This window comes from Felis catus, chromosome A1 (genome assembly GCF_018350175.1).
Source record: "Felis catus isolate Fca126 chromosome A1, F.catus_Fca126_mat1.0, whole genome shotgun sequence".
NCBI lineage: Eukaryota > Metazoa > Chordata > Mammalia > Carnivora > Felidae > Felis > Felis catus.
The window spans coordinates 218,100,498-218,388,855 of NC_058368.1; the positions used below are offsets into that span (position 1 = coordinate 218,100,498).

General features: G+C 34.6%; 3 long non-coding RNA genes and 2 pseudogenes across 4 annotated transcripts; 2 read left to right on the forward strand and 3 right to left on the reverse strand.

Annotated features, from left to right (window-relative positions):
- Positions 1-13,973: 13,973 nt before the first annotated feature.
- LOC123380395 lies at positions 13,974-103,179 on the reverse strand. Of its 2 annotated transcripts, XR_006586093.1 has the most exons (4): positions 100,481-103,179; positions 52,360-52,400; positions 21,712-21,801; positions 13,974-19,397 (listed from the first exon to the last, which is right to left on the reverse strand). It is a non-coding gene; the product is annotated as an uncharacterized LOC123380395 (long non-coding RNA). The 2 variants fall into 2 exon arrangements; XR_006586094.1 differs by lacking the exons at positions 13,974-19,397; positions 21,712-21,801 and adding an exon at positions 46,556-47,814.
- A 3,880-nt stretch (positions 103,180-107,059) lies between these two features.
- On the forward strand, positions 107,060-108,841 carry LOC111561767 (annotated as a pseudogene).
- Positions 108,842-111,405: 2,564 nt separating this feature from the next.
- LOC111561773 lies at positions 111,406-133,150 on the reverse strand. Its single transcript, XR_002744607.2, has 4 exons — positions 133,059-133,150; positions 120,554-120,740; positions 117,958-118,121; positions 111,406-116,393 (listed from the first exon to the last, which is right to left on the reverse strand). It is a non-coding gene; the product is annotated as an uncharacterized LOC111561773 (long non-coding RNA).
- Positions 133,151-133,424: 274 nt separating this feature from the next.
- Positions 133,425-136,485, reverse strand: LOC123385362 (annotated as a pseudogene).
- An 80,144-nt stretch (positions 136,486-216,629) lies between these two features.
- Positions 216,630-221,466, forward strand: LOC109493093. Its single transcript, XR_002147125.3, has 3 exons — positions 216,630-216,749; positions 218,216-218,348; positions 221,062-221,466. It is a non-coding gene; the product is annotated as an uncharacterized LOC109493093 (long non-coding RNA).
- Positions 221,467-288,358: the final 66,892 nt, after the last annotated feature.

Below are 288,358 nucleotides of genomic sequence, written 5' to 3' on the forward strand. Positions count from 1 at the left end.
TAGTCAGTCAATAGTAACTACCACAGAGAAATCAGGATGTTAAAAACTGGATAGTAAACACACCTCTATCAATAATTTGTATTAATGTAAATAGGGTCAACAGATGTACTAACTGTCACCCAACTTCAGGTTCAACTGTGCATCTTTTTAAAGTGTAGCAATAGCTGGAATGCCCATCTGAAACAGGATGCCACGGAAAGGCTGAACATAAGGGCAATGAAAAATGATAGCATGCAAAATAGAAATCCCACATAGAAACACTAAATATTAGATCACTGTGTTTTAATATGAAGTCCATTAGCAGAGATTAAAGGAATTTAGTAATTAATAAGATGGATTTCATAATCATTTTGACGATTAGATGATTACTTACTTTTCAACTAATTGGAGTTTAATAACAAAATAATTGTCAATTAATTATTAATGATATTAATATGAAGTTAATGAATTAAAAGAAACGACCCACTAAGAAATTACAGCAATCAATTATATTGTATAAATATTGCAAACCTGACTCGGAATACATGAAGCAAATACATATATATATATATATAATATATATAGTATATTCACAAAAGACATTATGAACGTCACAAAAATGGAAAATCATCAGATTAGAACATTTGTACACAAATTTTTACAGAAATAGACATGCCAAGCACATACATTTTAATAAGTCTATGAACAACTGAATAACTCAAATAACTTAAAACTAATGTTCCCTTTTGAGGTCACATGTAACATTCATAAACATTTATCACAAAAGTGATCACAAAGGAATCATTAAGAAATCCATAAGGATAAATGCCACAGAGAAGACAATTTTTAATTGTGGTACAATATAATTTGAAATTGATAATAAAAATAAAATTTAAATAATGTATATTAGAAAACTGAAAACAATTCAGGGCTAAAGGAAGCATTATATCCATCAATATGTCTTATGAGAGAAAATACAAACCTATACATACAGCTTCACAAAAAACATTACATAATATACTTTTAAACATACTGTTGAGCTCAAAATAAATGAACCTAGAATTCCTGGGGTCTAGACCCCAAAGTCCATGGAGAAACTTATGAGTGAAATCACAGACACCATGCATGTTGCTTCAAATACTGCTTCCATTATCTAGGAATTAAATATTTATTTATACAGGATCATTCTGACTGGAGAAATACAGTAGGGACCCTTAACGAAATGACTAAATAAAACAAGTGTGTTAACAAAGTGGCATAGAAACCTATGTATATCTAGGACTCAGTTAGAAGGAATATATGCTAAGAAAAGGTGAAACTAAATGACTTTTGTAGAAATTCCCAAGCTTTCCTCCAACTTGAGGAATTAACATAAAGCCTCCTTTCATATTATTGAAAACCCTGGTATTACCATCAGGAGTATGTCTTAAAAAAGTTCTGTATTAACACACATCAACTGGATTAAGGATCTATATATGAAAAGCAAACATTTTTTAAAGTATGGAAGAAAATACATGAATATCATGATGACCCCAGTTTATGGCAGCTTATTTGAATACAAAATGTACAGTCTACATTTGAAAGGGTTAGAATATTTAACTACATTTAAAAAATAAATAAAAGCCCTATGTCAGACAACAAAATCAAAGACAGAGCTGTCCCATAAAATTGACAATATTTTAAGTTCAGGTACATATGAAAAGATTAGTATTTATAATGTATGTAAAAACTACAAATCAAAACCAAAGTGAAAAAAACGAAAACTATGATCAAAGGAACTGCAAGTTAATACACACTATGTGATACTATTTTACATTAACCAGAGAATACATTTATGTCTGACAATACCAATTATTCAAGAGATTTATAAATATAGGAACTTCAGTAAACTATTGAATGAAGTGTAAATTGGATAAAAATTTTTGTATTGAATTTGGAAAACCAAATTTTAGCATATCAAAAGAGTAGCAATTTCACTTTGGGCCCACTTAGCCTAGGAAGAGTGTACCATGTATTCTTAAGGAGGTAAATATTAGAATATACACTGTAGAAATATTTTTTGTTAATTATGACAATTTTGGTAAAACAAAAAATCTCAACAATAAAAGAAATGATAGCTATGATCTATTAATATAATGTATACTTTACATCAATAAAAAATGAATAAACAAGTTCTTAGTGAAGCATAAGTTATAGCATATAAATAGGTCCAAAATATATTCACACAATAAGCAAGCTTGTAAAAGAAAAAACTAAAATTTTATGCACAGCAAAAATCTTCATGTTACAATACAAATAATTTTTCTGAGTATAGGAAAGTGTCTATCATCATCTAACATAGATAAACAGATGCAGATACAGATATTTAGATATAGATATATAGATATATGTCCATAATAAATAGAGAAAAACAAAATACAGTGAAGGACCCTAAAAGGAATGTGTGTGTATGGATGGATGACTATTCTTCAACCAACACAATACAAAGATTTATTGCTAATAGGCTTAAAACATCAGAAAAGGTGGACTCAGAAAAAAAAAATAATCCAAAAGAAAGAAGATGAAGAGAAAAAGGGACACAAGGAATGGATGAGATAAATAGTAAGTGATTATTAAGATTGTAGATATAAACCAACTGGTATCAATAATGTCCTTATATATAAATATTCTTAACATACCCAGTTAAAGGGAGGGATTGTCTTATTGGATAACAATTCAAGATTAGACTGCATGCTAACTAAAGAATACCAATTTTAAATAGAGAGACTCCACTAGGTTAAAATAAAAGGAAGAGAAAATGTGACCATGTTGACTAATGAAGTCAAAGCTGCAATGGTTATATTCGTAGCATAAAAAGTATATTTCAGATAAGGAATTATTAACAAAGATAAAGAGAATCATTTCATAACGTCCAAGTGGTCATATTCTCAATACAACTCAATAATCCTAGCCATTCATGAACATAACTATAGAATATCAAATTATAAGAAAAATGATATAGCTGCTAGAAGAAATAAACAAATCCACAAGATTAGAATGCTACTCTCCCCAATAATTGATAGAAAAAGTACACAGAATAATCATTAAGGATATAGAAGACTTTAACAACACTATTAACCAGCTTGACCTAATTAAATTGTTTAGAACAGTTTATCCAAAACAAAATTCAGTCTATTTTCAAGTACATTCAGAACAATTACCAAGATAGAATATATCTGGAGTCAAAATGTCTCATTAAATATAAAATGATGCAAGTATTATAATGTATGTTCTCTGACCACTATGCAATTAAATTAGAAATCAATAATAGGACAATATACAGAAAATGTCCCAATATTGAGAAATTAAATAACATGCCTTTAAGTAACTCACTGGTCAAAGAAGAATCAAAAAAAAAAATTAGAATGTATTTTGAACGGAATAAAAATGAAAACACAATATAAAGAAAAACAAAGTTTGAGGGATTCCAATAAAACAGCACATATGTTGAAATGTAGAACAACAAATCCCTACATTAAGACAAAAAAGTTTCTCAGATCAATGATCTCTGTACAAAATTTAGAAAAAAAAACAGAAAATAGAGCAAATTTAATCCAAAATATAAAGAGAAAGGAAGTAATAAATATCAAAATAAAAATCCATAAAATTTTTAAAATTCATAATTCAGAATTGAGCAAAATTAACATTCACTCATTGAAAGATATTGTTAAAAGAATAAAAGTGCAGGAATTAGACTTGGAGAATATATTTGGAAACTGCATATCTAATAAAGTATTCAGAATATAAAAGCAAGCATCAAATCTCAATTAGAAGACACAAAATTAAATATAAGCATAATGTTTGAACTTACACTTCAGTGAAGATGATAAAGAGACAGCAAATAGGCAATTGGAAAGATGCTAAACTACATTAGTAGTTGGGGAAATGCAAATATAATACACAGTGAGGTATCACCATATATCTTCAGAAAGACTAAAATTAAAGGGGCGCGTGGGTGGCTCAGCCAGTTAAGCATCTGACTTCGGCTCTGGTAATGATCTCACAGTTGGTGGATTTGAGCCCTGTGTCTGGCTCTTTGCTGACAGCTCAGAGCCTGGAGCCTGCTTCAAATTCAGTGTCTCCCTCTCCCTCTGCCCCTATCCCGCTTGCGTGTTCTCTCTCTCTCTCTCTCTCTCTCTCTCTCTCTCTCCCAAAAATAAATAAACATAAAAATATTTTAAAAAAAGAAAGTCTAAAATTAAAAAGGCCAATCAAAGCAAGTGTTGGTGACAATAAAGAACAATCCTTCTGGTGGAATTATAAAAGGGAATGGTCAATTCAGAAAAACAGTTTGACGGTTTCTCCTAAGGTGAAATATACATTTCCCACATTATCAAATTATTCCACTTTTAGGTGTTTAGCCAAGAGTAATGAGAGTGTATGTCCACAAAAAGACTTGCACGTTAATGTTTATACCAATTCAACTTGCAAAGCAAAATTCAGGAACAACAAATAGCCATCAATAGGTGAATGAACAAGTATATTGTTTTAGATCCATGCTGTAGGACTGCTGGTCAGGAATAAGTCCTGCAACAATATGCAATAACATGATCAAGTCTCAAAATAAGTATGCCACCGAGAAAAGTGCACATATGTTTTCATCCAATTACGTAAATTCCAGAAAATGCAATTCAATCAGGAGCTGGAGAAAGTACTCCAGTTGTAGAGGTAGTTTGCCAGGGAGGAGAAGGTAAAAGGGACTACAAAAGAGCACAGGAGAAAATACTTAGTATCTTTACTGCCCTGACAGTTTTACTGGTGTATATATGTATGTCAAAACCTAGCAAAGCCTACACTTTAAATGTTTTATTCCTTATCAATCATCCTCCAATAAAGGTTTTAAAAATTATCACAAAAAGGCACTAGGATTTGCAGGTAAATTTTTACCATTCATATACAGATGATGGCAATAATATAAATCTCTAACAGAAAAAGAAAAGACATCCAACTTATTTTAATTAAGTCTAAACTATATCAAAAATGGACACAAAATGAACTATGGCATAATCATATTTTAACCATATAATCCCATATTTTAGTAACATTTAGTTAAGACATTGTATCACCTGTGTGTGATGTGTTTCAATGGAAAACATATCTAAAAGCAGTCACATTGAAAGGGGTAGCTGGGTGGCTCAGTCAGTTAAGCGTCTGACTTTGGCTTAGGCCATCATCTCAGGGTTCATGGGCTTGAGACCCCCACTGGGCTCTCTGCCCTCAGGGCAGAGCCTGCTTCAGATTCTCTGTCCCCCTTTCTCTCTGCCACTCCCTTGTTCACTCTATCAGAAATAAATAAACATTAAAAAAAAAAAACTTTAAAAAGAATTTTTAAAAAGCAGTCATTTTGAAGAAAGCAGAGAAAATCAAGCAAATGCTGAGCACATGCCCTATTCTGCAGTGGTAATCATCCATATTATCATTGTAGGCAGAGATGTGAAGAACATGTAATTATACTGAACACAGACAGACATGTGGCTGAAAGTTTTTAATGTATAATATTCTCATAATTGCTTCCTTTCCTAGCCAAGGAAGTAAAATATAGAACAAGAAGACAGACCTATGTAACAATTCATAGATAGGTATTCACTAATCATAAATAATTACCGCCCTTTGTCTCTGCATATGTTACACAAATTCTTCTTCACAATAAAACACATTGCATTTGGGGACAACAAAAGAATGGGGAAACAATCAAGAATATTACATACTCACTCAAATTTACCTGAGTTAACAGTAAGGCACTAAAATAAAGTAAAACAAGCTGAGACAATACTACTTAGCATCACCAGGAGGAACAGAGATATCACAGAAGATTACATTGCTTTTAAAATAATTAAAATAATCTATGTATCAAATGAATCAGTCTTGTAATTTTACCCACACTTCAACCCAGATAATTCAAAATGGAAAAATAACCAAAATGTCCACTCACAGGCAAATGGATAAACTTTGACATATCCATGCAATTAACATTATATTAATATCACTATATTAGTTACTTAGCATATTCATTAATTGTATATTATATTGACTGATGTTAGTATATCAGTTCACACAAAACCATGAATTTCAAAAAAGGTATGCTGAAGTGAAAGAAGCCAAACACAAAGTAGTATATTCTGTATAACTCCATTCAATTATCTTCACAAAGCCACATAATTAACTGATATTTATAGAAATCGGAAGAGTGGCTTACTAAGGCAAGAGCCGAAGACTATAAGGTACAGAAGAGAATCTAAAGGATGCTGGAAGGATGTTCTATTCCTTAATATGGTGAGGATTACTGGGTACAGAAATGTACACATGAGATTAATTTTATGCATTTTAGTAAATGCTAACTATCCCTCAGAAAAAGGATAAAAACTGTTTTAATTTTTTAAAAATTTTTAATGTTTATTTATTTTTGAGAGAGACAGAGACAGAGTGTGAGTGGGGGTGGGGCAGAAAGAGAGGGAGACACAGAATCCAAAGCAGGTTCCAGGCTCTGAGCTGCCAGCACAGAGCCTGATGCAGGACTCGAACTCACAAACCGTGAGATTATGACCTGAGCCAAAGTTGAACATTTAACCGACTGATCCACCCAGGCTCCCCAAAGACAGAAACTGTTTTAAAGTGGAGAACTACAGTATGATCGTGGATTAAAAATTTTTAAATCATAAAAAGTCAAAGGTCCTTATAAGCATTATTCTAAATAAATGGGACATTTTTAATGATGTTATCATTAATTTGTTTTCAGTGTCTATTTATTTTTATTTAATTTTGGCAAGTCCCAAAGAAAGTGACCCATCGTATATACCAGCATTTAGTGTTTTCTCTGGAATATAACACCTCTTATAAAGGTCTAAGATTAGATGTGAAGAGATGGTGTTTGCCTAGAAATGTGCTGGGAGCACATTTGTTCCCAAGAAATGACCTATCGGTTCAATTAAATCCCCCAAATATTCCAGTAGGCATTTTGGAAGAATTTAACACAATGATTTTAAAGATGTATGAAAGATAACAGAATGACTTAAACTGAATATGGAACTACTTAGGGCCATAGCGAAAATACTACTGAAGAAAACAAACCTGGGGATTTATACTACCATATGATTACAATTCTCATTAAGTGTCAATAATTAAAGCAATGTGATAAATATGTAAGTTTAAATGAAATTGACCATTGGACCTAAAAAGATAGTCCAAAAATGGAGAGAATTTTTTTTCTTTCATAAATAGCAATTGATGAATTAAACATCTTTATTACAAAAAAAAAGAAATTATGACTTTTATGTTCTCTAAAAACAGCAATAATCAATTCCAGATGAATCATATACTTAAAATGTCTTCATGAACTTGGGATAGTCAAATTTTCATTAAGGAAGGGAATAACTTTAAAGGAGAATATTGATAAACTGAACTTCGTTAATGTCCAGAATGTTCATTAAAACACACCATTATAAGACTGTAAAGGCAAGTCACAACAATAGAGGAAGTGTTTGCAATAGAGATACTGGCAAAAGGTTTTTATTCATAACATATAAGTCAACTGCTATAAATACTGAAAATGCAAACAACCAAACCAATTAAAAATGGCAGAAAGACTTGAATGTGTAAAGTAATTTACAAAAGATAATTATCAATCCTAAAATCCTGTGTTTTAATTTTTAAAATCTGCTTTCTTTGACAAATGTTCTGGAGATTGAATCCTTTTGTCACTGAAATGGAAAGCAAGCAGTGGGTTCAATGTTTTTGGTAGAGGCTTTTCTCTATCTCAAACTCCGCTCTTATCATGTAGCTTTAAAATCAGTAGGAACACAAGAAGTATTTATTGAGTTGAGGTGAAATATTCACTTCTGTATATACTACAATGTTCTAACTACTCCCATTTATATTTGATTTTTTTTTCACTTTTCACTCGGATTTTCAGTGATTATATACAGAATTGCACTTACATTAGAATTTAATGCAACAGTTGACCACCTTCATAAACTCTTGAATATTCCTTGGTATTTTTCAAGGTACTTTAATTTATATAAATGTAGATAATAGCCTATATATTTAACTCAAAGACAGATGGAGAATCACGGCTTAATTCTAAAATTATATTTCCACTTTGGAAAAAGAAAATTAATTCAAGAAGGTATATCTTAATGAAAAAACTGGGAACATTTTTAAAAATAAATAGCTGATGAATATAGACATTAATAAAATAATAGGCAAATTACTGTGAATGGTTTAGGAATTAGTGATTCTTCATACCAAATAAATTCAATGTGAAAAGTACATACTTTTCCACATCAATAATCATAAGACTCCAAAGTAGGGGGAATGTTTTTGTTTTTGTTTTTTAATGTGATGCTAGCTTTCCGTCATTCCTCCTTTCTGATTTTTACTTTGTTAAGAGCTTTCTGAAAAAGCTACACATTGCATTAAACTGCCAGTAGGCATAGTTTGAGAAGAGAGATGACGTGTTTGACAGTCAATACAAGTATATCCGATTTTGGATTATGACATCATGAAACAGGAGATCACCAAAGTAAGTTCCAAACATGAAAATGGCAGAGAGCGCCAAGGAAAGGTAGACTGCCTGCGACAGCCTATGAAATATGTATTAACAGAGGACTCTTCTATTGAAGATGAAATTTATAAAGAGTCTTTCATTCTCTGCCATAAGAAAACCTCATATATCACTCATCGGAGAGAAGGAGGAAGAGTTCACTGGAATCGCATAATAAAATGTCAGTACTGGATGGTGATTAAAAACACCATCTAAATTCTATTTGGGCAGGGCACTTGAGAATCCAGATCAAATAGGCCATGTATCAAGAGAGCAGACTAAATGTCACAATGTTCCACAGTGACAGATTAGATAAGTGCCAGAGAAATATATAGGCCTGAAACAAGAATTACTAAGCAGACATCTTAAAACATGCTTCATAAGCATTATTCTACATAAGGAGGGACATTTTAAATGGTGGTATTTATCACTAATGTGTTTATAGATCTTTTAAATATTACTTAATTTCTGGCATACCTCAAAGAACGCAACCTCTCATATTCCAGCACTCAGTAATTTCCCTTGACTATGATGCTAGAGGCCTGGCTTAGACTGTGAGAATATGGTGTTTCCCAGAAGTTCGATGCTTTCCATCCTGAAATGCTTTTCATTATCCTACTTTTTCCCTTTTTAAAAATTTTTAAATTTTTAAATTTAAATTTTTTAAATTTTAAATTTCCCTTTTTAAAAATTTTAATGTTTATTTTTGAGAGAGAAAGAGAGAAAGCAAGTGAGGAGGGGCAGAGAGAGAGAGGGAGACACAGAATCCGAAGCAGGTTCCAGACTCGGAGCTGTCAGCAGAGAGCCCGATGTGGGACTCAAACCCACAAACCTTGTGTTCATGACCCTCTGAGCCAAAATCAAAAGTAAATAATAATGAACAATAATAAAATACACTAGAGAGCAGTTAATACATTTTCATTTACTGTAAGTCATGGGTTTAAATCTACCTCATAAGTATTTATTCCCTTTTATCCTTTCTGAGATTTGTTCATTTCTTTCTTTTTATCACGATTGTGAATTAAAAAATTTTCTTTAAAAAGAAAAGAAATTGTCTTTTACTGTCACATATTATCCGTTAACATGTTAATTATACATTACTTTTAGCCATGATGGAAGGGATTATATGATGAACCCTTGGCTTGAATCTTCAATTACTTCTTTTACCACCTCTCTTCCTGGCTCTTCCAGCCAAGTAACTCAGGAACCATAAAACCATGTACTTATTTACCCCCATCTCACCAATAATGCCATCATTGTCATATACCTTAATACAATGTACTTTTTAATCCACCAACACAGCATCATGATTTAACAGTTACTTGTATTTAAGTGCATCCACATATCTTATCTTTCCTATGCTTTTCACTACCTTCTGTTGTTCAGCAATTTTATGTGATACACTTTTACTTTTGCCTAAAGAACTTTTTTTAAAATATTTTCTTTAGGATTGATTTCCTGATGACTATCTTAGATTTTACTGTCTAGCCATGACTCTTTACTGTTATTCATAAAGGATATTTTCATTTGTTACCGAATTCTGGTTTGGTATTTGTTTTTTAAGTAGGCTAAAAACTTCATTTTATTGTCTTATTACTTAGATCATTTATGTTGAAAAGTAGGATATTACTCTTACTGCTGCTCCATTTTTCTATCTTAAATTTTTTTTAAAGTTTATTTATTTTTGACAGAGAGAGAGAGAGAGAGACAGAGCATGAGTGGGGGAGGGGCAGAGAGAGAGGGAGACACAGAATCCAAAGCAGGCTCCAGGCTCCGAGCTGTCAGCACAGAGCCTGACTTGGGGCTCAAACACACAAACTGTGAGATCATGACCTGAGCCAAAGCCGGACGCTCAACCGACTGAGCCACCCAGGTGCCCCTTAAATTTTTTTAACACTTATTTATTTTTGAGAGATGGAGGTGGGGGGGTGGTGAGGGGAGGAGAGAGGAGACACAGAATCCGAAGCAGGCTCCAGGCTCTGAGCTGTCAGCACAGAGCCCAAGGCAGGGCTTGAATTTACAAACGGTGAGATCATGACCGGAGCCAAAGTCGGTCGCTTAGCCAATTGAGCCACCCAGGTGCCCCATGCTGCTGCTCCTTTTACGGTAACATGTCTTGCTTCCTCTGGCTGATACTGATTTTTCTCTTTACCTAAGTCTTTCAGTAGTAGTATTACTGTGTGCGTGGTAGGCTGAAAAATGCTCCAACCATCCAAAATATAATTCACTTTCGAATCTCCAGAACCTGTAAATATATTCTCTGGCAAGTGAGGAGATTATGTTAAGGATCTTGAGAAAAAGAGTTTATCCTGGATTATCCAGGTGGACCCTAGTGCAATCATAGGAGAGAGACAGAGGCTGTTTTAACAGAGACACGCAGAACAAAAGACAATGTGCATATGGAGGCAGTGATTGGACTGACACAGCCACAGGCCAAGGAAAGCCAAGAAATGCGGGAAAGCCACCAAAAGCTGGAAGATGTGAGAAATGGACTCTTCCCACAGCCTCCAGAAAGAGCACACCCCTGCTGGCACAGTGACTTCAGACTTTTGCCTCCTAAACTGTGAGACAAAAGGTTTCTGTTATTTTAGGCCACTTGGTTTGTGGTAATTTGTTGTGGAAACCGTCAGTAAAACAATGTTTCTAGACGTGGTTTTCTTGATATTTATACTCTGTGACTTTTTAGAGAATCAGGAAAATGTAGAGTGATCTATTTCAGGAGGTTGGTTTTTTTCACTGTGTTTAGTTTTTTGTTTTTATTGTTTCTAATACTGTGTCTGTCCCTTACTCTTTCCTTTCCTTCTAGGAATCTAGTTATCACATGTAAGAATATGTCACTGTTTTCGACATATTTTTTCATGTCTGTTCTGTGTTTCCCTTCTTTTTCCCTCACTCTGTTTGCCTCCATCTTTATATTTTCTTACTATGTATTTTCTGATGTATTAACTCTCTTTTCTTCTAGGCCCTATTTGCAGCTCAACCCACATTTTAAAATCTACATTGCATTATAATACTTTGCATACTACTATTTATATTAGCTTTAAAAACTTGATTCCATACCTCTGATGAATATCGTTTTATATTTATTTTTTTAATAATTTGGTTTTACTTTTAAAATCTGGATCTCATAACATCAGTATCTTGATAATCTATATAAGGAATTCTGCCCTCTCTTTTCTTTTCCTGAGAATTGTGTCCACTGGTCATGTGTCAAATCATGTTTGATAATTTTTGACTGACTACACAAATTGTGAATGGGTAAGTACAGAACCTCTGGATGGTGTTATCTTCCACTCATAATGATTTAAGTTGATAGGGAGATAATGAAAACCAGTGGACCAGTGGTACATTACTGGGTTGCATCCTAAGGGCCTAAGACATCAAGGGTCTCAAAAGTATTCTAATGACTAGACTGTTGTCTAGGCTTCTTAGAAATCCCCAAGCCTACATTTATATCTCCCAAGACTCATGAAGCTTAGAATTTATCCTTTAAGCAGCATGTATTACCTTAGGTTTCCCAACTTTGCAAGGGCAGTGTTGTTTAGCGTAAATTATCTTATCAAGCGGAAACTGCAACCAGGATAAAAGTCTTACCCTTCTGCAGCTCTGTATTCTTCAGAGACTTATGCCTCATGTTCTAACTTCTTAGTATCCCTGTATTCTAGATTTTGTTTATCTAGTCCAAGGACTCTGCCACAAGAACTAGTACCCAATTTGGTTTGGTCTCCGTGCCAAATAATGAAAATACAAAATTCGCTGGAAGGAAAAACATGTTTTTCTGTATTTCTGGACTTGGGTCTCTCTTGTCCTGGTTATGGTAATTGTTCTCTGATACCTATAAGCAACTGTTTTGTTTTGCCTTTTGTAACTAGTCTCAGCAGGGATTAGCTACTTCATCATAGTCTATAGCAGGATCCTAGAACTGATATTTTATGTTTTTTAAGTTTATTTATTTATTTTGAGAGAGAGAGTATGCACGCAAGGGAAGAGGCAGAGGGCAAGGGAGAGAGAGCCCTAACAGGGGACTCGATTCCACAAACCACAAGATCATGACCTGAACTGAAATCCCGAGTCAGATGCTCAACCAACTGAACCACCCAGGTGCCCTCTAGAATTGACATTTTAAATAGAACAGCTATGGCAATGTCCTGAATATATGATGAACGTCTGTACATTAAATAAATTGGAATAAAGCATGTTGGGTTAGAGCTATGCTTTTTATGACTAAGTATTATTCCTCTAAATTAAATTCTCACAAATTTACTGAATGATTACTTTTTGATAAGCCTTGTTGAAAAATCTGTAGCATATCTGGGTAACCTATAGAAAGTGAGACTGAAGTTAATTTTTCCTTTGGGGACGGATATATTTTAGCAGCTGTCAACAGGTACTTAACTAGATAAATGATATTGAATAACTGAATCTATGAATGTGAGAGGGGAAATTTAAGTAATATGTGAAGTATTGGTAGAATATATGACTTTTTTTTAACGTTTATTTATTTTTGAGACAGAGAGAGACAGAGCATGAACAGGGGAGGGTCAGAGAGAGGGAGACACAGAATCTGAAACAGGCTCCAGGCTCTGAGCTGTCAGCACAGAGCCCGACGCAGGGCTCGAACTCACGGACCACGAGATCACGACCTGAGCTGAAGTCGGCCACTTAACCGACTGAGCCACCCAGGCTCCCCAACATTTTAAATTACAAATGTCAAGTAAATTTGTAAGATAATTTTATAAATAATTTTAAATATAATTATGAATTCATTTCATATATTAGAATAATCACCCTTGGTTTTCTCTTAATGACATAAAAGATGTTTCCACACTCCAAGCCCCTTCTATGTAATTTCAAGATGTCATAGCCAGTTTCTATTTCTCTTCAGCAGAAAGAATGAAACTTCAACCAACCGATAAATTATTATAAGCCTGTTCCAGATATCGCCACTACAGAGGCTCATGAATACGAGGGATTTTATTTGAAACAAAAGGAAATTCTGATTTCATTCACTGGCTAGTGAAATCTTCCAGGGGTGCTCAAAGGCACAAGTAAGCAAAATGTTAAATCATGATCTGGATAAGGAGATGACTGGAGGCCTCTGAAGCACAGAAATGGATCCCCCACTGGAGATATTTGGCTGAGACTCTGACTATAACCACGTGGAAGAACAGTAATGGAATTACAGCTTCTACTAAGTTGAAACCAGAAATGGGGTTATGGGTTTGATGTATTCCACTACTGCTTCTACATGAGTCCTTGCCCTCTTCACATATGATCCTAGAAATCAAGAGTTAAATGGCCCTGCATTATAGGTGAAAGTCTCTATCCATACCTAGAACCTTTTCTATAAAAGCCTTTGTAACATTTAGCACTTTATTTATTTGCATGTATCAAGATACTTCTATAGTGGTTTAACCAAATAAAAGCTGATTTTTCTCATTGTGTTCAATAGTTTGTGACTTACTGCTATCATGAAACAAAACTTCTCTGCTCTTCTTAATATAAAATTTTTCTTTTTCGTATTGTAGGGGGGGTTGCTCCACTTTTAGGTACCATTTTCAAATTCTATCAGGAAAAAGAGTGAAGGGAAAAAGACAAAGGACATGCCCAAGCTAATTCTGTCCCTTTTTATATGGGAACACTGAATGTTTTTTAAAGACTAGTACACTTTTCTTACATATCATCAGGCAGAGGTACACATATGGCTAGATGAAGCTACAAGAAATCAGGCTGATAAAGCTAGAAGTACTCATTTTCTCTTAACCAAATCATTATTCAATTAGTCAACAAGAGAAAAGAATAAATGTGAATCAGGAGTTGGCTGTATCTGCACAACTCTCTCAATATAAAGAGCAGTTACCTGTTTTCCATCTCTTACACCTACTTGCCAGGAAAAGCCAGGTCCTCCGATGATTCAGAGGTGATTGCCATCATGGAAACCCATGTGTACTACCACACAAAATTCTTTATTCTCTGGTTTGTGCCTGAGTTATAAAGACCTAAAATACAGTGGTTAAACATGGTACAGCTATAGTTCTTTTCCAGTTACTCTACCCTGGGTTGATACGGCAGTGCTGGCCCATCAGGATCTCAGGTATCTTATTTCCACCTCATCATTTCTAGCTATGACCTTCACCTTAGTAGTCCAAGATGGAGCTCATTTCCTCAATGAAGTAGTATAGACCAAGTGTCAGCTTTCTCCTTCAGAAAGTTCCTGCAGACCACTAAAAGGCACGACTGCTCATCTGCAGTTGAAATTTAGTCACTTGGTATTATCAACTTCAAGCAAGGGTGAGAAATGAAGTCTTGATTATTATTAATATCAGTTAATAAATGAATATTGATGATCTGAGGAAACCTAGTCATCTCTCCTACAGCCATCATTTAATACAAAACTGATCATTCTTACCAGCTTCTGGAGTAAATGGCACCCGTTAACTTCCAAGAAGTCTACATCTATGCCAGTTTTATTCAAAAAAACTGTTTGTATGACGGAAATGTATGGTGGCCACCAGCCACATCTGGCTATTGAGTACACAGAATGTATTTAGAATGGCTGAATAATTTTCTTTACTGAAATCTAGCTCAACTTAAAGTTAAATAGCCACAGGTAGATGGCGGTTATCACACGGGACTATACAGGTCTAGATATTGTTCCCAGTAAAGGGGCTAAGTTCCTCAAAAATGAGCCATCATATAGCAATAAAGGTAAATCTTCAAACTATTTTCACTAGAACAATAACAAGAATAACTTAAGATCCATCAATATATCTTTATATCAATAATTTGCTCTCTACATTTTTGTCATTGTGTTAGTTACACTTTAATGCAATGGAAAACTAAAAATTAATGGCTCCATAGGCGGTTGACTCAGTAAATTTTAGCTGAGAACACATGGAAAATGATAGAAAGTTTTGGTTTTATAGCTGTGTGTGTGTGTGTGTGTGCATGCACACACCTGTGCGTGTGTGTATTTTTTAAGGCAGAGCTTTAACCTAGGTTTTTAGTGAGTAAGAACATGTCCCTAACACTGTCCCACTTTGTCTTTTACACTGTAAGATCCTTATATAAATCTGCAAAGGTTACTGCAAAGCTATAACTTGCTGAAATGAGCCCTCAGAGTCTTGCTCAGGATCTAGAGCCCACAATGAATGATTATTGATGTTTTGAGCAGAAAAGCTGTCAATTAGATGTACAGTTTGCCATAACAGCTCCGGGGTCTAAACCTGAACTCTTCTGTGAATTCACTGGATCTACTGAGCAGCTACAGGGCCAAGCACACAACTCTCCATTTGCTTCAGGAGATCCAGATGTTCACCTTATTTGGTTGTGCGCCGGAAATTGGATTTTGAGTTTGATGCATTTTTTTTTTTTTGCCTTACAGCATTTTCAGGGTTTTAGCCTAAATGCTTATTTTTAAAAGTCTGTTTATTTTTTTCCTCACTATAAAGTAATACATGTTCAATGTAGTAAATTTAGAATGTATGAAAAATATGAACAAAATTATAGTTACTTGTAATTCTACAACACAGTGATAATGACTGTTATCATATTTTCTATAAGTTGAGAAAACTTCTATTTTCATTAACTTTGCTTTACTATGTAACATTTTAAAAGCATTTTCTTCCCCCTGTCTCTGTTGCCTCATTTATCATTCACACTTCTCAAAGCACTGCCATCTGGCTCCCTTGCTGTCAATCCATTGTAGCTTTTGTTGCCAAGGTCACCAATGGTTTTTTGTCACTAATTTGAATGGACACTATTTAGTCTTTATCTAACTTGAATTCTCTCCAATAGTTCAGAATCCTGCCCTGCCACCTAGGAAGTTATAAAAGCTGCTGAGTCAGACTGCTTCCAAATTATTGCTTAAGCTTTTGGGACTAAACCCAGTTAATTTTCATGCCAAGAATGAATTAGGACTGAGTCTATTTGCCTCATATGCTAGTTTACCTCAAAATTTCCAAAGGGACAAATATATCTGCTCAATTCTTATAAAGCAGCCATCTGTAGCACTGCATTTTGCTCATTATCTCCCCAGGGCTATCTTATGTCCCAGAACAGGTCACCCTGGGGAGGCAATATGTCAAATGGTCAACCCCACCCAATACAAGAATGGACACATAACTCAAATCAGTCTTCTTGAATTTCAATCTTCCAGAGCCGTGGTTACTACAGGGTTGAACCCAGTCATGTGCAGCAGTAATTGGAGACCTCCGGGATCACTGACATAGATGTGATCAATTTTAAGGACGTAAAGCATAAAAAAACCGAGGCCCATTTTTACATATTAGAAAGAACCTGCTGGAGATTGAAGCCAACACAAAAGAGAGAAAAGTATAAACAAGAGAAAGCAAAAGACATCTGACAATGCAGTTTGAGGCCTAGAATCTAGCTAGCTCTTGGTATTTTACTTGCAAGAGTGAATAAAATACTGGTCCTGCTCTCTTTTCTTTCTTTCCTTCCTCCCTTCCTTCCTCCCTCCATTCCTTCCTTCCAAACAAGGTGCTATAGCAAAAGAGCCCTAAACACTGCTCCTAATGCCTTTGCAAAACTTCATGTGAACCAACTCTCATCTCTCTCCTTTTGCTGCATTTCCTCTCTTCCATCTGGAAATCCTAAGCCATGATTACAAAAATCATTATTTATTTTAGATTTTCTATTCCTTTCTTTTCTAAAATCTGCAGTTCATTTGAGAACCCAGAGCTGTCCCAAGTTGCTTACTTTGGCCAGTGTTGGAATCACCAAGATGGTTTGTTAAAACACAGATTGCTTGGCTCCACCCCCGAGTTTCTGCTTATTTGTTCTAGGGTGACACCCAAGAATTTACACTTATTATTATTGCTGCTGAAATTGTGACCACAGTTTTACTTGTTATTAGGACAGAGTCAGGACTTCCACATTCCTTGTATGCCAAGCCAGAACCCTAAAGTCTAAGTCAGACTTTATCAGATTTGTGTGAAGGTTTGCCAACAATTTTCTCTTCTCTGAAGGTATGCTGAAGAAATTACCACAAATAGAAAAAAATTTCATAGATACAACAGCCTTTGTAAAACTAAGAAAGTAATAATAATATGAACATAAAAAGTTAAGCAATCATATTTAAACCAAAGAATAAAGCAAGTAAAATAAAATTTTTATTTTGTCAGTCATTGGAAAACATATTCACATACTAATAAAACAAACTGGTAATATGATTAAACTGTACTAGCAATATATGCCTGCAAAAATAACATTTAAAATACTAACCATTCTTTGGGTTTTGTGACTAGGGTGTTTATAAATGTAAAATACTTGTATAATTTCCAAATTTTCTATAGTAAGCCTTTTGCTCTTACAATGAAGATTATTTCTTTACATGTTAGGAAAGAGTTAAATAGTAGGTATGACTGCTCACTACTTGCATATCTCCAAGAGAACTTTGAATCTTGACTGGCCCTTGGCCAACACCTGGGAATGTGGCCCTTAGAAGGTTCTTAATGTTAGTGATTGATGATTTTGTTATTTAATTAGAACAATGTACCATCCTGTACCAGTGTCTCAGGCTTTCTTTGCACAAAATTCAAGATTGATGATGTGTAATTTGGTTGTTGGGGGTCCTGACTTTCTGTTGCTATGGCTGGGAGTATAAAACGATGTGGCTATGTGACCTGCCCTTCATAAATCCCCAGATTCTTAGACTTAACTAAGTTTCTATAGGCAGAGACATTCCACACATATTCTTGTAGTAAGCTTCTAGAAAGAAAGAAAGTTCTGTGTAGCCTTTGGTAAGGAAGTTGGAAACCTGTGTCTTCTTTCTGGACTCCATCCAATCTGCATTTGTTTTGTTGATTTTGTTGTGTATCTGTGGCTTTAATAAACCTTGGCCATGAGTATAATTTACTATTATATAGAATCATGGGGCACATGGGTGGCTCAGTCAGTTAAGCATCCAACTCTTGATTTCAGTTCAGGTCATGATCTCATGGTCTGTGGGATGGAGGCTGTTTGGAATTCTAAGAAAACATGAAGGAAGGAAGGAAGGAAGGAAGGAAGGAAGGAAGGAAGGAAGGAAGGAAGGAAGGAAGGAAGGAAGGAAGAATTTTTTGTGTTCTTCCAGTAAATCATCAAATTTGAGGTGGTCATTCAACCTCCAAACAATATATATGTTTTCTGTGTGTGTGTGTGTGTGTGTGTGTGTTGAACACAGCAAATGACTTTCTAATAATTTATTCTCTATCTATCACAGGCAAATTAAATGCTTTATTAGAAATAAAAAGGGCAAAGTATGCAAGTTACTATACAATTTAATCAGCCATACCTCTAAGTTCCCTGAAAATTTTCATTCATTTATGCACGTATTTGTTCATTTATTTAACAAATATTTTTGTTAATTATTGTTAAATAAATATATTCTATTCTATGTGTTTGGTATATAATAACAAAATAGTACTGTCTTTTATGGTTCTCATTTTCAAAAGATTAAGATACATACACAGAACACTGCAATGCAAAGTTAAAAGTTATATCATAAAGGAAATTCTTATCATCTTCATTATTGTTAGTGCTAGTTTATGTACAGTAAGCAGTTACTCTGTGCCAGTCTTTTTTAGCCCTAAGCCTTACTACATGATATTTCAATTACAGTCATAATAATTTCTATGATGATATCCAATTATGATTCAAATTTTACAGATGCAGAACCCAATCACTATAAGATTGATTTGCAAAACATCACAAGGCCAGTAATCTGAGTACTGTGATTTGAACCCAGACAGCTTATTCTGATCCCAGAACTTCATTCTTCACCTATATCAATACCACAAGTTGTTTCAGAAATGTAGAGAGGCTTTGACAGGGCTAGCTGGAAAAAACAAATCATAGATGAATTAACCTGTACACATGCAAAAAACCCAAAGTGTGACTAGAGAAAATTTTATAACAAGCATTGGGGTTTACAGGAAGGTAGAGAATAAGTATTCTAAATAGTTGGAAATAGCATGTGTAAAGACCCAATTCTGAAAGCAATGATAGCTTCAGGGACATGTTAAAAGGGCCTTGAACTTGGCTATTAATGATCTGAGATTACCAATTTAAAATTCTTAAGAATATATATGCCATAAGCATAGATATAAGAATCTGGCAAACATATTTGTAAAATAGATGGCTAATTCTCACTTATATCATTGAGATGGATTTCATGAAACCAAGTCTAGGATCAGGAAGGTTTATCTGAATGCCATTACTCTCATTTAGATAGTAGATTGTTACAACCTGAATGGAGTAATGACAATGAAGGAAACAGCTGGACTGACTTTTAAAAAATTGAGGGAAATGAAATAGAAATTTATGAACAAGAAGATATGGGTGATAACGCAGGGTCAAGAAACTTAACTTTGGATTCTTGCGTGGACATTTAAGTATACAGAGGTCTCATTTACTAAAATTATGGCAAAATCTTACCTCAATGTATAATTCTGAAATTGATCAGCAGAAGAATGAGTATTTAAGCAATGGAAATAAATTCAAAGACTTGAGAGTGTGTGTTATTTGAAAAGCTAGGAATGATTGAGTCATAAATCCATGCTGTCCATTATAGTTGTCACTAGTCACCTGTGGTTATTTTTTTATAACTGTTTTTTAAATTAATTAAGATTAATGAAACTTAAAAATCACTTCCTCAGATTCACTTGTCACATTTGAGAGCTCAAGAGCCACATGTGACTACTGGTTACTCTACTGGACAGCACAGATTATAGAACATCTCCATCACTACACACTGTTCTAATGGACAGCACCACCTAAAACTTCTGGATTTCTGGGATAGAAGAAATGAGAGCAATTATCATACAAGATTGAAAATCAGTAGCTAAAAAAAGAGGAGAAAAACAGAGAAATGATGAGGCAGTTTTTCAAGGGGAGAATAGTCAAAGCATATCACATGCTAATAGGAATTGAAACATTAAAAATTAAATGGTCATTTCTCAATCCCAAACATTCAACTGGCTTTATTACTGATCTTCAAAATCAAACATATTAACAGGATAAAAGGTACTCAAGCAAATGAAATTTAGAAGTTACCTTCTAAATATATGTATTCTGATTATAAAATTTTTTGCTTCCTTACTATTTTTTCCACATATAGTAACGACTGATATTCAAACACTTAAAGAAGGTATGTTAATGTAACAGTTAATGTTTACATACTGAATGAACAAATTTTCAAAGATTGCTTTATTCCTCTAAGCAGACTAAGACACATGGACAAGGGACCATTTCTAGGAAAAGGCTAAGAATCATCAATATTATTAAATAGAAATAACACTGTTATCAAAGTAACAGAAGAGTGGGACTTACTTGGAAACACATATTTTCTTTCTACACTTTAAAAATGTTGCTTTGGGGTGCCTGGGTGGCTCAGTTGGTTAAGCATCCAACTCTTGGTTTCGGCTCAGGTCATGTTCTCATGTTTCGTGGGTTCGAACCCCACATGGGGCTCTGTGCTTACAGTGTGGAGCCTGCTTGGGATTCTGTCTCCCTCTCTTTCTGCCCCTCCCCTGCTCGCTCACCCTCTCTCTCTCTCTCAAAAGTAAATAAACATTAAAAATGTTGCTCCAGTAGAAGCTGAACTTCTCATCTCTTCCTCTTCAAAATATTGGTTTGTAGAAATTAGTTTTGAGAGGCACTAAAGTATATTCCACTTGCTTTTATTTTAAGGTGAGAGCTCTTGAAAATGATTTACATACCCACTGTTATACATAATTGTTTTATTCCTAGAGACTTTTGTTCCTTTTTTATTATACTGATAGAATTTTATTTCCATATAGGTTTTATATATTTCTTCTTTCAATACATAATATTGAATATCTCACTTTTATTTAATATTTCATACAGAATCACCCTCATAGCTTTCTTTGAATGCCAAGTTCTCCTGACATTTACCAATCTTCATTTTCTCCCTCCTCTTTTAGGCTTGAAGATCTATTGTTTATGTTAGGAAAATATTTTCACATTGTTAAAATGGTAACTTTCTGAGAAAGAACTAAATGTGTTGGAATAACACAAACCAAGGAGAAACAAAGAAAAGAGGTAAGAGCATATTAACAAATACACAGCTGGAAGCAAAGAAGCAGCTGTTTATGTGTATGTTTACATATCACTTATGTACATATACTTACACAGACAGAAGTACATTTAAAATAAACACAAATGAAGATTTTGAATGGTAGTGATCCATTTCATAGGAAGTAAAATAAACACAGAAGTTCCTGAAGACAATGAAAATGCAATTAGGGTTGTGAAAACTTATTTGGGATTTATAACATATAATTATATTTCAATAAAATCTACATTTATATAAAACTTATTAAAATAGTTTATTATTCCTAGAAATTAACTTGTATTTAGCAAGGAAGTGAAATACTAAAATTAATGAAATTATAAGTGTTTGTGAAAAATCATTTTGGAATTGATATGCCAAATAAAAAGTAAAAGCTATGAAAATGATATGTGTAATCTACAATGTTTATTTGACTTTGAAAAAGCTGCTTAACTTAGTCAACATTTTAACTTCTATTAAAACTTTCAATTGGTTTGTTTATGTACATGACTTTTTAAGTGGAAATTATAACCTTTCTCACTAAGCAGATAAGCTTTATGATGAGAAAGGCAACCACATAAAGAAATAATCAAAACATTTATAGGAGTCTATACTTCATTATTTTTCTTAATTGATTTTCCCCTTATTGACATGGTGGAAGATACAAATACTGTATAATATTTACTTTGCCAAAACGTGTCTTTTAATGCAGTGTTATCTTTGACTGAATATATCTAAAATATAAATACTCTTTGATTGCACCGTATTATGCAAAACTTAGCAACAGATAAAAGCTAGTAGATAAATATTTTCTTAATTTTCATTCAACATTCGTCTTCTCAGAGTTACTCAGATAAAATAATCTAAGAAACTATCCTTTTGAGTCACGTGCAATTTTGTAGTACACCACTGTACTGCACATTGCAAAGCACCCAGGGATTACCCAGACAGTCTCAAATCCTTTTTCTTACTTGTATGCCTTTGAGAAAGTTTCTTTGCCTTATTTGTGTCATTTGCAAAATGAGGATAATAATGAGTAACCTGCAAGACTGCTATTAAGACATTAAGCAGTATTACACTTAAAACATTTAGTGCAGAATATTACACCAAATATGTTTGTTATTTCCCTTTATGTTCAAACATTTGCAAATTAAGTGGGTAGAGTGAGACATTAAGGAATTGTTAAGCATGCATTCTTCCTAAATCTAGTGTATTTTTGCATTACTTACTATTATTAACAACAATGAGTCTCATATTTAGAACAATGTACTATTTGTGAAGGATGCACTGGCAAAGTAATAGTGAAGACAGAAAATGTTTGCACAGGAAGGAGATTAATATTGTGAACATAAAATAAGTTAAACCATATCCAATATATATATATATATTTTTTTTCCTGAGGGGTCATCATGAGGGGTCATTTTTTTAAACTGGAGAGGAAAAAACTCATTAAACAGAATTTCACAGAGACATAATCCTAGTTTGGAATTTGAAACTGAATGAGACAATTTACCAAGTTTCCTCTATCTATCAATTTATTTATTTAATATAATTTATTGTCAAGTTAGCTAATATACAGTGTTAACAGTGCGCTCTTGGCTTCAAGGGTAGATTCCTGTGACTCATCGTTTACATACCACACCCAGTGCTCATACCAACAACGGTCCTCCTCAATGCCCATCACACATTTTGTCGCCCACCTACCACCCCTCTACTCAAACCGCTGTTTGTTCTCTGTATTTAAGCGTCTCTTCTAGTTTGCCTCCCTCTCTGTTTGAAACTATTTTTTGACTATCCTGTTAAAAGAACTGTTCAGAGGATCCTGTGAAGATGGCGGGGTAGGAGGACGCTGGGCTCACCGCACGTCCTGCTGATCACTTACATTCCACCCACACCTGCCTAAATAACCCAGAAAACCGCCAGAAGACACAGAACGGACTCTCCGGAGCCAAGCACAGGCGAGAGGCCCACGGAAGAGGGTAGGAAGGGCAGAGAGTGCGCACTCCAGGGACTGGCGGGTGGGAGCCGTGGCGGAGGGGCGGCCCGCCAGCCAAGCAGAGCCCACGAGTCTGGCTAGGAAAAGCGGAGGGGCCGGACGGAGTGTGTTTGGACAGCCAGCAGCACTTAACATCTGGGAGGTTATAAGCTAACAGCTCTGCTCCTAGAACGGGAGGGCTGGAGGACAATGGGAGGGAGAGTTGTTGAGCCACAGATGACAGAGCTCACCTTGGCAGGGAACAAAGGCGCTCGCCAGCACCATCTCCCTCGCCCGTGCCATCTCCCTCACCCATACCCCAGCCAAAATCCCAAAGGGAACCAGTTCTTGCCAGGGAACTTGCTTGCTCCTGGCAAACACCCAATGCTGTGCTTCTGTGGATCCATCCCTCCGGAGGGTCTGACTCCCTCCTGGTGCCACAGGGCCCCTCCCGAAGCGGATCTCCGAAGGAAAAGCAAGCTGAGCCTGCCCCTCCCGCCCCTGTGCACCAATCCACCCCAGCTAATACGCCAGATCCTCAGCACCACAAGCCTGGCAGTGTGCAAGTAGCCCAGACGGGCCACACCACCCCACAGTGAATCCCGCCCCTAGGAGAGGGGAAGAGAAGGCACACACCAGTGTGACTGTGGCCCAGCAGTGGGCTGGGGGCAGACATCAGGTCTGACTGAAGCCCCGCCCACCAACAGAAGTTATTCAAGACAGCACAGGGGAAGTGCCCTGCAGTTCCGCACCACTCCAGGGACTATCCAAAATAACAAAACAGAAGAATTCTCCACAAAAGAATATCCCCTCCTATCCAGGAGATAGCGACAGCTAACGAACTGATCAAAAATGATTTAAACAATATAACAGAAAGTGAATTTAGAATAATAATCATAAAATTAATCACTGGGCTTGAAAACAGCATAGAGGACAGCAGAGAATCTACTGCTACAGAGATCAAGGGACTAAGGAACAGCCAGGAGGAGCTAAAAAATACTATCAACGAGTTGCAAAATAAAATGGAGACAACTACGGCTCGGATTGAAGAGGCAGAGGAGAGAATAGGTGAACTAGAAGATAAAATTATGGAAAAAGAAGAAGCTGAGAAAAAGAGATAAAAAATCCAGGAGTATGAAGGGAAATTAGAGAACTAAGTGATGCACTAAAGAGAAATAATCTACGCATAATTGGTATTCCAGAGGAGGAAGAGAGAGGGAAAGGTGCTGAAGGTGTGCTTGAAGAAATCATAGCTGAGAACTTCCCGGGTCTGGGGAAGGAAAAAGACATTGAAATCCAACAGGCACAGAGAACCCCCTTCAGACGTAACTTGAATCGATCTTCTGCACGACATATCATAGTGAAACTGGCAAAATACAAGGATAAAGAGAAAATTCTGAAAGTAACTAGGGATAAACATGCTCTAACATATAAAGGGAGACCTATAAGACTCGTGACAGATCTCTCTACTGAAACTTGGCAGACCAGAAAGGAATGGCAGAAAATCTTCAATGTGATGGATAGAAAAAATATGCAGCCGAGAATCCTTTATCCAGCAAGTCTGTCATTTAGAATAGAAGGAGAGATAAAGGTTTTCCCAAACAAACAAAAGCTGAAGGAATTCGTCACCACTAAACCAGCCCTACAAGAGATCCTAAGGGGGATCCTGTGAGACAAAGTACCACAGACATCGCTACAAGCATGAAACCTACGGACATCACAATGACTCTAAACCCGTATCTTTCTATAATAACACTGAATGTAAATGGACTAAATGTGACAACCAAAAGACATAGGGTATCAGAATGGATAAAAAAACAAGACCCATCTATTTGCTGTCTACAAGAGACTCATTTTAGACCTGGGGACACCTTCAGTTTGAGAGTGAGGGGATGGAGATTTATCATGCCACTGGAAGTCAAAAGAAAGCTGGAGTAGCCATACTTATATCAGACAAACTAGACTTTAAATTAAAGGCTGTAACAAGAGATGAAGAAGGGCATTATATAATAACTACAGGGTCTATCCATCAGGAAGAGCTAACAATTATAAATGTCTATGTGCCGAATACGGGAGCCCCCAAATATATAAAACAATTACTCACAAACATAAGCAACCTTATTGATAAGAATGTGGTAATTGCAGGGGACTTTAACACTCCACTTACAACAATGGATAGATCATCTAGACACACGGTCAATAGAGAAACGAGGGCCCTTAATGATACATGGAATCAGATGGACTTGACAGATATATTTAGAACTCTGCATCCCAAAGCAACAGAATATACGTTTTTCTTGAGTGCACATGGAACATTCTCCAAGATAGATCACATACTGGGTCAAAAAACAGCCCTTCATAAGTATACAAGAATTGAAATTATACCATGCATACTTTCAGACCACAATGCTATGAAGCTTGAAATCAACCACAGGAAAAAGTCTGGAAAACCTCCAAAAGCATGGAGGTTAAAGAACACCCTACTAAAGAATGAATGGGTCAACCAGGTAATTAGAGAAGAAATTAAGAAATATATGGAAACAAATGAAAATGAGAAGACAACAACAATCCAAATGCTTTGGGATGCAGCAAAGGCAGTCCTGAGAGGAAAATACATTGCAATCCAGGCCTATCTCACAAGAAAGAAATATCCCAAATACAAAATCTAACAGCACACCTAAAGGAAACAGAAGCAGAACAGCAAAGACACGCCAAATCCTACAGAAGAAGACAAATAATAAAGATCAGAGCAGAAATAAACAATATAGAATCTAAAAAGGCTGTAGAGCAGATCAATGAAACCAAGAGTTGGTTTTTTGAAAAAAAAATAAACAAAACTGGCAAACCTCTAGCCAGGATTCTCAAAAAGAAAAGGGAGATGACCCAAATAGATAAAATCATGAATGAAAATGGAATTATTACAACCAATCTCTCAGAAATACAAACAATTATCAGGGAATACTATGAAAAATTATATGCCACCAAACTGGACAACCTGGAAGAAATGGACAAATTCCTAAACACCCACACACTTCCAAAACTCAAACTGGAGGAAATAGAAAGCTTGAACAGACCCATAACCAGTGAAGAAATTGAATCGGTTATCAAAAATCTCCCAACAAGTAAGAGTCCAGGACCAGATGACTTCTCTGGGGAATTCTACCAGACATTTAAGCAGAGATAATACCTATCCTTCTCAAGCTATTCCAAAAAATAGAAAGGGAAGGAAAACTTCCAGACTCATTCTATGAAGCCAGTATTACTTTGATTCCTAAACCAGACAGAGACCCAGTAAAAAAAGAGAACTACAGGCCAATATCTCTGATGAATATGGATGCAAAAATTCTCAATAAGATACTAGCAAATCGAATTCAACAGGACATAAAAAGAATTATTCACCATGATCAAGTGGGATTCATTCCTGGGATGCAGGGCTGGTTCAACATTCACAAATCAATCAACGTGATACATCTCATTAATAAAAGAAAAGGTAAGAACCATATGATCCTGTCAATCAATGCAGAAAAAGCATTGGACAAAATTCAGCATCCTTTCTTAAAAAAACCCTTCAGAAAGTCAGGATAGAAGGACCATACTTAATCATAAAAGCCATTTATGAAAAGCCCACAGCTAACATCATCCTCAATGGGGAAAAACTGAGAGCTTTTCCCTGAGATCAGGAACACGACAGGGATGTCCATTCTCACTGCTGTTGTTTAACAGTGTTGGAAGTTTTAGAATCAGCAATCAGACAACAAAAGGAAATCAAAGGCATCAAAATTGGCAAAGATGAAGTCAAGCTTTCACTTTTTGCACATGACATGGTAGTATACATGGAAAATCTGATAGACTCCACCAAAAGTCTGCTAGAACTGATATAGGAATTCAGCAAAGTTGCAGGATACAAAATCAAGGTACAGAAATCAGTTTCATTCTTCTACACTAATAATGAAGCAACAGAAAGACAAATAAAGAAACTGATCCATTCACAATTGCATCAAGAAGCATAAAATACCTAGGAATAAATCTAACCAAAGATGTAAAAGATCTGTATATGCTGAAAACTATAGAAAGCTTATGAAGGAAACTGAAAAAGATATAAAGAAATGGAAAAACATTCTGTGCTCATGGGTTGGAAGAATAAATATTGTCAAAATGTCAATACTACCCAAAGCTATCTACACATTCAATGCAATCCCAATCAAAATTGTACCAGCATTCTTCTCGAAGCTAGAACAAGCAATCCTAAAATTCATATGGAACCACAAAAGGCCCCGAATAGCCAAAGTAATTTTGAAGAAGAAGACCAAAGCAGGAGGCATCACAATCCCAGACTTTAGCCTCTACTACAAAGCTGTAATCATCAAGACAGCATGGTATTGACACAAAAACAGACACATAGACCAATGGAATAGAATAGAAACCCCAGAACTAGACCCACAAAAGTATGACCAACTAATCTTTGACAAAGCAGGAAAAAATATCCAATGGAAAAAAGACAGTCTCTTTAACAAATGGTGCTGGGAGAACTGGACAGCAACATGCAGAAGATTGAAACTAGACCACTTTCTCACACCATTCACAAAAATAAACTCAAAATGGATAAAGGACCTGAATGTGAGACCGGAAACCATCAAAACCCTAGAGGAGAAAGCAGGGAAAGACCTCTCTGACCTCAGCCGCAGCAATTTCTTACTTGACACATCCCCAAAGGCAAGGGAATGAAAAGCAAAAATGAACTACTGGGACCTTATGAAGATAAAAAGCTTCTGCACTGCAAAGGAAACAATCAACAAAACTAAAAGGCAACTGATGGAATGGGAAAAGATATTTGCAAATGATGTATCGGACAAAGGGCTAGTATCCAAAATCTATAAAGAGCTCACCAAATCCACACCCGAGAAACAAATAATCCAGTGAAGAAATGGGCAGAAAACATGCATAGACACTTCTCTAAAGACATCCAGATGGCCAACAGGCACATGAAAAGATGCTCAACATCACTCCTCATCAGGGAAATACAAATCAAAACCACACTCAGATATCACCTCACGCCAGTCAGAGTGGCCAAAATGAACAAACCAGGAGACTATAGATGCTGGAGAAGAGGTGGAGAAACGGGAACCCTCTTGCATTGTTGGTGGGAATCCAAACTGGTACAGGCGCTCTGGAAAACAGTGTGGAGGTTCCTCAAAAAATTAAAATAGACCTAGCCTATGACCCAGCAGTAGCACTGCTAGGAATTTACCCAAGGGATACAGGAGTACTGATGCATAGGGGCACTTGTACCTCAATGTTTATAGCAGCACTCTCAACAATAGCCAAATTGTGGAAAGAGCCTAAATGTCCATCAACTGATGAATGGACAAAGAAATTGTGGTTTATATACACAATGGAGTAACGTGGCAATGAGAAAGAATGAAATATGGCCCTTTGTAGCAACATGGATGGAACTGGAGAGTGTTATGCTAAGTGAAATAAGTCATACAGAGAAAGACAGATACCATATGTTTTCACTCTTATGTGGATCCTGAGAAACTTAACACAAACCCATGGGGGAGGGGAAGGAAAAAAAAAAAAAGAGGTTAGAGTGGGAGAGAGCCAAAGCATAAGAGACTCTTAAAAACTGAGAACAAACTGAGGGTTGATGGGGAGTGGGAGGGAGGGGAGGGTGGGTGATGGGTATTGAAGAGGGCATCTTTTTGGATGAGCACTGGGTGTTATATGGAAACCAATTTGACAATAAACTTCGTATATTAAAAATAATAATAATAAATTCATAAATTAAATTCATAAATTTAATAAATAAATTCATAGATTCATAAATTAAAACCCAAGATTAGAATTTTTCTTGAGGAAATAGTTTCAAGCTTTATATTTATTTCTCCGACCCAATTCACCATGTTTTTTATTTTAAAAATAGTGATTATTATGGCATCAACTTCATATGGTTTTTGTAATAATTAACTGAATTAGTATATGAAGTTCTTAAAACAGATTGGCATATTTTGAGTGGCATTTACAAATACGCTATTATTATTATTATTATTATTATTATTATATTTGCCAATACTAATTAGCTACTATTTTTTAAAGCCTAGATGGGCACCTGAGTGTCTCAATTGGTTAAGCATCTGACTTTAGCTCAGGTCATAATCTCACAGATTGTGGATCTGAGCCCCGCATCAGGCTCTGTGCTGACAGCATGGGTGCCTGGAGCCTGTTTCAGATTCTGTGTCTCCCTGTCTCTCTGCCCCTCCCTGGCTCATGCTCTGTCTATGTCTCTCTCTTTCTTTCTCAAATATAAATAAACATTAAAAAAAGAACTAGAAATAAATGATGGCATATATGGATGATATCAAAGTTTCCAATACTATTTTACTTTTATTTATTTGTACTTTTTATGACTTTGTAAATCCAGAAAATGATTGAAATTTGCATTTTTTATTTTTATGAGATCAGTGAAGAATTTTTCTCAAAATCTATTGAGGTCAGTGTCAAGAAGGAAACATTTAACTTTCTTTTTCATGAGAATTTATGCAAAAATTGAAATATAAGCAAGTTAAATAATATACTATAATATGGAAAATAAAGTATTATATTATAACATAATAATTAAAATATAATTATACACTGTATGAAAAAATTAATATAGTTGACTAAGTAGGTTCCAGTTCATCTATGCAAGGATAGCTCAATACCAAGTTATTTTTTTTCTAATTCATAATAAGTGGAATAGGAATAGTTAATAACACAAAATTTATTGCTCATGGATTGGAAGTCTGTAAATTGGATCAAACAATGTAGTGCTCCAAAGGGATAAAAGTTGTCTGATGATATACAGCCTAAAGACTTAAAAAAATCAGTACCATAGTAGAATGGATAGAAGGACAAATTCTGGAGTCAACTTTCTGGGTTTAAATTCTGAAAATTCAACCAGGCACTATTTCCCTCATCTATAAAATAGAGATGATGATGGTGGTGGTGGTGATCATGACGACACAAGATGGAATCTAAGTACAGACTGTTGGGTAAATAAAAATTGAAAAATTATGCCATGTGGGCCCTGGACTTAAAATATGAACGGTATGATTAAACAGTGATGTTAATGGCATAGAGACAAAATTATTGGTCAAAGAGATCAGAAACACCCCCAAACAGTTCACTTGATATGCCAGCAAATCACTTACTCCTCATGACTTCTTTGGCTGGTGGCTACACAGGGTTTTTTGTTTTCTTTTTTTCTCCTTGTGTTCAACAACACTAGTTGTTAAACTATTATTCAATAGTATGTTAAACTAGCATTTGAAAATACTATACCATATGAATGAGAAGCATTAGAGTCTACTACCATTGCTGCTCATTGGGAACAAAATTACTGGGGCATGTATAAATTAGTTTTTATAAATGAACAATGGCAACAACTATCCTCCTCCCTTACCTTAATTATTAGTTACTATTTTGAAATAGAATGAAATTTTTATGCCACATCAAGAAAGTCAGTACAAGAACATTTGCATGCTGGAGAAAACTATTCCACTTTAAGGACTAATAACCTGGTATTACTATTATTGGTATTGCTGTCAAAAAAAAATGTATTACTCTTCTCTTTAGAATGATCCAGCTCTTTCTATCAAAGAAAAACTTGAAACACACAAAATAAAATGTAATAAAATTCTCTAGGGGCTTGTGATAGACATCAGCTAGGCATCAGAAAAGATTATTATTTCTCAACCCCATTTTATTTAGAATAGAATCTTTTGATTGAATTCCAGCTAATGAGATGAGGTGGAAGAGACATATAGAACTTCCAGGCCATGAAACCTTTATACCATCCCACATTCCCTTTCCCCATTCTCCAATGACTGTAGTGGCTGTGTTCCAGAAGACGGAAGAGGCCACAATGACCTAACTAATTTTGAGGACTCTAAATAGACAAATTGGAGGAGTGCCACCGAGGACAGTGTTGCAACTTGCCATGGAAGGGATGTGAAGGAGAAATAAAATTTTGTAATAAATTACTGAGACTGAGGGGTATTTGTTACAAAGAGCTACTGTTAATTATGCTACACAATACTGAGACATCTAACCTAATATGACAGACAAAAATATTGATCAGTGTCCACCAAACATGTTTAAAGAGAAAAATCATTTAAAAAATTAATAATTTTACATTAACCAAAACATAAATAAATGTATCTATCTATTGGAAGATATAAGCCCAACTTCTTTTCTTGAAAAAGGGATATTGTGATTAGAATTCTCTTTATTTCCTTTCATCAGTTACGTTGATAGTGTAAAACTGACACTTAAAATTTGATGTCTTTAATCTTTGTTTTAACATTTATTCATTTTTGACAGACAGAGAGAGACAGAGCATGAGTAGGGGAAGGGTAGAGAGGGTGGGAGACACAGAATCCAAAGCAGGCTCCAGGCTCTGAGCTGTCAGCACAGAGCCTGACACGGGTCTCAAACTCATGGACCGCGAGATCATGACCTGAGCCGAAGTTGGGACGCTTAACTGACTGAGCCACCCAGGTACCCCTAAAATTTGCTATGTTTTTTTTTAATTTTTTTTAACGTTTATTTATTTTTGAGACAGAGAGAGACACAGCATGAACAGGGGAGGGGCAGAGAGAGAGGGAGACACAGAATCTGAAACAGGCTCCAGGCTCTGAGCTGTCAGCACAGAGCCCGACGTGGGGCTCGAACTCACGGACCGTGAGATCATGACCTGAGCCGAAGTCGGACGCTTAACCGACCAAGCCACCCAGGCGCCCCAAAATTTGCTATCTTTAAAGTGAAACAAGAACTCTAAGAAAAAAATGTGCAGTTTGAGTATACAGGCAGGTTTACATGAACTCTTTCCTTGTATTTTTATACTGTCTCACCCTAACCTAAATACATGCCATTTTTTTAGCATCTTGTTTTCAAAGAGACTTTCCATACATATATTTTATTCATACACATTTCATGATATTACCTTATGTTTAGAATTGAAGAATTCTCTACATACAGTTCATTCTACTATCGTGCTTTTCTTAAACAGGAATTTGCCCCAACAGGATTGATATATTAGGGAATATTTTGAGCACGAGGCTAGTTTCAAATTTGCTTATATGTGATTTCATCAACAAGAATCACTAGGTGATCAGATAAAATTCCACCCAGCAGAATCGAGCCTTCTTGGAAGATAAAAGTATACACACAAACGAGCATGCACACATACAAACATCTACTAGTTACCACAGTTCACTGTGTATGCTATAAGCCATGCCCATGGACAACAGGTGTTTCAACTTTCCTTCTGATTTCAGATAACCCTTCTTACCTCTTCATAACAACTAACAAGCTGCAACTCTTCTGATACTTAGAAGCTTCAGGGCCTTTTCAAGGTGCAGTGCGTTTATCATATTTATGCATTCAACTGTTAACATGTGTAAATCTGTGCTATCATTTTTATTAGGTTACTCTCAATTTTGTGTGTATCACTTAAAATGTTTCTGATAGTTTTATCCCTGACCCTATTTTTCCCTGTGCACAACTGTGCATAGTGGGTTGACCTTAAGAGGGCACATAACTATAGTATAACTGGCTGTAAATGTAACTGACTCCATTTGTCTGAAAATCAAGGAGAAAATGGAAAGCATCAGTTAGCCTGGCAAGACAGATAATTGGAATTTGGCTAAGAGAATTCTAATGTAAAACAGACACAATAATAAGATTAAGATAGCACTCCTTACTTTGGAATATTTATCCATTATCTGCCGTTCCCGAGCTGACTGTGTTTTTTGGATTTTTCTTCAATTATTCTCAGATCCTGAAATTTGTCATCATTTCAAGAAGCCACCAAAAAAAAACCTTTTTCAGGTGTTACCATTTAAGAAGGCTGCCTAATGGGTGTATACTTCCTTGTACCCTCAAATTCAACTCACAATATCTACATATGTTAATCAATGTGTAATATACTGCATGCAAGAATGTGTGATGTCAGCAAGGAAGGTAATTTGAGGAATTTCAAGACACCAGTCATAATAATTTAGGGCCCATTCTAATGACCACAAATAACTTGTTACCTCTTTAAAGACCCTATTTTGAAATACAGTAACATCTGAAATTAATGGGGGTTATGACTTTAACATATGAATTTGGGGTACAAAATATAGCCCGTAGCACTGTATCAAAAATAATTATTATTATGTTGTTGTTATTATTATTTAACATAAAATGAATATACACTTTGCCAAGGGAGGTGAGTTAAACAGCTCATATAGTTTTTTCTCATTTATTTATAAAATTAATAATTTAAAATTTTAGAGAGTTAACCTGAAGGAGACTGTGTCTGTGATCCATAAAAGATATTTCACTTTGACTGATTTTTATGTTGTCATACTGACTTCATAAAAGGAATGAAAGTAATTTATTTTCTTTACTCTCTAATCACAAAAAAAAAAAAAAACACCATAGAACACAGTATTTCGTGAAGAGTCCTTTTCTTCAAAGGCCATTAAAATCCTTATTTTCTGAACTTAAATGTTACTACAAGGACGTATGAGACCAAGAGAATGTATTCTTTCCTTCTGTGAAACAAAAATACCGTTTCCTTAATTTTAAAATTTCCTCATTTTCCTTAATTTTAACATTTCCTCATTTTCCTTAATTTAACATTTAACATTTAAACTTATATTTTCCTAATTAGTTTTAAATGTTTCATTTTTTTGGAAAATACAGTTACACATTATATTCATTTACTTCACAAAAACCTTTTTAAAACATTTTAAACTATTTTCATATGTTATTTAATGTTACTCTGTTTTTCAGGAATATCAATTATGCTTACACAGAATGCCCACTTGTCTTAATATGGTTATTTTCGTTTTTTAATGTTTATTTTTGAGAGAGAGAGAGGGAGAGAGAAAGAGAGAGAGCATGCACATGCGAGCAGTGAAGGGGCAGAGAGAGAGGGAGCCAGAGAATCTAAGGCAGGATCTGCCCTGACAGCCCTGATACTGAGCTTCAACCCACAAACTGTGAGATCATGACCTGAACCAAGATCGGAAGCTTAACTGACTGAGCCACCCAGGAGCCCCGAATACAGTTCTCTTCTAGTAATTTTTATACTTTTGTTCCTTTTTCATTTTATGTCAAATCTTGAAACATATTCTTTAGGTCCATGAATTTATTTTTAGCAAAGTCTGTTCTCTTTCTTTCCATAACATGTGGCTTTAATGTTGTTAAATAATTAAAAATAGATGTATTTCCCATTCCTTCTTTTAATTCTGTCAGCACATTTTCATTTAACTTTTATTAATTATTCTTTCTTATATATTTAAATATTTCTAAACATATTCAATTTTCTTTATAATGAATTGTGCTTATGTACTTGAAATTTTGTTCAGTCATGAAAATTTTCTTCCTGTTATATATTCTTCATCTAGTATTTTTTTTTAATTTTTGTAGTTTATTCCATTTTCTTTGTAACATCTATGCATGGATAATCTTTTTGCTTAATGTCAATATAGAATAGGCACACATTTGTCTACATCTCTGTTTACGCAATGAAAATATTGCATTTGAGGCAGTATCCTGGGAGATAGGAGAGAAGGTAGCCGGCAGGTTTAATTTTTGTATATTTTTTTAGAATAGATTATCTCTTACATTCAGGTCTTCCTTCATTGGAGCCATATGTCTCTCTGCACTTTAAGAACTCCTTTTGAGACGAGCATATGCTCTAGGTGGGAGATCATCATGATGACAAACTGTAGTCAGAGTGCTCTCGCTGGTGATGTCCAATGCATTCATTACTCTACAACCTACTTGGGAAAGTAATTACAGAGGCCACTGAAACCGATCTCTTTTCTGCCATGATCTCACCTCCAGGCCATTTTTCTTGGTTACTGTGGTCTGTGATGTGGTAAGGGGTCAAACTAGAAGACTTCCTCCTCTTTTTATTTCCATACCCCAACCACATTTTTTAACCTATAAAGCACCATTGGTCAGTTTTTTCTTTCTTTTTTTCATTTTGAAGACACTTCACTTGGCTTTTTTCTAATTTTACCCAAATTTTAGTTATTTGATAGCTATTATTAAGTTTTATTCTTTATAGCTGTATAATTTATAATTTAGCTTAATACTGAGGATTTTTCTAATTTAGTGATTTACATTTATTTTCAGCAAATTATAGAAAAAGAATAAAATTGCTATATTTTGCTATCATTATTAAAATATTGGATATTATAATTTTAAGGCCTTATTTTAAATAACTATAAAGTGTATTTGCATTCATACCCATCAGTAACATTTCATGTAATATGACTATACCCATCTTTGTAGAAAACAAGGGGAGAAGTATGTAATATTAATCTACACGTGTAAGTAAAATCTACATGTTTTTTTCATAAACGCCTTCTAATTTTCCCATTTACTCTTTAAAATGCAATAGGGTTTTATGCGCATTTTTTGCGTGTGTGTGTGTGAGAGAGAAGACACAAGTGAGCAAGGGGCAGAGAGAGAGAGACAGAATCCCGGGGGTGGGGGGAAGTGGGGAGAAGGGACGGGACAGGAAGGGAAGGGATGGGACAGGGCGGGACGGGACGGGACGGGACGGGAAGGGAAGGGAAGGGAAGGGAAGGGAAGGGAAGGGAAGGGAAGGGAAGGGAAGGGAAGGGAAAGTAAGGGAAGAGAAGCAGGGCTCACCAAAGCGGGGCTCCAGCTCAGGGACAATGACATCATGACCTGAGCTGAAGACAGATGTTTAACCTACTGAGCCACCCAGGCACCGATGCACATTCTTTTTTTCAAGAAACATTTCCACTTTATTTGTGATAGACTTTATTTGTCTATGTGTCTATAGTGTCTAAAGTGTCTATGGCACTTTATTTGTGATAGACTATATTCCACCTAATTTCTTCCCTCCTATACTTTGTTATAGTGAAAAGAAACTATGAAAGTTAGCTCTTTAGAAATTAGACTGCATAGAAATGCTTTCCTTTACTATGTCCAATAATATAAGGAAGCAAGCTCTAAAATGATAATAATAATTTTAAATCGTTCCAGAAACCAATAATGTAATTTATTTAAGATGTTCTTATTTACTTAACTGGAGGATGTTACTGAGATATATAGCAACCTTTTGATGAATGAGCACACTTTTCCCCCAGTCCTCAATTCCTCGAAACATCTTTTATGTAATCAGGGAAAGACAATTATCAGGGAGTTTCAGGCGTCTGAATCTTACAAACTGAAAGTTGTAATTGGGGGTGGAAAATGTGCTTTCAATTCCTCCTAGATTTCTTCCCCGGTGGAGCCCCCCCACACACTACAGGCAGCACAGTCATGGCAGCGGTATGGACAAGCAACCTTCCTGCTGCCTTCAGGCCCACTGCAGGCCATGTTCCGTTTTAAAGGTGGCACACTCTATTATGAGATGTGCACAAAAACCCCTGTAACTGTGCTGCAAATACATGGCAGAAAAGCATTCTTTCTACATACTGCTCCTATCACTACCAAAAGACATGACATAAACAACCTCACTCTTTTTTCCATACATTGGTAGTTCTAAGGGGTGTTTTTCCTCACTAGTTTTAAGTCTTTTTTAATGTTTATTTTTGAGAAAGAGAGAGATAGACAGAGCATGAGTGGGGGAGGGGCAGCAAGAGTGGGAGACACAGACTCTGAAGCAGGCTCCAGGCTCTGAGCTGTTAGCACAGAGCCTGACGCGGGACTCAAATTCACAAACCGCGAGATCATGACCTGAGCCGTAAGTCGGACGCTCAACCGACTGGGCCACTCAGGCACCCCTTCCTCACTAGTTTTAATGTTGTAAATAGAAATTTAAAAGCACAGAGAAACATGAAGAGAACACTGTATTAAGAATGTATGTGCTTGCCATTCAATCCAAGAATTACCAACATTTTGACCATCTTATTTGTTCTACTTTCTGTGGTTTGCAATAGTGCTGGAGTATTTTAAAGTAAGTCCATTTTTTTTTCATATAAATGCCTATGAATATCTATCTGATAAGGAATTTATCATGTACCAATGGCTAAATCACGTAATTTCTCCCACAGTGCTCTCTCTGACCTCTATATTTTACCCAAGTTTGGACCACCATTATTCTACTTAATTTCCTAAAACAGATGTCTAATTTTTTTTCTAATAATGTTTTTCTGTAATCTCCTAGTTAAAGGGCACCTATTGTGTTCTTTTGAAGAGCAAACCTTATCATGTCACTCCCAAGTTTAATAACTTTCAAGAAGTATCTATAACCTTCTAAATAATGTCTAGAATCCTTAATATGCCTCATATGGTCCTTCATAAGTTGGCACCTCATAACTTCACCAGCTTTATAACCGATTCAATTTAGTGCAACATAGTTATTATTGTCTCTATATTAGCCAAGGTGTTTATACATACTATTTGTTGGCTAAAATAATTTATGCCCATTCCCTGTTAGCCCTTTGGTTTAGCTTAGATTCCCCTTCCTGTAGAATGTATTAATTGGTCTCCCAAGTCCTGGTTATCTGTCCTTTCCAAATGCTACATAGTACACTATAATTACCTCATCACTTATTATACTGCAAAGCAAGATCCTAAGCACTTGTCTCTATCATTCTTGATTTATCTTTTAACCCTATAGCTACTCAGTCAGTAAACTTCCTTGATCTTACATGCAAAATTTCAAGGTTTCCACTTCTTTGCATATCCACTCCTTCTAACTTACCCCAGTCACCACATGTTATGACTTAATTACTGGTATCTCTGCTCCATTTCTTACTTTAACTCTGCAAATATTATATACAATTTTTTATGCTATCAGATCACTAAAAAATTCCCATGAAATGATTAATCTTGGAATAAATTATTTTTCCAGTATGATCTTTGTGATGTGGCCCTTGCTGAATCCTCCTACATAATCATTTTATGTCACAGTCTCTTTTTTTTATACTGGGCAAGCCACACAAGCTTACTTTGTTACTGGAAAATGCTGAGATTTTCTTTCTCAATTCAAGGGAGTTTTTCTTTCTACTCCCTTTCTCTAAAGGGTTTTTCCAGCAACTTCTGCAAGGATGGCTCCTTCCTATCCATCATGTAAATTTTATGATCTGGGAAACCTTCCTTGAATTCCATTTTCTCAATACCACTTTATAATCATGGATTAAATTTGTGGACTAAAGGATAACCAGTTTTCTTTGTTTTCTTTGTGTGTGTGTGTGTGTGTGTGTGTGTGTGTGTGTGTGTGTGTGAGTATTCTGCAGATCCTTAAAAAGGAGTAGTATCTTTTATTGAGGTCAATATTAGGGTTCTTCAGAGAAACAGAACAAATGGGATGTGTATATATATATATAGAAATCTATTTATTATAAGGAACTAGCTAACAATTACAGAAGCTGGCACATACAAAATCTGCTGTATGGCCCAGAAAACTGGCAACCTAGAACAACTGATGTTCCAATTCAAATCTAAAATCTATCTGCTACAGAATCTTCTCTTATTCAGGGCCAGTTCAGACATTTTATTTTATTAAGCCCTTAACTGATTAGATGAGGCACACTGACAGAGAACAATGTACTTTACTCAAAATCCACCAATTTAAATATTAATTTAAACACCTAGAGTAATGTTTGACCAACTGTTTGGGTACCACAGCCCACCCAAGTTGACAGGTAATATTAACCATCACAGAGCCCAAGCTCCATAGTTACATATAATATCTCCTTTAACTATTATGGTTATGTGCTATAGGTCTACTCCACCCCTGGAAGATGCCTATTGCTACTGTTAACTTTTTCTGGTTGTATCTTCCATAGTTTCAGATTTATGACAATTGGCAATGTTCTGAATTTTAGACAAATATTTATTAATGCTCTCTGTATGAACTTCACTGCTAGGTATGTAGCCTGTACTATTAAAAAAAAAAAAAAGTCCTCTGGGGCGCTTGGGTGGCTCAATCGGTTGAGCATCCGACTTCAGCTCAGGTCACGATCTCACAGTTTGTGAGTTCGAGCCCCGCGTCGGGCTCTGGGCTGATGGCTCAGAGCCTGGAGCCTGCTTCCGATTCTGTGTCTCCCTCTCTCTCTGCCCCTCCCCCATGCATGCTCTGTCTCTCTCTGTCTCAAAAATAAATAAACATTAAAAAAATTAAAAGTCCTCTTTGTCTCAATTAATATTTGATCTAACTCATTAAATAGCAAGAGTACAATCTCTATTTTTGTTTATCGGCATTTTCCTGGTATATATTTGACTATTTTTTTTTAGTCTTCACCTTTTAAATACCTCTACACGTGTTACTTCCGCATGTGTTACTGCCACACAGAAGGGTTTTAGATGTTTTTCTGACAATCTGAAAGCTTTTAAAAATTTTTTAATGGTTATTTATGTTTGAGAGAGAAAGAGAGAGAGAGAGTGAGAGAGAGAGAGAGAGAGAGAAGGCACAATAGAGGAAGGGCAGAGAGAGACACAGAATCTGAAGCAAGCTCCAGGCTCTGAGCTGTCAGCACAGAGCCCAACGTGGGATCAAACCCACAAACTGGGAGATAATGACCTGAGCCGAAATCAGATGCTTAATGGACTGAGCCACCCAGGCACCTCTGTAGTGTCTTTTTTTTTTCAAAGGATACTTTATTCCTTAGGAGCACCTGGGGGCTTCAGTCCATTAAGCATCTGGGTCTTGATCTCAGGGTTCTGAGTTCAAGCTCCGTGTTGGGCTCCCCGCTAGGTGTGGAGCCTACTTTAAAAAAATATGTACTTTTGTTTTCAGGGAAGGTTTGTATATTTTTCTAATGGTTATGTTTATACTAACACTTCTATAAAATATCTTTAGTCCTCTCTTCTTTTATAGTGATTTTGTTTTCTGCTCTAAGCAATGTTTAAATTATCTAGTAACTATTTTACCCATCCCATCTTGTTTACACAAAACCTAGTGTATACTTATTTAATATTAATTATAAGGTTCTCAGAAGGAATCATCCATTTTTGATACACTCTACCCAGTCTCCTCACCCAGGCTTTAATAGTTATACTGGGTACACCTTGTCAGATAAAGCATCTATTGCATATAATCTTTTATTTGTAAATATACTGGACAAGGCACTGATAAAAATATCTCCTGACAACTTAGCTTATTACTCTTATTACTTACCTTATTACGTAATTTATCTTCTTGCCCTGGGAATGGGTTCAACTCTTTGATCCACTAAAGCTTCTAAATCCTTAAATATTTCCTTTTTCAATATTCCTTCCAAGCCCCTGCACTTTGTTTCATACATTTGAAGCAACATTGCAGAGCTCCCTTAGAGTAGGTTTTTCTTACTGAATCTTCTTGAGAGAGGTGTCCACTGATCTCTCGAACTTACACACAATCCAACCAAATGTATGTGTGTGCATGCAAATATACCCATGTGTATATGTGCATGTGTATATATGAATGTAACAGAGAGAGACTCACTACCTGTAAACCAATAAAAATGCCATTGGTCCTTTTTGGCTTACATTACAAAAGTTTGAAGTATTCTCAGGGAAACAAAACCAGAAAAAAAGGAAAATGTTCTGATTAGCCAATGAAGAGAAAACTCTGGCATTGACACTTAGAGAACAGAAAAGAGAGTAATCAAATAAGTAAACTCATAGGCAGGCAGAGGAGAACCACATTGGAAACCAGGGCAAATTTTCTAAGGCCATCTTGCTTAAGAGTTTTTGTACAACAAAGAGTTTTGCCCCTTCTCCTTACTTATTTATTTCCCACACAACACCCAGAGGGCTCCTTTCATAATATGTCAGACTAGGGATCTCTTGTGCTTTACCTATAATGAGTACTCATCTCACTCAAAATAGAATCCAAAATTCTTTGTGTTCTCTTTTTCCTTTGAGCTCATGTAACCTGGCCTCTTCCCCTAACGCTATCCCCTTAACATGTTTGATTCTCTGAAAGTTCCTTAAACAGACCAATCTTGCTTGTGCCTTAGACATGTTGTCTCGACCCTCCCTTGGGAGAACTTTCTCCTTTCCCACAGATTTTGGCTGAAAGGTTGCCACAAGAGAGGGACCTTCCTGATCTATTTGTAAGAGCACGATCCACTCTTCTGTTCACCTGCCAGGTTTTGTTTATCTATAGTGCTTATTATCAGCTGAAAGATAATTTATCTTTCTACTTGTTGAATTTCTACCATCTCAGTTGAATGTAAATTATTTAAAGCCAGGGACCAATCTTTTTTTTTACCAGTACAGCTAATAAATGTTGATTGAATGCATGAATGAATGATAGTGCTATTTTGGTGATTTTCATCTATATAATAGTAACATTTAAAACAACAACTTAAATATAGTGACAGGCAATAAGACACATTCTGAATAGTCTGTGTTAAGTGGTTGACTTAAATCAATACTACTTGTTTCATAACTATATAGTTCATTAGCAAGTGGGAGGGATGTTAATTAGCAATATCATCATAGATAAAAGCCTGTTAAATACATTCAAGTGAGGAAGAGTTTGATTCACTGCAGATTAAACTTTGATGAGTCAAGAACAAGATATAAAGTCACTAACTGGTCAAACAAATTATTTATGACGGCTAGAAAAGAATGTGAGTGAAAGTAAGAGTGACTTAATATAGGCACAAAATACAGGTATTTTTCAGTTAACAGAGAAGAGCTGAAGGAAAATCCTCAATAACCTAAAAATTCTCAGTACCATAAGTAAAGTTTCTTTTACTGATATACAGAAACATACAACACATTTAGAATTGATACTATGGGGAACATAAGAAAAGACTATAGATAAGAAAAGCTTATCCGTAATAAATATGTAGTAAGGCCAATCATATTTTGCTGACCACTGCAGAAAAATGAAAAGTAGCCTGGCAGGAGATCCAGGGAAAGTTGACACTGTAGTTTAATTATTAAATGTTGGCCTAGCGGTGCCAACGGAAGATGAGAAATAAGCACAGTGACTGGAAGTTTTTGATGGGAACAGAAGGCTTGAGCATACTAAGCCTTGAGCATGACCAATTAGTGACTTCAGCATACATTACCTGACCTGTTATTAGGATATCTAATTTTGAATCAATCAATCATAAACAGTTCTTACACTTTTACAGAAGTGAAATAAACTAGGGAAGTGCCCCCTCCAAAAACAATGTTGCATTATCTTCTATTTTTACCATAGGGATTTCACATTGTCCCTACAGAAGAGATGAAACTATCCAATATTCACATATTTTTTCGATGGTATTTATACAATTCTCCTGCACTGACGGTTAGGCTAAGAATGCTCTGCAACTTGCTCCCCCCCACACACACAGACCTTCACAAGCACACACACAGCATAAATCACCTATCACCAACATTCTTCACTACTTGCTTCTCAGAAACTTGACTTCCTTCAGCTTTTCTGTACCCAAGTTCCCTCTCATACTCACACACGTGTGAAATGTTAATTAACCTACAATGTTTTCATACTAAAGGCTGAATTTGACACTAGTTGTATTAGGACATGCCGAGATGATACTATGAGATGTGCTCTCTCTCTCCTCTCTCTCTCAAAAATAACACAAACTTCTAAAAAAAATTTAAAAATTAAAAAAAAAAATAAAAGTTGAAGATTTTTAGTGATTTTCCATGTCTGGATAGATATCAGAGTTATTATAAATAATCGGAGTATGCAATCATATTTAATCAGCTTAGATAAGAGCATGAAACATATTGACCAGAGTAATTCCTGTGAAACCCACATCCTGTCACTTTGTATGTATCTAGCTTGATCCAGTGGCACTTCTAGGAAGATGTCAGAGGAAACAGCTCGGAGGTAATACAGCAACAAATCTGTAACAATCTGTACCTTCAAGAACTTTCTAGCATTCCTCTTCATCTTCATTTGAGCATGTTCCTGTTTACAGACTCCACAAATAATGCCTAAGAAGCTCAAGTCCACGAGTATGGTTTGTGGTTTTCTTGCTAAGTGTCAGACCAGTGAAAGCCAGGTCACATGTTTTCTCATTTCACGAGAACTTGGCCCTTTTTACAATGACATAACATTCCAAAAGATGTCTACATGGCTTCACATGGGGCCTGGATCATATTATACACAGGTAGGCATGGCTTTATATGACAAGTATACAATAAATCTGTTGATTTAATATATTATATTTTCAGGGAATTTGTATCAATTTAGTACATGCTGTAAAAGTGACATTATATGTTCAAAAGCTTTCTCAACTTCTAATATACTACAGATCTATGCTTTCAGGCCAAATAGAAGGTATTGTGTTCCTCAAAGTACTTTTTGTATTCAAATGGAGGATTATTTTTCTTAAGTACTACATGACTAAAATTATTTTTAGAGAATTACCATAAGCCTCTAGGTTTCAAAAGGACTCATGTATTTCTGCTTTCAGTTCATTTCTTTCAACATCTAAGTTTTTCAAGTTAAAGGGTATTTTTTAAAGTATACTTTATTTTCTAGAGGCTCACACATTTTCTTTTTCCCCCAAGTACTATACAGATTCACAGGCATTTTTACATAATTTGCTAGTTTCTTCCATGTTGATGACAATTAGCCCTTATTATTCCCTATTGGGGTAATCAAATTTTGGCGAGTATATTAGCTATCTACAATATTAAAATTATGTGAGTTTTTATATTATTTTCATTATACATTTGATTATTTATCCTAAAAATATAATCTATGGTTGTATTTGGCATTCAATTAAATTCATTTCTGGTAACCTTCACCTATCTAGAGTTTTTCATTTCTTCTTTTTTATTATACCTGTTTCATTGCTGTACATTTTTCCTTGCAAATGCCTCACCAGTTTTTGAAAACACTTTCTTTATAACTTAAAGAAAATTGCCAATTTTAGAGAATCTCTTAACCCAATATAACCTACTTGACCAATTATCCTTTTATATGTTTGTGACTATAATTTTCTTGTGATTATTACACACTGCCATTGAGAACAGTTCCTTGTTCACAAAACAACAAAAGAGCAGCGAAAAACATAAGGCCATAACTTCAACCATAAAGCAAAGTGAAATAATGGGATTTCCTAAAGACACTGGAGTTTAAAAGCAAAGTCAGAAAAAAATAGAATATGAAAATGAATATACGGAGATTAAAGATGATGAAAAGTTACTTTTAAACTTCCCCACGGGAAATATCAAGATATTCATACTTTCTATTTTACTAATCAGTGTGAGCCTGCCTGTGGAAGAGACTAATGCATTCATAACTGAAGTTATTTGAAAGTTCTGTTTTTATCTCATTATTTGTGGGCAATTAAAAATTCCCTATAGAATTAGTTGTTTACAAAAAGAAACTTGAAAACCAACTTGAAAACAAAGGTACAGTGACATACTGTACACACACACACACACACACACACACACACACACACGATAGACCTAAAAATGATACAGTGATTGTAAATACATGTTTTTCCTCTTATCTCAGGGTAGAGCTACTGGTAATGAAACTATGAATGTCAGTAGCTACTTCTACTCTCCTAGAAGTAAAACGTACCTCAATTAAGTATCTTTTGACATGCTATTTAAGGCCATTTGTGTGTACTTCTACACTTTACAAAGATACATTGATTAAATTCTTACATAAAAGGTATATTGGGGCACATGGATGGCTCAGTTGGTTGAGTATCTGACTTCGGATCAGGTCATGATCTCACAATTTGTGAGTTCAAGTCCCACATCAGGCTCTGTGCTGACAGCTCAGAGCCTGGAGCCTGTTTCTGATTCTGTGTCTCCCTCTCTACCTGCTCCTCCCCTGCTCACTATCTTTTTTCTCCTTCAAAAATAAACATTAAAAAAATCTTTTAAAGGCATATTATTTTGTATGATATTTGAGTCAATTTCTTAACCTTGAAATCCATATGCTGATTTATCCTCATCTCTGTGAGTCTGAAAGTTAGATTTGACAGAAAAATTAAACGCCATTAAATAGTGCCCTCATATTCCAGGAAGAGCTTGAATAAGCTAATTTGAGGTCATGTTAAATTATAAATGCATGTAGTATTTCAGGATTAGTGAGAAGAAAGCCATAATGAGGAGAAAGCTACTTTTCAGCCAATGATGCAACATCAGGGGAGGATACTGTCAGCTAATTACTAGGGAAATTTGTAGGGCAATATATTAAAATCGCAGTAGAATACACAGTGAAAGCACAGAGAAGCATACTATCATAATAAACGTGTACAGTCTTACTCATTCTATAAAATACAGTGATCCAGAAAAGTATCTTCTTTGCTCTTTCCCTTTAGGGATTTGTCTTCACTTATTTTCCCCTGGTGATTCTCCCACTGATTCTTTCTCCCACTAGATGTCAGGCAAGAGGAAGGAGTAGTATTGACTCTGAAACCAAGACCTAGTTAATTTCTAAAGTGCTAAATTGATGACTAAATGCAGCCAAACTGAATAGTGATCAGGCATATGGAAGATAAAATGCTCTGATAATTTGAACTAAATATTAATAACAGCAGCTGCAGGAGGAACCATATTCTCTTATGATAATATCTGTCTTTATCTTTTTCTGGGAATTATTCCCTATTTAGAAAGCTTAGCTTCACTTTTTTCCTAAAATAACATGTGCATCTCCTTTGTAGTACTCAACACAATTTTAAATCAATAATATTTTCAAGGTTGATTTAATGCACACCTCCCTACCAGCTCCCAAATATAAATCTTGTAAGATAGGGGCCAAGTCAGTTTCGTTGATTTCTTCATCCACAGACTCAACATAATACATTGGGAGACAGAACACTTCAAAAAACTATGTTGGGGAGCCTGGCTCAGTCAGGTAAACGTCCGACTTCGGCTCAGGTCATGATTTCACAGTTCATGGGTTGGAGCCCCACATCAGGCTCTGTGCTGACAGCTCAGAGCCTAGAGCCTGTTTCAGATTCTTTGTCTCCCTCTCTGTCTGCCCCTCCCTTGCTCACACTCTCTCTCTCCCTCAAAAATATATAAACATTAAAAATGTTTTGAATTATGTACTGATCACTGATTAATGTATAGAATTATTGAATCACTATATTGTACACCTAAAACTGATATAACACTACGTGTTAACTATACCGGAAAATTAAAGAGTGACTAAAAAAAAGGAGAGACTAAAAAAAAAAAAAAGGAATAAAATTAATTAATTAATGGCATTGTAAAGCTATCCATGTCAAATAGAAATACAGTTTAGATTCATTGTTGGGCTCAATTTATACCTTTCTCTTAACCAGTAAGACTCCTAAGAATGACATATGGAGACTTTACAGTCTTTTTATTAAGACTAGTTATAACATTTTGGCTAAAATAGCCTCAAAAGGACACACATTAGTGACAATATTGATACATAATAGAAGATACCCACAAAAAGAAGGTAGGAATTAGAAGAGGTACTCTACATCAGAACACAGACATATGGGCTCTCTGAGCACAGGATTCCTATTTACCATATTCTAGTTCATCAGGTGGCATGCCAATTTCTCTGATGAGAACTTTACAATTGCATGTGAGAAGATAACACTGTCCTTGCAGCTTCTTGCCCAGTTCTCCATTGAAATCTATCTTACTCATTCTTAATGGCTGTGAAGATTCTCTTACTGATTACTTGGGGAACATCTACATATTACCTTCTCAATAAAGTGTTCCCCTATTTCCTAGGTGTATAATTGCTCAGTTCTCTCTGTTCCCATTTTGTAGCACATTTTGTAACCTCTGTAATTACATTTAGCAAATTTTATTGCAGCTTATCAGTTTCTATGCATTTTTCCCCTAACTATTGGATCTCCTCACAAAAGGGGGCATCTTTTTTTATCTATAGTACTTTTCAGAGTTGTGGACATGTTAGACTCTTAGTAAATTTGTCAAATAAAGTAATAAAGTACATTTAGGCTGAGGGAGAGATAAAGGGCTTCATCATTGAGAATAGGTATTGAAACAGTACAATCAATTATAAAGATTTAGTTCCATTAAATAATATAATTTAAGTATAGGACAAAAATCAGGTTTTAAGAACTGTATTCTTGTTTTACTTCTATGATCTTAGAGTTATTTACCTTCATAACATGTCTTATTTTGCTGGTTTCCAAGAATAATGTTCCTTTGCTTTACACTCTTATATTCCATTTTCCTTCGATGCCTTCACCACTCTACATCTAACATTTCTTCTTTAGGACTTTTTATTCTCTTTCAGAGTTCTCAACATTTAGACTATAATATACATGGTTGTCAATTATCAATCAGCAATGAAGTTAACATTAGTGAACTCTATATTTTCATCATGTTGCATTTCATACACAGAAAAGCAGGGCTATAATTCATTACAAAATATGAAGTTTAATGTGGATTATTTCTGCTTACAATAATCTAGCATTTCCTACACTGAGAAAATTCTATTATGGTATCAAGTAAATGAAAGTAGAATTAAGAATTGAAGGAAAACTTCTGACAGAAGAAAGTAATAATTTTGTATGGTTTTTCTCAGTGCACTGATTAAATAAGCAACTATGACTTTCAGTAGAATGAGCATATGTTACCGAGTCAGGCATATCTATTATCCTCTGTGAAATGTATTTCAACATCTTGCCTTCACAGTTCAACTACAACCACATATTGAAGTGGATGCTAGTCTTTCCCATTAAAATAAAAAACAAAACAAAACACACACACACACACACACAAAGCAATAACAAAGTATCTTTTTGTCACATACCTATTTTGCTACTAGCCTATTTCTTTCTTCTAAAGTTCTATACTCACAATTTCTCTTTCACAACTCTTAACGATGTATCATAATAAACTACTGAACCTAAATTTCATCCCTGAAGTCCCTTTCACACTGATAAATTCAATGGGCATATCAGTTTTCATGTTTATATTATCTCAACATTGTTCTCCTGCACTAGAACTTTCTTCTCATTCTCTTTTGATGGCTTTTCATTGTGTGTGTGTATCTGTGTGTGTACATATAAGTTTTTAGGAATTATCTGTACTGTTTTCAACTCTATACAACAAACATAACTTTTAGCTTGTAAAAACTGCTCAATAAATGCTTATTGAGTGAACAAATAAAATTTTAAAATAATAAGTTAATGAACTGGAGGTACAAAGTTGCCTAGTGGAATAATCTTAATGGAAGTTAAACTTTATGTTTTTAGATGTAGTAAAGGGAGAGATGTCTTCTATAATGAAAAACTGTTACAAAAACTTACATTTGACTATTAAATACTTAAAATGTACAATTATTTCAATTTGTAGACCTCAAGGTACTTACAGAACATGAAGGTAGAAGTTCAAAAATGTTTGTAAATTAATCATAAGAAAGCACAGCTTAGGAAATAATGAGAGGTAGTTTATACATCCATTGTCTTAGATTTGGCAGCCATACTCCACTGTATAGTGGGGTAGGGGGTTGTGTGTGTATACATGTATGTTTCTGGTAAGTTTCAGTTATTCAGATTATATATTACTTAAGGTAAAAATGTTTACACATGGTCTTGCTTGCATGCAGTTTCGCCTATCTACATCAGATTCTCAATGGTCTTTAAATGGCTAAAGAAAGTAAATCCTATTAATTATTAGCACCGTGCTCTATCCTAATGAGTTTACCGACCCCAAACATTCTGTTTATATTCTCACACAGAAAATGGGGAAACTGAGACATTAGAATCATGTCACATGTTTATGGTATTTTCTCACAATTAGCATGTCCATTGTTGAACTAAAATTAGCAACAGGTATTTCAGAATGAAATTTTATTCACACCTAAAATATCTTCTATCATTTATTGCCTGTCTTCTATAAAATAATTAAGGCTATAGTCTTATGAATGTGCTTTATAAGTAAATGATTTTATTTTTCCATGAATACTCTCTAAATGTCTGTATTGATACTATTATTTACTCACAACTCTCTACAAAATAATGAAAATAAAAACAGCAGGTTACATAATGGTAACCTAACATTTTAACAGGTAAAAAATATTTCACCAAAGTGGCATTATATAGTTGAGGAGCTGAACACAAGTGTCACCCCTCAAAATGCATTGATGATGTTTATTTAGGAACGGAAGTTTAGAATTATAGCAGATATTCACAAGACGTAGTCTCTGCGTATGAAGGAAAAATTAGGATAAGTCTTGATATCTGTATAATATAGAGCAAACATTCTGATTTTAAATAGTGATACCAAGATCAAGGGCTCAGTGGGAAATGGAGACTAATGATGGAGTATATGGAATTATTGATGAGCTATATAAAATAAGAAATAATAAGTAGTTTTATAAAAACATTTAACACTTAACAAACATTAATAAGAATAATTTATATCAAGAATTCTTCTAGGAATCAGGATGTGAGAGATGAATAAAGTCCTTTCTGATATGGGACTTACATTACAATCTGGGAGTTAGAAAACAGTGTATATAGGAAATAGAATATTATATCTCATTTTATTACAGACCTGAATGAAGTGAGACTGAGAAACAAGTAACAATACTGGGAGAATATTAATTTCATGCAGCTGCACATATAATAGCCAAAAACATGGAATTTGGAAACAACCCAAATGTCCTTTAACAGTGAATGGATAAACAGACAAGGAACTACTACTCAGGAACAAAAAGAAACAAACAATTGATAGATACATAAATGTTAAATGGATTTCAAGGGCATCTTGCTGAGTGAAGAAAAATTCAATCCCAGAGAGTTACATAGTAAATAATTAGATTCAGGTAACATTCTCAAAGACAGAAGAAAATTACAATGGCGGTCATAGATAAGCAGGTACCAGGGTTTAGGATTGGTGGAAAGGTTTGACAAGGGCTTAGCAGGGGGGATTTCTTTGTGGTGATGGAACATTCTGTATCCTGACTGAGGTGACAGTTATTGAAACATATTTTACTCATGTGATAAAACATCACAGTTATTCGCTGGCCAAATCCTTCCCACTCCCCAAGACAGTACATGTAAAATCTGCCAAAATCCAAGTTAAGTTATGCAGCCCAGTTAACAAGTACACTAACAGGGACAACTGGGTGGCTCTGTCAGTTAAGTGTCTGACCCTTGATTTGGGCTCAGGTCATGATCTCACAGTTTGTGGGATCGAGCCCCACATCGGGCTCTGCACTGACAGCACAGGAGCTGCTTGGGATTCTCTCTCTCCCTCTCTTTCTGCCCCTCCCTGCTTGCTCTTGTGCTCGCTCTCTCTCTCTCTCTCTCCCCCCCTTTCAAAATAAATAAATAAACATTTAAAAAAACAGTACACTAACATAAATTCTCTGAGTGCTGGCAATGTCTTGTGGTTATATAATATATTTTCCTTGGGTACACATGAACTCTTTGTTCTACTTTTGCAACTGTTTCTGTAAAACAAACTATTTCAAAATTAAAATACTGGGAAAAATCAACTGTTAGATTTCTAGATGTGAACAAATATGGCAAGCTAGAGGAAACCGTTAAATGTGTACTTCCCACCAAGAGGATTATGTGCATCTTTGTAAAATAAATGAAAGTAAACAGCAAATAATCAAATACAATTAAAGTGAGATAATCGAGGGAAACATACAGAAAAAAAGGCTAGAGGTAGCCAGAGTTCCATGACCATTCAAATTTTATTTTAATTTTTATGGGAAAACTTTAGGGTGTTTGAAACAGAAAAGTAAACTGAATTAATTTATACTTTACAAAACAGCCAGGAAGATCTTCCTCTGAGACTGGCATTATTCACCATTGCACCAGTGACTTTAGCCAGTGCAATAGGTGAATAAGAAGAAAAAAAAGGTATAAGAAATTTTAAAAGGATGGGCGCCCGGATGGCTCAAGAGGTTAAGTGTCCAATTCCTGATTTCAGCTCAGGTCATGATCTCACAGTTCGTGAAACTGTGCTGACAGCACAGAGCCTGCTCTGGATTCTCTCTTTCCTTCTCTCTCTCTTTCTGCCCCTACCTTGTTCACGGGTGCGCGCTCTCTCTCTCTCTCTCTCTCTCTCTCTCTCTCTCTCTCTCTCTCTCTCTCTCAAAAATAAACTTATAAAAAAGAAATTTAAAAAGGAATTGTTATGGGTGATGGTATGATCTAGTCTATAAAAACCATAGAGACCTCAAGTAAGTGTCATCCAATTTAAGTGGATCCAAAAGTTTACTGTTTGCAAGGCCATTGATACAATCAATGCATTTCTATATTTCAGTGATACAAAACATGATTTTTAGAAATGATATAACACAAATAAATGAAAAATATCAAATGCTCAGTAAAAATTCTAATAGATATGCCAGGCTCTGTACAGAAATTTATTAGACATTACTATAAGACATTAATGAAGACCTAAATCAATTTATAGTTGCTTAAAGTATTATAAGTCTTATCATTGTAAACATTTAAGTTTTTCTCAAATTTGTCTACTGATTCAATTTAATTCCAATCATAACCCCATCAAAAAAAATTAACAGATTTTGAATATCTGGTTCTAAAATTTATATGGACTGTATTCCTCCATGAAGAGCTGAAATATTCTCCAAAAAGAAAAAAAATAGAGGATTTACTCTATTAAGATGTTATTAAAGCTGTAACAATAAAATAATGTGGTTTTGTCACAAGGATACACTTACAGCCCAAGACATGCTAGAGAGACTAACAGTAGGCTAATCTTTATAAAAATGTCATTTCAGAACTGCATAAGCAAGCCAGTCTTTACAAAAATGCTAATTATTAAATGGAAACACCCATATAAAAATGCAAATAAAAACTTGATCCCTACCTTAGCCGTTCACAGTAATCAGATATAGGTAGAATTTATATCTAAAAAAGAATGTTAAAAAATGAAGATTATATGAGAATATATATGAGAATATTTTTCACTATTTCATGAAATATATTTCATTATTAACCCAAACTTTTGACATATGAGTCTGCCATTTCTGCCCCTAAAATGAGGAAGTAGATTAACCTCTTATCCCCTCTGGACTTTGGTTTTGCCAATCTTTTTATTTATGTATGTATGTATGTATGTATGTATGTATGTATGTAACTAAAATAAACCAGAAATGACAAGGTGCCATTTGGAAGCTCAGGATTTAGGAAGCTTTGAGGGTTTCATCATTCACTTTGGTCTTGACAAGAAGAACATGCACCAGCGAGCCCTCCAGTCCTAGGAGGAAGACGAGAGGCACTTGGAGGGCCATTCCAACTGAGCTGAAGCCCGAAGCAGAGGCAGTACAGCAGCAGCACATGTTGTTCAGTGAGAAGCAGAGTCACCCTACCAATACCAACCTTCCTGCATACTTGTCATGAAAAATTAAATATTGTTGTTTGAGGCCACTGAATACTGGGATGCTATGATACGGAGCATTACTTTCAGAATGGGTAAACTATGAATTTGGGGGAAAAATATTTTTAAATAGAAATCAACACTCCACATAAAGAAAAATATTAAAAATTGAGCTACATTAAAATTAACAACTTTTGTGATCAAAAATCATCCTGAGAGTGGAGTGCCTGGGTGCTGGCTCAGTCAGTTAAGTGTCTGACTTTGGCTCAGGTCATGATCTCACAGTTTGTGAGTTCGAGCCCCACATCGGAGCTTGGAGTCTGCTTCGGATTCTGTGTCTCCCTCTCTGTCTGCCCCTCCCCTACTCACATTGTGTCTATCTCTCTCAAAAACAAACATTAAGAAAAATTAAAAACCATCATGAGAGTAAAACTGAAAGGGGATCTTCTTTTTTCCAGAAAACATGATAAACTTTTACAAATCAATAGGAAAAAAAGACATTAAAATAGGATAGCAGGCAAGAGATTTTTAGATGCTTCATTAAACAGTATATCCAAATGACCAATAAACATTTGACAAGATGCTTCATCTTATTATCAGCTGCAGTGATATAAGTTAAAAACAAATTAATGGAAATTCATGATTCATTAATGAAAATTAAGAAAAATATGAGATACTATTACACACCACACAATTAACAAACTATAAAGGCCTGAAAAGAACAGGTGTTGGATGTGAGGCAACTGGAACTCTCATATGTTGCTTGTGGTATTATAGATCAGTAGGGCAACCTGGAAAAATCATTTGGCATTTTCTAGTAAATTTGTTAATATAGGCACTCAAGACTGATAATTGTACTCATAGGTATACATGAGTGTTCATGAATACTGAAATACCACAAAAATGTCCATCAGAGAAGCATGGTTTTATAATGGCAGATAGACGGAAACAGACCAAATGTTCACCAAGAGTGTAGTGACAGAAAATAAAAGAAATATACTCAGCAAGGATGGCTATTATGAGATAATGTTGGAAAAAGAAGCCACGCAAAGCACACACATTTTATCATTCATTTTACGTTAAACCAGACAAAAGTACCACAGTGTTAGATGGCAAGACAGCAGTTCTCACCATGGGATAGGGAAGGTGTAGTTATTGGGATGAAAGCTAGGGTAGCTTCTACAACATGGCTAACACTCTATTTCTTGACCTCCACCGTTGTCATGGGTGTCCTCAAACTGTGAAGTTCTTTCAGTTGCTCATTTAAAAACCGTATTTTTATGCATTTTTTTAAAGTTTATTTTGAGAGAGAGAAAAAAAGAGAGAGGGGGAGGGGCAGAGAGAGAGGAAGAGACAGAATCCCAACCAGGCTCCTTGCTGTCAGCACAGAGCCTGACGTAGGGCTCAAACCCATGAACCATGAAATCATGACCTGAGCCAAAACCAAGAGTCGGACGACTGAGCCACCCAGGTGCCCCAAAACCATGTGTTTTTGAGATTATTATGCTTTGGTGAAAATTTACTTATAATGTTCGATACAGAAGAGACTATAGTCAGTCTTAGGTGGAGTCAGAAATGCCAGTCAAGTGGCTGGTTGGGATTAGGTTATAAGTAGCAACGAGTTGCAGTAGGACGGTATGGATGCAATTAACCCAAGGTTGGCTTATGATTATGATAAACATGAACCTAATGTTATATTTATCAAAATTAATGATTTTGTCACAGCCCATGACAACTCCACCAAAATGCTCTTTTGATTCATATATTTGGGCCTATCTTTGGTTTGAGATTTAACAGAAAATGTTTCTTCCAAGCAGTGTAAATACAGAGACTGCTACACAACAGAAGTTATTTTGATTTTAGAACATCATCACTTTTTGGGGGCACCTGGGTAGCTCTGTCAGTTAAGCAGCTGACTTCAGCTCAGGTCATGATCTCACAGTTCGTGGGTTCAAGCCCCACATCAGGCTCTGTGCTGACAGCTCGGAGCCTGGAGCCTGCTTCTGATTCTGTGTCTCCCTCTCTCTCTGCCCCTCCCCTGCTCACACTCTGTCTCTCTCTCTCAAAAATAAATGTAAAAAAAAAATTAGAATATCATCACTTTTAGACATTAATTAATGGAACTGATTAGCAGGCTTTTTGACTACTCCACATTTTTTGGACAATCTGGCACACCATAAATCCATAAAAAACATTTATTTATAATAAATTATATTGACAGATTATGTACTGTTAAAACTTTTTATAAATAAAGACCTTCCATTAACATTCCACTAGTAAATACACTCAGAATGTTTATCAGGAATTCTGATACATTATGACTTTGTCAAGATTTGACTTATATTATTTCTTCTTCTAAGACATCTGTGATGCAGTAGAAACGAGTATCAATCAATCAATCAAAAATTCACCCATTTGGAACAAAACACTTCAAGCAACTTATGATTTACAAGAAATATTAAACCAGGGGTGCCTGGGTAGCTCATTTGGTTAAATGTCCGACTCTTGATCTTGGCTCAGGTCATGATCTCACTGTCATGAGATCAAGCCCCTCGTCTGGAACAATGCTGGCATAGGGCCCGCTTAACATTCACCCTCCCTACCCCACCCCCACTTCCCTGTTTGCAGTCTCTCATTCACACAAAAAAGAAAAGAAATATTAAAACAAAAATAAATGAAGGATAATGAAGAAACAACATATGAAATATGAGATGCAGTCACACTTTGCTCAGAGGATACTTCATAGCCTTTAGTGCATATATTTATATCAAAACACAGTAGAAATTCATTGAGTGAATATACCATCTCAAGATGCCAGAAAAAAAATAAAATTCAAAAATTCAGAATGGAGGAAATAATATAAAATAATAAAACTTAATGATTAAAACAAGTATAATAGTTCTTTGAAAATATTATAAACTTTGGTTAATTCTTCCACAAAAATGATGAAGAAAAGTAAAAAATACAAAGCACCAGTATCAGCAATGTAAAGGGATATGCATATAGTAAAAGACTAATATGCATAGAGTAAAAGACTAATTAAGTGAGTTTGAGTCAATAAGGTCAATTCTTAGTAAATGGAAAATTATTTTTAAATAAAATTATAAAAACCGTTACACAGAGCTATAGAAATCTAAGAGGCTGTAAATATCTTGAGAACCAATCAATTTGGTCATAATTGTGTTGCACTTGAAATATACATTTATATGAAAGAAAGATAATTAGAAACACATCTTGTAAAAAGAGAGCAAAGCAGTAAACTTCTTGTACCAGAAATTTTATGAGACGATTTTTTCAATCTGGTTGAAATTATGAGTAAGGTATCTTTTAAAATGGAAGTGAAAAAGATTTTGTAGATATGGTGGCATTTTCTGGAAGAAAAAAATAAAAACCTGTCCTTTCTCATGGCTTAATATAACTTGTTTCTATACTAAGAAATGCAAAAGTTTTTAAGTGACACACATTCATTTTTAAAACGTTTTATGAACATCTACAAACTGCTCATCCTCCAATTACTATTTTTTGCACTTTATAGGGAAAGTGCTATATTCTGAAATACTTAGGCCCTGTGTTAAACTGCATTTATAGGGAAAGTGCTATATTCTGAAATACTTAGGCCCTGTGTGAAACTTTGTTTTGTGTTTTCCAACGAAAATCAATCCCCAAAATAGCACAAGAAGACTATTATGACTTAAATAACACCAATTTTGAGAAATGCAGCTTTTTCACTGTGCAAAAAAGGACACTCTCTTCACCAGAGTCAGTTAAGATACAAAAATAAACAAAATTAAATAATATCTTGAATGAAAATTGTTTTCCAAATATTAATATATTCCTTCAAAACTTTGGATCCAGCTACACAGAGTTGACTAAATCCAACAATTATCATTCCAATTTATTCTAGCCCTTCTCATTTTGAACTAGTTAAATACAGGATTTTTTCAGGACTTCTAGAAAAGTCAACACTATCTTAACAAAAGGAATTCACAAGATGTATAATTTATACCATGTAGGAGACATTATTTGAAATGTACCTTATCATTATATTGTATATATTTTATATCACTGCAGAAAAAAACAAAATATTGCAAAACTCATTCTAAAGCTCAATTTCAAAATGGAAAAAGAACATAGTCTAGAGACAAAATATGTTTTCAAAATAATGAAATTACAGGTATGCCATCTATTTCTGTATAATGAGAACAGAAAAGACGCTTTAGCTTTATGTTAGTATACTGGAGATAGTTATCATTCCTATTATAGATGTTTAGATTATTTTTCAAACATTGCTAAAATAGAGAAAGCTCTAACAAACTACAAAAGTAACTTTGTGTCCCTCAAACATTAAGGTAATATCAAGTAAAAAAGCAGCAAGCAAAAATTAGCAGTTATATGATAGAATCACGTTCATACATTATCTTAATCCCCCAAGAGGTAACTTTTAATACAACTATTTGATCTTTCCTCACCTAATTTTGTTAATGATATTATTTGAAATGTCATTTTAAACTATGGATTTCAGCATGTCTCTATGAAGGCTTCTGTATGGCTATATTTTGATTAGTCCCATAGAGTATTTTTTTAATTGCCAAAACAAAAAAAAAATCAGAAAGAAAAGAAAGCATATTAAGTTGTGAAAACAGTAAGTGGAATTATATATATATACATATATAAAATTATTAGTATGTATATATTACATACACACACACATTGTGTGTGTGTGTGTGCGTGTGCATGAGTGCGCACACGTGCACAGTTATAGCTAATGAACTAAACAGAATCACACTGGTTTGGTTACCAAAATGAATTCGCAGGTGTTCATGCACTTTCTGATCCCTCAATTAATTTTGGTTGATTTTTCTACTTAATTATCTCCTTCAAGGCTTTGGAAGCTACTTGACTCTTGTACTTCATCGCAATGTATTTTCTTCTCCCCATGAGCTCTCAGCAAACATCCAATATTGATAGGAGAGGTGTGTGAAACGTGTATGAACCAGTGAAAGCTGAGGCTGTGGAACTAGTCAGAATGGAGGTCCCTCCTCCTAGCCTAGAAAACCCCTGGGACCACCTGTTATTAATTGTGTTTGTTCCTCTTCCATTAAACATAGCTCTTGATATTTTTAAAGCATTTGCTGAATATATGTCTATACATGAAGGAGAAAGTGGATGAACAAATAGACAAATGTGTATGTTCACTAATAGAATTAGACTTTGACAACTTATGTTTTTGGTTGTTTTTGTTATTACTGATGCTGACGCTGTTTTTATAATAACTGCATCTATTCATCGACCCTATGTTAATATTTAATGGTTTATTTATTATTTTTCAGTAACTGATTGAGAGGATGCAGGTGATGGCTTACAATAATAGAAATAATGATGATGATAAGAACGTATTACCTTTCTATTAAACGAACTTCTTACTACAGAAATTACAACAAACACAAAGAGAAGACTGACATGCAGTATAGCCTGAGAAACGTCATGGTAATCCAAACATTTGGTAATACCAAACATCCATGGTAGTATCCAAGACTAGTTATAAATTCCTCTCCCCCCGCCCTTCCTGATATCAATAATTGTTAGAAAAGTCTGCCTAAGGGCACCTGGGTGGCTCAGCCAGTTAAGTACCCGACTCTTTGATTTCAGCTCAGGTCATGATCTCACAGTTCATGGGTACAAGCCCTGTGTCAGGGTCTATACTGATTGTGCACAGCCTGCTTGTAATTCTTTCTCTGTCCCTCTCTCTGTGTCCCTCCCCAGCTTGAGCATGCATGCTCTTTTTTGCAAAATAAATAAATATTTAAAAAAGAAAGAAGGGCCCCTGGGTGGCTCAGTCCATTAAGCGTCCGACTCTTGGTTTCGGCTCAGGTCATGATCTCACGGTTTCTGCTGCCAGCGCAGAGCCTGCTTGGGATTTTCCCTCTCTCTCTCTCTCTCTCTCTCTCTCTCTCTCTCTCTCTCTCTCTCTCTCTCTCTCTGCCCCTCCCCCGCTCGTGCTGTCTCTCTCTCTCTCAAATGAATAAAAACTTTAAAACAAAAGTCTGCCTAAATGAAGTGATTAACCGGCTTATTCTTAAAAACAAGAAATATTTGGGGCACCTGGGTGGCTCAGTCGGTTGAGCGTCCCACTTCGGCTCAGGTCATGATCTTGCAATCCGTGAGTTCGAGCCCCGCGTCGGGCTCTGTGCTGACAGCTCAGAGCCTGGAGCCTGTTTCGGATTCTGTGTCTCCCTCTCTCTCTGACCTTCCCCCGTTCATGCTCTGTCTCTCTCTGTCTCAAAAATAAATAAATGTTAAAAAAAAACAAATATTTAATTCTTTGGTATTTGGAAGATGAATAGTGAGTAGGAAATGAACTGAAAAAGGACACCAGATTCAGTTGTGGAAGGTTTTATGTCAAATTAATTAGCTTAGACTGTACCTCATAGCTAGTAATTTATTTAATTTTAATTTTATTATTTAATTTTATTTTTATTTATTTTATTATTTTATTATTTTATTTTATTATATCATTTCATTTCATTTCATTTCATTTCATTTCATTTCATTTCATTTTTGCATCCAGTCCACACCAATGTCTGGCTTGAACTCACAACACTAAGATCAAGAGTCAAATGCTCTACTGGCTGAGCCAGTCAGGTAACCCTGGTGATTGATTTTAAACAGAGCTGTGGCAGTGGAGATGAATATTTTGATTGACAAATTACTTAACATTGAAAAAATTAAAGAAAATATTAACTTTTATTGATCAACATTCCAAAGTAATTTTAAAAACAAGTCCATAATATAATACATAAATATGAAAGTGAAGCTATATTTACCTTTAAGTTTACCTTTGCATTGTTACCTTGCTGTTATACTTACATGTCTTTAAATAAAGGTAATTCTTCCCTTCCTTTCTTTCCAGTTTATTAAGACATAATTGACATATAACACTGTGTAAGTTTAATGTGCACAGTACAATGACTTGACATGGGTACATATTGCAAAATAATTATAATAAGTTTAGTTAACATCAATTACCTCATATAGTTGCAATTTTTTTTTCCTTGGGATAGAAAGTTTTAGGACCTACTCTTACCAACTTTCAAATATACCACACAGCACTGTTAATCTATAATCATCACGTTGTATACTGCATCCCAGTATTACAGATCCTATAACTGGAAGTTTGTACTTTTTGACAACTTTCACCCAATTGTCTCACCACCACCACCCCTCCTCTGGCAACAACAAATCTGTTATTTTTTTCCATGAGTTTGTTTTTATTTTAGATTCCACATGTAAGTGAAATCATACAATATTTGTCTCACTTACATAATGCCCTCAAGATCCACCTATGTTTTCCCTAAGGGCAAGATTTTCCTCTTTTTTATGGCTTAATAGCATTCCTATACATTTCTATAGGTGTTGTGATGATAGATAGATACATAGATACATGGATAGATAAGATAATGATAGATGATAGATATATAGATAGATATGACATAGATATGACAAATAGATAGATGACAGATAAACAGTACATTGCCCTTTACCCATTATTCTGTTGATACACACTTAGATTGTTTCCATGTCTGGACTATTGTAAATAATGCTGCAGTGAACATGGGTGTGCAGAAATCTCTTCAACATAGTGATTTCATTCTACTTGGATAAATAACAAAAAGTGAACTTGCTGAATCATACTGTATTTCTAATTTTAATTTTTTGAGAAATCTCCATACTGTTTTCTGTAGTGGCAGCACTAATTTACATTGCCACCAAGAGTGCCCAAGGCTTCCTTTTTCTTCACATCCTCACCAGCACATGTTATCTCCTTTTAGATGGTAGTCATTCTAACAGGTGTTCTGTGATATCTTATGGTGGTTTTGATTTGCAATTTCCTAATTATTAGTGATGTTGAGGATATTTTCATGTACCTGTTGGCCAGTTAAATATCTTCTTTAGAAAAATGTCTATTAAGGTCCTTTGCCCATTTTTTAATTGTATTATTTGGTTTTGGTTTTTGCTGTAGAGTTGTATGAGTTCTTTATATGTTTTGGATATTAACCTTTCTTAGATAGAGGATTTATAAATATTTTCTCACATTCTATAGATGCCTTTAACTTTGTTGATTATTTGTTTACTGTACAGGCAATTTTTAATTTTTTAATCCTTGACTTTTGATTTTGTTACTTGTGCCTTATGTTTTATATCCAAAAAATCATTGCCAAGACCCATGTCAAGACAATTTTGCCCTATATTTTCTTCTGTGAGTTTCATGGTTTCGGGCATTACAGGAATGCCTTTAATCCATTTTTAGTTAATTTTTATGAGAGGTGTAAGATAGGGGTCTAATTGTATTCTTTTTTTTCTTTTTTTCTTTTTTTTTTTTTTTGTTGAGAAAGAAAGACAGAGAGAGAGTGTGAGCACAGGAAGTGGGCACAGGGAGAGACAGAATCTTAAGCGGGCTCTATGTTCAGCATGTAGCCTGATGCAGGGCTCAATTCCACAACCCTGGATCATGCCCTGAGTTGAAATCAAGAGTCGGATGCTTAACTGACTGAGTCACCCACACGCCCTAGTTTCATTCTTTTACATGTGAATATCCAATTTCCCTAGTACCATTTATTGAAGAGACTGTCTTTTGTTTAATGACTATTCTTGGCTCCCTTTTCAAATATTAGTTGGCCATATATCTATGGGTTTATTGGATATATTTTCTAAAATTGTACATGGTAAAAAACTAGATAAAAGAAAATTCAGATAATAGAAATGGAGACATATATATGGCTTATGGCTGATGATAATAACATTTCTTGTGTGAGTTAGAAAATTGCTGCTTTTTTTGGATATGATGTGTCAAACCTAATTTTATGTCCTTGAACAATGGACAATATGCAATATGTTATCAAAAATGGTATGTCTTTTAATTCCCATAAGAGATACTCACCTTTTTTTCACAGAGATCTGTATTTGCTGAATAAATGAAAAACTGTCATTAATAATTCTACTGATAGTCTAAATCCTCTGAATTGAAGAAGGAATTGACCTTAATCACTGTCTGTTTTTAGGAGGTTAGGAACATCACTTACTGATACCACAAGGGGAGTTCACTGTTGCAGAATTATTTCAGAAAGACCTGTGGCAAAACTCCGCTTCAGAAATTGCATTTGATTATGTGCTGAAATTGTATTTTTCTGTAAATTCACAAAGACCTTATCTTATACTTTTATAATCTATTCTTAAATATACTGTCCCTATTTAAAACACTTAAATTATTTTAAAAATTAGATTATAGTATCAACATTTACTTTTCCAAAGATGCTGAGAAGAGCACATTATGAGTATTTACTCTATCAATGTTTTATCTAAAATCAAGGAATTAAGGTAATAAAAGCAGGAACTCATAAATCTCCCCAAGTAATCAAAGCATTTTCACATTATGGTCAATTTTACAGATTTTGTCTGAATTCCTAAAGAAAGTAATGTCTTTCTTTTTCTTATCTTTACAAAATCCTCAAACTATACAGATACATCTACCCAAGACATTTTCAATTTGTTCTGGATTATGTTTTACTGCCTTAAGGACCGAATATCCATATAAGCCATGATGATTTAGAACTGGAAAAGAAGAAAGATTAAGATGCAGAATGGTAGCATTTGTAATTTAAGTTTTTAAAAAATCTATTTATGATAGCATATAAATTCAAGAAATTCTAATCTCAAGGTAATGGCTCCATAACAAATTTGTTAAATATCAGTTTGGGATTAATTGAGTAGAAAATAAAATTGAATAAAATATTTTCTCCAATCTTCTAGAAGACATGAATTAATATTAACATAAATTTAGCAGCTAAATTAGGAGTACCCACAGAAAAGCCTTGTGGTATTTATTATAAAGTTGTGTTTTTATGAAGCCTGAGACTTTCTGTAGGTCCTTGTCTTATTAGAAAAAAGAAAATAAATGAAGTATGAGTAATGAAAATATTACAATATAATTTGTACACCTATATCATCATAATGAAATACTTGAAAATGTAATTCTTTCTTTAAAGTGCATATCTGAAGGACATTACCATAATAACTTATATATGCTTACCTGGGTTTTGATATGCATTTAGGAAAAGTATTAGCTACTGGATAAATTATCACTACTATGAATAGATGATGATTTCTATATATTTTCAAGCAGAAAAATATTAAATTTAAATTTATTGCATTTTTAACTCCTAAAAATAATGTTTCTGTGGCTAGGGATTTCAATTATAATAGAAGTGAACTGATGTTTCTGCCCAGTTCCTCAAGCTAAAATACACTGTGAAAAAAAAGAATGAAGGAAAAACAGAAAATAAAGGTAATTTCCCATAAAGCAAGAAAACCCATAATTCTAACAAGAAATTATATATGAATAACTGTTAAAATATGTGAAATAACAAACCAGGAACAGGGAGGGAAGTATGCATGTGAGGAAGTATGTGGAAACCATGGGCATAAACAAAAATAGAAAAAGTCAGATGCAAACTAAGACCCACAAAAATTATACTAGGAAACAGCTCTATAATGATTACAGACATTAATGATTTATATTGAATAATACATAAATACTGTATATATAATAACTGTTATAATTTATAACAGATACAAATTACAAACAATGGGATGATGTCCTCGAAGTTGGTGGAGTAGGGAGCTCTAAGAATTGGTCCCCACACTGAAATAACTGGTGCGCTAACAAGAACTGTTAGAATAAACTATTTCAGAACTTTTTTGTCTAGTCGAATGCTTGTGGTGTCCAGGGGAGTGCTTACTGAAGAAAGAAACTGGTATTATTTTGAATTTTGGAATTTCAGCAAGCAGCTCCTCGTCCCTGATTCCCAGCCTATTGTAGACAATCTTGGGATGGTAGTTTGCATTTTTGATGTGGTCTGCTGATGCCACAGTGAATATAAAGATCTTGTCCTCCAAAAATTTGAGTTGTGTGTTTTGACCAGCCTGAATGTTTGCTGGCACACAGGGTGGACATCATTTCAACCACACTGGGTTAAAGTGATTTCTTGGGAGGCATCTATCAAAATAATGTAAAAAAGCAGAACAATTTTTTGTTTAGCTTTTCTTATTGAATCCAGACATTTAAGAATATTGCTCTGAGGTCACTGACTGCCAAGTGAATGAAACAGAGATGTGAGTAACCACACACAAGGAATACAGGTCAGAAATCAGGTAGAAATTGATATTGCAGCCTTGAGTCTCAACTCCAGAATGCAGAGATAAGCCAAACATCCACAGTCAATTGAATTTTTCCAAGGGTACCAAGACCATTCACTGGGAAAGAATAGGCTCTTAAATAAATAGTGCCAAAACTTCATAAGGACATGCAAAATAATGAAACTGGATCCCTACCTAAATGCATATGCAAAGATGAACTCAAAACTGATTAACAGCCTAAATCTAAGTTATACACCTATAAAAATCTTAAAGAATACAGAGGTAAATCTTCATGACATCTGATTTGAAAGTAGATTCTTAGAAGTGACACCAAAACTTAAAAAAAAAGAGAAGAAAACATAGATAAGTTGGACTATATAAAAATGTCAAAGATTTCTGCATCAAAGAATATTATCAAGAAACAGAAAAGACAACCTAGAGAATGGGAAAATACTCACCAATTATTTATCTGGTAAAAGTTTAATAACATAAGAGAGATAAAAGTGTTACAACTTATTAACAAAAAGACAACCCAAATTAAAAATGTACAAAAGACTTGAATAGACATTTCTCAAAAAAGAAATACAAAAAACCAACAAGTACTTGAAAAAAGATGTTCAACATCATTGGTCATTAAGAAAATGCAAATTAAAACCACAGTGAGACGCCACTTCACACTCACTGGAATGGCTAAAGTAAAAATAAAGAAAAACAGCAAATGGTGGTGTGTCTCCTCCCTTAATCCTCCCATTTGATTAATTAGACCAATCATTATCAATTATCAGTCTGTTTCTATCCAGTTACCACTCAAACCAGATTTTCAGGCTTCAGTGACCATGAACTCCACAATCACCTGGTTGAAAAATGACCTACTGGGATGCCTGGGTGGCTCAGTCAGTTGAGCGTACGACTTCAGCTCAGGTCATGATCTCATGGTCTGTGAGTTCAAGCCCTGCGTCCGGCTCTGTGCTGACAGCTCAGAGCCTGGAGCCTGCTTCAGAGTCTGTGATTCCCTCTCTCCCTGCCCCTCCCCCGCTTATGCTCCGTCTTTCTCTCTGTCAAAAATAAATAAAACATTTAAAAAAAATTTTTAAATAAAAATGACCTACCAAATCTTGGGCGTTGTGGCGCATGGATGTGTGACCTCTGTATCTGCTCCAGGCAACCTGTACTCTGTATATAATCCAGCCACCTAGCCAATAAGAGCTGTTAGTCCTCACTAACCTGTCCTCTCAAGAGTATTAATGACTCACTGACAATGTGTACCCATCTCCTTATGGGCTTTTCTAAGAAATATTCCATCCTTATGGGGAGGTGGGGGCATTCAATTCCTTCAGCCATACAATGGCATTGAAATCCACTCCATATGAGCAGTCACTGTGTGTTGCCTATGAATGCCATCAACAAGTATCACATCAAAGAATCAGGCTGTTACTCATCAGCAGAAGAGGTGGCAGGTACATGGACACCATCCTTTCCACATCCTGTGAAGAAATATGCTTCAACTTATACACAAGAGTGTGTACTATGGTTCTGAAGTCCACAGAGAACCATCTGTCTGTGGCTCCTTCATTTTATAAAACATACTTGAGTGGTAGAGTTGGGTTCTGGGAGCTTTTGTTTGGGGTTAAGGCAATAAGCAGTCTGAGCTTAGGAAATGCATGTTTAGGAAGTTCTTAGAAATACTCACAAAAAAGAAAATTAAATTTTTGTGCCATGGGAAACTGAATCTAGGGAGGAGTAGTGAAGAACTGATTTTGTTGGGAGGCAAAGAGAAGAATGGCTCAGCAATTATATTTTCCTCCAAAATATTCCACTGTAGTTTGTGAATTTAACATCATAAAAAACAATTATGTATTTTAATTTTTTTTTATTTTTTTAAGATTAATTTACTTTTGAGAGAGAGAGAAAGAGAGAGAGAGAGACAGCCATGGCGTGAGGATGGGAGGGGCAGAGAGAGAGGGAGACACAGAATCTGAAGCAGGCTCCAGGCTCTGAGCTGTCAGTCCAGAGCCTGATGTGGGGCCTGAACCCCAAAACTGCAGTATCACGACCTGAGCCAAAATCAGACACTTAACTGACTGAACCACCCAGGAGCCCCAAAACAATTATGTATTTTAAAAGTCAAAATAAATCAAAATTTTACTTTTTTTAAACATCAAACTTTTTATAGAGTTTGAGTTGCCTTTATAATCTATTAAATATCTACAATCTTTTGATATTTCAGTAAAGAATTATACATAGTAGGATGGTGTATTTAAAACAAGGGAGAGTGAATTAAATTAGCATACTTTTGGGATACAAAGTATAATTGAATACACTTCCATATTAACAACTTAGCTCTGAGGCCTAATTGTTCACAGGGCCTCCAACTTTCCAGTTTCTTTCAGTGCAGTGCATGGGAAAACAGCATGGAAATGCAATGACTCTAAATGCTTTTACTTTGAACCACTTAAATAAGTGAAGGGATATTTACTCTAGCTATTTCTGTTACTGTATAAAGGCAATGCTTTTGATAGAACATTGCAATTCATTCATGCTAACTATAAAAAACCATACAATAAAACTAACTTAGAAGCCAGCAGGGAAAGAACTAAATCCTCTTCAAATGTAGTATTATCTGAGTAACTATCCTCCAGAGACAACGTTGAAAACAGACCTAAGTTTAAACTGTGACACCAACACTTCCTCTTCCTTAGAAAACTTTCCTACATCTCTAAATTTTGTCTTTAAACTGGCACTGTGACTCTTACTGTACTGTATTACTCAGAGTTCGCCAGAGAAACAGAACCATCAGGATATGTATACATACAGAGAGAAAAATTTATTTTAAGGAATTGGCTAACACCACTGTAAAGGCTAACAAGTCCAAAATCAACCAGGTGGGCTGGCAGGCTGGAGATGCTGGGAAAGGTTGATGTTGTAGCTTGATTCCAAGGGCAATCTGGAGACAGAATTCTCTCTTCCTTAGGGGATCTCAGTCTGTTTTCTGCTAAGGCTTTCAAGTGACTGGATGAGGCCCACTCACATTATGGAAAGTAATCTGCTTTACTCAAAGTTGGCTTATTTAAATGCTAATCTCATGTAAAAAATGCCTTCACAGCAACAACCAGACTGTATTTGACCAAATGTCTGGATGCCGTGGCCCAGTCAAGTCAACACATAACATTAACTATCACATATACCTAAAGTAAAGTAGACTAATGAATACCTGTTCTTCTCTAGACCTTTAGTATGCAGAGCTTAAAGTACATAAACCTACAGGAGAACCAGCTAGTGTCGATAGTGCCTTCAGATGTATTCCCTAAAAGTAAGTCAGAGAACAACGTAAGGCACCAATAGCAAGCATTTTTATTTTAAAGGAAAAGAAACAAGGAAAAAATTAAGAAACTACTAGAAAGGGGGCGCCTGGGTAGTTCAGTCGGTTAAGTGTCCGACTTCAGCTCAGGTTATGATCTCATGGTTGGTGGGTTCGAGCCCCGCATCGGGCTCTGTGCTGAACGCTTGCTCAGAGCCTGGAGCCTGCTTCACATTCTGTGTCTCCTCTCTCTCTCTCTCTGCCCCTCCTCCACTCGTGCTCTGTCTCACTCTGTCTTTCAAAAATAAATAAATGAAATAAAAAAATTTTTAAGAAATTACTAGAAAGATTTTTTTTCAAAATGTGGGAGGAAATATACCTATGATATGATAGCAAATCAAATGGAATCAACAACTTTTGGTCTTGTTAGAGACCTATGATAGCAAATCAAATGGAATCAACAACTTTTGGTCTTGTTAGAGAAAGTATGCATTGTCAGCTTTTATCTACCTTCCTTTTCATACTTCTAAGTTATTTACATTTTCATGTCATACAAATAACTTTCAAGCATTTTTGTGGGAGGATACATAAGGATTGATAACAACGGAATTAAAACTTCAGTGGTTAGGTACTTCTCTACTTTAATAAACTGTATCAGCTTTAAGCAGATGCTACCATCTGTTTTAAAGCCTCTAGGAAAACTTAAACTAGGTTTAAACTATAAACAGAGGATGACTAATTTCTCATTAAAGAGAGGGAGAAGTTGATTTTGTAGGTAAAATCATTTAGAACAATTTGCCAATGTTCCTCTAATTAAAATACTGTCAATCAAAATTGGTTATAGAGATTGCACAATGTGAAAATTTTTACTTCATTTTATGCTCACTCAATTGCAACCTTTTGCCTTTAGATCTGAATGTTCTCAAAATCGTTGCTTTCCATACACTTATGTGCTATACAAAAATAGGGAGAAAAAAAGAAAGATAAAGATATGATATCTTTATATCAAATACATTCTAGAAAAGAAATGAAGGAAATACATCCTGGAAAAGAAATAAAAATGACTCAAGAAAATGTAAGAGTGTCTTGGAGAAATAAATAGAGATCAACCCATGCAGACAATAACAGAAAGACAAAGAAATCTAGAAGGGACCAAAAAAGTAGAATATCTGATATAGACAATTTCATAGATGTTTCAAAAGTCTATCAAAGAGCTAGGGATAAATTAATGAAAAAATATATAGGTATATGTATATGACCACATAGAAAATGTACAAAAAAATGAATGTGATATTACTTCAGTTGGCAACAAACAATGTTTAAACTTAGAACAAATAATAAATATCAATATAACCAAGAGCTGTCATTAAGTTATATTGTGAGGACAGGGGAAAATGAAATGTTCTTGCTTGTATTGAAACATGTAGAAGAGAGTAGACTATTGGTGAGATTCAACAGATAATGTATAAAAGAAAAAATAAGAAACAACTGTGTAAGATAAAGGAGGTAAACAGCAAAAGAGTAAGAGGTAATGATGCTAAAGGACAACTCCATTCCCTGTAAGTCTAGCATCAGAGCCGTGAATGTCCTCCAATAAGTTTTATATATTTAATTTTAGTGGGAGAGATCCAGCAGTTCCTGTTTGGAATGACAAATGGTGACTGCTCTTTAGTGACACCTTTTATCACCCTCAAATCTATCTAACTTGGCTTTATTCTTCATGTTTATCTTAATGGCTAAGACTATACAAATTCTCTAGAATCTTATCTATATGGTACAGAGAGATTGTGGCCCAACAGGTGAGTTACATTTGAAGCTTTTCCAATAATTTGTCTTTTAATTAGCTTTTTGGTAATTAGAGGAACACCCTAACATCATTTCCAGAGGGACTGCAAATCATTCTTTACAGCAGATGTCCAGAGAAGAGTAAAGGCAGCTTCAGACTAGAAAATTGTAGCCTTCCCTTCTCTATCCTATCTGGTAACTTTATCTGGCATCTTGTACTGAAAGTTAATGAACTTTTCATACCAGAAGTTGAGCTCTATATTTTCCTGCAAAAGGTATTATAAATTTATATGCATAAATATACTTATTCATATATAACATGTAAAATAGCTTTGAGTTATTAATATTCTAGAAGTTCATCTTTTTTAATATGCCTTATGAGACATTTCTTTTTAAAATTTTTAATGTTTAATAATCAATTACTCCTTGAATTTTACACAGTAGTTTTTCTACAAAAGCAAGGTATTCAACATTACTCATCATCAGGGAAATAAGAACAAAACTACAACGAGATATCACCTCACACCTATCAGAATGGCTAAAATTAACAACACAGAAGAGAAAAGGTGTTAACAAGGATGTGGAGAAAGGGGAACACTCTTACACTGTAGGTGGGAATGCAAACTGGTGCAGCCACTCTGAAAAATAATGTAGAACTACCCTATCACCCAGCAATTGCACTAGGTATTTACCCAAAGGATACAAAAATACTAATTCGAAGGGATACATGTACACTGAAGCTTATAGCAGCATTGTCAACAATAGCCAAATTATGGAAAGAGCCCTATGCCCACTGACTGATGGATAAAAAAGTCACACAATGGAATATTACTCAGCCATAAAAATAATGAAATCTTGCCATCTGCAACAACATGGATGGAGCTACAGAGTATAATACTAAGTGAAATAAGTCAGAGAAAGACAAATACCATATGACTTCACTAATATGTAGAATTTAAGAAACAAAGCAAATGAACATAGTGGATGAGAGAGAGAGAAAGAGAGAGAGAGAGAGAGATGCAAACCAAGAAACAGGCTCTCAACTGTAGAGAACTGATGATTACTAGAGGAGAGGTGGGCAGGTGACTAAGTTAAATAGGTGTTGGGTATTAAGGAGGACACTTGCTGTGATGAGCACTGGGTGTTGTATGTAAGTAATGAATCACTAAATCCTACTTGAAACTAATACTACACTGTATATTAACTAACTGGAATTTAAATAAAAACTTGGAAAGAAAAAAAATAAGGTAATTCTTGACTGTGGACAACTTAAAAAACTGTAGCCAACAATCAACCATTTATTGCATGTCCATTTCACTATGATGAATTTTAGCCATTGCCTTCCTCAGAGTTAATATTATGTTTACACAATTTAAGTTAAGAACCACAGACTATTTTCAACTTGATAAGTATCAGATTTTATTACAGTAAAACACTGGTTTGCGAGCATAATTAGTTCCGGAAATATGCTTGTAATCCAAAGCATTTGTGTAACAAAGTGAATTTCCCCATAAGAAAAAATGGAAACTCAGATGATTCATCCACAACCCCAAAATATTCATATAAAAATGATTACAATGCTGTAATATAATACAAAATAATAAATACAAAACATAAAGAAAAACAAATTAACCTGCACTTATCTTTGAAATCCTTCCTGGCTGGTGTGAGGGAGACAAGAGAGAGGAAGGTTATTGTGTATGACAACTTTCACTATCACTAACGGAATCTCTGCTGTCTATTGGCTCGATGGAATCTTTTTGTTTTGTGCAACTTATCAAGAAAACTATCCAATGACCTAGAATGAAGCAAAGTATTCCTAAGCTTCCTCTTGTATGGAAGAGCAAAGGACTGTTCATAGATGCTTTGAAGTGATAAAAAAAAAATACACTAGTACCAGTTGTGGGCACCTTCCAACGTTCTGAAAAATCACTTATTTCTAACAAACACTGCGGCCTGAGACCAAGCATCTGAACATCGGAGATGATCACCCACTATCCCACATCCAGAGAGAGAAAAGAACCATTGGCTCAGTTGTGGTCATGACGTTTGGCATCCCATTCCACACATACTGCAAGACATCGCTCATTTATCAAGTTAAAATTTACTGGAAATGTTTACTTATCTTGTGGAACATCTGCAGACCAAATTACTCACAGTCCAAGGTTTTACTGTCCCTGATACAATGGTTGTCCCCTAGATGAAGGCAGAATTTTATCTTAGTCATTAACTTTATGGAAAGACTCGTGGCTCATCCTATCTGGAATGCAAAATTTATTTTTTCTTCAAATTTCAGTGTGCCATAGCTATAGCATATTTTTAAGTTACGTACAGATCAGCAAATATAACAAGGGAAATGGGAATGGAAAGAACGACCAAATGTTTTATCCACCATTTTTCAACACAATAATGATCTTCTCACAAAAAAAGCCCCGTATTTGTACTTAATAACCTCTTAGAGTACTGAATTTACTTATGATCTTAGCTGCTGACCACACTAGAATTCAGACCTCAACAAAACAGACACAATTTATATAATTTGTATTGAAAATCATTTTCCCTTTCATTGTTTTGCTCAAGATAGTGCTTCCTCAGACTTCTGCTCATTGTTTCCTTCCTTTAATTTTTTCATACATCTGAGCAGTGACACTCCCTTCCTGTTAAGAATGACAGATAGGGATTCATTCCTTGTGATATCCTATGGATGAATCCTTTCTACTTTGGTTGGTAAAAGCAAAGCAACCACTGAGGTAAGTTTTTTTTAAGAAAAAAAATGGTATTATTAGAATGACATAAAATGATACTGAATGAGAAGATCATGTGTGCAATAGATATTAAATAGTGAATTTTCCCATCTAGCTATATTTTCCCCTTATTTGACACTCATTCAGTGGGTCTGCTTCTACTTTCCAGTATGTCTGTCTCTGAAAACAGGCTCAGTCAAAAGAAAAGTTGTTAATCTAAGCAACCCCTAACAGAGCCTTTTTATAATTCAGTGCTGAAATGAATGGGAATTATGAGATAGTTGCATTATTTTTTAATTTATAATGTTTATAATCTTATAGGAAGTATCATTCTGATCAGCAAGAAGGACAGTTATAAACTGTCAAGGGGTATCAGGAATACATATAGGAAAAATATGTAAATATATGATATTAACCAGAATAGGTCTGCAAAAGCCATGTCTTAAGTGAATGGAGTTTGGACTCCATAATGGACATCAGGCTACACTATAATATCTAAGAAGAAAGAGAAATATCTCAGTGACATAGTCATATATGTTGAGAAGAATGAAAGAAGTTTAGCCCTATTTTTGGTAAGTGTGTAGATAAAAACAGTCTGTGTATTAATCAAGGACTTGCTTTTATCTGCTTGATATGTGCACAGCTCCATTTGACTGAATACTGATGAGATAGCATCATGAAAAACTCTCAGCAGAAATATTCTCCAACTAGTAATATACCCCAATAAGTGTCAGTATGTTTGAAAATATACATTATTGCTTGCAGTTTTATCACTACATAGATATCTGGCCTGGTTATATATGTGTTACTACTTTTGGCATTCAGGTTTTCATCCATGGACACATTCTTCAGGTATTTCTTCTTCCCACAAAACTGAGAGCTCAAACATTCTTGAGCTAACTACCATAATATTTAAAAGAGAATTGTAAGCTTTTATGAAAAAGCATACTATTGGGCTTTTAAACTTCTCCAGATTTATTGAGATATAATATAGTGTAAGTTTAAGGTGTACAATGAGTTGATTTGATAAACTTAGATGTTATAAACTTCCTTTTAAAAACTGGTTTTAGAGCATTTCTGGATTTTAAAAATTTAGGCAGTATTATATGCACAGAACATGCATAATTCAGTGAAAGTAACACAGCTGAGCCATGAGATTTTTCTTTTTTGGGCTGAAAAGTAAAATTTTCAGTGGGAAACAGTCATATAAATATAAGAAATATTGGAGTAAAAACTGCCAAATAAGAACTACAAACTATATCACCACTAACAGACAAAATATTCTGAAAATTAAGCAATATCTGGAAAAACAAATGCAATTGAGTTAGGCTAGCTTGACACGAGTACTGCATATTCCTCATTATTCAACATATAAGAATTTATTAATTCCTAAATAACTGATTAATTGATCCCTGAATAATCATTTTATTGGTAGAACAATAAAAGAATTAAACTTTAAACTTTCTGAAGTCTTGAATTTTTTTCTTTACAGTCATGTAATTTAAGAAAATTTAAAATGTGATGTTGAACTTAAGTATCTTGAATTGTAACTGATAACTGACTTCCTAATTGTCATGCAAGATAAGTCAAATCTAGGTCACTACTTATAGATACAATAGCATATTTGGTGAATTCCACAATGTCACATAGCATGGGTTAAGAAACTGGTTCACCTGGGGGAAGAAAAAAATCTCAGAGTCAGTCAGGAAGTAAAAGATTCAGATTCCCAACTTTCCCATTATTTGCATAAAGAGAAGTGTCAGGGTTCAGGTCATCTGTTGGGCAGTAAGTGTATGTACCTGATTTAGTAAATGAACTCTATTCCATATTGTTATAATTGTACATTCTACTAGTCCAATTGTATAGTCTATTAGTATGAGTGACTTTATCCATGAAATGTTCTACTAGACAACCTGGTACTAGCTTCATCTGGATTCTGGTACCAGTAATTCACTAGAGATGTCTGGTATCAGCTGTTGCCCAGATCATGGAAGTCTCAGTGACCATGGGATACTGAAGTCCCCCTACAAAAATGTGGAAGCCACAGGACATATGGGAAACAGAGGTGATGTGCATGCTCTCTGTTGAGAAGTGAAAGGCAAGCTCCCTTCAACTAACATTGTCCAGACAACCCAGATTAAGTGCACAGAGCTATTTTTGGATAACTGCTTTTTGAATCAAGTAACATCACCATTAATGGTGACATACTTAAGATCTAATGTTCTGACACAAAAGCACTCCAGTTACTAGTATGTGTAACAATCCACCCCAAACTTAGCAGTATAAATCAACATTTCATATTTCTTACGAATTCTTTGGTCAGGAAATTAGGCAGAGTGATGTGTTTCTGCACTACAACTCATCACCGTCGCACTGTAATCATCAAGTGTCTTCAATCATAGGTCTAAAAGTATATATATGCTGAAATCTGCAACCTCCAGTAAGCTGTCAACCCTAACCACCACACCTACCTATTCCATATGCACTTTGTACATAGCCAGTTTAAGTTTCCTCACTCAACTGTGTACAGGTTCAAAGAATAAGCATGACATTTTCATAATATCATCCCAGAATTCAAAAAATCACTTTTGTCATATTCTATTGATCAAAGCAGACAGAAGAGTTCACCGAATTCAAGGGAGGGTGAAACCAAGGTGATCCTCCCAATAGAAGAGTGTCAAAGTTCTAGAGCTTTGTATTTATTCAAAGAGCTAAAGGATCTGGGGATATTGTTTTGGGATCTTTGGGAAATATAATATGCCACTGAGATTTAGAAGCATCTATATCATATAATTATGCTCAACCTATTATAAAGACATTTGAACCAGCTCCATTTCCCACCTTTGAGTTTATTTTGGTTTTGCCTGGAAAGCATTACTGTCACACAGGTCATAGATATCTAAAAGAGACTATTCTGCAAAAGCAAAATAACTGAAAATTCTGAAAGTGCTAGGCACAGAATATTCTGTATTTGTCTGTTCACTAACACCGAATTTAACCTAAAACAGATACTAACCCCGGGGTTAACAGGGTGATAAAACTTCCTTCCCTTCCTTTTTTTCTGTGTCTTTTTGTGCAAAGTAAAAAAAAAAAATCTGTTCATCAGTCTTTAACTTTGGAGTTGTTTTTGAACTTCTGGAAAAACTCGTGAGAAGCTTTATTAAGGAAAAGATTTTGTCATCTGGGATTTCTGTTGTCTTTGTTTTTTTCTTAGCATTTAATCTTCAGTTTTTGGGTTTCAGAGGAAACAAGGCCATCACAATCTTTCTTATGGGAGTTAATTATGAAAGATTTGTTCTACTTAGTAAGAAGGTAGCAAATAAATATGTGTCTGATGAATTGTGTTCTAGATTTCCTTTCAGATTGCTTGGCTCAAATCAAGAAGGAGGAAGGCAGACAATGGCTGATTTTATTTGCCCAGATCATAGAAATTAGTACATCAAGGTAGAGAAGCATAAGAAAGTCTAATAATAAACATAATAGGTAAATATTATTGAATTACTATTCCTGAATTTATTAACAGATCACATGACACATACTGTAGAAATTTAGAACATATCTAAATACTGTTGTTTATACTTTTAATCAAAATAAGTTGTCAGATTTCAGTTGTTTCAGTCAACAATATAATTCCACTTGACAGATTCTCGGTATTTAAAATTGAAAAGAATTATGGATTGAGTGGCAAATGATCAAATGCATCAAACCAGTAGTAGCAAAAAATGATGATTTTAAAAACTGCTATTTTTATTTTGATACAATTTGTATAGTTTGTCCTCCAGATCTTTAAATTTCCTTCAATATAAATGATAATATGCAATCTCTGTAACCCATACATATTTTAAACCGTAAACTCATGCTAATGGATGCAAACTGCCCTCCAGGCTTTGACTTCCCATAGGTATGTCAGAGTCTACTTTCAAGGAGGACAGCCGGTTGACCTTCCTCATCAACTGGCATGCACCCATTATTGTGTAATTGCAAGTTAATTAAGATACATTTGTGTCTTTACTGCTCTAATTAAATATATTGGATATCGTTGTATCTCACTGTGGATTATTTTATTTATAAACTATGCTCTACTTCAATCCCAATTCAGCCCACTATTAATTTTGGTTTGAATCAAAATATATTTTGTACACCCTAATGGTACATATAATTTCATATGAAAAAGGCCCTTCCATTTAGCAAAAAAAAAAAAAAAAAAAAATTCTCTCACACTTGTGATTCCCACAAAATCTTTCAAGGAATATGTGTAATTCCCATAAGATAAGGGATTTTGGAAATGAGGCATTCATATGTACCAAGATTTGACTACTGTTCATCAAAATTAAAAGAAAAAAAATAACTAGTAATAAATAAAATACTGAATAGATGTTATAATTTTGCCTAAATTTACCAAAGAATAACTATTTCCTGTAAAATTGTATTTGTAATGTGATACATAGGTTACCTACCTTATCAAAGATAAAGCCAAAATATTTGATTACAAAATTTAATCATCAGCAGCAAAAAAATGTAGTTTAAACTAGCAAGATATTATAATCTTCTGAAGCTCCTCTGTTAAAAGCAATATTCCACAAGGTGTCTGACATCCACATGTCCCAAAGGACTTCTTAATTTTATAATCCATTGCTGAAATGAATGAGTACACCTACCTAAGGATCAACATTTTTCAGAGATGTGAATTTAAGTGTCCTCATTGACATTCATAGTTACCCATGGTTACACTGAAGGACACATATGACATTGGCAGTTCTGATCCTTAAGATCATGCCCATTTAGACTTTACAAGCATTGAGATTTTTCCTGTTTCTAAATTAAATCTTTTATTGTATCATATTCCTAGTCCTATAATATACTGATATATGTTTAGATTACATGACATATCTCACCCCAATAGCTATAAAGTATATCATTATTTCTCTTGCATTTTTTTTAATTTTTTAATGTTTGTTTATTTTTGAGAGAGAGAGAGAGAGAGAGAGTATGAGCAGGAGATGGGGCAGAGAGAAAGGGAGACACAGAATCCAAAGCAGGCTCCAGGCTCCAAGCTGTCAGCACAGAGCCCAATGTGGGGCTTGGACTCACCGACTGAGATCATGACCTGAGCTGAAGTTAGACGCTCAACCGATTGAGCCACCCAGGCACCTGTCCCTTGCATTTCTAATGGCACCATGTATTACCTTATACTAACTCCCTTTTGCTAACTACTCAGGAACTCATCTTTCCTAACATCAAAGAATTCTGTTGCCTCCAGTGATAATTTCTAAGGACATAATGACTGTATTACATTATGTTACCTCTTGGAAAACATTTAGGGGGCTTTTATACTCTATTAAAGAAAAAATCTTATTCTCTTCACCAACTCTAGTGCAAAAGAGTTGCACAGAAAAGATATGGCCTTTGTATTTTCTTTTTTAAGACATTTTTAAATTTATTTATTTCCTTTTTTTAGAGAGAGAGAGAGAATGAGTGGGGAAGAGAGGCAGAGGGAGACAGAGACAGAAAACCTTAAGTAGGTTCCATGTTCAGTGCAGAGCCCAAGGCAGGGCTTGATCCCATGACCCTGGGATTATGACTTGAGCCCAAATCAACAGTTGGATGCTCAATCAACTGAGCCACCCATGTGTGCCTCATGGCCTTTTTATTTTCTATGCCTCCATTATCCCTTCAGCCAAATCTGCTTCTCAAGAATCTACTCTAACTCATGTTGTTGAATCACCACTGAAAAAAAGGAAATTCTACAGGGCTAGTGTTTCTCTACCAGGAATTAGTAATTTGATCATGGCAATTCCAGTCTGTTTTGTGAATATTCAACCTCAGAGAGCATTTAGAAACCTGGAGTAAGCACTTTCCATTTTTTGTGTAGAGAGATGCTAGACCACTAAACTGTATTTACCGAGCAGCCAATATGTACCAAACACCATATTAAATGGTATTAGTACAGTAGCACCCTCAAAATAGCCTCTCCCTTTTTAAGCTTGTGTTGAAACCCAATCTTCAAACAGTGAGAAGAATGTAGTAACCACTAAGAGAGAAGAAACAGTGACAGTTTTGCTAAGCAGGTGAAATTTGTAGCTGGTTCTTTAGCTTCTGGTTACTTTCTAGTTTCATGTTCCAGTCTCTCATGAAGTCTGGCTTAAGCTGATTCCTTCATTTTTTTGGTGAGATGCCAGGATTCATCTCACAGATGAACCTATTGTCCATTTACCCAATACAGAATATGCAAGATATTTCCAGTGTCTCTTACATTGCTGTTTCCCTGCTACTGTACATGAGTATTATTACAGCCAGTGATGGGATATAAGTGGAAGAGCATTTTGCCTCTGGGACATCTGGATGTCCACTCAATTATGAATATGTTATTTTGCATCCAGATTCAATTTAAGTATCACAATGTGCGACCTAACCAGCCAGACTCATGCCATGAACTCCAGGCTTAAGAGCAACATTTTCCTCTTAAAATATTGTTTTTTGGAAACCTGCCTCCTCTTTTTAGGGGCAAACATTTCATGTAACTAGTTCCCCTTAAAAGAATATTATAGACTTACAGTGATGAGACATAGATACATTTAGGATGGGGGAGGAGAAACACAGGGATACAGGACTTTATGAAATTAAATACATCATTAGAAGTGAGTAAAGCTTGGTCATCAGAGATCAACAGCCTAACAAAGATATTATTCTATTTTTTTAAATTTTCTTACAATCAAATGATTCCTGACTACAATGATATCATTAAGTGTTATCAAATTACTTTTAGAATAATATATGTTATCAAAATAAGTTAACACCACATTACTCATCTCCCTGATACTATATCCCACAGACACCCTCATTTACTACCTATCCCTTTTCACTAATATGAATCCCAACTATGTTGAAATTAGTTCATCTTTCTCATCATTGATTTCACCTAGAATACATATTTTGTCTGTTTGTTGACTAGGGCTTTTAATGGGCTAATTTCTCTTCTTTTCGTAGACTATGGGTCTCATATTATCTACCTGACATTTCTGACCACACACTCTTCCCCAATTTACATTCATAAATTTTTCCTAAATGTCTCTCTTATGTACAGCCATAGCACCCTTTCCATACGTATACCATAACAGTGAAAAAAGGTATATATTCCTCTCCTTTTGCCTATTTATGTCATTTGACTGAGATAGTATAGAAAATGAATTATACTAATTTTTGCATTAACTCTATGAAGTACATTAGGCAGACAGGCATTTGCTAATTACCTGTTGAATGGCAGAACATTCTGCCTTAATCACACTGGTCTAGATGAGGTCATTGCATACTTTTACCATTAAATTCTATATTACTACCTTTGGATTAACCCTGCCTTGGATTTTAATTTCATCATAGCAACTAACCGTAGGGCTTTGAGCAAAACTTTTACACCAATGAATCCTAGTTTTACCATCTATAAAAATAAATAGCTGGTTTTGATTCTTTCATATTTGAAGTGATCAAGCTACCAAAGACGAATGGGAGAGGAGAGAGAACAACATAAAGCATATAACGTAAAACTGCAAAGCAACTGAAGCAATATCTTAACTCCTAAGCTGTATGAAAAGTCTTCATTTTATAAAGTGTGTAGTTATAATGCAGTGATGTAGAAGATAAAGGATAATGAAGGATGTAGGGGATGATTTAAGGGAATGAACAATGGAATAATATCATCCTTACTTTTATATTCCCCATCTCTATTCCACACAATCCTTAATGTCTTATGTAACCTCTTATTATTTATTGCATTCTTCACTTTGCTAACTTCTTCAAAGTGTGGCTAGTACTAGGTCTTTATATATAATGTTTTATTTTCTCATTTTCCTTTGTTGTACTTGCAGATTCATCTTTAATTTCTTTTGTCTTCCTCTTGTACTTCCTATTTTCCTGTTGTCAAGAATGAACTTCAGAGCTGGTGAAAAGATCTGTTTGAACACTGCAATTCCTCAAAGAATTCTCTGTGTCTCTATGTATTTGAAAAATTACTACTGCATTTGATCAAATTGGAATGATTTATAACTTACTAGCCATACTTATTCTAGAAGTATTTCAAAATAAAACCTACCAAGAATATTTAACATCCAGGGGTGCCTGGGTGGCTCAGCGGGTTAAGTGTCTGACTTAGGCTTAGGTCATGATCTCACTGTTTGTTAGTTCGAGTCCTACATCAGGATCTGTGCTACAGTATGGAGCCTGCTTAGGATTCTCTCTTTCTCCCTCTCTCTGTCCCTCCCCCACTCACTCGCTCTCTCTCACTCTTTCTCTCTCAAAATAAATAAATTTTTAAAAAGTAAATTTAATTTAAAAAATGAATATTTAACATCTTATAGTAGTATAAAATCTGGATACACGAAAGTTGTTACTGCATTTTCTTATTTCCAAGAGTGAGGAGACCAATAATCTATAACAAAATAATTTTACTTATTTGCTATTAAACAGTGAATATAGTTTTACATGATTACTTAATATATAAAAGGACAATTAACTTTATAAATAATCAGGAAAATACAAATTAAATTCACAACAGGAGTGTGCAGTACTGATCCTGCCTGAAAATATACCAGCACTAAATATACAGTAGCTAAGTTTTCATTAAGAATCCATACTGTTTTCCAGTTCTTCACCTCCAAAGAAGACATACTATTAACTTGTATTTCCATGAGGCCTCTCCAGACTGCCCTCATTGTTTTATTTATACTGTTCACTATTAATTTAATTTAGATGATTAAGTCACATTGCCCTTCCCAGTTTGTAAAATCTTTAGATATTTCGTAGAAGCTAGCTTATTACCTTATACTACACAAATATTGGTTGAATCACTAACTACTTTATCCATCTATTTTAGTTAGCATGATCAAAATTTTTAGTTAATTATTCCTCTTTCCTCAAGAGCTAATCTCTACTCCTGTCTTATGATATCCCCAACTGGTCATGCATTATTTAATTTTCTCCAAAGTTACACAAATAAACCTTTAATAAACCTCTTGGGTTCCACTTATCATTCCACTTGTAGCTAAGCAATAGGGGAGATATTTCTATGAAGAAGATCCAAAGGTAATATCATTCTCACCTTACAGCTTTCACCTTCTTTCACATTATCACTTTGTTTAATCTCCACAGAAATGAAGATTACTATTGCTAACTTTATTTTGCAAAGAAAAAAAAAGTCTTACTTTTTAAAAGTACCTACTTCAAAATATACTTATCTTTAGGCATTCCTTTACTCCTATACTATGTGTAAATCTTTCTAATATAGTAACTCACATATTTCTTTGGATACTTTGAGCACTTACTTAGTTAAAACTTTTTGTCAAGATAGTAAGTATGAATGATGGTGTCTCTGTTTTCTTTTAAATGATAACTATTTTGGGTAATCTTTATTAATATGAAAGCGTAACTAGGTTAAAGTCCAATCCAAGTAATTAAAAGACATCACTTCGGAAGTAATTAAAAGATAACTCATGCTAATTCTAACACCAAACCACTAAAGTCTGTCACCTAATAATAGTGTCTACTTTTATAGCTAGATAAGGTGCTAATTATTTAAAGATTTAACAACACTAGATCATGTCAAATTCCTCAATGTTTACAGAATCTTGTGAATAACAATGTAGAAAAATCCTTTCACTTTAGTATGACTATGAGTTCTAAGAAAATATACCAAGATTCAAATTGGGAGTCTAGGAACCAACGAGTTAGTGTAATGCTAAATGTACATAAAATTCAATTCTGTAATTTCCCGTGAGTGATGATTCATTACTCTGAAGATGTCGATCAGACAGATGTTACATTGAGTTATTTCCTCCAGTTTCTCTCATTTATCCTTCATTTGTGAGAAATAGTTTTTCTGGACTGATATTCCTCCCTAATGTTCATCTTTCGCTCTCAGTTCCTGGGGCTTTGAACATGCATGCATCTATTTTTGCAAGAAAATGATGGTATAATTAATTTTTAAATAGTAATATTCTCTGAGTAATTATTCAGTAAATAATCATCTAGCATTATTCACAACTGTATATATATGCAAGAGAAACCGTTATACTTTGAAATCTTGTCTGAGGTATATCAACACCTTATGAGTGAATTATTTTATGTGTTAAGTCTATATCTGTTTACAATTTCAGTTTTTATTTCATTTCATTTCATTTCATTAAGGATATTTATTATGTTCATTATCATCCCTGCCCAGGATTTTTTTTTCTATTTCTGTCAAAAATGCCATCGGGATTTTGATAGGGATAGCACTGATTCTGTAGATTTTTCATAGTATGGAGATTTTAACAACATTAAGTCCTCCAAACTATGAACATGGATGTCTTCCTATTTGTGTCCTCTTCAATTTCTTACAACATTTTGTAGTTTTCAGTGTACAAGGTCTTTCACTTCCTTGGTTAAGTTTATTCCTAAGTATTTTATTTTTTTGGATGATATTGTAAATGGGATTGTTTTCTTAGTAAGTGTTGTTAGTTCATAGTGTATGGAAATACAACTGATTTCTGTATGTTAATTTCTGTATTTTACAACTTTAATGAATTTGTTTATTAGTTCAAATAGTATTTTTGCAGAATCCTTAGGATTTTCTGCACATAGTAACATGTTCCCTGAAAATATCAAGTAATTTTACTTCTTTCTTCGTGATATGGATGCCTTTTATTTCTTTTCCTCATCTAGTTATTCTGGTTAGGATTTCCAGTACACTGAATAGAAGTGGTGAGAGTAGCCATACTTGCCTTGTTCTTGATCTGAAAGGACAAGATTTCAGTTTTTCTGCACTGAGTATGACATCAGCTATGGACTTTTCATATATGGCATGTTTACAGTTTTTGTTTTGTTTTTCAAAAAAGGGTGCTAAATTTTTGTCCAATGCTTTTTCTTTTTTAAGTTTATTTATTTTGAGAGAGAGCGTGAGAGCAGGGGAGGGGCAGAGAAAGAGGGAGAGAGAGAGAGAATACCAAGCAGGCTGTGCACTGCCAGCATGGAGCCAGCTGCAGGGCTCAAACTCATGAACCATGAGATCATGACCTGAACCTAAACCAAGAGTTGGACTCTTAACTGACTGAGCCACCCAGGTATCCCTCAAATGCTTTTTCTACATCTATTGAGATGACTGTGTGATTTTTATCATATATTCTATTACTGTGGTATACTGCATTATTTGATTTGCCTCTGTTGAACATCCTTGCATCCCAGTGATAAATCCTACTTTGACATGATGTATGATCCTTTAATGTGCTGGCCAATTTGATTTGCTGATTTGGAACCACAAAAGACAACAAAAGTCAAAGCAACCTTGAGAAAAAAGAACAAAGTTAGAGGCATCACACTTCCTGAATTCAAATATATTACAAAGCTACAGTAATTAAAACAGTATGGGGGTGCCCGGGTGGCTCAATCAGTTAAGTGTCCCACTCTTGATCTTGGCTCAGGTCATGATCTGGTTCATGAGATTGAGCTCTGCATGGGGCTCTGTGCTCACAGCATGGAGCCTGCTTGGGATCCTCTCTCTCCCTCCTCTCTCTCAAAACAATAAACATTTTTTTTAAATAATAAAAAAAAAAGACAGTATGGCCCTGGAATAAAAACAGACATATAAACCAATGGAACAGAACAGAACACAGAAAGGAACTCATAAATATGTAGCCTACTAAACTCTGACAACAGTGCCTAGAAGGAGAAAAGGAGTCTCTTCCATAGTAATGTTGGGAAAACTGCATACCCACATGCAAAAGAATGTTAATTGGGTCATTATTTTAAAACATAAACAAAAAGGAACTGAAAATAGATTAAAGATTTAAACTAAGATCTGAAACTATAAAATTCCTGGAAGAAAATAAAGAGGGAAAACTTCATGACATGAGTCCTGGCAATGAGTTCTTGAATACAACATCAAAAGCACAAGACAAAAAGCAAAAACAGACACATGAAAGTGCATCAAACTAAAAAGCTTCTGCAAACATAGCAAACAATTAAGAGTTAAAAAAAAAACCTACAAAAATGGGAGAAAATATTTTCAAATTATGTGCCTGATAAGAGATTAGTCTCCAAAATATATAAGTAACTTCTATAACTTAATATCAAAGAAATGAAATATCCCTATTTTAAAAATGTGCAAAGGACATGACCACAAGTATATAAAATATACTAAATATGACTAGTCATTAGAAAATGCAAATCAAAGCAATGAGATACCACTTCCCACCTGTTAAAATGGCAGGAAAGGAAGGAAGGAATAGAAAAAAGGAAAAGGAAAAGAAAAAGGGAAAGCAAAAGCAAAAGCAAAAGCAAAAGCAAAAGCAAAAGGAAAAGGAAAAGGAAAAGGAAAAGGAAAAGGAAGGAAGGAAGGAAGGAAGGAAGGAAGGAAGGAAGGAAGAAAGAAAGAAGGCAAGAAAGAAAGGAAGAAAGAAAAAAGAAAGGGAAAGAAAACAAGCATTGGTTAGGATGTGAAGAAAATGGAACATTCATACACTGTTAGTGGAAATGTAAATGGTACAGCTACTATGGAAATTAGTATGGAGATTCCCCCCGAATTAAAAATAGACTACCATATTATCTAGCAATCCAATGTGGGGGCATATATTCAGAAGAATTGCAATCAGAATCTCTAAAAGTTATCTGTACTGTCATGTTCATTGCAGTATTATTCACAGTAGCCAAAATACTGAACCATTAAATGTTCATCAGTAGATGAATGCATAAAGTAAATGTGGTACAGGCATACCATGGAATATAATTTGTGCTTTAAAAAAATAAGGAAATCTTGCCATATGTGATAATATGAGTGAATCAGGAGGACATTATGCTAACTGAAATAAGCCAGTTACAGGACAAATGCTGAAAAACTGCTGTTATGTAAGTGATCTAAAATAGCCAAACTCACAGAAACAGACAGGGGAGTAATAGTTTGCCAGGGATGAGGAAGTAGGAAATGGGCAGTTGCTGTTCAATGTGTTTCTACTGCCGTTCAATGTGTTTTTAAGATACAGTTAATGCAAGATGAGTAAGTTCTAGATAACTACTGTACAACACTATGTCCATAGTTAGCAATACTGTATTGTACACTTAAAAGTTTGTCAAGAGAATTTCTCATGTATTATACTCCAAATAATAATAATAATAATAATAATAATATAAAATCATCCATGCCTAGCCCAGAACAAAGATAGAATGTTATCCATTGAAATGTATGAATGAATATGGTTTTACAAGATAGTGGTCTTTAGTACCACTAAATATAAGTACACATCCTAAATTGCACATTAGCTAAAATATAAATCTCACTGAAATACCAGTTAATCAATTAAGGTTTGCTTCAGAAAGGAGGAGCAGTGTGGAAATTACGCTAATCCTGAGGTAGCTTGTAACTAGCTGTAAATCAGGACAACTGTTTCCTCGAAGGAGCTGAAGCCAATTTCTGAAGGAGGAGTCACCATGTCCTCACTTCTACTTGAGGCTCTTGATCCAACTTACCTTCAATAAGCTTTCCCTTGTGATGATTTTAGTTTTCTAGAAAACTATGTTTGTATAATTCACCCTCGTGTTTTTCGTCAACATAAAAGTCATTTTTAAAAAATCTATACCGAGTTGAGTTTGCTGAACTGCATATTGATCTCTGTCATAATGGAATGTGTTTAGAAACTTTAAATATTTCTCTTCAGCAAGTCCTCCATTCAAAGAGCATGCAGTTTGGAACTATGGAAACCTGTGTTTAAACCATGGCTTTCTTTGCTACTTGTCTGTCACTAAATTACACTGAACAACTTGCCCTTCTGAGATTTAGGATTTTATCTCCAAACTACAGAAAAGAAGGAATACATTTTAGAGGTACTGGGAAGACTAGCGGTATTGTATATGTAATGACATAATAGAACTTATAACATTATAAATGATTACCAAAATTAATAATCTGGGGTGAATATAAAAAGGTGCCTTGAAGATTAAACCCTTATAAAACTAAATTGTTTGGCTTGGATTAAGAAAGTCTATCTTAATAACCTTAATAGCTATAAGAATATCTATACCAGACAATTTTACCTATGTTAATCATACTATCTTATGAGTAGCTATTTGGAATAAAATTGGGAAAAAACAGCAAATCACCAAATATAGCTCATCTCCTCAGAGCCCGTCCTCCCCGCTAGAAACTGTGTTTATTCACTATAGAAAACCTTCAGGGAGCTGTTTTCTATGCTATGTTCAGAATTTATAGTTGTTATCTGTAAGGTCTGTCTGATAAGACCATACTAAGGGGTAGAAATTCCACCGATCTCTTCTTAAAATGTAAATCTGATCATTTTTAAAAGACACATCATTCTTAAAATAAAGCTCAAAGTATTAGATTTGCCTGATTCTTAATAATTCTAACACAGCAGAGGCTTCTGCTTCCCGCCCCTGAATTTCTCAACATGATTCATTTATGCCAGCCTCTGTCTTGCAATTTCCTTTTGTCTGTCTAGGGCTTTCACTTGTGTAGTTCACATTACAAGATTTCCTTTCCTTTTTTTTTCTCCACATAACTGCTTGGCTGAAATGTGTTTTCCTCAGAAAAGTAACTCTGTTCTCCCATTCAAGATTAGGATCCACTCAAAATTTCCTCATAGCACTTTACAATATTTCCTCAGTCCTGCATAGTTACTTAGGTAATCTCTTATACTGACATTGTTAGATACGGTCATCATTGCAAGGAATGTATTATATGCAGTTGCTCTCACACAGTAAAAGCATAACAACTCTTTGTGAAATGAATGGATGAATGATTGAATCCTAAATGAGACCTCATGATTATACCTCATGTGTGTGTTTGTTCATCTGGTATGGTTTGGTTTTATATTTCAACATTATTTTTAATGCATTAACATACTTAAAGAACTTTGAATAAAATGACTTATTGAAGATATCCTTCTAGTTACCTTTCCTCTGAAAGAGACTGAAATAAAATAAGAGTTTGAGTGTATTCTATATTCTCACATTTTAATATTCCACTTGTGTGGAAACTTAGGGAAAAATCAAATAATGCCTTTTAGTATAATTTAAGTGAAATAAGGTTGTTTCATTAATTTTATTAGTAAATTTGGGGGAATATAATTTTTATTTCAGTATCACATGTTTTTTTCAAAAATTATCAAATTTTCAAGTATGCTACAGGAAATTAATTTTAAATTAACTAACTCTACTTAAGACTAGAGAAGATTTATCCAAAAGAAATGAAAATCTAGTGTGTAAATAGTATATTACATTACAAAGTTGTGAAAAACTCTGATGAAATCTTCTGTTTTCAGATTTAATTATTAATTTATTAATTGATCTTTACATGTATTTCCTACAAAGTAGCATAGATAGATCTTTGCAACAGCTTCTCTGTATATCAACATATAGTATATATAAAATATATAAACTGATGAGGCTCCTTGGTGGCTTAGTCTATTGAATGTCTATTGATTTCAGCTTAGATCATGATCCCAGTGTTGTGGGATCAAGCCTGCCGCACATGGACCTGCCTGAGATCCTCTCTCTGTCTCTCCCTCTGACCCCTTCCCTGCTCATGCACTCTCTCTGTATATAAAATATAAAATAAAATAAAATAATAAAAGTAAAATAAAATAAGGCAGTTCCATTAAAAATATATGTATATATATATACACACACACACATACTTATATATATAAACTGAATTCTCTGTCTTGTTCTTTGATAAAGCCATCCTCCTAGACCTTTGCATTATGTGGATTGGAGTTTTGTGAAGATGCCTTTGTTCACACAGCACCCTGTGCTTCAACCTTTCATTAAAATTCTCAGCTTCATTCAGTTAAGTTCCTATCCTGACTCCTTCCCTCGTTGAGTATGATCTACTTGAAGATAACAAATGACTTTTATTTTATTTATCTTAAAATCTAACACTTTCATTGTTATACTAACTGAAATCAGGGCTTATAGGCAAAATCATGCAAGAAGATGACAGTAATAAAAAGGTTTATAGGTGTTAAAATACCCTCCAGACATCTATGAAAGCATGAGGTTGGAGGCTCTGGTGAATGTGGATGAGAAGAAAACACAAAAATCTGAGAGCAATTTAGCAAGCAACCAGGAAAAGACTGAAGCAAATACAGTTGCTTTAATGATGTGAGATGAAATGAAAGCTAACCATGGATGGACTCTCTCTGTCTCAACAGCCCTCTCTGCTCCTTCATGCTCCTTAATGACACTTTGAGGAACTACACACCAATCTGCTTTGGAAGAAGGTGACAGACAAAGGAATAAGAGACAATAAACCTTGACTTAAGTCAGATGGTATCTGTGATTATGACATAAATTACCTAAAAGGACATGAAAGTTAGCAAAAAACAAGTTTCCTCACTTGTTTCCAGATGGAAAACCTAGGAGGAGAAAAGTCTAAGATAAATATAAACGCAGAAATTAGAAGTTGCTGGAGGGGAATTTGGGAAAGTTGACATTGACAGAGACAAAAGCATATTTTTTTCCAAACACTGAATTTTTACATAACAAAAAGAGCAAAACCCAAAACTGGACAACATTTACAACAAAACTAAGTGAAAAATTATTCCAAAATATGAGCAGATATTGATAAACTGTCAATACATACAAGATACGTGCAGTTAAAAACATCTGTGTACTAAAGAAAGCATTCAGATAGAATTTGGTGTACCTGAGGAAAGGAAAATACTTGGACAGCCAACAGATATTTACTAAAAAGCAGGTGAAAATGACAGGGTTTTACCTTCTCCAATGCTAGGTGAAGGCAAAGGGATCGCTTAAGAACTGAAGGAGCCAGAGACATGTGGTGCCTTAGGAGTCTGAAAACTGACCCACTAGGCTCCTTTCTATACAGAAGGGAAGAAGAGATCCAGCCCAAAAGACGGTTATGTAACAGTACCAGAAAATCTGAGGACACAAACAAAAATATTTTGAAAACTACCCAAAATAAATATAAGGAGGGAAGTCTGTGACATTAGAAAAATGTCCTGAACCTTGCTCCATTATGAGCAAGAAATTAGAAAACCTAATTTCAAATGGAAATGAGAAACATAATAGTATCAATGTAAATCTTAAAGAAAAGTGCTATAAGAACAGAGAATCAAAGGAAAATTACCTCCCTATGAACAAACAATAAAATATGCCAGAAAGATGTTCGCACAAAAATGATTTAAAATATTAACATACTCTCTCAAAATGAGTTAAAGTAAGATAGCAAAAAAAAAGTACAACATAAATCAAAATTAAATAAACTCAGAATGAGATGACAAAATGAAGTAGATACAAATGAAAATCATTTAAAAAATAAAGATGAACTAGAAGTAACACAAGAGCAAAGAAGCCTAAGAAATAAGAGGGGGGGGGGAGGAAATTAAAAAATTCAAAATAAAAAAGCTTCCAGCAAGAAGATAACATTGATTGCATATCCCCTCCGATCTGAAACAAACGAACGGAAAGAAAGAAATGTATACAAAATTGTTTTTCAAAGCATGGGAGAACAGGCAAAGGACGTTCCTAAGAGATGAGAAATGCAGGAGATAAGTAACCCCTACAAGTGGTTCAGCCTAGTGTCTTAGGGCTTATAGGATGCAGTACAGAGGGGAACCAGCACAGACAACAGCAGACTCCCACAGCTGAAGAGATGAAATTAAGAATGGCACCATGTTGCACAACAGATCTCTATAATTTATTCATCTTGTATTGCATCCCCCTCCCTCAATCCCTCAGCAACCACCATTATGTTATCTGCCTCAGTAAGTTTGACTATTAGATATACTTCATATAAGAATCACAGGTCTGCGCATATCCATCTCATCAGAACATATACATTATATACACACAATGTTCTGCATATCAATAATACCTCAATAAAAGCGGAACAAGGGGAACTTTGCCAATTTGATAGACTAAAAAAAGAGAGAAAGAGAGAGTCTGGGAACACCAAGGAAGCTAGTCTCACAAAATAAGAGAAACAAAGGTGTACAAAGAGAACCCCTAGAGACCTGCAGACGGTGTTCAGCAGAGTTCTGATCAGCACATGCGGAAATAACCTAAGGCTGGGTAAATAACTATCCGAAAGGATTAGAGAGAACTATGCAGCAGAACTGACATGGGGCTATGGATAGTACCTATTCCTACCAACCTTATTGGCAAATCTCAAAATTCACATGACACTGAGTATTCATCGTGGTCTTTCCCCAGTAGTGAGAAATAATTAGCCAGATTCAATGCTTAATTAACATTAGGTCCCATCTAACATACACAAAATATGTATGCACCTAATAACAGAGTTTCAAAATGAACCTAACAGAGATGCAAAAATCAAGCAAACTGGAAAAAAAAAAAATCAATCCTACTCAGGGATTTCAAAATCCTTCTCTCAGTACTTTATAGAAAAACAGATCTTGCATTAAATCAGCAAGGTTACAGTACACCTGAATGGTACCATCAACGAACATGACCTAACAGGTATTTATAAAACTCTCCACAACAGAATACATATTCTTTCAAAGGGATAACTGAATATTAGTAAAGACTGACCGTGTTCTGAGCCACAAAGCATGTCTCAATGAATTTAACAGATATCATGTAATAGAAGATATGATCCTTGAGACTAATTGAATTAACTTAGAAATCAGTAACATAAGCATATCTCACAATGCCCTAATATGTGGATAGTAAATAACACACACTTTTAAATAACCAATGGGTTAAAGAGAAATCAAAAGGGAAGAAAGCTCTTTGAAATTAATTAAAATAAAAGCTAAACATACCAATATTTTCTGGATGCCGTTTAAATAGCCCTTGTGGTGTCTTACACCACTAAATATCTACTTTCACAAGAAAAGTTCTGAAATCATTGTCAGGGAATCAGTAAAGAAATAAATTTAATCAAATCTATCAGCCAAGCTGACCTAATAGATATTTGTAAATACACCACCACAAAGGCGTATAGAGTATGCTACTCTTTCAAGTGCGCATGGAACAATTACTAAGACAGACCATACTGTGACCCATAATATATATCTCAATGAATTTAAAATAATTTAAGGCACATAAAGTATGTTTTGTGATCACAATGGAATCACATTAAAAACCAGTAACAGGTGGTTGGAATGCAAACTAGTATAACCACTGTGAAAAACAGTATGAAGTTTTCTCAAAAAGTTAAAAACAGAAATACCCTACAATCCAGGAACCACACTACTGGGTATTTACCCAAATAATACAAAGACACTAATTCATAGGGATACATACACTCCTAGGTTTATAGCAGCATTATTTACAATAACCAAATTATGAAAGCAGCCCAAGTATCTATCAATAGATAGATAAAGAAGATGTGGCATATATACACAATGGAATGCAACTCAGCCATAAAAAAGAATGAAATCTTGTCATTTGCAACATGGCTAGAGTGAGAGAGTATAAAGCTAAGCAAAATAAGTCAAAGAAAAACAAATACTGTATGACTTCACTCATATGTGGAATTCAAGAAACAAAACAAATGAGTAAGGTGAAAAAAAGAGAGACAAACCAAGAAAACAGGCTCTTAACCACAGAATACAAATTCATGGTTACCAGAGGGGAAGTAGGTGGGGTTGGGGAAAATAAAGAATGGAGATACAAGAGTACACTTATCATGATAAAAATAAATAAATAAAATCATAAAATCTCTATATGATGATTTTCCAGTAAGTTTTGGTTATTTTTCCAAGCACTTATAAAAATTTCATGGTCATTTTCTGGACTTCTATTTGTTTGCCCACTTTTTTCCCCACCCAGTTTCAAAAAAATAAAAACACTGCCACAAACGTTAGGTTTCTGTTACATCAGCACCCCACTTACAGACCAATTTTTGGATAGGTTAGATATGTTTACCAAACCAAGTCAAAATTCAGTAGCATTAAACACTTTTTTTATGACTCAAAGTGACTTTGGGTTGGCTGGAGTTAAATGGTCTAGGATGAGCCCACGATGGAGGCTCCGCTTCAAGCTACAGATTATCTGGATCTGTCTCTTCTTTGAGTCTGGACTCAGGTCTATTCCAAATGTAAATACTCTGGGGCTCAGACTGGGCCCAGGAAGCAGCTCTGAAAGTTATATGTCGAAGACAAAGACATTAAAAGACAAGTGGAGAAGCACCTGGGTGTCTCAGTTGGTTAAGTGTCTGACTCTTGATCTCTGCTCAGGTCATGATTTCACAGTTCATGAGATCAAGCCCCATATTAGGCTCTGTGCTGACAGTGCAAAGCCTGCTGGGAATTCTCTCTCTCCCTCACTCTCTGCCCCTCCCCACACTTGCATGTGCTCTCTCTTTCAAAATAAGCACATAAACACTAAAAAATAATAAAATAAAATAAAATAAAACAAAATAATAAAATAAAATAAATAAAATAAAATAAAATAAAATAAAATAAAATAAAATAACAAGTGGAAACATACAAGAATTCCTGAAGTGCAGCATCTTGACTAGACCATTTTCACCAAAAGCTACAGGTGACTTTGGATACTTTGGACAACTCATGTCAAAGGACCAGCAGGCAAGAAGGTGAAGCATCATTCAGGGACGGTTAACTAATATGGATCATTAGATATTCAGGGAGGGTTAACAAATATGGATCATTAGATATAAGGCTTCTGTTATACATTAGAGTTAGGGGAAAATATGTTTGGTACCATTTTGGTTCACTTGCACATTCTTAATATTCAGTTGTCTAACTCTGATGGTAAAAGACAAGTGCAATAATCTTGGCCTGGGAATGGCCTAATATGAGGTTCAGGGTCACACCACCAGTTAAGGTACTGAGACCAGGAGAGGTATTTGTTAAGGTTTTGGGGATTCTAGAATGAACAGTAGAGAATGGATATGTGGAGAAATCTAAGAGCATATATGAGAATGTGAACAAAATAGGGGAAAAGTAGTCCCATATTTATGAAATTGAATTTGTAGCTAAAACCTGTGTTTCAAAGAGAACTTTTTCTTAAATTTTTATTATTTTTGAGAGAGAGAGAGAGAAAAAGAGAGAGTACATGTGTTGAGTGGGGGAGGGGCAGAGAGAAAGGGAGACAATCCCAACCAGGCTCCACAGTGCTGTCAGCACAGAGGCCGACATGGGGCTTGAAACCAGGAACTGTAAGATCAGGACCCGAGCTGAAACCAAGAGTCAGAAACTTAACCAACTGAGTCACCCTGGTGTGCCTCAGAGAGAACTTCTGATCCTAATGGCTTCATAGTGAACTATCAAACATTTAAGAAAGGAATAATAAAAATTCTATAAAAACCTTCAATAAATCTGATGAGGCTTCCCAACTTATTCTATGAGCACAGCTCTAAACCAGACAGACATTATAAGAAATATCCCTCATGAACATATAGGCAAACATTCTAAACAAAAGTTAATGTAGTCAAATCCAACAAAATATAAAATGACAATAAACATACCATGACCAAGTGGAGTTTATGTCATAAATACAAGATTGGCTTAACATTTAAAACTCTATCAATATATTTTGCCATATTAAAATGTTTTTAAGAAGGAAAAAGATACACTCATCTGCATAGACGCAGGAAAAAACATTTGGCAAAATCAAGTATCTATTTCTGATAAATACTCTAAGCAAATTATGAATAGAAGGAAACTTACTGGGGGTGCCTAGGTGGCTCAGTCGATTAGCCTCCGACTTGGGCTCAGGGCATGATCTGGTGGTCTGCGAGTCAACCTCCATGTCTGTCTGGCTCTGTGCTGACAGCTCAGAGCCTGGAGCCTGCTTCAGATTCTGGGTCTCACTCTCTTTCTGCCCCTCCCCTGTTCGCTCTCTCTCTCTTTCTCTCTCTCTCTCAAAAAAAAAAAAAAATAAACATTAAAAAAAAAGGAAGGAGAAAAACTGTTCCTATTTACAGAGGAAAATGTATGTAGAAAAATCTGATAAAATAGTTGTATTTCTATACACCAATAATGAAGCAACAGAAACAGATACCAAGGAATCGATCCCATTCATTATTGCACCCAAAACAATAAAATACCTAGAAATAAACCTAACCAAAGAGGTAAATGATCTCTATGCTGAAAACTATAGAAAGCTAATGAAATAACTTGAAGAAGACACAAAGAAATGAAAAAAACATTCCATGCTCATAGATAAGAAGAAAATATTGTTAAAGTGTCAATGTTACCCAAAGACATCTATACACTGAATGAAAACCCAATCCAAATAACACCAGCATTCTTCACAGAGCTAGAACAAACAATCCTAAAATTTACAGGAGTCACAAAAGACCCCAAATAACCAAAGTAATGTTGAAAAAGAAAACCAAAGCTGGAGGCATCACAATCCTGGACATCAGCCTATATTACAAAGCTGTAATCATCAAGACAATATGGTATTGGCACAAAACAGACACACAGACTAATGGAACAGAATAGAGAACCCAGAAATGGACCCACAAATATATGGCCAACTAACCTTCAACAAAGCAGGAAAAGAGTATCCAATGGAAAAAAGAGTGTCTCTTTAGCAAATGGTGCTGGGGGAACTGGACAGCAATATGCAGAAGAATGAACCACTTTCGTACACCATACACAAAAATATATTCAAAATGGATGAAAGACCTAAATGTGAGACAGGAAACCATCAAAATCCTACAGGAGAAAACAGGCAGCAACCTCTTCGACCTCAACCACAGCAACTTCTTACTTGACGTGTCTCTGAAGGCAAGGGAAATAAAAGCAAAAATGAACTATTGGGACCTCATCAAGATAAAAAGCTTTTGCACAGCAAAGGAAACAATCAACAAAACTAAAAGACAACTGATGGAATGGGAGAAGATAGTTGCAAAGGACATATCAGATAAAGGGTTAGTATCAAAATTCTATAAAGAATTTATCAATCTCAACACCCAAAAAACAATCCAGGAAAGAAATGGGTAGAAGAAATGAACAGCCACTTTTCCAAAGAAGACATCCAGATGGTATATAGACACATAAAAAGATATTCAACATCACTCATCATCAGGAAGATACATATCAAAACCACATTGAGATAACATCTCACACTGGTCAGAGTGGCTAAAATTAACAAGTCAGGAAACAATAGATGTTGGCGAGGACATGGAGAAAAGAGAACCCTCTTGTACTGCTTGTGGAAAGGCAAACAGGTGCAGTCACTCTGGAAAACAGGATGCAGGTTCCTCAAAAAATTAAAAGTAGAATTACCCTACAACCCAGCAATTGCACTACTAGGAATTTATCCAAAGGATATAGGAGTGCTGATTCAAAGGGGCACATGCACCCCAGTGTTTACAGCAACACTATCAACAATAGCCAATTATGGGCACTTGTTGGGATGAGCACTGGGTGTTGTATGTATGTGATGAATCCCGAGAATCTACTCTGGAAGCCAAGACTACACTGTATGTTAGCTAATTTGAGAAAAACTTAAAAGCAAAAAAAAAAAAAAAAAGGAAAAATCTGATAAAATTAACAAAAATTTATTAGAATAAATGAATTTAGTGTGGTTGCAGAAAACAAAATCAATATATAGAGATCAATTATATTTCTATATATTACAAACATTTAAATAACACTAAAATACTTTAAACATTTTTAGAGATATATCTGACAAAAATGTTGATAATTTTTCTGACAGTCTTTCATTGAAAACTATATAATACTGCCCTGAGAACTTAAAGAAGACCTAAATAAATGGAGATGTATACTATGTTAATGGGTCAGAACACTCAAGTGTTAAGGTGTTAATTCTCTCACAATAGATCTACATAAATTCAATAAAATCATTCAAAATCCCAGCAGGTTTCTTTGTAGAAATTAACAAGCTGACTCTAAATTTCATATGAAAATACAAAAGATATCAAACTACAAATAACTTTAAAAAGATGAACTAACACTACTTGATCTTAAGACATCATAAAACAAATATTTAAGACTGGTATTGGAGTAAACATACCAAAGTGATCAACAAACAAAATGCAGGTTTCAGAAATAGACAATGGATAAATAATTGATGTTTGACAAACGCATAAAGCTAACTCAGTGGAAAAATGTATAGAAAATATTTTCACCATGGGGCGCCTGGGTGGCTCAGTTGGTTGGGTGGCCAACTACAGCTCAGGTCATGATCTCACAGTCTGTGAGTTCAGGCCCCGCGTCAGGCTCTGTGCTGACAGCTCAAAGCCTGGAGCCTGCTTGTGGTTCTGTGTCTCCCTGTCTCTCTGCCCCTTCCCTGCTTGCTTTCTGTCTCTCTCTCTCTCAAAAATAATAAACATTAAAAAAAATTTTTTTAAAGAAAAAAAAAAGAAAATATTTTCACCAAACAGAGCTGCAACTTTCAAGATATTCATATGTAAAAAAATTAACTGTGCTCCACACTTAGCCTAACACTATACACAAAATTTAATTCAAATGTATCACAGACCTAAATGTAAAATCTAAAACTATAAAACGTTGTAGAAGACACCCTTGGAGAAAACTCTTATAATTTTGGTCAAACAATGACTTCTTAGACAAGACACCAAAAAAATGGCCACCAAAAGACCAATTCGATTATTGGGCCTCATCAAAATTAAAAACAAAATGAAAAAACAAACCCATAGACTGAGGAAAATCTTTGCAAGTCATATATGATAAAAGGCTTGTATCCACACTATATGAAGAATTCTCAAAACTCAATGAGAAAACAACTAACCAAATAAAAATAGACAAAACATATATTTTAGACATGACTATCAAAGAAAATATATAGATGGCAAGGGAGCTCACAAAATGATGCTACATCTTGTTTGTCATTAATGACATAAAATGAAAAACAAATCAAAATCCCCTCCAAAGTCACTAGAATGGTTAAAATTAAAAACACAATTCTGATGTTGATGAGGATATGTAAGAATTGAAACTGTCACATAACTCTGGTGGGAACAGAAATGAGAATGGTACAATCACTTTGGAAAACATTTTGTCATGTTCTTAAGAAGCTAAGCTAAGCATATTATATAATACAGCCATTCCACTCCTAGGTATTTAGTCAAAAGAATTGAAAGGGCATGTGCATAAAAGACTTAGAAACAAATATTCATAGCAACTTTCCTTGTAACACCACACAACTGGAAATAGCCAAATGTTCATCCATAGGTCAGTAAATAAAACTGTGGTATACTGTGGAATACTGCTCAACAATACAAACGAATGAAATATGTACCTGGAAACATGGAGGAATCTCAAAATAACTTTGCTCAGTTAAGGAGGCCAAACAGAAGGAGCACGCTCTATATAATTCCACTGATAGAAAATTATAGGAAATGCAAACGAATGTATAATAGCAGAAAACAGAGAGTGATTAGCTAGGGAGGGGAGCCGTTTGGGACGGGCAGAGGTGAAAGAGAGGGAGCGCAAAGGGGTCTGAGGAAACTTTAGGGAGCTAATGAATATGTTTATCATTTTGATTTTGGTGATGGTTTCCTAGGTGTATACTTATGTCAAAACATTTCACCTCAATATGTGAAGAAATACTATGTGTTATAATTCTCGGTTAAGACACACTTTCATTAAGAGGGATGAAGGTTATGACATATTTAACCACAAATTCCTTTTAGATATAAAATGCTAAAACTCATTTATAATGAGTTTTCAAAAAAAAAATCTATATGGAAGATGCAAAGGCTTAAATAAACATTTCAGTATACATAGTTAACAAACTACAGAATACACTGACTGCAAAACAGCGTCAGAACACCAGGCCAAACACAAACTCTAAATCTAACAAGGTACATACTGTATATTGTCCTCTATAAACAGAAAATCCCACATTAATTTGGACTATCTCTCAAATTTAAGGAAACTTTATATTTTAAGATACTGGGAATTCTGTGTCCTATTAAGAATCATATGACATATAGTTCAAAAGTCCAGGGCATCAATCCAAAATATTCACTAAAACATTGAAATTGATTTAATTAAAGCATTAAGTGTAATCAAAATGGTCTGACAGTAGATTGTGTTTTATTTTATCTTACTTGCAAGTGCTTAAGGAAATTTAATTGTGGGAACTGGTACAGGAAAGCATTACTGAAAATCTGAGACAAATCATAGGTGTTAAGAAGATAATGCTACAGATCTACTTATCTAATTTCACTGGAAATATATGCCTTTCTTTTTCCTTGATAAATGCATATTGAGTTAAAGACATCTGTGTGTCATAAAACTAAAATATTGTAACACTGACCTTACCTTTTTTTTTTTCAGGATTAATAAGGCAGCTTAGTAACGGACACACATTCTACCTGATGTTCAAGTATTACAACTCTTCAAATACATGCACATGTAATCAAGTTAGGTATTAGTAACTGGAAATTGCTGGTTATAAATATTCATTATTTTTAGAGGGAAGAAAGGCATTTTCAGATGTGGCCCCAAAAGCAAGTCCGTGGAGTTTCCAACACATTTTGCCAAGCGGTTAGAAGAGAGGTATACAAAGGTGAATCACCAGAACTCGCTTATTTAATAGTCTGTTTTTAAAACTGGGGGATTTTGAAATGATTTTAAAATGAGAGGCAACAGCACAGAGCTGAAAAACAAAGGTACGTTACGGCAACATGTAATAGAATATTATGAATAAAGGGCACTGTTCACATTTACTGTGCTAAAAAAATACTCTGGTAAACTCCAAAACTATTAACATCCCAAATAAGTGAAAGTTTACTTTCTGTTTTTAGTTTCACAGACTCTGAACAAATTATTGAGACTAGCACTCTCTTTATAAATGTTTATGTATCTATAAAGGATATTTGGTAAAACTTTCAAGCTCAATGTAGCCGTATCTCCAGGCACATTCTGAAACCATCCAGTTAGGAGTCCAAGAAATAGTATTAGTTTTGCTTTGGGAAAATAAAAACAAAGGCAAATTCCAATTTTTATTCAGGATAATCCTAGTGACAATTTGTTCACTTCTATTTCAAAGATTCCATGGGATTAAACAAGTTGGCTGCTCTAGTTACATATTCCAAACATTTCTTTTAAACGTTATTTTAGGAAGTACATTTACAGATAGTAAGCACCACAGTAAATTAAAGGAAATAAAACCAATAGTTTAAAATACCTGAAGCTATTTTGTTTGGTTTTGTTTTACTGTTTGTTTCTTCTTTATTATTTCAGATTGTACTTTCAGTCTATTGTAAATGTAGCATTTTGGCAGCATAGTGATTTTACCTTCTTTTAAGGAATGATTACTTTTCAAACAAAAAAAGAAAAAAAAATTACCTTATAGAAGTTTTACTCTCACAACTACCTAAGACTACCTAAGTCACATTTAACTTACTCCATCTTGCCTCTGGATGACTACAGCAGGTCATACTTTAGAGAAAGGAGGGGTGCTGGTTGAAACAGATGGCTTTGTGTCATCTCTGATTCATGAGGAACCATGGCAACAGGCAAAGAGGGGGTGTTGCTTAGCAACTGGAAACAATGAAGAGATTTCCAAACTGTACTTCCAAAAAGTGCTTTGGAAGAACTTCTGTACTTGGCATAAATGTGCACCAAAATTCATTTATGAAACATGCTGAGTACATAATCACAAAGCTGGAAAGCACAATGCTTTATAAGAGAAAAAATTTCAAATAAGTGACTTATCAGATATTTTGTCTAAAACATATTTCCATATTAATAGCATTTGACAAAATACAGCAAAACTACTAAAACACAAATATTTTATCTTGAGATGTAATAAGAAAAGCTAAGTTAATAGCAAATCTATTACTATCATGTAATATAATACAATTCGAGATTTAACATAGGATCAGAAATTTATTTAGTTGAGCTGCTGTGTGATGCCACATTTGCAAATGTGCATGATCCAGCCACCCAAAACATTTCGGGGTGTTCTTTCTCAAGTTAGATTAGGCACTGCTGTTACAAACTGTCAGGGACTGTGTCTTGAAAACGATTTTATTAGCATTTCCCCATGTCTTAAAAGTTAATACTGAAAAAATGGTTCATCCAATATTTGTTTATAGTAGTTGTGAAAATAAAGCCAAACTGGGTCTCTAAGATAGATATGTAACTATTTTATTATCGTTTGCTTTATGTATTCCTGTATTTAAATAATAATTTTAATGGATAAGCATTAATGGTTTGACATCAAAATGTGTGTATACACACACAACTTACGTTTTGTCAAGTGTCTGTCATTCTATCAACATTCGTTTTACAATAATTATTTTGTCACCTGCTTCCTCTCTTAAAATTCTTTCCATGACTTATAGGCACTTAAAACGCACCAACATTTTGCGAGGCGCTATGGTAAATGTTAAACGTATCACAGAGGAAAAATACCCTTCTGTGTTCTTCCTCCACTACCACGCTCACCACTTCCGTGCTCTGTTCACCAAAAGTGCGGAGATTTTTCTCAAACCAAGCAGTTCTGCAACCCCAGCTGGGTGTCCTACAGCCGTTTAACTCAATTCTGATACAATAGTTCTCTCGCATCCGTGGAAAAATGTTCCCAAGACCCAATTTAAAATGACATGAAGACTAAGAAAGGTTAACCACAGGGACATCAGCTCAAAACTCACCTCTGTGCGGTCTTCTGCAAGTTATGAAATCTCTCTGCTCCTCAGTTTCAGTTTAAAATACGCCTACGAGTACTAACTCGTAATAAAACAAGACCATTAGCCTGACATAGCTCTAATACCCGGCGGCTGAGGTAAACAAACCAAATCGAAACCGCAAAAGCTTCAAAGTTATCAGAGCGAAACCTAAGGACAACCAATCACAAGCCGCTATCTAGGCTATAGCCAATCAATGAGGCCCTTGCTTTGCTTCCGCCTTTTCTCCCCCTGCCTGGCTCCACTTGCTGGATCATTCCTCGCTTCTCATGGTTTGACGCGTACTTTATTCAAATTCGTAAATGCACAACTAAAAGAATTTTTAACATGCCCCACTTTGTCTCTTAGCACTACATAAAGCTATTAGAGGTTAGTACACAAAAAGCGCAAATAAATGGACGATGAGAATGGAATGAATTCATACAAAGTTCTCCATGTTGGCATATGCGTTGTTGTGTTTCTTTCTGTTGCTTTTTTACGTTGGTATTTGTATTCTTATTGTGTACACTTTCTATATAAGGGGCTCTTCTGGGATTTAGAAGCAGTTGTGATTAGCACTATAACTATCAGTTTAATTCAATGCATACTAGTTTAACAATAGAATAGGAAATGTTTAGCATTAAAACCATTTTAACACTTAGTTTAAGATTTTTCTTCTTGTGTATAATACATGATTCATTTAAAGTAAAGGTCTATATTTTTCTTCTTAGCTCATTTTCTTTATTGTTATGCTCCATTATGCTATGCATTTCAACCGTATTTTCCCTTCTCTGTATCCCCCATAATATCCCCACAATAACTCCTTAAGTTATCCTATTTGTACACCTAAGAAGTGGCAGAAGCTGGATTCATACCTGTATCAGTTTTCTATTATCACAAACTCAAAGGATTAAAGCAATACCCATTTATTGGTCTTATAACTAGGTCAGGATTGGATCAGCTGGACTGAGTTCTCTTATGTTCTCACAGTCTGAAATCAGTGAATTGGCAGTTCCAGGCGCTTGCTTAGAGTCTCAGGAGAAGAATCTGCTTCCACACTCACCTAGATTGTCAACAGAATCCAGTTGTTTGTGGCTATAAATCTGGGGTACCGTTTTGTTTTGTTTTGTTTTGTTTTGTTTTGTTTTGTTTTGTTTTGTTTTGTCAGCTCTCTGCCGGGAGGCCATTCTCCACTCCTAGAGGCTGGCCTGTGTTCCTTCTCCCAAGGCCCTCTGCACCTGCAAAGGCAGCAGGGAAGCGCCCTTCTCATACCTACAATCTCTCTCCTTTTCATTCTGTAACTAAACAAAAGAAACTCTGTTTTTAAAGAGCTTTGTCATTTGATTAGGCTGACCAAAATAATCTATTTTAAGGTTAACTGATTAACAATGTTTATTACATCTGCAAAATTACTTGTGCCAGGTAATGTAACATAATCATGGAGTAACATCTAGTCATATTCATAAATTCTGTCCACAGATAAAGGAGCAATGATACAAGGAAAGGGCCATTGAGGGTTATTTTTAGAATTCTTCTATCCCAGCACCCAAGTCCATGACATCAGAGACCATTTCTTAAAAACTTGTAATAATGTGGAACCATATTCAAGGTGGTCCTAATAGCTGTTAGAATCCATAGGTGTTAGAGGAGTCTATTACATTGAATATACAACTAGATTAAAATAGAATTACCCCTAACTTCACAGGTTTATTTTGCTACAAATATCACTTTTTTTTTTAATGCTTTGAGAATGCTGTCAAGATGTCAAAATAAGTTGGGTTTTTTGGCTCCAGGTTTAAGATACAAATACGTCATTGGACAATTAATGGAATAAAAAATATAGTCTAGATGGCCAGAAACTGTCATTAGTCTCACAGAGCTCTTTTTCTGAGTTGTAAAAAATTTATTCTATCATAACAATATATAATTATGTACTGTGTTGGACATAAACAATGAACCCACTTTATTCTCTTAATTTCATATGCTAAATAAGATGTTTTTATTATTAAAGGAAAATTAATTTTTCATCATTTCTCTTCTTTCAAGTAATTATATCTTTTATTATGGTGCCTTTCAAATACTAATCAGAATTGACATCTGATAAAACATTACTGAAACTTACACCCTAAAATTAGTAACACTGATTATAATTGTGTGGACCGTTTATTATTACTTTTAGTATGTAAGTGTAGGTGAGAAGTATCAGTCTCTATTATGTGCCACCAGTACATAATACAGTGCCTAGAGTACATCAGTTGTCCAACAACAACAACAAAGTTGCAAGTAAAAAACAATAAATAAGTGAAATTAGGTTTATTTTTTAAATTAATTAAAATGATTAAAATGATCAAAATGTTGAATGCAGGTGTATATAATTTTTAGAATAAACTATAGACTGGTTTAAACGTTATCTTCAGAACAATTTTTCCCAGCTAAATCTGAAACATAATTAACAGCACTATTGCTTATTTTATCATCTTATTTTAACATTTTGCTGTGTATTTGCCATATTGTTATTGTACATAAAATCTAATTCAAGCTCTATTGTCTATTAAATATTGTTAAAATTATGCTGATGTATCTGTGAAATAATCAGAGATACATATTGGCTATGTGTATTAAGGATCAATATATAGACTTTGTATTTTTCTTGTTTTAATTGTTTTTAATTTTTTTTAAATGTTCACTTATTTTTGAGAGAGAGAGAGAGAGAGAGAGAGCGTGAGTGGGGAAGCAGCAGAGAAAGAGGGAGACACAAAATCCGAAGCAGTCTCTAGCCTCTGAGCCCGATACAGGGCTCAAACCCACAAACCGTATCATGACCTGATATAAGCTGAAGTTGGATGCTTAACTGAGCCACCCAAGGACCCCATCTTGTTTTAATTTTAACCCTATATTTTTATTATTGTTTTAAAAACATTTGCCCACTGGAATTACATGTAATGAACTAGATGCACCTAAAAACAACTAAATCAAAAACTCTGTAGTTGAGGACCAGGTTTTCAGTGTTTTTGTCTTCTCTCATGACTCTAATACCTGGCGTTGACAACCAATGACCAGTACTCTCAACTGTGATATTTAAGTATCCTTTAGACACAGCAGAAAAAAATGTCACAAAGAAGTTAAAAAGACTAACGCTACTTCTAAATAAATGCCAAAACAAACTAACAAACAACGTTTCCTCCTTTCCATCCTTTATTCACTCCACAAGTAGGAACTCTACCTATGGTATGACAGTTACTATGGTAGTTACTGAGAATAAAAAGAAACAAGATTCAAAATATGTTCTCAAGAATTTCACAGTTTGCTAATAATACTTATTAATCATATATCAATCACTTAATATATATGAAAGTTCATATATTTTCTTATTTAAATCATTTAAATCCATTTTCACAATCGGTACGTACACATTTCTGTTGTAAAGGTAAGAAAACTGAAACTCTGTTCCTTAAGGTAACACTAAATATATGTGTTCATGCTAGAATTTAATTTAGCCCTATTTGATTCCTGGGAAGGAAGCACATACAATCCAGAACTGGTGCAGGGGAAATTCCTCCCACCCCCCAAAGATAGAAAGCCAATTCATAATTAAGTTCATGCAAGGAAGTTCTAATTCTAGATATAAACATACAGAATATGTAACACCTGCAAAAAGTGATAAACAGAATTATACTTACAAAGAAAATTATAAAACTCATATATTTAAAATTCATAAATTCAAAATGGAACCAAGTGCTGTAAAGATAGGAGACTGTGTAAAATGAAAATTTGTTATAAAACAGGAAAAGTCGGAAATCTTGGAAATTGAATAATAAATATTAAAATGACCAAAGCAGCAACAAATCATTAGGATCAATTGTAAAGACAACACAGTTAATAAAATCATGTTAAACTAGATCATGGTATAGTCCAAAGGAAACAAGTAAGGAAAATATGAAAAGAGTTTAGAGCAATAGTGTCAACCCAAAAGCTTCAAAATACTTTTAATTAGAGTTTTAAAAGTACAAATAGTGAGTATGGATGACAAGCAACCTGTAAAGAAATAAAGGTCTCAAGTTTTACATAATAAATGTGATGAGTCTTCAGAATTCGATACTAGTTAAAACAACATCTACAACAACACTAATACAATAATACGTGCAAACAAATTCCAGCAAAAACAAGCATGTAGGCATTGTAATGAAACTTCAGTATATTAAGGATAAACGGACAACCCTAAGAGTTGAGAGAGAAAGAGTGCATCACATACAACAGTTGGGAATCAGTTTTGTTTGTTGTTAGCAAAAGTTGAATCTTACTATGCTGGGCACCATTTTAAATGAATGGGACATATAAACTATCAGAATAAATATGGCAGATCCCTGCCAATCTTTTAATCTAGGGGAAGGAGAAAGAGTACAATCTATAGAGATAATAAGTACATTATATACATTATACTGTCATGGAAAGTGCTTCTGGATCATGGACTGGGTAAACTGGACAAGATTGTAAGGGTCAGGCGCAAGGCAGAAGTTAGGGTGCTCTGCTTTGAGTAAGTGACATTGAACAAAATCATGAAGGCAGTCAGAAAGATATCTATGCAGATGCCTAGGTGAAGGTTATTCCAAGTGGAAGAAGTAGGTGGTATAAAGGCTCACAATAGGAGTTTACCAAGCATAGTCAAAGAGTAAGAGGCCAGTAGGCTTGGAGCAAGTATGAGGGGGAAATGATAGGAGATAAGATAAGAAAAGGATCTTGTTTTAGGATCAGGATGGCCTTTTTAGATGACTATAAGTGTTTGTGCTTTTACTCTGAATAAAATAAGGAGTTTGAGGAGGATTCTAGATGCAGGCATGAATGCCATTAGACTTAGATTTTTAAAAGGACCACTCTCAATATTTCATTGAGAACAGATTTTGGGAATTTGGCAAAGATGGAAGTAGAAGACAACTGTAATTGTATACCTGAGGGATTAAAATGACAAACACTGACAAGGTAGCAGGGGACATAGTAGGAAGTGGCTAAATTCTGGGTTTTAAGAAATGAATTAAATAGGTAAGAAAAGATTCAAGGAGAGTTCCAACTTGAAAAACAGAATTGCCATCAAATGGAATAGGAAAGTCTATGACTGTAAAAGATTTGGCACACAAGATCAGAGCTCTATCTTGGACATGTTAAATTAGAAAAGCAATTATTTGGGTGCCTGGATGGCTCAGTTGTTAAGAATCTAACTTCAGCTCAGGTCATGATCTCACAGTTCTTGAGCTCGTGTCCTGGGTAAGCACAAGCCTAGCTTTGGGTAAAACATGAGCCCCTAATGAGCCCCACTTCTCTCTCTCTCTCTCTCTCTCTCTCTCTCTCTCTCTCTCTGCCCCTCATGGGATTTTCCCTCTATCTCTGTTTCTTGCTCACTTGAACTCTCTCCCTCTTTCTCTTTAACTCGAAAGAAAGAAAGAAAGAAAAAGAAAGAAAGAAGAGGAAGGAAGAAAGGCAAGCAATTATTTGATACATAAGAGGAGAATTCAGGTAAGAAGTTGAGTGTATGTGTTGAGTTAGGGAGAAAGATTTGTGCTGAAGATACAAATTTGGAAGTTCTGTAAAAACGTGTTTCAGGTGTTAAGTGCATATCAGTCACCTGATGTATGGTCTGAGTCTGAGTGTACATAGCTAAGAAAAAAAAAATCATGAAGTCATAGGATACTCTAAACTTAAGGTATCTGGAAGAAGAGGAATGACCCATAAGGCAGACTTTGAGGAGGCAGCCATGGAAATAGGAGACAAAATAATATGTGTTATCCTAGTGATTAAGTTTATTAAGGAGTGTGTGACTAACTCTGAGGACTATTGCTATTAGGTTAGATATACTGAGAATTGAGAAGTGGCCTTTGGAAATAGCAACATAGGTATCATGACAAAAGCAAGTTAGATTGGTAACTTGGTAAACTTGACAAAAGCGAGTTAGATTGCTTTGTGATGAAAAAGTCTTTAAAGAGATACTAGAAAAGATTAGAGACAATGTATATAGTTTATTCATTTGAGAAGTGCTATTTGAAGGGAGGGAAGCAAAATGTGACAGGTGGGGGTTAGGAAATTCTTCTTCCTCCTTTTCTTCCCCCTCCACCACTTTCCTCCTCTTCCTTCTCTTTTACTTTGGAAGAATAATATTTTATTTTATAGCAGTGTAAATGATTTGATAGAAATAAAAACAGGCTGTATTAGAAATATGGGACATTGCTGAAGCTATATGCTGGAGTAGGCAAAAAGGGAAGCAAATTAATGCCTGAGTTAGGACATTAACTATAAAGAGGATCATGAATGGTTCATATATAATAACAAGCAGTAAAAGAGATTATATGAGTTAGGAGGTAGGAGATATGCTGATATGCAGAGGAATCTGGAAAAATTCTCTTTCAAGTGCTTCAATTTCCTTAATAAAAGTATGTTTACCAATTTAGACAAAAGACAGTGAAGTTGGTATAAATCACTGGAGGAGAAAAGAAGAATGAAACTAGTTATCTAAGACAACTAGGAAAAATAATGGAATAAAAAATATAGTTAAGATGTCTGGACACATAAAGACACACTCCAGGTTCCAGATTTCGAATTTAAAATGTATTTTTCAGGCTGCCATCGCCCCGGCGGAGGAGCTGAGGTCATCACTGAATTTGAAATATTTAAAGTGGATACAAAACTGTTTCAGCAATGCAGACAATTAGGCGTGCCATTGTGGGCAATGGTGCCGTTGGTAAAACCTGTCTCCTGATATCTTACACAACAAGTATTTTCCATCTGAGTATGAACCGACTGTTTTTGACAACTATGCAGTCACAGTTAAGATTAGTGGAGAGCTGCATACTCTTGGACTTTTAGATACCGTAGGGAAAGATGATTATGACAGATTACGATCGCTGAGTTATCCACAAACAGATGTATTTCTAGTCTTTCAGTGGTGTCTCCATCCTCATTTGAAAGTGTGAAGGAGGGGGCGCCTGGGTGGCGCAGTCGGTTAAGCGTCGGACTTCAGCCAGGTCACGATCTTGCGGTCCGTGAGTTCGAGCCCCGCATCGGGCTCTGGGCTGATGGCTCAGAGCCTGGAGCCTGCTTCCGATTCTGTGTCTCCCTCTCTCTCTGCCCCTCCCCCGTTCATGCTCTGTCTCTCTCTGTCTCAAAAATAAATAAACGTTAAAAAAAAAAAAAAAGAAAAAAAAAGAAAGTGTGAAGGAGAAGTGGGTGCCTGAGATAACTCACCACTGTCCAAAGACTCCTTTCTTGCTTGTTGGGACCCAAACTGATCTCCGAGATGACCCCTGTACAATTGAGAAACTTGCCAAGAACAAACAGGAGCCTGTCACTCCAGAGACTGCTGAAAAGCTGGCCCGTGACCTGAAGGCGGTCAAGTATGTGGAGTGTTCTGCACTCACACAGCAAGGCCTAAAGAATGTATTTGACGAAGCAATATTGGCTGCCCTGGAGCCTCCAGAACCGAAGAAGACCCGCAGGCGTGTGCTGCCATGAACATCTCCAGAGCCCTTTCCACACAGCTGGTGTCAGCATGGTACCGAAAGCGATGTTAAATCAAACTAAAGATTAAAAATTAGAATTCGATTTTGCAATAATGACGAATGCCCTGCACCTACCCACATGCACTCCTGTGAGACAAGGCCCATAGGTATGGGCCCCTTCCCCTCCTCAGTACTAGTTAATTTGAGTAACTGTGTATTGTCAGAAGAGGGGTTAGTACTAGTTTTTGTTTTGTCGTTTCAAAAAAAAAATTTTTTTTTTTGTTTTTTTTTGTTTTTTTGTTTTTTTGTTTAAAAGCAAGGCATGCTTGTGATGACTCTGTAACAGACTAATTTGGGTTGTTGAACCTGCTCCTGGGGCTCCATCCACTCTGGAGAATAATCTGGGACATTTAGGGGTTTTGTTTTTGTTTTTGTTCTTTTTGTTTTTGTTTTCTTTTTTTTGGGGGGGGGAGTGTGTATGGGTTTTGTTTTTATTTAGTCATGTTTTTAAAATTCAGTAACCATTGGACAGCCCTTAAGGGAAGGAGGATGGACTGACTCTACATTCCACTTCCTAGATCTAGTTTAGAACACTTGTCCCCCACCTGGTGCTCTTAGGAAGGAGTATAGTAAATGCCTCATTTAATAACACACTCCTTTTTGAAAGTTGCCTTTCTCTCCACCCTTGAGTAGGTCTAGTACTTGATGAAACTCATGAAAGCAGGTGGAACCTGTCCTGCCCCTCCTCTTTTCTAGGATGCACTCTATATGTGACTGTGACTTTGAAGGAAATTTGTTTGCCATTTGCTGATTGCTTTTTTAAAGTTAATTTCTAACTTCTTTCACTGAAAAATGAAGAAAAGTATTGCACCTCAATGGATTGAGTATGTAATTAAAAAAACATTTTTCCTTGTCAAAAAAATAAAAAAAAATAAATAAATTTAAAAAAATGAATTTTTCAGCATTCCAAGAAGCTGCACTAACAGAGGTTCAGAAAAAGTGTTTCCATGGTGTGATTTTTTTTTTTTTTTCCAAGCAAGTGGCATGGAGTGAGAGAAGTAAGGGAGAATGATTATAATGATCAACCATAGAATTTGACCTGGGCAAAGAGAGACAAGATAGTCCCACAGAATCATGGGAGGGGAAAAAGTTGGTTTTCTCAAAGGACTGGAGATTCAAGGGGTATAGAAAGTTCCTGAGGATTGTGGTATAAGAGGGAATGAGCACTACCTGGCTGAGCCCCTTTACTTCAGAATCCAGTAGGTCATTTTATTCATCAGCATTTACCTAGCTTCATTTCTTTGTGCATGTGGTTGGTGTTAGTAAATTTTTTTTCCTGAATTGAAAATTAAGACATTACAATATTTGGGGAGTAGGCAAAATGTAATGCATAATAAATTTGCCATATTAACATTCTTTCTTTCACCACTAAGTCACCTGTCTCTCTTTTTTGCAGTTCGATCCCCCTGATTTTTTTCTCTCTCTTTCCTTTCTTTCTCTCTAAGAGCGCACATATATTTACAAAGGTATAATTTCAAAGAGAATTTTTCTTGGTCGAAAAATGTCTAACCCATAATTTTGGTATGCCAAATTTTTGGTAATTTAATGTAAAGAATTGAATCAAATTTTTAAAAATGTATATCCATGCTTTGATAAGACTGACATTGATTCATCTTTCCTTAAGGTATATAACTGGTTTTCTCATCTCACCTTTTGGTAACTTATCAGGTATTATAAAGCATATAATTGCTATTAGATTGAGATTAAAATTGACACCTATTTATGTCACAAAATTTTAAGGTATAATATTCACACACATCTTCCAATAGTAGTTTCATTACAGTTGTAAAATTACTAGCCAGAAATTGAAGTGGAGAAATGATGACATCAAGCATGAGATATCCCAGGGAGAGAATTAATGTCAAAATAATTACATGGTTCACAGTCAAGGCTGTATGGTTATTAGCAACTCTAGAGAAGCTAATTAAGTAAGTCAAAAATTGTGTTTAAGCCAGTTAAATCGAAGTGTTTCTATGGCTTCTGAACAAATAGGTAACACCTAAGAGCTGAGAATGCACTCATTAATCAAAGGAACTGAAAATTATATCACCCTGATTAAAACCACATGTAGTAAAAATGCCTATTTAGTCTTCTTTTAAAATAAGATCTTAGCCAAAGCTGAACTGCTACTAACTTTAATTCGATCCTACAATCAGACAAGTTTTTCATTGTGTTATTCTCTCACAAGTATTTTTGATAATTACCTAATTTTCTTTAACACCTCATCCTCTTTTTTTTTTTTTTATCAATACCTATCTCTAGTTTTTAAATTAGAAAAAAAAATCACTCTTCTTTAAAATGTAGACTCAACTTCTTGTTTGAAGACTGAAAACACGGGAAAAAAAATAGAATGTGCAGTGGGGTATCAAATGTAACAAAAGAGCTAACATGCAAAATGTACTCAGCACTGAAACAAAGGTTATTCTAGTTAGGTTTAAACCAATTTGCCTTTAAGGATTCCAAAGGTTTTTATTTAGAAAAGAAAAACAACAGAAATTGCTGTCCTTACAACGAAGGCAGAATCACACACTTTGGGGAAAGGGGAGGCAGAATTTGAAGGATGCAAAAAGACATCATGGGCGTCATAAACGCAGTGTCAGTGTCAGACTTTAAAACTTGCTGTTTGCAGGTTATGAATCTTGCTCCTTTACCGGACTGCCTCGATGATTGTGATTTATTTTTGGAATACACCACTGCAAAAATTTTAGGAAGGTAATACTTGGGTTCTCATGAAATAAATACAACATGATAAATTAACTTACCAAATATTTACAAGCTTTACATCCCATGATTTTAGTTCATAACCAGAGAGGAGAATACTAGGAATTATACCAGAAATACACTTGTTTTCAATAATATTTCAAATATTTTTTAAGTGAAGTAAATCAAAGTTTAACTTTGTATATTCAAATAAAAATTGGGAGACAATCTGGAGTTATATTTTTATGTTGAATACTATAAAGATAAGATAAATTAGAAGTGGCGGAGGGTATATCTCCTTAAAAGAATATTGTGTTAAAGATTTCATGACACTATGGTTCAGTTAGGAAAGTATATCTGAAGAGTAGTAATGGATATTCTGTAATTTTTTTTTAAAGTTTATTTATTTATTTTTGAGAGAGAAAGAAAGAGATAGAGTGAGAGAGAGAGCTCATGTGCCTGTGTGAGCAGGTCAGGGGCGGAGAAAGAGGGAGAGAGAGAATCCCAAGCAGGCTCCATGCTGTCAGCACGGAGCCCAGTGTGGGGCTCGATCTCATTAACTGTGAGATCATGACCTGAGTGGAAATGAAGAATCAGAAGCTTGACCTACTGAGCCACTCAAATGCCCCTTTTCTATAATGTTTTTATTCTTAAAGTAATATTTTGTTGTCAACCTATTTAAATATATTTGTATTTATATTTTAGTGCTATTCCAAATATGAATATTTTCATTTTGCATATGCATAGATTTTGGTGATAAGTAGGTATACTTAAGAATACTAGCACAAACGGATTTATGGGCAATAGTTAACTTGGATTTTAATGGCCCCTAGGTCCCGGAGATTGTGCTAGCTTCTAGAGGATAGAATATTGCAAAGGATGAGTTTTTTAATCTGGCACATTTTTCTTCTAACCCTGGTGTTTAAAATTATTAGATGTGTGACTTTGAACATATCACGTTAATTTTCTTAATGTCTGTGTTTCATCTGTAAAGTGGGGATAATAACATCTATCTTACTGAGCCACTTTGACAGCTGAAGAGAATTTATTTCAAACAAGTGACAATGTACTTGGTATAGAAGGGAATTAAAAAATTCCTAGGGTTGACATATTCACTGCTTCCTTCAATGATTTTCTATCTGAGCAGCCTACTAGAAGCACCTGAAGAGCTTTTAAAATGTTGAAATTGCCATGCCATTCCGCAGGCTAATTAGAACCCCTGTGGGAGGAGCCAAAGCACTCCTATCCGTTCAAAACTTCTCAAATGATTATACATTGCAGTCAGATTTGAGGATAACTGATTTAATGCAAAGCAAATTGGTCCTGTTGCTTCATTGCGCTAGTCATTTCTTTCTTATGTAAAGGAACGAAAAATAAAATTTCCCTCTACCCTCCTAGGTTCTTGACTGAAACACCTACCTAATAAAAGAAAAATTAACAGGAGAAAGATACATAAAAGTTTAATAACATGTATACCTCCTATATCCGTGGGAGATACCCAGAAAAACTGAGCAACTCTCTGAAATGGCAGAAGCCACCACCTTAAATAGAGAAGGTGAGGTGACCAGGAAAACCACTGTAAACAAAGGTAGTTGTTATGCAGATTAAGCCCTTGTCATCTCTGAGTTTCTAGAGATTTAGATTGGTCCCTCCCTTCCCCCCAGAGAGAGATGGATACCTTGCAAAAGGGAGATTTTCCTTATAAATGCAAATGTCTTACAAAAGGATCACTTCCACTGGTTCTCAGAGCTTCTCCTGTGTCTGCAGTTTCTGAAAAATAATCAGCCCTAAATATGGCGAAGAGGCATTTTTGGGGTGTTATGTGCCGCTCCCCTTCACTTACATCTATAACAAATTCAGTGTTAACCACCCTAAACATGGTCAACAAAAACATACACAAAAGATCTTTATAGTTAACAAATGCTGGAAGAGAGGCTGCTTGCGGAAAAGGCAGAATAAAATTTTAAAAATGAGAGAAAGCAAGATGAATCCATTGCTTTTCATTGAAAGGAAAAATAATAGTCAAGAGCAGTGATTTTTTTTTTAATTTTAGTTTTTTAATGTTTTATTTACTTTTGAGAGAGAAGGCAAAGTGTGAGAAGGGGAGGAGCAGAGAGCACGAGACACAGAATCCAAAGCAGGCTCCAGGCTCTGAGACATCAGCACAGAGCCTAATATGGGCTCGACCCGAAAACCAGGAGATAATGACCTGAGCCTAAGTTGGGCACTCAATGGGCTGAGCCCCAAGGACTTAATCTGCATAACAACTACTTTTGTTTACAGTGGTTTTCCTGGTCACCTTCACCTTGTCCTTTCCTTTTTATCTGTAGATGTTATTTAAGGTGGTGGCTTGGGCCATTTCCGAGTTGCTCAGTTTTTCTGGGTATCTCCCATGGATATAGGAAGTATACATATTATTAAACTTTTATGTATCTTTCTCCTGTTAATTTTTCTTTTATTAGGTAGGTGTTTCAGTCAAGAACCTAGGAGGGTAGAGGGAAATTTTATTTTTCGTTCCTTTACATAAGAAAGAAATGACTAGCGCAATGAAGCAACAGGACCAATTTGCTTTGCATTAAATCAGTGATTTGAAGGAAAATTCAGGCATAATAATATTAGGGCAAGTCTTTTGTATATTTATATATTTCTGATCAAAATAGACAAATGCTAAGGCTAAATTTCCTAAGTTGTATCTAATGATGCAAAAAAATAAATAAATAAAACCCATGTAATTACGTATGCAAAATGGGTAATTTTGTTTGTAATCGGTAATTTTCTATTGTTTAATTTGAAGGTTAGCTAAAGTACTTTCTCTGCCTGTAGAGTTTTAGGTTGCTATTTTTCTCCCCATTTAAGATGTTCTTAAGTTATTCACCTATATTTGCCTTGAAGATTTAAAAACTGATTTTAATTCAATATTTACCTGTTCCAGGTGGATCTAGGTGGATTTTAATAGCCTTTTGAAATGGAAAAGGGCTTGACAAATTTTTCATGTATGATTTTGTCAAAGAAATTATGAATTACTAAAGACTTTGTAGAGAACAAAGGCAAAAGGAAAGGTAGATAAAATTAAATTTCCTTGTAGCTTGCAGCCCATTGACAAATATATGAGACCTGCCGAGGAGGCCTTTTCTTTGGAACTCCAACTATCTTAATGCTAATGCTTTGCCTAAAGGCAAAAAAGCAACCTTAACTTGACCCCAGCGGGGCCTCCAGGATCCTTAAGTCTTCTTCAACATATGAAAATGCTTCTGGAATCCTTTTGTCGCTACTCTCCCCAACTTAAAACTGTATAACCAATTGCTCCTCATTATCCGTAGCTCTTTCTGCCCAAGGATCCCATCCCTGTGCTTTAATAAAACCACTCTTTTTTGTACCAAAAATGTCTCAAGAATTCTTTGTTGACCATTCACTCTTGGTCCCTAAATCAAATCACATCGAAGACACTGGGACAACTATATGATTTGTACTCATACACAAACAGAAGTAACAGTTTTTAGAAACAGGATATTGTACATCTGCTTTTTGAAATATTCCTGGAAAGAAATACATATATACACACACATACACACAAGATGCCTTTGTTTACTTAGTAATTTGAGGAATAACCCGATTATCTATTTATTTTAAACTGTAGTAGAAAAACATATTTGTGAATGAAATATTTGTTTATGTATAACATTTACTTTAAGGTTAGTATAGTATTTATATTGCCATATATTTTGGATGTATTTTATTCAAATATCCAACCCTGGAGCACCATTTTTCTTATAATTTCTCTTCTAACATTCTAGTAATATGAAAGAACTAATGCTTATTTAAAGGTAGACCTTCCAGTTCACTGGAGCAGTCATTTATTAAATAGCACCCTGTGGACTTAAAAATAAAACATACCTCTTCCAATTTTTTACTTTCAGGCAAGAATTAGATTCTTCACACAAAAACTGTTGCCCATTAAATACTTCCAGTTTGCAGATTTTTAAAAATGTATTATAGAATACACATACACATACAGAATAATGCCTGATGTGGAAACAAAGGCAAAAGAAAAATTTAAATTTCCTTACTGTCTACAGCCCATTAACAAGTCCTTTAATCAGGCAGAGTGACCTTCTCTTAGGAGCTCAGCTGCCCAGATGATGACACTTTGCTAAGAGCAAAAGGCTCTTAGTTTAACATTATCTTAAACCCCCAGGATCCTGTAAGTCTACTTTAACATATAAAAATTCCTTTGGAAACTTCTTTTATCTCTACCCCTCCCAAGATAGATGTTCGCAATCGTACTCCAAGTTTATGCCCCACTGATACACATCTGAAGAGTCTCATGACTGAGGTTTTACTAAACACTAATCGATGACATTTTCCTCACAGCAGCTGGTCCCATTAAGGTCCTAGAAACCTAGCTTCCAAAATTCTATAGAGACTTATGTTACCCCTAACCCCCTCCCACTTGAAAGTATATAATCTAGCTACCTGTCACAACCCCAGGGCAGCTCATTCTGACCATGTGTCCTGTCCCTGTGATTTAATAAAACTACCTTTTGCATGGAACACGTCTCAAGAATTCTTTCTTGGCCATCGGCTCTGAACCCCAACAATTTCCACATCACAGCCCTCATAATATGTCTACATCTTAATTCCTGGAATCTGTGAATATCTTACTTTACAGACAAGAGGAATATTACAGACGTGATTATCGTTAAGAATTTTGGGGTAGGGAGATTATCCTGGGTTATCCAGTTTGACCCAAAGAAATCACAACATTTCTTAAAAATGAAAGTGAGAGACAGAAGAAGAGTCAATGTCAGAATAATGTCATATGAGACAGTGACTATTGCTGATTTTGATGATGGGAGATACGAGTCAAGGAATGTGGGTATCCTCTAGAGACTGGAACAGGCAAGTAAACAGATTCCTCCCTAGAGCTTCCAGAGAGAGCATAGACCTGCCAAAAGCTTGATTTGGGTCCAGTAGAAGCTGTTTTCGGTTTCTGACCTACAGAACTGTAAGATAAAAAATTTGTGTAATTTGAAATCGCTTTGATTTGACAGTTTGCTACAGCTGCAATAGGAACATAACACCTGTGTATGTATAGTTGTAGCTATACATACATATAGATGCCAGATAGTGTCTTGTACACATTTATTTATTTGCATTTATATAGTGTTCTTAAAGAACACTTCTCAATATGGAAGATGAAGCCTGACTTACCATTTTATGATGAAACTTTCAATTGAAGTCTAGGTAAATTTGGAAGCAAAGCTCCTAGGAAGCTGGAAGAAGGAACTGCATAACATTGTCATACTGTTTATTTTATTATTATTATTATGTAATCAAGCATCTGCCTGTATGCAGGGAAAATTTTTTAAGCGGAAGCCATGCTATCCTCAAAGTTCGAGCATGGTAGAAGGAAACTGACAGGCCAACTTGCTGATGGGGGTTGAGGGACCAGTAATAGTGACATCCTGAACTGACATTTCTTAAGTCCTTTTTGAATAAAAAGAAAAGGGTGTGGATAGATTTCAGAGTGCTTTTAAAAAATAGTATGCTCGAAAGGCTAGATTCTCAGTCAACAAGTTCTAGTTAGTCTTTGGAGAATGGCGAATTAGTAAGAATGCTTTGCCCTTGAATAAGTTAATCAGCTTCTGCCTTCTCATCTGTAAAATAAGAATGGTAACATCAGTCTCAAAGATAATTGTGAATATAAAATAAAATGATTACTCTGGTATATAACACATGACCCAAAATGTTTGATCCTTTTGCTTCTATATCCTGACAGTGCCTAGTTCTATATTGAGTAGACACAATAAAAATGATGTATATAGTTAAGAAAAATAAGCCTCAGTTGGCTGACTTTTAAAGGTGTGTAACTGCTTGAGATTTAATACAATATTCTAAGAGAGTTGAGCATAAGTGATGGGAAGTATTTCAAGTTGAATTCTATCTTTCATTTCAGGAAGTTAGCCGTTCATCTTACCTTCACCTAAATATACATGTTACTCGAGGAGTATATTTTTTTCCAGAAATGAGGAACATGAAAAATATCGGATCTACCAAACTGTCAAAGGCTCATTCAGTTTTAAGCTCTATTACACCCCATTTTTCATAATGGGATAAACCCTGAGAACAGATACAACTGGCAATAGAGAAACACAATTTTGTACTTCACATAATGTTTGTGAAAAACAATATTTGAGAAATGCTTAGGACACTCCATATTTTCTACTTAAGAGTCATATCTCAAAAAAAAGCATCCTATCTCTCAGAATAAATATTCAGTTATATAATCTCCAGAATTTATAAAATAATATTTATAGAACACTGATGGAAGCCACCAGGTTTAAATATCTTTTATAGTCCATCTTTATTTCACAATTAGGAAAACTTTCAAGTAAAAAATCTTGGCTTATTCTATAAAGTGACACTGAAAGTCATGTTACGTGCCAATTCTGCTATCCATAATTTGTTTATTTACCCATTTATATCTTAGGTTAACATTTCAATATGTCCTGGAGAACTTCACAATTTGCTATTGTGTTTATATGAGAATAAGAAAAAAATAGAATTAGAATCACTGAGAAAAAAATAAGAAAAGAAAAGAAAAAAATAAGAAAATAAATTTATTCATAAATAAATATTTATTAAGGGCCTACCATTTATTATATGCTCATATTAGCTCTTGGCAAACATCATTTGACTAAAATAGACAAAGATCTTTGTCCTCAAGTCCTAAAATTTCAGCAAGGGAAACTGACAGTAAAAAATAAGCATAATTAATAATTTAACTGTGGTGTATTTTTAAAAATTGGAAAAAACTAAAAGAGCAGGTAAAGAATATAGGATTTTGTTCTTGTAGACTGACACAATAAAAAAATTAAAAGTACTTATCAACTTATATCCAGAAATGTTTCCACATATATTATCTTTTTTGATCTCCAAAACTCTGCACTAAATATATCCTTATCAATAAGCACGTTTGAATTAAAAGTTCAAAAACTGAATTAAAATTAAAATAACCTGGCCCAGGACACTCAGTCTGCTATGAACATGTGTTTTTGTTTGTATAACATGACGTTTTGTTACACATTTTGTTGTTGATTTATGTTGGTTATTAGAAGTTTAATATGAAAGAAGGGATAGAAAATGATGGTTTTTGAATACCCTTTTTCTATATCTTTATGTTATGAATCCTACCATCCTGGTAAAGGTATCAAGACTCACATTTCCAAATTCATCTGCAGCTGGAGCAGAGTCCTCTGTCACTCAGATATGCCCACATGAGACTTCTCTCCAGCAGAGAATGGCACCAGTAAAGAAACTCAGGACAGGATTTCCTTTTTTTGCAGATGTGAGTGAGCAACGATGGTGTTAACTTTTCTGTTAGGCTGCAACACAAGTTCCTAATGGTTACCAGTTTGCAAAATGTATCTGGTGACAGTAGCTCTGCAGTCTAGTCAGCATGGTTCTTTGATGCTCCATAGAAGCAAAGGTGATCGTTGACCCCCGGGTGAGCTCTTGTTGTGTGGCTATGAAGAGGCAGGTGGAAGGGAAGCAGAATCTCAATTTATGTGTTCCTCCTGATGAATCTGCAAGTTCCCAAATAACCAAGGATGACTTCTTTTTCCACTTACATGGGATGCTTTTGGTTATTTAAGAAAGAGGAAGAAAACTTCTGATTCTCTTTCCCTTGGTCCTTTTCCTCCCCCACCCCCCTTAAGGATCCCCACTTGAGGGCACGAGTGAGGGAATCTGAATTTATTGTATCTAATCTCATCTCCCAAATCTATCACTGTCCACTTTACACCTGCCTCTTACCATCATATGTATCTCTCTCACCTTCCCTTGTTTCCACCAAGGTACCCACCCTGCTCACCAGTTTCTTCAGCCACCTTTGTTCAGCTCTCCAAGAAAGGAAGAGGAAATAGACATTTTACCACTCAATATGCTTCTCACCAGATTCAAGATTATTTTTTAGGACTTTATGGTGTGGCTTCTTCTGTTGAGGTGCTTTTAGGATCCTTAATGTGCTGGTTCTGCTTTGTGTCATCTTTCTTTCAGTCACCAGGCTTTGAGTTACATTCCACAGAAATCAGCCCCATTTCTTCCGTAGTTGTTCACGGTGAACTGGGTTTGTGATAGTCTGCTTTTTATTTTATGTTATTCAACAAATAATTTAACAATGTTTGCTATGTGCCAAAGCTGTTTTCTTTCCGAGGACCTTATCGATATCAACTTATTTAAAATTTATGCAAGTATGATGAGGTAGGTAATATTTTATTTCATTTTGCAAATATCTAGATTGAGATGGAAAAAGGTTAGGTAACTTATCAAAGTCCCTCAGGCAGTACCTGGAGAAGCCATAGTCAAAAGCAGAGTGTGACCCAGGGTCTACATTGTTCTTAACTATATTACCATTTCCCTCCTTTATTTCATTAGCAATCAGCAAGAAAGAAATAATAATTTAGGCTCATTCTATTTTTACTGCAAAAATTATGTGTATTTTGTTTTTCCATATTGATCTTTATCACTTAGGAATTATAAAAATGTTCTGTATTCTCCATTTTATTCTTTTCTTTGTCCCAGATGTACCTTTTCCCCAGATATAGTAATTATTCTCAAAAGTCGTATTAAATCCTAAAGAGTTATATGATTCTCACCTGCTCTGAGTCCATGTCTTGTAACATAGGCTTATCCCAAACTCTAATAAGAACCTGTACGAACTGATTGAAATAAAGCACCTTTATTTCTTAAGAAATAAGAAATAAGCACCTTTATAGCTCTTAAGACAAATGCCTATATACTGGGGAAGAGTGCATTAATGCATAAATAGTGCCACTTACCACTCAAGTAATGAATTTTTTTAGTGTGGTCATTTTCTTTGACACAGATTAATCTAGTTCAAACTCCATCTTGGTTATTTATGTAGGGAAGTTAGGATGCTATGGAGAATTAAGAGCCAAGATGTGTTTTAAAATATCCTGTAAATAAGGAAGATATTCACTTGAAGCAGCTCAGATCTGTACACAGGATTTAATCTTACACGAAGTTTTCATCCCATGTTAGCACGTTCTTTTCCCAGTCCAACTTCCAAATTTATTATTTTGCTGGCGGAGACTGATTCCCCATTGGCTCATACGACCTCAGTTTGCCACACTAACAGAACAGCGCACTCAGTTTTAATATAAAACTATAATATGTTTCCAGTATAGTATGTGCTATAGTTATGTAATACCAATATAATACTAATAATTATATTCTAATAGAAGAGTATATTGTATATTATTAGAACATATAATTATATATGCCACTATAATTTATATAATTTTAATTTCTAGTATAAACCAAGGTAGGAACCCTCTCTAAAGAAATTAGCATTCCCTGAATTGTATGGGTCACTTTTTTTTTTTTTTTTTGCTAACTGGTGTTTATCAAAGTGAGGCTCCTGACTTTTCACAGAAACTGGGAGGAGATAAGGCTCTGTATCTTGATGATTACATTTTTCAGAGGGATAGTTAGTAGGTCCTTACAAAAACAAATACAGAAACAAAAAAACAGTCCTGAATTGTAAAACCGGCAAACCTCTGGGAGAAGATTTACATTTCAGAGGAGCAGAGAAAAAAATTACAATGGAGACATTGTGTGTGTTTTTGTTGTTTTGTTTTGTTTTTCATTTTTGTTTGTTTTGTTTCTAAGTAAGTAAGATAAGGGAGGGCAGGGGTCTGTAACCTGGAGGAAATTTGTCTACAATTCAGTCAAGCTTAGGGCACTGTTAAGGCCATTTTACTCAATATATGTGAAAAGCCAGCAAGGCACTTACCTCTCTTCACACAGCAAACCTAGCCACCTCAGGGTGAGGAATCTGGGAGAAAGAACAGAGGCACTTGAGCTCCGTGTCAAACACAGACTGGTTCTTAGTACATCATGGCTAATTGCTCCAGCAACCCTCTGTCTTGGCTTCTCTTTCACTGCCCATCCCCTGAGTCCTCTGAGGAAGCCTGAGAAGTCTATAACAAGAAATAAATAAATAGATCATTAAAATAGCTGTGAGATAATGAGTGCTTAGAGCAATTCCAAATTGTTGTCACTGTAACAGAGTGAAATAAAAGCCAGGAAAAAAAAGGGTTTGCTCTAGTTCAGTGGGAACAGAAGGCAGCCGCGTTAGAGGAGCAGAGTGCTGGACAATGAGAAGGGTCAAGGCTACGATGGAACAGGAAGCCACAATGACGTTGACAAACATCTGAGCAGTAAGCCAAGTAGATTCTTTCTGGAGCAGAGAAGACGAAAAACAAAGCTAATATAGAACTTAACTGGCATGTCAGTGGATTGAAGCCCCAGCCATCTCAGAATTTGAGGTTGATCCACATTTGTAACAAATACTTAATGGTGGTCCTTAAAACCTTAGACAATTCCTTAGCTAGTTCTTGAATCACCCTGCTACTACCCTTATTACACCAGACTAGCTAAAGCCAAAGAAATCTGTTACATATATGACTATTCATCATAGATCAGAGATGTTGAAGACTGATCATCTTTTTACTAATACTGTTTTATGCATTTCACAAAGAATACACACATATGTGTGTGTGTATATACATATACATATATATGTATATATATACATATACATACATATACATATATACATGTATATATATACATACACACACACACACACACACACACACACACACACACACAATCTTGAGATAGTCAAATAAACTACCCTGATCATGACAGTCTTTGAATGTCTTAGGAACAGAAACATTAAATTGCATGTATTTTAAGCCACAATGAAAAGATCAGGATATGCGTAATGCTAAACTGCATGATATTCCCAATAAATCTTGGCTTTTAGGAGAAGTAATTACTAATGCTCTTCTGAACTTTTGGTACTTGCTATTAACCCAGTAGGAAACTTTAAATTGTAACTTACCCTGAAGTCAACCACTCACAGAAATGAATGCAGTCCTCCTTCTAATAGAAATAATAACATTCTTCTACTCCTTTTGAACTCAAGGGGCTGAGCATTGCATATAAATAGCATGTGTATTGTTTTCATTTAAGTATTCTTTTTTTGCTATATTATTTCATTTAAACCATTGTAAAGTAAAAGAAAAAAGTAGTGGGCATACTGTTTTCATTTTAATTGTTATTTTGTACAAGAACTAAAGGTAGACTAAGTATGATAAGGATCAGCAAAATAGGCATTTGTAAGTTTTTTGTCTAGAACATTTACAAAAGAAACATAAAACTGTGTCTATTCTAAAATAGGACCCATTGGCTAGTCACTGCATCTTCTCACTAGTATCATTTTTCATAGTTTGATGATTAAATACTTTACAGAAGCACAACCATACCAGTCACACTTTTTTAGGGGGCGATTTCAAGTACACATTTATATCACTTTCTGACTGGATACTTAGGAGAACACTGAAAAGCTATAATTTGGGGAAAACTGCACTTAGGATTTCAGAAAATAACCAATGATTTCTGATTTAAGAAAAAATCTTATAAAATCTCACTGAGTGTTGTGTCCACACACATGCACGAGTCTGAATGATTGTACTTTTGCATCTCAAACCAACATCTTCCAAACAACATTGTTACGTGTCTTATTACTTTATTTGTGAAGTAGCTAACATTGACTATATTCTCTGGCATAGTCTCAAATTAATTTTTGGCGTGGGCTCGTAGGAGGAGATTGATGGTTGAATGAGGAACTGAGTATCCTTACAGGGAAGAATCAAAGGATCAAGGCTCAGATAAGTTGTCTGTTTCATAATTTGAAAATTGTAATGTAGGATTTAGCACTGGAAAAAATGTTGCACTTAGGCAGCTTATATGAAATAAATAGACCCAAGGGAATTTTTATTTGCCTCAATATCTCATTTTCCAACCCTTTATTTGTTCATAGGTATGCACAGGGACAGCAGAAATCTTTCTCAAAGAGTTTTGTATTTAAAGTTAGTGTCAGTTTCTGATATAGGTATGATACTCTTCATGATACAATTTGTCTTCTATACTCAAATGGGAGACGTTTCACTGAAAGCATATACTATGTCATAAAAAGGAAAAATCTTACATGGAAATGCCAATTTCTTCTCTTTTCTCCCATCCTTATTTAATCAATACTGTGAAATATGTTTTACAGCAACTCTGGGAAAACATCCCCATGTTTCATAGGTACTTGTAAGGAAGTAATAAATTTGCTTAGTGCAATATAAGACATCCTGCGAGAGCTCAATAAGTACTTGTTGGCTTTCTGACTAAAATAAAATATACCTTTCTCATGAGAATGCAAGTGTTAAGCAGGTATTGAAAACATTCTAATTGAAATAATTTTAAAAATGTTTTGAATTGGTGGAATTCTACTTTATAGGCAGAAACCTTCATCAAAGTCTTATAGCAGTAAAATTTAGAAACATAAAACATATCAAAAAGACTATACTACATTAGTGGCAGTAGAATAGAGTAGGTTTTACTCCAATAATTGTATTATTAAGAAAAGACTAGTTTTTGAATTAACAGTCTATTATTATTGTGTAAGTGGGATATGGGATTGACTTGAACATTTTTATTCCTACTTATGTGATTTTCACCACCTATTTTATAATTAAAACTTATGTTGCAAATAAGATGCCAAAAAATTGCAACATTATAAACTGTTAACACAATTCTGAATCATCAAATGAAAGGAGAAGAGTATATGCAAAGCTATTAAATAGTGAAGCATATGTAGTAAGCAATGAATGAATATTAGTACTTTTGAAAATGTAAGTCAATGTTATTGAGGTATAATTTACATGTAAAAACCACAACCATTTTAAGTGTGCCTTTATAACGAGTTTTGATAACTGCATATACTATGGTTTTCACCACCCCTAATTAAAATACAGAGCATTTTTATAACTTCTAAAAGTGTCCTCATGCTCTTTTCCCTTAGTTCCAAGTAATGGCTGATATGCCTTCTGACACTGTAGATTAATTTCCAGTTCTACAATGTCATATAAATGAAATTGAACAAAACATGGTTTTGTGCCTGGCTTATTTTGCCCAACATAATATGATCATAAATGCTTTCAAATTTATTGGCAGCTCACTACTTTCTATTGCTGATTAGTATTTCAGTATATTGGATTTATTGCAATTTGTCCATTAGCTCATTGATTGGTGCTTGGGTCATTACCAGGTTTTGGCTACTGTGGACAAAGTTGCTATGAACTTTCATGTGAGTCTTTGTATGCCTCTATGTTTTATTTAGTTTGGATAAATATGTGTGAGTTAAATTGCTAGGTCATGTAGTAATTTTATGTTTGATTGTACACATTTTTTTTTGCATTTTCAAATTCTTATATGACATGAGTTTTATTAGAGTTTTTGATATAGGCCTTACTAAATATAATTTGGCATCAATAGCTAAGAATTACACATTGTGTTCAGGCTCATTTTAAACACTTAATATTTTGTGTTTCTGGGATTTGGAAATAATAACAGAATATGGGGCTCTTAGGTATGACTAAGTGGAGGAAGGATTGTCTTCCTTGTAATATGGAATGAAAAAATTACTGCTATATTTCTTGTCACTCAGAGGACATTCAAAGGCTTTTCTGGAATACCTTACACTAGAATAATTAAGGGGAACAGATCTGTGTTTACTTAATTTTAAGTGTTTATGAGTAGTGCAGAAGCATATGACATTTAACGCAGTTGAGGAGGTCTTCTACTCTGAACATTCAAATTTGCCATTGAGGGCTCTAACATTTTGTTATCAATGCATCTGCTGTGAAGCCAAGAGGTTATCAGTGGGACACTAAATTTGATCAACACATTACCGAAATGAAAATGGGAGCTGAGCTAAAATATTAAAGACATATTTTTCTTCACCACAATGAGCTTTTCATCAAGCTATGGAGGGTGGAATAAATGGTTAACACCAGAATACTCATATTACCACTGGGCACACATATAACACACACTGGGCAACACACTTATTTGTAACAATTGTTTAAAATTCTATGGAAAGAATTTGTAGAGTTTACAGCATCTTAACTTTTTTAAAGGTTATTTATTTTGAGAGAGGGGAGAAAGTGAGAGAGAGAGAGAGAGAGAGAGAGAGAGAGAGAGGGAATTCCAAGCAGCCTCCTTGCTGTCAGCACAGAGCCCGATGCAGGGCTTGATCTTATGAACTGTGAGATCATGACCTGAGCCAAGATCAACATTGGCAGCTTGATCAACTGAGCCACGCAAGCACCACAAAGCATCTTATTTAAAAATAATGTCTTTAATTTAAAAAGGAAAAACATGTCAACTGTTATGGTTAGGTAAGTGAATCTAAAAATTGTGTTTAGTATTTTGGTGCCATGTCTGGGTACATAAACTAAGCATTTTTATTTTTATTTATTTATTTTTTAAATGTTTATTTATTTTTGAGACAAAGAGAGATAGAGCATGAATGGGGGAGGGTCAGAGAGAGAGGGAGACACAGAATCTGAGGCAGGCTCCAGGCTCTGAGCTGTCAGCACAGAGCTCGACGTGAGGCTCAAACTCACAGACCGTGAGATCATGACCTGAATGAAGTCGGATGCTTAACTGATGGAGCCACTCAGGCGCCCCAAACTAAGCATTTTTAAAAGAAATAATGTTCTCAACACAAGGTCAATTCTAATTTGGATATCTTACTCTCAGTACAATTATATAGTTGATTTTAGGTAATAATGATTAATCTTAAAATTTTCATATGTATGTTTAGATTGATATTAATTTTATACTCTACTTAAAGCTATATTTGAATTGTAAGATGGAAAAGGGTCATATTTGTTTATCTAGTACCAAAAACGAACAAAAAATGTTGGATTAATTAAAACTATATAAAACATATCCTATAAAATATAGCTCAAAATATTCAAGCATAACATGATAATATTAACAGGAAGACTTCCAGCAAAAACAGTTAATTAGCACTGAATCATGATGTTACTATCTTTGTGTGTGTTTCTTTAGCTGTGAACTGTCAATAGGCTATATGTAAATGATGAATAAAGTGTGATAGCCCTGACACATTTTTAGCTTAATCAAGGATGCAACTGGTCTTATCTTTATCATTAATGAAGCAGTAGGAAAATGTTTTCAACTATATTATAAAATATTGCTGTTAATTCATTATTGATTAAGGTTATATTTATGGGTCATTTAAAGTCTAGGTTGTACCATACAACAGGGAATTTTGAGGCATTAGCTAGAACTATTTTCATTTAATTCTAAAGTGTACCCATATATTAATTTAAATGAATGAGAATTGCCAATTGTGAAAATGTTGAGTGAAGCACATTTTTAAATTTTACCTACTGCTTTATTTCTGGTAGAAACCAATATTAATAATGCTAATTTGATGTAAATTTTTTTATGTAAAAAAAGTGGTTTTATTAAAACACAGGGACAGGATCCACTGGGCAGAAAGAGCTATCTGATATGTAATTATTTAAACAGTAAAATGTTAAGAACCATAAGCAAAGTACATAAATGTAAGATATTAATGACTTTTCCTATTTGTCTTCTCTGTTTTTTTCTCTGTCTGGTAATTAGCCTAAGTTTAGATCCAAAATATATAAAATATTTTTGGGCATTTTGCAATATCTCAGTTACCTAGTTCACTTTATTCTATTATATCTTCATAAAAGCAGGGCCAATGTTTTCTTTTACTGTAAGAGTAGTTTAACATGCACACTCACTATCATAAAACATACAAAGAGTTTAAAATATATTTGATTATAATAGGGATGTATACAATTTTGTTTGATCAAAAGTATTTATATGGATACCATAATAAATGGATTGATCCAATCTCAGAGCTTTTATGCCATCCAAAATAGTTACTTTAGTTTGTAAAAGCTAAGCAAATTAGCACTGCCCTTGTTTTCTTTCAAATATTTTCATTTATTTTCTACACCAATAACAGACATACATAAATTCTGTAAATATTATTAAATAATCTATACAAAGATTCAGACAAATGACAATTATATAATTGATTTTGCATACTTATTTGTATAAATACATTGCATAATTTCATAATTTGATTCAAAATAATTCATTATATGTCTCTCATTTAAAATTTTTTTTTTCTCAACGTTTTTATTTATTTTGGGACAGAGAGAGACAGAGCATGAACGGGGGAGGGGCAGAGAGAGAGGGAGACACACAATCGGAAACAGGCTCTAGGCTCCGAGCCATCAGCCCAGAGCCATCAGCCCAGAGCCATCAGCCCAGAGCCTGACGCGGGGCTCGAACTCACGGACAACAAGATCGTGACCTGGCTGAAGTCGGACGCTTAACCGACTGCGCCACCCAGGCGCCCCTATGTCTCTCATTTAAAAAAAATAGGAAATAACAAAGTAAAAGAATTCATTCAACTAAAATTTACTGATATTTTAAAATAAAGTTAAATAAAGTATACAGTACTATTCTCAAAGATCTAACAGATATTTGAAGAAATAGATATTAAATAATGCATTACATAATATTTCAAATGTTAGGAAAAATTCTAGATGCCAACTCCTATTATCTGGCACTTTTTAACCCATTCCTTAAAGGCTCCAACTCATCCTGGAAAATGATGGTACATAGAAAAGACTGATTTAATTTTTTTCCCTGTCATTCCATCAGAATGGTGTGCAGTAGGAAATCCAGTTGTTATATACTTATGAAAGCTTATTTCTTCCTCTAAGGTCAGGAACAAGACAGGAATGTCCACTCTCACCATTGTTATTTAACATAGTACTGGAAGTCTTAGCCTCAGCAATCAGATAACAAAGAGAAATAAAAGGCATCCAAATCAACAAGGAAGAAGTCAAACTTTCACTATCTGTAGATGACATGATACTCTTTGTAGAAAGCCCAAAAGACTCGACCAAAAAATTACTAGAACTTATACATGAATTCAGTGAAGTCACAATATATAAAATCAACATATAGAAATCTGTTGCATTTATATACACCAATAATGAAGCAGCAGAAAGAGAAATCAGGGAAATGATCCCGTTGACAATTGCACCAAAAACCATAAGATGCCTAGGAATGAACCTAACCAAAGAGGTAAAAGATCTGTACTCTGAAAACTATAGAACACTTTTGAAGGAAATGGAAGAGGACACAAAGAAATGTAAAAGCATTCCATGTTCATGGAATCGAAGAACAAATATTGTTAAAATATCTTCACTACCCAAAGTAATCTACACATTTAATGTAATCCCTCTCAAAATACCACCAGCATTTTTCAGAGCTAGAACAGACAATTCTAAAATTTGTATGGAACCACAAAAGGCTCCAAATAGCCAAAGCCATCTTGAAAAAGAAAAGCAGAGCTGGAGGCATCGCAATTCCAGACTTCAAGCTATATTACAAAGCTGTAGTCATCAAGACAGTATGGTATTGGCACAAAAACAGACGTATAGATCAATGGAACAGAATAGAGAGCCCAGAAATAGATCTACAACTCTATGGTCAACTAAACTTCAAAAAGCAAGAAAGAATATCCAGTGGGGGGAAAAAAAAACAAACAATCTCTTCAACAAATGGTACTGGGAAAACTAGACAGTAACATGCAGAAGAATGAAACTGGACTACTTTCTTATACCATACACAAAAAGAAATTCAAAATGGATGAAAGGCCTAAATGTGAGGCAGAAGACCATCAGAATCCTAGAGGAGAACACAGGCAGCAACCTCTTTGACATGGGCCAAGGTAACTTCTTACTAGATACATTGCCAAAGACAAGGGAAACAAATGTAAAAATGAAATACTGGGACTTCACAAAGATAAAAACCTTCTGCACAATGAAGGAAACAATCAACAAAACTAAAAGGCAGCCTATGATTTGGGAAAAGATATTTGCAAATGACATATCTGATGAAGGGCTAGTTTCCAAAATCTGTAAAGAATTTATCAAACTTAGCACCCAAAAAAACAATCTGGTTAAGAAATGGGCAGGAACATGAATAGACATGTTTCCAAAGAAGACATCCAGACGGCTAACACACACATGAAAAGATGCTCAACATCACCCATCATGAGTGAAATGTAAATCAAAACCACAATGATATATCACTTCATACCTGTAAGAATGGCTAAACTTAACAATACAAGAAACAATAGATGGTGAAAATGTGGAGAAAAGGGAAACCTCTTACACTGTTGCTGGGAATGCAAACTGATGCAGCCACTCTGGAAAACAGTATGGAGGTTCCGCAAAAAGTTAAAAATAGAAATACCCATGGCCCAACAATAGCACTACTAGATATTTACCCAAAGGATACAAAAAAATATTGATTTGAAGGTGCACATGCACGCCAATGTTTGTAGCAGTATTATCAACGGTGGCCAAATTATGGAAAGAACCCAAGTGTTCAGTGTCCATCAACTAATGAATGGGTAACGAAGTGGTATATATATATGTGTGTATATATATATATATATATATATATATATATATACACACACACACACACATACATCTGTATGGTATATATATATATGTATATATATACATATATACACATGTGTATGTATACACAAACACCCACATATGAATATTACTCAGCCATCAAAAAGAATAAAATCTTGTCAATTACACCAACATGAATGGAGCTAGAATGTATTACACTAAGTAAAATTTCAGAGAAAGACAAATACCATATGGCTTTACTTCACTCATGTCTGAACTTTAAGAAATAAAACAGATGAACGTAGAGGAAGGGGAAAAAAAGAGAAGGAGGCAAACCATAAGCGACTCTTAACTATAGAGAACAAATTGAGGGTTACTAGAGGGGAGGTGGATGGTGGTAGGCTAAATGGGTGATGTGTATTAAGGAGGGCACTTGTGATGAGCACTGGGTTTTATATGTAAGTAATGAATTACTAAATTCTACTCCTGAAACCAATATTACACTATATGTTAACTAACTAGAATTTAAATAACAATTTTAAAAAAAATAGAAAAAAGCTTATTTCTTGCAAATTTCAATTGGAAGGCTGAGATCTACTCCCAATTCATGTGGGGACTTAGTAAATCACAGTTAAAAATTTCTAGAAACACAGATATGCACAAAGAGCTTATTAACAACATCTAGAATTATAATCAGTTGCTTTTGAGGGAGCAATCAAGAGCCTTTTTCATAACAGATGTAGAGTATAAGGTTGTAATAAATTACAGCCATTGTGAGGAGACCAGGGGACCACTCTGAGACTGAGTTGACAATATTGTGATCTAATAAATGCATGTTTTTTTAAATTTTTTAAATGTTTATTGATTTTTCAGAGACAGATCATGAGTGGGGGAGGGGCAGAGAGAGAGAGAGGGAGACACAGAATCAGCACAGAGCCTCTCACGGGGCTTAAACTCATGAAATGCGAGATCAAGATCTTGAGCCTAAGTGAGACACTTAACTGACTGAGCCACCCAGGCGCCCTATGAATGAATGCATGCTTTAAAAATCTCTGGGTGAGAACAGTGTGGCTGGGAAAGAAAGAAAGAGAGAGAAAGAGAGAGGAGGGAAGGAGGGAGGGAAAGAGGGAGGAAGAAAGGAAGGAAGAGAGAGAGAGAAGGAAAGACAGAAAGAGAGAGAGAGGGAGCGAGGGAAGAAGGGCAGAAGAAAGGAAGGAAGGGAGGAAGAAAGAGAAAAAGAAAAGGAGAGAAAAAGCAAGTTGTTTAGATTTGTTAATAAGAATATATTTTCTAGTTATCTCAGTAAATTATCTGAAAAGAGAGGCATAGGATTAGTTTTTTTAAGACCCCTCCTTTGGAATTAGAGTTTTACCACTGAGTAAAGATCTCCCTAGATGAATAGGGCACAGCTCAAGCTCAAGCCTGACAAGTGCAGATGGAATTTACAAATCTAGAGTGGCCCTTTAGTATATTCAACCTAGCTGTCTATGCGATGTAATACATGTTGGAATCCTTTCTCCAGCTATTTTACAACACAATATTTCAAAAGCAATATTACAACACAATTGTGTTGGGATTTCACCAGGAATACGTGTCCATTAGTACTCTGTAGTATGGATACATGAAAGCAGACTATGCCTTGGAGAAGACTAAAATCTAGAAGAGTAGCAAGTTGAAAGAGATGTGTGCCCTGCCTCTGGTTAGTAGGGGAAATGATGGCTTTAATTCTAAGTTATCTATTATGTGTTTAGGAAAAAACTTTCCCTCTTTTTTTGAGAGTTCATGCTAAACTATGCCCATTAAAGAGCTGCCAGGTCTGCAAAGGTCAAAACTAAGGAAAACTTAACTGAGAAGGGGTAAGGCTAAGTAGTCTTGGAAATCAGACAACTAAAATTGTTTGCTGCCATTCTAGCTAGGCAAACATAAGTGATCAATCAGCACCCATTTCCATTCTCCAGGCAGACATTGTGGTCTAGAAGAAATGAGAAAGGGACAAGAAATTCCATCTTGTGATTACATTAGGTAGGTACTGTTCACATAGTAGTTTTCTGCTTGATCTATTCCCCACCTTGGACATACATGAACAGAGGACATCTTGTTTGTTAAATCCAGAGACTAAATGCAGGATAATGTTTCAGAAGAGAAATTATGTATGGCTGGGATAATGGATTAGGGAACCAGATGCTTATATGTAAAAATCTAAAAACTGAACAAGCCAGTTGTTCAAGTATTTTCCTATTTTTCACCTACTAGTCACTTGCTATGGAGCTCATCTATTTTGGAGAATGATTACACCTGGCCTAAGGGTAATCTCAGTGAGAAATAAGATAATATAAATACAGAAGGATATAGATATTTAGCCAATATATAAGTTCATTCTTCAAACACTTAGAGACCATAAGGAAAAAAATATGTACCTTTGTAGAATGACACTGCTTTGTGTTTAAGCACTACTGTTTGGAAGGATACATTAAATTTCTCTATGGAAGGAAGACACAATGAAAAGTAATTCAACTTTATTTGCTAGATAGAAAGGTTTGTTGTGAGGGACTGTGTCTGGCATACTACATTGAGATTTGAATACTTTCCCATTGACTCCTTCTCCCTCTTCCATGGAAACATTTTGTTTCCTGTGTGCACAGTTCACAACGTAAATGAGCAGAAGGCAAATACAACTTTGATGCCAAACACAGACTTATCTAACATCATTTGCACCATGCAAGAGAAAATTGCCAGAGAAAAAACATACTGCTCAAACCCTAGACAGGAAAAGCATATTCCTAGACAGAAAATAGATGTCTGCCTGGGCTGGATGGAAGAAAAGGGAGAGAAGTCTATGAAATTTAAGAGTAGAGAAAATTTCCTCTCCTTTTTCAGGCAGGGGAAAAGAAAAAAACATAGAAAGAGGACGATGAGGTGCATCTAGATGGAGAGAACCATGCTTAACATTTGAAAATATTTCCCATACGCAAATTAGAGACATGATAAAATAGAACATCTTCTGAATCTGAATTATGTGAGCATAAGAAATTCTTAGGTGTTACAAAGAAAGAAACCTTCTGGCTGGTGGGTTTTTTTTTTTAACTTTTGTTTGTTTTTTGGCAAGTGTATTATAAGAAAGGTTTTATAAAGAAATAGAACCTGAAATAGGTAAGTAACCAACATTTTGTTTTGGTAGAAAAAAAAGTTACAGCAATCTATACAGGAATATATTTTTGATTTCACTTTTAGCATGGAGAATATGCATAGAATGTAAAATATAAATAAATACTCTTGACTGCTTTGGGAAGAACATCTATCGTGAATACAATGATCCTGACAGTGGATAAGCTTGGGCTCTAGATTTAAAGTGTGGATGAATTTCTGTATACACTTATGTGTCTCTGGGGAAGTCATTGAACTTTTTAAATCCTCTCTGTTCTCATTTATATAATGGGGATAATAATCTTATCTACTAAATAAAAGGCAGAATAACTCAAGCAATAGCTTTCAAATATGTAATATGTAATAAGCAACCAACACATTGCTTTTTTATTTTTTTTGAAACACATTAGCTTTTTTAAAAACACATTAGTTTTTACTTTTAATTTTTTTTATGATGAAATTTCCTGGATTTTTAGTTTAAACATTATTCTATCGGTAATAAGGAATAACAAATAAGTTTTCAATCTAGCAAATGAAATTACCAAGTTGCTCTCCAGTGAAAAATTTCTTAGCTCTAAGAAGTGTGAAATTGAATGGAGAATGGATGATATCGTCAGAAAAATCAGTTTATGGCTTTAAAAACATGAATTGTACATTGTTCATACTAATAAATTATTAGATAATATCCTGACTATGACTGTAGGAAAAACTATGGAAATGTTGAAAAAAGATACTCACTATCAAGGCGCCTGGCTGATTCAAACAGTGCAGCGTATGACTCTTGATCTCACAGTCGTAAGTTTAAGCCTCACATTGGGCATGGAACCTACTTAAAAATAGAAAATAAAAGATACTTGCTATTTTTTCTTTTTTCTTTTTTTTAACTCTTATTTAGTTTTGAGAGAGAGAGAGAGACAGACAGACAGACAGACAGAGCATGAGCAGGAAAGGGGCAGAGAGAGAGGAAGACACGGAATCCAAAGCAGGCTCCAGGCTCTGAGCTGTCAGCATAGAGCCCCAGCGAAGCTCGAACTCATGAACCATGAGATCATGACCTGTGCCGAAGGTGGCTGCTTAACCTACTGAGCCACCCAGGTGCCCTGATACTTGCTATCTTATAACGGGAACATTGCCATTTGATTTCTAAATCTATTTTATAAATAAAAACCTCAGGATAACTCAATATTTTTGGACAGTATATATTTACCAGTATTTTATAACTGTATAAAAATATGTAAAATTGTGTTTAAAATATTTAAGTTAATGTTCCTTGGTCAGTTCTGAAAATTTAACTACACTTTGTATCAGAAACATGCTGAGTGACCATATAATGAACATCAGATATGCAAATTTGCCTTGAAATTATGTAATTTACTTTTTAATAACTCATTGTTTAAGATGACAGTACAGAGGTGCCTGGTCTGCTCAAGCAGAAGAGCATGTGACCCTTGATTTTGGGGTTGTGGGTTCGAGCCCCATGTTGGGGGGGAGATTACTAAAAAATGAATTAGAAATTACAATGTATAATTACCAACTCATGTTATCTTTTCATATATAATTATATATAAAGCAATCTTGAATAATATACATCTTAAGCAGTTAATCTAGAAGTGATTTCACTGTATCTTCTTTCCTAAATCACATACTTACAAGTGTTTTTTAACACTTTTTCATTTTTACCCATCGAAACATTTTGAAATTGACAAATGAAACATTTGTCGATTAATTTAAAATTTATTTCAGATAATTTTACCATCTTAACAGCATAGTGCACAATCTGAAATGTTAAAATCTGAGTTGTTTTAATCCAATCTAAGATCGAAGTAACTATTGTGCTTCTCAAATATGAATCTTTTCATTTCAGAAAAGGATAAAATATCACAGAAAACAAAAATCTGAAGCTTCTTATTGACTTATTGGGGGGATACCATTAGTTTATTATAAAAGAGAGACATGCAAATTATCTACATGATGAATAATTTCACAGCTTCAGTGGAATGGGCAGCTTTCACGTGATGCCAGTTCAGTAATGGTTTATTTCAGTCCACATACTTTCTGAGAATGTCACTGTCTCTACATAAGAAATAATCCTTGTCAACCAGAACTACTTTGGTGTCTCCACATTCTGGGAGAAGAACTTTATCTATTTCCAACTTTCATGCTAACTGGTTGAAGTTCTCCACCCTTTCCTTTAGAGCCCAATCCAACAGCTAACTGCTAATGTTTGCAATAGTTTTCCTTAAGATTTTTCTGGAAGCATGATGCCTCCTTTGGTTACTGTTAAGCTGCACTCTTTACAACTAAAACTCAGTCAAGGAGGGGAAGAAACTTTTGAAAGGCCTGTCCTGCCATAACTCTGGCCGCCACAGTTCATACTCTGCTCTCAAGCTGCTGCAGCCACAGGAAGACCTACAGGTTCACCCTTGGACCATGTGAACCTGAAGCTTTTTAATACAGAATGAAATTAGGCATCATAAATTGGACTTTTGAAGACCATTTTAGAAATTACAGAGAGCAAATTAAAGGCAAGTCAATTTACCCTCAAAGCGCTAAATGCAAGTATTGTTAATGAAAATATAGATATCTGCCAACACTAAATAAGATGGAGTTATATATAAATGACACACAGATAGTATGCAAAATAGTACGTACTATTTGTTCTCAATGATTTCATTTATATCAAGTTCAAATTTTGACAAACCTAATCTATAATCCAGAAGTCAGGGTTATTAAACTACTCTTTGATATGAGTGTTGGATGTCTGCAAATGATATTTTTCTTTTTACCTGTTGACTCTTTTGTTAGGTGTTAGTACCAGGAAGGTGGCACTGAAGGAAGACTGGACAGCAGGGGGACAGAGAAACGATTTTCTCCATTTTTTTTCTTTGCTTTCCTAACGGACTTAGCACAGAAATGGCTCTTTACTCAAGCAGTGATTGCTTTTTTCCTAGCACTTCCAGAAATAGCATCATTGCGTGCGTGTGTGTGTGTGTGTGTGTGTGTGTGTGTGTGTGATTATAAATACTGACAGGTCCCAAGATCTGCATTCACCAAACTGAAGACCAGGAAACCTATAGAGTATTTCCAGTGCAAATCCAAAGACCTGAGGCATTCCACTATAAGCCAATGGTGGTTCCAGTCCATAAGCCTGTAGACTAGAAACCCAGGAAAAATTGATGTCTCAGCTCAAGGCAGTCAGACAGGAGTTCCCTCTCATTCAGCCTTTTTGTTCTGTTCAGATGTTTAATTAATTCCATGAGGCCCACCCACAATCTGCTGTACTCAGCTCATCAATGTAAATGTTAAACTCATTCAAAAACATCCTCACAAAAACATCCAGAAAAATATTGAACTAAACATCTGGGCATGCCATGGCCCAGTAAAGTTGACACGTAAAATTAAGCACTACATCCATTCTTTAAGTTTCTACATAGTAATAACCAAAAGCTTTCTCCTTTGTCACTCCACGTAGTAACTTCTTCCTGAAGTTACTATCTCAGTGTTCCCTCATGTGCTTGTTTCACATTTCATTTCTCCAGTAACTCATATTAAATCCACATATTAACCTGTCTGGTTTGACATAATTAACTTAAATTTTGCTTTTCTGATGAGACGTGGCTGGCTCATCATATGGTTCAAAGAGTGGTCCCAGAAAACAGGCCCTTAAAAATGAGATCCAGGAATTCATTTACATGTGATCCTTGGACTTGATATCAGTAACAGCTAATGAGAAATGGGATAATAGCAATTAGTGACATATAGTAGTAGCATTATGAATAATTAATTCTGAAGCATGAGTCTTGATGATCAAAGAACTCCTGCACTTGCATGTTCTGGTAAGAATAATGACTACCAGGACTGTGAGATGCAGTGGCTTTTCCTGACCATCCTGGAAAGCTTACAAGTCAGGACAGTGGCTGTCCGGAGGACTGTAATTGGGAGAGGATATCAGAATTGTTTAGATTTTTACAAAGGTCATTTCCTTAATCTGATTAACAGATAAAAATATTTATTTCCTTTGTGAAAATGAATCAAGGAGTAAAATTGCTTATGAATTTTTCTTTATGTGTTTCATATTTCAATAACATATCCAAAAAAATAAGACATAAGACTATGATGAAAAGGGATGAAAAGCTGACCATGATCATGTTGAGGATAATTTGAGTATAAAGAAGAATCATGGCAGTAATGTATTATAACAAACTGAATTAACTAAAAAATTACTTGAATCCATAAGGAGAAAAAGAAACAAAAGTGAAGAAAGTTTCTTTTTTGTAGTGATGTGACAGTTTACAAACGTGTAATTGATAGTCTTTAAAAATCATCAATTATTAAAGATTCAAAGATACTCAAGAGATACTAAAAATCATTGTGTGAATGAATGTTTGTTAAAGAAAAGATTCTTTACATGATCTTAAAGAATGATCCTACAGTTTACTTCTTAATTACAAATTGAAAAATATACTCTAATAATAATGAAATCTGTCAGTCTCCTCCTTAACTAAACGTTCAATTTTCCATCACAAATGTGGGACACCCTCGTATGCATGTTGGATAGAAGGAGTTCGACAGCATCATCTATTTAATGTGATTTTTAGAAATTATTGACAGAATCTAATCAAAAGGAAATAGATAATTCACAATGCAGGACACGTTTTCAGTGTAACTGGTGTGTACTCTTCAAAAGTCATGAAGAATAGAGAGGAGCAACGGTGATGATGTAGCTTGGGCAAGATAAAAGAGACTTCACAGAAACATGCTGTATAGGAATCTGGACGGAAAAATTAGAAGATAAAAAGGGAATTGTGGAGCCAGCCAAGGAAAATAGGGAAGTCTATTTTGTTTGGTTATATTTTTATGTCTCTTGATTTTAATAGGTAATTTATAGTAACTTTATTATGGTTACATAGACCTGATGGCCTTTTCCTGAGACATACATGGATGGAATTTCCTCCCATCTGCAGTCATTTGGCAAAAGGAAAGATAAAGAGAGGAGGGACAGGTGTGGCAAGATACTAACATTTGATGCATCTGTTTGAAGGGTGTATAGGTGTTAACTGTGCATTTGAAATTTAATAAAATAAAATAAATAATTTAATAAAAAAATATACACACTTATTTTCCTCCTCAGAGCTTTTTAAAAATGTTTTTAAGTTTATTTATTTATTTTGAGAGAGACAGAGACAGTGTGAGTGGTGGAGGGGCAGAGAGAGAGAATCCCAAGCAAGCTCTGTGCTTCCAGCGCAGAGTCTGACACAGGGCTCGAACTCACAAAACCGTGAGATCATGACCTGAACCAAAAACAGTTTACAAATGTATAATTGATAGTGATAAATACAATGATTAACTGGCTTAGCATTTTTGTATCTCTACCAATATTAAATTAATACATGAGTTCTAGATTTATATAAAGCTTAAATTTCATGGAAGAAAATATGAGAATGAAACACTTTTCAAGTTCTCAACTGAATATATAAATTGAGAACTTAAATTATATATTTATTATTCTGAAAATACTAAAGCTATTAAACAACATTTTAAGAAGTGACTCATGTCTAAAATTAAACTTTTCACATATGAGAGTGTCACATACAAAGAAACAGAATAAAAAATAAAATTATTATGGTGGACATCTTTCTTTGTGAATAAAGTTAAATGTTTATTAAAAATAATTTTGCTCTGGTTAGAATGTAGTAAGTTATAAGTGACCGTCACTCCTACTATAACAATATGATCAAGCCAAATAAATTATAAAGTCATAGCTTTCTCTTCCCTGTCAGAGCACGAAGCATTTACAAAATCTAAACAAAACAAATTCTAGAAAAAGAATTGCCCTTTATCAGAGATAATATTCCCTTAGTTACTTATCCCAGAAATCTTCTATTCTGGATGCAGAACAGAATGGGAACACATGGGAAAAGAAAAAGAAAAGGGAGAAAAACAACCGATTTTAAGGGCTATGTGTCGGTGTATAGGCCGGCATGATGAATTAGAGCCCTAAGGATTTCCAGCCATGGAGTGAGTGTCTTCCAACTTGGCAACACTTTCCCTGATGGTCTTCACCAAGTACATATGAAGAGAATGCCAATAGGTGGGCGCCAGGAACCAGAGCTGACACAGTTCTCCATAAAGTGGCATAAAGCTCTCCAGCATCTAAGGCAACAGCCCAAGTGTCAGGACAAGGCAGAAGAGCTGAGAAGCACTTTCAAAGCACCAATGGCTGGCACTGAGTGCCAGGCAGCAGCCTGATGAAGGCCATGAACAGGCGAGTGTCATGAAGAGAGGACATATGAGACAGTTAAAAATTGAGCAGAGCAGAGAGCATAGAAAACACCCACACCGAAAAATCTAGAAGTAGGTTGAAAATCAAAAAGAATCTCCCACAGTAGAGATGTATTTTATCAGAGCTATAAATCCAAGTGAGATACTCAGATCCCATTCCTATGAAAGGGCAGGTACTGATCATGGTCTCAAAATATTTGAAGTGAGTGGTGAAGTGAATTAACAAAACTTGTGTAAAAAAAAAGTCAAATGCAGCTAAGCTACTGACTAGATGTCAGTCATATAATCTAGCAGCCTGATAGGATATGGGGTATGTTCTGGAAATCACATTTTTTGTGTCAACCTCCACCGTTTGTTCTTTTTAAAGACAGTAATCTACATACAATTAACATTGTGAAATTCCAAAGTAACACAAACATATGCCCATATTCAAGAGAGAAAAGTTCAAAAGAAGATTTTGAAATAATCAGAAAAAAAAACTTTAAATAAGTCTGAAAAATATTAGATAAAAAGTTTGGAAAAAGTTGATACATAAACAGATGGCAATTTTCAACGTAGAAATGGAGACTATTAAAAGAAACAAATGAAAAGGCTAGAACTAACAAATATAATAATGTTAAAAACCCATTATTGAAATTCAGAATGAGACACAACTGAAAAAAAAAGAATCAGTCAACTTAAAGCCAATCTATAAATTATGTCAAAGATGAAGAGTAAAAACAATAAAATTAAAGAGAATACTCAAGATCTGTGGAAAACATCAAATGTTCTAGCATTCATTTAATTTGAGTCCCAAGGGAGCAGAAAGAAATTGGACCCAAGACATATTTAAGAAAAGAGTGGCCAAGAATTTTCCCAAAGTGTTATAATGACTCAACTCAAAAATTCAGGAAGCTCAGTCTGTCCAAAACAGGATAAACACAAAGAAAATCAAACGACTCATCACAGTCAAAGGTCTGTGCACTAAATACAAAGAAGAAATAACAGAAAATATTGGGGAAAGACATATTGCAAATAAATAAGTAAACAAAAATGATGGTTAAAGTTTTATCAGAAGAAAAAATCTGAGAAAGAAGACATTGGAATTATATCTTTAGAGTGCTGGGGGCAGAACAGAATTCTTTTATTTTTCTTTTTTTAATTCCAGTTAGTATACAGTGTTATATTAGTTTCAGGTGTACAATATAGTGATTCAATAATTCCATACATCATCCTGTGCTCATCACGGTAAGTGCCCTCCTTAATCTCCATCACTCGCTTAAACCATCCTCCCACCCAGTTCCCCTCTGGTAACCATCAGTTTGTTGTCTTTTGTTAAGAGTCTGTTTCTTGGTTTCTCTTTCTCTTTGCTCTTTTGTTTTGTTTCTTAAAGTCCACGTATGAGTGAAGTCATATGGTATTTGTCTTTCACTGACTGATTTCACTTAGCAGAGTGCACTCTAGTTCTATCCATGTCATTACAAATGGCAAGGCTTTATCCCTTTTTATGGTTGAAAAATATTCCATTGCATATATCTACCACATCTTCTTTAACTATTCATCGATTGATGGACACTTGGGCTGCATCCATATATTTATGTTTTATTTATTATGTAAATAATGCTGCTATAAACATAGGAATGCATGTATCCCTTTGGACTAGTATTTTTATGTTCTTTGGGTAAATACCCAGTAGTGTCACTGCTGGATCATAGGGTAGTTCTATTTTTTTTTTTTTAATGTTTGTATTTATTTTTGAAGGAGAGAGTGAGACAGAGCATGAGCGGGGGAGGAACAGAGAGAGGAGACACACAGGCTCCAGGCTCTGAGCTGTCAGCACAGAGCCCGATGCAGGGCTCGAACCCACAAACTGTGAGATCATGACCTGAGGTGAAGTCGGACGCTTAACCAACTGAGCCACCCAGGCGCCCCATAGGGTAGTTCTAATTTTAACATTTTGAGGAAACTCCATGCTACTTTCACAGTAGCTGTGCCTGTTTGTATTCTCCCCAACAATACATAAATACACCTAGAATTCTTTATCTTAGAACATCTTTTAAAATGAAGCAAAATAAATACATTAAAATAAATTTTAAAAATCTACTTTAATTGTCTTAGGAGAACTGTGCAACAATCAATGATGAAAATTTCTCTATTCTGAAGTTAAATGACACCAGATGGAAGTCCAAATGTGTAGGAGGAAATAAAGATTAAAATAAAAGGTAAATATGTAAATACATGAATGAGCATAGCTAATCTGCTCATCAAAAGACACCATAAGAAAAACGAATGTATAAGCTACACACTGGGAGAAAATATTCATTGTAGGTTTATCTGAAAAAACACTTATTTCTGAGATATAAAGAACTTTTAGAAATCAGTATTTAGAAGACAGCCATTGAATTTAATAAATAAATAAGTAAATAGGTAAACAGTGCAAAACTTGAGCAGATGTCACTAAAAAAAATATACAAATGTTGAAAAAGCACATGAAAAATTATGAATATCATTAGTTATCAAGGACATACAAACTGAACCACAATGGATCATGCTTTCCTACCACTAGAACAACTACTATTAAGCAAACTATTATAATGCAAAATGTTGGAGAGGATGTAGAACAAGTTAACTTCTTACATATTGTTAATGGGTGTGTGAAAAAGGAAATGTAGTTTAAAAAGACAATGTACTTATATGTTCTGACGAAGGAACAAAAAACCCAATTTTTACTCAGTCTTATTCATAGTAGACCAAAAGAGGAAATGGTTAAAATTCCAACAACTGGGGATGATAAAAATTCTAGCATTTTCATAGAATGTAATGCTACTTAGGTATAGCAAAATATCAACTACTGCTACATATTATAACACGGATGAATTCCAAATACATGTTATCTTGAAAACATGTTGAACACAAGAAAACCCAAACCTGCATCATATATGTATTAGTTATCTATTGTTGCTTATCAAATTACAGTAATACCTAGTGGCCTAAAACAACAATTTCTTATTTCACAGTTTGTGTGGGTCAGGAATCTGAGCACAACTTAACTAGGTACCTCTGACTTCAAGTTCCCAGCTTTGCAGTCAGTATTGACTGGGGATGTGGCATCTGAAGGCTCAATAAGGGGAGGATCTGTTTTCAAACTCACTCATGTGGATGTTGGGGGAGTTGTTTCCTGCTGAAGTATTGGATTGTGAGTCTTCCTTCAGTTCCTTGCTCTGTGGAGCTCGGTGGAGGCTGACTTTCTAGGGAGGTAGCGAGAGCTCCCAATGTAGAAGACACAGTCTCTTTGTAACTTAATGTTAGAAGTAACCTTCTTTTGACATATCCCAGTCACTAGAAGCAAATTACTAAGTCCAGCCTACACCAAGGGGAGGGAAATACCTCAGGGCATGAAGATCAGGAAGTGGGAATTATTAGTGGTCATGTTAGAGACTGTCTACTACACCTATGATTCCATTTATATAAAATAAATGGACAAGCAAACTGATTCATGCTAAAATCAGTAAATGGTAATGTTCAATGAATGGCAGGCAAAGTTTAGCCGGAAAGAAGAATGAAGGAATTTTCTGGATTACAGAAATGATCTCCATCTTGGGGGTAATAATAGGGTATTTTCAGTTTTTAAAATTTAGTACATTGGTGAACCTGAAATATTACATATGTATATATAATATTTTAGTATTATAATTATAATACATATATAATCTATAATAATATGCATATAAATATTATATCATATGTAATGTATACATATTTCCTTTTATCATTTATACTTTAATAAATTATGAAAACAAAAACAGTACAATTAAAAATTTGAACTATTTGAATATTGTAGAACTAATAAAATCGAAATTATTTAGATGATACGAAACGTCAATATATTACGTTTAATTTTCTGCAAAAAGTATCTACCAATTTTTTGTTGAAACATACTTTTATCACAACATATTTTTCTCTAAACAGAAATATTCACTTGGATTCTAGTCTCATCAAGAATGTATAATAAGAATTTCTGTTAAAAGAATGTGCAGCAATATTTGGCATATATTGCTAGATCATAAATTTGTTTTTTAGCCTAAATGTGCATAGAGGTGGTATTCACTGCATGTTTATGTACGGATGGATGTATATATGTATCTGTCACAAAATTCCAAATTACATATAAAAGGGTAAGTAAATATACATATTAATAATGTAGCTTTCCTGTTCTTGCCTCATATGTACTTTCTGTTCTCAGCTCATTGCAAAACTTCCCTTCCTATCAACCACATGTGAGTTTGTGATTTTTTTCCTGATTACAAATGACCCTGATTTAAGGTATAAAGCACCGTTTGATTATGGCCATGGTTTCTCTGCATCGGGACTTAGAGGGGACACAGTAGGGACAGCTTGTTCTTGCTCCACAAAGACTGGGTCCTCATCTGAGAAGACTCTAAAACCTGACAGGGACACAAATGATGCGGCTGAAATTAACTGAAGTTTTTTTTCTTTTTCTTTAATATGTCTGATGACAGGGCTGGGATTACTCTTAGGCTGAACTCAGCTGGGACTGTTGATCAGAGTACCTACATGAGGTTTTTTTTTGGTGGCTTGGAATTTCATAGCCTGAAATGGGGGCCAGTAAGGAACATCTGGAAGGCCCATTAAAAGGGACTATTCTTTCTTTTTTTTAATATTTAGTTTTGAGGGAGAGAGAGACAGAGAGAGAGAGAGAGAGAGATAGGGCATGAGTGAGAGAGGTGCAGAGAAGGGGACACAGAATCTGAAGCAGGCTCCAGGCTCTGAGCTGTCGGCACAGAGCCCAACATGGGGCTTGAACTCACAGACTCATCTTGAACTCACAGATCATGACCTGAGATGAGGTCAGACGCCCGACCAACTGAGTCACCCCGGTTCCCCACAGAGGGACCATTCCAAAAGGGACCAAGATGAAGCTGGAGGGCCTTTTGTAATTTTTCTTTGGATGTCATAGCATTATTGCTCCTGCTACACTGTAGTAATCAAAACAGTCAGAAGCTTGCTTCAAGAGGAGTTGACAAAGACTCCAACTCTATGAGAAAAGAGGCAAATAAGCCATAACTTTTTTCTGCTGCTACTACATACCTCATGCTTACATATCACACCCAGGGTTGTTAGGCAGTTAGTTAGGTAGGAGGGAGGAGGGATAAAGCACGTGCTGGCCACACCCTCAGTGCTACCCCTGAGGAGATGCCTTACAAACTTTCATTTCCAGAACATTCCAAGGTAAAGGGCTGTCCCAGGTGATTCAACAAATAACCTCCTCTTACCCCACCTGAACATATACCAGCCCTGAGGGCATCCATTGGCTTCAATTAATCTAACTGATACAGAGGCATGAATACTACTCTGAGGAACACTGGCAGATGGATTTTACTCAGATGCCACCCTGCAGAGGATACAAATACCTCCTCATGCAGTTGAGACCTTCATAGGATGGATAGAAGCATACCCCACACAGACCAAAAGGGTAATTGAAGTAGTCTGCAAACTTCTACATGGAAATAATCCCCTGATTTGGCCTCCCAAAGTCACTTCAAAGTGACAATGGACACTCGTTTGTGGCCACCGTAGTTCAATCTGTCTCCAAAGCACTGGGTATCAAATACCACCTTTATTGTGCTTAGAGACCACAGGTATAAAGGTATAAAGGGCCAGCCTATACCCAAAAATTATTATTAAAAACCTCACGCAAGAAATATCACTAAACTGGAAAGAAACCTAGCCACGTTCTCTTCTCTGTAGTCAGCTCCTAAGGAGGCCCTGGGTTGAAGTCCTTTTGAGGCCCTGTGCTGGCAACTCTTCCTCACTACAGACTTCTTGGTAGATCCAGAGACCCTAGGAATACAAACTCATATCATCTCTCTCTCCAAATTTCAGCAGGCTTTAAAGGAATGCATCCTAACAGTTTCCACTACCAAATAAGAGACACATTCTCTATTTGAACCTGATGACCAAGTTCTAATCAAAATCTGAGAAGATGGCTGCCCTAAGTCCAAACTGGAACGTACTTAGAAAGGGCCTTTTCCAGTTGTTTTGTCTTCCCCTATAGCCATCAAGTTACCAGGAATCCCTAGCTCGATCCATCATTCCAGAGTTAAACCCTGGAATCAACCCCCAGCAGACACCACAGATGTCTACTCCTAGTGAATCCCTCGAACACTTGAAGTTAACTCTTCAAAAAGATTCTTCATGGGGGCATGAGTGGCTCATTCAATTAAGCAACTGAATCTTGATTTTGGCTCAGGTCATGATCTCGTGGTTCGTGGGTTCAAGCCATGCATCAGGCTCATACTGACAGCACAGAGCCTGCTTGGGATTCTCTCTCTCCTCTCTCTCTGCCCCTCCCCCATGCATGTTTTCTCTCTCTCTCTCTCTCAAAATAAATAAACTTAAAAAAAAAGATTCCATGACAAATAAGTCTTCTGTCTTTCTCTGTGTTATCTCATTAAGAAAAGAGCTTGCCAGGGGCACCTGGGTGACTCAGTCAGTTAACTCTCCAACTTTGGCTCAGGTTGTGATCTCATGGTTCGTGGGTTTGAGCCCTGCATTGGGCTCTGAGCTAACGGCTCAGAGCCTGGAGCCTGCTTCAGATTCTGTGTCTCCCTCTCTCTCTGCTTCTCTCTCTCTCTCTCTCCCTCAGAAATAAATAAACATAAAAAAAAAAAAGGAATAGAGTTTGCCATAGCCACCTTATCCTTTTTACAGCTCAATTCTTTGTCCCCGATTTGGGATCATTTCTCCTCCAAATCCTTTACTTCCTTCTTTGCCTTACTTAAAAATCTCCATACCAAGGGAACACTTGTCTTCCTGGGTCATCTGTTCACAACTGTTTACAATTACACCCTTACTTCCTTTAGTCCCCTCATTCTAGGGGCTCTCTTAATGTTAATCTTTAAACCAAAACTAATCAAAATGTTGGTATTCTTTGTCTCCTCCAGGTTAAGTGTAGTCAATTTCCAACTGGTCCTCAAGCAAAGATACTAACCTTAGATGTGTACAACCCTTTCCCTTTTGGAAGTCTCTTGGTTGGACACCTCCAGCCACCACTGCCTTCTCTCTGGACAGTCAGCAAGTGATGAACTCTCAAAACCTTCACAATGCCTCCTAACAGCTTGAAGAAGCCATTATCCCATTTCCCAATGATTTGGGGTTCAATCACTTGAGGACGGAGTGTTAGGCAGTTAGGCATGAACAAGGAGGGATAAAGCAGGAGATGGCAACACCCTCGGTGACACCTCCCAGGGTTGACAGCCACAACTTCAGAGCCACCTCTATGGACTTAACAGAACAGGTAGGGGCTAACCACAGAGCTGGCTCAAAAGCCACAAGAGGACTTCCAAGATCTTCCAAGTTGCACACAAAGGGTACAACTTGCCTTTAAGTACCTTTAAAGTCACAACAAAAGCTCATTAGACACTCATAAATGTACAATACATAAATAAATACAATTATAAGAGAATGCATCATGGGTAGGTGCCATGTGCAGAGGCCAAAATGTTCTATAACCACCAGCTTACAATCAAAAATGTCAATCAAAGCCAAATTTATGTGTACACAAAACAGGTTTAAAAGGATGAAGCTAGAGCTTCTTGGGGCCATTGCCACTCTTGCTCCAACAGTGGCCCACTTTCACTCTTGAAAGTGTAACTTATCAGATCAATGAATTTTATCTCCTCAATCTTGTCTCAGGTCTCCAATCCTTTGGTGCATCTGGGACGAGCATTGAGTGACCAGGGAACAGAGTCACTATGTGTTGATCTGCATTTATCTTGTATGTAGGTGTTACTTGTAGCAGCTCTTTGTTCTTATATCAATTCAAGGATTTTGCTTGATTCTCTGTGAATATTTTTCACTATTAGACCCTTTACTACTGATCTGCAATTCCTTGAGTTGACAGATTATTTTGTTTTCTGTATATAAGAAAAGCATAACTCATCTTCCTATCATATCTCCATCAATATGATAACCCTATTATTTTGTGCCCTGAATAACCCATGTAGATCTTGGTTTCCTTTTCCCATGTTCCACTCCCTCTCCTCCACTCTATCTTAAAGAGTCCTTCATAAAACCATCTTTGATGTCTTTTCAAATATTCTACAAACGTTTTGCCTAATGAAAATAAAAAACTGTAGCCTATAGATCCAATTCCTTCCTTTTCATCACGCTTCAGAAAAAGGAAGTCATGTGAAAATATATCTCAACACTGAAATTAACCTTAAAAAACATTTACATTTATAAAGGATTACTCTGCTCTACTTCCACAACTTCCAGTTGTTTGCATCCTTGCAAAAGGGCATACCTTATGTATCAGACATCTATAATTTCTTTCTCTAAGGATTAAAAAGAGGCACATTTCTGTCTACCAAGACTCTTATGCTACCTACCATTCATGGACTTATATCCCAGTGCCATATAACCTCACAAAATAAACAACACAATGTTCTATGTGTGATTTATATTCTTTCCTCAGACAACTCAGCAGTGATAAATATGAGCCTCAATTTGATAAGTAAATACAGCAGCTTGTTTGTTTTTTAAATAAAATAGATAAGTGTTTGACAATCCAATAAACAAAAAATGCAAAACTACCAATGGAAACAGAATTAGAAATGAGAAGTGCAGAATTAGATATGAGGAAGACAAACTGTAAAAAAAAAAATGCAAGGTGCAATCAATGCCAAAATCTAGCTGATTTTTAAATATAATTTTAATGATCAATAGAGACTTTGTATTAGCCATGATTTGTGCATGTGGATGTATAATTTTGAAATATATTTGAGATAAATAAATACTGAACATTTCACATTCATTTTGTGATAATGAAGTTTTCATTCCAAAACTCTTAAAACGCTTGAAAAGGATAACACATATAAAACTAAGTTACAGATTTATCCTTATACATTCATATATATATGAATATACATTTAGTTTCATGCATTATACCTATTACATAAAATTCTAAATAAAATCTTATGAAATTAATTTAACAGATAATTTACATATGTTCCACTCCTAATTCAGAAAAGAAATATTATTTCAGAACAAAGATAATATTAAATATAGCAGTGTATAGCAGTAGATTCAAGGGCAAGAAGAAGAATCTCATATACAAGCAAACACTGAGTAAATGTCACTCAATGGTTCTAATTAAAACAACAACAAACTTTTAAATAACTGGGGATCCAAACTTACAGAGAATACTAATTGTTCATGATAGGCTTTTTCTTTCCTTGTTCCCTTCCTTCCTCCCTTCCTCCCTTTCTTCCATCTTTCTCGTTTTCTCCTTTTCTTTCTCGTTTTCTCCCTCTTTTTCTTTTCCTCTTTCTTTCTTTCTTTCTTTCTTTCTTTCTTTCTTTCTTTCTTTCTTTCTTTCTTTCTTTCTCTTTCTTTCATTCTTTCTTCTTTCTCATCTTTATTAAATTCCCCCTCCCCCCACCAGACACATATCTACTAAAAGAAACATGCTTTCGAAGCCTGACTTCTAGATACAAGTGGACGTGATATTAAATTCTAGATGGAAATGGAAGTGCAGAGTGTCAACTTCCTGCTGGGTTTTACATTTTATCCATGTTTTTAAAACTTCCTCCTACATCCTGTTGTTTTTAATGTGGATCACAACATGTAGGGCACATTTGTTTTAGCATTAGAATAGAAGGACTCTGGATCTCTGAAACCATGGAGCATTAAATCAGTCTTTTACTTTTAAGACAGTGTATTACTTTTTTACACAAAATACAATTTGCTTACATTTTTAAACATTTAAGTGGTTGGGAATAAATGAAATGTGAAATCTTGATAGATATAAAAATTATGAAGTTGAAACCCAGGGAAAAAAGGCAGAGAAGAAAGGAAGAAAAATATTTTAAAAGGTGGTTTGGATTAATTTTTAAGAACTAGAAACGATGAAAGTGGGCAGTTTCCACTTGAACAAAAAACAGCAATTACTACAAGAAAAAGAAAAGGATAGTGTAAACTACACAATAGTTATTCAACAAAGTTATATTGTATGGATCATTGACATGCTGTACTTAAAATATAATGTATGTCTAACTTTTAGTCAATCATAATGGTAATTATCATAGTATTAATCATTCACTATTTCCAGGAAACCATATACGTTTTCTGGTTTTTGTAGAAGTAATTTCAAAATTTGATGCTTGAATACCAAATCATTTTAGATAAAATGTGATAAAACAAAGGACTACCCTTTAGGATGGAGAACTCAAACAAGATTATAGTTTAATTACCAGTAAAATTGTATAATATACATGAAGTTTTAAAAGAAACTATTGCTCAAGTCAAGTAGATTATAACAAGGTCAATACCATGTTAAACAACTGATTTCTATTACATAATTTTGAACTACAAGAGGAAGAAAACAACTAAGTATACATTCATGACTGCTTCATTGATTTTTTTTTTTTTACTTGTGAAAACACAGACTTTTGGCTTAAATGAAGATTGAGAGGCAAACAGTTATCATAATCCTTGATTAAAATGTTAATAATGAGGGGCGCCTGGGTGACTCAGTCAGTTAAGTGTCTAACTTCACTTCAGGTCATGATCTCATAGTTCGTGGGTTTGAGACCCGTATCGGGCTCTGTGTTGACAACTCAGATACTGGAGCCTGCTCGGATTCTGTGTCTCCCTCTCTTTCTCTGCCCCTCCCCCACTCACATTCTGTGTGTGTGTGTGTGTGTGTGTGTGTGTGTGTGTGTGAAAAATAAATAAACATTAAAAAAATGCTATAATGATGCTGAGAAAAATAAAAAAAAAGAAACATTACAAGCCAGAATTTGGCTAAAATTTGAGATTTCTTTGTGACATGTATGGTGTGTAATTGAATGCATTGCTAGGAAACATGATCACAGCTGTGCTAATTACAGTGACAGTCTTTAGAATATTCAAATATCATTTATGATATTTTCTGGAATCTTTGACAGTTGGAATAATTTAATGAACCGTGTTTCAAAGACCAGCCTATAACTACTTTCAGACACCCAATGGCAAGAATTACTACATGCAAAGCACTAGATTTAATTTAGACATATTCAGTAGAACAAATAAAAACAAAAGATCTTTTTTTAAATTTTTTTTTTCAACGTTTATTTATTTTTGGGACAGAGAGAGACAGAGCATGAACGGGGGAGGGGCAGAGAGAGAGGGAGACACAGAATCGGAAACAGGCTCCAGGCTCTGAGCCATCAGCCCAGAGCCCGACGCGGGGCTCGAACTCACGGACCGCGAGATAGTGACCTGGACCGCGAGATAGTGACCTGGCTGAAGTCGGACGCTTAACCGACTGCGCCACCCAGGCGCCCCTCAAAAGATCTTTTTAAAAAGGATCAAATCATGGCTACCGTTGGGGAAAACTCTGAATATCCCCGGTAGGCTCTCATTTAATGTGAACAGTTGTTTGATATTTTTCTATGACAACATACACTTGCAAAAAACAACCCTATGTATATTTTATTGTGTGACTCTTAATAGGCTGAAAATATTTTTAAAGATAGAAAAAGTTATTTATAACAAAAAGAAAATGTTTATGAAATATTGAAGAGAGTGGCATTCCAATAGATTGTAAGTAAATTAGAATAAATGAAATCCTTTGCATGACTGTAAAATAGAAAATTCACATAAACTAATCCAAAAAGAAATGTTTAGTGAGACTATAATCAAAGTATAGTCTCAACAGAAAGGAGATGTAAACACAGAGCAACATACTGCTTTTTTAGAAGTTTTCTTTATATTACCCAGGATTGAAATTCTGATGGAAAATTAATATTCCATGGATCTAGATGTTATGTTACTTTAAGAATCAGTAATAGTTTTGATAAAAGTAAATTATATGCTAGAAATAAAACAATAATAATAATGATATGAAATATTTTTATGAAGATCCAGGAATCATTTGTGGATCTAAATATTGCTTACTAATTCTATTAACAAATCTGATTATAATCCTCAGCATACAAAATTTCTCCAAATTGAAATGATAAGACAGTTTTTAGAACTACTGTGACACAAGGCATATCTAGTTCGGTGATATATCAGTTTAACCCAATCATGTGAAAACCTTGTCACAATATAATGAGATTTTGTGAACACTAAGGCAATATAATATACACTAAAATAAATTATATCAATTTTGATGTTGGTATTTATCCAAATGCCCTCCTATCAATACAACATCTAGGTATGGGCAATTGCTCTTTACCACCTCCCTTAGCACAAGAAATACTTCACAGTTAAGAACAGTTATATCAGTGTCATCATATACTTCAGTGAAGAAAGCCAATTAATTCAATAATGGTTTTATTTCCCCCCTCATCCAATTAGTACAAACAAATGAAAACTTCTGGGAATTCATTACACCAAAGGAAAAAATCTGACATTTGTGTATATGTTATTATAAATTCAGTCTAAAAAGTAATAGTAAAGAAACAGAAGTATTTTGTGCTAATATGAATGCAAATTTTTGTGCTAATAGGAAAATTTGCGTTTTGATGGAACACAGAATCATATGAAAACATATTTTTATTGAATTAAGGAACTTATGAAGCAAAAATGTACTTTGAATGGATAGTGATATAAATATGCAATTCATAATTGCCTCAAAAAATAGCAAAACCTTTTGATTTTCTGCCTACTGAGATACAACTGTTAGTTGTTTGACCAGAAGCATATTCTTATGTAAGTTAGTTACAGAAACTGAACATAAAACTTTTGTAATAGTGCAAAGTGGGATGAAAAAGAGCGTGGACAGCAAGTTTTCTCTTTGCTGCCCATATATGTGCAATATAAAAACAAACAAACAAAAAAACCCTGCAAATCAATCTAAGATCTACAATGGCATTGGATTACTATTGAACTGACCCTTTTGTAAAAAAAATATTTATGGAAAAAATTAGGTAGTTTAAATCAAAATAATTAAAAATGGTACATTAAACTTCAGATTTGAAGTTTTTATAATTATGAAAATAAAACTTGCAAATGGAAAAAACTGATATGTAGGTTTAAATCATGCAAGTTTTCTTGCATGAAATGAAAGACTGTATATGATTTTATTATGACGTTTACAAGTGTGCTTTAAAATATCTCAGCTTGTGAGAGTAATCTTTTGAAGGAACTCTTTTTAATTGGATACATTTATTCTGATACCAATTGAATAAAACATATCAGGCCTATAATTTTGCAGAATCTGAAATCCAATAATGTAATATAGTCAACTTATTTTAGTAGTTTTCCTTACAGAAATATTTATCTAATTGCTAAGACAGTGGACCTTAAAATTCTCATCACAAGGGAAAAATGTAATTATGTGGGATGATAGATATTAAATAAACTTATTCTGACAATTATTTTGCAATATATACATACAAATATCAAATCATTATTTTGTACACCTAAAACTATGTTATATGTCAATTATATCTCAGTTGGAAAAAAAAGGATATAACTCTTGAAAGCACCTTCTAGCACTCAGACCTGCTTAGGGAAATTCTCTAGACACTTCACCTTTGGGTTTGGAACAAAATCTCAGCCCCAATAGTAATGAATGGTCTCAGAAAGTTACCAACCCTTGAAAATGAGAGTAGAGAATGAAAATACTATTTCAGCCTTAACTGGAAATAATTAAATACCCAAACTGTCTATCCTGTTTCCATTACTGAGAATAAACTGTGTTAGAGGAAAGAAATGTCACCCGGAAAGGCACGCTGCAGTTCCAGATCCGCAGAGTTCCCTGGACATCCGTGATTCTTCGGCGTGAAGAGGGCCACTGTGGCCTGTCACAGGGCAGGAAAGAGGGATTAGAGCCTTCCACATCCAGTGGGGCTCAGTGACCCTCTTTCTGTGTTTAAATTCTCATTTCAGGGGCATCTGGGTGGTTCAGTCGGTCAAGTGTCTGACTTCGGCTCTGTGCTGACTGACTGCTCAGAGCCTGGAGCCTGTTTCAGAGACAGCCCTCGCTCTCTGCCCTCCCCTGTTCGTGCTCTGTCTCTCCCTCTCAAAAACAAATAAACATTTAAATATATATATTCTCAATTAAATGGGCTTAACTTTAGGATTAAGGGATAAAAGGAAGATTCTTTTTGAAAGGGATAGCCTTTTTTTTTTGTAAGACTTTACATAAAAAACATGAAATTTTTACATTTTAAAATTTTACACAGGAACATTTGAAGTTTGTCCTCAAAGTCTCCTGAGGGACTCAACTCTGACTTTCCCAAGTCTCAGTGACAGGTGACCCCAGCTAAAGCATCTTGTACAGAATGTAGGATTGGTGAGATCACAATCCAGTGAGACCAGGGCCTGTTCCTCTCAGCCCTGCTCTTGGCTGGGTGGTGGGAGGGGGCACACTTTTTCATAGAGACACATTGAGATACTTGACCTTGACCCTGGCCTGCCAAGTCTGTGTTCATGGGACACAGAAGCTCAGATAGGAGTGAGAGTGACAAGGCAGGACAAATTGTCACCTCTGCCAGAAACACCAAGAGTGATGTGGAAGACAAGGGAGACACCGAGGGTTTCAATCCTTCTTCACTAGCAGTGGAACCTCCCTCAATCTACATTTTTAAATGTGTAAAATGGAGATTTTAATAATACACAGGTTTATCAAATGAGATAGTGTAGGTAAAACTGTTTTACAATTTGTCTAGTGCCATAAAAGTACAAGGAAACCATAAAAAAATAAAGAAAAGAAAAAATAGTTTCTAAAACGTTTTTAAATCTACAAATGGAGATACTATGAAAATATGCAATCTGGAGTATTTATACATTTTAATATGAAAAATGTTAGAATGGGGAATATACTCTACATAGCAAAATTTACTCTCAGTTTATGTGATACCTCTGTCTTCTAGGGAAAGTATATTCTCAATTAAAAAATATTATGCTTATAAAGAAGAGTCATTTGAAGGGGTCAAAGACTAAGAGTTGCAAATTCAAGAAGGTAATTATTTTAATTTAAACAGTTAACATATAAAGCCAGACTAAGAAAAGATTTTTCTTCCAGAAATTACCAGTGAAATATAGTATAGGTACATGAATGCTTGTCAAGAATATATGTACTGCTTATTTATTTTTAAGTGTTTCATATTTTATTTATAATATTTTTATTTGAGGGGCACCTGGGTGGCTCAGTCGGTTAAGCGTCTGACCTCGGCTCAGGTCATGATCTCATGGTTCATGAGTTCCAGCCCCGTGTCAAGCTCTGTGCTGACAGCTCAGAACCTGGAGCCTGCTTTGGTCTCCCTCTCTCTCTGCCCCTCCCCCACTCATGATCTGTCTCTGTCTCTCTTAAAAATAAACATTATAAAAGAAATTTTTAAAAATTTGTATTTGATTTGTATATCATATTTGTAACTTAGCACCATAGAAAGTTTCCTTTTTACTTTATTTAAATGTAAATGGGTTCCATGAGATAATAGAACCAATTTATTAATGATTTAGTTATTTCAAGTATTGTATAATTTTATTTTTTTTATTTTTTATTGTTCTTGTTCTCACTTTCCATATTTAGACAATTAATTTATGGCCCACATCTACTTATTACTTCCTGTTCATCAATTTCAGTCAACATCTTCTTCAGTCTAATGCCTGAAGGGCTACTCCCATATGGATTATTTCTTCTACCAGTAGTATTAGGCAAGTCCTGCATTCTTGCCATGATAATTTTCTTCTGAAAGCAATAAGGGTAAATGGATTAAGATCACCAAGAAATGTATTTCTTATGTATTTCTTTCTTTTTTTAATGTTTATTTATTTTTGAGAGAGAGAGAGAGAGAGAACACAAGCAGGCTAGGGGCAGAGAGAGAGATACAGAATCTAAAGCAGGCTCCAGGCTCTGAGCTCTCAGCACAGAGCCCAACATGGGGCTCAAAGCCACCAACCACGAGATCATGATCTGAGCCAAAGTCCGATACTCAACTGACTGAGCCACCTAAGTGCTCCAAGGAATGTATTTCTTAAGGTTGGATCTTTTCTGAGTCTTCAGACAAGAAGTAGCTGATCTCTAGCAAGTGGGTTGCAATGCTTTCTGCTCTCCTACAGTTCTAGAGAATCTAGAGAATTTACAGGTTTTAAGTGCATCCATTCAAAAATCTCCAACCCAAAAGTAATGGTCCTAAAACTTTCCATTTCAAGTCTTTAACCTTAGCATTGGAAACCTATCAAGTTTGTATATTTTGCTTTCTTTCCATCTGGATGTGATTTACTCCAGAATCTGATTCAGATGCAGGAGAGGAGGGTCTATTTTTCCAGACTTCTGCAAGTGAGTTCTTAGTCATTGTGGTGCCACAGTAGGTCAGGGATTATTAACACCCACTTCAAAAGATTTTTCTTGCCATCTGACCAGTCATTTGACCCAGATAAAGAATTCTACACTGAAAGTCTGCTCTTTGGGGCCACTTTTAACACAAATTGTTAATTGGGATTTCTTCCAAAAGCCAAGCCTGGTACATGGGCCAGATAGTGTATTTGGGAGCAAAAAAGTATTTGGGAGTTTAGCCCAGGAGGAAGGAGTGAGGGACCAAGCAGAATAAGACAGAAAGGGAAAAAAGCCAATTTTGTTTATTAAGATAATTGTTTTAGTCAATATTTTACTTTTCATGTACCTCTAAAAATTTTAAAGTGTCTCTCAAATTGTTACTGTTAAAGCTTTTTGGTTGGGGCACTTAACCATTGGTGCGAATTCACCAGTGTTGACTATCTGCACGCATGCAGGTACTTTCTTCCATGCAGCACCTAAGTGTATCTACCCAGAGAAGATGACAATCCCACCCCCAACCCCAACTAGCTCTCTAGCCATGATTGGCCTCCTCTATCACTGTCACCTGAAAAGCTCACATGGTTCTAGATTGCTATATATGAATCTGTTCTCTGGGTCTTGAGTAACTCCTGTCTTCCTTTTTTTCCTGTACTATAGAGGTGGTAGTGGCTTCTGTTGATAATATCTTGATTTGGGCATCATCTTGCTTGACCTTTGAATTTCCATTACCTAAGGAACCAATTCCCTGCAATACATTTACCCACTATTATTGATTTTACACCCATTTCTCCACTTAAACGTCTCTTAGTAACAGCATTGATGTAACCCATGTTCTCAAGCACTCATTATTCATTTGACTCATGTAGTTTGTATCAGCATTTGATATTGTTTATCATAGCCTACTATTAAAACATTTTCTTTGCTTGCACACACTAAACAAATTATTTCCATTGATATTTCTCCATATCAGTGTCTTTTACAGAATAAGTCTTTTCCATCCACCATTTAATGTTGACCTTTATCAAGACTTAGTCCTGGATCTGATTTCCTTTCATTCTATAGCACTCCCACCCACATAGACAGCTTCAATTCCTTTCCATTGGCACAAGACTCACAGATTTGTACCTCCAGCCATAATTCCTTTAATTTATATTTTAATATTTAAATTTAATATTTAAATTTTCATTTATAATTTATATTCCTCTAATTTATATTAAAATTCTACTTTTATTTTTACTCAAATGCTTCAAAAAAAAACCCCTAAAATTAAACATGTGAACTATTTCTATTTCATAATACCTTCACCACAAATCTGCTTGAATTATGGTCGGAACCTAGTATCATAGAGTGGTTGATTTTGTTTCATGGAAATGGGTTGTTATTTTTTCTCTGACCTCAAAAACTTTGTCACATTAATAATTCCAATCCATCTCCACCATGTATATAATCTAGAGATGGAAGCTCCACTTAATATGTTTTATTGTAAACTATAGACATAACTATTTCTCACAGATTTCTTGATAAACATCAGTGAATGATTTGGATAGTGGACATGTATCAATCTAAAATTTTATTATTTTTTAATTTTTATTTTTTTAATTTTTAATGTTTATTTATTTATTTATTTATTTATTTATTTATTTATTTTGAGAGAGAGAGAGAGAGAGCAAGATCACATGAGCAGGGGAGGAGCTGACAGGGGGAGAGAAAGAAAGAATCCTAAGCAGGTTCCACACTGCCAGCATAGAGCCCAACATGAGGCTTGAACCCACAAACTGTGAGATCATGACCTGAGTAGAAATCAAGAGTTGGATGTTTAACCAACTGAGCCTCCCAACAGCCCCTAAAATCTTATTATTATTTGGAAAGAGAAGGGCACAAATAATATCTTTTTAAATTTCCTATGAAAATAGAAAATGAAAAAAAATGGGTTATTTTAAGTTAGCCGGCTTTTATGTTCCTTAGACTGTACTATGGAGATTAGAATTAAAGCACTTCAGATTATAAAGATTCATACCCCGTACCTAGTTTTGAGTTTCACATTTTATTGAATCCACTTTGTTTATTTGGAAAGAATGTGGATATTTAAGGTAGAAACATATGAACTAAATATTAACTACTATTATGTAGCTTTTGATTACTCTAAATAAACTTTTTAGGACAGTAGTTCCATTGGAAATAATATAAAAGATGTCTATATTAAAAACTAGACTTACTATGCATTAATTGCCTTCAAACTTAATAGAAGAGCTACAAACAGTAGTTATTGCTACTAATACTACTAATAATTTTATTTCTGGTTTTATCATGTTAGTTTTACTAATTTTTACTTTCTACTCATGACTATACTACCAACATGTATAAACCTACTGTGTCTTCCTTTGAATTGAATTTGGAATACAAATGAAATTGATTTTATGTATATTAATAACATAAAATTTATTTTTGCAATATTTTGTTGCCCATGAGAATTTTAAGACATTCTTAGTTGATACAAGTCAAAACATATTTCCCCTCCACATTAATTCTTGTGTTTTGGGTTTTTTTTCAATCATTGTTTTGTGATCCCACTGTATAAATCCATCATTAATAAAATAGAAACAAATGAATTAAATTTAAACTCTGGTAAGATGTATCATATACTTTACAGTTTCCCTAGAGGAAAGCTGTTAACCCTCCCTTTAATTCTAATTGTCCTATGAAAGATCATGGTAATTACAGAATTCCTGGCATGGCATTTATGCTGCCATTCATTGTGACGGATGTACGTTAATCAAGTTGTCAATTCCAAAATATATAAAGAGTATTTTAATATGTATTTGTTTTAACAATTTCTTCTGCAGCAAGGTATAACATCATACAAATATTGCACTATAAAGTATTTGTCATGAATAATACAAAGTCATTTGTCTTTCAATCATAGCATAGATTTGAAACAGAAAGGAATATGAAATTTTATGCAGATGAAGGCAATTCATACCACAATTGGGTTTCTTTGCACTATGATGTAGACACCACCCAAATATCTTCTTTCACTTGTGAAGCTAAGTCTGTAGAAAGCTGCCCCTAGGAGAGGGAGTAGTATTCATGGATTACTCTGTAATGGGAAGTGGCAGCTTCCCATTGTGTCAAATTTCCTACTGACACGTTATTCCAATAGTTATCTTCTGTGACTCTCAATACAAACTATTAGTACAGATTGTTAACTATAGTGTCCTGCTATTGTGCTGAGTCTAGATTCATAGAGAATTACTGAATATTCAAAACCATGACCGCTATTTAATTTAGGACAGTGCTATGGGAGTAGCAAACTTAATATAACATAGCATCAGGGTTAGTTTTTGACTTTTCTATATCTTAGTGCTGCTTTTCTAAGTATCCGAAAAAAGAGTAGAGAATTTTTGCTTTTTACCTAGACTGTTGCACACTTGAACTATATTCTACTCCATTCTAAGACATTTTATGCATGATTTCCCAGTTATACTATCTACTTTAGCAATTTAATTGTATTAATTCCCCAATGTAAGCACTGACAATGACTTCGTCTTTTCTGGGTTTGTGGATTATGGAATATCAGTGAGAAATTAGCAGAGAGCTTAACCAGCACAGATCAAAGCTTAGAAGTACCAAAATAGCAAAAGATTTGTCTGAAGTTACACAGCTGAAAAATGAGAGACTCAGACCTTGATTTATATGATTATGAAAGCATTATTAGTTTCGCCTATTATTCTGCCTTAAACTACTGTATAAATGGCATTTGTTTAGTCTTCAACTCAATCTGATACACTTTCTCTATCTAAATTAGTTCATTTTATTGTAATAAGAAATTTCTTTTCTAATCATATTATATTCTTCATTTTATCCTTTCATACTTTGGCTGTCTACATGATGGGTTTTTTCCTTATACTCCCACAGAATACCACCTTCAGTGCCTAAAACATTGTATTTCCTCAGTAACTATTTAAAGATTGTGTGGATATACAAATAAATACTTCTAGTATTCCTTTTAAAAAATGTAACTCCAGCAGACCCACCAGTATGAGCACTCAGCAATCTTATGTTTAGACTTAATTCTAATGTTCTAGTGCTGGCAGAAAGTGTAATATATGTTTTAATTTTACATGCACTGTGTAAACCTTTTTCTTCCCCTTGGAATTACTAAATTAAATTCCTTATCCAGTCAAATTTGAATACAAGAGTTAAATACGAACTAGGTCTTACAATGAAAATGAACCTCATATTATGGGACAATTTAAAGGTGAAGGAAAGACTGCAGTGAATAAAAAAATATATTTTTAAAATTTATTTATTTATTGTGGGAGAGAGACAGACAGAGCATGAGTCAGGGAGGGACAGAGAGAAAGGGAGAGAGAATCCCAAGCAGTCTTTACTACGTCAGCGTAAGGAGTCTGTCGTGAGGCTTGATCTTGTGAAACTGCGAGATCGTAACCTGAGCTGAAATCAAGAGTTGGATGCTTAACCGACTGAGTCACCCAGGCGTCTCCAAAATATTTTTTTTTTTCAAACAAATTTCCTCAGGTTAGACATAGTTTCATTTAACCTCTACATGTGCCCTGTTTCACAACAAGAATTAAATTTCTGTGAGGGATAAACTAAAAAATCAATTTTAATATTTATGTTGGCTCAAGAAGTGAAAAATGTCAAGCATTACTGTTCTCCAAAGTAGACAAGTTATGAAAATGTTTTTTTCTGGGTCTAGAATGTAAAAATAGTGTTCTATGATCAGTCTTAAATTATTCTGACAAAACACAAAATTGAAGTTGTCCCCACAATAAGTTCTGAAACACAATCTATACAATAACAGTTAAATACATAAACACAGGAGGTTTTCTAATTTATACTGGAGTCATCAATTCAAATTGAACAGGAAGATACTCAAATTCTACTAAAAGAAGGCACTATAGCTAGTATATAGTGTTTCAAGCATAATTTAAAGTTAATTTGAAATAATATCAATCTAGAGAAAATAGAGTGAAATATTTATATGAGTGGTAATGTTCAGAAATAAGGACTGTAGAACGTTCCCCCTCTTCCTCCCAGGCCACTGCCCTCCAGAAACTATGAGTTATCTTTCAATGTTACATAATCTATCTGGCTCTTGTTGCCTCACTTATAACATACGGATAAAATCCCATTTTTGTCTGAGTCTTTGAGGACTAGAACAAATGGCTTTGTTAGAGATCCTTGCTAACTTCAAAATCACTGATTCTTTAGTTAAATTTATGCCTGCTAAGAAAAACGATTTTAAGCTAACTTTTATATACTCTATTTTATTGTCAAGTATTTTTTAAATACCATTTTTAAAAATACAGTTTTTAAAAGTTATATTTATTTGTTTACTTATTATTTATTTCCAGATACCTTTCACTAAAGCTTTTAGAATGCATACTGAGTTGAAGTTTTTCAACAAAACATTGAAAATCTTCATGACAATTCTAATTTAAAATTATTTTGCTATATTATATAAATAAAGTTTTGAATTATGACAAAAACATGTAAGTTCTACCAAATATAAATGTTGCTTCATTTTTTTAGTGGAGGAGCAATAGAAGAATTTCTTTCTTTCTTCCATTTATTTAGAAGGAAATGAGAAAGAATTATTTTTAAGAAATTTCTATAGTAGAAAGGTATGATTTATGTTGTGTATAGGACACTTAAGGGAGAAAGAGTAAGGAGGAAAGAAAAACCAAAGTATTGCATCCAATGCAGGCATATCTAGAGGCGTTGTGGATTTGGTTCCAGATCACCACGATAAAGTGAATATTGCAATAAGGCAAATATGTCAATAAAGAGAGTCAAATGGATTTTTGGTTTCTTTAGTGCATTCAAGAGTTATGTTTACACTTGACTATAATTTATTAAGTGTGCAATAGCATTATGTCTAAAAAGTACATACCTTGATTAAAAAATGTTTTATTGCTAACTATTACTATCATCTGAGCTTTCATCCAGTTGTAATCTTTCTGCTGATGGAGGGTCTTGTCTCGATGTTGACAGCTGCTGACTGATCACAGTGGTGGTTGCTGAAGGTTGGGGTGATTATGACAATTTCTTAAAAGAAGACAACAATAAAATTTGCCACATTGCTTGACTCTTCCTTTCACGCGTGATTTCTTTGTAGCATGTAACATTGTTTGATAGCATTTTACCCACAGTAGAACATCTTTCAAAATTGGAGTCAGTGCTCTCAAACTGTGCCACTGCCACTGTGCTAAGTTTATGAAGTATTCTAAATCTTTTGTTTTCATTTCAACAATCTTCAGAGCGTCTTTACCAGAAGTAGATTCCATCTCAGGAAACCAATTTCTTTGTTCATCCATAAGAAGCAACTCTTTATCCACTCAAGTTTTATCATAAGATTGCAGCAACTCAGGCATAGCTTCTAATTGTAGTCTCTTGCTCTTTCTACCACATCCACTGAAGTCGAACCCCTCAAAGACATGCATGAGGGTTGAAATCAACCTCTTCCAAATTCCCGTTAATGTTGGTATTTTGACCTTTTCCTATGAATCATAAATGTTCTTAATGGGATATAGAATGGTCAATCATTTCCAGAAGGTTTTCAATTTACTTTGTGCAGATGCATCCAAGGAATCACTATCTATGCCAGCTATAACCTAACACAATGCACTTCTTAAATAATAAGACTTGAAAGTCACAATTATATAATCCCTGAGCTGCAGAATGGACATTGTGTTAGCAGGCTTGAAAACAACATTAATCTTGTTGTACATCTCCAACAGAGCTCTTAGGTGATCAGGTGCATTGCCAATGCTTTGAAAGGATTTTTTTTTCTCTGAGCAATAGGAGTCAATAATTGGCTTAAAATATTCAGTAAACCATGTTGTAAACAGATGGACTGTCATCCAGGCTTTGTTATACCATTTATAGAACATGAACAGAATAGAATACCATAATTCTTAAGGGGTCCTTGAAGTTTCAGAATGGTAAATGAGCATTGTTTTCAACTTAAAATCACCACCTTATTAGCCCCAAACAAGAGAGTCACCAGTTCTTTATTGCTCTGAAACTAGGCATTGACTTCTCTCCAGCTATAAAGTCCTGGAGGGCATCTTCTTCCAAAACTCCTTTTTCAGAATGTTGAAAATCTGTTGTTTAGTGTATCAACTTTTATTAATTATCTGAGTAGGTCTTCTGGATAACCTGCTTCAGCTTCTACATCAGCACTTGCTGCTTTATCTTGCACTTTATGTTATAGAGAAGCCTTCTCATGAACCAATGTCTGCCACTTTCAAATTTCTCTTCTGCAGGTTCATTACTTCTCTCAGCCTTCATATAATTGAAGAGAGTTAGGGTCTGGCTCTGGATTAGGCTTTAGCTAAAGGAAATGTTATGGCTGGTTTGACCTTCTATCTAGACCACTAAACCTTCTCCTGTATCAGCAATTAGGCTGTTTCACTTTCCTATCATTTATGTGTTCACTGGAGTAGTACTTTTAATTTCCTTTAAGAACTTTTCCTTTACATTCACAACTTGGCCAATTGGTGCAAGAGGTCTAGCTTATGTCTTGTCTTGGCTCTTGACATATCTCCCACACAGCTAATCATTTCTAGTTTTTGATGTAAAGTGACAGTCATGAGACTCTTTGTTTCACTTGGACACTTAGAGGCCTTTGTAGGGTTATTAACTGGCCTAATTTCAATATTGTTGTGTCACAATAGTAACATCAAAGATTACTGATCACAGATAACCATAACAAATTCAATAATAATGACAAAGTTTAAAATATTTGGAAATTGTGAGCATTTCCAAAATGTGACATGCAGACATAAAGTAAGCAAATGCTGTTGGAAAAAATGGCATTGACAGACTTGCTCAATGCAGGGTTGCCACAAACCCTCAATTTGCAAACAATGAAATTATCTGCAAAGTGCAAGGGAGCCAAGTGCAATAAAATAGTCAAATAGATAAGAACAAAACAAGAAAACAGAAATTTAAGGGAAATGTAACTCATGTTGATCTTCATTCTTTTATAGTCTCAATAGACATGATTTTCTGAAATCACAGATAAATCTGTAATGATATTTGCAAATGAAACATTCTTCATGTATCTGTTCTTTACAGCACCATGGATATTACCTTTAGTAATTTTATATAAATAGCTTTACTATAAGCATAAATTATTTTTTCATGGTTTTTTATAACAAGATGACACATTTGAATATATATGTGTATACATAAATAATAAATACACAAATACATATATTTACTAAATATTTGCATATATTTAGCATTTATGGATTTGTTTTTCATTTCAGGTGGAGAATTTAGTGACATATCACTGTCAGTATATCACTGACATACAACACGTTGTGCTCATCACAATAGCCCTCCTTAATGCCCATCATCAATTTAACCCATCTCCCTGCCCACCTCCCCTCTAGCAACCCTCAGTTTGTTCTCTATAGTTAAGAGTCTGTTTTCTTGTTTCCCTGTCTCTCTCTTTTTTCCCTTCTATGCTCATCTGTTTTGTTCTTTAAATTAAACGTATGGGTGAAATCATATGGTATTTGTATCTCTCTGACTTATCGCTTAGCATAATATACTCGAGTTCAATCAATGTTGTTACAAATCTTTGCAGGATATATTTTTTAAAATTCTTTTTAAATTTTATTTTTTATTTTGAGAGAGAGAGAGAGAGAATGAGAGAGGAAGAGAGAAAATCCCAAGCAGGCTCCACCCTGTCAGCACAGAGCCTGATGCAGGGCTCAAACTCAGGAAGCATGAGATCATGACCTGAGCTGAAATCAAAAGTCAGATGCTTAATTGACTGAGCCACGCAGGCACCCCACTTGCATGGTTTTTAAAATAATGAATTTTGGAACCAGATTGCTAAAGGTGAAATCTGAGTTGCATCACTTACAATTTCCTCACTTGAAAATTAATAATAAAAACAGTGCATTCCTGCCTAATCATAAAGGGAATGTGAGGGTAAAATGTATGTATACATACACACATCACACCACATCACATAAATACGTCTTATTTGGAATACTGTCTGGTGAGTATAAGCGCTATAAAATGTGTTATTATATTCTATATTTCTATCAACTGAGATATTATTCCTCAGAAAAATATAAAAGTAATATATTGTTTAAGTTTGGTTTAAAATAAAACTTATTATATGATTATGGCTAATTAAAAGAGAAGACCTATATTTAGATACACGAAAGTAATTGAAAGCATGTTTATGTCAACACCATTTTTGTTTAGACAGAGGCAATATCACAGGAGTTTGAATTCACAAAGTTAATACAAAATTAGTTCATGATGACATAACCATTGTGATGCCTCATTGTCTTGATATTATTTTGTTGTTAAAATTGCTTTCATTTTCTTATACACAACTCTGAATATGAGATAGAATAATTTTAGTTTCTGATTATTCTAAAAGTAAATCCTAAAATGCTATGGGCATTTTAATTAAATTTTCTGAATAGTAATGCAAAGTTTATGATTTCCCCCCCAAGAATTACATAATCAATCACAGTTATACTTACATTGTTTAATGTACAAGTGAAATTCTAATATTAGTATTAGAGGACTATGCACTGTGGTGCTATCTTTGAGTACATAGATTTCTAAGTCTTTCAAATTAATAGTATTTGTTTCTGTTAACAATAAAGCCTTCCTCCTCTTTATTTCTAAATACTTGGATAATGAGTGTACAGAAATAGAAATAAAGATACAATTTAGATAGAGATAAATATAGACATAGAAATAGGGATCAGGACAGGGATAGAGATATATATGTAGTACCCAAAACAGCAACATGTCTCATTTTACTTCCCATCTTGTTTATATTAAATCTCTTTTTGGACCATTATTTGATGAGTCAATTTTAATGAAATCTCCATGATTCTGAAAATCTTTAGATGATGATGATGATGTGTATTTTGCTGGTCAAGTTATGTAAGTACAGAGGGACCCTGAATCTTATGATCCAATATTATATAAAATTACTTGAGGTAAAATGCTAAGAACATATCAGCCAGGTATAGGACAATAAGTTATGTTGTCTTTCTCATGTTGGTTTTCTGTTAGTTTCCCAGGGCTTCCATAACAAATTACCAATAGCTTGGTGATGTAAAACAACAGATATTTACTGTTTTATAGTTCTGGAGACTAGAAGTACAAAATCAAGGAGACAGCAGGGTCATGCACCCTCTGTGATTTGTAGAGGATGTCTTCTTCTTTGCCTCTTACAGTTTCTAGTTGCCCCAGACATTTCTTGGGTTGTAGCAGCATAATTTTAATCTTTGCCTTCAGCTTCACATGGTGTTTTTCCTGTATCTCTTCACATTGCCTTCTTTCTATTTGTGTCTGTTCTCTGTCTAAATGTCCACCTTTAGGAAGGACACCAGGCATATAGAATTATGGCCTACCCTAATAACCTAATTTTAACCTGATTACCTCTGTAAAGATCCTATGTCCATATAAGGTCACATTTTGAGGTACTGTGATTCAGACTTCAACATATCTTATTGGGGGATAGGATTCAACCCATAACAGGCTACAGTGTTCATATAAGAGGGTCTTTTTCTTCCCAAATAACTGGATCTGGTCAGTTAAACATTTACATTTGAAGCAGAAGGCACGGAGTGGAGTCTTTGTTAAGAGCATGAAACATGGTAAATCCTCAATACATATTTGTTGAGTGAATGAATTAATCAGCTTAAGGAGTAAATATTACAAAGAAGTAAAGCAAAGGAGCAACTATTTACAGTGTTTTGGGGTGCCTGGGTGGCTCAGTCAAACATCCAACTTCAGCTCAGGTCATGTTCTCACAGTTTGTGGGTTTAAGCCCTGCATTAGGCTCTGTGCTGACAGCTCAGAGCCTGGAGCCTGCTTTGGAGTCTGTGTCTCCCGCTCTCTCTCTCTGCCCCTCCCCCGCTCACATTCTTTCTCTCTCTCTCTCTCTCTCTCTCTCAAAAATAAATAAGCATTAAAAAAATAAAAAATTATAGTGTTTCACATTAAAACAAAAAACCCTACATCAACAGTTTTGTATTTTAAAAGGATCAAATTCAGGATAGTACTAAATACACTGGGCACTGGACAAATTTCCAGACATGCTGAAAAATATATGCATATGTACTATTAATTCAGGATGTTATTTTAAAGAAAAAATATATAAATTAGATTTTATGGCTGCACACTTTGTACTGGTTGCCAAATTGTAAAGTGGTCAGATGTCAAAGCTTCACTTAATTTTGTGTTGCTTGATCTGATGTTTTCTAAGGTTTTTAGGTTTAGAAAAAAAAAGACAGGCAATTAAATTTGAAACTAAACAAATAATTTTAATATGAATGCTACATTCAATGTATATTTGATAACCCTTTATTTTCCTTTACTGCTAGAGTGCTTTATATCATATTATTTTTGTAAGAATTAATTTTAGAAAAGATGTGGTAAACTCCATCTACTGTTGTTGAGGTAGAAAAAAGAAAATAGAGAAATATAATTTGAAGGAAATTAACCTCTTTACAATATAAGATAATCTTTTTCTTATGAGTCACTTTAAGAATTTAGACTTCATAGGAGCTGTAAACATATACTAACAATTAAAATGCATTTTAAAATTACACCTTTAAAGTTTATTTTGATTTGATCATCTAATTATAATTATTCAATTATATATATACTCTTTTCTATTGTGGCTGTACCAGTATTCATTCCCATCAACAGTGCACAAGAAGTCCCTTTTCTACATAGTCTGACCAACCCTTGCTACCTCTTGTCTTTTTGATATAGCTACTCTAATGGGTGTAAAGTGACATCAGGTTGTGGTCTTTATTTGCATTTATCTGATGATAAGTGATGTTGAGCACCTTTTCATGTACCTGTTGGCCAGATCCCCAGACTGATGGGACTGCATCTGGGTCTTAGACAAGCAGGGCTGGAGTTAGGTCATACAGCTGTAACCAGGTCTGCAGTTGGGTCTGCAGGTAGCAGGTCTGTTACTACACATGGACAGATGTGGTTGCTGTCAGATCCCCAGGTGGATGAGACTCCTCTGAGACCACAGGCCAGCAGGGCTGGAGCCAGCGAATGGGCCCACTTACGGGGCTGCAGTGGAGTCCATCTTCAGTGGGCCTTTTACAGGGAAATGTATGGGGGTGGCTCCTCTGGGCCTCTGCACAGTCTCCTGCCAACTGCCCGGACAGGCTCCTAGCCATGCAGGATTGCCTTTGGGATTATGATAGAATGGTACAAGAGCCAGGTCGCAGGGTCATTTCAAGATCTGCAATCAGGTCTGCACACATTGGGCCAATCACCAAGGGTATGGATAGGTATGCTGGGTCCCTAACTGGACGGGATTCATTGCAGACCAATGAAGAGTAGGGCTGAAGACAAGTCTATAGAGGAATAGATCTGCTTTGATCTGCAGAAGGGACCATTTTGGTAAGCATGCCACCAGAGCACAGGCTTTTTCAAAGCTGCTCTCCTTGTTCTTGGGCTTCGCTGAAGTTTTGCGTCTTCGTACCTAGACTCCAAAACTCCCACCAACGCACTTTGTCCATGTATTATTACCAGATTATTGTTTATGTGGGGTAACAGGAGTTGAGAACCTCTTATTCTGCTATCTTACTAACATCACTCCCTAGGAAGTGATTTTTCATGTACTTATAATACGCAGTGGAATTTTGAAGGGTTAATCACTATATATTTGCCCAAAGAAAATATAAAATACTTTGGAAAACTCATCTATAATTTCCAGAATTCTTATGCCTTCCAGAGATTCTCACTCTTTTCCTTAAATAATGCTGAAAGAGTCATTACTCAGATTTTATCGTGAGTTCTCCATTATGTAGACTGAATGAACAACATGTCCAAGCACATTTGTTATTAACCTGGAAAGGTTTCTAAGATCCTTCTCATTTTATATTAATTTACATTTAGATTAATGGGCCTTTGAGAACATTGGTGGGGGCAAACTATCCTCATGAGTATCTAATTTACTACACATCACTTGCAATGAAATTATACCTGCAGAAAGCTTGTCTTATCTATTTTATATTGTTTGCTCTTCACTTTGTTATCAAGAAGAAATGATATTTCCTTTTACCTCCATATTACTAATATATACTGTAAAAGGTGTAAAATATACTATTTAACACACCAAGAGAAAAGGTAGGCATTAGATATTAAGACTGTTTTATTCAAGCTTATTATTGGAACTCACTGTGGCTTTCTAAATACGTGGGAAAATAATATCATGTAAATAATAAATTTTGGATAGGAATAGTATGGACTATCAGTATGGACTGATAGTATGGAGTAAAGAAAAGCAAAAGTATACACCTAAGGAGCCAACGTAATTTTTAAAATTGAACTTCAGTTGTTATCTTGATATACAAGGTAAAATAAAAAATGATGGAATAAATACCTTTCAATTATTGAATTTATAATCATTCTCTTGTAAAATTTGATACATTATCTTCAGAGACCATTCAGAAAATGGAATAATTTCTGTGGGAAGTATGGCAAAACAGTAAAGGATTATGCAGTGACAGCATTTTCTGCAATGAATGCTTGAGTACATTCCATGATGCTGCTTTTTATATGAGCCTACTGTTAATGATGAGCACAAAACATTAAGCATAACTCAGTGAAGCAATTCCGTAAGGTGCTAGAATTATATAGACCAGATGTGTAGCCTTCTGGTGGTGAAACTAAACTCAAAGACATAATTTAGAGTAGGAATAAGTATATATAGCAATTACATCTCTTTGTATATACCCTAGAGTTATTTCCACATATGTGCACAAATTAGCATATATAAGAATAATAATTGTACAATTGTTTGCAACACCAAAAGTAAATTATAAAATAAAATAAATGTATATAAATTATGAACTGGGTAAATCATATATTTTATATCTTTTTAAAATATTTTGTATTGACAACAAGACAATTTAGTTCTAAATAAATAGATACATACTAGTAATTAATCAAAACACAGTATTGAGTAAAAAAAAATAAAGACAGGAAGCAGGAAAAAATGATAGTACTCATATTAATTAAGGAAGTACAACTGTCAATCATAATTCCTGGGTTTATAGGTCACAATGATCAAATACCAGCAATTTACCACAGTTATAAGTTTTTAATATATTTAATATATCTAATTTATAATACGCACATGTTTGTAAACTATTTAAAAAATAAATACACATTCCAATCAGAATAGTTATTACTGAAGTTGAGGTTAGCAGGCGGTCCATCAGAAGGCAAACATTGAAGCCCACTTTACCATTCTTGTGATGCAGTGTTTTCAAACATTTTTTCATATGTATTATCTTTGATAGAATCTAAAAAACAGAGTCTTGACGTGATTTTCTGAAGATAGCATGGAGTCTGTATTGCTGATTAATTGTTGAAAGTATATCCACATGTGAAAATTGTTAACTTGATATTCCTTTCTTATTAAAAAGTCGAGGAGCTTGACATATGCCTGGATAAAAACCCATTGACTTCTAAAGGTATAGTTAAATAATTTTTTCAATCAAATAGAAATTTTCCTGGTGAATATGTAAAAAGCCCACTCCTTCAAACTTATAAGAAACAAATAAATTTCAAATTTCTGCATCAAAGAGTATGGGTAAACCATTTTTTAGAAGAATCTGCATAAAGCATGCATCCCAGGTGTTAATTCTCTCTGAAACATGCATGTACAGGTAAATCAATTAGCTTATATTAATCCTCATCTCTGAGTAAAAATCTTTAAAATCTTAAAATTTCACATGAAACTCGCAGAAAATAATTAAAAAGAAAAAAACAATATAAAGACTTCTTAGCAGTAGGAAAGAAAGTGAATAGAATAAGTATGGTATAGAAATAGAATTTAGCAAAAACTTAAAAAAATATATCAGATCAGATATGAATATTCAGTTTTAGCCACAGAAACTAACCCATCAAGAAAAAAAAAAGGGATATTCCACATCTAATTAGGATCAACTGCTTTTCAACATAGTTACAACGTGCAGCAAATCTAAGTATGTGATCCAGATATGAAAATCAAAGCTTCACATTTTCAGGACGTAAGTCCATTTTTTAGTTTACTTTTCAGTGAATTTTATTCTTACAACTGAATTTTTATTTTAGCATACAACCATTCAATATTTAATATTTGATTTTTAAAATGTTCTAATGGTATTCTTTGCCAAACAAATTATCGAAGTGGAATATTAGTGTTTACTTGGTTTTTTTTGTATGTAAGTTTTTAAAATTTCCATTGCAGATATTTGAGTCCAATTTACATGTTAAAGAAAATATTCTATGGGCATAAGTTTTTAGATCAATATGGAAAATTATATTAAGTAATGCAGTATTGGGTTATTTGTCTTTTCTTATTTCTTATGAATTTCCTGAATTTGTTTTCAGATACTAAAACTTTAAGATTTAACCTAAGGCTGAAGGAAACACTAAACAACGGCTAAATTTCATTACTATTAGAGTCTAATATCTGTTGTTGAAGCCAAGATTTATTCACAGAAATTTAAAATTTAAGTGTAAATTTTATCCTTAACTATTAGATGGGTATTTCAATTATTTTTAAAGTAAACATATAAACTTACTAACTCATTGTCTTTTTAGCATTAAGCCAAGTATTGGCTAGATACTTTTTAGCATTAAGCCAAGTATTGGCTAGCCAAGTATTGGCATTAAGCTAGATAATTTTATTTTATACAGAGCTTATGAAGTATGATCTATTTTTAAATTATAAAATAAAATATTTCATTGCTCCTTTTTTCTCCTTTGCTTCTAATTATCACAATGAAGGTAATTAACACATCCATTAACTAACAGATGTATCCGCTCCTCTTTTTTTTTTTTGTGATGAGAACATTTGAGATCTCTTTTTAGCAAATTTCAAGTGTACAATGTATTATTATTGACTATAGTCACCATGTTGTACCTGAAGTTCCATTGATTACTTACTTATCTCATAAAGGGTTAAGTCATCATGTTTCATTACTTTTCATGTTAGTAATGCAGGAGTTTATATTTTTACATGCATGAGTATATGTGTATATTTGCAAGTAGATGCTGTTTCTCAGTATTTTAATATTGAAATATTCATAAATTACATGCAGATTTGAAATACATGAATACATCAATATATTTTTAAGATCTTCGAATGACAATACTTATTCTAAACACAAATTTGATCATGTAAATTACTGTCAGTCTAACGATCAAAGAATCATATACAGCATAGTAAATATCTGTCATGTTTCTGATTACCCAGCAGGTTGAACATCCTTAGTTATAACGGGAAGATTCCCAGTCTGTGGACTTGTATACCAAAGCAAACCCCAAAAATAGAAATTCCTAGAATCACTGCCAGCTAGTACACAGACTTGGAAAAGGACTCTCAAATCAGAAACATTACTAACTTAAGTTTGGAAATGAGTCAGGTGACAAAGCCTTCATCACATTCATTTTAGATCATGGTCAAATTATCAGCCTTGATGCCAGCAGGGATGTCAGTCTGGTATTCTTTTTATTTCAAGATTGAGTATTTGATGAAGAAATAGCTTCAGCTGGAAAACAGCAAGTGTGTTGTCTTTGGGTCAACTTTAAGATATATGTTCTTAGGCACAGTTCCCGATATTTGTTTTCTACTCCTTGCAACAATTATGTGAACTACCTCATATTATTGAATCCATTTTTGCTTATTCATAGACAGTCACCTTCTGTTGCTTGCAACCGAGACTTCTTCGTGAAACAGAAAAATCTCAAGTCCACTAAAGAGGTATGTTTGCTATAAGGTAGAAATGATGGAAAATCTGACAATAGCTTAAAAACGGCTCTTCCCCTCACCCCCAATGTCCTAAGATGTCAAATAGCAGATTATTGCAATGATTCAAAAGCCCAAAGCTAACAGGCCACGATTTTGATATTTCTCTTAGCTTTTTTCCACATGATGATTGTTACAGATTCGGGCATTAAGACCGATGTCCTGCAGTAAAAGAAGTTAAACAAAATAATAATGCAAAAGGCAATAGGAAGCAGGCCAGTTAGGGGCAGAAAACTCACGCAGAATTTTACAGTTCACTTATACTTATGCCTAATTGGCTCACATTGTGTCATTGAGTCACTATATTCGCAATATAGGCCAATGACTGTAATTTTATAGCAAAGTACATTTCTGCCCCAAATTAAATTGGGATTGATTTTCAGAAAAGAATTTAGCCTGACCATATCATTTAGAATCAAATGAAGATAATATAAAGCCCTCTACCTATTTTATACCAAAAGGTATATATTCAGTAGAGAGCCTACGTTTGTAATAATTACCAAAAGCTAGAGGAATGTGTATATTTTCTTTTTAGGAATAACTTAAAAAAATTTTTTAATGTTTATTTATTTTGTGTGTGTGTGAGAGAGAGGCAGAGCTCCAGTTTGGGGGGGGGGGAGAGAGAGAGAGAGAGAGAGAGAGAGAGAGAGAGAGAGAGAGACAAAATCTGAAGCAGGCTTCAGGCTCTGAGCTGTCAGCACAGAGCCTATGCGGGACCCTAAGCCGGGACCCTCAAGATCATGACCTGGGCTGAAGTTGGACGCTTAACTGAGTCACCCAGGAGCCCTTTTAGAAATGACTTTTAAACAATAATTATATCAACAGAAGTAGCCTACCGAGGATGTGCTTCTTCTGCTTCAGTCAGAAAAATGCTAACCCAGCTGATGGGCTATGAGTCACCCTATTAGTTATAATCTTGGAAATGAGAATCTAATACCTGATACCTCATACCTAATACCTGTGAATGTTGGAACCAAAAATTGCACTGCTCCAGCACTAGTGGATGGCTGACATTCATCTTCGAACCATCCCACTTGAACTGGTCCTGAATTCAAATCTCATATAGAACCAAATGAAACAGAACCAAAATCACATCATAAAGATGATATAAAGAGAAGCTTAGAAATGTAGTTTTTAACTTTTAAGCCTCTATTTTACGGAAAGAAACAGCAGAAAACTGTTGAGAGATATGTATGACCCTATCTGCTACAGTTGTGTAAAAATAAAATGTATTTCAATAAGCTCTATTCCGTGCCTTTCAGTTACATTTTGCAAAAGATCAAATCACACTGCAACTCACTCTTTGGAAGCATAGTGACATAAGGAATAATGTAGAAAACAATCTGCTCTATCTAATTCTATGACCTTCCAATGTGGTTCCCTTCCCTTATAAAGCCATGTCTAAGCTGCCAGAGCATTCTTTTGATTAACTCCCTCTTTTCTTATTTTCTTCAAATTCATCCATCCTCCTTATAGGAACTAGAGAGGAAAACAGGTAAACATTAAAAAGTTAATTTTACTATTATATTTAAAATTCTCCAGTACTCCCTTATCATTACAGATTGGCAGTGAGTTCCCACCTGAGCAAATAAGGTTCTGCCAAACTCTTTACTACCAGCACCTCTTGCTTCATCTAACAACATTATTGACCACTTTACGTTCCAAGTGAAGACATTTTACAGACATTTTACAAACTTCTTTGCTTTCTAAATCCATAAATTTACTGTTGTAGTATTTTACATGTCTCGTATGTTCCCGCAGCTAAATTCTATTCACCACTTAAGATACAACTAGGACACCCCATTCTACTAGATACTGTCCTAACATGATATTCTGTCACTTTTTCTCTCTTTCTTCTTCCCCTTAGGAACATTTCTTAATACCCTTTCAGTATATCTATCATTGCACCTACCACATTTTATTTAATCATCTATTGGGGAAACATATTTCCTGTGACATTATGAGTTACTTGAACAATTGTTTTACATTCGTTTGTATGTTGGCAACACATTATTTAGTGCCAGATGCTTATAAGTAATCAATAAATGTTCATGATAGAAAACAAAATCAAATGGTAAGGAACACCTTCAGTCATAATATTGATTACACATTTTAAAGAAAAGCTTTTATTCAAGTGCTGCTTGATCTGTTTGTATATGAAGATCAACTGGAATAAAGTTGATAGTTAAAATGAATGCTTAGACATAGTTAAAAATTTACTTGTATTCCTACAAATAAGAACTAAGATTTGCTGCTGCTGTTTTTATGAACAATAAGTTCAACTTTCTTTAAAGGATGCATATGTACTCATGCCATGAAACAGTAGTTACTTGAATAAGCGAAGTAGTTTTTAATACCTTAAATTTGTAACTCACTTTTTTCTATGTCTGTTGTGACAGACAATGCTAAAGCATTTTTTTTAATATATAATCAAATGTTTGGAGATTTTCAGGACAAACTTTCAGAATCTGATTTCACAATTAGAGTTTTTTAAATGCTATAGTTACATTCTACATAAGTAGCATAAGTTTTCAGTAGAGAAATATCTTTAAAAAGATTACACTTTATTTATTTGTACCTTCTTGTTTTCCTATCAAAAGTACAGACTTTGTCTACTTTTTTTAGAGACAAATATAAACATAACTAATTATTCAATTAAAGTTTCTAAGAAGTAACAAATGAATTCTTGAAAAAGAATGCCTTCTGTGATTAGTTATACCCTTTGGAAGATCTCTATGATTAATTGTCTCACAATAATTACTTGTCTTCATTAATTAGGAATATACCTTTTCTCCACCTTCTCAATTCAGTTAAAAGTAAAACAGAAGTGCAATATCCATATGGACTTATTGGTACTAGGCGGCCTTTTAGAAAATGCTCTCTGAAAAAAGTAACTGTTCAGAAGTTATTTAGTTTGCTTTAAAGTTGCTTTGATTAGTAATTTTGAGGATTGATCCTTAAAGAGTTAATCTAATAAACTGCCGTCCCAATAACGGACATTTAAAAAAATCACTAACAAGATATCCCAATATAGAACTATTTTAGTGTGGCAATCAGTAACCATTTTCATTTGAATACCACCCAACATTTTCTCCCAGGAAGAAGAACTCTGTCCACGTTTTTTTGCAATCAAAGCTTCGGGATAGTTCCCATTTAAGACACTCATATGGTTCTGTAGATTTTTAGCACTGGTTGCTTTTCCCTGAGCATTTGAATTCTGGACTCTGAAGGCTGGGGTAAAAGCTTACTATAAATGTAATTGAGTTTTTAAAGGTTTCTCTAAAGTTCAGCAGGGATTTAAAATGAAGAATTTCAAGCCTGCCTGGCTATAAATAAAATATGTTCTTTAATGTTGGAACCAAGCACTTTTTTTTTCTTGTCAGCAGAAGGAGAAAAAAATCATCATTGGAGAAAAATGAAATATGACTGATAAGTCAAAATAGTTTTCATCATTGCCTTGATGTTTTTTTTACTAGAGGTCAAAGTTCTTATGATATTACTCCTCCTTTTCTTTGGTCATCAGAGGGATTGGGTGGGACCAGATTAAAATACCTCAATTAGGAATTTTTTCAATTATTCGGCTCAAAATGAGTTGGAAAGAAAAATATATACACACATACATGTGTATACATACATATATAAAACACATACATACATATATATCTAAAGCTTCTGTACTATTATTCTGTATTCTTATATAACAAATATTCAAATATTTATAGCAGGATATGGCTACCTAAAAATAGGAAATAATGTCCTAAACAAAAATAAAAAAGGCAAAGTACATGTAATAAAATATAAATATTTATAATGTTTATGACTGAATGAAGAATAGAGAACATGTAAAAGAATTAAATAGCTTTATGGGAAGAATATAGAGAACAGTAGGGTATCTAGTTACTGTTTTTATGTAATTAATTTTATATTAAAAGGTAGAAGTTAAAGGCACTAGAACTCACATAATGTGCCAATTTTTAACCACAGAATTATATTGATTTCATAAAAGACAGGAACATTACTGAACATCAGTTTTTTTTGTTTTTGTTTTTGTTTTTTTTTAAAGGCATTCAGCGTTTATTTATTTTTGGGACAGAGAGAGACAGAGCATGAACGGGGGAGGGGCAGAGAGAGAGGGAGACACAGAATCGGAAACAGGCTCCAGGCTCTGAGCCATCAGCCCAGACCCCGACGCGAGGCTCGAACTCACGGACCGCGAGATCTTGACCTGGCTGAAGTCGGACGCTCAACCGACTGCACCACCCAGGCGCCCCTGAACATCAGTTTCTATTGTACAGGAACAATCATATCAATACAAAAAAATGATCTCTACTCTTGCATAGAATTTACCTTGCATGAAATGTTAACTCAAATCTGAGTCAAGAAGTCATCGTTGCATTAACACTAAAGAACACAGATCCTATTAGAAGATTATTTTAATCATTTTATTATTTTCTTAGCTATTCAATGAGGACTTCCATTTATTTCCCAATGATAAGCGTGCATACTTATATTTAAAATAAATGTCATAAAAATAATCTGAGTATTAACTTGCTTTTGGAAGTACTATTACTATAGATATACTTCCAATAAGTCTATTCTACCACACTGGGGTGCCTGGGTGGCTTAGTCAGTACAGCATCTGACTCTTGATTTCAGCTCAGGTCATGATCTTGTGGTTTATGAGATGGAACCCACATTGACAACGCTGACAGTTTGGAGCCTCCTTCGGATTCCGGTTTCTCTCTTTCTCTCTCTGCCCCTCCCCGGCTCATGCTATTTTCTCACTCTCCCAAAATAAATGAATAAATGAATAAGTTAAAGAAAAGACCATCCTACCACCACCACTACTAATATTAAAGAGAAAGATGAACAATGATGTTAACATTTGTTGATGTTGTAAGATTTGAAGTCTTAAATATTTTTCATGAATTACCTCTAATATAAGCATTAAATAATGTTAGAATGCCATTAGGTTTGAATATGAGGTCTAGGAGATAAATATATTGTAAAACAATACCACAAAAATCTCTCTCTCTCTCTTTTTTAAAGTTCTAGTTAATTTGACAACCAAATTGGTCACAACCACTATTGATATCCACTGTTAAATAAGAACAATGAAAACAAAATATAACTCCAATTAATCAAACCTCCAAAATGATTTCTCTTGTAATTTTTGTAGTGCTAACAAATGTCTGGGCAACAAATATTTCACAATATAAATTCTCCCCTGCATCAATTTTGTAGCTCGTCACAAAACTGTAGTTGAAACCAACAATGACATAAGCAGAAGACGGATATCTTGTTAATTTTTTCAAAAGTATATTTCAAAGCAGAAGTAAATTTAGTGTTTTCTTATATGTTGATGAGGCAAAAGGAGATGAAACATACCTTATCAGTCAAAATTTTACTTTGGTATCTAATAAATCTCTAAAAATATTTCTACTAAGAATGAAGATATACAAGTGAAATATTTGCACATTTTTATTTGGTTTGCAAATAAGAAACAATAAATAAGACATATTTTAAATATTTACAGAATGTAAGTCCAGATTTTGGAAAGGAAATTGGGTAAACTTAAGGTATATAAGGCAAAAATTTGTCTGGAAAATGATGAACTAATTAAAACGTAACAGACTGAATTTAGTTTGTGGGTGCTTCCATTTTTTTAAAGTAGTGGGTCAGCTAAAATTGTCATAATAAATACATCTTTAACAGTTATGATATATTGTTTCATGCATAATAATAACTGTTATTTTCTAGCTAAATTTCCTGATAGTATTTACCAGATAAATGTTAGTTGTGTAGTTTAATATCGCATCAAGTAATCTATAGATTTATAATCAAGGGCCTTTAATTCTGCTGCTTCTAACAATTTAAAACATTATCATTAAGATTATGTTTACTAGAAAGTTCAATTGGTGGTTTTTATAACTTCTTACTTTTTTACTCCTTCACCTGAGATTAGTGTATAAATACAATCTTTATAAAGATTTATAAAAATAAAATCGTTATAAAAAAAACGCTATGCAAAGCATTAGTCTCACATGGGAAAAAAACTCATTTCTTGCTGTCTTTCAATATTTCAGGTATCAGTACTGTTGTATTGGATGTGACTTTGGATTTGTCCCACTGCATTATCTAGATTATATTTATATTACATTCTTAACTAAATCATTTCATAACCTTTACAAAATAATTAGAAAGCAAGATTCTGTTATCTTTTGTATGGCTAAAGTAGGGTAGAAAAAAGTAGGTGCAGGAAAGACATACAAATCCCCACGAATAAATATTTGGGTGGGGATTGCCAATTACTATGGGGTTGGATTGACCATCAGCCCAGTTGATGAGAAATACATATTGATGAGATTTTCCACTTTACACTACAGAGAATCTTAAATGTTGATCAATACTGAAGTATCTGTTTTTCCCTTACTTGCTTCAAATCCTAGCTAAGAGTATGGCTCAAATATTTTGTTTGCTTTCACAACTAGGTTGGATATCTGCAGCTTCCTTATCCATTTATGTTACACGGAAAATATACTGCTAACAGCTTGTGCACTGGCCTTAGTTAAGTTTCAAAAAATAGTTAATTATTATTATTTTCAGAGAGAGAGAGACCAGGGGAGGGTCAGAGAGAGAGGGAGACACAGAATCTGAAGCAGGCTCCAGGCTCTGAGCCGTCAACACAGAGCCTGGCGCGGGGCTCGAACTCACGAACCGCGAGATCATGACCTGAGCTGAAGTCTGACTCTCAACCGACTGAGCCCCCCAGATGCCCCCAAAACAGTTTAATTATTTAATCTATTGACTGTTCCAATGTAAATTAATGCTTGATATATCTGCTGCCCAAAATAATCAAGGAAAAGAAAACATAGAATAAAAATGTTAACCTAGAAGCACAAAGCAGGTAAAGTTCTAAATTGAGAGCTGTAGGAAAGTCTAGCATGAATTCAACGTACACTAGAGAACTAGAAAAATATGATTAAAAAGTTGTATTGTTTTATGTAGAGTATAATGAAAGAAAACTAGGAGCCTATTTCACTGAGACATTCTGATTCAATTGAATTTATAAACTGCATTCTGAATTTGACAGTGTATTAAATAATAACACATCATGATCAACTAACATTTATCCTGGAAATGCATGGCTCTTTTCCCAACAGAAAACCTAAGAATATAAATCAAAAAATTAATTGACAATGCACAGTCTTACAATTATCTCAAATAATGCACACAAATTATTTGATGGATTCAATGCTTATGATTTAAAATATTTACCAAATATAGATTGAAAGAAAATATTTTAACTTGTTAATATTTATAAAGAAAAAAATGACAGCAAATATACTAATTGGAGATATACATGCATTTCTAATTTTTTAAAAAGAAATTTACAAATTTTATTTAAATCCAAGTTAGTTAACATATAGTGTATTAATGATTTCAGGAATATAATTTAGTGATTCATCACTCACATATCACACCCAGTGCCCATCCCAGCAAGTGCCCTCCTTAATGTCCATCATCAATTTAGCCCATCCCCCCACCCAACACCCCTCCAGCAACCCTCAATTTGTTCTCTGTATTTAAGAGTCTCTTATGGTTTGCCTCCCCTCTCTGTTTTTGGAGCTATTACATGCATTTTTTGAGAGCAAGAAAATAAATGTTTATTATTATTGAATTTTTTTCTTTGGAGGTATTTGCAGTTAAAAAAAGGAAAAGTAAAACATTGTGAGGATTACAAGAGGAAGGACCCACTGTCCTTATTTGTTAAGAATAGTATCTTAATTAGAAAATCAAGACTCTAATGAAACAAATAAAAAATGTGGCCAATTTTCCAAATGAAGCCAAGATCACAAATACTGATAGCATATTTCTAATCACCTACAAAATTTAAATTATAAAAATATACCTCTAAGTATCAATAAGGCCCCTGAGTATGTAATAATTAACTTAGGCAAGAATACAGAAGTTTCTTACAAAAATAAGTTTAGATTCCAGTAAAAACATTATGATTTGAATTAATAGGGAAATATTCCAGAGGCCTAATCTAAATGAGAAAAGTCTTTATGAGAGACATAACCCTCATGGGGAAAAGGCATTTATATGCTACTACTCCCCTCTAGGCTTCCTGTCTTGTCTAAAAGTAGGGGTGGAGGAGTGAAGAGCTAAGAACACTTGTTAAGGTTAAAACTCCACAACAGAGCCTAGTAAAAGACAGAATTAATCATAATTACCACTCCTCCCCAGTGCTTCCTTTACTACCACATTAACAACACTCAAGTGTATTTATAGGGGATCACAGCTAAAAGTGAGGCAAGACCAATATTCTTTCTTAGTAGGTGTCCTTAGTAGATATCCTTAAATAAGAGAAAGGTAATTGGAAAATTCTCCAAATTTTGGGAAATTAAATAATACATCTGTAAATGATAATGGTCTCCAGGTGCCTGGGTGACTCAGTGGGTTAAGTGTTTGACTCTTGATTTTGGCTCAGGTCATGATCTCGCAGTTTGTGGGATTGAGCCCTGGGTTGGGCTCTGTGCTGACAGTATGGAGCCTGCTTGGGATTCTCTCTCTCAGTCTCTCTCTGCCTCTCCTCTACTTGGTGTGCTCTCTCTCTTTTGAAATAAATAAATAAACATTAAAAAAAACCCTGAATCATCTCAAGAGAACTTAACAGATATTTTGAAGTAAGTGAAATTAAAAATACAACAGATCTAAATCTGTGGAATATAGTGAAATCAGTAATTAGAAGAAGATCTATAACACTTAGAAATGTATTTTGTTAATGAAGAAATATCTAAAATTAATAACCTAAGACCCATCTTAGGTTAAAGAAACTAAGCCTAAACAAGCAAAAGAAAATGAATAATGAAGATTAAATTCAGGAATCAATAAAAATGAAAAAAGAACAATAGTGAACATTAATGAAACTAAAATATTTATTTTTAAGAGATCAATACAATTTAGAAATATCTACTCAGGCTAAGAAAGGAAAAAATATATATTAAATAATAATTAATATTAGAAATGAAATAGGTTCTGATTACTAATCTCATGGACATTAAGAGGATAATAAAGGATTACTACAAACTCTTAGCTCAAATACAAAAATGGACAGAAATGAAAAGATGTAAATAGTACATGTTAAAGATATTGAACAAATGGACTTTTCATAAACTGTTAAAAGTACACATCAACACATGTACTTTGGAAAGCTGTTTGGCTGCATGTCCACTAATGATGAACTTATAAATACCCAAGACCAAGTAAATAGAAGTTAGATATATATGGAACATATGTGCATATATTTGTACACAAATAGAGATGTCAAGAATGACATAGAAGCCATATTTTTAAAAGCCTCCGAGTGGAAATTATGCATATGGTCATAAGCAATACAATTTATAAATCCATTGTAGTATATTCATAAAATGAAAAAGAAGGAACTACTCCCTGCAGCAGCATGAATGGACCCTACAATTATGTTGAGCAAAAGTTGCCAGACATTTCTATTTCTGCATTAAGTTATTCTTCAAAAACAGGCAAAAATAATTAATGGTGAACATTGAGAGAACAGAATTAGTGAAGAAGAATGATTGGTTGGTAATATACCATTTTTTATGTGGTGTGTGTATTTTGTGAAAATTAATTCTTCTTTTATCTATAAATCAAAATGAATTATACAGACAAAATGAATTTTAGCAGAAATAAACAGAGAAGGCATTCAGCTGGATTAAGGTAAATTTTAAGTATCAAAAACTAGAGTTGCATGGTATTTATGAATGTAGACACAAAGGTGAATGGAGTAGAATGAAAAACTCAGTTTAAATCCAGTAAATTTAAACCATTTTGGAAATTTAGTGTATCTAAATCCAACGCAGAAAGGACAGATGATTCACTGAAGTGTAATGTGACAACTGAGTAACCATTTGGGAAAAAAATAAAATAAAGTTATATCTATATCCCACATTGCATACAGGGATAAAAACTAATGAACCAAATATTTCGTTGAAAAATGAAAAAAAAATACTAGAAGAAAATATGTGAGAATTGCTCACTTTTTAGATGGACATTTCAATTGATTTTGTTTACGTTTGAGGATTCAAGAAAAAGGGTAGTACCATATTAGAAGAAAAGAAAAATATTCAAACAACTGAAATAGGCAAAGGTAGATTACTCTGGGGGACAGGTCCTATCAAAGGACATGAGGGCTGCAAGACTTTTAGTTTTTTACCGATTAGTCAATTTAGACTTTCATTTTGGTATGTGTATTTTACTTAATGAAAATAAAAACTCAAATTGATCTCTGGAGATTGTATGCAGATCACATAAAATGCAATCATGGAGATAAAGAACAATGGAGAATCACAATTCATATTTTGGAATCAAAAAGTGTTTTTGGATTATTTACTTTTACATTTCAGTCTCGATAAATGTGTAAAACCAGAAACAGTGGAAAGATTTCAGTTCGTGTGTGTACTGTGCTCAATTAGTTAATGGCTGTCAGGAGATGCATTGCGAGAATCTCTGAAATGTTTCTGGGATTAGTAAGAAGGGGAATGGGGTAATTTAGCTGTCTTTTAGGAATTTAGGGAAGTAAAAAGATGATGTGCTCCATATTTCTCCTTTCTTTTATCAGCCAACATAATGATATGCAATGTGCATTGATGAGATCATTCTGTAAAATAAGTGAACTTTTAAATAAGGTGACTCAGTTACAGCCTATTCAGTTTGAGTGTGGCATACATTAAAAATGTTTTCACAATGTTTCAATATAGAATGAATTGTTAATAAAGTATATAGAGATTATCTGTTGATGAACCATATTTGACATGCGGCTTGGTATTTTTTTAACATATATAATGTCCCTTACAATCACTCAGTTCTTTGTTAAAGTTGGGAAAATAATTAGCCCTGAAAATATATTTTTTCCCATTGTATTAAAAAGGAATCATGTTAGGTGAAGCTATCTTGAAATTCCATTTATTTCTTTGTAATCTATCCAAAGCTACCATAAAACAAATTACTACCATCAGGATAGAAATAGCTACCTCTTCCGGTTAACTTGTTTACCAGACTATGGTGCATCCTTAACTCGGCACATACTGTGGCTATTGTTTATCCAGAATTTCTTGTTACTTTTTGTTCATTTTATATGTCTCTCAACCTATATTTGAGTATCATTTTCACTTTGAAGTTTTCCTAAACATTACTCTCTTTGATGACTTTGCAAACCACACATTAGTTGTGTTAAATATCTAATGTGATAGAAGTTAAAATTTAATCATACACATACCACGATAACTATTTATAAAGTGTGCTCCCTTAGCAAGGGTGTAGCCTACACACTGGGTAAAATATTTCCAAGTCCATGTTTTGTGACCTTAATGTTGCCTATATTCAAGGCATATTATATTAACACAGTGATTTGCCACTGGTTATTAGAGGATGCATATTTATTGCTATACAGTAAAAAAAAATCATGAGAAATCCATATTTTCCACACTCAGTAATTTTAAAATGCTAATTTTATAAAATAAATTATAGTTTTTAATTTAGTTTCATGCAATGTAAAGTGGTATTCCATTTTTTGTAGAAGAAAGGTGGTAAATTTACTGCAGGCTCAAATAAAGTTTGCAACTATGACCAGCTCTATGATGATTTGCTAAGGTCTTCTGCATTTGAAAGCTAAAAACTCATCTGGTTTCAAGTTAAGCTGACTAGGACATAATTTCCAACAGGGAAAACATGGTTTCATAGACAAATTTTAAGAGAACATGTGAGGCACAGCAGAGAAAACTATCCTTCTAAATTATACACTTTACTCTGTCCACAACATTTGGGTTTTTTTTCTCCTCTTTTCTCCCTTTAATTTTTTTCCTTTTAGAAATAAAAACTCAGAGGTTTTCTGGTAAAAAAAAGCTAAAAGGAAAACAGCAGCTATAAAGGAGAATATCTGAGTTATTGGCAAATAAGTTAAAAATGAAGCTAATGTGAAACAGAATTTGCATTCTAGTCATTTGTGTGGTATATAATCATGTACTGTATGCAGTTAAATGAGTCTGTTGTCTGGCTGTAATGAATATCTACATCCATCCTAACAGTTAATGAGGAATAAATGACTTATTATCCATGAATGGCTGTATCTAAATAGCTCTGCAACAAAAACAGAATATTAAAATGTGTAGCTAAAATAGATCTTAAATGATAATGAACTTACTTAGATTATTAATTAATTTTTAAAGCATCATAAGAGTCACTGCTTTAGGATGAAATCAGCAATAGACAAAGTTCAAGCACAATGACAGATTCAAAGTATGAATTTTAAATTGGATTTAAATACATATGTATGTGTTTGTGTACGTGCAGGTATATATGTATATACATGTGTATATACACTCATACATATTATGCATTTACACACATACACACACTGACACACATTTAAAGGAAAACTGTCTTTTGTAAGATATCTTTGCAACCTTAAAAATAACAGCACATAATTTTTACCTACCCAACTTCACTTAACATGTTCATTTATAACGTATAAATATAATTTTAAAAATTTTAAATGAATATATATAATGCATAAGTCTAATATTTAAAGGAGAGAATGTCATATTAGAACTATGTTTTTGTTAAGTCTGAAATTCATGCATAAATTTTGAAATAATGAGGGAAGTACTTTTTGTGAAAGCTAAGAGTGTCTTTTAGAAAATAAGTTTTAAAAAGAACTACAACTTTTATTATTATTTTTACACAATGGTCCATTATATTATTTTATTCTACTAATATGAAATAGATTTTTAAAAACAATCCACAGTGCTCTGAGGTGAGAGATTCAAAGGCAGTTCTTTTAATCTGTAAATGATAAGCTGAGTAAGTTCTAAAAATAGCGAAATACACCCTCCAAAAGTCAAAAAAGCTATTTACTATTTTATCATCTAAATAGATGTTAGTGTATCCATTCCCTTGATTTTACTGCAACACAACACAATTTCAACTACGTTTATCTCTAACTCAGGAAATTGATGTCCCCTCCAAATGCCTTGACAAAACTCTATCCTCAACCCACATTCTTACCCTCAAAATCTATTTCTCTCCCTGAAGACAAAGTAATCTATTAAAGGAGCACGTCTGAGTGTTTCCTCCCCTCCCCCAATCCATTATTTACATTCAGGTCTTCCCATTGCTTTCTGGGTTGGACCCAGATCCTTTCCTTCCTGTTCTCTCTCTTCTACACTATGCCCTCCTTTGCTCTTTTCATCACTGATACAAGTACATTTGAAATGTCTTACTGAGCCATGCACCCTTTCCAGGGGACTTTTTCATATCCTGTTATAATCACACTTTATTTTTTTCTGAATCATCAGTTTTCCAGGGAGAATTACTCTGTACTTGCAGATCAGTTAAATCTCTGTTGTATGTGTCCGTATACAATCTACACACCTCTAAAGAAATTTCCAGTTTTAATTTTACACATATTTGTGAGCATGAAGCAGAGTTTACACAAAACTGCAGGACAAATTTATGTAAATCAGAAATTATGACTCTTAAAATAATTAAAATAATTTAAAAATAATTAAAAGAATATCATTTTCAATGCCTTTAACTATATACATAGTAATATGCTCTGCATATTAAAGAAAAATTGTTAGGAATGTTTGATTGATGAGTCTTTGAAAATACCAATAGATATCTATCTGTATTTATATGTAACACAAAAGAATAATACGTTACAAAAATTGTACAAACTCTAATGCACAGCTAGTTTTTAGCTGCTAACTTTGTAGACTTTAATGGTCTAAAGCCTCTTGCAACTCTCTAAGAGAGATCTTGCAACCCTCTGAGAGAGACTTTTTAATAAAGTCTTTTCATACTAGGAAAACTGATTACCATTGCAACATGGGAATTCTATTTGCTGTTATCCCACCTCCTGGATGTTTTTACTTGGCACCTACTTCCTTTCTGATGTCACACTAAAGAAGATTATATCTAGCAAATTTTTATTTCAATATAGGTTTATTTCTAAAGAAGAGTTCCCAGAGTGAATGTAAAAGATAACTGGAAAAATTGTTCACTTCAATTTGTGTACAACAAATAACTTTACCAGAAATGGGCCCAGCTGAGATGAATCTTTTGGAATTATTGTCTTGACAGCTACATCAAGAAGATTAGTATCTCCCGTATTCCAATTCTATCTTTGAAAATCAGGAGAGTAGGGATGCAAGGCTAGGAGATTTACATTAAAATGTAAATACAGCAGGGCCTTGGCTCTCCAGTCCTATTTATTTTTACGCCCTGTTTCCCCTCTTCCTTCTTCTCTCCTCCCCTACTCATCATACCATGTCTAAGAAAACACAGAATGGACATAGTTCAGAGTTTCCAGGCTGCGAAACACGTGGAGATCTGGGGGGAGTGGTGCACGTGGAGAGGGCCCTGTGCCTTCTTCCCATGCCTAGTCCTGTGTATCTCTTCATCTGGCTGTTGATTCATATCTTTTATCATATCCTTTAAAAAACTGGTGAATGTAAAACAAACAAAACAAAACCACAACAAACAAACAAAAACACACGGAGAATGACTTACAATTTCTCTGAAACCTCACATGGGTTTGAGTTACTTGAGTTTATTCTCCTTGCCAGAAAATACTTTTAGCCTGAAGTTGAATACATCTTGTGTTCACCTTGTTTTTAAAACAAGATATTGATTAATTTATTCTCAAGATACAAGTGGTATAAGTTATAGCATCATTTACTTATCCAATTATTTGAAGAATAATGAAATTTGTGTTGAAAAATAAAAGATCCAAGACTTCATGCCTCACCTTTACTAAATAACTCAACATTGTTTAGAGTAAAAAAATTATGTTGGAGTAAAAAATTCTCCAAATCTAAAAAGGTATCCATGATGTTTGTGCTTAGAAACATTCTCCTTAATTGCTGCTATACAGTCTCTCTGTCCAGGACTTTCTCTACAATGTCTTGCCTTCATCCAGAATATGTGGCATTTTCAAAACAGAGACTATGTTTGCTATTTATAACAACAAAGACAAAGGGGGTAATGATGCCAGATTATCAGGCATTATGTATCATAGGAAAACTTCCTGCTCAACTGCAGAAGGGAATAAACTTTGGAAACCTAATGTACACAATTAATCTACAGTCTGAAAAACAATTAGTCCAGCAAAGTTGTGGCAAAGAGGAATACAAACTAACACAGATGGATATAAACTTTGAGCAAATCAGGTGCGAGTTAAATAAACAAGAACTAAGTTTCTTCTACTGAGCATGCAACAAATCCTCCTGTACAGGGAATGGAAACTATTCCAAAGGTTGTTTCTATATTAGATAGAAGAAATACTATATTCCATTGTTAAAGAGAGTCTTCTTACGTAAAAAGTTCTTGTTAAAATGGAAGATTTTATGAGCCAACCAGTAAGGAAAAACATGGTAAAAACCACTTACTTACATGCACAGTGGTGTTTTAATATATATTGAAAGCAAATTTCATTCTCTAATATATGAAAAAAGCTTCTATGCTTCTTCAAGTAAGTTAAAGGTTGTATAGAAATAGCAGTCATATATAAATTCCAGTATGTATAAAAATTAAAAGGGATGCCTGGGTGGCTTAGTTGGTTAAGCGTCCAACTCCTGATTTTAGCTCAGGTCATAATCTCACATTTGTGAGTTTGCCTTGGGCTCGGTGCTGACAGTGTGGAGCCTGCTTGAGAGTCTCTCCCTCCCTCCCCTGCTTATATTCTCTCTCTCAAAATAAATAAAACTTAAAAAAATTAAAATATATGTATTCACATGGAAAAATAAACTACACAAAATGACTGTATGTATTATGGTGGGAATAGTTATGAATTTATTTAAGTATCAGGGAGCAAAATAATACAGTAGAATTAGAACTTGTTTAAAATAATTTGGAATATTAATACATACATTTATTATATGAGAACAATGTTATGAAACCTAACATGGCTAATTCACAACAGACACTGATCTTGGTGCGTATTTACTTTTACAGAGTAATCTTTTCTAACCTCTTTTTGTCTTTTTGCTGTCAGTTACCATCAATCAGTTAAACCTTTTAAAGCAAACTGTGAGAGAATTCTTAGGTCACCTTTATTTTGTGTTTTTCAAAAGAAGTATATAAAAAGGACATGTGCTTCTGTTGAATGACTGAGTGTCCTGTATATTAAATATATCTTTTAAATATGCCAGACACTTTCATTGGCCTTGCATATTCTTATTCTTATTTTATTAGAAAGCTGACATTAGTGCCTCAGGGACTGAACTTGTCATAAACATTTTTTTCTGAAATTAGAAAAAGTAAATCTGAGTGCCTGGAAATGAACACTCACCTTGATTAAAATAAGAAAATACAACCATCTTTCATTTTCAATCTTTCTTTACTAGAAGAATAGTTTTTACTTAGTGATTTTAAACTCACCTGTGGTATGCGTACAAGAATATTTTGAATCAGTTTGGTTCAACTAAGAGTTCCCAAGCATAATTCATAAAAATACTGGATTTTAGATTTTGTAGACTAAAAAAAAAGAGCAGATGGTGATAATGGAATAGCCAAATATTTCTAAAAGGTGGATTTTTAAAATAATTGCATGCTTTTATTTTTAAAAAATAAAGCAGCATGAACACATTAGTTAAATTTTAATATCCTTTAATTTATAAAATTAAAAAAATTATTGTATTTCTAACACAAAAACATGATTGTTGAGCAAATAAGCTAAAACCAAATGATTACATAAAACTAAATGATAGCACAGGAAATAAAGTAACTTCACTGTGTCTATTTTAACATTATACACATTTAATGTCTATTGTTATTAATGTCATTAATCCTGCATTATAATTAATGAATATTAATTATAAATATAAACATAACACCACCATCAATATTTTTCTTATTCAGTGAGAAGAGCAATGAATCATTTATGCTCAATTACTCTTTTTTAGAAAACAGCTTTATTAAGGTATAATTGTGATACAAAAGACCACATATATTTAATGTATACAACTTGATGAGTTTAGATGTATGCATACCCCTGTGATACCATGCTCAATTTCTCTTAAGGACTCTCTATATACAAACTATATATGAGTTCATAGGGAAAAATTGAGCATCATAAATTTTTCTATATGTAAAAGAGAACCAAAAAAATGGAAAAACCTTACATTGAAAGCAAACTACCTGTTTTTCCATCAGACATTGAAAATCTATGAGTATTAGAATACTGATGTATCCCACGGAAAGGAGATCTTCTGTAGGTATTGGCTTCCCCAATAGACACACAATTTGATTGAACCAAATCTTTTTGGCTTTCATGCAATGTATAATTTTACATTTAAAAAAAGTTCAAATGAACATGTTTAGGGTAAGATGCTGGATAAAATGTCATAAAACATAATTGACAATTGACTGAGGAACATTTATTTCTAATCCATATTCATGATTTGCCACATAAGGATTGCTACACATGATTATGAAACATAAATGTGAACCTCAGGACAAATTATGTATTTTTTTTTCCTGTTGGAATCAGAATAAAAAGTAGGTATGTGTAGTTATAGAAAAATAATGACATATTTCTTGTAAACTTAACTTTGCAACTGAAATAACTTTCTGCCAGTTTTACACAGGATTTAATAAGTAAAGGGGTGCCTGGGTGTCTCATTCGGTAAGTGGCGGACTCCAGGTTTCAGCTCAGATCATGATCTCACGGTTCATGAGATTGAATCCTGAGTTGGGCTCTGGACTGACAGCACAGAGCCTGCTTGGGATTCTCTCCCTCCATCTGTCTGCTCCTCCCACACATGCTCTCTCTTTCTTTCAAAAAAAAAAAATTAAAAAAGTAACACACTGCATTTCTAATAAGCAGACAAGCTTTATTTTCAAGGTAAATATAATACATGTATCACTAATCAAAAGCTGATTCCCTGAATCTCATCAAAAGATGAAAATAATAACTTCCTTTATATATCAATGAAAGTAAGAATCACAGATTGTTCTTACATTCATGTGGATGTCTGAAGACACATATTGGATTATCAGGGCTGGATACTTGGTTCTTATCTGGAAATTTGCTCTCTCTAAAGGGTAGCTATGGATTTATCTTCTAAACTACAGTAGTCTCCAGGTTGCTGGGTATTATAATAATTAATTCAAGCAAGCTATCTTCAAAAGTATTTTTGAGTTCAAATCAATTTTAGAGCCCTCTGAGAAAGAGGTGGATAAAAGGAAGTGGCCCTCACCTGTTGGTGATATTAATGAATAAATAGGAGTACTGGAAATGATAGTCAGGGTTGGCAAATGGCAAACAGGACCAAAATTAGTAGCTAGGAACCAAAACTTAGTTTCTATTTTGTTTTATAACAGCACAGATGAGAGACTTAAATATCCATGCCTCTGGACACTGAAAGTATATTAAATAATCGTGTGACACATTTTTATAAGTAAATGTAACTTTATCAAACCCACATTTAAAAATGGCAATTAACAGGGGCGCCTGGGTGGCTCAGTCAGTGAAGCATCAGACTTTGGCTCAGGTCACGATCTGGTGGTCAGTCAGTTTGAGCCCCATGTCTGTCTCTGTGCCGTCAGCTCAGAGCCTGGAGCCTGCTTCGCCCCTCCCCCACTCACGCTCTGTCTCTCTCTGTCTCTCAAGAATGAATAAACCTTTCAAAAATGGCAATTAACAGTATTATTCACATAGAGCCAAATAAATCAAAATAGTTAATAATAAATTGATTACTAATTTTTCTACTTTATAATATAAATCAATATAAGTAATCATTGTTGAATTTTTCTTCTCAGAGTTCAATATTTCTGGTAGTACCTTTTCTTGTTGAAAAGACAATCATGTACTTTTAATGGATTTGTTTTTGGATTTCCTGAAGTACTTGGATTTCATGGTAACATTAAGCGGCCTTTCATTTACATATGGTCAGTCATACTTAATCTATAATCAGATATTTTAAATATATAACTATATAGCATTAATCTAACTTGTTAGATAATAAAAAAATAGCAAAGTTTTACTCTGTGCAAAAAAATGTATTTGTTTAAATATCCAAACATGAGATCATCAAGAACATCATTTTATAAACAGAAGTAAAGCACAAGGAAATAAAATAATCCATAAATGCAGAAGGATACACTGTGAGACAAAAGGAACAAAGATTCTGATTTCTAAATTCTTAATGTGCTATCTACCAAAGCAGGACACCAGACACAGCATCACCATCACACATTAGCTCTGCATACAACATCTCTGCATTATGACTGCTTACCAACATTATTTGAAATGGATATTTTTCTGCACACCTGGGTGGCTCCCTAGGTGAAGCATGGACTCTTGATTTCAGGTCAGGTCATGATCCCAGGGTCACGGGATGGAGCCTCATGCGGGGCTCTATGCTGAGCTTGGAGCCTGTTTGAGACTCTCTCTCCCCCTCTACCTCCGCCCCTCCCCTCTCTCTCTGGCCTTCCTCAGCTCGTACTATCTCTCTCTTAAAAAATAAAAATAAAAATAAATAAATAAAATAGATATTTTTCTTCTAGACCACGTTATTATTTATTTATTTATTTATTTATTTATTTATTTTTCCAGTTTTTATTTAAATTCCAGTTAGTTAACATACAGTGTCATATTAGTTTCAGGCAGAGCACTTATTTGTAGTTCATCAAAAAGTGAATACTTCTGTTACTATTTATTTAATATGTACTCATTTATAAGTTGCAGAAGCTTGAAAACTACCTCCGTCCAAATGGAAGTCAATGGCTGGAAGCCATTCCATGGCTGGCTGGAAGTCAATGATCACTATCGAATGAATGAATGAATTAGCAGGCAACTATTTGAGAAGAAGCAATATGAGCCTCTGCATGCCTTCTCCATTTGTGTTTTGTCACTCTATACCCTCTTGCCTATGTCCCATCAGGAATACACTCTTCTTTGTGGTAAGGAAATACTTCCCTTCACTGCCATAAAGGATAATACCTAATTAGGGAGGGATTTGCAGATGTCACCAGGGGCTTATGTTCATTACTCCACATGTTATTTTACCTGCTTTGGAAATATTTTATTCGTGGATTTATCTTTTAAGTAAAACATTTTATTTGTCTATATCTCAAGTTTTTCTCTAATCAGTTTCTTCTAAATTTTTAAACTGTAAGTTTTGCTCTGTTTTAAATTATCTTTTATTTTTAATGAATGGGCAAGATCCTCATATAACACTGGTAGAGAAGACCTTTAAAAACATATTTTATACTGGAAATGATGTTGATTCTTCATACATTGAGATGATGTCATTTCGACTTCCTGTGCATTACGTTAACTATTTAACATAAATATTTGATAACTGTATTGCTTAAATATTCTTAATTATATTCCATTTTTTCAAGTAATCTCTATGCCCAATGTAGGGCTGGAAGTCATTACCCCAAGATTAGGATTGCATACTCCACTGATGAAGCCTGCCCGGCAACCCAAAATTTTCTTAATTTTCAACACATAATAACCTTACATATTTCTTTGGATTAAACATTAAGGATCTCATCTATTATCTTGAATAGATTTGTGTTCAACATCAATAGTTGAAAAAGTAATTTCAAAGAAACAGTTATATCATAAAATGGTCAAAGACATGTATCAAACTTCAAATCATGGAAACATACTTTTACAAAAAAATATAAAATTAGTTGTTAAAAGTCATTAAAATCAAATTTGATTTGCTGACTTCAAATAGTATATAGTTTTATTTTTTTACTAACATTTTGAACATGCTATTTATGCATATGTATACAGGAAAAGATACTTTATTTTCATTTTTATTTTCCTACTGGGTGGTCATAAAACAAAAACCAACAGAAAAGCATTTCATTATATTCAATTGAGCATCAAATTACCCACTGACTATTTATAATTCAAACTGAATCACATTCAACAGCAAGGATACTAATAAAACAAAATGTTTCAATCACTGATAACATACATTTGTCACTGAAATAATTTTGGAATATCCAACTTGTGGACTGTTTATGCTCTTGGTTCTAATATCACTCTCTGATGAGATAAAGATTATGTAAAGTTGCATTTTATTTATTATTGCATTTAATACAATTTGATAAGATTCAAATAAAACTGAAAATGCATATGTATATATTAGTCTCGCATCAAAATGCAATGTGGTAAAATGCAGGGCAATTAATTGATACTTCTAATTAATTTTAACTTGATATCATCAAATAGTGTCACTATATACATGCAGTTTTGGATGGGAAAGATACCATTCCTCATTGAAACTACTGGTTATTTATTTACTTATTTATTTACTTATTTATATTCATTAATTTTATTTATTTATTTTATTTATATACAACTTTTATTTTGGAATAATATTAGATTTAGATTTAAAAATGTCAGAGACATTGATCAAGCTTGGTTATTTTACTAATAATAGGTGCACAATGATTATATTTTGAATTTCTAAGAATACATTTAACACTTTTGCTTTGAATGACAGCAGAACAATGTTCCACCCAAAAACGCCCATGTTCTAATGCCCCAAACCTGTGAATATGTTACTTTACTTGACAACATGGACTTTGCAGAGGTAATTAATTCAAAGGCCTTATGATGGGAATGTTATCCCGGATTATAAGAAGAAGGCAGGAAGATCAGAGTAGATATATAACCATGAAAGCAGAGGCTGAAGTGATGAGCTTTGAAACAGAGAAGGGGCTATAAGTCAAGAAGTTCAGGCAGGCTCTAAAAGCTGGAAAAGGCAAAGAAATGTATTCTTCCCTAGAACTTCCAGAAAACAAATGGAGCCCTGCTGATGCCTTTTAGATATCTGAAACCCAGGATGGTAAGATAATAAACTCGTGTTGTTTCAGGACACTAAGTGTGTGACCATTTGTTGTGGAAGCAGTAGGAAATGAATACAGCATCCTGACTGACAGTGTCTGAGGTCAGTCTTTGTAGAATGTTCCCCTATTGAATTGATCACAAACCCTGCTGACCCTGCTTTTCTTTAAGGCGTAAGTATTTATACCGCTTCTCTTCACTCCTTTCTCTCATGTTCTATTACGTTCACTGCATTAAACATTTTCCACTATGTCTTCTTGTCTACTTCCTGCCACATCAGGAATGTTAAAGTAATTATTTTCACATATATATATATATTTTCCTTTATAACCAAGACTTAATTTTCCTTTTTTTTTCTTGGAGGCCTTTCTATTTTTCTTTCCCTCATTAAATTTTATTAATTCTTTAAGACCCATCTCAGCAATCCAAGCAATCCATTGCTGACCCATGCCCAGCAATCATGGGCATGGGAGTCTTCCTTTGGGGCCGATTGACTTGTTAGTTACTAGTACAGTGTCTGACTCATCATAGATACATAGTACATCTTTTTAAATTATTTTTAAAATATTTACATCTTCTTTTAAATGTGAATTAAAATTATTTTTAAGCTAAAATTTACTGGGAATTATACATACATAATATAGTAAAGAACAGAGTTACCTCTCTTTATACAGTAAATATATTTTAAACAAATGTACTATAACTGCTTTTCAAGTACAAATCTGGTGGCTTAACAGAATAATACTATGAGATATTTATTCAAACACTATTTGACATGTTCTGGCAATACTTTATACACTTAACTATCAACAATATGTAGGATCAAAATTATCTCCCTAAAAATAAGATAATATTTGCCATTTCTTTCTCATTTTCTAAACAGTGTATAGTGGTGTTTACTAAAGGCTACATGACATCAATATTCCAATGGATGAATATGGAAGCAGATTTAAGAATCCAGCTGTCTTCTAATTGTCAGTCATTAAGGAGATTGGGGGGAAAGGAATAAAATGTGCCTACTTTTCTCATTATTTTTATTGGATTGTAGATTATGGTTATTTTTCTTAAAACGCTATTTTGTCAGCATACAATGGGTTTATTACTGCAATTATAAACTGAACAAATAGCTTTAAGTTTTCTCAGTTTTAATTTCTAATACAACAAATGCTCACCTATATAACCCATCTTAATAAAAACACTTTGGGGTTCTCAATAATTTTTAAGAATTCAAAGAACTTTTGAGACCCAAAAGCTTAAGAACTGATGACACATGTCAAAGCATATATGTAATACTACTGGATCTAATCCTAGCTGCACATAAGAATCTCCTAGGGAGCTGTTAAAAAATAGCAATGTATAGGTTCCATCCACAAAACTTCTGTGAGTCTTTGAAAATATTTATTTTCAATTACATATTTCTTGTTTGTATAAGCTAAATGCATTCAGTGGTTCTTCTACCTGTATGGAAATACTGAAAGTGGATATATTTAGTGTGTATATTCCATTTTATTCAAACCATGCCAAATGCTTGCAGACCCTTTGAAAATATAAAATGTAGGGTAGAAAGATTTGCAAGAAAACTGAATGTTGAAGAGAATGCATGGTTTAAACCCTGATGCTGGACAGAAATAACAACAAAAGTGACAAGAAAGGTAGATGACATAGAGAATTAATTCTGCATTCAGCACCTGAGGATAATTGAAATCACTGAGACTGAGTAATGACTTGACACAGTTTTTATGGGTAATGGTTGATAGATTGAATACATTTGCACAAGCTGGGGGATTTTCCCCCTGGTAATATCTGTGATGTTTCTAAAATGGAAAAATCCTGAAGTCGCATCATCCATATTATTATCTGAAGACTCATACCACTTGAAAATAAAGTGTGGAATTCGACTTTAAGGATGATTTTTGTCTTGTATGGAGAATTAAAAATAATAACAAGTAAGAGATATAGCCCAAACAAGTGAATACTTTAAATACTAATGATATTATATATCTGTTAATTTATCCCATTACTAGTACCTACATAGTAATTGCCTTTTTAGTATGCATTGATAATATTTATATTTGAGCTATGTTCACATTCCTCTTTATAAAATAGAGTCAAATAGGATTTTAAAATATTATTTTGCTAAGAATTATTCTCCAAACATCAAGTAATATAGTAATATAGTAATAAAGTTTAAGTTCAGATGTTAATAAAAGTAAGAGTTGTAAAACTTTTATGTCTTTTGGTATTTTACTAGCTTAACTTTAAACCATGGAGACTATCTTAAAACTAGGTATTACTTTGTGTGCCTATTGACTATACACCATCAGAGTTAGTATTGCCAATGCAAATTTATGTTTGGATAATGTATAGTTTTGTGGTATGGGAATCATGAAAAAATGAACATGAAAAATTATTTTAATCACCAGATCCATCTCTTCCTAAAAGGTGCATCTGCAATGCAGTTTATCTTTTAACAGTCATTAAAAATGGCATAATGTTAGACTTATGAAATTACAAAACTAGTATGGAGAGTTCCCATTAACATTTTATAGAATTTTGCTTTATTTTAACATTTTGCATAACCACAAAACATTTATCAAATTTAAGAAACCATTCTTAATACAGTACCAATAACTAAGATACAGAGCTTATTTGGATTCATCACATTTTCTATTAATGTCTTTTTTTTTTAAACCACTTTACTGAGGTAATTGGCATGTGAAAAAAGTCAACTGTATGAGTTTAGGGAAAATATATACCCATGAAGCCATCACTACAACCAAGGTCATTGAGCTATCTATCACCTCCCAAAGTTTCCTCCTACCCACTTTTTATTATTTCTGTGTGTATGTGATAAGAACATTTAACATAAGATCTACTCCCTTAGCAAATTTTAAATGTACAATACAGTATTGTTAGCCCCAGGCAGTTTGCTGTGTAGTAGATCTCCAGAACTTAGGTATCTTGCGTAACTCAAATTTGGTACCCTTTGACCACTGACTCCACCATTCCCACCTTATCCTAGCTCCTGGAAACCACCATTCCATTCTCTGCTTCTGTGAGTTTAACTACTTTTAGATACCTCATATAAGTGGAATCACACAGTATTTGTCCTTTGTGACTAGCTTATTTCACTTACAATGATATTCTCTGGGAAAACTGGGAACAGCCACAATGAAAGGGGTTTCAAGAGCAGATCCTGTGCTCACTGCTTTCAGCAGCTTTTATCAGTTAAATTTTTTTTTTTTTTTTGAGAGAGAGAGCATGAGCAAGTATGTGAGGGAGGTAGGGGCAGAGGGAGACAGAGAATCTTAAGCAGGTTCCATGTCCAGCATGGAACCCGATCTCATGACCATTAAGATCATGACCTGCGTCAAAATCAAGTGTCAGTCGCTTAACTGGCTGAGCCACCCAATTGCCCCAAGTTAATCCTACTAATAGCATTGTTTTTTGTTGTGTGTTATCATGCATCTGATCATTCCCTACCATTCAACTTGCTGACATTGTATTTAAACACCCACAGCTTTTTACCAATCCTCTTTCCAGCTTTGCCAGAAGAATCTTTTAAAAGTAACTCAGTTCATTGAGTTTCAGCCCAAAACTCTCCAATACTTTCTAAATTCAAAGTAAATACCAAAGTCTTTTGAAAGGCCTGCTAACATTTCTTATAGCATCTGATCCCCCTTTACCCTTAGCAACTAATACCTTGCTACATCTTAAAGATTTTTTTTAATGGTTATTTTTATTTTTAAGAGAGACAAAGCATGAGTGGGGCAGCGGCAGAGAGAGAGGGAGACACAGAATCCGAAGCAGGCTCCAGGCTCTGAGCTGTCAGCACAGAGCCCAACACGGGGCTTGAACTCACAAACTGTGAGATCGTGACCTGAGCCAAAGGCAGACACTCAACTGACTGAGACATCCAGGTGTCCCAATACTTGGCTACATCTTTATCTTTCTCTCCACTCTGGTCGTAGCAAGCCTCCGATGTGTCTCACAAACATGTTAGGTAAACTCCTATGTTAGTGCACTTAACAATGGTTATACCTTCTGCCTGTAAATCCTTCCTCTCATAGAAGCACAACCAGGTAATAATTCTTTCCAGTCATTTGTCAAATGAAACTTTCTCATTCAGGATTCTTAGAATATCTAAATTTTTTTCCTCCATTGTTTTAATCCTTACATGCTTATCCTGTTTTATTTATGTCTTGTAATCATCCCTTATGTCATAGATTCATCTTTATTATGATGTGTATCCCTTAGTAGAATATAAACTTCATAAAGGAAATATGCTTGGTTCATTTGGTTCCTTATGTTATGTATGGCTTTTTAAAAAGTGAGCCATGAGGGGCGCCTGGGTGGCGCAGTCGGTTAAGCGTCCGACTTCAGCCAGGTCACGATCTCGGGGTCCGTGAGTTCGAGCCTCGCGTCAGGCTCTGGGCTAATGGCTCAGAGCCTGGAGCCTGTTTCTGATTCTGTGTCTCCCTCTCTCTCTGCCCCTCCCCCGTTCCTGCTCTGTCTCTCTCTGTCCCAAAAATAAATAAACATTGAAAAAAAAATTTAAAAAAGAAAAAAAAAAGTGAGCCATGAATGTTTTTTAACTAGATTAATTAAAAACATATTATAGTTACTACTTAATTATGAATTTGAACTATATTTTAAAATAAGAAATAACCTCTTTTATTTGGAGTAACAAAATGCATTTTGAAAATCATTAACTTTATTTTGAACTTTATCTTACTAATTACTTATGGACTAGAAAGTAAGGGTATGTTTCCCTATGCCTTTAATTCCATAACCATTTTTCTATTTACAATAAAAGTCAAAGAAACATTTTTTTTGTGCCTTCCAAGAGAAGTTACTGTTTTCTCTAATTAATCCAGGTGTTTAGTTTAAGTGACTTTAATTAGATTACTCATGGGATAATCTTCAAATTATCATCATCATCAAACTATTTCTTAAGTTCCAAGGTTTTTAAATGTTTTGTTAGAAGTTAAAAGCCTGTGTGTGTTACTTGCTAAACTTTAAAATATGTAATTACTATTTTGTTAAAATACTTTAAAATATGTTCATTAACATATTTATTTTTAACCATTTTGTAGAAAGAATGTTTAGATAATAAAAATAGGCTTTGTGGAGATGCCAAATATTATGTGGAAACATTGCTATAGTATCTCCACTCTAGTAGAAGGCTTGGCAAACTACTGACCATGGACCAAATCCAGTCTGCCACCTGTTTTTGTTAATAATATTTTTCTGGAACACAGCCAGACCCATCAGTTTTTGCATTGTCTATGGCTGCTTTTGTGTTTTAATAGTAGAGTTTGAGTCATTGCAATAGAGACATATGGCCTAAAAGCTGAAAATATTGACCCTATCTGACCCTTTACAGATAAAGTTTGCCAAGTGCTATACCACTAGATGATAAGGGTTAAATTGTATAAAATGGAAAGGAGTAAATCTCTATGATAACCTTGAAATTTCTGGAACATTCATAGTGGTTGTCACAAGCCATATTTGCAAATAGACTGAGACTCCCAAGAGAAATTAATATAGAGAGACATTAAAACTGGGAGTTATCCTGAATGCTGGATTATATTTTTTATCTAGAGTAGATCCAAATGCATTGAGTAGATCTCAATGTTGGGATAAAGAAATGAAGTAAAAATGGATTGTAACCGACAAAAATGTAAGGAGCAATATCACATTACATGGCCATTGCTTTGTGCCATGGTTTGCTATCTCCCAAGGAATGTAAACATAAGTTATTAAATATCCCTACACCACCAGTCCCAAATTTTCTTCAAAGTTTCTTTTCAAAGTAAACTAATACTTAAAAGCATTATGTGCCTAATAGAGAAATCTATTGAACATTATATTCATCCTCATTTTTAAGAATTATTTTTTAGCACTCAGAAAAATAATAACCCTGACAGTACTTGCTTAAAGACATACTGTGATTTTGGTCACTTTTTGTCTATAGGGGTGGTCAAAAGAAAGAAAACTACAGAATGAAGCAAAACAACAACAACAAAAATTGGAATAGCCATGCAATTGACTTTAGTAAAGTATGTGTTATCTAACACTCCTGGTGATAAATAGAAGAGTGTGAAAGGCACAGACTATCAAAATGTTACTCTGTAAACATACTACTTACCCCTTTATAACAAATCACCATAAGATGTATGGCTGTAAACCAATAATAATCTTTTATTAAGATTATTAATCTTAATAATCTGTAACTTTGGATCTGTAACTTTGGCAGACATTGGTGGGGAAAAGGACCTTCACTACTCCATGTATCACCTGGAGTTGTTCAAAGGACAGCAGGGGTACAGAGTTATTTGAATGCTCACTCACCCACATGTCTGATGGTTTGGCATTGCCTCTTGGCTGGTGCCTCCCAAAAGGGTTGTCAGCAAGAACATCTCCATGTAGCTGCTTGGCTTCCTCACGGTGTGATGATTTGGTTCCAAAACTGAGCATTCTGAGAGAGAACCAGGAAAAGCTACATTGTCTTTTAGCCTCAACAATCATATTTTATCTCTACTGACATAGCGCAATAGGAAGGTACGTATCGTCTACCATTTAGTAGTAGAGTGTCAATGTTCTAAAAAGAACATAGAGAGCTGGAGATGTTGTTTTGATCATTTTTGGAATATAATCTGACACTTGGAGGGTTAAACATTATTTTAAGTGTTATTTAGGCCACCACTTGTATCCAAATCTTGTTTACATAAGAAAAATTGACTATACCTTACACTATATTGCATCTTATAAAAAATAATTGTTGGAAAAAAAGACACGAAACAACCCATGCTAGAGTACCAAAAGTGTTCTAGGCATCAACTTAATTTCTTTTACTAAATTATAGTAGTCACTCAACGAACAGATAAAAAATAAAATGATTCAGAGAGCTTCGTTGCTGATTTTCACACACCATAACCAATGAATGGTTGTTACAAAGGTAAGTAGAAACAAAAGGAGTCATAGTGTATAAGTTCTTTTGTAGTTGGTGAGGATATGACTCACGATTAGCAAATGACTGGCTGCACAAAGGCATATCTCAGTAGCATTGGTACATGTTCTCCTGGCCTTCAATCCTTAATAAAGAGTTCAAGATGCCAAAGATATTGTTAGATTGGGGTTCATAAAGGATGATTCTTTTTTGCATTTCATGAATGTTTTATGTCTTTTAGTCCCTGCCAATGGATGCTGGCCACCATCAGGGATATGCAAGTGAGTGTTAATAGGCTCTTCATATTCCTGAGTACTTAGGGAGAAACTAGGTGAATCAAAGGTCAAGATTCCTTTGTATTAGCTCCCTACTAGGTCAGAGGTTGCTGAAGTTTATTGTTGTGCTACAAACACCACAAAACATTACAAACATAAATTGATTAAATATTTTTAAAATTTCTGCTCAATTTTAGATAAAAACCTCAGGAAAATGAAAGAATGGACATAGGAGATATGATGAAGCAGGAACTGTTGATGCTTATCATTTTTCATTTGAAACACCAAATCACATAGTGACCTCATGTCCAAAAGCAGGCAGGAGAGGGATTGTATTTTGGAAAGAAAGCATGGTACAGTGTTTTACATGTTCTCTATTATTTGTAGCAAAGTAGGAAAATCAGTAAAGAGATTGACTTGGCTAATAAACACACACACGATACTTGAAGCACTAAGGACGTGTGAGATTACTCTGGTGTCAACACACATCATCAGCTCCTCAGTTCCACTAAGATAGAATATGCCTGTTTTTTTCCCCAATATTCTAGTTAATTTTACCAAAACCTAGTCATGAAAAGCTGATTTTGATCAACATCATAATTTACCATATGTTAACAGGATATCTTCTCTTCTCTGCAGTTGTGTGCTGATCAAGTCCTTGAGCATATCTGAAAACCTTGGGAATCATTCTGTCTCTACTATCATAAAGAATTAAAATGGAATATTTTCCCAAGAAAACGAGGAACATCATGGAGAAAGCTTTAAAAAAATGAAATATTGGAACAGAAGAGTCACACTGTTGAATATCTGGTTTGTACATATTAGGGTAGAGAGGAGTGGGTGAAGATACTGAATGTTATGAGTATATGGAAGCAGAATAGTGTTTACTATGTGCTTTGGCAGCCAACATTTTCTATTTATACTACGTATTCTGTAAATCATTATTATGGCCAGCAATACATAACACACAAATTTGAGGAAGGGAGGTCTTTGCCCTGATATACCAAATAAAAAAAAAATTAGTCCTGAAAATGAAATCTTTCTCTGAAAACAGAAGTTTTCATGTACTGTCAACCATGTTATTTTTTTTCTGGGAACACAGAGTATATATCTAGGTCTGAATATAAATGTAAATTAAATATACATTGAATTGTAAATAGTTGAAATAACATAAAAGATTGCCAGTTAAAAGCAGAGAAATTGTATGATTAATTTGCTGTTGCTTGAATGATCTTTTGTACCTGAATTGTAAGTACAGTAACTTGGACATATTGACAGAGTATTAACTCCATTTGTGCTGGAGGCAGTACATATTAAAATATTTGTTCTACTTACTTTTCAATGTCATGCTCATATCCTTAATAACTAAAAGGATATTTGTTGTATCCAAATATTTATGTATTTGTTGGAAGTTTTGTTTATCTAGGTATGTGAATTGCTAATTTTGATAGATAAGGAACTGAGAACTGATTCAATTGTGCAAATATTCAGAATTTTTATTAGGGTGCCAAGTATAATAAACTATATGTCTACATTTTTTTATCTGTTCCTGAGGAGGAGATGATTTTAAAAAATGGACTGTCACTAAATATTTCAGTTTATCTCCATGGATCTCAATGAAATCAAATCATGTAATAAAGGCTGAAACTTCATCTAGCAGCATAATATGCTCCTGTCACCCTTTATTAACATGACAAGGTTTAAACCATAATTCATGTTTACAGGTTTGTTTCTCATTATTCATAGGTATTCTTTTGTCCTTAAGATTTCTAACTCAGAAATGATACTCAAAATTTAGGACAGTCTGTAAATCTCTGACAATTACACCCAAAGTATAATTTGTTTCCTGTTGAATAATTTACATTTATAGGAAAAAACCTTGCATTTCTTCCAAATGCTGATTTTTTGGAAGTATTTTATACATACTATATATTATGCACATATAATATATAGTACATTATATGTTGTATATTATAAATAGATATCTAGAAATAAAGCAAAATGTCACTACATTAACACAGCTATTTTACCTTGGGAAATGAATATTAAAAACATAAACTTATTTATAATAATGACAATTTAATATTCATCTTTTATATGCTACATTTTAGATTTTCCTAAGAATATTCAGGATAGTTAAGTTCTTGGTTTGAATTATTTGGGGGTTAGCAGTCATATTCCCAAGAAAAATTCCAATGAATCAACTTGATATAATTGAAATAAAGTAGTTTTGTTTTTATTTAGATATACAAACTTTAAGACGATCTGAAGGAAGACTGATCAATTTATCATAAATTTCTTAGGAATAAAAGTATACTAATGAAAACCTTGTAAAAAGAAACATAGTGGGTGTGACCAACCTGGTCAAATATTAAAATATATGTTAAAGCCTCAGAGATTAAAAACATGTGCCACTACTACAGCGTAACTAAATAGATGAACAATGAAATAAAATAGAAAGTCCAGAAATTGACTTAAATGTATGTGGAAAGTTAATGATAAAATAGCATCCCAAATCAGTGGTCAGCTATGCAGAAAACTCTAAAGATCTTATTAAAATTCTATTAGAAATAAGAAGTGAGATAAGCAATGCTATGGGGTGCAAAATCAATATATTATTTATAAAAAACTGTGAATAAAAGCCTTTCTTTCCACCTTCCTTTCTAATCATTGGGATCCTATAGTCATTCTTCCCATCTAATTTCATTGGCTGGGCTCTCCAATACAACGTGGAATAAAAGCAATGAGAGGAGATATCCTTGTTTTGTTCCTGAGCTCAAAAGAAACCATTCAGTCTTTAGTATTAAATATAATCTTAGCTTTAGTATTTTTTTCTGTAAATGTATTTAATCATGTTAAGGAAGTTCTCTTCTCTTTGTAATAATACTAATAATTGAGAGTTTCATCTTTCACATGATTTTTCTTCATGTATTCAGATAATAGAATGTTTTTAAAAGTCCCTTTATGTTGTGAATTACCACGATTAATTATTGAATATTAAATCCTGTACTGCTTGAATGAACAGCACTTAGTCACAATATATTTTAATCTTTATATTTTACTGCATTCAATGTATCCAGCAGCATAATTCATGGGACCCAGTGCAAAATGAAAACATTTGGCCTCTTCTTCAAAAATGCAGGAAAAGTGTGCCTTTAAAAGTACTAAGCAACACAGCTTTTCCTTTTCTTCCGCATCTCTCTCAATATACTTATCATTGTGTTTTTTCCTTTGTTCTTTAATATTGTCCTACATAAAGAAACTTTAAAAATTGAAATCATTCGCAAGATGTTTATCATCACACCTATATTGTGCAATACCAGTTTTAAACGAAAACACATGAGCACTTAACTCTAATGCAGAATCATCAAAATTGCACATTTCATATTTTGTGGTTCTTATATATATATGCATTTCATTCTTGACATAAAAAAATGAAAACACTACAGAAATCTACCTCAACTATAGCTACTCTTGATGTAGCACATACTCCCAACAGTCTCTACATTTGGCTTAATGGTGGATATGAATGGAATGAAAGGAAAACCAAACCAAAAACAAACAAACAAACAAATAAATAAATAAATAAAATAAAATAAAATAAAATAAAATAAAACTATGGTTGCTCTATTTTTCCCTTCATTTTTATGTCATGATATTTAGCATAAGTGGTTGGTCAACACAGAAAAGTTTATATGGAAAGTGTAGCCTCTTAGGGCTATCAGTGACCTGGGTTATTCAGTCCTGGCTATTGATGAAATGAACACAGAATTCCCAGGGCCCCCAAAGCATACTAGTTCAGCAAGATTCAAAGTGCACACAAGATGAGCTACAATAAAAGCTTACCTCATATTCTCCTTGATTCTCACTGAACTACTCTGCGTTTTGGATTCATCAGAATCTGGTGCTTACTGGATATACAATGGGGTCATCAAAAAAGTGGGACATGCATATCGTGTGTATCTCCTCTGCTCACATGCAAGCTCAATGGTCATTTCAGACTTTGCTTGCAAAACAATTTCAAAAAGGAAATGATTAAGAATTTCAGGATGGTGGTATCAGAGCATTAAAGAGTATGATGAATATTGGGTTCTGTGCATCTGTACAAGTCATAGGCCTATGATGTTTATCCTTTTATATATGTGATACACATGTTCATGTTCTGCAAGCTTAAATTGTATTAAAAAGAGAAAATGAGCATTTACAGACTTTGTCCCTCTCTGTGGGAAATCAAATAGCTATGTCCTGGTTAAGGAGATTATAGGGAACACATTACACTGCTTTCTGGCCATGCTAAAAATAGCTGGCCAGTACCTAGTTAATGCATATTTAGGGGCTGGGTCCTGCCTGTGTGGATGATTTCCTTAGACCATGTTATCTATGGAATATTTTATCTTGTTCTCCACCCTGCTTTCAGCATCTGCTCTTTTGTAGTCTTGGGAATGCCTTGTTTTATTGCATGCTTTCTATACATTCTTACTGGCATGTAGCCAGTGACATATTGTGCATATTTTCCCTATAATGTATGCCTAATAAATATGGGAAATTGAGAGGATCTCGGGGAGACTTCCCTTAGCCTCCTGCTCACCTCTCCTGATTTGCATGGAGTCTTGAGTAATCCTTTCTGCAGTCCTTGGCTTTGCTGGACAAAGCCAAAAGTGGAACCCACAATTGGTGACCCCAATGAGATTGCCAAATCCACACCTCTCTTTTTAAAATTTAAATATATATAAACACATCTTATTCTAGTTATGTTTCCTCAATTATACATTTTCCTTTTTAGGTATTTTACATTGAATTTTCTTATTTGAGCATCACTAGGGTATCAATCTTTCACACACTTAACTAGTTGTAGCATTATTATTGTTGTTACTGCTTATATTATTGTTAAAACTACTGACATTTCCAAATATTGGATAATGAGACTCACTTAAACTATCTCTTTTGTACTTCATCTATTACCTTTTATAGCACCCATGTTTTCTAACAACAACATTGCTACCAGATCCAACCTGACATTTTCCTTGTTTTCTAGGGATATGGATGATCAGTGACATTCAATGTGTTCCTTTAGAGGACATGAGAGTATGAGAGACATATTAAAAATACTACAGATGGACTTGAGAGTGGGTCGTAAGAAAGAGTGCTCTGATATTTTCAGCCACAAATAATATGGATTGCGTAGGTGGAAATGTCTTATAAAAGATGGGGATTCACATTGATTAGTCCAATCTATTTTTCTCTCAGAATATTCTTCATCTATCACCAAAACTTTCTATAATAGTGACATTCAAAAAGATAAATTTTCAAACATCTTATACATTACAGATTACTTTTTTGATTTTCCTTAGATTTAATGAAAGAATGGGTTCATATTTCTTATTTCTTTACCTCTTTTTACTACCACTCCTGAAGTATAGAATAACTAATCTTGCATTTTAGCCATACATAATTCTTATTTTTGTATAATATACTATCTTCAACTTTTGAATGTTATTTAAGGTTTTTGTATTACGTTTTGATCTAAATTTATAATGGAATCTCTAAATTCAAATAGTTATAATTACCTTATTTATTTATTTTATTAAAAAATTTTATTAGTTTATTTTTTTTGAGAGAGAGAGAGAGAGAGAGAGAGCGAGCGAGCAGGGGAGGGCTGGAGAAAGAGGGAGAGAGAAAATCCCAAGCAGTCTCCATACCATCAGCACAGAGCCCAACGTGGGGCTTGAACCCATGAACCATGAGATTATGACCTGAGCTGAAATCAAGAGTTGGATGCTTAAACAATTGAGCCTCCTAAGTGCCCTATAATTACCCTATTTAGATGAAAGGCAAAGTTACAAAAACAAAAACAAAAACACACTTCATTTTAATGCCAGATTTACTAGAAACTAAGCTCTTAACATCTGTAGCCCTATGAAGGAATTAATCCTTTGATAAGCCTACAAAGACAGAGGGAGCAGGATCCCTTTCTGAGTCCTGACATAATGACAAGCATGACTGAGCGTTTTAAAAAATGTACCAAATACCCAGGCACATTTGCCACTTCTCACTTTCTTGAGAGAGATCCTAAAGGCATTGCTGCATCTATAACTCCTATCAAGATGTAGAATTTTCTGGTCAGCAGCCTTAAGACTATCGTTTATTTAGGAATTGTTCGTGTTATCTCATAGTAGCTGTGATGTGGAAGTCAGCCAAAAACAGGGTAATAAAAAGGAACGAGGCAATTATCTAAAGAATGAAAGTAACAATATGCACTTGTGACAAGAGGGAAGAAAATGACTGGATGCTTGTCTCAAATAAAGAGATTACATTATGAGTTCAAGGGAAAAGGCAGTAATATATTGCTTTATACCTTATATATATGCACCATAAAGAGAAAATAGTGTGATACTAGGGAATGAGAGAAGGAGAATTTGTAGGGAGTCAGCTTTGGACATTTTAAGACAGTCTCTTTAAAATGATGCACATCTTCTCAAGGACACGCTTTGCATCCCAGATATACATCAGAGAACAGAAAATTTAATCCCTTAGTAACATCACAATTCTGGGATAATGCCTTTCCGTATTACCATATTTACATAATTAGGAAGAATGATATTTTTCAGGTGAACTGTGCTGTACATGTATGGGCGAGGTTGGCATTTTATTACTCCTCGTAATGACAAGAATAACTTAGGAATCTCTCTTAATCTTGATAGTCTTTTTGTTGTTTTTTTCCCTTTACAATAACTGCTTTGTGGGGAAATCCTTAAATACTCTATAAATATGTGGCTCCTGTTATGATAGATATTATATTTTCCAAAACAATGTCTCTGGTCTCATGTGCTCTTTTACCATGTTCCCTGGTTAACCTCCCATCAAATGGTGGAATCTAAAAACTTCCCCCTGATCTGTTCGGGCTTATAAATGCTTTGACAAATACCGGTGGTAGTGGTGACACTGTGTGACTTCCAAATAATAGATGATGTAGCCTTTCCATGTTTTACTGGAACATGCTCACTTAGGGTGCTGAACTACAATATAAGGAGTCTAACTTCCTGAATCCACGCTGCTGTGAGGAATTGAACTGGTACAAAGAGACTATATGTGGTAACTTTGCTTCTGGGAGATTCCAATAGTGATGGCATCTCATTGTGGTGTTCATTTTCATGTCTCTAATGTCTAATGATGTCGAGTATCTTTCCATACGCTTATATGTCATCCATACATCTTCTTTGCTACATGTCTATTTAAATCTTCTGCCTTTATTATTAAGTATTGGGAGTTCTTTATGTATTCTGAATATAAATTCATTATCAGATATAGGAATTGCAAATATATTTCCCAGTCTTATGTAGTTATTTCATTCTTTTAACAGTATTTTTCAAAGGGCAGACACTTTCAATTTTGATGAAGTTCAATGTGTAAGTTTGATTTACTTTTATGGAATGGGTTTTTCATATTGTAATTAAAGGCATCTTTCACCAACCCAGGATTACAAATACTTTTTCTAGGTTTACTTTCAGGAGTACATAGTTTTAAGTTTTAGATTTAGGACCTGATCCATTGTCAGTTAATTTTTGGACATAATGCAAGGTATGGAGCGAAATTCATTGTTTTTCCAGGATCATTTCTTTTTCTTTCTTTCTTTCTTTCTTTCTTTCTTTCTTTCTTTCTTTCTTTCTTTCTTTCTTTCTTCTTTCTTTTAATTTTCTTGATTTATTTTGAGAGAGACAACAGAGACAGGGGAGGGGCAGAGAGAGAGGGAGAGAGAGAATCCCAAGCAGGCTCCATACTGACAGCACAGGGCCCGAGATGGAGTTTGATCTCACAAACCATGACACCATGACCTGAGCTGAAACCAAGAGTCTGTTGCTTAATGGACTGAGCCACAGAGGTGCCCCTCCAGGGTCATTTCTTAAGGATATATACTTTCTCCACTGAATTGCCTTTGCAACTTTGTTAAAAATAAGCAAGTTAGTCTCTTTCTCTCTCTTTCTTTCTTTCTTTCTTTCTTTCTTTCTTTCTTTCTTTCTTTCTTTCTTTTTTTCGTGTTTATTTTCGAGAGAGAGAGAGAGAGAGCAAGTGGGGTAAGTGGCAGAAAGGGAGACATAGAATCTGAATCAGGCTTCAGGCTCTGAACTGTCAGCACAGAGCCCCACGTGGATCTGGAACCCATCAACTGTGAGGTCATGGCCTGAGCTGAAGTCAGATGCTTAACCAACTGAGACACTCAGTTGCCCCGAAGTTGGTATATTTCCTGACTCAGTTATCTGATTTCTTGGGTGATGTGTCTAAATTAATGACACTAAGGCACTATCTTTCTTGAATATTGTACCCACTTAGTAACTCCTCAGGGAAGGAAAATAATTCCTCCTACTTTTTCAAAATTGTTTTGGTAACTTTAGTGACTTTGCATTTTAAATGGATTTTGGAGTCACATTTTCAATTTCTAAACTCTAGCTCATATTTTAATTATGATTGCTTTCCATCTATAGGTGGTTTAGAAAAAAACCTGGTATTTTAAATTATTGAGTTTTCCAGTCAATAAACAGTGTATCTCTCCATTTATCTAGATCTTCTTTATTTCATAGATAATAGTTTGCATTCTTCAGACAAAAAAACCTGTAAACAATTTGAGTTTGGTTCTTAAATGTTTTATATTTTTGTGATATTGTTAATGTCATTCTTCTCCAAATTTCAGTATCCAAGATTTTACTGTTAGTATTGGAGCAAATAACGGTTATTTTTATATTAATCTTGTATCCTAAAACTTCACAAAATTATATTCTTTTTTTACTTAAAAATTTTTAATGTTTATTTATTTTTGGGAGAGAGAGACAGAGTACAAGCAGGGGAGGGGCAGAGAGAGGAAGACACAGAATCTGAGGTAGGCTCTAGGCTCTGAGCTGTCAGCACAGAGCCTGATGTGGGGCTCAGACCCACAAACCATGAGATAATGACCTGAGCCAAAGTTGGACGCTTAACCAGCTGAGCCACCCAGGTGCCTCATAAAACTAATATTCTCATTCTCACCGCCCCTTCTTACTCTTTCGAGGAGTTTTTTGGAGATTGCATTGGATATTTTTACATCAACAATCATAGCATCTGAAAATAAAGATATCTTCATTTCCTCTCTTGCAATCTGGGTACTTTTTCTTTTTTTTTTTTTTTTTTTTTCTTTTTAGTTTCAAATACTTTATTTTGTAGAGCAGTTGTTTTAGTATTCTAAAAAATTTGAGAAGATAGTGCCAAGAGTCCCCATCCTGCATAGTTTCCTCTATTAACATTTTATATCCATATGTTGTATTTGTACCAATTAATGAACTGATGTTGATGCATTGTTATTAACTAAAGACTATACTTTTTTCAGGTTTTCTTACTTTTTACCTAGTTCTTACCTTTTCCTGTTCCATGACACCATCTATGAAACTATATTACATTAAATAGTCATATTTGGCTGTGATAGTTTCTCAGACATGGATGATATCTGAATAGATTAATATAACAAGGAAAAAAGTTGTTATATTCCAACTACATATATTTTCAGTGTCCATCATACCTTTATGAAGTACAAGAATTCCCACTGGCATTGTTTTCCTATGTTTACTAGGACTACATTCAATATTTTCTTTAGAGTTCAGTTCTTTGGATATATTTTTAAAATTTTCTATTTGAAATGCTTTTTATCTGCATAAAACTTTGAAATATATTTTCATATTTCAACCCAGGTAAATAGCCTTGTGTTGACAGATTTTTTTTTCCTTCCAGTACTTTAAAGGTGATGCTACAATGATTTATTTCTTCCTTTGTTTTTCATAAGAAATCTGCAGCCAATCTCATTTTTTTTCTTTGCACCCAATGTGTATTTTTCTTTCATTCTTTTTAAGTTTTCTTTCCTTCTCTTTAACCATGTTTTCAAACAGTTTAATTATGATATGTCTTGGTAACACATTTCTTGTTCTTGGGGTTCTTTGAGCTTCTTTAATATGTGTTTATAGCTTTTATCAAATTTGGACAGTTTTTGCCCATTTTTTCTTGAAATGTGTTTGCTGAAAGTTCTTGTAACTGCTCTCCTTCAATGATTTTAATGGCCTAACTCTAGTCCATTTAAAATCATTCCCTATCTCACATCCCCTATCTCTGTTCATTATTTTAGTTTTTTTTTTTCACTCTGCACTTTATTTTAGATAGCTTCCATTGGCATATCATCAAGTTCACTACCCTTTCCTGCTATAATGTTTAATCTCATCAATTCATTTTTCATTATAAACACTATAGATTTCATCAAGCAGAAATTCCATTATTGCCATCTTCCAAGGTTCTGAATATGTTCATCTTTATTCTGACTCTTTCCAAAAATAAATCTGGGTACTGTTATCAAAGAAAGAAACCTTAAATAAGGGCCAAAATATCAATAAATATTTGCCATGTTCTAATTTATTAGGAAGTGATGAATGGAAGTACACATGGGAATTGGTATAGTCATGTTCAGACATATTTAATGTAAGATAAAATTGCAGATGTCATAGATGGTAATTTAATTTATAATTACAAATAAATAGCATGCTAAGTTTTTAACAGAACTTACTAATTTTATTATTGGCTCTCTTATTCCACTATCGAGAGAAACATTGCTTGATGCTTACTTTTATCTAGGTATTTTTCTATGAAATTATAAGTTTAACTGACCCGAATATTTTGTTCTTCTTTTCATTTTTATTTTATATATTAAAAAAAATATTCTTAATCCAGTAGTCCAATTGGTTGTACTGAATACTTGTTCACAAGGTCTATTCTTGAATAGATCAAGGGAAATCCACTGACATGTCATAGTACTTTTGTTGCCTCAAGGAAACAAGTTATAGTTTCAATTCAATGGTATTCGAAAATGCACCCATCGTAAACAATCTATTTTTTAATCTTTATTTTGTATTTGGGTCTACTGTCTTCCTACACTGCTATAGCCTAGGTAAAAAATAAGGTTTACTACCCTTAAAAATGTAGACAAGTTTATGCCAAAGACCAACAAGAATGAAAAGGTAGAGAAAGAAAAAGGAAAAACAACAACAAATCTCTTCCTTTCTTCTTTTCTCTTGTTTTGAGATATAACTGAAATAAAACATTGTATAAGTTTAATTTACCTAATGCGTTCATTTGACCCACTTATATATTACACTATGATTACCACCATAGTGTCAGTTTTTCATTTTAAAGATTCCACGTATTAAATGGATATCATAAAGTACATGTCTTATTTCACTTAGCATAATGCCCTTAAGTTGCATTCATATTGTCACAAATGGCTGTATTTGTGAATTTGGGAATGGTTTTTCTCATGGTTGAATGACATTTCATTGCATATGTAAACCATATGTTCTTCATCCAATCATCCACTGATGGACACTTAGGTTGTTGCCATATTGTGGCTGTTGTTAATAATGGTGCAATGAACACAAGAGTGCTTGTGCTTCTATCTCTTTGAGTTAGTAATTTTAATTCCTTTGGATGTATATATCAAAGAAGGATTGCTAGATCATATTTTTTGAGGAAACTTCATAAGGTTTTCCATAGTGGTTGTATTAATTTACATTCCCACTAACAGTGTACAAGGGCTCCCTTTTCTCCACACCCTTATCTTTTGTTTTTTGATGGTAGCCATTCTAGCAGGTGTGAAGTGACATTTCATTGTGGCTTTGACTTGCATTTCCCTGATGATTAGTGGTTTGAGCACCTTTGTGTATACATGCTGGCCATTTGTGTGCCTTCTTTAGAAACAAATATCTATTTGGTCCACCTGCTCATTAAGCATTTGCCCATGTTGTTCTGACTACTTTTCCACAAAGGATTTTATTCTTGCATTTGAGTATAAAAATTAGGCAATCAAGGGGCACCTGGCCGACTTTGGCTCAGGCCATGATCTCGTCGTTGGTTAGTTCGAGCCCCACGTTGGGCTCTGGGCTGAGGGCCCAGAACCTGGAGTCTGCCTCGAATTCTGGGTCTCCCTCTCTCTCTGTTCCTCTCCTGTTCACGCTCTCTCAAAAATAAACATTAAAAAAAGAAAGGAAAGGAAAAGACAAGAAAAGACAAAAAAAGACAAGACAAGAAAATAAAAGAAAAAATTAGGCATTCAAAATTTGTTTCTTTCTTCTTTGAGTGCCAGGAAAAGCAGGTAATGTTTTTTAATTACCTGTTTCCATAATTATATAATTGTTTCACTCAAAGTTAATGTAGGCTTAATTTGTTTAAATTTTATGGTTTATGTTGTATCATAAATTTTACCAATTATGCTTTAAAAATCAGGTCTAAGAAGTTCTTTGCTAGCTATCAATCACAGTCCTTAATGCTTCTTGATTATATCTTTCAGAATTTTTTATATTCATTTATTTAATCTACATTTATATGTTTCTTTAAGTTTTAAAATCATATTTGTTGCATGTTTTAACATTAATAACATTATAAATTATTAAGCAGATTAATAATTTGCTACACATATTACTTAATTTGTATTAAGCTACTTCTGATATATATAACATGAAAATTCTCTTTCTCTCTAGTTGCAAATACAAGTTATCTGCTTAGGTTTAATCACTATTTAACAATTCCTTGTGTTATTTTTTTCTAGAAAATTTTCATTTACATGCAAATATGTATTATACATATGCATATATATACTTATAAATAAATGAATTATTCTATTATACCTTGTATTTGTTAATCTTGCTTCACCACTAATAATTACTTCTGAATGTCACAGGTATCTAATTTATTTCATGTACAACATAATATTCCATTTAAATTATATTAAAATAAATGAAGCTCCCATTCTAAGAAACAATTAAGTTGTCTGCCATTTTACCAGGACAAAAAATACTGTTTTGAAAATTTCATGTAGATTTGTTTGAGTATTTCTATAGGATTAAATTCATAAAAATGGAATTGCTAGATCTAAGTCTATACACTTTTTAAATGTAATAAGGAGATCAGTAAAGTAGTTCATTGCATTTACCCTAGACTGAAAGATTTTAGATTCTTCCAACCATTATGGGTTTTCCACGTGGCAAATGAGAAGCGAAATATTTTAAGCTACAAGTCTGTCAAACATGGCCTACACAGCACAACAAAACCGGCACAGAATGTTAAATAGGATTCTTCCTGGTTTGGTGTTTTATCTGAGAACACATAGTTAAAAGAAGCATGTGCTTTGTATCTCCAGTTTTAAAATGGGTAACTATATTGATAAACAGTTTAGTTGATCAGTATCTCCAAAGTGGTTTTACCACCCTTAAGTCATTTTCAGACTTGGTAGAGGGTAAGTGAGGAATTAATAAATAAGATAGTTGAATGAGTTTTCAAGATCCAAGGATTTTATGGCCCCGTGAGGAAGGTGGAGTTTCCTCCCCACAACTGTAAGCACAGTGAAGAGGGTGTCATGTGACGACTTTGGAGGGCAACATCTCTGAAATATTCAACTGACAAGTTCCAAAAGTAAGTGGCTGACTGGAGCTGACACAGCAAAAGTTAAAAGAGAGTGAGAGAGGGAGAGAGAGAAAGAGAGAGAGAGATGGATTTGGACCTGTCCCTTCTTGGTTTTCAGTGTAAGTATGCTAGAATTTTCCTCATGTCCAAGTAAATCTTTGGAGACACATTGCAGTTTTAAACTTTAAAGGTAGCTAGCCACCATGGCTTGCCTGAAGGTATAAGATTACTGCTCAGAAAAAGTTTCTGTGGAATAAACTGATAGAAAACAGGGGTAAAGATGTATTGCTAAGAGGAATGGCCAACTAGATGAGACACATCCTGCTGTGAGTATCCGCCAGTGGGTGAACCCAAGGATTTGAATTAACCAAGGGCACCAAAGAGGTGACAGAGGTGACAGAGACAGCTTTGGACTTCCTGAAGCAAGATTTAAAGCAAACAAGCTGGCATATTTTTTCCCCTTCTTTTCTTCTAAAATAACTTTTTCCTGGCCCCAACACAAGAGAGGATATAAAAGCAACTACTGAGTTCGGGAGAGTTTGGAATTTCAAAGATTAAAGAAACCAACTATAACCCATTCCTTCTCCACTAGTCTTCTAATTTACAGTGAGAATTAACGGATTTTTGAACCACTAATAGACAATATTTGAAAAAAATGCACAAATTTATCTTTAGAGTGTTCTTATTTCATTTTAACATATGTTCTCAAATGTAATTAATGTATTCATACGGAGACTATAAATTTTGTTGTTATTCTACAAAAAATTAAAAAATACACGCTTAGGTCTGTTTTAAGTACTTTACGTGTTGTGATCAATGAAGAAAGTGTGGCCCCAGCTGCCATTTTGCCTTCCCAGCAGGCCACATGCAGTGGCAGATTTTTGTGGGGTATAAAGGCCTGGACATTTCAGCACAACTAGAGAAAACTTTGCAAGACTATTCTTTCTGCAAAGTTTCCCCGACTGATCCGTTGAGGTGGTTGCCAGGCCTGCTTTCTGCTGAACTACTCCCTTTGGTGCATTTTTACTTTCATCTCCTTCCTCGCACAGGTGTTAAATCTAAGAGCACTTAAAACATCATGCCAGCTAAATTGTATCCCAAAGTCTGCACCAGAAGCACCCAATCAGCAATATATCTTATAATTCAGTTAATATTAAAACAACTTTCTGATCAGAGAACTATTAATATTCTCATTTGAAGATAATGAAATATAGATGCATATATTTTTAAATAAATTGGTAAACATAAGTGAATGCTTCAAAAAAACTTAAAGAGTCTTAGTTTAAGAAATTTTAAAAAGTACTCTAGAGAGCAGACCTAGGAAGGACAATAGTACATTTAAACACCTTTTTCAACCAAACCAACAGGATATCTATGGAACAAGCAACATTGTTTTGCCACATAATAAGACTTCTTATTTTCCTCTCTGATCATTTTTGAAACACTAAACATCTGTCTGTTATGTCAAACATCATGACTTGACCATTTTTCTATACTTTAGATTTGCTTTTTGATTTTGTGTGTCTTTACAGGATCAAGGTCTTACTTCCCAGCTTTCAAATATTTTCCCTAGTTTAAACCCTACTCCCCCCTTACTTAAATACCACCTACTAGGTTTAAATATCTATATTTTTCAATATAATGTGTTTTATCCTAGAGTGATGACGAAATCAAGAAATCCCACTGATTCAACTTAAAAAACGATTATTTGTCGATCCGACAAAGTCTCCTGTAATCTGGTGGCTCTTTAGAGACTCATGGACCTAGTGCATGTCCATTGTACAGCACAATCATCTCAAGATGTGATTTCCAACTCTCTTCAGGGTGGAAGGAGAAAGAAAAAAAAATTAGTCCAGGAATCAGGATATATATGCCAGGAGACAGGCATGTCATTTCTTTCTCTTTTTTTAAAATTTTTTTAATCTTTATTTATTTTTGAGAGAGAGACAGAGTGTGAGCAGAGGAGGAGCTGAGGGGAGGGAGACACAGAATCAGAAGCAGGCTCCAGGCCCTGAGCTGTCAGCACAGAGATCCACATGGGGCTCAAACTCTCATGAACCAAAGTCGGATGCTTAACCAACTAAGCCACCCAGGTGCCCCTCTCAATCATGTCATTTCTGTTTAAAATTCTTTAGGAAGAACTAGCTTCTACCTTAAGTATAAGAGGCTCAGGAAACAGCCTGCTGGGCTTCCTGTAAGAAGCGGCACACCAGGTATTGATGAGCACTGGTAATGTTTATAATCTCCATGTGGACCAACCCTATGACTCAAATGTCTGTCTATTATGACTCTGTATTTAGAATGCTCCAGTCACTTTCCAGACGATAAAAGAACAGGATATGATTACATCAGTCCAAATTCTCCAAATCACTCTAAAGGAAACATATGGATACCAAACACTTGGTATTCAGACCATTTTTTCTCTTATCCATTGCATCATAGGTATGTTTGGCAGTATTCATAAATTATTAATTCATGTTCAAATAGTTGAAAAGAGTTTTTAGGAATGTTATTGATGTTTGAGTAGACCATACAAAACATCTTTCTGTGTTGATTATCTTGTAATAACCTTTGGAAAGTTTCACAGTGTCATAGAAACAAATAGTATTTTGAATATGGTGAGTTCTCAGTAGTTATTTGCTTAAGGATTAATTATTACATTGTGTCTTGAAATTACAGTTAAAATTGCAGAACATATGTCCCCTTTCCCAGAGACTGGTTAGCTTTTCAATGCATTTATATTTGTAATTGTGCATTTCAACAATTAGAAGTAGTTACCATTTGAAAAACTAAAACCATTGTTGATGCACCTTATAGGATTAATTCAATTTAATACTACAAGCATGTATCAGCTGTATCCAAAGTACAAACCAGCAAGATTATAAGAACAAAACAAAATGATTAAAATATATGCTGTCAATTATACCTTTATCTTTTAAAATTTTACTTTAATGTCTATTTATTATTGGCAGACAGAGAAAGACAGAGCATGAGCATGGGAGGGGCACAGAGAGGAGGAGATGTGGAATCTGAAGCAGACTCCAGGCTCTGAGCTGTTAGCACAGAACCAGACGCGGGGCTCGAACTCATAAACTGCGAGATCATGACCTGAGCTGAAGTCGGATGCTTAACTGACTGAGCCACCCAGGCGCCCCAAATTATACCTTTATCTTAAAGACAAAGATTTACTGAAGCTGTAAGATTATAGAAGAAAATAATCGAAAAACTATCTAGGTTTACATGTTATTTTTTGTAAGTGAGAGAATGAGAGTACATGAGCAGAGGAACAGGACAGAGAGAGAGAGAGAGAGAGAGAGAAAGAATCTCAAGCAGCCTCCTCGTTCAGTGCAGAGCCCAACACAGGGCTTGATACAACAACCCTGGGATCATGACCTATGAACTGAGCTGAAATGAAGAGTCAGATGCTCAACCAACTTAGCCACCTAGGAGCTACCACAGGTTAATATTAACTACACATTTTACACTCCAAATCATTAAAAAAATAAGACAGATACTATATTAAGAGCAAATAATTGCTTGTTTACTTGATCTAGGGTGTATTTAGTTAGTGTTCAATGGTTAAGTACATAGGTTGAATATATTAAATCTATGCATCTCAGACATATTAGAATGATTGATTTATAAGGTCACTTCTTATTCTAAAGAGTTCAATTGTATAATTCCAAAAAACCATATGCCTAACCTTATTGCAAGAATCATAGACTAAACTGAAACTTTTCTTATGGGTCAGAGGATGCCTTGGGCACATAGGCTACATACCAGCAATTCTATTATTGACTCAGCTATAGATCATTTTGATTTGGCATGAAAACTAGCCACTTAATCTTTTCTGCTCTAGTTCCCTCAGTTGAGGATCAAAAAAATGTTTCTGTTTGATTGTCTTATAGAGAGGACATTTATGTCATGCTGTTAGCTCTAATCACCTATAGAAAAAACTTGGCCAGCGATACATGGCTTCCTGTTTCCCAGCTGTGTTTTCCAACTGTTCCTTCTGCTAAGGTATTTTTGGGGGTATAACAGGTAAGTAAAAAACCTTATGATGAAAAGAACTGATAATAATATGATAGAGGTTAAGCAATTTCTTGACAAACATAAACCTGGAGGAGAAGAAAGAGGATTGCCGGTGACAGATAGAAGCCAACTGTATTGAAGTAAGTGGCCAGGGAAACAAAAGCAGACCAGAGTCTCGATCTGGGTCCACCTAAGAGCCTGATGGTAAACAGCAAATAAGACTGCAAAGTCTGAGTGGACTACAGCTACCCCGTACTTTACCAGGAATATTAAAGAAGAATTAAGTGTGTATAGATTATTTTGATTCATGGGCATATATTATAGGATGATATTGCTAATATATTGATGGAGCCAAAAAGTTTATGCTTTTTAAATAAGAAATTAACAGGAACACTCAAAAATGGTAATGAGCACTTCCTCAAAGATTCCAACATTTATATTTGCCTTTACATATGAATATTGGCATCCTATTATTAAAGAAAGCCAATACAAGGCTTAGAGTTTATTAAACTTTTGCAGAATATATTTATATCACTTTAGACTTCATTAACTCGATGAGAGCTAACTGCATCTACAAGTAGCTTAAGGCTATGGTTTCAATCTGGCCAGGCCTGTCATCCTGTGGTATTACTGTGGAAATGCACCTCACTGGGATACAAAATATCATAAAGAAGAAGGTGAGGAAAAATCCAGGGACATACCAAGTGAAGTGGTTTTTCTGGTAGCAAAGGAAGAAGCAGGAAGTATCTAAGTGTATTCCAATGAGAGGAGACAAGAGCGTTTACTAAAATCAGATGCTTGAAGGAGGTATCTGCTCACCAAGGTCTTATGTCTTATACTATCTTGCTGTAAACTATCTTTACAACAGTAATTGAAAAGCAACAATGACAACAAAAACAAACTCTGTTTTCCCATTTTAGTCTTCACTGATATACCTTACTACAAAAAAATAAAATAAAATAAAATGTTTTAAAATCCAAAGAGTAAGTCCTGCTCAAACGATAGCTCTCTAATTAGGTCCTAATATGAGTGAATAGCCTGTAAAAGGCAGTCAGGAAACATTTTTTTTTTTCTAAATGGTTATTTATTTTTGAGAAGGAGATCGAGAACGAGTTGGGGAGGAGCAGAGAGAGAGGGAGACAGAATCCCAAGCAGGTTCCACACTGTCAGCACAGAGCCTGATGCAATGCTTGAACCCAAAAACTGTGAGATCATGACCTGAGCTGAAATTAAAAGGTGGATGCTTAACCTCAGTGGATGCTGGGCCACCCAGGTATCCTGGGTAAAAAAAAAGTTTATTTATTTATCTTGAGAGAGAGAGTGAGCATGCAAGCAGGGGAGGGACACAGAGAGAGAATCCCAAGCAGGCTCCACACCATCAGCCCAGAGCCCCATCTGGGGCAACCACCTCAGGAACCATGAGATCATGACCTGAGCCTATTTCAAGAGTTAGATGCTTAACAGACTGAGCCACCCAGGTGCCTACAGGAAACAAAATTTTAATGTGATGCCCCAAATATTGGGGGAAGGACACCAAATTTACAGTGATAGAGGTTTTGTCTAGATTTGTTATTGTAGTATATAACATGATAACTTTTATTTGGAAAAAATAAAATTTACAGAAAATTATAAGAGCAAGAATATTACAAAGAATACCTATAAGCTTTTATCCAGTACATTACTATTTTATCCATTCATACATGTAGTTATTTTTAATTTGCTCCCTCAATCTCTCTCTGTCTCCATACACACACACACACACACACACACACACACACACACACACGTGTGCACACGCACACACATATTCACTCACACACAAACACATGATTTTTGAAACATCTGAGAAGTTAAATACATTGTGGCCCTCTGTCCCTAAATATTTAAATATTTCTTTTAATAATAGTGAAATTCACACTGCAGTTATCAACCTGAGTACATTTACAAGTAACATTTTACCTAATTACTTCCCATGATACAATTTTGTTGTTTGAACCAATGATGTTCGTTACAGTATTTTCCCTTCCACTAATGATCTCAGTATAAAATTAGGTATTGCATGGTATACTATAATGTTGATAGAGATAAATGGAGATTGATGTGAAAAAGAATGCTATTAAATTCACCTGCTTAAATGCCACTGTTTTTCCTCTAATATATATCTAGGCTATATCTTGTATAATAGGAAAAATGAGATAACATCATCTTTTTATCTAAGACTGTTTTTAATACTTTGTTAGTTTTTTTTTCAACAAATGTGTTGATGACTATATCAAATATTTTATATTAATTAACCCATTTATTTATTTAGCATGTATTTAATGAGTGCTTACTATATGTTGGGATTTTTATTGACAAGCTGGGGATATACAGATGAACTCATAGGAAAGCTCCCTGCTGAGAATAGTAGAAACTGAGGTCAGAGAAGGCAGAAATCATATCATAAAAGGTATTGTAAGTCTTGATAAAGAGTTTGGAATGTATTACAAATATTCGAATAAGTCATTAATGGTTGAGACAGTGCAATGACTTATATTATAGAAATATAAATCCGGATACTGCTTTTAAAACAGATTTTAGAGTGTTTGGTAAATTGGTTGTAAAGGTGAATACAATTCTCCACTCTTCTCGCCCCACCTCCCCAAGCCCCTATATCATGTCCACAATCTTTGCAACGTGTCTTTGCAACAACTCTCATCATTTCTATTTCTCTACCCATTAGTCTGGCTTGGCCTTGCAACTTTTGGCCAATGGAATGTGCCAGAGTGACAGCATTCCAGATCTGAGCCTAAGCCTCATAAGGCATAGCACACTTCTGTTCTCTCACTTGGACCTCTTAGATCGTCATGAAAAGACACCCAGGCTGGTCTCCTGGATGAAGTGATGTGTGAAATGGAGCCAATAGTCTAAGCTGAGGGTATCTTAACATCAGCCAACAGCCAGCTGACTGTCAGACATGTCAGTGTGCCTAAGCCAAGCCCAGAACTTCTTTGCCAAGCCTACTGAAGATCTTTTATCTTCTACTCGTCAACAAAATTAATGCCTTCGTGTCTGTGATAATTTGAGTTACCCAATGGAAATAATTCTAGAACAACTATTGCTTATTCTAATAAAGCTCTACTTGGGGAAAAAATAAATTGGCATTCTTTATTTATTTTATTTTTAATTTGATGTAAAAATTCTTTTCCTATCTTTTAATTCAGATTTATCTTGAAAACAAAGTATGTGGAAATGATTAAATGCATGTTTAAATAAAGACCTTTCCTCCTGGTTTTGTTATACAATGCCACAATATTAGAAGCATACTGTAGGCAATAAGCTACTAATTTTCAGCTGCTTTTAAATGTCAGGGATTACTTTTTAAAGCTTTTTTGTATTAAGAAAGCACAAATTACCATTTCATTTTTTTCTCTTATTGATGAGCATAACAGGATAATTTATGTGTATAATTTTGTTGTTGTTGAAACTCTATAAAATGTCATTCATATAGCATATGAACTTTTACAAAGTAGAAAATAAAGCATGAATAAAGCTTTAGGAAATACTTTTCTAATACATTGAAGACTATCACAATTACCTTTGAAGAGTTAAGGAAATGATAAAGGGTTTTGATGAGCTGTTTAAGTATAAATTACTCATCACACTGATATAACATTTTATTTTAATGTCCATGATGGTTAATTTTATGTATCAGCTTGACTGGGCTATGGAGTACCAGATATTTAATTAAACTTTATTCTGGGTGTGTCTGTGAGGGTGTTTGTGGAAAAGATTAACATTTGAATTCGTGAAATATACAAATTAAATTATCCTCCACAATGTGGGTGGGCCCTAACCAATCCATTCAAAGATTGAATAGAACTAAATTCAGAGTAAGAGAGAATCCACTCTCTGTCTTTGTGCTGGGACATTGGTCTTCTCTTGCCTTTGGACCAGAAATTACACCATCAGGTCTTCTTCCTTTAGGCCTTTGTACTTAGACTAGAACTATACCATTTGTCTCTAAGCTTAAAGTAAAGGGGAAGTATAAAGTGCCAGAAATGCATTCACTCATTCATTCAGCAAAATAGACTGAACGTCTGTTAGATGACAGAAAATATTCTATATAGTATAAATGAAAATTTTAAAAAAATAATAAAACAACTTCCTTCTTAAAGTTTTTATTTTGTTAGAGAAAACAATTAAAAATATATTAATAAAATCTGTGATATGTTATATACTTCTAAGAAGATATATTTTTATTGAAAATGTGGCATTTGAATAAAAACCTGAAAGAGGTGCATAAGTGAGCAGTTTAGATGTTTGAAGAGGGATCCCTCAGGCTGATGAAAGAGTAGGAATACAGCCCTTGAGGGGAGTACATATCTGCAGTGCATAAGGAATGACTATTAAGTAATGTTTCATGTATTGTAGATCATTTTAAAGCTTTTGATTTTTACTATGAATGAGATGGGAATAGAGTGGAGGATTCTGAGTAGTGATTAGCATGATCTGACCTCTACTTTAACAATGTCTTTTTAGCTTTTGGGTTAGGAATAGATAAAATAGGACATATGTAAAAGCAGGGAGACTGTCTGTTGTAATCACCCAAAAGAGTGATGATGATGGCTTGAACCAGGGTGTCAGTCAGTGGGTGTCTAAGAACTAAGTGGGCTTTAGGGGTACCTGGATGGCTCAGTCAGTTAAGTGCCTGACTTTGGCTCAGGTCATTCTCTCACAGTTCACGAGTTTCAGCCCCACATCAGTCTCTCTGCTATCAACATGGAACATGCTTCAGATCTTCTGACCCCTCTCTCTCTGCCCCTCCCCCACTTGTGTGTGTGCACGCATGCACACACTCTGTCTCTGTCTCTCTCTCTCTCTCTCAAAATAAATAAACATTTTTAAAAATCGTGAAAAAATGAACTAAGTTTTAGATATATTTTGAAAGTAGAGATATGTTTTTGAGAGACAATGGTGTGAGAATACTCAAAGATGATTCCAAGTGTCTATAATCTGTGTAACTGGGAAAGTGTACTTCACATTTACTGTGACCAGAAAGACTGTAGGAAGGTCAGATATTCCGTATAATACAAAATCTGTTGGACACAAGTCTGATATCTCTAAGAAGTTAATATATATAAAACAGACAGTTAGACATAAGATTTGGGAACTTATAAGAGATCTCTGGCTGGAAATATATATTTGGAATTTTCTGTGTACAAATGGTAGGTAAAAAACTATTTATTAGACAAGACCAAAGAGCCACCAGGTGCAGATAAAAATATATATCTTCTAAATAACTGAATTTGGGAACATTTCAACATTAAGAAATGATTAAGGAGGAAAATTTAAAGGAGACAAAGGAGAAGTGGTCAATGAGAAAGGAGAAAACCTTGAGGGTGTACTGTTCTGAAGTCTACATGAAAAAAGTATTTATCTGAAGAAAAGAAAAAAAACCCTGGATAAATACAAGGAAAACTGAGAAATGACTAATATGTATAGGAACCAATGTGCTTAGCATCCATGCTGGCAGAATACTGAAGAGGTAAAATTCTATTTGGAATGGTTTAAAAAGTATTGGATGAGAAAAAATTGGGTATAGACAATTTTTTTCAAGAAATTTAATTCCAAGGTGAAAAAGAAAATTGAGCAATAGTTGGAGGAGAAAATGGCATCAAAAGAGAATTTTATGAAAATGTGTGGAAGCTTTTTTAAATTTTTTAAATGGAAATGATCCAATAGTTACCAATAGAATTGACAATGCAGGTGCAGTGTGGGCTTTGGGTAGTTTCTATTTACTAAGGGAAGAATTTGCCTTTGCCTGTAGCATAGCCGATTCTTTCTAAGTAAAAGGAGTTCTGGGAACTTTCTTATAACTTGAGAAGTAAGAGAAGAAAATGCAGTAGGGAAATATAGTACTTTTCCCAGGCATCACTCAGGATCTTTTTCAGGTATCATTTTCTCCTGGAATGTATCACAATTTCTAGTGTCCTGTTTATCCATTTCTTTCCTAGAGATGGGGAGTGCTAGTATGAATTTGTCACATAAATAGAACCATGTTTTTTTAAATTTTTTTCAATGTTTATTTATTTTTGACAGAGCGTTAGCAGGGGAGGGGTAGAGAGAGAGGGAGACAAAGAATCTGAAGCAGGCTCAAGGCTCTGAGCTGTCAGCACAGAGCCCGATGTGGGGCTCAAACTCACAAGCTGTGAGATCATGTCCTGAACAGAAGTCAGATACTTAACCAACTGAGCCACCCATGTACCCCATAAGGGAAGATTTAGTAAGAAGATTAAATGTAGTTTGTAGGAATTCTTTTGGTTCTGTTTGCTTCCACACAGCTTGGGGTATGGAAATTGAGGGTGCTTCCACTAGGGAGACTATCCAAGCAGATTCCTTTTCCCTTTCTTTTCATGTTTCATCTGTTTCATCTCACAGGGGCTCACTGACACAGGGACTGGAGACACTACCTGAAGAATACTTGAGTAGGAGTCCTAAGCAAGACCAATATATTGAAATTTAATCGCAAGATATTTCTTAACTCATTTTTATTATGTTGTCTGTAGCCAAAGAATATATTAACATATTAGTCTTTTAAAAGAATACAAAGGAAGGGGTGCCTGGGTGGCTCAGTCGGTTGTGCATTCGACTTCAGTTCAGGTCAAGATCTCATGGTTTGTGAGTTCGAGCCCCGTGTCGGGCTCTGTGCTGACAGCTCACAGCCTGGAGCCTGCTTCAGATTCTGTCTTCCTCTCTCTGGCCCTCCCCCACTCATGCTCTGTCTCACTCTCTCTCTCAAAAATAAAATAAAAAGAAACATTAATTTTTTTTAAAAGAATACAAAGGAAGCTTGATGATTTGCTTTGGGGCCTAATCTGGCATGCAGTCCAGGAAAAAGAAAGTTCATGACATGGTTCAGACCACCTTAATATTGGCATTTGTATGCAAAACAACATGTTAATAAAGATGATTACCTTATCAGTCATTGGATACTTCTCATATGTGATCTTTGGGAAATTTTTGGATATGGTACCTGAAAGCAGAAAAAAATTCCAGTGTTTGCAGGCTTCCTGGAAAATTATCATCTCAATATTAACTATTAACATATTTACAATGTTTTGGAAGACAATGTAGAAAATTTCAATATCATGCGTTGTCAAATTTTATTTAAAATTCATTTTCTCCAGGCTTTCTTTGTTAATTAACGATTTGAGAATATTCAGTTAGTCCCTTTTGCCCAAAAGTCGTTAACCTACAGATTTAAACATCTTTTGAGAAAGCATTAACTATTTTATTTTTCCTGAAACATAATTTTGGTAATTGACAAATTCCATGATTATAATCAGGAATAGGTTACTTAGGTACCAATGAAATATACTGCCATTCTTTCTAATTTTTAATTCTTGTTTCTTATTTTTGATGGTACTCATTTTTTTCATTCTTCATCCTTTAACTTTATTTCTTCCTGCCTACTTGGATTAGATAAACTCTGTTAGCCCTAAAAGAATATTCAATTATAAATTCTATAGATACACAAATATTTTTAATTATTCCATATGAAAATGAACTGAAAACTCTAATGTGCATATCAACGTAGAATTCACACTTTGGAATATAAAATTAACTTTAATATTTAAAATACCTCAACCCAATATTTGCAATCATAAAGGAAAATGGAAGAAAAAGGAGCAACTGTCTTTTGATTTGATATCACCATTTGTTCTATTTTCCTGTGGGGAATTCATATAGAAGTGCAAGGACAATAAATTGTCAGGTTCAAATTAAAATTTATACCTTGAGATAAAAATAAGAGGCACAAGAAAACAACATAGATCTTTTCAACAGAAGGCCTCCTGTTGCTCCTGATACTATGGGGTCCAAAGGTCCTATGAATTAGTTACTCTCTTGACACATTGTTGGGAACTTATTGCCAGCCTTCTTCCTTACAGAAAGCCTTTGATGTTTGGAAAAATAGGAAGCAAATTGTATTTTACCTTCATTTTAAAACTCTGAGGCAACTCTAAACAAAACGCATTTCTTGTGCTTCCATTATTTTTTATGGTATACTATAAATGAAATACTTTTGTGGTAAAACTCTTCTCTTAATTAATGAATACACTTCTTCTTCTCTATTTCTGTCTTATTGTTGAAACCACCTTCATGTCTCTATATTTGCAAATTGAAATTTTGGTTCCAGTTCTGATTCATACATCACTATTTTTGTTCAAAGAATCACCAATGTTTTACAGTTTCACTCCTCAACTATTATTTTAACCATCACATCATATCGATTTCTATGATCAAAACCATTTGTATATTTTTATTTCTTCTACTCATATCATTTAAATATGGAAATTATAATTGATCATGGATTTGTATTTTCAATTCAGATATTAGTTTTCAACTATTCAGAATGATTTCGACATCACGTTAACCTTCTGTTCAAAAAGTTCAAGAACCCACCATGCACTGTCCAAATTCCAGTAAGTTTTTCACAAAAGAGGTATAATGAGATCATTAAATATTGATCTAATGGAAATCCAATATAATGAAAATACACAAACAAAAGGATATACATTAAAAATAATTATGAAATATTAAGAATTTTGCTAGCATTCTAGATTTTGTGTAAGAAAGATTTTTTTGTCCACTTATATTTTTTATAGAAATAATGAAATTGGTAACTAACAAGGGTGGAGGAGCATGTGATAAAGGGATAAGAAAAATAATCCCAAACTGAAAGCAAACAAGACAAATAAATTAAAGGGTATTTCTGGTAAATAAATTAATGAAATATAAGAAGAATAATGAAAATAATTTGTCCAAGTAACATTTGAACATATACTTTAACTATAAACCCTCAGCTAAAACCAACATACAAACATACACACAGGTATTCCTATTGAAAGCTAAGTATGTTTGAGATAGTGGTACGTATTTAGTAATTCTTTAACACCATCTTCTGTAATTATAGGATTGAGCAACAAACAAATATATTATCGCTTAGAACTGGCTTCCTCAATAGGAAAGAAGGGAAATATCAATCAGGAAGACAGGGAAGAACAATGTAGGATTAGATTTCATTAAAAAGTATAAATGTAACTCCTGATTATGTGTATGTATGTGTGCATATGCATACATATATACACATACAGACACATTATTTCTGATATATGTATATATGTGTATATTTACATATTTATATATACTTCAGAGTGTATGTGTGTGTGTGTGTGTGTGTGTGTGTGTGTGTGTACCTTTCTAGTATAAAGCTGAGAAACAAAACCAATGAGTTAAAAAATTCCCCTAAACTCATATAGCTGATGTACATTGGAGGTAGTATTTAAAACGCAGCACATGCTCCAAAAGTATTTGGCTGATTATAATGTAAGTCAGAATTCAGGTATTACAGATGTATATTAATTTTTATTATGTAAAATGTGAACACTGTTACTTACCAGTTAAAATAGAAGCTAAAGTTGCATTCATAACATTGAAACTATGTTTGAATGTTAATATATGTTAAAAAGAATAATTGTAGTCTTCTAAAAGTAAACATACAGCAAAAGCTCAAAAGTGAATCACTTATATATTTATTTTCCAAAAAAAAGTTATAGTAAAAAGGAAATGGATAAAATTATGGTAGCCAAAGAGAATTTAAAAAATATATATATTCGACTGCTGAGGGAAGATGGCGGCGTAGGAGGACGCTGGGCTCACCGCGCGTCCTGCTGATCACTTAGATTCCACCCACACCTGCCTAAATAACCCAGAAAATCACCAGAAGACTAGCAGAATGGAGTCTCTGGAGCCAAGTGCAGAGGAGAGGCCCACGGAAGAGGGTAGGAAGGGCGGAGAGGCGGTGCGTGCTCCACGGACTGGCGGGAGGGAGCCGGGGCGGAGGGGCGGCCCTCCGGCCAAGCAGAGCCCCCGAGTCTGGCTTGCAAAAGCGGAGGGGCCGGGTGGACTGTGTTCCAACAGCAAGCCCGACTTAGCGTCTGGGAGGTCATAAGTGAACAGCTCTGCTCAGAAAGCGGGAAGGCTGGAGGACAAAGGGAGGGAGAGCTGCTGAGACCCCGGACGACAGAGCTCAGTTTGGTGGGGAACAAAGGCGCTTGCCAGCGCCATCTCCCCCGCCCATCCCCCAGCCAAAATCCCAAAGAGAACCAGTTCCTGCCAGGGAACTTGCTCCATCCGCGCAAACACCCAACTCTGTGCTTCTGCGGAGCCAAACCTCCGGCAGCGGACCTGACTCACTCCTGCTGCCACAGGGCCCCTCCTGAAGTGGATCACCTAAGGAGAAGCGAGCTAAGCCTGCCCCTCCTGCCCCCGTGCACCTTGCCTACCCACCCCAGCTAATACGCCAGATCCCCAGCATCACAAGCCTGGCAGTGTGCAAGTAGCCCAGACAGGCCACCCCACCCCACAGTGAATCCCACCCCTAGGAGAGGGGAAGAGAAGGCACACACCAGTCTGACTGTGGCCCCAGCGGTGGGCTGGGGGCAGACATCAGGTCTGACTGCGGCCCCGCCCACCAACTCCAGTTATACACCACAGCACAGGGGAAGTGCCCTGCAGGTCCTCACCACGCCAGGGACTATCCAAAATGACCAAGCGGAAGAATTCCCCTCAGAAGAATCTCCAGGAAATAACAACAGCTAATGAGCTGATCAAAAAGGATTTAAATAATATAACAGAAAGTGAATTTAGAATAATAGTCATAAAATTAATCGCTGGGCTTGAAAACAGTATACAGGACAGCAGAGAATCTCTTGCTACAGAGATCAAGGGACTAAGGAACAGTCACGAGGAGCTGAAAAACGCTTTAAACGAAATGCATAACAAAATGGAAACCACCACGGCTCGGATTGAAGAGGCAGAGGAGAGAATAGGTGAATTAGAAGATAAAGTTATGGAAAAAGAGGAAGCTGAGAAAAAGAGAGATAAAAAAATCCAGGAGTATGAGGGAAAAATTAAAGAACTAAGTGATACACTAAAAAGAAATAATATACGCATAATTGGTATCCCAGAGGAGGAAGAGAGAGGGAAAGGTGCTGAAGGGGTACTTGAAGAAATAATAGCTGAGAACTTCCCTGAACTGGGGAAGGAAAAAGGCATTGAAATCCAAGAGGCACAGAGAACTCCCTTCAGACATAACTTGAATCGATCTTCTGCACGACATATCATAGTGAAACTGGCAAAATACAAGGATAAAGAGAAAATTCTGAAAGCAGCAAGGGGTAAACGTGCCCTCACATATAAAGGGAGACCTATAAGACTCGTGACTGATCTCTCTTTTGAAACTTGGCAGGCCAGAAAGAATTGGCACGAGATTTTCAGGGTGCTAGACAGAAAAAATATGCAGCCGAGAATCCTTTATCCAGCAAGTCTGTCATTTAGAATAGAAGGGGAGATAAAGGTCTTCCCAAACAAACAAAAACTGAAGGAATTTGTCACCACTAAACCAGCCCTACAAGAGATCCTAAGGGGGACCCTGTGAGACAAAGTCCCAGAGACATCACGACAAGCATAAAACATAGAGACATCACAATGACTCTAAACCCGTATCTTTCTATAATAACACTGAATGTAAATGGATTAAATGCGCCAACCAAAAGACATAGGGTATCAGAATGGATAAAAAAACAAGACCCATCTATTTGCTGTCTACAAGAGACTCATTTTAGACCTGAGGACACCTTTAGATTGAGAGTGAGGGGATGGAGAACTATTTATCATGCGACTGGAAGCCAAAAGAAAGCTGGAGTAGCCATACTTATATCAGACAAACTAGACTTTAAAGTAAAGGCTGTAACAAGAGATGAAGAAGGACATTATATAATAGTTACAGGGTCTATCCATCAGGAAGAGCTAACAATTATAAATGTCTATGCGCTGAATACTGGAGCTCCCAAATATATAAAACAATTACTCATAAACATAAGCAACCTTATTGATAAGAATGTGGTAATTGCAGGGACTTTAACACCCCACTTGCAGAAATGGACAGATCATCTAGACACACGGTCAATAAAGAAACAAGGGCCCTGAATGAGACATTGGATCAGATGGACTTGACAGATATATTTAGAACTCTGCATCCCAAAGCAACAGAATATACTTTCTTCTCGAGTGCACATGGAACATTCTCCAAGATAGATCATATACTGGGTCACAAAACAGCCCTTCATAAGTTTACAAGAATTGAAATTATACCATGCATACTTTCAGACCACAATGCTATGAAGCTTGAAATCAACCACAGAAAAAAGTCTGGAAAACCTCCAAAGGCATAGAGGTTAAAGAACACCCTACTAAAGAATGAATGGGTCAACCAGGCAATTAGAGAAGAAATTAAAAAATATATGGAAACAAACGAAAATGAAAATACAACAATCCAAATGCTTTGGGACACAGCGAAGGCAGTCCTGAGAGGAAAATGCATTGCAATCCAGGCCTATCTCAAGAAACAAGAAAAATCCCAAATACAAAATCTAACAGCACACCTAAAGGAACTAGAAGCAGAACAGAAAAGGCAGCCTAAACCCAGCAGAAGAAGAGAAATAATAAAGATCAGAGCAGAAATAAACAATATAGAATCTAAAAAAACTGTAGAGCAGATCAACGAAACCAAGAGTTGGTTTTTTGAAAAAATAAACAAAATTGACAAACCTCTAGCCAGGCTTCTCAAAAAGAAAAGGGAGATGACCCAAATAGATAAAATCATAAATGAAAATGGAATTATTGCAACCAATCCCTCAGAGATACAAACAAGTATCAGGGAATACTATGAAAAATTATATGCCAACAAATTGGACAACCTGGAAGAAATGGACAAATTCCTGAACACCCACACTCTTCCAAAACTCAATCAGGAGGAAATAGAAAGCTTGAACAGACCCATAACCAACGAAGAAATTGAATCGGTTATCAAAAATCTCCCAACAAATAAGAGTCCAGGACCAGATGGCTTCCCAGGGGAGTTCTACCAGACGTTTAAAGTAGAGATAATACCTATCCTTCTCAAGCTATTCCGAGAAATAGAAGGGAAGGAAAACTTCCAGACTCATTCTATGAAGCCAGTATTACTTTGATTCCTAAACCAGACAGAGACCCAGTAAAAAAAGAGAACTACAGGCCAATATCCCTGATGAATATGGATGCAAAAATTCTCAATAAGATACTAGCAAATCGAATTCAACAGCATATAAAAAGAATTATTCACCATGATCAAGTGGGATTCATTCCTGGGATGCAGGGCTGGTTCAACATTCGCAAATCAATCAACGTGATACATCACATTAACAAAAAAAAAAGAGAAGAACCATATGATCCTGTCAATCGATGCAGAAAAGGCCTTTGACAAAATCCAGCACCCTTTGTTAATAAAAACCCTTGAGAAAGTCGGGATAGAAGGAACATACTTAAAGACCATGAAAACCATTTATGAAAAGCCCACAGCTAACATCATCCTCAACGGGGAAAAACTGAGAGCTTTTTCCCTGAGATCAGGAACACGACAGGGATGCCCACTCTCACCGCTGCTGTTTAACATAGTGCTGGAAGTTCTAGCATCAGCAATCAGACAACAAAAGGAAATCAAAGGCATCAAAATTGGCAAAGATGAAGTCAAGCTTTCACTTTTTGCAGATGACATGATATTATACATGGAAAATCCGATAGACTCCACCAAAAGTCTGCTAGAACTGATACATGAATTCAGCAAAGTTGCAGGATACAAAATCAATGTACAGAAATCAGTTGCATTCTTATACACTAACAATGAAGCAACAGAAAGACAAATAAAGAAACTGATCCATTCACAATTGCATCAAGAAGCATAAAATACCTAGGAATAAATCTAACCAAAGATGTAAAGGATCTGTATGCTGAAAACTATAGAAAGCTTATGAAGGAAATTGAAGAAGATTTAAAAAAATGAAAAGACATTCCCTGCTCGTGGATTGGAAAAATAAATATTGTCAAAATGTCAATACTACCCAAAGCTATCTACACATTCAATGCAATCCCAATCAAAATTGCACCAGCATTCTTCTTGAAACTAGAACAAGCAATCCTAAAATTCATATGGAACCACAAAAGGCCCCGATTAGCCAAAGGAATTTTGAAGAAGAAGACTAAAGCAGGAGGCATCACAATCCCAGACTTTAGCCTCTACTACAAAGCTGTCATCATGAAGACAGCATGGTATTGGCACAAAAACAGACACATAGACCAATGGAATAGAATAGAAACCCCAGAACTAGACCCACAAACGTATGGCCAACTCATCTTTGACAAAGTAGGAAAGAACATCCAAAGGAAAAAAGACAGCCTCTTTAACGAATGGTGCTGGGAGAACTGGGCAGCAACATGCAGAAGGTTGAAACTAGACCACTTTCTGAACACCATTCACAAAAATAAACTCCAAATGGATAAAGGACCTGAATGTGAGACAGGAAGCCATCAAAACCTTAGAGGAGAAAGCAGGAAAAGACCTCTCTGACCTCAGCCATAGCAATCTCTTACTTGACACATCCCTAAAGGCAAGGGAATCAAAAGCAAAAGTGAATTACTGGGACCTTATGAAGATAAAAAGCTTCTGCAGAGCAAAGGAAACAACCAACAAAACTAAAAGGCAACCAACGGAATGGGAAAAGATATTTGCAAATGACATATCGGACAAAGGGCTATTATCCAAAATCTATAAAGAGCTCACCAAACTCCACACCCGAAAAACAAATAACCCAGTGAAGAAATGGGCAGAAAACATGAATAGATACTTCTCTAAAGAAGACATCCGGATGGCCAACAGGCACATGAAAAGATGTTCAGCGTCGCTCCTCTTCAGGGAAATACAAATCAAAACCACACTCAGGTATCACCTCACGCCAGTCAGAGTGGCCAAAATGAACCAATCAGGAGACTATAGATGCTGGAGAGGATGTGGAGAAACGGGAACCCTCTTGCACTGTTGGTGGAAATGCAAATTGGTGCAGCCGCTCTGGAAAGTAGTGTGGAGGTTCCTCAGAAAATTAAAAATAGACCTACCCTATGACCCAGCAATAGCACTGCTAGGAATTTATCCAAGGGATACAGGAGTACTGATGCATAGGGCCACTTGTACCCCAATGTTCATAGCAGCACTCTCAACAATAGCCAAATTATGGAAAGAGCCTAAATGTCCATCAACTGATGAATGGATAAAGAAATTGTGGTTTTATACACAATGGAATACTACGTGGCAATGAGAAAAAATGAAATATGGCCTTTTGTAGCAACGTGGATGGAACTGGAGAGTGTGATGCTAAGTGAAATAAGCCATACAGAGAAAGACAGATACCATATGGTTTCACTCTTATGTGGATCCTGAGAAACTTAACAGGAACACATGGGGGCGGGGAAGGAAAAAAAAAAAGAGGTTAGAGTGGGAGAGAGCCAAAGCATAAGAGACTGTTAAAAACTGAGAACAAACTGAGGGTTGATGGGGGGTGGGAGGGAGGGGAGGGTGGGTGATGGGTATTGAAGAGGGCACCTTTTGGGATGAGCACTGGGTGTTGTATGGAAACCAATTTGACAATAAATTTCATATATAAAATAAAAAATATATATATATATATTCTTAATATCTGACAAAGGAAATGTGTCTAAAACAATAACTGATAGACTTGACAAAACTGATTTGACAAATCGTACATATTATATCCCATGAAATATAAAATAACCATGGAACGTTTAGACATGATGATCTTTTATTTCACCAAGACAATCTCCATAGATCAAATTTATAGTGTGTTGTTTACAAAGTCATGTCACAAAATGCAAATTTTAAAAATAAAAATTTAATTCATAAAATGAATTTTCAACCATATTTTATTTTATTTTTAAAGTTTATTTATTTTGAGAGAAAGACAAAGTGTGCAAACATAGGAGGGACAGAGAGAAGGAGAGAAAGAATCTCAAGCAGTCTTCGAGCAGTCAGTGCAGAGCCCCACATAGGGCTTGAACTCACAAACTGTGAGATCATGACCTGAGCCAAGATTGAGTCAGGTGCTTAACTGACTGAGCCACCCAGGTGCCCCATTTTTCATCCATATTTTAAAGATTAAATTGCATTTAACTAAAATTAACTAAAATAGGAATATTCCCATTAAATGAAGATTAAAGCAAAAATTAGAGGTACTGCCATATTATTTATTCAATTCCATACAGTAATATAAAAGTGAATACAAGTGAGAAATATTAGCAATGGTGAAAATGCCATGTCCAAGTACAATTATGATTTTTTCCCTGTAATCCAAGAGAATGATTTTGATAGAAACATTTAACATTACATTATTAATTCTTCTACAAACATTCTCAATTATTACACAAACAAAAATTCCAAAAAACCTAATTATACCTAATTTTAATAGTTATTGGGTAATGAAATATTATGTTATAGACGTTTGTATTTGGGGGCACCTGGGTGGGTCAGTTGGTTAAGTGTCTAATTCCTGGTTTCAGCTCAGGTCATGATCTCATGGTTTGTGAGTTCAGGCCCCATGTTGGGCTCTGCACTGACAGTGTGGAATCTGCTTGGGTCTCTCTCTCTCTCTCTCTCTCTCTCTCTCTCTCTCTCTCTCTCTCCCCCTCTCATGCACTCTCAAAATAAATAGATATACTTAATAAAAAAGTTTATATTCTGATGAGGAGACAGTAGGGAATAAAACCAGATAATACAAGGTCCTAAGTATATCAGTGGGGAGTAGATTCTGAATATAGTTAGAAAGAGAAGGTTTACTCAATATGAAAAAAATACTTACACACACACACACACACACACACACACACACACACACACACATAGACTTAACAGTAAAGAAGAAAGAAAAAATGTGAAATGAGGTGACATTATAGGGTATATGACAAAACATGGTGGGAAAGTACAAATATGTCAAAATGTGCCTATATACACACATTGCTTCTATCAGATATATGTTGACGGTGGAATATCATCACAGAATTACAAGAAAAATATAGAATAAACTAGATTGGTGAATTTAATTTAATTTAATTAATTGTTTTGGTGGAGTTAAGTTTTAAAAAAAATCACAGGAAAAAGCAAATAATTTCTATATATATTGAAAATTTACATATATAAATTTATTATTGTTGTAAAAAATGCTACCTACTTATTGTTGCTGTAAAACATAAATACATATATCAATTTTTACATATATCAATTCTTATTGTTGCTGTAAAAATGATACATACTTATTTTTGCTGTGAAAAAATACTACAAACTCAGTGGCTTTAAGTAACACCACTTTATTATTTCAGTCTTGGCTTTCAGAACTGTGAAATAGATGGGCAGGACTATGCTCCTTTTGGAGGTGCTAGGAGAGAATCTATTCCTTAGCTTTTTCTAGGTTCTGGAGGCTGACATTCCTTGACTTCTGGGTCTGCACCAATCTGACATTCGTTTTGGTCATCACCTCTCTGACTTTGAAATTCCTGCCTCTATCTTCTAAATAACCTTTTGATTGGATCAGGCCCACCCAAATAAGTCAAAATAACTTCCCCATCTCAAAATCATTAACTTAATCACACCTGCAATATCCCTTTTGCCATGTAAGGTAGACATATTCACAGATTTAGAGAAATAGGATGTGGACATCTTAGGGGACTTTTATTCTACCCACAATACATACAAAAAATAAGCAAAAATACCACAATTAAGACATAAGTGCTCTATATGGTGTCTAAAAGAGACTCACTTTAGAACTAAAGATACCTACAAATTGTAAGTGAGGGGTGGAGAATGATTTGTCATGCAAAGAGACATCAAATGAAAGCCAGAGTAGCCATACTTATATCAGAAAAACTAGATTTTAAAACAAAGACTGTAACAAGAGAGGAAGAAGGACACTATATCATAATAAAGGGGTCTCTCCAACAACACAATCTAACAATTGTAAATATTTATGCCCCCACCTGAAACACTGAATTATATAAAACAATAACAAACAAAAGGGAACTCATTGATAATAATATGATTATAGTACGGGACTTTAACATCCCACTTAACAGTGATGGACAGACCATCCACACAGAAAATCAAGGAAACAATGGCTTTGAATGACACACTGGACTAGATGGAATTAACATATATTCAGAACATTTCATTCTAAAGCAGCAGAATTCACATTCTTCTCGAGTGCACATGGAACGTCCTCCAGAATAGATCATATTCTGGGTCACAAATCAGCCCTAAACAAGTACAAAAAGATCAAAACCATACCATGCATATTTTCAGACCACATGGTATGAAACTTGGAAGTCAACTGCAAGAAAAAAATTGGAAAGGACACAAATACATGGAGGTTAAAGAACATCCTACAAAAGCATGAATGGGTCAACCAGGAAATTAAAGAATACATTTAAAAAATACATGGAAACAAGTGAGAATGAAAATATGATGGTTCAAAATCTTTGGGATGTAGCAAAGTCAGTCACAAGAGGGAAGTATACAGTGATACAGGCCTACCTCAAGAGGTGAGGAAAATCTCAATAAACAACCTGACCTTACACCTAAAGGAGCTAGAAAAAGAAACATAAATGAAACCTAAAGCCAGAAGAAGAAGGGGAATAATAAAGATTACAATAGAAATAAATGATATAGAAACAAAAACAAACCCTAGTAGAATAGATCAATGAAACTAGAAACTGGTTTGGTGAAAGAATAAATAAAATTGAGGGGTACATGGATGGCTCAGTTGGTTAAGCATCTGACTTCAGCCAGGTCATGCTCTCATGGCTCATGAATTCGAGCCCCATGTCAGGCTCTGTGCTGAGAGATCAGAGCCTGGAGCCTGCTTGGGATTCTGTGTCTCCCTGTCTCTCTCTGCCCCTCCCCTACTCACCCTCTCTCTCTCTCTCTCTCTCTCCTTCAAAAGTAAATAAACATTAAAAAGTTAAAAAAAAAGAATAAATAAAATTGATAAACCCAAGCCAGACTTATCAAAAAGAAAAGAGAATGGACCCAAATAAATAAAGTCATGAATGAGATAGGAGGGATCACAACCAATACAGCAATACAAACAATATTAGGAAAATATTATGAAGTTATATGTCAACAGATTGGACAATCTGGAAGAAATGGACAAATTCCTAGAAGCATAAAACCTACAAAAACTGAAACAGGAAGAAATAGAAAACATGAACAAACTGATAACCATGGAAAAATTTAATCAGCAATAAAAAGTCTCCCAAGAAACAAAAGTCCAAGGCAAGGTGACTTCTCTGGGGGATTCTACCAGACATTAAAAATTTTTTTTAAACATTTATTCATCTTTTGAGAGAGAGAGATTGAGACAGAATCCAAAGCAGGTTTCAGGCTCCGAGCTGTCAGCACAGAGCAGGACGTGGGGCTTGAACTCATGAACCGTGAGTTCATGACCTCGCTGAAGTCAGATGCTTACCCAACTGAGCCACCCAGGCATCCCTCTACCAGACATTTAAAGAAGAGGTAACACCTATTCTTCTCAAACTGTTCCCAAAAACAGAAATGGAAGGAAAACTTCCCACCCTATTCTACAAGGCCAGTATTACCTTGATTCCAAAACCAGATAAAGTCTCCATTAAAGAAGAGAATTATATGCCAATATCCCTGATGATCATGGATGCAAAAATTCTCAACAAGATCATAGCAAAAAGAACCCAACAATGCATTAAAAGAATCATTCACCACAGTCAAGTATGATTTATTCCTGGGTTGCAAGTTTGGTTGAAATTCTCAAATCAATCAATGTGATATACTATAATAATAAAAATGTATCAGAACCATATCATCTTGTCAATAGATGCATAAAAAGCATTAGACAAAATACAGCATCAATTCTTGATAAAAACCCTCAACAAGGCGGTGATAGAAAGAACATATCTCAAAATTATAAAGGCCATGTACAAAAGACCCACAGCTAATACCACCCTCAATAGGGAAAAACTGAAAGCTTTTACTTTATGGTCAGAAAGAGAGGGGTTTCCACTATCACCATTATTATTTAACATAATACTTGACGTCCTAGTCTCAGCAATCAGGCAACAAAAAAATAAAAGGCATCAAAATCATCAAGGAAGAAGTCAAACTTTCACCATTTGCAGATTACATGATACTCCATGTAGAACACATGAAAGACTCCACCAAAAAAATTGCTAGAACTGATACATCAATTCAGAAAAGTCACAGGACAAAAAATCAATGAACAGAAATCTGTTTCATTTCTACACACCAATAATGAAGCAGCAGGAAGAGGAATCTAGGAATCAATCCCATTTACAATTGCATCTAAACCAGTAAGATAGTCTGGAATAAACCTAATCAAAGAGGTAAAATATCTGTAGTCTGAAAACCATAAAACATTTATGAAAGAAATTAAAGATGACGCTATGAAATGGAAAAACACTACATCCTCATGGATTAGAAGAAAAATATTGTTAAAATTTCTATACTACCCTAAAGAATGTACATATTTAATGAAATCCTTATAAAAAATACCACTAGCATTTTCACAGAGCTAGAACAGACAATTCTAAAATTTGTATGGAAGCACAAAATACCCCAAATAGCCAAAGCCATCTTAAAAAGGACAAGCCAAGTTGGAGGCATCACAATTCCAGACTTCAAGATATATTATCAAGCTGTAGTCATCAAGACAGTATTGTATTGGCACAACAAAACAGACATATAGATCAATGGAACAGAATAGAGAACCCAGAAATGAATCCACAACTGTGTGGTCAACTAATCTTCCACAAAGCAGGAAAGAATATCCAATGGAAAAAAGACAATCTCTTCAACAAATGTTTTTAGGAAAACTGGAAAGTAACATGTAGAAGAAATAAACTTGACCACTTTCTTACACCATACACAAAAAATAAATTCAAAATGGATTAAAGAGGGGTGTTTGGCTGGCTCAGTCAGTACAGCATGCAGTTCTTAATCTCGAAGGCTGTGAGCTCAAGACCCATGCTGGGCATGGGGCCTACTTAAAATAAAAAAAAATTTAAACGGATTAAAGACCTAAATGTGAGACAGGAAACCATCATCATCCTAGAGGAAAACACATCCTAGAGGCAACAACCTCTTTGACCTCGGCTTTAGCTACTTCTTACTAGACATGTCTCCAGAGGCAAGGGAAACACAAGCAAACATGAACTATTGGGACTACATCAAGATAAAATCTGCACAGTGGAGTAACCAATCAACAAAACTAAAAAGCAACCTTTGGAATGGGAAAAGTTATTTGCAAATTACATATCTGATAAAGGGTTAGTATCGAAAACCTATAAAGAACTTATAAAACTTTACACACACACACAAAACCAAATAACCCATTTAAAAATGGACAGGAGACATAAATAGACATTTTTCCAGAGAAGACATGCATATGGCTAACAGATACATGACGAGATGCTCAACATCCCTCATCATCAGGGAATACAAATCAATACTAAATGAGATATCACCTGACACCTGTCACAATGGCTAAAATTAACAACACAAGAAACAGCAGATGTTGGTGAGGATGCAGAGAAAGGGAACCCTCTTACACTGTTGGAGAAAATGCAAACTAGAGCAGCTACTCTGGAATAGTATGGAGGTTCCTTTAAAAGTTAGAAATAGAAGTACCCTATCTCTCTATCTCTCTGTATCTATCTATCATCTATCTATCATCTATCTATCTATCTATCTATCTATCTATCTATCTATCTATCTATCTATCTATCAAGTTTAGAGACCAACTGAGGGTTGCTGGAGGGGAGGTAAATGGGGGGATGGGTTAAATGGGTGATGACTATTAGGAGTACACTTGTGATGAACACTGGCTTTTAGTGTTGAACCACTAAATTCTGCACCTGAAACTAATATTACACTAATGTCAACCAACTGGAATTTAAGCAAAAAACTAAAAAAAACCCTAAAACCTAAAAACTAAAAAATACATAAGTGCAACTGACAAAATACATAAGTGAATACATAAATACATAAGTGAAACTAAAAAAAATACATAAGTGCAAGATGACAGTAAAAGTACATATTTATATTCTTCAGATGTATAGAGGCATTGTAGGTCCCCAACATAAATCATATTCAAGAAATCTAGATTTTTGATAACACAGAACTGAAAAATGTGCTTAAGATCAGAAAACTATATCCCAATAATAAAATGTCCTCAATCTATGAAAAAACCTTCACCAAAAAGAAATGAAATAAACACTGCATATAGCAAAGTATTTGGAGTACTAATAAACAAATAATAAAATTACTATCAGATTTCAAAAGTAGAAAACAATGATACTCATTAAATGCTGAAAGAAATGTAAATTGGAGCAACTTACAGTGTATCATAAAATAAAAATTTATCTGATGCTTTCTCCATCAATTTTAATTATAGAAATATCACCCAAGACCAAAATTGGAAAGAATAAAATATGTTATAGAAGAATTCTTAACCAAGAATCAAAAAATGAAAGCTATATTAATAATTATAAGACACCTATAGCTTAGTATATTTTGCCAAAATATAGACTAGTGAACATATATTGGCATGCAAAGATGTTCCTGATTATATCAAATGATATATGAGAAAAATACACATACACTACTCCCAAAGACACACAGTAGCTGTAAAGTGTCATAACAAGATCAGACTCTGAATAACTACTTATTTCTTAGTGAGAAGCTTTGTTCTATAATTAATAGGTGATCAGACACATTGATGTTTGAAATTCTATCAGTAAGAAACATTCTCTCTTGCCTGGAGAATCTTGATCGTATCAACACTGAGAATCAGCCTCCATTTAATCCCGGGTGCATATCAGTGGTTCCTGGACAGAACATTATATATCTATTTTAAATTTGTAGTTTCGAAGTACATAGGGACCCTGAGGTCACTTTATGGTCTAGACCTGATTTTGACCCCTTATACATAGCCTAGGGTTACTTTGACCCATCAAAATACTGCTTCATCTGAATTTCACCTAATGTATTTTTCTCCAAATCCTTTAATTTCCAAGTTTTTCCTTTGTTGAGTAAGATACCCACAATTTTTCCTTGATGCAAATAGTGCTGTGTTTAGCCAGTGTCAGGAGCTCAGCCGAGCTAGGCAAGAGCTGAGCTGCAGAGTATGAAAGTGGCCAATTGAAGCAACTTTGAGCCAGATGAAAGTAACAGTGGATGAAGACTCCAATCATTTATCATGATAGTATAAGGAAGAGGCCAAAACCAGAGAAAGGTTTAACTCTCCCCTGTTTGATTTCTACCCATGAAGCAATACACTTATGGAGAATCAGGTGGACCAGCAAAGATGTGGGTCCTTTCTCACAATTGAGGAAGTCCCAAATAAAAGTTTTTGACAGTTTTATGGATCTACTGCTTGGGTGAAAGGGCCAGGGGAGAGGGTTACGAGTGGAAAAGTACTGTATACTGAGGTACAGTGGATAAAGTATCTTCAGGATTTCCATCCCCTCCCTTCCCCCATGTAAATATGCAAAGAACATGATCAGCAAAAGCTATACTCCTCAGTCAGAACACAATTTTGTCCCTTACTGTTTTAGCTGACTGGTTTAAGGCAATGCATGGATGTGAGTGCATGTGCACACAGACAGACAGACAAACACACACACACACCTACACACTTACACATCTAAACAAAAACAGTTCGTGATGGGTATAGATGGAGGAAAATTCCATTTTTATATTTGCTTGTTTAAACATTCAAATTTTGTTTATTAAACTGATATTACTAAGCAATATTGCACTAATAAAAGTTGGGGAAAATGTGAAATAAAGATAAATAGAGCCACTAAGAAATTAATGTTTGTTTAAAATAATGATGACATGAAACCATTTTATAAGTCCACAAAAGACAATAAAATTGTTCACTATCTCTGAAATTAAAAGTAATGAACCTGCTTAATGAGGAGCAATTGTCTAAGGGAATTTTGAATAATCAAAGAACTAAGTATACTTAAAAAATAAGACTCCCTTTTGTTTGAAGAAAACACAAATACAATTTGTCTACATATTCTTGGATACAGAAAAATGTTTTTCAACAGTCTGCATATTTCAAGATTGTTAACAGAAACACATTTAGAAACATGAAATGCATTTCAGAGTGCATAGACTCCAGCTAAATTATTTTTTCAATAATACTCCGACTTCCATAATTGAAATATGAGCTTCTACTCCTCACTTTCTATATACATAATATGTTCCACAGAAACTTAGCAAATAAAGAAATATGGGATTGGAAAAATATTATTAAAAGGGTTTGGTACATTGTAGGACAGAAAGCTTAGATATGTGTATATTAGTTTTCTATTGATTTGTCATATGAGATAAAGAAAATTTCTGCTTAAAACGTACATGCGCACAAAGGCCAGCCTGCTGCTGATCATAAGTCCGCTTGAACCTAAAGGACTCATCTCTGGGAGATGAAGTCTGGCTTCATGTCCAAATAAATGACATCATGCTACAATAATAACCAATCCCAAAAAAGACTTTTCAATTACATTCTGTAACTAATCCAATTGGTATTTTTCTGAATCCAATCTTATTTAAAATGAAATTCCTCCTTCCTGCATTCTAACTGCCCCTTAGACTACATATGCAGAAATATTCAGTCTACTTATTCTATATTATGGGCTCTCTTGGCCTAATAAACTAATAAATTCCATCTTGATTTAAATGAATTTTTGCCTCTATTTTCCAACATCCTCCCACCACCAAAAAACATGATTTCAGATGAATTTTACATGCTATCTACACCAAAATATTAAATAAATTGTAATTTAAAAATCTTTCAGCATACAGCTGATGTTTTTGCTTTTGAGAACCCAACTCTTCTTCTTACTTTTTTTTTTGGTTTTTACATTGATTTTGTGTCTCTTGTCATAAGGCATATCTAGTCTGCCTCTCTCTACAGAAGTTCAAATTGGCTAGATCATCCCATTCTTTACCCCATGCTTGACAGGGAGTGGCTAAGTAACATGAGCACTGCCGAACCACTCTTTCTTTTTATGATTGTTAATTTGGGAAATTTTTGAAGACATCATGTAGGGAATTTGAGGAGGTGAGTTAAAGCTAGCACATAACAATGAATATATAAAATCCTGTATCATGGGGATACATTGATCTTATCTGTCTAACTGATATGATTGTGGTTGCTACTGCCTGTATCTTTGGAATTTTCTCAGTTCATTACCTCCTACCGCCTACATTTTTCAAATTGTCTTTTCCAATTACTTTCAATTGATTTTACTTAATTTTCTCCATGCATTTAAAAAATATATATCTGAGGTCACATCATATCATTTGTAATTTATAATCCTGCCTGGTAGATAAGCTGCTATAAACAGTGGCTGTAGGCAAAAGAACTGGGGCTAGTGAAGTGAGGGACTGAAAAATAACGAAATGGCTTAGATTAGGCAGAAGCCTATAAACACCTATTCATAATACAAGCTGGCAAATTAGCTGACGATTTGGAATCAAATGCTCATTGAGGTAAGCTCTTGCAGAATGAATTTTTGAAATCCAAGAATTCTGAATGAAAGAGGATGAAAGTGGCTGTTTTTGACAGTGTTCTGCAGGCTAGAGAAAACTTAAGACCAAACACATACACACACACACACACTCACACGCACACATTAAATAACCTCCAAATTTTGCAGCTCAAATCAGGAACTAAATTCAGGAATATTCTATAGCAGTGGAGGAACAACGTTTGAAATGGCTAACCTCTTCAGAACACAGAGGACTAGACATCACACTCAGAATTTGGCATGGTAGGTTGTCACATTAGAACCTCCACTGGTGAATTCTAGCCTGGTTTTAATATACACAGTCCAAATAAATAAAGATGATAGAGATTCCCTGGTGTAATCAAGAACAATCTTTCTCAATAACTTTTAATTCATGTCAAAATAAAATTTAGCATTTACATGATATCCTAGAATAAGTAGAAAAGATTAATCATAGCTCTAAAAGACCAATCCAGGGGCCTAGCCCTTCCTAGTCCTTCCTATCCCTTCTAGGAATTGGAGGGGGGGGGTGGATATAAGCACAACTGTATGACAGGTACCACACCTCATGTTGAGGGAAATAAATATAAATATTTTTAAAATATTTTTAAAAGTTTATTATTTATTTAGTTAGTTAGAGAGAATGAGTGAGCAGGGGAGGGGAAAAGAGTGAGAGAGAGCGAATCCCAAGCAGGCTCTGCACTGTCAGTTCAGGGTCCGATGCAAGTATCTAACCCACAAACTGTGAGATCATGACCTGAGTCGAAATCAAGAGTCAGCCGCTTAACCAGCTAAGCCACCCAGACACCCCTAGGAAATCTAAATATTTAGAAAGATGGAATTTTTGGGTCACATGTTTGGGTTTAAATAACCTTTAACTATGATTTGTAAAATAGTGTAGAAAAATGTCTCATTACTGAAGATTTTATGCATACTTTCAGTGGGAGGAAATTTCAACATCCATGGAAACCTTACTGGTAGGTAAGATTCTCTCTGCTGGAGAAGATAGTATGAACTGCAATAATTTAAAGGACTCTGTGGTGGGGTGCCTGGGTGGCTCAGTCGGTTAAGTGTCTGACTCCAGCTCAGGTCATGATTTCACAGCTCACGGGTTTGAGGCTCAGGTCATGATCTCATGGCTCATGGGTTTGAGTCCTGCATTGGCCTCTCTGCTGACAGATCAGAGCCTGGAGACTGCTTCAGATTCTGTGTCTGTCTCTGCCACACATCCCCCACCCCCTCTCTTTTAAATATAAATAAACATTAATGTTTTTAAATGGGATCTGTGATGCTGATACAATCATTTTTGGTGGTTATGTGGTCATGGCTTTCCTTAGAAATAAACAGATGAGCAATCTACTCAATTTTGCCTTCCTTTAAAAATTCATCAATTTAAGACTAGTAAGTAAAAGTTATAACAGAGAGAAAGGGTAGAGAATCATGATTTCCTCCCCACCCCAACCATCCACCATATTTGTGTCAAATCAGAGATGTGATGCTTGCAGAATGAAATGTGTTAGATTCTATTATTTTGTCCATGTATTTTCTTTACTCGGTCCTATGACTAAATAGCCTCTGCCATCTGTCTCTCCCTTTGAGAAGGCTATACAGGCTTGGCCACTGACATATTAATAGAAAGTGATATCTTCCATTGGTAAGTAAAAGTTTAATTTTTTTTTACATTTATTTATTTTTTAAGAAATAGAGTGAGACAAAGCATGAGTGGGCGAGGGGCAGAGAGAGAAGGAGACACAGAATCTGAAGCAGGCTCCAGGCTCTGAGCAAGTGGTCAGCACAGAGCCTGATGTGGGGCTCAAACCCACGAACTGTGAGATCATGACCTGAGCTGAAGTTGGACGCTCAACTGACTGAGCCACCCAGGCGCCCCAATTGGTAAGTAAAAGTTTTAAAAGGCAATTGTGGTAATGGCTCTTTTCTCCTGACCCTAAAAATGACATGTTTCAAAATGAGTTATTTCCTTAAGATGCATCCCTGAATGAAGAAAACGGGTGAAGTAGAGTCACAGTCAACATGCAACATGAGAAAAATAAAATAAATTTTCATTGTGGATTTTTGATTTGCCAATGAGGCATAGCCTAGTAAAGGCTGATGAGGTCAGAAAGGTGTCCAAGTATACTTAAAACATGGATATGCAGGAACAACTCAAACAATACTGGATACTGATGGGTTTATTTCTAATAGCTTTATCTAAAGGATCTCTGGATAAGGCATTTAAATATACATTGAAGTAAGAAAAGCTCAGAACTTTCTGGAAATTTCATGAACTAGTTCTAAATTGTCACCAATTCCTGGAAACTCACAATATCACTGCAACCCAATAATTAAAATACAGACATTGAATTTTGTTGGCTAATGACATTTTGACTTTAGTTACATTCATGGTTACCCCAAAAGAACCCAAAGACCATTCTCCAGTGTCTAAATATAATATTTCTCCAGTGTCTAAATATAAAATTAGAATATTTTGGGTCAGAAATTGTCAAAATTTGTTATTTCTCTCTGATTCAGCAGCGAAGTCAGGAAATCTAAGAAGATGATCCATGAAGGAAGTGATTGAGCTCTTATATGAAAAGTGAGTAGGGGGTTTTGAAGTGAGAAGGTGGGGGGGGGGGTATCATCCAAACACAGGAAGTAGTATGGAAAGTAAAAAATGGTAACTTCTAAAGAAGGAAATAAGGCCACTACTACCAGAACAAAGAATGGAATGGGTGGGACACCTGTGCATTTTTATTAAGACTATGGCTATGCTAAGAGCTGTAAATACGATTAAACCTATTTTAGCCACATGATTAAACTTTCATTTTGTAGTTATCATTTGGCTTGGGTGTTCAGAATTAGCCAGCAGGGGGCAAAAAAAAGGAAACAGTTAGACACATTTCTATACTAAGGTCCAATTCCAATTACTAGACACCTGCAGTAGCATATACTTGAGAATGATGTGGGGTAGAGCAAATTGGACAGAGAGATATCAAAACATATCAAAAATGAAAATCAGAGAAACTTAGAGGTAGATTGCTTAAGAAAGTTAAGAGCAAAAGAAGTAAAAACTAAAGCTTGGATTTTTGGGTGGAACACACACACACACACACACACACACACACACACACACACACACACACACCTCTCTTCTTTTTCCTTAGAAATTTCTGTTTTGTTATCTTGATTACAGCGTTGTTTTTCCCACACTTTAGAAGTCATTCTTATATTTCTATGGCTTTATGACATAAATCCCAATAGTTGAAAACTGTTAATTTCCTTCATTTTTTTCTCAATTTTAAACATTTTATTACATGTAAGTACATAGAGAAATTTCTAAAGGTACAGGTTGATAGATTTTCACAAAGAGAACACACCCTTATAACCAGCACCCTCACCCCACACCACAAAATATTAACTAAAACCAAGAAGCCTCATAAAGTCACCTTCCAAGAGTAACTGCTATTCTGACTTTTTCTTTTTCTTTATTCTTTTTTTTTTTTTTTGAGAGAGGGCACAAATGAGAGGGGGGCAGAGAGAGAGGGAGAGAGAAAGAGAGAAAAACAGGGCTCACCTGAAGCCTGGTTTGTATTTTCATCAGAAGTGGGGCTCATGCTCACTAGAAGCAGGGCTTGAGCTGACCCAATGGAACTCATAAACCCTGCGATCATGACCTGAACTGAAGTCAGGTACTTAACCGACCAAGCCAACTAGGTGCCCTATTCTGACTTCTAATAGCCCAGTTTTAGTCTTGGCGTTTTTCAAATTCATATATATTGCAAAAAAGTACAACAGTGTGCTAAGTTTTACTTTTGCTTTTCATAGTGTTTGTTTTACATTGTTTGTAGCTTTTAAATTTAATATAGATAAGTCATGTAATCCCATCCTACAACATTTTCTTTCATGCTTTTGTGGGCATATGGCTGATTGTTTCTTTGAAAATAGCAACTGAAGAAAACAGAGTGTGAGTAAAATATAAGGAAAATTGAAGGCATGTACATGTCAGAAAGAGAAATTTCAAGATAAGTTATATGTGTTTTCATAATGTTTGAATACTCTATTGCTGGTTTTTGCAATAGAATTCTAATTTGTTTTTAGTAGGTTGTCAATATATAATGACAAGCCATGGTGATATTCACTTTATTTTTAATCATCACTACAAAGATTTTATTATAATATCAAAGAAGAATTTTAATATTTATTGCTTTGCCAGTAGCTGTTCTAAATTCTTTAATGAGTGATTTCCTCAAGATCAGACAACTAACTGTTCAGGTTAGAATTCTAGCATGAAAGGATGGCTTCAGACACCCCCACACTCTTAGTTCAAGAATCTGAATGCATTATCTCTGGTAGTTCAGAAAGTAGATCTGGTGGAATTTTTAATACTCTAGTCTTGCAAGTTACAAGGAAGAGTATCTGTAAGATATTTAAACTAATCCATATTCCTGAATATTTTTAACTGAACCTTAAACCCATTTCCAAAAATTATTATGCTTACTTAATAAGAAACTGTTTAACCAATATGAAACATTTTAGTCCAATACACTAATCAGAAAACTGCCGATTGTTGAATGAAATTGGCTAATAGAAGCATATTTAATAGTTTAATTCACAACATCATTCTTTCTCTTATAAAGCTAGTTGACTGCCTTCAAACTGTGATTTCTTGGTAGAATTTGTTATCTAACCACACTTAGAATTAAACTTAAAATAACTGACATAATCCTAAACCTTTCACATTGATCATACCAAATTATATGAAATAGGTTGTCTCAAAAAAGGACTGCTATCAATGAGAATAAAATATACTCAAGATTATGGTATTAGATGCAGAGTATGATTTTAATGTAATGATTCATTTTATTTAAAGAAAATTTCCCTAAGATCTTAGCAAGCCTAAAGCTCCAATAAAACGCAGGAAAATTATATTTAAACTATTTAAAAAAATTATTCTTTGGCTGTCATACCTGGCAGCAGGATTTCATGCACATTACAGAAGAGAGATTTAATTATGGTTGTTTTACTGCAAAAAGCTCATCACTTGCAAAGAGAAAATTGATGAATAGAATATATTATTATTAAATTTTAGATTATGAGTATATATTGATTTTGAAATGTAGGTTTTGGCAATTTTATCAGAGCCCATCAAAACTTTAAAACAATATTTTGAGAAAGTATTACTCTGGGGGAATATATATATACTGTTCATTTATCCTTGGTTTTAGTAGAAGTACCACTTAGTAATTTCAAGAAGTGAAAATGATGTATCTCCATCACTTTTTTTTATCTGAATTTCATTGCCCTTGAAGTTTCCTGCCAAGAACTGTTTTTGTGGCCATGCATTTAAATGTTACCTTGTCTACCTGGCCTGGGGCCAGTGATGAGAACAAGTCATATCTTATATAAAGCCACATACAATTCCTTAAACTAAAGGAAAACAAATTTTTAAAAGTAAAAAGGATAGAACTTTAAAAGTAAAAAGGTGTGGTTGATGTTGAAAATGTCTGCTTTGAGCACTTTTATGATATGGACATTTCTTAAGCCCTTTGTGTCTATAAAGACCCCATTTGTTGCTTTGATGTGTTCAAATCGAAGATGTTATTCTTGGAAGCTTAATTTCTCTCCTAGCCTATGTCATAAACTTGACTGTTACATAGCACGTAGGTTCTAACATCTTCCCTACCTTGCCCATTTTTTCTAACCTTCTCTTATTAACTACCTTCAGTGCTGTGCTCCAAGCTCAGTGATCTTGCTATCCTATAAGAAAACTAAATTCTTTCCCACTTTTGGTCTTTTGTACCTACTCTTATGGCTACCTGAAGGTATGTTTCTCTTTACTCTTCATGTGGTGGAAGCCTTCTTATTCTCCACTGTTCAGTTTAAATGTCATATTCCCAGGGAGGCAATCAATGGATAATGTATCTCACTGAGTTCCCTTGTTGCCAAAATCTGAAGGCTTCTTCACATCCTGTTATTCTCTATCATTACAGCTGTTTCCATAATTTTGTGTATTGCATGTTCTCATCACGACCTGTGTTTTTATACAGGGATATAGATAGATACAGATGTATGTCGACAAAAAATTTGCTTACTATCTCCTAATTTGCTTTAATTTATGTACTGTGTATTGCTCTGTGTTTTATTGTATCAATGGTAAATATTAAACCTGACACAGAATGCAAATCGTATTATGTGGTAATTTGTCATGGTTGTTCTTAATCTTGATCTATTCTAAAAATCTATTGAAAATTTCCTTCATTTATGTTATAGTTAGGCCTAAAAGGAAAACATTTCCAGAGACTAAACAAAGTTACTAGAAAATACACACTCTGGAACAAAGAGGTAAATATAAGCATTCCCTAACCAGATAGGTAAATCTTCATTATTTCTACTCAGATTATCTTTATAGTAATATCTCCATCACATCCTTATTCCTATTTCCCATTACTGGAACCTTGTTTATTTGCTATTACTTGAACAAAGATGGCATCTTCCAGTGTTTGCTCAATTATTGTATTGCCTTTGCCCACCATTATTTTTTGACATATGTTGTTCCTTATTTTCCTGAAATGCCATTACTTTCATTATTCTTCCAACTCAGAAGTAAGTATTCTTTATTATTCACTCTCATAACTCCATGTGATTTAACCTCTCTTTTAGTTTTAATCTCAATTGAAAAATTTAGCAACCTATCATGGAACAAGAAAAAGCCTGAAAAAAGTCATCCTTAATGATGATTCTCTCAACATACATGTTCAATTAAATTTTCCAATATCCACCATGAATTTATCCACATTCCATCCATTTATCTCTATTCCATGAACATTTCCCATCTTCATGTTGTATTGCAACTCAACAAGGCTACCACAATGTACAAAAGGCTTTCAATTTTTTTTTCTTCTCATCTTGGCCTCCTTGAAATGTTTCACAAAAGTTGCCAGGTTTAACAATGAAAATACCAGTGGGACACTGTTACCCCTTGAAACAAAACACCTCAGTCTTCCCTATTTTGTTCAAGGTCAAATCCAGTCTCTCTCTCTCTCTCTCTTTTTTAATATGAAATTTATTGTCAATTTGGTTTCCATACAACATCCAGTGCTCATTGCAACAGGTGCCCTCCTCAATGCCCATCACCCACTTTCCTCTCTCCCTCACCTCCCATCAATTCTCAGTTTGTTCTCAGTATTTAAGAGTCTCTTATGGTTTGCCTCCCTCCCTCTCTAACTTTTTTTTTCCTTCCCCTCCCCCATGGTCTTCTGTTAAATTTCTCAGGATCCACATAAGTGTGAAAACATATGGTATCTGTCTTTCTCTGGATGACTTATTTCACTCAGTATAACCCTCTCCAGTTCCATCCATGTTGCTACAAAAGGCCATATTTCATTCTTTCTCATTGACACATCGTATTCCAGTCTCTCTGATCTGACAGATGAAACCTTCTAGGTTTGCTTTTGCTAGAATTCCCCCCTTTACCCTCCCTTTATTTCATTTGTCTATTTCCATACCCCAGTAATTCCAAACTGCTTGACATTTTCCATAGCAGCATTTCTCATGCTGTTTCTTTACCTTGGGAGCCCTTTTCCTGACTCTCTTCCCTTCCTTAACTCTTGTACTTTACGATCTGTCAGAGGGCATGTCCGAACTTAACCTCAGCCATCACAAGCAATCCCGATAGGTAGTTCCTCAGTTCTTCATACACTCCAATGCCACCATGCATGTGTGTGTGTGTGTGTGTGTGTGTTTTTATAGTGTGTGTTTTTATATAGTGTTTATATAGTGTGTGTGTTTTTATAGTGTGTGTTTTATATAGTGTGTGTGCATGTAAGTACATTTAAAAATTATATGAGAGCAGGTGATGGGTTAAATGGGTGATGAGTATCAAGGAGGGCACTTGTGATGAGTACTAGGTGGCCCTTGTCGTAATAAGTACTGGGTGTTATATGTAAGTGATGAATCACTAAATTCTACTCCTGAAACCAACATTACACTATATGCTACCTAACTAGAATTTAAATAAAAACTTGAAACCAAAAAAATGCATGAATTGCATTGCAATCCCACGTTTGTTGGTTTTTTTTAATGACCTTATATAACATTAAGCAAGATAAATCTCTGTGCATCAATTTCTCCTCCGAGATATGAGAATCAAACCTAAATTAAGGGACTGTTATAGAGATATAACTAAACCATTTTTGACTCAAGGAAAGCATCTGCTGAATGCTCCATGCTTATTTTGTTGTGATTATTATTTGTATCATGAACATCTGTCTCTTTGTCCGTCTCTCCCCCAGACTGTCAACTCCTGGAAGACAGAATTCATGTCTTATTTATTTTGATGTCAGCATAGTGTAGAACAATGGCAAGCACATACACTTATTCAAAACTTTGTTTAGTTAATGAATAAAAGAAAAAACAAACTGATTATTTTGAAAATATAAAAACTTTCCTACTAGTATAGCAGGTTTTATTTGTATGTGTTTTTTAGTGTTTTGCATATATTTAACCGATTAATATATGTTAAAAAGAATCTAGATATCACTTATGCATTTTAATAGCAACCTCTGCAGACAGTGCCTCAATTAAAAAAACAAAACCTAAAAATCAATTACTGGAGAATGGCAGGCTGTGGAACCTGAAAATGATGCTTACAATGCTTTGGCATTGACTGTGGCTTATTTCTATTCTACTCCAGACTTTAGCTATTTTCCTGTGATGTGAGGTCTGTGATCCAAAAGGAATTTATTTTTCAAACTTTGAAATACTTAAGGATAACATTGAGTTGATGAGGAGGAGTGAACACTAAGAGATCACATTGCATTTTGTTATTACTCATGAAAATGGATGATTTCTTATTTGCATATGGTTTTGCTGAGATCTGCAAATGGCAAAGTTGCAGTGACTGTTTGATAAATTGGCCAATCTAGAGTATTTTTTTAAAAAAAACTCGTGTATCCTCTAATAATCTTACAGTAGTTATGGCTTGGAACTTTTCAATATGTAATTATGTGTGTGAATGAAAGAATTGGTATAGAGGAAAGAAACTGTGTGTGTGTGTGTGTGGTGGGGGAGTTAACCACTAAACAACATAATTTTATGAATTGCATATAAAGCAGTAAAACCAAATGTTTCCAAAAAATAAACAAAATCTTCAAGATTGATCATTATGTTTACTTAAGTCTTTTCATTTAAAATAATAATCTTTTTTACATCATATAGTCAATATTTTTAACTAAAATTCAATCTATTTATTTGTTTAATGTTTTTAAGGTCTATACTGAAGATATTTATTTACTAAGTAATTTAAAAATCTGTTTGTTCTGTTTATTTACATTGGATATTATATTATTCAGTAAGTTTGTAATATGCAACTCCAGAAATTTCTTCCCTATTTAGGTGTAATGTACTATATATGTATTCAATTTATACATTTTATATATATATATATATATATATATATATATATAAAATACAACTTATATATAATATACATATTACATATGCAAAGCTATGTATATACTATATAAATACAATACCTTGAGTAATAAATTTGTAAATGTACTAGCCTTTTGTAGTCCATGTTCATTTATAAGGGGCATATTAATCTAAGTAAGAAAAAGAAAAGGGCTTTGTGTCTCACACTCAAAATATCGTGATACTTTTAGAAAATTGTATGTAAGGAAAGACCAGATAATGGTTGTGTTTTGTTGAATATGACAGAAAGAAGGGAAAAGAAGTCAACTAAGTATATTTGGAAATTTGTCATAATAACTGTGGACCAAAACATCTCTGCTAGACCAGAAGGAAAGTGCAAAAAGAGGAGAAAAGAATGATGAAAGGAGTGTCCTGAGAATAGCTTACCAGAAGGGGATAACGAGATGAGATGTTTCAATTACTGATTGACTTTCATGATATTATTTGTGTCAACAAGACCAGGAAATACTCATAGGAATCTGTGTTTATGTTGAAAAGAGAAAATACCATTGGAGGTATGCAGGTGAGGAAACAGTTTGGGTGGATATATCAATGTCCATCCATATGGATTTATCAGTGTAGTTGTGTGAGAAGGATGGCATGATTTGGGGTATATAAGAAACCTGGGAGTCATTTTTATGGCTATATACATATACATATATACATATACATATACATGTATGAATGTATATATATTTTGTATGTATGTATATACATGTATGTATATGTATATATATTTTCCATTCTCAGTTCCACTCTTTTATTAATGTTGATTTGCTCTTCCTCTAACTTCTACGATTATTAGTTGTATGTCTCTGGGCATTAAGTACAAAGCAAGCAAGCATTGCAAGCATTTGGGGAAATGATGAAAAAAAAAAGATGACTTTTCAACAAACGTATAGTCTGATGAGAAGTAAATACGAGTTAACGTGTTTGGCATTATGCATTACAAATGTGAAATATTAACTTATGCATGTTTTTATTTTCTCCTATTTCATTTTGACCACAAAACTAAGATCCATCTTGTCTCCAAGTGACTAACTGTCACAGGAGAAGCAGAAAAGAAGAAAAAGTATAGGTGCCCAGTAAACACTCTGAGAAAGAACGCCCACTTTAAGTGCCAGGCAGTAGGGATCTGAGGTAATAGGACAACTGTATGCTGAAGAAAGTGGAGCAGATGCCTATTTCTCCCACCTCAGCAGCATAGTCAGGCATCAACAGAGGAGCAGTATGATGAGACAGCAGTGTGATGATGGACCTCTGTATTCCAACGGTGTCAAGAGATGGACAAATGACCTTAGATCCTTAGTGAAGAAGCATGTGCTTTTAATCTCACTGCATATGAGGAGATGTTATATAAAAGCAGTGAAATGATACACACCAGCAACACAGCAGGTAACAACACAGAAAGGTGAACAAATCTGAGACTCACGTAGGATGTCAGTATGGAGAAGAGCAGAATACATATCTCTTCTTAATGCCTGGTAATGACATAATCAACTTAAAACTTAGAGGCTTTTCCAGTGCATAAGAGAAATGAAGAAAGGTTAGAAAGGAGAAACAAAGAAGAAATACAGTGTGGTCCACACACACCTTCATTTCAAAGATCTAAATCCATTAGCTTTTCCCTCTTATGTGGTATGTGATATCCTCTGGTGCCCTTTCTCTTTGCCGATCCTACACTCACACTATCTTTTTCTCAAAAATAAATAAATATTTTAAAAAAGGGTATCTCAAGCATTATGTCCACTGGGGATTTGGTACCCTAATTCTCGACTCCTACAGAGAGTTCATCATTTGGTAAACACTTCCCTGTATTATGCTTATTTGTTTGTTTGTTGTTGTTTTATCATCAAAATATAAATTCTGAGAAAACAAAAATTATGTCTTTTATCTTTATATCATGTATGCGTAGAATAGGGCTAGATTGATCTTTGCTAAAACAACAACAAAAACTGCCAAATAAATGAATGTCCATATGGATGCACGGATTCAGTGCTTGCAAATTTCATATAATTTTACTATACAAAAGAATAGACAGAATCTTAATCCCAGTGTTTGCAACAAGTTACAGTAGTCAATTTTCAATGTTTCAGAGAAAAGACTTGTCTTATTTGCTTTATTTTCTGTATGACAGAGTTTCATTAAGTTAAATACAGAGTCCAATGTATTATAGACCTGTACTTTTCCTGTTCATGTAGGTGCAAAGATTTGTTAGGATTTGTAACATTAACATTACTAACAGTGTTAGTAATTCGTAAATCAACTACATAAGTAATTATGGCCAAGATCCCAGCTGATGGTAAATTGAGCACATCTATACCTCTCATATTAGTGAAACAGTGGGGTGGATGATAAAACAGTGAAGAGATTGAGATTATTAAATAAGAAAGTCAATTGCAATGGGCGCCTGGGTGGCTCAGTTGATTAAGCATCTGACTTCAGCTCAGGTCATGATCTCACTATTTGTGGGTTCGAGCCCCGCATCTGGCTATTTGCTGACAGCTGGGAGCTGTCTTCAGATTCTGTGTCTCCCTTTCTCTCTGACTCTCCCTCACTCGCACTCTGTCTCTTGGTATCTCAAAAATAAATAAACACAAAAAAATTTTTCTAAAGTCAACTTCAATAAAATAAAAAAATTAAAATAGATAAACATTTAGGAAGGCAGAAAAGTAATTTTCAAATTCAGACATTTTAGTTTATGCTCCTTGGATAGTTTCTTTAATTTCTTCAAACCCAGATTTAGGACATTTCTGAAATATACAGTATATTATAAAAAGAGAAATGCTGGATCAGATTATTATTCATGGTAACAGTTTTACATATAAGTGATTTTTATTAGTTTTTCATTTTTGCTTATAAATGCAATGTAACAATATTTACATAATATTTAAAAGAAAAAATCTTGAGCCTTAAAATCAATTGAACTTAATTCAGAACTGATTTTATGAGTGCTTAGTCTCTGATTATATACACTTTCCCCTTCCTTGCCCCTAAACTCTAACTCATGGGTGCTTCCTGTTATATGCATTACAGTTAATTACTCTTTCATATTATGTAACCACACACACATAGTTACACATGTAACTACACATATAACTACACTTTTACCAAATGATATCTGTCTTGAGGATTCTAAATGCCATTAGGGTAAAGGGAACATCCAGCTTTTAGTGTGATGCAAGAAACATACTATTCCTTAATGACCTGGTTTTGTATGATTAAATAGTAAGTATATTGAGATTATGGGAATAATTGAAAGATTAAATATAATACAGAATCAACTTCAAAATAGTTTATAATCTAAAGCAAGTGATGAAGGCAGACACAAACTGAATATAGACTGTAAGCTTGTATAAACACCAGGATTCTACTAATGGTAGAAAAAAGGATAATTTCAGAGCACAGAAACAGAAAAAAATAGTTCTTCTTGAAGTATATTTAAATGTGTTATTTTAGTGGATTCAAAGAGCAGAATTTCAATAGGCAAAATGTGAAACACTTTTCCAAGGTAGAAGTATTACAAAAGGTGAAAAGTCACCCACCTCTTCTATGGCTTTACATTGGAGTTAGCACTTAAACTTTGGATAAATGGGAGTTGATGCTGTAGAAGAAGCATCTGAAAGTCCATATAAAATTTTAAAGAATAATGAATAACAGTGTAAAAAATATAGACTTGTTTTCTATATTTTTTGGGAACCAAAACTTGTTTTTTCCTTCTTCTTCTTTTTAAATGTAATGTATTGTCATATTGGTTTCCATACAACACCTAGTGCTCATCCCAACAGGTGCCCTCCTCAATGACCATCACCCACTTTCCTCTCTCCCTCACCCCCCATCAACCCTCAGTTTGTTCTCAGTATTTAAGAGTCTCTCATGGTTTGCCTCCTTCCTTCCCTATAACTTTTTTTCCCCCTTCCCCTCCCCCCTGGTCTTCTGTTAAGTTTCTCAAGATCCACTTTTTTTCTTTGTTTAAAAGATGGGGAGTTGGGAGGGCCATAGAAATACTGATCAGTGCTAAACCCTTGGGTGATAGGTAGCAACTAAATACTACTTGACCTGTTTTAATTCTAAAATCATTTATTTTTTTATTAAAATAATAAGCCTTTCTCATCTTTGTCTTATTTCTATGTTCTATTATATGATATTCAATATAAAAGATACAAAATTAACAACATATATTAAGATAGTGGTAAATATTTGAGTGCTTCAATATTAAAATTCTAGTTAAATTTTATCCTTTGCCTTTGGACAACCGAGTTTAAGAAAAACAATTACAATATTTTGATTATACACAGTAATATTACTGTGGCATATTTATATGATATTTTAAATGATGTTTAAAAATTCTCACAAATATGACTAATTCATAAGTTTTTAGTTTCTTCTATTGAAGTTTCCTCTGTCTCTATTTAAATTAACCATTCTCTCAATATGTTTTTATTTAATTTTTAAAACTATTTTGGAGATATCTGTGTCAGAGATAAAAAGGACTAAATTAACAAATTGTCAACTCTGATCAAAATTGGTGTGTCAGTTACTGACTGACCCTTTGCTAGGTCCAAAGATTCTTAAGTGAGTTTATGACTGTGATAAAACTACTTACTGTGTACCTTTAATACAACTTTTAATTACTTACATATGTGTAACATAAAGTTTTGATCTTTCTAAAATAAACGCTGGACATTTATTTTCACCCAAGGGTAAGCATTTTAGTTCCTACCCCAAGACGCCATGAAATATCGCATTATAATATTGTATATACATTGGTATGGCACACGCATTAATATGAGTTGGCTAATTCCTACAGAGCAGAACCTGTGTGTTCTGAAAATAGTTGTATGAGGAAATAGCTGTTTATCATAATGTTAAAATTGTCAGTGTTATTAAAATATTCCTCTTTATTTAAAGATCATGTTATCTAAATTATTATAATTTTTTCTAAAATATATTACATATATAATCTCAAAAGAGGATACGCAAGTTTAAAATGTGATCCTTTGTTCAGGTAATAAATTGTAGATTAATTGAAATTCAAGTCATGGGGCAGTATCCATTCATTTTTCGTGTATATTGGTCAAAGGAGGTTGGTCAACAATTTTATTCATATCCTATTAAAGGCTAATAGATGATCTAGACAATTTTCTGATTGTTGAGCTCATCTCACAGTTATTAACGTTTTTATCATTATTATGTATACATAAAGAGATTTCACAATAGTAGTTTGTTCTATAAATTTGAAAATAAATGCAATGAATATTTTAATAACATTTAATAGGGAAGGCCTTCAGGGATCATAGGCAGTAATTATGCTAACAACCTTCTTAAAATTTCACACTAGTTGAAACAAACATGAATATTTGCATTATACTATTTTTAGCTCATGTGTAGTATGAAATCAATTTCTTCAAGTAAGAGCATCTAATTTTTAAAATCACATATCTCTTGCTTATTGTTAATAACACTAAATATTTTACATATATGTATATATATATTTTTATATATAATTTATATATATATATATATATATATATAATTTAGTCGAATAATAGAACAATTTTCCTAATGCTGTCAATAGAGGAAATTCTTAAATAGAATTCTGAAACTGAATCATTATTTGTCAGATCCCTTCCTCATTTGTATCAGAATAATTCAATAATTATCATCACATTTCAAGTGGCATTCATGTTTCACCTCGGGTATTAGAGTAGCCTCCTAATTTGTTTTTTTATTTTTCTTTGTTCCATAGTCTATTCTCTATAAACAGGCAAAGAGGTTTTTTTTTTTTTTTTATTCTTTTTATTTTTAGGAAAAAGAGAGAGCACATGAACAGAGGAGAGAAGCTGAGAGAGAGAGGGAGAGAGAGAGATATCTCAGGCAGGCTTTACACTCAGGACAGAGCCTGATGTAGGGCTCCATCCCACAATCCTGGGATCACAACCTGAGCCAAAATCGAGAGTGGGATGCTCAGCTGACTGAGCCACCTAGGCACCCCAAAAGAGTTCCTTCTTAAATGTAAGTATGTTCATTCCAGTTCTCTGATAAAACCCTGTGATGGATTTCCAAACTTCTTAGGACCAAAGACCTTAATTCTGCTCCCAATAGCCTATATAATCTGACCACCATTCTTTTCTCTGGCCTCATCATCTACTAACTCTGGCCACTGGTTCATTCTGCCCCAGACATACTGGCCTCCCTCTTTCTTGGTCATGTCTTGTGGGCATAGCTTTGAAAATGCTGGTTTGCTTCTCTTTCTTCATGTACTTATTAAAATCATTCTCTTACAACTTACAAAGTTCAGCCCAAATATAACTTAATCAAAATACTTATTGACTGCCCTAAATCAAGTTTTATCCCTACTTCTCTCCATATCTTCTTACCCTATTTTTTTCTTTAGAGAAATTATTTCCTAGTGATGTATTATGTTTCTTTTTTTTATTTGTTTGCTGTTTACTTTCTATACCTTTACCCCCTCTACAATTTATCATGAAAACAGTGATTTTTAAATTTTATTTTGCTTTAAGTTTTGTGTTGTGTTCTTTTACTTCTATTTTTGTTACACTATATCCAAAAGTTATAATAATTCTTGGCAAAGCATGGGAGTTCAACGAAAACAAATGGAATGAGTTAATACATATTATCATGTGATTAAGCAAGATAATAGGTTCATGAGCTTTCAGCATTTCCCTCTCATCTTGTTTGTATTTGAAAAAAATATCGCATTCTTTAAATGTATAGGGACCGAATTAATGGAGAATTGTAAGAAAGTTAGAAAAGACACATTTTGGAAATAGTTCAGAACATTTTTTAGGAATTTGTCCAGCATAGACGAATTACTAATTATTTTTTGGATGCACAGAAGCGTGAATAGAACTAATCAGTATTTGTTGGGTGAGTAAGTGGACACACATAGATGGATGAACAAGAGAGAAAAGAAAGAAAATAAGAAACTTCATTATGGACAGATGTGTTTTGTCTCCTTTTTGCCCCATTAGTGAAGGAGTGATTCCTGCCATAGTTTATGGGGATGGCTGAACACACAGCACCTGACGTTAAACAGATGGGATTGACAGTTGGTTATTAGTCACATATGCTTGCAGCCAGGGGTCAGACACTGTGCCACACAGGGCCTCATGGGGGTTTTGCTCTAGGATACAGTGAACAAGCAGGGCCTGTAGGAAGCAGGCTTTGTAGTAACAAGGGGGAGGTTGTGATTGAGTTATATGAATAGTTCTGAGAGTTGGCAGAAAATGAAATCTGATGCTAAGGATTAAATAATCTTTGTGCCCAGCCTCTTGATGAGGAGAGTTGTTTGGCTAGGGATCCTTAGCCAATAGAGGGGTTAGGCCATTTAGGTGTAGCACAAGATATTTAATCTTATTTTTAGGCCTTGCACCACCAGATGTCTATGCACAAAGAGAGGTAGGATTCTGAAATGGAAAATGGTGAAAGCATCTAGTGAGAGTAATTGCATAGAAAGAAGAGGGACTAAGATGGAATTTGACATGCCAATTATGCTGTTGACATATAAAGCTGGTGAGTTTGTTTGTTTGTTTGTTTGTTTGTTGAGCTCAAAACAAAGGTTTAGGAGTTTTCAATAGGATGTTTATTTCCAATATGAGTACCAAATTTTGGTAGCATAAACAATGGTAGGGTTTATGACAAGCATGGTTATATGCACATTTTTAGAACATTAAAAGTAGAATTCAAACAACATGCTAATGTACCTATTAAGAGGCAGAAACTGTATTGTGTAATTTATTTAGGGAAAATAGGGGGTTTAGTTTTATCATTTTAGGATACAGATATTGATTTTCAAGCCATCAAAATAATCTAGCCATGCTTCTGACAAACTTCTATCATTTATCAAATCCAGTAACGTTTCCACCAAACCACAGTTGCCATTGGTTTTTGTTAATTATTTTTTAAATTTTTCATAGAGAGAGGTAAAGTGTGAGCAGGTGGGGGGGGTGGTTCAGAGAAAGAAAGAGAGAACCTTAAGACGGCTCCATGCTCAGTGCAGAGCTGGATGTAGGGCTTGATCCCACGACCTTGAGATTATGACCCGAGCTGAAATAAAGAGTTGAATGCTTAACTGACTGAGCCACCCAGCCACCCCAAACCATGGTTCCCATTGGAAGTGCACTTTAAAATTTTATAATATGTAGGCAGGAGTAAAAATCAAAACTTTTCCAAGCATAAACTAACATTATCCAAATATTAAAATAGTAAGAATATATGATACTAAGAATAAATACTCAACTGTATGTTTATTTTTCTTCAGTGGAAGAAACCCAAAACTATGACTGTGATAGATACGGGAGTGGACTGGGGAGGCAGTTGAATAATGCATCAGATTATCTACTTGACATTGTAATATATTTGTTAAAGCATACTTTAAAAACGTATACCTTAAAAAGCAACAAGTGTAACTTTTAGGGTTATCTTTTCTTCCAGACAAAGGTGAAAAATGGTCCAGTCAATAGAAAGCCAATTAAAGGCATAAGCCCTATACTTATAAGCATTCATTAACCTCTTTTGCTAATTTCCAAGTTTAATTTATTTTTTTCTGACACTTTCAATCTTTATCAAAAACATATGAAACAAATCCACTTGAACGTATTTCTATTCATTTCACAGGAAAAAAATAAATCTCCCAAATGTCTAAGCTCAAAAATTATAGAGTAAATAAGTAAAAAATATTGGATAATAATGAAAGTCCACTTTATTTGTAAATCTGTCATCTTTCCATTGTGACAACTTTCTGCTTAAACCATCTTTAAAGTTGGACAATCACTCAGTAGAGATATATTAGGAGGAAAGGAAACATTAGATTTGTAGTTGTTTCAATAACCAATATGTATATAGACTGAGGTTTATACATAAATCTCCAAACAAAATATTTGATACCTACTCTGTTTCCCTCACTCTCACATGATAATACTGTAATAATAATTTTAAAAGTCTAAAAATTCCATGGGCGCCTGGGTGGCTCAACTGGTTAAGCATCCAACTTCAGCCCAGGTCATGATCTCGTGGTGCATGGGTTCAAGACCCACGTTGGGCTCTGTGCTAACCGCTCGGAGCCTGGAGTCTGCTTTGGATTCTGTCTCCCTCTCTCTCTGCCCCTACCCCACTCACGCTCTGTCTCTGTCTCTCTGTATCTCAAAAAGAAATAAACATTAAACATGTTTTTAAGAATATCTACAAATTCCGGGGCACCTGGACGGCTCAGTCAGTTAAGTGTCCAACTTTGGCTCAGGTCATGATCTCACTCTTTCGCTTTGGCTCTGGTCATGATCTCATGGTTCCTGAGTTTAAGCTTGGCATCGGGCTCCCTGCTGTTAGTGCAGAACGTGCTTAGGATCCTTTGTCTCCCGTCTCTCTGCCCTTACTCCATTCTCTCTCTCTCTCTCTCTCTCTCTCTCTCTCTCTCTCTCTCTCTCTCTCTCTCTTTCTCAAAAATAAATAAACATTAATTTTTTTTTAAACAGACAACAAATTCCTAACCATTGATATACCCTTCTTCATGGAACTATATATGCATATAGTCTTCTTTCATATACTATGTAAGCACTTCCCCTGCTCCAAATATGCCTGTCCCTTTCACCTGTGCATTAGATTCTATCCTTTATTACTTACAGATATTGATGCAGAAATGCTATCTACTTTGTCCTGCATATTCAGTGTTTTGCCCTCTCTCTTTAATTTCCATTGCAAACAAGCATGATGTTGTTTATTCATCTTTCCTAAAAAAATTGCCCTAACTTTAGCTTTAACTATGAATCTATTTCTCTTCTTCCATTGAGAGAAAAGATTCTATGAAAATATTGTCTTTGCAGTTTGCTCAAAATTCTTTCTTATATTTGTCTTAAATCCTATCTAGAGACCTTTCATACCTTCTCCACTGAAATTGCTCTTGGCAAAGTAACAAATAATGTTAAAATTGTGAAATCCACAATCTATTTCTCAGTTTTCATTTTACCTGAAATGTTTCTTGGATTCTAGGACACAATATTCTTCAAAATCAGTTAGTTCTCTTTTTAGTTTATTTTGCTAATTCTATCTCCCTGACTTATTAATTTAGGATGGCTGTAAAGCTTAATTTTATAATAACATCAATAAACTAACTCAAATTTACATTTCCAGAATGAATCTTTCCCCTGAACTCCAGTCTCATATATCCAACTGTCTAGTCAAGGTCTCCAATCCCATGTCAAACCAGTACCTGAATCATAACAAATTCAAATATTCCCGTCTCCCTTGCCATCATCTTCATCTCAGGTGACATCAATCCTACTCTTACAATGACTCAGCCAAAATAATTTGGCATCCTTGACTTTTCTCTTTCTCTCTCATAAGCTGTATTTAACCTACGCGCAAGTCTTTTTGGTTTCATCCTCAAAATGTATCCAGATTTCAACTATATATTGTTATCCTCAATTCTAAAATCTTGTTCAAGCTGTCACCATCACATTCCCACTAGATTATTCAGTGGCATCTTAAACTGTCTCCTTGCTTCAATTTTTCTTCCCTTTAATTTATTCTCAAGGAAATATCCAGAGAAGATCACCCATATATAAACTGCCATTTCTCTGTTCAAGATCCTTGATTGAACTTCTATGTCAAAGACTTTCCACCAGTCTTTATAATGATTGACAAGACCTTACATCAACTGACCTTTCATTATCTCTCAGATGTCTTCCTATTTCTCAGACTCTCACTTGCTCTGTCTTCTATAATATCAGTTTTCTGTATTTTAATAGAAAACTGCAGGAATGAACCCAAGTTAATATATTAGTACAGGTTATTCTCTTTAATGAAATTCAATTTCCTAGTTATCTACATGGTTCACTCCCTAACTTAATTTGTGTATTTATTCTAATATGATTTATTGTGTATTTATTCTAATGTGATGTTGGAGTGGTTTCTCCCAACAACATTATTTTAAAAGTTATTACTTCCTATACTCTCTTCTCTGAATTATTTTTTTCCATTAATCACCATTAAGTTTTTCTACATTTGAATCAATATGTTTTAATATCTGTATCCTTTATTTGTATATAAGACATCTGAGTAAAGAAATTCTGTCCTCTATTTTTGACTTTCCTTTCTCAATCTCATAAAATAGCATGTGAATGCTCAGCATATAATGGACATTCTATAGATACTTGTTCACCAAGTTAATGAACTATGAATAGATGAATAGCATCTGATCAATAGGTTGTAGGTGCTTATTAAATTCTTTTCTTTTTTTTTCCTTGACCCTCTATTCCAAACCAGATCTAGTTTCCTGTGATTCAGTGATTCTAGATGTTCAACTTTCCAAAATCAGTATGACAGTAGATCTAAGAAAGTTACATACATAACCTCTACTGCAAATTACTTTCATTTTTTTTCTCAACAACATTTATATACATAACAAGTCTTCAGTAACATTAATCTAAAGGAATGATTCTCTAGTAATGTAATTTAAAATATTACAACATGTTGCCTAGGAGATTGACATGACTAGAAAGGTAGGGGAACCTACTATGGAGTCTAAAGTTTTTTTTTTTTTCCCTCTCTTTTAAGGAAACATGTTTAGCATGACAGGATATGTAGATTTTTTTTATTGTGATCTGAAATATCTCTTCCTTGGGTGATATAAAAGAATACCTTTTGAATCAGAGTTACTTGGGAACTTTTACACCCCTATTCATTAAAAACAGACAAACAAACATAAAAATGAAAGCACCATTACTCTATGGAATGTCAGTACATATTAATCTAATGAATAAGAGTATTAGACTTTTTCAAGAGTGTGGGTACAAATCTAAGGGAAGTTGTAAGTAAGAACTTTGATGACTCAGCAAAAAGAACATGGATTTCTTTAGGGAAGACCTAAGGATCCTTAACAAATGGGGTGATGAATAAAAGGTGATGAGATAGCATGCACAAAACCCATCTCTCTCATTTTTTTCCTGGGACTGATTTTATGTTTTGCTTATTCCTGTTATATACATCCATACATTAATGAAGATAACCATGGAACGTAAGTAGACAAATTATGGAAATATGCTATCAAATGATGATGATGCATCTTTCTTAGAAGAAATTTCTTCTTTAGTTCTAGTTATAATGAAGTTTATGCTCAGGATTTACATATTTGTAGAGTGATCAGAACTTCAGGACTCTAACTGTAGTCACTAACTTCTTCCCATTTAAAGGAGGGCATTTGCAGAATGGAAGAAAGAGTAAACAAATCATGTCAATCACCTCTAGCTGTGCTCTCCAAGTGCCATTCTAGCCATTCTTGCTTTTTTTTCACTTTAAGTATATCATATCAAGTTACAACTGCCATACCATGTATATCAGAGTTTAAGGTTTGAAGGTGTAATTGCTTAAATTCTACATATAACTATAGCCCTATATGTGTGAGATTTACTCTTAACTCTTCGCACAATGTGTTCATTCCACTTACAATGTCAGGAAAAAAATTAAAAATGATGAAATGCAAATCAATGGGAAATCCTAAACATATCACAATTTTTTATTTTTTCATATCCTAAAATAATAAAAATTAATCAAATATTGATAGAATATCCAAGAATATAGTCTTTTCATTATTTGCAATTAACTACCGCATTATAAATTTCCTAGCTACAAAAGGTGTTAACGTGGATCAATGGCAGCAATCCCAGATTTAAAAAATGTTGTGTTGTTATTTTTCATTCAATCATCTTACATTTTAACATGGAATATGATGTGATAGCTATAGGGATTTTGTCTAAATTATATAAACTGGAAGGCTTCCCAAATTAAAATGTCATTTAATATTTCCCTAGGAGGAAAAGCTGAAAGTTCTTTTCTCTTTCTTCTATTTTTGTTTGTAACATAACTCATGTTCAATAGTCATTTGTGGTTGAATAGGTATACTTGGAAAATAATAATTGGCCAAAGTGATTTCTAGATCAGTATCACTACTGTTTTAAGTAGCAAAGTATAATATTGCATATATTAAATAGTTTCCAGGAAAGACTACTGATAACTGAGTGTCACCAACATTCTTGGATTCTCTAATGTTTCAATTCATAAGTGAACGGATGGAAGATTAGTAATGGTTTAGAAGCTTCTTATTCTAAGTATGGTTTATCACATTAGTTTCCTCTTGCTTCTGAAACAAGATATGATAAATTTACTGGCTTAAAACAACACAAATTATTATCTTACAGTTCTGGAGGTAGGAAGTTTGAAATGGGTCTTACTATGCTGTCAGGGATGTGTTTCTTTCTGGAGGCTCTAGAGAAGAATCCATTTCTTTGTCTTTACCAAAGAGGTTCCCTATATTCCTTGACTTCTTAACCCTTCAATCTTCTACGTTAGCAATACTGAGTCCAGTCTTTCCCATGACGCCATCTCCTTCTTGTTCTGACACTTCTACTTCCCTCTTCTCCATTTTAGGATCCTTGTGATCACATTGTGCCCATGTGGGTAAATCCAGATAACCTCCTTCATTTAAAGTCAGATGATTAGTAACTTTAATTCCACTTGTAACCTTATTTCCCCCTTGCTAAATGACATAACACATTAATAGATTCCAGGAACTTGATGTATACATCTTTAGGGGATCATTCTGCCTACTGCATCTGTAAATAGCATAAGCATCAACTGTGAGTTGGCTAGAAATGCAAATTATTGCACCCTATTCAAGTCCTAGTCATTCAGAATCTTTGAGGATGGGGCCCAGGATTCTGTTTTACCAAGATTTCCAAGTCATTTTTAGTCACACTAAATTTTGGGAAATGATGGTTTAGGAGACACACATGAAGAATAAGTGACCTTCTTTGTCTAATAAGAATTAACATCCTAAACTAGAAACATTTCAAGATATTCCCTTATGTATTTTGGATCTTTTCCCAGCTCTTCCTTCCTTGCTTTTGCATTGCTGAACAGTTTACTACCAAATCTCTAAATGAATTGCTGTTGCTGTGTCCCTTTCTCTGATCACCTTCCATTCTGTAGTTTATAGACATTTTATTTCTATCCTCCTTCTCTTCTCACCCATTTCAGGGACATCATTGCTGCTATTACTTCTCTCAAACCAAGATTACACCATGCCAATGCTTCTGGAAAATAAACGTTATCAGGGATTTCTAATCCAGAGTCTGGTGATTACTATCGCCTTTCTGGATATTGGTTTTGTCATTTCAATCTCTACTGCCAGAGAGCTGTAGTGAATTTTATGAATTGTAGCTGGACATATTGACATTTTTTCCTGATAGAAATATCCCAGAAACAAGATAAAATCATAATTCAAACAATGTAAATGTTTGTTTTAAAAAATCTGTTATAAAAATCATACCATTTATTATATAAACAGTGACCTATAAGATTGTTACAACAAAGATCACAGTTTTAAATGAAACTGAAGAAACAAAATTGCTTTCCTACGTTGCCACTTTTCTCTCATCATGTTATCAGATATTTACTATCTATAATTAATTCCATATTAGGCAGCATTATATTTCTTAATTACTCAGGTAGAGACATTGATTTGAATCCTTTCTCAGAGATATGTTGATTTGAATTCTTTCTCAAAATAAATTGGTATCTCTGTGACATTAGGCAAAAGGTTTATTTAGCGTTGGTAGGAATTTAAGAGGCAGAGACCAGCCAATATTCATGTAAAGACCTTCCTGCCTATAAATTATTTACTAAATGTAGGGCCAAGTAATATTTCACACTGATGCTCTTGCTGACTGAAAAGGAAATCCCAAATTATTCATAAAAGTCCAGAGCATCTATCCTGCTTAGCATTCTGAGTGAAGGGGTATCTGTCACAGCCTGTGCTGAATGGATTCCCTGCTTACATTATGAGGCAAACACATTTATGACTCAAACCATCTGCTATGTTTTTTCTTCAAAAACTTTGGGGCCTGATGTAATATCTAATAAAGACAATAATCACATAGTTCAGGAACTATTCCTAGATTATCTTTTGGGGAAAAAATAAGCTTGATATCTAACCAGATGATCTTTAGCCCAGAAACACATATCATGGAATATTTTATGTAAAACCAATGGAAGTTTTTAGTCTTTTTACCCCATCTAATCTCCACTGGCAAAAAAAGTTATTCTGTTGTCTTGAATTTTCCTGAATCTACATCATGTTTCTTAAATGTCCTTTGTTTCTATTCTCCAATATATGATATAGAACTAATGTAACCTCATGCAGTTATTTTGAAAAGTAAATGAAATAATAATGTACATAAATTCTTTAAGGTTATATGTCATATGGTAATTTCTCAAATAGTAATCTCAGAGACAATATATCATTATTGTCTCTATTTTTTTATTTTTGTGTTTTGAAATATTATTTAATTTTAAAATTATATATATTTAAGATGTACAACATATTTATTATACATATACATAGTGAAATGATTACTACAGTTAAGCTAATTAACAGATCTTCTCACATAGTTACATACAAATGGGCAACAGGTACATGCAAAGGTGATCAACATCACTAATCATCAGGAAAATGTAAGTCAAAACTACAATGATGCATCATCTTAATGCTTATTAAAATGGCTATTATAAAAAATTGAAATTAAAGATAAATAAAATTTAGGAAGTGTTGGTATGTGGAGACAATGAAACCCTCATACATACTGTTGGTGAGAACATAAACTGATATAGCCATTATAAAAAACACTGTGAAGGTTACTCAAAAAATGATCCAGTAATCTCTGTTTTGTGCATACACTCAAAGGAAATGAAATCAGTCCTTTGGAGAGATATCTGTTTTTATTATTTTAACATGGCAGTCTATTTAATCATGTGATTTCAGCCATTTGATTCTTCTTTCTGTAGAGATTTTAGACAATTAGATAAAATAATAAAATAGGAAAATTTAGGAGCTGAAATCATTGACCTTAACCAAAACTTTAACTCCTAATATCTTCATTCCTCTTGTTTTGTAATTTTTTTAACCTTTATTTTTACTTTTGAGAGACAGAGAGACACAGCATGAACAGGGCAGGGGCAGAGAGAGGGAGACTGAATCAGAAGTAGGCTCCAGGCTTTGGGCTGTCAGCATGGAGCTCCACCTGGAGCTCAAATTCATGAACCTGGAGACCATCACTTAGGCTGAAGTCCCAGGTGCCTGGTGCTGTTAACTGAGCACCCAGGAGCCCCTCCTCTTGTTTTCTAAATTGAAACAGGAAAACAACACAAACAAAAAAACAAAGCGATCAACCTTTTCTTTTTTGTAACACAATTTGGAGACTCTTCCTTAGGTGCTTTTTATAACACGGTTTTCCCCTTTTCATTCCAATTAGATCCCAACTTCCAGCACTGGGGGCACTTTTGTCCAACACTTTTTAACTACTTCTGTTAGTTGATGTCATGTTTCTTCTCACCACTGCTAGGAATCAAGCTTCTAAAATGTAGTTTGAATGCTATAAAACACAGCATGCAATTGCTTAAACATGAAGAGCAATTACTTTCTCATATAGTGATCTGTAGGGTCCAAAATATGTGTTTAATTTTAAAGAATTCAATGGAATGTGCTTGTTTAAAAAATGTATTTCTTTCTCAATGATAAGTGCATATTTCCTTTAAAAAACACACACATGAAGAAAATATCATAGAATATGATATTTGAATATCTCATTTGAATATCTATTTTGTCATGTCTAACAAGTAACTATACTCTAATTTTGTGCTTCTCTAACTTGTTTAGGGTATTCTATGACAGTAATGTGAACTCTGTGGAAAATGAAGAGTAGTGTTCAATCCTGAATCACCATGGTAAGATAAATAATATAAATGAACCTAAAGAAATAAAATTATTTATTATCTATTATCTTGTGATACGTATTTATAAATAAAACATAAGCCAGATAGTATGTCTTCAGGTAAACCAATATATTATCAAGTTAATGCACTAAGAAAATATTTTTTTCACAAAGACATCATCAACATCAATGGCAAATAATCAATTTTTTAAAAAGGTTCTTCACTTTCAAGCTACTAAAATTTGAATGAGAAGTTCATATTTCAAAAGAAAATGAGAAAATGTTTTTGTCTACACATTCATTCAAAATAAAGGGTTGTCAATTAGTATGTGTATGTGGTAGCTATTCTCCCTGCTATACTGTGTGATCTAGGTGGGTAGAGATGATTTATTCCTGTTCACTACTCAGTCTCACAACCAGAAAGAGTAAATGGACTGTTTTTAACTAAGAAAATGGGTAACATTTTCTTCTTTCTCACTTAAAGAACTGTAATTACTTACCAGGATTCTAAAGTTTTAAAACTATTCCTTAACCTAGGCAACTATTTGGCAACCTAGGCCTTGGTAATATGTCTAAATTTCTGTGTCTTCCTTTCTTTCTCCACCCTAAATCTATCTTCACAATTTTCCTTTGATTTAGCCTGTATCTCTCTGTATTTTATTATGACAATTAGTCAACCTATTGTAGCTGTGACATCCTTTTGAATAGGAGACTTCTTTAAGCTTACGGTGACAAAGTAAGATTATATAATCAACATAAGTGAAACATTTATTTTCTTATTGACAGGTTTCGTAATTATATATTTTTACATACTTAAAAAATAAATCATTAAATTAAATCACATTCCCTAATTTTTTCTGCCATAATTATCTAATGCATTGTCCATGGCTTGACATTTCAGAAGACATTTATTTTTTAAAGCATTACATTTTGATATTGGAGTTTTTGCAACAGTAGATTGATATTTATCAGATTCTGTGTCACATCTCCATAAGACAGCACATTTGCTGGCACATAGTCTATCGTCCATAAACATTCGATTATTGAATGACTTTCATTATTTTTCCATCAGTGTATCATTTAGGACAACCCTTCTGTGCACTGCCACTCTCAAACAGAGGGATGAGGAACAGCAGGATATGGCTGGGGAAAAGAAGCCAAATCTAAAAATCTGTTAGGCTCAGAGTGTTCTGGAAGATTCCATTGGTGGGCCTATAAGAAATTAAATATGTAGAACTAAATATGTCTACAAAAAGTATTAGGTGGCGAATGTTGAACTAAGCAGGAAAGAAATTCAGTTTAGGAAAGTCGGGAAAAGTAAAATGAAACTACCAATCTGTCTACTCCTCTGTTTTAGTTTACTTGTGTGTTTACACTGACCAAAATCACTGAGATTTGTAAAAGGGAAAAATAGTCATCAGAAAAATAAACTAGGGGTTCCTAGGGGGGTCAGTCAGTTAAGTGTCCGACTCTTTATTTCAGCGTGTGGTTGTTGAGTTCAGCCCACCTTGGGCTCTGTCCTGAAATCATGGAGTCTGCTTGGGATTCTCTGTCTCTCTCTCTCTTCCTGATCCTCTCTAATGTGCATGCACGTGATCTCTCTCTCTCTCTCTCTCTCTCTCTCTCTCTCTCTCTCTCTCAAAATAAATAAACATTAAAAAAATAAAAATAAGGGTTCCTGGGTCGTTCAGTTGGTTAAGCATCCGACTTCGGCTCAGGATCATGATCTCTGCGTTCCCGAGCTGGAGCCCCGCATCAGGCTCTGTGCTGACAGCTCAGAGCCTTGAGCCTGTTTCAGATTCTGTGTCTCCATCTGTCCCTCTGTCCCTCTCTCTCTCTCTTTCAAAAATTAAAAAAAAATTGAAAAGTTTTTAAAATAAAAATAAAGTAAGATCATTTCCCAAATTATATATTTGGGTCTGTCAAGTTATACTTTTAGACCTATACTTTTAGGTAGAAAAAAAAAGTCACATAAATGACTATATCAATGCCAATCCAGTTACAGAAATGTAATTCTTCATTATATTGTGATTTTTAAATGAGATTTTGTGAAATTTTGTTATGGCTCTTCATAAAGATAACAGGGTAGTAACATTTATACTGACAACATTTTTTTCCATTAAAACCGATTTATCTTTTAGAGTTTTTTTTGTATTAATGCAGAGTAATGAAATAACAATCAAATGCATGCCAGTAAAAGCATTTCTATTAGGGATTTATTTTACAATCCATGTTAGTCTTCCATGATTATCTAGTTTTAAAAAACCACAGGGTGAAAACAACATTTTTAAGACATTGGCAATGAGACAATGGAGGACACCGATAGTTGCGAGATGGAAAACAAACAACATGAGTCCTACAATTTCCCTAAGGTATTTCCCCTTTAGTACATCAAGATCTTAAGGCAGAGGAACAAAAAGCAGATCATAAAACAGGGAGGAGAACTCAAGTCTGGAGCCTGACAAATTCCCAAAGTGAGGCTATGTCACGGAGATTGTAGGGAGGCAAGGGTACTTGAGTTTGCAAGGCAGAGCGCCAGAGAAGAGAGAAATGAGCAGAGAGAGAAATCCAAAGATCTATAGCAAGTCTCCCTTGAGTAGTTAGCAGCATATAAATCAATGCAGGCATGTGAGCCAACTTCCTCAGTTTGGGGAAAGAACATCCATAAAAATTAGAGAAGATTTTAGGAAAGCTTGTGATCATGGCCCCAGGTAGGGCATTCAGAAGGATCTCAGAGGAGAGTGATTAGACATAGACTGCAGCCTGTTCTGGTCCCACCTGACAAACTTTAAAAGCAAATCTCTAAAAAAGCAGTTTCCAGGTAACTTAAGTACACTTCAGAATAAAGTTCAATAGCACTTAAAAGGGAGGAAAAAAATGCTCTGTAACTAACAGGGTGCAAAACTCATAGTATCTGCCATCTAACCGAAACTTACTAGACATGCAAAAACAGCAGCAAAATATATCGCATTCTACAAAAAACAAAACAAAACAAAAAAACACATACACACACACACACAAAAAAAAAAAAAAACAAAAGCAAAAAAAACCCCAAATAAATTGAAACAAACCAAGACTGAAACTGATGTTAAAACTGTTATAACCTGTTCCATATATTCAAAACACTAGACAAAAGATTGAACATGTTTAGCAGAATTATGGAATATATAAAACAAATCAAACGGATAGAGATGAAAACTACAATAATAGAGATAAAAGTATATTGGTTGAGATTAACAGCAAATTAGAGATTATGGAAAAAAAGATGGATTATCATGAAGATGTAGTGATAGAAACTAATTCAAAATTAATCACAGAAAGAAGGAAATAATGAAAAAAGAATCAGTTAACAGTGGGATATCTTCAAATGTCCTGTATAATTGGAGTTTCAAAAGGAGAAGATAGAGGGAGAAACAAAATATATATTTAAAAAATGACCAAAAAAAGTCTAAATATGATCAGAATCATAAACTCACAAACCCAAGACTTTCAAAGAAACCCAACCACAAGAAATGTGAAGATAACCACACCACTGATCAACATTGAGCTTCTATTACAATCCCTAAACCAGCAACTTCTCTATGTTTTTTACTAAGAAATCCCATTAGGCCTCCTTAATCAACCCTTCCCAACCACAATGTTTATATATATATTTTTAACTATCATTCTGTTTGATAGAAAGTTCATATAGATTTCTTTTTCTTATCTAGGTTGAAAGATCTTTCAATTGTTGTTATTTTCCGCTATTTTGTATTATGGTTAAAGGTAGTAGCTTTATGACCAGGATCCTGTATCTTTCCCTATTTTTTTTTTTTTTGTAGTTTCATGTTTTAGCTACACTATTTTTTGTTTCTGTTATGTATAAGATCAATCTTATGCACTGTTTTAGATTATCTTGACCTTATTTATTTTGGCTTTTTTACATTAGATAATCTATTCACTTCAGGTCTTTCTGCTTCCCCTAAGATATTCCAACTCTCCAGCTACTCCAATCATTTGCAGAATGTGATTAAACACTGCAATTCAAGGACTGGGATCTGACTTCATGGCAGTTGTGAAGGGAAAAGTGATATCACCCCAAATTCTAGGAGCATCAATTCCCTGATGAGCGACTGTCAACCAATGGGAGCAGGAGATAGAAGGGAACTTCAAAGGGGTGCATGGGTGGCTCAGTCGGTTGAGCTTCATGATATCATGGTTGGTGAGTTTGAGCCCGTGTCCATGCTGACAGTGCAGAGCCTGTTTGGGATTCTTTCTGCCCCTCCTCCACTCACCTGAACTCTTACTCTCTCCCTCTCTCTTTCTCTCTCTAAATTAATTAACAAAACAAAAAACAAAAAACAAAAACATGTCTTCTCCATCATGCTGTGTAAAGGAAAAGCACAAGATTTGTTGTTTCTCTGCCCCTGTCTAGTGATGTCCTACTTGGCTGAGCAGACATGCTATGTCTCTTTGTGAAGCAGTGGTCACCTGGAATGCATCACTTGTATGGTTTCCAGTCCATTCAGGACTGAACTCTTTTCTTCTTCACTTTCACTGCTTAGGTTTTGCATCTCCCAAAAAAGCACTGCCACTTGGGCTTTGCTTCAGGTCAAACACAGTGTTCAAAGCACATTTTAAAGTTTTAGTGTGTGTGGTGTGTATGTGTCTCCCATCTCTGATTGCTTTAGATTTATATCCAATTTTACACCTTTTACGTCTTTACATTTTACAAGTATTGAAATGTATTACATTAAAAATGCAATACTTTTTGGGGAACGTGGGTCTCTCAGTGGGTTAAGTGTTTGACTTCCGCTCAGGTGATGATCTCACAGTTCTTAGGTTTGAACCCTGCATCGGGCTCTGTGCTGACAGCTCAGAGCCTGGAGCTTGCCTCAGATTCTGTGTCTCCCTCTCTCTCTGCTCCTCCCCCATTCAAGTTCTTTATTTCTCTCTCTCAAAAATAAACATTAAAGAAAATGCAATATTTTTCAAGGTATAGATTTAATATATAGTCATTTCAAAAAAATTTTTTTATTTTTATTTTATTTTTCAATATATGAAATTTATTGTCAAATTGGTTTCCATACAACACTCAGTGCTCATCCCAAAAGGTGCCCTCCTCAATACCCATCACCCACCCTCCCCTCCCTCCCACCCCCCATCAACCCTCAGTTTGTTCTCAGTTTTTAAGAGTCTCTTATGCTTTGGCTCTCTCCCACTCTAACCTCTTTTTTTTTTTTTTCCTTCCCCGCCTCCATGGGTTTCTGTTAAGTTTCTCAGGGTCCACATAAGAGTGAAAACATATGGTATCTGTCTTTCTCTGTACGGCTTATTTCACTTAGCATCACACTCTCCAGTTCCATCCACGTTGCTACAAAGGGCCATATTTCGTTCTTCCTCATTGCCATGTAATACTCCATTGTGTATATAAACCACAATTTCTTTATCCATTCATCAGTTGATGGACATTTAGGCTATTTCCATAATTTGGCTATTGTTGAGAGTGCTGCTATAAACATTGGGGTACAAGTGCCCCTATGCATCAGTACTCCTGTATCCCTTGGGTAAATTCCTAGCAGGGCTATTGCTGGGTCATAGGGTAGGTCTATTTTTAGTTTTCTGAGGAACCTCCACACTGTTTTCCAGAGTGGCTGCACCAATTTGCATTTCCACCAACAATGCAAGAGGGTTTCCATTTCTCCACACCCTCTCCAGCATCTATAGTCTCCTGATTTGTTCATTTTGGCCACTCTGACTGGCGTGAGGTGATATCTGAGTGTGGTTTTGATTTGTATTTCCCTGGTGAGGAGCGACGTTGAGCATCTTTTCATGTGCCTGTTGGCCATCTGGATGTCTTCTTTAGAGAAGTGTCTATTCATGTTTTCTGCCCATTTCTTCACTGGGTTATTTGTTTTTCGGGTGTGGAGTTTGGTGAGCTCTTTATAGATTTTGGATACTAGCCCTTTGTCCGATATGTCATTTGCAAATATCTTTTCCCATTCCGTTGGTTGCCTTTTAGTTTTGTTGGTTGTTTCCTTTGCTGTGCAGAAGCTTTTTATCTTCATAAGGTCCCAGTAGTTCATTTTTGCTTTGAATTCCCTTGCCTTTGGGGATGTGTCAAGTAAGACATTGCTAAGGCTGAGGTCAGAGAGGTCTTTTCCTGCTTTCTCCTCTAGGGTTTTGATGGTTTCCGGTCTCACATTCAGGTCCTTTATCCATTTTGAGTTTATCTTTGTGAATGGTGTGAGAAAGTGGTCTAGTTTCAACCTTCTGCATGTTGCTGTCCAGTTCTCCCAGCACCATTTGTTAAAGAGACTGTCTTTTTTCCATTGGATGTTCTTTCCTGCTTTGTCAAAGATGAGTTGGCCATACGTTTGTGGGTCTAGTTCTGGGGTTTCTATTCTATTTCATTGGTCTATGTGTCTGTTTTTGTGCCAATACCATGCTGTCTTGATGATGACAGCTTTGTAGTTGAGGCTAAAATCTGGGATTGTGATGCCTCCTGCTTTGGTCTTCTTCAAAATTACTTTGGCTATTCGGGGCCTTTTGTGGTTCCATATGAATTTTAGGATTGCTTGTTCTAGTTTCGAGAAGAATGCTGGTGCAATTTTGATTGAGATTGCATTGAATGTGTAGATAGCTTTGGGTAGTATTAACATTTTGACAATATTTATTCTTCCAATCCATGAGCAGGGAATGTCTTCCCATTTCTTTATATCTTCTTCAATTACCTTCATAAGCTTTCTATACTTTTCAGCATACAGATCTTTGACATCTTTGGTTAGATTTATTCCTAGGTATTTTATGCTTCTTGGTGCAATTGTGAATGGGATCAGTTTCTTATTTGTCTTTCTGTTGCTTCATTGTTAGTGTATAAGAATGCAACTGATTTCTGTACTTTGATTTTGCATCCGGCAACTTTGCTGAATTCATGTATCAGTTCTAGTAGACTTTTGGTGGAGTCTATCAGATTTTCCATGTATAATATCATGTCATCTGCAAAAAGCGAAAGCTTGACTTCATCTTTGCCAATTTTGATGTCTTTGATTTCCTTTTGTTGTCTGATTGCTGATGCTAGAACTTCCAACACTATGTTAAACAACAGCGGTGAGAATGCACATCCCTGTTGTGTTCCTGATCTCAGGGGAAAAGCTCTCAGTTTTTCCCCGTTGAGGATGATGTTAGCTGTGGGCTTTTCATAAATGGCTTTTATGATCTTTAAGTATGTTCCTTCTATCCCGACTTTCTCAAGGGTTTTTATTAAGAAAGGGTGCTGGATTTTGTCAAATGCATTTTCTGCATCGATTGACAGGATCATATGGTTCTTATCTCTTCTTTTATTAATGTGATGTATCACGTTGATTGATTTACGAATGTTGAACCAGCCCTGCATCCCAGGAATGAATCCCAGTTGATCATGGTGAATAATTCTTTTTATATGCTGTTGAATTCGATTTGCTAGTATCTTATTGAGAATTTTTGCATCCATATTCATCAGGGATATTGGCCTGTAGTTCTCTTTTTTGACTGGGTCTCTGTCTGGTTTAGGAATCAAAGTAATACTGGCTTCATAGAATGAGTCTGGAAGTTTTCCTTCCCTTTCTATTTCTTGTAATAGCTTGAGAAGGATAGGTATTATCTCTGCTTTAAACGTCTGGTAGAACTCCCCTGGGAAGCCATCTGGTCCTGAACTCTTATTTGTTGGGAGATTTTTGATAACCGATTCAATTTCTTCGCTGGTTATGGGTCTGTTCAAGCTTTCTATTTCCTCCTGATTGAGTTTTGGAAGAGAGTGGGTGTTTAGGAGTTTGTCCATTTCTTCCAGGTTGTCCAATTTGTTGGCATATAATTTTTCATAGTATTCCCTGATAATTGTTTGTATCTCTGAGGGATTGGTTGTAATAATTCCATTTTCATTCATGATTTTATCTATTTGGGTCATCTCCCTTTTCTTTTTGAGAAGCCTGGCTAGAGTTTGTCAATTTTGTTAATTTTTTCAAAAATCCAACTCTTGGTTTCGTTGATCTGCTCTACAGTTTTTTTAGATTCTATATTGTTTATTTCTGCTCTGATCTTTATTATTTTTCTTCTTCTGCTGGGTTTAGGCTGCCATTGCTGTTCTGCTTCCATTTCCTTTAGGTGTGCTGTTAGATTTTGTATTTGGGATTTTGCTTGTTTCTTGAGATAGACCTGGATTGCAATGTATTTTCCTCTCAAGACTGCTTTTGCTGCATCCCAAAGCATTTGGATTGTTGTATTTTCATTTTCGTTTGTTTCCATATATTTTTTAATTTCTTCTCTAATTGCCTGGTTGACCCATTCATTCTTTAGTAGGGTGTTCTTTAACCTCTATGCCTTTGGAGGTTTTCCAGACTTTTTTCTGTGGTTGATTTCAAGCTTCATAGCATTGTGGTCTGAAAGTATGCATGGTATAATTTCAATTCTTGTAAACTTATGAAGGGCTGTTTTGTGACCCAGTATATGATCTATCTTGGAGAATGTTCCATGTGCACTCGAGAAGAAAGTATATTCTGTTGCTTTGGGATGCAGAGTTCTAAATATATCTGTCAAGTCCATCTGATCCAATGTCTCATTCAGGGCCCTTGTTTCTTTATTGACCGTGTGTCTAGATGATCTGTCCATTTCTGCAAGTGGGGTGTTAAAGTCCCTGCAATTACCACATTCTTATCAATAAGGTTGCTTATGTTTATGAGTAATTGTTTTATATATTTGGGAGCTCCAGTATTCAGCGCATAGACATTTATAATTGTTAGCTCTTCCTGATGGATAGACCCTGTAACTATTATATAATGTCCTTCTTCATCTCTTGTTACAGCCTTTACTTTAAAGTCTAGTTTGTCTGATATAAGTATGGCTACTCCAGCTTTCTTTTGGCTTCCAGTCGCATGATAAATAGTTCTCCATCCCCTCACTCTCAATCTAAAGGTGTCCTCAGGTCTAAAATGAGTCTCTTGTAGACAGCAAATAGATGGGTCTTGTTTTTTTATCCATTCTGATACCCTATGTCTTTTGGTTGGCGCATTTAATCCATTTACATTCAGTGTTATTATAGAAAGATACGGGTTTAGAGTCATTGTGATGTCTCTATGTTTTATGCTTGTCGTGATGTCTCTGGGACTTTGTCTCACAGGGTCCCCCTTAGGATCTCTTGTAGGGCTGGTTTAGTGGTGATGAATTCCTTCAGTTTTTGTTTGTTTTGGAAGACTTTTATCTCTCCCTCTATTCTAAATGACAGACTTGCTGGATAAAGGATTCTCGGCTGCATATTTTTTCTGTTCAACACATTGAAGATCTTGTGCCAATCCTTTCTGGCCTGCCAAGTTTCAAAAGAGAGATCAGTCACGAGTCTTATAGGTCTCCCTTTATATGTTAGGGCACGTTTATTCCTTGCTTCTTTCAGACTTTTCTTTTTATCCTTGTATTTTGCCAGTTTCACCATGATATGTTGTGCAGAAGATCGATTCAAGTTATGTCTGAAGGGAGTTCTCTGTGCCTCTTAGATTTCAATGCCTTTTTCCTTCCCCAGTTCAGGGAAGTTCTCACCTATTATTTCTTCAAGTACCCCTTCAGCACCTTTCCCTCTCTCTTCCTCTTCTGGGATACCAATTATGCGTATATTATTTCTTTTTAGCGTATCACTTAGTTCTCTAATTTTCCCCTCATACTCCTGGATTTTTTTACCTCTCTTTTTCTCAGCTTCCTCTTTTTCCATAATTTTATCTTCTAGTTCACCTATTCTCTCCTCTGTCTCTTCAATCCAAGCCGTTGTCATTTCCATTTTATTTTGCATTTCGTTTAAAGCATTTTTCAGCTCCTCCTGACTTTTCCTGAGTCCCTTGATCTCTGTAGCAAGAGATTCTCTGCTGTCCTGTATACTGTTTTCAAGCCCAGCGATTAATTTTATGACTATTATTCTAAATTCACTTTCTGTTATATTGTTTAAATCCTTTTTGATCAGTTTGTTAGTCATTATTTCCTGGAGATCCTTTTGAGGGGAATTCTTCCGTTTTGTTATTTTGGATAGTCCCTGGAGTGGTGCAGGACTGCGGGGCACTTCCCCTGTGCTGTCTTGAATAACTGGAGTTGGTGGGCAGGGCCGCAGTCAGACCTGATGTCTGCCCCCAGCCCACTGCTGGGGCCACAGTCAGACTGGTGTGTGCCTTCTCTTCCCCTCTCCTGGAGGGGGATTCACTGTGGGGTGGCGTGGCTCGTCTGGGCTACTTGCACACTGCCAGGCTTGTGGTGCTGGGGATCTGGCATATTAGCTGGGGTGGGTAGGCAAGGTGCATGGGGGCAGGAGGGGCAGGCTTAGCTCGCTTCTCCTTAGGTGATCCACTTCAGGAGGGGCCCTGTGGCAGCGGGAGGGAGTCAGACCCGCTACTGGAGGGTTGACTCTGCAGAAGCACAGCATTGGGTGTTTGCACAGAGCGAGCAAGTTCCCTGGCAGGAACCGGTTCCCTGTGGGATTTTGGCTGGGGGATGGGTGAGGGAGATGGCGCTGGCGAGTGCCTTTGTTCCCAGCCAAGCTGAGCTCTGTCTTCCAGGACTCAACAACTCCTCCTCCCGTTGTCCTCCAGCCCTCCCGTTCTCGGAGCAGAGCTGTTAGCTTATCATCTTCCAGATGTCAAGTCCTGCTTGCTGTCGGAACACATTCCATCTGGCCCCTCCGCTTTTGCCAGCCAGACTCGGGGGCTCTGCTTGGCTGGTGGGCTGCCCCTCCCCCGGCTCCCTCCTGCCAGTCCGTGCAGTGCGCACTGCCTCTCCGCCCTTCCTACCCTCTTACTTGGGCCTCTTGTCTGCGCTTGGCTACAGAGATTCTGTTCTGCTAGTCTTTGGTGGCTTTCTGGGTTATTTAGGCAGGTGTAGGTGGAATCTAAGTGATCTGCAGGACCCACGGTGAGCCCAGCGTCCTCCTACGCCACCATCTTCCTCGAACCACTCAAAAATTTTTTTAAATAAAAAAGGAGAAGAAAATAAAACTCAGAGTCAAATAGTATATTTTTAGTATATTTCCTTCCAGTCATTGTCTGTATCTGTGTGAATGTATGTGTGTATGTGTGTATTAAATGGAGATGTATTTCCTGATAAAACTTCTAGTATTCAACTGTATAGCTCATTTTTCTATTTAACAATATGTGGTAATTATTACATGCTATTAAATATGTATTTAATATATGATTTAAAATTTGATTTCATAAAGTGAAGATGGCCTTAATTACTCATAATTCGTATATCAGATTTTATATGTGTGTATGCACAAAGCAGTTCTTGGCAAAAGTTTCAAACTTTTTTTTACTTTTTTCATTAGGATAATTTCTCTAAAATTGGCTTACTTGGTCAACGATTAAATGTTATATCTATTCTTCAAAATCATTTATTTTTGAGAGAGACAGCGACAGAACATGAGCGGAGGGATGGGCAGAGACAGAGGGAGAAAATCAGAAGCAGGCTCCAGGCTTTGAGCTGTCAGTACAGAGCCTGATGCAGCGCTCAAACCCTTCAACTGTGAAAGCATGACCTGAACCTAAGTCAGACACTCAACCGACTGAACCATTCAGGTGCCTCTATTCTTCAAATTCTTAATACTTGTAAAGTACATTTTAAAAAATATTTTCAGTTTATAGGTAAACATTCTATATAATATACATATAGGAATAAGTATATTTTGGGTATATTATATATTTCATATAATATTTTATCTTATTATATTTATCATATATTTATATCCTTATTCTCTTAAGAAGGTAAATTTCAATTTACATGCTTTTTGCCACAATAAGAATAATCAACCAATCAAAGAGAATGAAATCCACATTCACTTCAAATCCCTTGTATTTTTATATTTTGAAACATAACCAGACATAATCACAGGTTATTATTTACAAGTAAAAAATAATTTTCAAAAAGAGAGATCTGATAATGCTACGTAGCCAAATGGCCCAATATTCTATGAGTATAATGGGATAATTTGATATCAATTTCCTCCTCAAAATATATATGCAGGACAGCATTGTGTAACACTTACACAGTATTCTTCCAAAAATGGAAAATCTACCTAATTATTAAAAAAATTCAGATAATTTGAAATGCCTATTATTTCAAGCAAATTGTTCTGTACTTTTCACAAATGTCTATTTCATGAGGGAAAAATAAAAGCATAGGAACTTCTCTAGTTTAAAGACCAAATAGACCTAACAACTAAATACAAAATGAGTAACCCTGGATTGTATGCTAAATTTGGAGGAAAATGCTCTAAAGCATATTATTAGGATAAATAGCAAAATTTTAGTATGGATTGTAAATTAGAAAATACCATTGTATCTGTGTTATGTTACATGCCTGTTAAATTTACTGTGCTTTTGAAAAAGAATGACTTTGGCTCAGGGAAAGATCTTAAGTTCATAGAAATATTTTCAAGTGGGATAACAATATCATTCTTCTATATGTTTAGAGAGAAATAGATGAGATAGATGATAAATGATAGATAGATAGATAGATAGATAGGTAGATAGATACAAATAGAGCAAGCATATGTAACAAAATATCAACAATTGGTGAATGTAGATAAAAGATATACAGATTTACTTGGACTATTTTTTTCAAACTATTTGTTTAAAAATAGATAAAACAAATAAAACTATCTAGACATTGTAAACCATAAATATCATCATATTATATACACTGATACAAAACAATGTTCTTCATCACAGAGTTACAGCTAATGTGGAAGATTACTGGAAACTTCCCCATGATACTATTTAACAGAGCAGAGAGAGAAATATAGAGCAGTGTCTTAACCTTGTGATAGAGATGTAAGTGGTCTAGCATGGACTAAAACTTACTAGTACTATATATACATATAATTACAGTGGAGAGCAGCAAGAATTTTATTCTTGAAAGGAAACATTCAAATTTGCAAATATTATCAAAGAGCCCTTCTGATCTACATTTTGACAAATTTTCATTATGAGCATGTTATGACAGCTTGTAGGAGCATAGGCTATTTATGCAAATGTTGCAAGTACCAAAAAATGCCCTGGGGCTAATTGTGTCACCTTTTTTTTTTCAATTTTAACTTTTTATTTAAATATGAATATACATACAGAAAAGCATATATAAGTACATAGATGATGAATTTTTACAAACTGAAAACCCCTGTAAGAGCACACAGATTGGGATATAGAATTTTACCAGCATTCCAGAAGCCAGCCCCCTTATTACCACAGTCACCACCACCCCTCTCCCACCCCAACACGGATAACCACGTTCTTGATTTATAACATGATATATATGTTTTGCTTGTTTTGGTACTTTGCATCAATGAAAGGAAATCTCTACACTTGACTATCAAGGGCTGGAGCTAGCCTGGCTCTAACAGCTTGCCTAAGGTGCTTTCCTTTGAATGTATTAAAATATCATTTTAAAATGTCAAAGTTGAATCAAAAGTTCCTCTAAAGATATATGCTTTTCCCTGGCTCTCCCACAATAATATGTAAATTAAGAGGCGAAAAATGTGTGTGGTCTTGATTATTTTTTCTTTGCCAGTATCATGGAGTGTATTTTCCACAGCAAACCTACTGTAGTTGTTTTAACAGTTAAAATATAAAAAGACCACTTCTATGTTATTATATACCATAATAAGGAGTATAATAAACAACATTATCACACTGACAGAAACAGCAATATTCAGATATAAAAGGTTTCTGATAAACCATGAGATAGCAAACTGTTTAATCCATGTGCTTCCAACCAAATTACTTTTACATATTTTCTTTTTTTTCAACGTTTTTTTATTTTTTTTAATTTTTTTTTAATTTTTGGGACAGAGAGAGACAGAGCATGAACGGGGGAGGGACAGAGAGAGAGGGAGACACAGAATCGGAAACAGGCTCCAGGCTCTGAGCAATCAGCCCAGAGCCTGACGCGGGGCTCGAACTCACGGACCGCAAGATTGTGACCTGGCTGAAGTCGGACGCTTAACCGACTGCGCCACCCAGGCGCCCCTTACATATTTTCATATTTAAAGGTAATTACATTTATCACTCATCATTGAAAAGAAAAGGCTCCGAGAAAATTAACACGTAGACTTGACCAATGAATCAGAACATTCGGATGCTGACTTTCCATATTTATTTACTATTTGATGGCTCAGTTTCTCCAGTATTGACGCCTTGTATAAGATTATTGTAAGAATTTTTAAGCTTTATGTAAAGTCTTTACAGAGCTACAGACTTGTCTCAAACTCAAATATTATTATTAGAATATATTTCTCTTATAAGTGATAGTCCTTAATTTATGAACAATTTATAGAAACATATAAGACTGAGAATATTGCTAACAAACAAATAGAAAGTAATCCTTTAAATCGGTAACAACAGTTCACAGTACATGGAAGTATAAATAATTATGGAAATAGAAAATATTTAATATATATAAAATATATAATATATATAAGCCTAAGATGGATTTCATTCTTTTTGATTGATTAATTATTTTTATTGAATTTTTTTTCAATTTTTATTATTTTATTGTGGTAAAAGACATGTAAAATGAAATTTACCTTCTTAATAGAATTTTAAGTATACTGAGGCACCTGGGTGGTTCAGTCGGTTGAGTGTCTGACTTCAGCTCAGGCCATGATCTCACAGTTTTTGGGTTCGAGCCCCATGTTGGGCTCTGTGCTGACAGCTCAGAGCCTGGAGCCTGTTTTGGATTCTGTGTCTCCCTCTCTCTTTGCCCCTTCCCTGCTCATACTCTGTCTCTCCCCATCTCAAAAATAAACATTCAAAAAAGTCAAAAAAAAGAATTTTAAGTGTTCAGTACACTATTGCTAGTATACATTGATATACAGCAGATCTCTAAAATGTGTTTGTGTTGCATGAAAAAAAACTCTATACCCGTTCAAAAGAACTCTCCATTTTTCTTTTCTCCCTCCCTCTGGAAACTTCGTTCTACTTTCTAATTTATGAGTTTGACTACTTTAGATGGCTCATATAATTGAAATCTTAGAACATTTATCCTCCTATGACTGGTGTATTTCTTGTAGCAAAAGGTTCGTATTTCATCCATGCTGTAGTGTGGGATAGGATTTCCTTTTTAAAGGCTGAATAGTATTCCACTGTACATATATATTTACATATAATATATATGTATATATGTATAATTTTATTTATCCATCTGTTGATGGAAATTTACATTGTTTCCTCCTTTGTTGTGAATAATGCTGCAGTGAGCATGGAATGTGCACGTCTATTTGAGATCCTGTTTTCAGTTCTTTTGGATAAATGCCCAGAAATGGGATTGCAAAATATATGATAGTTATATTTTTAATATTTGAGGAATCTCCATAAAGTTTTCCACAGCAACTGTATCATTTTATATTCCCACTAGCAATGCACAAGAGTTTCCATTTCTCCACATCCTTTCAAAACTTGTTATTTTTCTTTTCTTTCTCTGTCTCTCTCTTTCTTTTTGATAATGGTCATCTTAACAGGTGTGAGGTGATAGTCCAACATGCTTTTGACTTGCATTTCCTTGATGACTAGTGATGTTGAACATGTATTTCTTTCATATGTCTCTTGGATACTTGTATGTCTTCTTTAAAGAAATGTCTACTCAAGTCCTTTGCCCAATTTTTAATTGAGTGGGTTTTTTGTTTTTAATGGGGTTATTTTATTTTGTTTTTTTTTTATAGAGTTCCTCATTTATTTTGGAAATTAACCCTTAGCAGATATATGGTTTGCAAATATTTTTTTCATGCTTCATAGGTTAACTTTCACTCTGTTGATTCTTTCCTTTGCTGTGTGGTAACTTTTTAGTTTGATGTAGGCACACTTGTCTATTTTTGTATTTCTTGCCTGTGCTTTTGGTGTCATCGCCATGAAATCATTGTTAAGATCAATGTTATAAACTGTATGATTTTTGCCTAGGAGTTTTAGAATTTCAGGGCTTATGTTTAAATGTTTAATAGTAGAAGCAGAAAAGGGAACAAGAAAGACAACACAGAAGAGAATATCCGTGAGATATAAACTATGAGGGAGTCAGGAACTGACAACTGGCACCAAGGAAGGAAGTAGGAACTCAACTGACAACCTGAAAAGAATTAGACACCTTTATCCTAAAACTATGTAAGAATGGGATTTTCCAAAAAATGAGTAAGACTAGAGGTTGACTGTGCCCAAGAACCTCCAGGAAAGAGTCCAGACTGACCAACACTGTGATTTTTCCTTGTAAGATTCTAAGCTGATCAGTCACTTTGACTTCTGACTGACATAAGTGTGATAAAATAAATGCATGTTATTTTAAGCCACTACATTTGTGGTAATTTATTCTGCAGAAATAGAAAACAAATACAGATTGTGTATATGTATATATGTATGGATATATGGAAGGATGGATTTATATGGGATTAGAAATTAATTTTCCTTCTCTCCATTGGTGATTTAAGTTAAATTGGGCATTATTAAATTCTCCAGTCACAAGATCACTTTGTCACAAATTCTTCCTGAGACAGTTGTTTATGTATTATAGCCAGAAAATATTTTGACTTTATTTAAGCTGTTCTACCATTTCCTAATTAATTATCTGTACAGACTACCAATCCTAACTTCCAATGCCTTCACAGTTGGGGTAAAATATTAAAAAGAATGGACATTATTGGTGTTTTTCTCAGCTCTATTGGGTTTTTTGTCAAAATCTTTATTCTTTTTATGCCATCGAAACCATTTTATTCTTTGTATATGCTGGAGGCACACAACTAACTTTCCTAAGCTGCTGCATTTAAACTTTAATTTGATTTACTTATGTCTTATATAATATTTAATTACATAATTAATCTTGACCACTAGAGAGATGATCATTCATGTTCAATCAGTCATTTAGAACTCGAAGTCATATGTATACATTTTCCCCACTTTCCTGATTATTTTCAGATATTGGTAACTGTTTAGCAAAGGAGATGGGCTTCCCAGAATTCAGAAAACAGAAACTAAATTAATATGGTTTCTAATGAAATATGATCGTAACTTAAACATACTGTTGCACAACTGGATAACAATAAGGGCAAAATGATTATTTCCAACCTTATTTATGAAAAATAAAATCTGACACTTTAAAATTATGTTTATATATTTTAAAATATGAGCTAATAATGTTCTTGTATAACTGTGTATAAATATTTTTTCATTTTGTGTTTTGACACTATATTTTTTGCTTTAGTTCTTAGAAATAATGCAATATTGTAATGATTTTTGTTTCCTATTGATATGTTTTAAGTATTTCCTATATATCTGTTTATATTCAAAGCAATCTTTTAGAAATTCATGTAGCATTTTCCCCCCTAGAGGTTTAATGCAAGACATTTTTATCTTTAGTGGTAAATAGATCTGACAACATGTTTAGCCACAAAGCCAAGAAGATTAATAATATCTGTTAAAGGAAAATTAAAAACATTCTTTTCCATCTAAAAAGAAAAAGTAAATTACTGCAACAAATACATTAATGCAGTTAATCCATTACATTTATAGATTCCATTATGTAAATTTATTAGATTTTTATCCAACATCATTTATTCAGAATAATGCAATCTTATAAGCCATAAATTGAAGCTTGCTAATGGATTCAGATATGTTTATATTTTTTAAGCACTGAGGAGTAGAAATGCAAATACTGTTGGGCCACAAGTGACTCAGATCATTCATCCATGAATGAAGACAAAAACTCATCAAAGGCACAAAAGATGATCAGGTGTACATGAATATCAGCATATATTTTCAAGGGAATGCTACTATCTAGTAAAATCTGCATTCAATGTTAATGAATGGGAAAATGTTAAAAAAAATACTTTAGTATTGTGTCATTCATTCAGCTTAGTAACTCCCAACTTTGTGTGAATGTTGGTAGTTTTGGTTCAAAACAGAAGCTCTCAGGTTATCTCCTGACAATTTACTTTTTTCTCCCGATTTGTTTCTGCTTTCCAAAATTAATGCATAAGATAATTACAAAATTTCTAAGAGCAATTGAAGATCAGAGATAAAAAAAAGAAAACCTATTATTGATTTTCATGCTTCAATTAGATCCTACCAGCCATTAACCTTGTAACAATCCTCACCTATATGCTAAGTAATTAGTATGGTCTCCAAATCCTGAAGCCCTTATTCTGAGAACCATTTTATTTACATGGAGCCAATAGTGTTGATTTAACAGTTCTATGTGATA